A 288,358-nucleotide genomic window follows, 5' to 3' on the forward strand; every position below is an offset into this window, starting at 1 on the left:
TATGTCGATGCACCGCCTACGATCCTGCACGTCCAGCCAAGCGGATGGTCCTCTTTCCATCCCCAACGCAGCCCCCCCCGACGCTGCTGACTGAGGCGGCTCCCCAGGGAGGTCCCTCCCAGGGGGGAGCGGGCAGGACGCTAAGTGGCCCCGAGGGGGTGTGTGTGTGAGGGAACGGCTGCGAGGGGGGCGGCCGAGGGGGGGGGGGGGGCCGAGGGTGCGTGTGAGGGAGCCGGGGGCAGCCGAAGGGGATACCGAGCGGTGTGTGAGGGAACGGCTGCGGGGGACAGCGGGGGGGGCGGCAGAGGGTCCCCGGCGGCGTCGGGCCCGTCCCGAAGCAAGCCGCGGCAGTGGGCGGGGCTCCGCGGGGGGTGTGGGCGGGGCGAACCTCAGCGCCCCCCCTCCACCCCTCAGCGGCAGGGATGACATCACCCGTTCTTCCCAAAGAGGCGCGCGCCCATTGGCGGAAGGGGCGGCGCGGGCTCCGCCAATGGGCGGCGGGCAGGGCGGCAGGCCGGGCTGACGTGCGGGCCGCTGGCCGTATGGGGGTTTATTTTGCTTTGGGCCGCTCCAGCCGCCGCCATTAGAGGAGCCCGGGGAGCGGGGCGAGAGGTTCCCCCCCGCCCCCTTCCCGTATTCCCCCCTCCCCCCCGTCGCGCCGAGTGGGAGCGCCCGCCGCCGCGGCAGCCCGCCGCGCTGGGAGAAACCATGTCGTGAGCGGGTAGAGGACGCCGCAGCCAGCGGGCCGGGGGGGGGGGGGGGAGGCGGCGGCGGCAGCCAGTGCCGAGCCTGAGGGACGGCTCCCGGCGGCGGTGAGGTAAAGCCCCTCTCCCCTCCCCGGGGGCGCGGGAGGGAACGGCCGGTTGCCCCCCGCGGGGGCCCGGGCGAGGGGCGGTGTGGGGAGTCGCCTCCTCCGTGGCCGGTTCGGGCCCCGCTGAGGGAAGGTGGGGGGTCGGTTTGGCGGGCAGCCGTGCTGCTCTTGGAGAGCCCTCTCACACCAACCACATTTCGGTACAAAGGCAGGAAACTCGGATTTTTCTCTCCTGTGGCCGCCGCTCCGAATGCGGGGCTGCAGCACCTAGGGCTGCCGGGGTGAGATCATGCCTCTGCTGCCTCCCACTTCACACACGCACACCCCGCTGCTTTTTAAATGCTTTTTGGATGTATATGGCTGTTTTGGTCTGTGTGCCGTGGTAGAATAGTGATGCGAGCCACTTGCTTGTATCTGTGTGTTTTGGAGAGCAGAACTTCCATGGTACCGTCTGTAGTACGATATCGGGTATTGTGGGTGCTTTAGCAGGAATAAAGTATAGCGTGGGAAGTATTCCAAAATCGAGCTTGTTTTTGTGAGCTGAAGTTTTTTAAAAAAAAAAAAAAATAGAAAAAGTTGGATTAACGAGCGAGGCAAATGCTTCCGGTGCCTTTCTGACTCTTACCTTCCCAGTCCCAGACTGCGGCAGCTTCCAGCCAGGAGAAGGTAAACTTCTCTGCGGAGGTCACGGAGGTGTCTGGCGGCCCTTCCTTCGGGGTGACAACAGCCTTTCCTTCCAGCCCTCACCCCGCTCTGTTGGCGTCTGGCACACCCGGTAATCGACCCTACTTTGGGACAGCATCCCCACAGCACCCACCGCTCTCCTGAGAGCTGTGGGTGGGGGAGAGCTGGGAGAAAATTAATCTGGGTTTCCTGCTTGGCAGATACAGCACTGCTGCTGAGAACTTTTTTGCTGGAATGGTGACTTTCGGTGATAACAATAATGACAACTTTTTCTAGAATTCTTGGGAGTCGATGTAGTAAACAAGTGTTCTGTGATGGGCTTTGTGCTGGGCTTGAACAGTCTTTACTCACCAGCTACCTACTGTGCCATAAGTGTTGAAACTCACATGTGAGTTTAATACCACATTGTTATGTTTGTTGATGCAAAAATTGAAAGGTGAGATGTCTTCTGTGTAATACCTTAAGTTCCTCATTTCTCTAACCCATACTGTGTTAAAGCTCATTCTGGTGAGAGCAGAATCTTGTAATGGTAGTTCAGGAGAGATTTGTTGCACTTAGTTTTGCTTTTCTGTTGGTTTTTTTTTAATGTGTTTGGTGACTGCAGAAGAGATTTGTGAAGCGTATTTCTTTTTTAATTTTTTTTTTCCTTTCCTTTCTTGGTGGTTACTCAGAGAGAGGGAAACAGGTAAGCAGCAGGAGGTGTTCTGGAACTCTTTTATTTGCCTCCTCCTGAAGGTGAAGTTGAATTGGTGTGTCAGCGTCTAGCATGTCATATGCAAAAGATCACTTCTGATTTAAGTCTGTCACAGCATTGAAAGAGAATAATGCTTTTGGATGCGTTATGTTCTGCAGGATTTGTGAAACTCTTATTATGTGGTGTAATTCTCTTGAAGAAAAAAGAAATTATTACCTTGACTTTTCTTATGCCGCTTAAGTAAGGACAGGCAGATGAGGATGACCAATGAGGCCATAATCTGTTATTGTGGAGTTGTATCCATTAGCATTTTCTCAGAAGTATAATTAAAAATATTAATTTAATTGAAACACTGAGTGGCATGAAAGCATCAATGGGATTCATCACAGAAGCATGACTTAAATTGGAGACTAGTTAAAATGCAAAGTTGGTCAAGGCAACATTTTCAGTCTAATTTAGCCTTGTGTATGGCCATTCTAATTGTGTGTCACTTGATGTGTAAATTCCTTGGGGATGGGAAATCCCATCCATTTTTGGTGTTCTTTGCAAGATGGATCTGAAAATAAGTCAGAAGTGTATTCTACTTGGAAAATACATTACTGATTGTATGGGAGGTTATTTTTAATACAGTCAATCAAATAATCAAATGTACTATCAGGCACTTTAATGTGAGATTTAGTGGCTCCTTCACATGATATTAACTTAGGCGTTAACGTTTCTCTTTCCACCTTCTCTCTGCCATATCAGTTTTGCACCGGGTTGAGATTGTGCAGAACTTCAGATCAATACATTCTTGTATCGTGATGTGCCATCTACTAATTGTAGCAAAGTATTTAAACTGTGACTGCAGTCTAAACTGCCCCTTCCTCCCCCCAAAATTTGAAGACTGGGTTATTTTGAGCTGTTCAAAATTTATGTCAACAAGTAATCCTCATTTTAGCTGCATGAATTATGATCCACAGGCTCCTGGTTCTAAAATGGAACTAAACTTTAGTTTGGCAGCTGAAAATGGCTGGCTTAGCTGTAACAGAGTTCTTAATTTTTATTTTTTTTAAGTAGTACTACATATGAAGAGGGAAATGAGGCAAAGTTGAAATGAGAATTTTTTTTTTTCAACACAGCTGACGAAGACCTTACCACTTCACTTGTCAAATGGCATAGCTTGGTGAAATCAGTTAAATAACATACAACTTTGCAATGACTGTTTAATGGAATTTGTTATACCTGGAAAGGAAAACTTCTGCCTTCTAATTCAGATGCTTTCTTGATACTTACTCTTTTTCATAGCAGTTTTTGCATAGCTGACATTGCTTGAACTTGCACAGAATTGGATTGATTTTGTGACTGTGTTCATTTTTGCATCAGTTGCTGAAGCACGCTTCTCATATGGATGTAGTTAGTTCTTTTGGAACTTTCTTGAAATACAAGATTAATAATAGAACTGTTATCTCTTCGGTATCTAACAGTTAACATACTTCAAAATATGAACTCTAGTACTTCAACATCAATTCTGAGAATGCATTCTTCTATCATATGGATGATTTTGTATTTCCTTCTTTGTGGCATGGGCAGGTTTTCAGAAGCTCTGTAGTCAAACTGGAGTTGTATCCACCTGATGTTTTTCAATACTGCGTTTTTTCCTCTACTGCTGTCCCATTTATGCAGAAAACTCATTTTGGTGGAGACTGGAGAGAGGAGAGGTGTGGAGGGGGTTGATCAGGGAATGGGTGCGGTGATGTTTGAAGAAGGAACTGTCTGCAGGAGGGGGCTGATAGGAGACCTGGTTCAAGAAGGCAGAAGGAATGGTAGAATTTTTTACAAGGAATATGGAGGAATAATACCTTGGAAAGAGTGGTAGTCGCTGGTATGTGCAGAGCATCTTCCCTGCAAAGCAGACAAATTTGCAGCCCTTTTGCATCTTTTACTGTACAGCAGATATAATTAAGTTGTCATTTTTCCCTTTGGTTATTTGAATTGATTCTGGTATCGTGTTCTGCTTGTTCTTAAAACAAGCATACTATTGCATTGTTATTTCTGGTAAGGTGGATTTTTTTTTTTCTGCTCATTTTGCTTGTATTCATACATGCATTTTAAATAAACGAAAGTTAGGACTTCTAAGACAAATGCTGGAGAAGGCACGGAATTTACATCTGTCTTTAAGGCTGAGTTCAGAATTAAGCTGGAAATACCTGAAGCAATGAGAGCTAGGTACAAAACGAATACCGGGCGTGCAACCTGCTGTCCGGGGGACTGGAAGGATGGACCTGTGTCTATTTTGGTAAGTGTAAATAGGACTTCTTTCTGAAACTGTCACTTGTGAGCAAGAAGGCTGCAGTCTTTTTTTTTTTTTTTTATTTTTATTTTTTTTCTTCGCCTTCCCACCATGTCAGAAGTCAGTACATGGTGATGTTTTATCCCGGTTGTTTGTCATTATTTTTGCAAGCAAATGTTAAGGTTTAAAAATTCTCCTTGTGATTCTTTGACTTTGATTTGATTTCGCATATAGTCTTGAGTAGCTGTTTTTAAAGAAAGAGAAAAAGTTTACAGACTTTAAGGGAGTTTACAGACTTTAAGAAACATGTAAGTTACATGGGTGTTCCAGTGTCTTCTAGATACTCAGGAGTTAGCTTTCCTGGGCTAAAGAAAATTGTCTGAACCGTTGTTCATGTGACTCTGTAAAGAAAAATAAACTTGAGTGGTTTGTGTTGTTTTCAGTAGATTAAAACTATTACGATCAAATAATCTTTTAGTGGCTTTGAAGTTTCACGTACTTCTGTAGGTCTGTTCCCTTGAAAACTGTGTGGCTCATGGTGCATAGTCAGTTGATTATCTGGGAGGACAAATCTGTGTCGTAAATTTCATAAATGTGGATAATTCTAGCAAAAAATAGAAAATTTGCTTTGTGAAGGTGATGGTCCGTTTATGAGAGAATCCTATCTCTTGTGGTTGTAAAGACTGTAAATGCATTAGTGCATTGTGTAAGTGTTGACTTGTACTTCTTTCAGGCTAATGGGCTTGAAAGTATTTCTTCTGTCTCCATTCATTTTCCCAGTATGTAAGCAGGGATTCAGCAGAGACAGCTGGCGTATTTATTAGTTTTTGCTGTCTGAATGCTCCTCTGAAACAGTTTTAATCTATAGGTCTGAGTCTTAAGTCTTCTGCAGTTTCAAGAAGTGTTGAGTATATACTTGTTTTCATGCTAGGCCTTTTTTTATTTTTTTTTTTATTTTTTTAGTTCACACTACCGTGGTAAGTCAGAAGTACTTTGTATTAGGTGTCTGATTGTCATTTTGTCACTTATTCCTTCTATTGGATGGGCCTGTGGGTTTAGGCTTTGGCTACAAAGGCTTCCCCTTACTATGTGCTTGTTGAGAAGCTAATTTTTATCTTGCTGCTGAAGGGTTGGGACGGTCTGCTGGCCTATTTACATTTTTTTGACCTCCCCATTACTGTTTAGCTTGGCAGGGATAAAAATAATTGTCACCTCATGGCTTTTAAATGGTTTATTTAAAGAAGGTTGTTCAGTGTTGCCTCTAGCAGAAAGTTATTCCCACTCCCCAAAAGCAGAAGGTTTGCTGGTTCAGAGGTGTTACTCTGAAACTTTCTAGCAGCCCAGTGTACCTTGTAGTGATTAACTTGGAGTTGTTTGATATACATGATGAGCAAAATAGAGATTACTAATCATAAGGTTAAAAAAAAAAAAAGATTTAAAAAAAATGAACTGAGATCACTCCTTCTCTATAAGGAGTTTGAATTTGTTTTCCCTTTGATATTTGATAGTAGTGCTTTGAGCTACGTTAAGCAATGACATACATAGTAGTGGTTTTTTGTGTGCTGTGATAATAGCATTTTTGCTTCTCCTTTTTTGTCCTCTTGTAAATTTATTTATGTTTTTGATATTTTGCTGTCTAGCCAGTATCTTAACGAGCTAGATAAAAGGAGTGTTGCTTGTATGGCTTACTTGAACTAGAACTCACCTTGAGTATAGCCCAATTGCAAATACGTATACCAAAGGTGGTCCTTACCTGTATCTGAAAGTGCCTTGCCATTAATTAGGAGGAAACTCCACAATAGTTAATGTTAAGCGTGTGTTTCCTTGTTTCATTCGGAGGCAGGTGGTTTTTCTCCACCAAATGCTGACTATGTCTGTGCATCTAGCCGTGATCTAATTTATGGTCAGCCAGTATCGAGGAGGTCCAGAGGATAATTACTAGAACTGAATGTCAAACGTACAAATTCTGATGTAATGCTCCTTGGTTGTTGGACAGGTTTAAGTGTTTCTAAGTTTTGATGTCTGATTCCACAGTGTGTCTTTATTCAGAGTGTGACATCTGGTTTTCCTCATCTTGTGTGAGGATGGCTGAGTTCTAAACAAAAACTAAGTCTCATGTTTTAGTCGTATAGTCCAAACACAGATAAACTGTATTTTTGCGTCTGACCTCGCTTTTTATAAAGAATCCTCTTGTTCGACTTGTGTACTTTGTCCAATGTGAATGTCGTAAAACACAACAGAATTGTTAAAACTTCATTTTTATTACATATTGTACGTCCTATCTTGAGTCAGTATTCATCTGTTGCTGACTGTTCATGATGGTCAGATTCATTAAACGTCGCTGGCTGTATTTATGCAAATACTCTATCATAGCTCATTATTTTGAGTCGCTTTGCTTGTTTTTTGATTAGTATTGTGTGGGAGATGCTCTGTATTATGTAACTGTTGATCTGCTTACTCCCATTTCCCCAAATGGTATTGGTTTCTAAGTAAGCAGTTGTGTTTAGTCCCTCTTAATGTGTAGTAACATCTCATCTAAATAGTTGTTTGCTTTTAATTGAGTTTAAAATGGAACGAAAAAGAACCCTGAAAAATGTAATTCTCTCCTGAAATAAGAAAGAGGACTGAACTGCGAACTGCCGCTACTGTTTTTTACAGGTTGTTTTCAGCAGTTAGGGTTTTCCTGGCTTTCAGTCACAAATTTAATAGAGCTGTATGTAGTTTGACCCGTTTGAGATGAGTAACAAATAAAATGGAAACTAGTACTTCGCAAGTTACACAGCAGGATTAACTGTAATAGTTAAAGAGCACAAAAACGCTTCAAGGGATAAACATCAAAATAAAAAAGACAGCAGGAAGAGTGAATGTTTAGTATTGTCAAATATCTGTTAATTCTGTGATGGGTTTTCTGCTTTTGCAGAAGAGTCTGTTTATAGTTAGGTCTGAATCCTAACCTGAAGTTCATTGTCAATACTTGTATTTCAGACGTCTCCTAAGATCTGTAACCTCCAGAATGTTTGACTTCTTACTTCATAGAATGTTTGCAAAATTAGGCATCTTCTTGCATTAAAACTGCATATAAATTCTCTTACTCAGGCAAAGTCAGGCTTTTAGGTTTAGTTGGAATGATAGCAGTTGGATTGGAAGTGTGAATAGAACATTGAAAAGACAGCTGAAGCAAAATCAGCATAATTTTTCTGAATATGATAAATACCTAATAAACTAGACTTAAGATGCTTTGAAATGAGATATGAATCCATAAATCAAAATGAAAGTATTTGTTATTAATTGTATGTAAATGAAGCCCATCAGAATTCATCCAATGAGCAGACTTCTAAATGTTTTCAAAAGCTACTACTTACTTTCTCAGATTTTTTTTTTTTTTGGTGAATAGAACTGCATTTCTTGCAGCATGTTTCTTTGTGAAAGATGAAGTCTTCTGGATTTTCACTAATTGGCTGCTTATAAGAGTAGATCAAATGTTGTACGTAATGAAGGAGGTCATACTTAAAAATCTGCAGTACAGAGTATTTGTTGGCAGCCTAGACTATGAAAACCGGTTTAAAAAAAAAGTTAAAACTCATTTAACATACTAGACTGTAAATAGTTATAACTAAAATATTTTCAATGTTTCTTTTGTCATGCACCATTAATATTACAGTTTGTGGGCTGTGTTTTGATTTACACAGCAATGACTTGGTCTTTAATAGAACTGAGATTTGTGCCAATCTTAGCTCAATGATGCCTCTCTTAAGACAGACGTTCCTCCTGTTCTCCCTGTTGTTGGGAGCAAAGGAACAGCTCTATTACTCTGAAGAGCAAAGGTGCGTATTTCGAGAACAGTGCTCTTGCTGGGCTGAGGGTGGAAAGGATAATGTAGTTTGACAGAAGCCTGTTTCCCAACATAGTTCTTGCTTTCTGGCTGTATTTTAGGAGAAGGGGGTTTCTGCAACGATAGCTGCAGTCTGAGACCGGTTCCTACTGTATGTACTGCAAATAGCTGTCTAGTGTTCTTTAAAGAAATAAAAATTTCGTAAGTAAAAAACCCTGACCTCATAGAGCAGCTTGCCGAAAAAGATTTAAATGCTTTTTTCCTGAGATGACAGACTTATTTTTTCCTTTTTGCTGGTTGGTTTGGGACAGTATCCTTTAATTTTTAATGAACTGTCCTAACAACCAAAGCAAACTATGCTTACTTGTTGATTCCTTACTTCAGTGTATTCAGGCTAATAAAGAAAATGCTTCTGCATTTGTGACTTTGCAGTAATCTTTCCATTCTTTATTATAATACATAGTTATTGCCCTTACTGCAAAGTTTCCAGATCCAGTGCTGATCTGATTTGGTTGTCTCACTGACAAGGTCAATGTTCTTATTTTTTTTTTTAAAACTAATTTGCAGAGCTGACAATGGAACTCATTGTTAGTTCCCTTCAAAGTATAGAAACCTAGGTTCAAGTTCTGTACTCTTAATATACTGATCTGTTGAGGCTTACGCCGAATTCTTGAGAAAGCAGTCCTGCAAGAATAGTGAACAGTTGAAGGTGGAGTAAGTAAGCTTAGTAAATTAAGAGAAGAAAGTGTCAGTGAAATTCCACCTTAGAAAATTTGTCAAGGCAAATTTCATGTGAAAATCAATTCTTAATACTGTCAATAAATTTCAGATAGGTTATTTAAAAATGTAAGTTGCTTTTGTTGAAGTGTATTGATAGTGTGATACTTCACAAGGATTCTTGGACCCAGATAACAGAAGTACATTTGAGCCAGTTAAATAGTGATGTCTTTTATGTAAGAATTCATAGAGGAGATTTGCAGAGTTTAGAAGGTTGAAAGAAACAAATTGGCCTTTTTGATTTGAGCTTGTGTACGGCTACATTATCCTCTAGACCTTCCTACTGGCTGTACTTAAAAACTGGCAAAATCTTTGTTTGAAGAGTCCCTTGATGCAGCGTATATGAGCTTTACAAAGACACCGTGGTGTCATTTATAAATGTATTTGTTTGGAAACAGTGAAATAGAACATTGCTTTGTTTCCTGTTGTGAACAGTTGACGCAAATTCATCTTGTGCATCTTTTAGAAATGGTCTGCAGTTTTACAGAACAAAACAGAAAAAAAAAAAATCAGTCTAGTGCATGTTTTATCATAACCATTTAAGGTGATAATCCAGGTGTGTGATTTTTAACAGGTTTTCCTTTTATAGCTTTAATTAGAAAGCTTATTTGTGTATAAATGAACTTCAATTTTCTAAGAAGTATGGTAGGTTTTTTTATGGGTAATTGGAAGAGAACTTGAGGTAGTGACGTACAAGGGGGAACACTTCTGAAAATGCGTCAAGTTATGCGGGGTTAATCATAGGCAATTTTTCTTAAAAAGCTGTTTGTCCATCATGTGTATATATAAACTTCACAGCAACATTTTCCATCTGTTAGTGAGCAATTACAGCTGTTGGATTGAGACCTCTTCTTGGTAGATGTACATTTAAATACACCATGTTTCATAATACGTGAAGAATACAGTTGGTGAAGGTGCTGTTCTTTGATCCTGTGCTTTGACTCGAGGTCCTGTTCCTCCCCGCTCCTTTCTGTGCTTGGATGTGGGAAAGGTGTAACTTCTACACTCACAAACTGTTGAGTTAGTAAATTCTGCGTTGGGTTAGAGGCCTCTTTTTCTTTCAGAATAAGATGCTTCTGCTTCTTTTGTTCCTCTGAAAAGTTGATTCAGTGTTTTAAAATAAAGATAAATAAACCAGCCTCCTTTTCTTTTTTGGAGCAGCCTAAAAGGGGCAGCTACGTGGGAGGGAAGCAGAGTGGATCTCTTTTCCCCGGCAAGTCTTGATGAAGGCTGAAGTTGTGCTCTCTCTTCCCTTTCAGTACAGAAGCAGTTAGCTTTGTTCGAAAATCCGTAGACATGGGCAAAACGAGTGAAGGTGGGAACACTGATTTGATGAGTATAATTACATAAGGTTTCTGCCAGCACAGATGTGCTTCTGACATAACCATCCCAGCAAAAAATCTGTACTGGAGACTGGTCTCAATCAGCATCTGGCCTGTTTGCGGGGGAGAGCTTGATCATTTAATGAAATGGAGCTCCATATTGTTCCTTCTTTGAGCCAAAGGAAAAAAAATAATTCTGGACACAGTGGAATAATTAAATTGAGGGGAATATAATATATCCTGTCATAAAAATGTTATTTGAGGACTTCATTGTTTCTTCCCAGTTTCTGTGCTTTGTATTTTCCCCATGCGCCTAAAAAAGACTATTCTTGAAAGTTGAAACAAAGCGAAAGAAAAACTTGTGATTGTTCTAGGTGTCCTTTTCTGCCTGACTTTATTTAGCAAGTCTGATAATGTTTTGATTTTTCTTTGTTACTTGATTTATCAGATTTTAATGTATTCTCCCCTTTAATGTACTGAGTTACTGTGCTAGTCTGTCCAGAAGGTATTTAGCATGCTGTATAAACTGATTGATTGGAAGTTGCTTAGAGTTTTGTGGGTTTTAATTTCTTGTCTGCTCGTGCTTTTTTGGATGTTAGGTCATGCACCTGTGCCTCATAGTCACTGCTGTGCTATTTCTCTGTCAGAGGAGGTACTACATGATTCAACTTCTCCTCTGTGAAGAATCTAAAATAACAAGTTAACTTGAAGACAGCGTGGCAAGGAAGTAATTCTGAAAAAATGTAACCAGCTTCAAACTGCTTAGTGGCTGGATGATGATCCTGTATCACCAGGAAATCAGATGGTTCTAGTGTCCCTGGGCTGGGGTGCAGTTGGGGGGGTCAGACCAGGACCTAAAAAAAACCCCAAACAAAACAAAAAAAACCAACCAAACAAAAAAAACCCAACAAAAATCAACCAAAATCCTGATAAGTGAAAGTGCTAAATTTCCTCATCTAGCTGTGCTGTAGTGGGTGTTAGCAGAGCTATCGAAGAGAAATTGCATTGTTCCATTGAACCTTCTTATATTCTTTACTTGATAATAACCTAAGGCCGTGTGTTTGGAGGTAGTGAGCTTGCATCTGGGAGGCTTTCAAAGCTGCAGATACTCAGCCTCTCTAAGAATTATATCAGAAAGCATCTAGCTTTTTAAGGGGCACAGAGAATAATTGCAGCTAAAAACCTAATCTCATATATGAAAGCTTTTCTGTAACACAGTTATGTACTGTGCTAGTTTCATAAATAGTATCTCAGTATTTGTTTAGGTAGTTTTTTCAACCAGCTGCTTTACAACTTGAGCAGCAATCTTCTTTCCCGGTCTGAATGTCAGGAAAACAGATGATGGTTTGTTTTCTCACCCCGTCCCAAATGTGCGTTGGGATTTGTTTGCGATGGGAACTGCTTGGTTTAAGGCTTTACAAACTAGGGCAGGTAAGAGAACATTTGTAGCCTCTTAGGCTTCATCACGCGTTTCAAGCTTATCTAGCTTTTGATTGAAAACATAACAGCTTCTGCTCAGGTAGAAACTATTCTCAAGCTCGTGTTGGGACAGGCACTTTCTGGTTGTCCTTCAGAGCACAAGTGAAACTGCTCCTGCTGGTCCTGTTGGTGTCAGTTGGCAGGTGCACGGATGGTGTGCTGTTTCCTTCTCTTTTCTGAAAACTGTGTTCAACTGTCTTAAGTTCCTGACTAGGAAACGTTAATATCTCAGAAAACTCTACTGTTCATAGAGAGGATAAGCTTATTAAGAACGTGATAAAAAACTTACTTGGGGAATTGGGGGGGGGGGGAAGCCTTGACCAAGCGGAATAGATAAATTAAGCATATAGTGTACTCAAACAGGAGGTGTTTTAGCAAAGCTTTAGTTTGTTTATACAGTATAGAAACTGTTTTTCCTCCCAAGTTTCTAAAAAGTCATCTTTATGAAGTCACCTGTAGTAAAATCAAGTTGACTTTGTATTCTTGTGTATATGCATGTATTTTTCACTTATTTTATTACAGATAGGGAGACCCTAGTATGATCTTGCTCCTTTTCTCCCATTACACATGGGCATGGACTTCTTTGGGTGAATGGTGGAGGGGAAGCAGTGGGAAGGCTAACTGCCTTCTCAGCACATTCCTTAGTCTGACACAGTTTTATAACATATAGGTGGGAGTGAAGTGCTCTGCAGGCTATTCAAACAAGTAATATTAGAACCCGGGCTTTATGAGAAAGCTTTATGCATTCCTGGTTGCTCATCTGCTTTCATGCAGCATAAATATGGATTGCTGCTGAAAAGGATAGTCCTGCCCTCTCCTCGGTCCTGGCCATGCGATAGCCCCTCATTCATGCAGCCACCTGATACGGTGAATAGATAGAGTCGAGCTGCTGGAAAAATCCTGTGCTGCCTGCTGGAGCCCACGGAAGGGAGAGAGTAGGAGAAAGGGTGACAAATATAAGTGGACGTTTAGCTATGCCTTGGTAGAGCAAGGTGTGTGTGAAGGTATTTTGGTGAAGAATGTATTACCTCATAAAGCATTTTCTAATTGGAGAACAGGTATAAACTAACCTTGATATGTCTGGTTTTGAATGTAATCCTGTTGTCTAACTTATCTTCCAAGTTTTTGTTTACTAGACTCTAGGTGTTTTTGTTAGCCAAGAGAGTTGCAATATGATGAATGAGAATTGTCAGTCAATCAGTATAACATTTGTATTTTAAATAGTCTTGCATGCTTAAAAATAGCACATAATTGAGTCTTATATGTTGGGTAACAATTCTGTGGTAAGGAAGGAAATAGACTGTATATATTTTTCTATTTGTCCTTTACCTACCTGCCTCACCCTTTTCCTCTATTATGCCCTCTACACAAACTGGAGGGGATCAAAGATTTTTTTTTTTTTTCCTTCCCCATACTGTTTCAGATTCCAATAAGAGTGTTTAAATATGTTTTGGTGTGGATTTTACTTTGCTTGGATCTAGTGCTTTTACTTCAGCAGACTGATTGCTTCTGTGGCGACTGGTTCTTTATAAATATTGGTTTATTTTAACCACTCTATAGTCTCAGCAGGTCATGACTGAGTTTAAACAAGTAAATTGGGATCAGAGTAGGTGTGGCATTTAATAATTAACTTTCTGGTTACTCAGGTCCAGTAGGAAACCTCTAATGAGTCTGTTTTTATTTTGTTTACAGGAATAGTTATCTGCTTAGTCTCATCCTTTGTATTTGGCAATCTGAGGAAAAGATCTGAGCCAGCATGAAGACAGAATCCCCTCTTCATTAGAGAAAAAGTGAGTTGGAATTGGACTGAAATCTGGATTTATAGAATGAAAATACTGTGTTAGTTTGTCAACACACACACCTTGTGCTTGCTTTTAAGTGGTATTTTAACTTCGTAACGCTACTGTTACAAGTGATGTCCAGTCAAGGCCTAGTCTTGGTTGAGCACATGTATAAAATTTTAAAATGTATGCATTTTATGCAAACTCCTGCACCTACTTTTCTGAAAAAACTGCTTACTCATTGTATAGCTGCCCACTTGTAACACTCCTTCCTTTCAAGTCCTGTGAGGTCTTGCAATAGAGTTCACAGGATCTAGACTTTGTGTTCCTTTTCTTGTACTGCTGTATTCATATCGAGTTCTAATTCAATAATTTAATATTTGTGACTTGTTTCTGTAGCCACATTAGTCTCTTCTCCAGTATTCTCAGTGCTTAGTGTGTATCTGTTTTCTGAATTTGTTTTGGAAGCCTCTGTTCAAGTTTAAGAAACTCCAGAAATCCAGAACTTGAGTTTTCTGCACTAGGAAATCCTGAATTCTGCATTTAAAATGCAGTTAGCTCAAGTCTTATCCTTTACATAGTGGTTTTCTTCCCTCTAAATGTTCTAATAGTAGCAAGAAAAAAAGATTGCCTGCTTGCCCAGCCTGATTTTTATATTTGATGCAATACACATCAACTAGGTTAAATCTCATTTACTTTTTTTTTTTTGAAACAGAGCTCCTATGCAACCATTGTGTACTAATGATGTATTCTGATTACTTAGCTTTCTGCCTGACGCAGTTCATTTCAAGAAGTGCACGATGACAGAGCGTGGAATTAAATGGGCTTGTGAGTATTGTACATATGAAAATTGGCCATCTGCAATCAAATGTACCATGTGTCGTGCTCAGAGACCTAGTGGAACAATTATCACAGAAGATCCATTTAAAAGTGGTTCAAGTGATATTGGTAGAGACTGGGATCCTTCGAGCACTGAAGGAGGGAGTAGTCCTTTGATATGTCCGGATTCTAGTGCAAGACCAAGGGTTAAATCATCTTACAGTATGGAAAGTGCAAATAAATGGTCGTGCCACATGTGCACGTACTTGAACTGGCCAAGAGCGATAAGATGTACTCAGTGCTTGTCTCAGCGCAGGACCAGGAGTCCCACAGAGTCTCCTCAGTCTTCAGGTTCTGGTTCAAGACCAGTCCCTTTTTCTGTTGATCCATGCGAGGAATACAATGACAGAAATAAACTAAACACAAGGGCTCAGCACTGGACTTGTTCTGTTTGTACATACGAAAACTGGGCGAAGGCCAGGAAGTGTGTTGTATGTGATCATCCCAGACCCAACAACATCGAAGCAATAGAACTGGCAGACACGGAAGAGGCTTCTTCAATCATAAACGAGCAAGACAGAGCTCGATGGAGAGGAAGCTGTAGTAGTGGTAATAGCCAAAGAAGATCTCCACCTACAACCAAACGTGAATCTGATGTGAAAATGGACTTCCAAAGAATTGAATTGGCTGGAGCTGTTGGCAGCAAGGAAGAACTCGAAGTTGACTTCAAGAAACTAAAGCAAATTAAAAACAGAATGAAAAAGACTGACTGGCTGTTTCTAAATGCTTGTGTTGGTAAGTTGTTTGCTGCTACCTTATACTGTTATGCTTGTGGTTAGGTATTTTGGGAGAATGAAGAATTAAAACATAAACTTGACGTTTGATTTTGAAACAGCTTTTTTTAATTTCTGCATTTTAATTTTAAAAAGTAATCCAAATGTAAAAGTTCCTGAAATAGCACCTGCTAAGAGAGGGTTCATCCATAATCTGAACAGGGTTGGACATGTTTCCCAACTATGCTTGGACTTTTTTGACCTTTTGTAGAAATGGATATCCTTGTAACCAAATCCTGTTTTTCTGTGTAGTCATTGAAAGGTGGAAAAATTACAAAACCAGTCTACAGAACAGTGTAATACATATTATTACTGTAGAAAATGCCAGTACTGGATAATTAAAATTACTCTTCTTTTTTCTATGGCAAGATACACTACTAGAATCAGCAGCTGCAGCTTGGGAGTATTTGTAAACAGTGTAGAGCTTGCAACGGTACAAGATGCTCTGTCAGATGTTAAAAATAACACCAAAATATGTAGCTCCAAGAAACTGCATGTGTAATACTGACCTTGAAAGTAATAATGTTGTGTTAATACAGATACTGTGCTGTAAATGTTTACAGGCTTTCTGAAAGTATTTTTGTAGTTGACTGCTTCAAAAAATTCAAATACCAATTTTGTTTTGTATTTTAGTGCTTTCCTAAGGAAATTCTGGATAATTCTCCCAATGCTGTTAAAGAACAGAGACATGTGAGAGCAGGGTTTTCTTCAGTTATTGACCTTGTGAGTTAACTTTTGTCCTGTAGCTTTCCAGAAGCAGATATCTTGTGCTCTAGCATACAAGCAGGTTAAACACTTAAAATACGCAACTATTTTTAGAGTAAAACACTTCATTTGAAACTCTAGCGCTACTGGTATGTCTCGTACTGTTCCTTCATGTTTCATGAAGTCACTTCATAGTTGTTATAATCGAGAAACTAATTTGCAGAGCTGCTTTATTTAATATATTGGATCAGGTGTCAGTGTTCTTATGGGTATCATAGGTTTGGTTTCTCTGAGCTAATAAATATTCCAGTTTATTTTTGTGTTGCGTGAATAGTTGGACACATTTCCTTTTGAGAATAGTTAGATCTCTCAATATTTCCTGATACCTTCAGCTTCTTACGTGCTAGCAGACACGCAGTGCTTTTTCCTTCTGAAATGAGGCAACTGAAATTCTGTATGGTGTTTAAGTTATTGAATGTGCAAGATCAATTGTTGGGGCTCGTTACTGTGCCTTACGAGCGTCTAGCTTGCATTCTGATAGCAATTGTATTAAATATTAAGGTTTATTTCCCTCTGCTTTTTGAAAAGTGATTATTTTTTTTTTACTATTCTGATGTTACTTAAAATATTTCACACTTTCAGATTTAATCTGTGCAGGAATAGTTTTGTTCGTAGTTAAGAACATGAATTTTGCAAGTACTTAATGTTGCTTGTGACTATACAATTGCACGTGAAACTCAAAACTATGTTCATGAAGTTTTTTTAAGGTAATAATGATTTGGTTCTTTTAAAATTAAAATAGTTTGAAGGTCTCTTGAAGGGACCTTGATGAGAAAGCCAGAATGCAAATGGAATTGTGTGCTGATTTTTATAAGTGTTCTGCTGAAAGATTTCATGGATTTCTTTCTGTACTGTAACTTATAAACTTAGTATACTTCAACTTTTTAACTGAGGGGAAAAAAATCAGCAACCAGAGCTGTTAATTATCAGTCCTTCATTTCAGAATTGTGTTTTGCATATCACAGATGCCATCTTTTTCCAAATACTCTTTGTAGTAGGAATAACCTTGGGGATTGATGAAAGCTTTACAGATTTCTTTTGTGGTTGTCTCTGGACGTTCTGCAGAGCGTATCTGTCTTGGGAAGGTATACCAGTTTAACCAGTAATTTTAAAAGCAATAAGCCACACTTGTGCTGGTTATTTTGTTGTCTGAGTGTGACATACTTAAACCAATTTAACTGTCAACTGAACAATTTTGCCTGAAGCATATGTTCTTATCATTGAAATCAAGGGGGTTATTGTGACTTAGTGAGTTACTGTTCATTAGCCAGCTGGAGCTCTTGTGAACTTTTAGCTGAGCTGAACTCTTCTCAATCCTTACCAAACACAATTATAATATAGGACAAGTTCATGTTAAATGTCAAGTAAATTTGTGAAAATTGATGGAGTAAGAGTTGGTATGTTGCCTGTTACCATAGTCCAGCTGACAAGTGGTGGTTTGTTAGGATTTGGTAACTTCAGACCACACACCACCAAGTTTAAACTCAGTTGTGGAGGGTCCAATTGTTTTGAATCTGCCTTATGTGGGAGAGATGATACGGTTTAAAGTTTTTTGGATGTACAAAGTGTAGCTTTCCCTGAAGTTAAAAATAAAGAGTAGAGGAGCAGGAGTAGGAGTAATTCTTGGCAGACTGGTTATTTTCTTTTCTCTTAGAAGATATTATCTTTCAGAAGGTACCAAAGAAAATGTTTAAGACTTTGGGACAGCTGTTTAGTTGAACTCCCTCTTTGCAGCTCAACTCTAATACAAATTTTTTTGCTAGATTTTAAATTTAATGTCATGTTTCATTTGAAAACATGTATTGGACTGCTTTTTTTCCCCACATTTGTTCTGCTTAGCTGAAAAATGAAGACAGATGTGTATTTTGTGTGGATTTACAAAAGTACCTGGGTGTGTGTGTTTGTGGGGTTTTTTGTTTTGCTGGAGACACCCATTAGTGCTCTACCCACTTCAGTAAACAAATATGCCATCAAGGCTTTTATTCCTTGCAAATCTAGGCTGTACAAAATAGTGCAAACTGATGAGTGCAACTCTTGCATTTCAGCATGAGTAGTTTCCTTGATGGAGGGTATTCTTTCCGAATCAGAAGGAGTAGTGGCATTCCCCCTTTCAAACTCTGCAAGTAAATGTACTTGAATGTTATTTTTGTTACTCACATCCATTGCTGCAAAAACCAAGTATCTGTCAAATGATACATTCTCAAAAGGATGAGATTTTAGAACTGATTAATTTGGTTAAAATTTATTAAAGTCAAAGCAGAACACCTAGTAAGTATGGCTGTTGAATAATATGACTTGCTACAAATGCCAGTTTGAGTTATGATGAGAAATTACGAGTGCCTTCTGCAAGGACAGCGATGTTTTCTACTGTACTGGCCTAGTAAAAGGTTAATGTGAAGTCCGAGATGACTCTCAGTTCTTTAGGGGGGAAAAGCTAACATGTATTTAAAATTAAGCTTCACTGTCTTTTGTATAACTCGTGGTTATCTACACTAAAGAGACTGTAGGGGAGGTTTGGAAGCCTGTGGGGCTTGGGGAATCGGATGTGCAAGTGGAGCAGTACTGCCGTGGGGGCTGGTGAAGCCAGTTACAGCTGGCTCTGGGTTTAAGTAGTACAAATGGATGAAGATGGCCATGGCTATATAAAATCTTTCTAGTGTTCAGAGTTTGCTTGGGGCTTACACTTCAGTACTTGCTGGAGCTTCACCTCCCCTGGCACTTGAGGGTTTTACAGTGGTGCTAGCGGAGCGTGGTTGTTGCCAGGCACTGCTGGGGATCCTTGGGTTGTATGTGTAACTCCAGAGCTTCAGCTGCACCCCACAGATTAAAAGTAAACTGCATTTCTCCTCCTTTTCCTAACTGCTGCAAGAGAGTGTGCTCTGCTCGTTCAGTTCAGGTCAGTAAGGTTGCTACCACCATCACGGGCCAGGTTCCCTGGGCTGGGGATGGTGGCTCCAAAACCAAGTAGACGCACATTCTTCTTAGCTGTGTGAACAAAACAACTAAGAGTGTGTTTCTTAAACAAATCCAAAATATTTAGACCAGTCTGTAATGAATCTTGTTTTACAGTACATCCTTAAAGGACTGCCTAGTTCATTCCTTGTATTCCTACGTATGTGTCTGCTTAGTTTTCCCTTTGTTGATTACTTTAATCTCTCTTACAGGGTGTTTTTTCTTCTGTCCTTTTCTTCTCCCTTCGGTTTTCTGACATAATGCCAAACACGTTACCCAAACATTCACAAACCCAGTGGGAAAGGAGAGTCATCCTGTCCAGGTTTCAGTGTGAAGTTGGCTGGGCAGCATCCCCAGCTCCAGGAGAGATGGAGGCCACCTCCTGCTCCGTGTCTTGCGGAGCTTGTGGCTCTTTGCTGGCAATAAAGGTGGCCTGAAGGGACTGACGTACCAAGGGGCTCTCAGCTGGCACTGCCACCCAAAGTTGTCCTCCTGTGTGCTTGTTCTGTCCTCCTGGCGTGTTTGTTTATCAGCATACAAATGAAGTGCATCTTGCTAAAAATGAAGCTCGATAAGCTTGATGAGGGGATATTTTTGTGGGGGGTGTGGTGGTTGGGTCTTTTTTTTTTTTTTTTTGGTTGCTGTTTTAGTAAAGCCAGACTGGTTTCCTCATCACATCCATGGTAGAGCTAAACCTTGATGGGGCTGTTTATGCTGTAATAAGGGAGTGAGAAGTGTATGGGTGGAAACGAGCTGCTGGAGGCAGGGAGGGGTCAGGCACCGGTCCTTGCTGGTGTCAGTTTAGGCTGGCTGGAACTGTTTGGGGAAGTATAGCATGAATTAGTCACTTACAGGTGATTACCTGCCAAGGTGTCCTTGGCTACATATGGTAAATGGTGCCTGTTGGAATGGCTGGTGGGGACAGCCCCTGGTGTGAGCTGTGCAGCCTGGCCTCCTTCCCCCCATTCCTTTGGGATACTGGGAAACATGACTTGGCATACTTGTCTGCTGGGACAGGTAAGGATGTAAGCTTACAACTTTCACCTGATAAGAAATCTTGTTGTATTGTTGTCTGTGTCCTATACGTACATTCTATCATAACTACATTACATTTGTGTGTGTGTATCTTTCAGAGTAGGTAAAACTCTGTATGCCTTACTCTTTGGTAGGAAATCGTAATTCCTGAAACACACTTTTATTTTGGTCTCTTGGCTGCTTTTTTAAACTCATAGAATGTTTTGGGTTGGAAGGGATCTTAAAGATCATCTTGTTCCAAATGCTCAGTGATATTTCGTGCTAAAAATAATTAAGTGATCAATTTAAAAAGCACTGATGGTTAACTTTAATATCACTTGTGATTTTTCCACTGTCCCGCCCTCCTTTTGGGTGCAACCCTGCAAGCAACTGATCCACCGTTAATGCAGCAAGGGGTGTGGATATCTCTGACAGATAGGAGAGGGGATAAGGACATCTTTCAACAGTTCTTCTTACGTGTGTGCTGCTTTGTCTTGTGATAATATGTTAGAAACATACTACGTGGACTGTATGTAGAGGTAAGAGCTGTTTGCATGGGAAAAAAAAGAATAGACGACAGCCACACTCTCATGCATTGGATGGCTTCAGGTTTAAGGTACATGTCGTCTTGAAGTTATTTACTTACTTTTAAGCTGATGTGAGTTGCTAAGCTTGAAGGATTTGAACAATTTAGTATACAGAAGGTTCTGTCTTGAGCTGTCATTACCTAGAGAGTGGTCTGCTGTTGATTGTGTGCTAATACTAACAAGGGAGGTCCTGGAAATGAAGAAAGAGAAGAATGAACAGAAGGGTGTGGTTAGGGGCCCATAAAGGTTTTTCAGATAATCCCTCCCTCATGTATTAATTGATGTGTCATATTTGCTTGCAAAGGAGTTCTTCCTCTCAGAGGAGAAATTCTTCTCAGACTGGATGTTTTTGGCGCTCAAAATCCTGAAATGGTGGAGTAGTTATTGGTAATAAACCTTTCTTTATGGCCACCTGATGCGCCCCTGGTGAATAGCTGGAAGCGTGTGAGGGCTGAGCTCCAGAGGATGCTGCAGCTCATGTGGTCAAACTGCAGCTCCTCCGCACTCTCAATGCTAGAGGAGCAGTTAGGTTTTTAACAAGTGTCAGAATTAGGTTTTAATGGGTCAGTTTGGTCGATCAGCCCCTCACTTGCTGGAAGGTCCCCTTGGCACTTAAAGCAATCTTGGGATCAGTCTGTAGTTGTGTGAATGAGAGCATGTTTATGATGTAGACCACTTGCAATTCTATGTGTAACAGAAGAGAAGCAGCACATGTTCCTGATCTGGTGTATGTTACAGAGGGATCTGTCTCTACTTCTGACTTTTAAAATGTATAATTTGCTTCTTTGAGAATTTTGCCTTTTATTACCAAGCAGCTCAAGGAATCGTGAAGTCGATTACAGTTGTCCCACATAGGAGTCACAATGACCTCCTTAAGGTGAAGTGTTTCCTTTTGTAGTCTACTCAAGTGTGGTAACACATTGTTTAGCGTAGCATTGCTACCTCCTTGAATCAAAGAAGTCTTGAATCTTTGGGTTGTACTTTAGATACCTTACCTAAACAGAGGCATCTTCACGCTCTTCCATTAATTTAGCAAAAAATGTATTTATTTTAGCAGGTATATGATTGAAATTAATTATCTTTGGTTTTGCTTGTTTTATTTCAGGTTAGTCCTGTTCAGTCTTTTCCAAGATTTAGAATGCCTGCCCTGTAGTATATGTAGGACTGCGTATGTGCCTTTGTACAGTGATTTAAATTTTTTGAGGCTCAGGAGCCTCCTGCAGAATCAGGTGCTGTTGGCTGGCTGACCCTCTGCATCTTGCTGCTCTGCAATTACTCGTTTGTCTCCACTACAGCGCAACTGAGGTATTGTTGAGGAACATTTAACTCAGGCAGTGCTGCTGCCCAGTCCTGTCTCCCTCAGCCTCTCCGCTGCCGTGTAGAAAAATGGCAGAAGTGCATCTCACTCTATTTGAAAAAATTTCCCCGTTTTATTTGCAGGTTGTACCAGCCAGTGTGCTCCAGAACTATCAGAAAGATAGTGAAGTGAATAAAGGCTGCTGCTACGGTATTTTCTCTGGAAACTTTTACATCCATCTGTTCCAGAGTCATTGGGACTCTGCAATTTGGGCAAACAGAATTTAGTTTTCTAGATATGCGTGTAATCTCTTGCATATTTTCCAGGTTTACGTAACTGTACTAACCCCTATAAATATTTACATGTTCTAAAGAATAAATTTAATAGCACCTTATCTGAAGTAGTTTGGTTTTAGCAGCTAGGCTAATTATGAGTTTATTTAATATGAGCAAAGGTAGTGTCTGATATCTAATAAAAAAGATGGTTGTAACAGTTGTAGCAGGAAAAATGCAAGATTGTAAAATGCAATGTACGAATAGTTATTATTGGGTGATTAATGTTTTTTAAATGTAGTCTTTTTTAAATAACCTTCTTAATCTCTGTCATTTATACTTCTCATGTATACTGAGATTGAGTATTCCTGATCTGGGCTATCTGTGGGAGCTGGGGCTTTACTAGAAGAAAAAAACCCCTGGCTCCTGGTGCTGTGAAAGAATATTCCAATAAGAGGAAATGCCTGAATTGTGAATGGGAACACAGTTGAACCTGTAAACCCAGAATATGAACTCGCACTTGTATTTTCTCATGACTACTCATCAGAGGTAGCCACTGAGTCACAAGGATCTGTTTGTAGTCATGTAGCTCTTGTAACTAATTGGAGCTTTGCCCTCTCAAGAGGTCTGGCTGCTGAAGCGCTCCCGAGTGCTGCGTGAACAATCTTCAGGCAAATGCCACTCTTCCTTTTGACATTTTAACAGTCTGCGGAATGCAGGGGGTGTCAGTGGGGAATAATCCAACTGGCACAGCACTGTATCGGAACATGATTCAAAGGCTGCTTGTGTAAGTAATCAGGCACTTGTGTGTTATGAAATATAGTGAATTATAACATCAGTAAATATTTCTGTAATATTTCTTGTAAATAGTGTTTTGTTAAGCTTTATTTAAATAGACTTAATTGGAGGCTCTCATTCATCTGACAGAAATCAAAGCCATTGTAGGAATGTGCCTCCTATTGTCAACGAAAGCATATTGAGACTTCGTTTTGGAGTGCTGATGCTGAATTTAGGAACTGCAGACAGTTCTTACAAATGTTGCCTGTAGGCAAGTTTACCCCATAGTTTTGAGGCAAGAGTTGTGTTTTCTGGTTCAGATTTCTGGCAATCTGCTTGTTATTGCTATATTTTGGCTCAGTGCAGCCTTGGATTGTACTGACCGGTACTGTACGCAGGCTGGCACCTGATGAGCTGTCAGGAATTTTCCCTGTTCCTTTGAAGTGTCTAAAATAGAGTAGTTATTTGGTAGAATGAGCAAAGAGAAATTTGGACTCTTCTTGCTGTGGCTAAGAGGGGCCAAAGAGATAGCAGTGACCGTAGAGGCCCTGCAGTAGTGATGCTCTGGGTACTTGGCTCACAGTACTGCAGTGCAGGCCAAGACCAGACCAGAGCATGCAGCAGGTTTGCAGGAGGAAGCTTCTTATAAGGAAGTAAACTTATGATGGGCTCTGTGTAAAAAAAAAAAAAAAAAAAAAAAAAAAAAAGGCAAAATAAGCTCTGTATGGTTTGATTTTTTTTTTTTGTGTGTCATGTTTATCTATTGAGACTCAGTTACAAAACAGTGCATCCAGAAGTGAACTTGTCTGAACTTGATCTGAGAATTCCCTGATGCCTTTTTTGGTGTGGTGTTTGTTGTTTTTTTTTTTTCCTTTTCTTCCTTCCCCTGCCCCCTTCCCTCTCACCTATAAATAGTCACTTGGCTGTTTGGGTTAAGGAATAGAGGATGACCAGATACGATGCATGCACATGGTCACATCACTGTCCCTCCATGAGCTGTAACTGTGCTAGTTTGACTTGTCATTTAGCACACCATCACTGTTCTTCGCTTCTAGATCAAGTGTTGCCAACCCTCTACCTAAAACACGTTTACACTCTCCATTTTTTAAATAAGGCCTAGCAAGCATATACAGTTTGCCTGGTTTTGATATATGTATTGTTCTTTACCTTAAACTTCATCAGCAAAGTTTAGAACTGTACTTTCCAAATGACAGTTTATATAACAATTTTAGTAATTGGTTCTAGGATATGGGGCCTTTGGGAATGTCAAGTATTGGAAGACGTGGGAATAAACTGCAAGAAATGGCAGTGCCACATACAGCACATGTCGCTGATTTGGATCCTTATTTGCAGCTTGTAGTCATTAGTGCTTCATGGCGTTGCCAGACCTCATGTGATGGCCTCTCAGCAGCAGCCTTAGACCTAATGGGTAGTCTTGTGCCATGGCTGTAGTATAATTTACTTTAAGAGAGTGGGTCATGAGAAATGGTCTGCCTTTAATATCTATGTATACATATAGATCTGAAAAAAAAACCAAAAAAAGAAGGCAAACCCAACAAGTCAGCCTGCTGCATTTAGTCGGAAGCATCTCACAAGCAGCCTTGGTATTGCCTTATCAGTCGCTTAAATGTGATTGCATTGAAATAAAATGCCACACTGGGCATTCTTGTTATGGATACAGCATATATTGACAAAGCTGTACCTTTCGTTTGGTGTGTTCTAGTTCCACCCAGAAGTGGAAATGTTGCAACAGGAGTGCAGCTATGCTGGTCACATCCCGAATCGCATTCCTTTGATGCATGTTTTGGAGAAAGTCTCCAAACCCTGACCAGTGAATTTTCAGTGTTCATTTTCCTTCATGAAGTACCTTTTCTCCATCAGTAGCAGCTCCTTTCTTTAAAATAAATTATTTTTTTACCAGCAGAGTTCTAACTCTAATGGAACAAGAACTAAAATGGGCAGACATAACTCTTGTCTAACTAGTTCTTTAGCACATCTGGGGTGAATACCTAGGCAGGCAGTTAAGCAGAACGAAACGTTAATGCTGGAGTGGAATGGGAATGTCTCCCTGTACAGGCAGACCAGAGACATGCATTGGAAAACCAAGAAATTGTCATTCTGTATTGTTTTCTTTCTGCCCTGACCCGTTAGGACTTTTGAATCCTTGATGAATGGGTAGATGTTGTACGACTGAAATTTGCAGTCGAGTTTGTATTCTGTAACTTCTCTGCTTTACACCACTGTTGAAATGAATAATCTAACTTTTATCTGTAGAGGCTTCCTAAGCAGAACTGATAAGTTTGTAGAGAAAGGTCTTGCACTGATAGTCCATTTTTCCTCTGCATTTCTTCTAAAAGCTGTATAATCTCAGTATTGTAAATGACAGACTTTCTGGCTGAGCTAAGAATGCTTTCCCAAATCCCGGATTAACCAGCAACCCAGCAGTTCATGTGCTTCTCTGGTAGCAGGCAGTTCAGTTTGTTGTGTGGATTTTTGTGTGGGTTTTTTTTGTTTGGTTGGTTTTGGATTGGATTTTTTTTTTTGTCTGGTGTTTGCATCTTGGTCCTAAACAGGAGCGGGTGCCATTGAGACTTAGCTCTTTCCCTTCTGGTCAATTTTTGAGTCTTGGTAAGACAATACAATAATCAAACTAATTTCTCTGCTATGAATGTATGACTTTACTTCAGTACTGCTGATCAAATGGAACGCTAGTGAGTATATTATGCCAGGTATTTCATCAAGTGTCCTCAGCACCACTTCAGAGCGGGCTTTTGATCTGCCATATCTTCCAACTAGTTTGGATAGTGTAAGTGGTGTAGGAGGTGAGGTAAGTGTAAATATTTTGTTGTCATCTTTTTTTAAAAAAAGAATAAAAATAAAAATTCCAAGATTCTTGGTATGCAGTTGATGCTTTATGTGTTAGGTCTGTATCAGAAAAGATAGAGATAAACTGTGTTAAATAAGGTGGTTTGATCCAGTGTGGCTAGTTCACTGGCTAAAATTAATTGTATTTTTTTTGTTTGTTTGTTTTCCTTCAGGAGTTGTAGAAGGTGATTTAGCTGCTGTTGAAGCTTACAAGTCATCAGGAGGAGATATTGCCCGCCAGCTTACTGCAGATGAAGTACGCCTGCTAAATCGCCCTTCTGCTTTTGACGTTGGGTACACGCTTGTACATCTGGCGATACGCTTTCAGAGACAAGATATGCTGGCAATTTTGCTTACGGAGGTGAGTTACTTTGGCCCTTGCGTAGGTTGAATAGGAACCTTATGTAATGGCGCCCTTGTTTGCAGCCAGTGACATGTAACTTGATTTGCTACAAGACAGAGGCTAATATTTTTAGAATACACGAGCTGCTGCTTTGTGCCTTTGCTGATGTTTCTCCTTAAGAAGCAAGCTCACTTTAAGGCTTGTATGTATGTGCTGGTCTTGAGGACATTCAGTTTTCTCATTAATGAGCAGTCTTGGCACACATTCTGACCTGGAAGTGAGCTATTGTGAGGCTTCCTGTGCTTTGGGTGGGGGAGAGGAAATGCCCTGAAAGCAAAACACTGAGATCAATGACAGTGTAGTTTTTTCTGAGTGTTGTTAATGAATAAGTGTACCGTGATCTTTCTCCCCTGGTTTTCTTGGGAGCTTCTCTTCTAGAGAAAGGCAAGCCTCTTGCTTTGCAAAATTACTGCATTTTTTCCACTCTTTGACCATTTTATAGACTGGTTGATTCCCCTCTCTGCTCTACTTGCTCTTGCATGTTCCATTTTCTTGCATATTTTTGCATGGTGGTCCTCTGTCTTTGCCCTCTCACCAGGCCCATAAGTAATTCTGTTATCTCCTTTTGTCTGTTTTCTTCATCTCAGACTTCTGATTCCTCACCTGATCAGAGCTAAACTCTTATTCTGCCTCACTCCCTCTTTTGATGCTTAAGGCAATTCTTCAAGCATGTGTTCCTAGAAAAAGTAGCATCCCTGAGAAGTGTATAAGGATGACGGAATGCACAGGGTTGAGTAATTAAAAAAAGTAGATGAAGCAGCACAAATGTAGCTAAACCCTTGAGCAGAGTATGTATTTGTATATGGCTAATATCAGTAGTTTTGTGCTGCCTACATAGCTGTCTGGGTGGATGGAGTTACATGTTTAAAAACAAGTTAATTTGCTGAAATGCTGTCTTACAGACTTTTCTGTTTGGTTTTGTTTCAGTTTCTAGGGGTACTTACTCAAGATACCATTTGTGAAAATGCTTAGTAGTGTTTGAGCCACAGTGATACTTTTCTTTGCTAGGATATTAACTAGTGAAAATGTGTCTCTTAAACATGTGGGTTTTTTTTTTATATAGTCAGTGTTATCCCCTTGTCACTTGCCTTGTGTCATTGAATGAGTTCCTGCTGCCAATGATGATTAGAATCTGGAGAAATAGAAGTACCTTAGCTTAATAGTTTTTGGGAACATTCTTTGTAGGAAGCTGTCTTGTGCTGTGGTAATGAAGTTCTTTGTTAAGTGTAGACTGGGCTCATGCATAAGACTTGAGGTATGTTTCCTATTGTTATCTAGCTCTCATCTATTTCTTAACTTTCCTTTTGCTGCTGTTGGAAGTGGTCATCTGTTAATTCACTTCTTTGATTTAAAGAGGTTTTTAACCAGCTCTATGTTATCAGCTACATGGAAAACGAGACGTTAATTCATTGAGAGTCACTAAACATTTAATCTTTCAGGGTACCAATGTTTATACTTCTGTTGCATTACTTGCTAACAAAATACTGTCTGCTGGTGGTTATCGCTCCTGAGTCTTCGTATTTAACTAGAAATAATACTGAGTGCATTAACTGTGTTATGTTACAGGTATCACAACATGCAGCGAAGTGCATTCCTGCCATGGTGTGTCCAGAGGTCACAGAACAAATTCGCCGTGAAATTGCTGCATCTCTTCATCAACGAAAGGGAGACTTTGCTTGCTATTTTCTGACTGACCTTGTAACATTTACGTTACCTGCAGGTAGTTATGAAATTCTTCTTACTGATGGAAGACTTTTTTTTTTTTTTTTGCCTAGTTGAGAATTGCCTGTTTTGGATCTATACTTTGACTTTCTGATGGTGGTGGTGTGTGTATATATGTTTTTATTTATTAAGTTTTAATAGCTTAGGTCAGATCTAGTAGTTGAATTTGCTTATTAATATTCAGTGTTTGCACACTCAAACCCACACATTGTTGTGTGAAGGGAACATCTGTTGTCCCCTTCAGACACCAGGAAATCGAAGAAAAGTTGTGTATTCTAAGGAAAAGCTGTGTTGGAAGTTACAGTTGGAGCCCAGAAGTTTCTGGGCTGTTAATATGACTTTTCACATGGCTGTGTTAGCTTTCAGTCCTTTCTGTTAAGGCCCAGAGCTATTCTTTGCATTTGTACCTGGTTATAGCAATGGCACTTCTTGAATACTCTTGAGGTACTTTGCGATCAAGAGAATGTTTGTCTATTAACAAAAAGCCATTAGAAGATTTTTAATCTTCACTAGCTATTTCCTTTAACAGAAATGCTATCAGAGGTAAGCAAATGTGTAGATGGAAACTGTACAAATCAGCAGATCCGTTGGTCTTTTAAAAAAGCAGTAGCGTTTAAGAATTGTATTTGGAACCTTTTTGGCTGAGTGTTACCTCATCTCCTCCTCTTCAAAGCGTCCAAATAATACTTACTACTTCTTTACAACTTTTTATGGGGCTGTATTCAGTCTTATTGTGTGGGTCACCTGAGAGAGGCAGATGGCTTCTAGAGACATCTTTTGTCTAGAGACAACGCTTTGGCTGCCTGGGTGAGAGAAGGGAACGAGGGGCAACAGAATGATTCGTAACACACATGAGGAATTTGCTCAGTATTTTCAAGAGGTACATGTTAAACCACTGGGCAACTCTTTGACACATGTAATAGCCATTAAATGGTTAAGGAATAAGAACATTCAAAAGCTTCTGTATGCCAAGACTATCAATGTATTTCCACTTCCATCATACTTAGCCAACTGAACATCTTCTATAGTCAACACTTCAAAGCTGGTCTCAAGACAAGCATTTCCAAGGATAGTGGTATAAATCATACAATCCTATTCAGATATTACCTATATGATGTAGTTTAAAAAACAGCTTCCACTTGATCTTTCAAATAAACGGGTAGGATCTTTCTGAAGACCCCATGCACAGACATTAGAGGGCAAAACTTTTAAATTGATTGCTGTACACTGTAAGCCAGTTTTAGTTTAAAAAAAACCCCAATCCTACCAAAAAAAAAAAAGACCACCCAACAACTCTCTGCCTACACCAAACAATCATATGCTTCAGTAGCAACTTGGGTGCCTAAATGTGGACTTCACTTTTCAAAGCCCTGAGGTATTGGACATCTGAGCAGGAAGGGCAGATCTGACACTGGAATGGAGAGATCAAGAGAGATCTTAGTACCCTTGAAATACCACTTCAGACCTGGTCATTATCCCCTCGGCAGCCTGAGGGGATATTAGATGTTTCTGTTTAACTATTTGATTTACTCCCTTATTTAAGTTTCTCAATTGTGCTAAAGCTAGCAAAGTTTCTCTAGTCGCTGATCTGCCTAGCAACCCTGTACTAATTATCCTGTACTGCAGTGCAGGCCATGAGTAAATCTTTAAGTTATAGCAAATGTTTGCATTTTAGAATGTGTGTTTATTGTTTTACATGATACAGGAGTCACAAGAGTTTTGGAGTTTTGCTCATTACACAGTTTTCTGCCTTTGTGTTTGTGTGTGGGTGTTTTGGTTTTGTGTGTGTTTTTTTTTTTTTTTTAAATAATGGTAGATCCACAGTTGCAGATGTCTGTAAAGGTCTTGGAACAGTTGTCAGTAGCGGTGTTCTCTATGTCATAACTCAATAGTTATTATTCCTTGTTTTCTAACCTGCAAACTGTGGCCTGCAGACCAACAATAGTTCTCTGGACTATTTTGTTGAAGTCTGCATGAAATGACTAAGAAAGTGGGTGTTCTGTACAAGAACAAGTTTCTTGGCAAACTGTGCCTGTCCATTGGGGGAGACTGGGGAGGGGAAGCCATTCACATGGGTGGAAAACTACTGCTTAGGATTGAAGCTGTCCTAAGCATAGTAGGGTTGAAAATACTCTTCCCCCCCCCCCCCCCCCCCCACCTCAGAGTGGTTCTCTACTTCACTTTCTCCTTCAGAGAAATCCATTCTTACCCTACACGTGCTGTGACAATCCTTTCTGCATAAAAGGTATGACGGTCAGTCTGAGATACGTATCTACTTCAGAGTGCTCTACAAAGCCTGTGGTCACAAATGACAGATCTGAAAATAATAGCAGCTTTTCAGAGGAGATGTTAGGGATAATAGGGCAAAAGCTGTTGTGTAAGTTCTGAGCATCAGCTGGTAATGCATCTCTTTTACAGTAACGTTAAGTGACTTTTGTATTTGCTTTCTGTTTTGCCAGATATTGAAGACTTACCGCCCACAGTCCAAGAAAAGTTATTTGACGAAGTACTTGATAGAGATGTTCAGAAAGGTAAATGCTTGGAAAGTGGCTAGAATCTCACTTTGCTTTTCATTAGAGACTATTTCTGTTACAGAAAAAAAAGTGTGTGTATATATGTAACTTTGTTGCCTAATTTGTTTTAAATACAGCTTTGATGCTTTCAAGTTAATTTTCACCCTGGAATTATTTTAATTTTAACATTTACAGTCTGCTTATGAGGCAGAGAGAATGGAGTGTAGAAGTCATGTTTGTAATATATCTTTGAATTTTAAAGATTTTTGAAGTTTTACAGTTTTAAGTCACAAGCTCTTTAAAAAAAAATGAACAATCTTTCCCCTTCAATAACAATCCTCAAACAAATGATGTGTAACTTTGTTTAAGGGTATGGTTTGGTTTTGTGTGTCTCGTCTTCTTCTTGTGAGAGTATTTTGCCCAAGGGAATGCCTTTAACTCTTGTAGTTCACCTATTTTTGTAGTATGGAGGAAAACTTAGTTTTATCATGTAAATGGGGAAATTGTTGAGATGATGCCATTAATGTACTGTTCAGATTCTCTGAGACTTCAAATGAATATAAGTTTTAAAAGAGGTTTCTGTCATGTGGCAGAGCTAGAAGAGGAATCTCCCATTATCAACTGGTCACTGGAACTGGGTACGCGCTTGGACAGCAGGTTATATGCACTTTGGAATCGGACTGCAGGGGACTGCCTGCTTGATTCAGTACTACAAGCCACTTGGGGCATTTACGACAAGGATTCAGTGCTGCGGAAAGCTCTTCACGACAGTTTACATGACTGCTCGCATTGGTAACTTTACTTTTTATGTCAACTTTAAAGATAGCTTACTATGTAGCATAGTAGTCAATAGTAGTATAGTATTAAAAAGAAACACAACCACCACTCCCCAATTTACTGTGGACTGTGGGCCTCAAAATGTTGAGTCGCGGCATGATTCATGTAGAAATCTACATCTAGTGTATTTTAAATGTGAGCACTGGAAACTTGGACATTCTGAACTCAGTGGTGGTATGTGATATTCAGCAAATAGCATTTAAAATGGACTAAAATACTTTTATGTTGTGTCCTTGTCAAGAGCGCGCTAACCGCAGTTAAGACTGGAATTTACTTGCAATGTAAATCATGCACATGCCATGCCTTGCTGCCGTTGGTGGAAGCTTTGCAGAAGATTGTTAATAGAAGATAGCCTTTTATTCTGTTATAAACTTTTCAGTATTTTCATTCCATCTGCTTAGTTACAGCTTTATTCGGTGTTGCTCTTTTTGTTCCTGTTCTGTCTGCTAAAATAACAGCAATAAAGCAGAGTAGTGACATTTAACTAGTGCTGTCATTTGGCCATAGAATTAATTCATCATTCTGTAGATCAACTTCTGTTGTTTTACATTGGCAACCTTTTTTAGTCCAATACTGTGGTTTGCCTCTGCTAGAGGAAAAATTCTTAGAGCTGGACCCCAGCGGTGTCCAACAGCTCTCGAGTCTGTCATGGGCGATTAGTTTTCTTATGTTCTTGTAGTCAAGGACAAGAGGAATGCTCAGCAGACGTGCTAGAGAAAGGGCCTGTCCCCTTGCTGTACATGCTGTACAGGAAATCAACAACAAAGGTTAGTTTTAGGGGTACCTATAAGGAGCTGTTGTGATTACTGTCCCCAACTGCGGGCTGTTTGGAGAAAACTCCCTAAATTAGCCTACCGAGAGCTGGATTCAATAAAATGGTGTTTCAATAACAATTCTTCCGAGAACCTGTCTCTGATTCGGATCTGTCACTACTCCAGAGTTGTTTATAATGGAGCGTGCATCTTGACCACGCAGGAATGTCCCTGGCATCACAAGCAGTTCCCCTGAGGCCAGAGCAGAAATTTATGATAGATCGGGTTTGGTTCTTTATGGTAACAAAACCAAGCATGGTATCCAAAAACATGCTGCAAACTATTGAGGTTTAAACCAGTCTTTCACAATGTTAGTGTTAACTGTTGCTGACTTACTGTTGTATCTAACATAACACTCATTATTTAAAGTGTATTAAAACTGGTTAAGCTTTTTAGTTCATATTCTAGACAGAATTTGCATTTTACTCTGAATTCACTTGATCTTCATCCTTGCTGGAAGCACAGTTTTTTTTAACTGATTTGTGTGTTCCTTTATAGTTGTTTGAGTACAGTTGCTTACCTTCAGCCTGGACAATCTTAACTGCTAGTTTGTCATTGGAAAAATCAGCGCAGGTTCTAGTACCAGCCTCTACAGAGCTCCATCTTTAATAGGAGGCTCTGCAGAGGCTGTTAGCGATGGAAATTCTTGAAGAATCAACTGACATGTTAGTGGTGATACTGGATCAGACTTGAGTCATAATTCCTTTCAAAAAATCCAGACTGAGGGTGTGAGAAGTCTTTTAGTGAAGTTGTGTTGTAACTTGATCATCCTGTATGTCCTGTACTTGCTGTATAGATTCTATGTGGGAAGATACTTTTAATTTTGTGGGCTAGGATGCGTAGCAGATAGGAAGTGGTGTTGTTGTCACTGGCTTTAATGATAGCTGCTGAAGGAACAGGCTCTTCAGTGCAATCACTAGTCTCAACAACAGTACACCTAAATTTTTATCTAGTGGAATTGTTCTTCAAAGCCTTCACAAAGATACTTAAAACTGGGTATTTTTATAGTCAGACACAGAACATTCATGTAACTCATTTGGCCTCAATTTGTTATGTTTGTTTAGATGCTGAACAAAAAAGAATCTATTTACAGTCTAGTGTCTGGTACTCAGAAAAAGCTCAATAGAGAAGTTCCCAGAGGCTCTGGCCCGTGGAGTCTTTTCCACTCACCTTTTAAATGACTATACTTTTTTAGTTTACTCAAAAGTGTGTTCTGATCTGTCCTTTTTTGTATTCCACCATTAGCTCTTGGTGGAGAATGGGCATATGCCATAAGTTGGCTTTCAGATTATGATTTTTTTTTAATGGATGCATTCAGTCCTCTTGTATTAAACTGAAAAGTTTATTTTAAGTGAGATCAACATTTTAAGCCTTGACTTCTGTCTACAAGGCTATCGAAAAAGCCCCCTGTGAACATCTACAGATAACTATGTCTGTAGCTGATGAACTCGAGGAAGAAACTTCTTTAGGAAAACACTTTCCCCCGTCAGAGCTTTTGTGGGGAAGTTTGTTGGGGTTGTTTTGTGTTTTTTTTCCTTTTTTTTTCTGTTAAGCAGATTCTGATTAAACTACTTTCAGGAGACCTAGCAATTAGTTCATTTAGCACAAGGTGTTCGGTTGGAGATTTCTGGGGGGCAAACAGGCAAAATATCTTTCAGCTGCAAAATGGAAGCAGTTGATGTATTTGAATAGGAACTGGAACACAGATCCAGAAGATTCCCTGTAGTTATATCGCTATGAGTAAGCATGTAGACCTATCAAAATGGCTTACTAATAGGTCTTTTAATCCATGCAAGGATTTTAGCTGTAGTTGGGAAAACCAGCCTGGTTGGTGATGGCTGTTATATACGCCAAGACTTTAGGATGATTACATCTTTACTGAAAATATAAGGAAAGGTTTCTCCCCCACACACACGCTCACTGTTAATTTTCTCAGATTGTAATTAAATGAGTTCATTTCAATGGCTTTTTTAATAAGATGAACTTCAGAATGGTTTCTTTGTATTCACAGTAAAGGCCATTGTTTAAAAGTTGGCTTAGCATCCTTCGCTAAACCCGTGTTCCTAATGTGAAGTTGTGGCCTTTCCGTAGTGCAGTGATTGGACTGAGTTTAAAATTTTAAAAAGCCAGCATCTGCTCTTTAATGTGTAGGTCATTTTTCATTGTAATTGATTAAGAAAGAGAAAATATTAGGACTAAACTAGTGTACAAGAATGCTAATTTTTAAATAAAACAGAAAAATAGAAATCCTGTGGCTTTAAAACTTTGATCGTAAATCGGATTAATCCCACTTTCTAGATTTTATTTTTATCCATGCTGTTTTATAACTACTCCATATAATGTGAAATTACCGTACTCTTTGCTACAAAAACTGGTATAAAATAGAATCTGCCTCTTAACCGTGGTTTATTTGAAGTTGGTACGCAAGCACTTCATAGTTAATGGGCTCGTGGTATGGTCAACAATAGAGAATACCTGTATTGTTCGTGTGAGAAGAATGAGCAGCTCCTCTTATGTGAAATGGAATGTCTTGGTTTTGTTCCCTGTACATCAACACTTAAATATGCCTAAATAAGGCTTCAAAAAACCTATTACAAAGAAGTATTGAACTATCCAGGAGGCTGCCAGAACTTGCATCTATTACAGTGTATTTGCTGTAGGCATTGCGATCCCAAGTGATCTCTTAAATGAAGATGATCAAATGGAGTCTCCTGAAGATTTTAAAAAAATAATTTAAAATAAAATCCAGTTTTCCTGACGTATGCTCTCTTTCTTCCCGCTCCTATACAGAATTGGGACAAAGAATTACAAGGGTTGGATATTGCTATCAGGTATATGGTGGTTGAGTAAATGTTTTTGTCTTTACCACTCTTCTTTCCCTAATATTTTAGGTTCTATACGCGCTGGAAAGAGTGGGAATCGTGGTATTCCCAAAGCTTTGGTTTACATTTCTCATTGCGAGAGGAGCAATGGCAGGAAGACTGGGCATTCATACTCTCGCTTGCGAGCCAGGTAAGAAAGCTTCTTTATAGATGGCTGTTAGAAAGGATATTTTGATCTTCCTGAAAAGAATTTTCAAAGACTCAGTGTATTACTCAGGAATAAGAATTTTCATGTATAAAAGAAAAAACTCCTCTTAAGCCAGCAATCTTAAAAGTATTACTCGGTAGACTCTTCCTGCCAGGATGGTAAAGTTCATTTTAAAATTCTTATTTTTGAGCTTACTATTAAGCAGTAGAGTGCAAAAAAGTCTGTTTCTTTTGGTGTCAGAGTGAAGTCTGTAGAATAAACTAATACAGAATCCTCTATACAATGTCCTGCTTCCTAGCTCCTGCAACACTTACCTCTTAGGACATAGCTACAAATCTGGAAGCTTACACTACTGAAACTTTAACAAGCTGATATTTTATAACTCCCCTCCAAAATGAGATTTACATTCTTATAAGTTTCCAACTGTTGGAATAGTTTTAGCTGCTCCTTTAAAGTATAAACATGATTTTGGTGCTGTTTTCTCATGTTTTTTTTTTTTTTTTCAATGTGCTCTTTTGCTATCATCAAAAGGTATTTACCTTAACCTTTCCTCAGATGAGTGAATTATTTTTAGACTAAACATTATGTAGTTTCACTTCTAATTGGGGGATGAGATATGTTAGTTTGAGTCTGCGCAATAGGACAAAGAATTACCACTGACAGAGATTAAGTTCTTGTGCAAGCTGAAATGTTTTTGCTTATTTCCAACTGATAGGTAGTAGTCTTTCATTTTTCCTGTCAAAGCTAGATTACTCTTAAAAGCATTTTCTGTCTCAATTTGGAGACTTTTTTTCAAATTTCAAAGTAGAGAATGGTAAGTTCTGTTTCAAGTGATGTCTGTCTTTGTGTTTGCTTTAGCCTGGAGCGAGTTTGGAGCAGACACACATATTTGTACTTGCACATATTCTTAGAAGACCAATTATAGTTTATGGAGTAAAATATTATAAGAGTTTCCGAGGAGAAACATTAGGATATACCCGCTTTCAAGGTAAGCCTTTAGTTTTTCAAACTTAGATTTAAAAATGGTTCGGCTATAAATCATAAACTTAAAGGAAGTCGAAAGAAGAGTGACATTAAGCTACTAGTTGGAAGAAGATGGAATTATGGTGTAGGTAAATTTTCATTAGCTATTAAGACTAAAACAATCCCCTCAAAACTGGCAGTTTCTCATGGTATGGTGGGCATGCTGCCTGTAGTAAAAATGTGTTTAGATCTCTACTCAACATGCCCTTAGTCTGTAATTTATATAAAATATTCTGGTTATGAGAACTTACCGAAAGTTGTGTGGTTTGTACTGCTGTAAGACACAGGAGGCTTAATAAATGGAATTTGGAATTCTGTAACACTCTAAGTGTTCATTTTAGCAACTAAACTGTATTTAGTGTTTCCTGGAGGAGGCTCTCCAGTGTGCTTCATAAAGCTGGGGGCGAGGCAGGCAGAAGGTGTTTGCGTTGGCAGTTTCTCACCCGTGCCGCTGGTACCTGCTGGTGCTGTGAGGACGAAGGGGCACTGCCCTGTCACTCCCCAGTGAAAAGGAAGGAATTCTGCTCATAAATGCTCTACCGACAGTTGTTATGTGAGGTATAAGATTAGGTAACTTAGTTACACTTGCAAAATATTGGTTGACTGGTAATGTAAATATCACTATCTGCAAAAGTGAATTCCGTGATGGAGTTAAAAGGAAGTTTTTAAAATCTGTGTTTCAGTAATTCACACTTTACAGCGTGTGATGTAAATACTGACCTATTTCTCAAGTAGTACTATAGTTTTGCACAGCTTGACCAGGTTCTCTCTGACTTTCTCTTCCTTGTCTTCTGGGCAAGCAGCTTAGCTATCCTTAAGATAAATATAAAGACGTTTAGCTGACTGAGTCCAGTTTTGCTTAGACATAGATTTGTAGATTTCTGAAGATGCATATTCTGTTTTGCAAGCCAAATACGAGTTTAGGTGACTTTCCTCTGTATTAGATACTAGCACTTTAATGTTTGCCTGTCTCCAGGAAAAAAACATAAGGAGCACCTGTACATGCTCAGCAGTGAAAACAGATGTGGAGAGAACTGATCAGTTGCTGCACTGTGTTACAGGGTGGGAGGGCGTTTCTTCAGCCCATGGGCCATCTTCCTGGCCTCAAGTCTATCAGCTTGATGACTGTCCTACAGTTGTTTTCACCAGTTCATCACTATTTATTTATAGCTTAGTTGAGGACTTCCTGAAATATCTCTTTTTGTGATATTAAAAAAAGTATGCCAACTGTGGAAGTTGTCAGACCCATAATGTAGAATCATAGTGTGTTGGGTTGGAAGGGACCTCTAAAGGCCATCTAGTCCAACCCCCTGCAGTGAGCAGGGACATCTTCAACTAGATCAGGTTGCTCAGAGCCTCATCCAGCCTGGCCTTGAATGTCTCCAGGGATGGGGCCTCCACCACCTCTCTGGGCAACCTGGGCCAGTGTCTCACCACCCTCAGTGTAAAGAACTTCCTAATGTCTAATCTAAACCTGCCCTGCTCGAGTTTAAACCATTGCCCCTTGTCCTATCGCTACGTGCCCTTGCAAACAGCCCCTCCCCGGCTTTCCTGGAGCCCCTTTAGGGACTGGAAGAGGCTGGAAGGTCTCCCCGGAGCCTTCTCTTCTCCGGGCTGAACTCCCACAACTCTCCCAGCCTGTCCTCACAGCAGAGGGGCTCCAGCCCTCTCAGCATCTCCGTGGCCTCCTCTGGACCCGCTCCAACAGGTCCATGTCCTTCTTGTGCTGAGGGCTCCAGAGCTGGACGCAAACTCTATGTACAGAACAACTCCAAGCTGTGGAGTTAATGTCAAATGTATGGCCTACTCTAACTATTTAGAGTCTTCAGAAAATCTGAGAAGCTGTTTGGCTTGCAAGTTCTGGGCAACGACAAAACTTCTTTATGTGAGGAAGTGAAATGTTTTTTTTTGGAGAGCGTAAAATTTGATACTCTTTTGTAGTTATATGTTATCTTTTATTTGAGATGATAAAAGGATAGACTGGGAAAGAACAGTTATTCCTGTGATACAGATCTGACACTTGAGGTCTGTGTTGCTTTTAACTGAAAGGCTGAGTGGTTTGCAAAATGTTTTTATTTTATAGATTGGGCATTGAGGCAGACAAGCATTACATGGCTTAAATATGCTGAAATTGTTTTCTTGCTCTGTGAAACAGAAGGTAACCCAGTCTCTGGGACAACCTTTTGCTAGACACACGTTTCCAGGAATTTAGTCAGCCAAATATTTATGACTTGTGATTTGCTTGCCACAAGCCGCATCCATCCATCCATAGATCACACAGCCCCACGAACAGGTAAACTTAGGAGTCCTGTGTCAAATGACGTGGCGTTACTTCCATCCCTGTCCAACCACATTTTTGTGGTTAATGTGTGCTAATTAAATGCTCGCAGCACAGCTGAAACAAACAGCCCTCGGTCTCGGAGTGGTTCGGGCTGCCAAGCCGAGTCTGTAAATGGTACGGGAATTGCTCTTCTGGGCTTGTGTGTGAGCTCTGCGTGGCACGTGCCCCTTCCGTGAAGCTTTGATGAGCGCTTGGGCCTCTCTGACTTGCGATGTTTAATGTGACATCCCCCCCAAAAAAGAAAGAGGAAACAAAGATTGTGGTTTATAATAGAGATGAGGAAATGAACTATTTTTTTTTTAAACATTTATTTAACATCATGGGTTCAGTTCAGAGCACTTGGAAGGCACTGTAAGCCCCCTGTCCGCCCCCAAAACCTTCTCCCTGATCAGAATGTTTTTCTCTAGGGATTCCTTGTTCCAGCTTGGTTTCCTTGCTGTAACTGTTGTGAATCCCATAACTGACAGCCTCCTTGTTTCCTAGATTGCAATTGACTGTTAATGCTTCTTTAAATATTAAGGCTTTGACAGTGAAAGGTCCATTTACTCAGCCTTAAGTTTGCTCTTGGTCTAGCTGCATGTATTTAGTGGCGCGAATATACAGCTTTTAAAATGAAACAGGAAAAAGGTGACTGAGTGAAATCATCATCAGATCAGGCTGGAGGCACTCAATCCGATGTGGCTGGCTTCCAGGATAGGTGTTAGCCCGTACTCTTTACTTTCTGTGGCTTGTGTGCATGTCATCAGTATTGTCACACTACCTGCTCGATTTTTATATCCGACTGACTTTTATACATCTTCAGGGCACTAGATATTCTCCATCGTAACGCCTGAAATTTCATTCTTGAGCAGCTCATCACGTAACATCACGGAGAAATGGAAAGTGTAGCACAGCCGTCTGACTCGGGGAAGTTATTGGTGTGGCATTTTTACTACGATAAAACAATAGTGAAAAAAAATTTCCAAAAAGTTGCTGAATTTCAATGTATCGATTATGGTGAGGGAAAGAGATTAGTTCCAGTCCCAAACAGGTCGCATAGCTATGCCCGACGCAGGAGTTTGGTGTCCTTAGGTGAGATGTGAGATGTTCATAGAGATGAGACCCTTTGCTCATGGGTGATTTCTGGAGCCCCGACAACACCAAGTAGTACTTGGGGCAAAATTTACCAGTCTGGGACAGCAGGGCATTACCTCTCTGTATTAATTGGCAATAAATGAAATTAAACTTCCCCAAATTGAATCTGTTTTGGCCGTGATGGTGACAGGTGAGTGATCTCCCTCTCCTTATCTCAACCCACAAGTTTTTCATTTGTGCTTTTTCGCCTGTCTTGAGTTGAGGAGCTGGTGCAGTTCATGGATGGAAGGAGACACTTTTGGATGTATTTCTGTGATAGTAACTTGTGGAAGAAACGGGGGAAGCGGACACCCTGTGGGTGCTGATGCTTTCAGTTCTGAAAGGCCTCAGTGACCTAACCAACGTGTGAATAGATAGCACCATCCTTTTTAAATGAAGCACACAATATTAATAAATTAACTTCCAACCCTCAATGCTTGATTGTTTTGCTGATGCTTCGGACTAAAGACAGTAAAAAAAAGTTTATGAAGTTATTTCTCTGCGTGTGCATGGAGAATGAATTTCCAGGAATTGAGGGACTGTCTTCATTACATTTGACTGTTAGTATGTTGTTGTCTGTGTAACTTTGAATTTTGACCAGATGTTTGGTCCTTTCCTGTAAAGGCTTGAAATTTTTTGGTTACCGCTTATCCCTTGTTCTGCATCTTTTGTGTTTAGCCCTGAATTGCAGTGAGACTTCATGGTAAGGGGGATGGGAGCGCTAAGAAGGTATTGAATGGATTTGTCCTTAGATCTAGATGCTGTAAAAACTTGTGTGAATCTTAACCTAAAAGAAAGGGAAAGGCGTTTAGCTGTGTATCTGCGTGTTGCCCTCCCATCTCCATGGATGTTGGAGGAGTGAAGTGCCTTGTTTTGCTGGCAGCAGCTGTACCCGAGAGGTTGCTATGCTACATGTGCACTTCAGTGTCTGCCTGGCTATTTTTAAGCTGTCACAAGGTAAGGCGTGCTTTTGCTGAAGTTGCCTTGCAGCAATACACACGGAGAATTATTTGTGTTCCTAGAAGAAAGGAGGTTTATTTTGAGATTTTGTGCACTTCAAGCGAGCTACTGTCTTTATTGCTAAAGACGCTGGGCAGAAAAAGTGCTGGTTTTTTCAGTATCTGTGACAGCAGTAATTTGTTGTATCTGAGCAAAATAGCATCAGCTTTATGGTGGTGGCTTTTTGGAGACTAGATATGCATAATTGATGTGGGTTAATTGAATGTCTTGATACAGTGTTTATGAGAAGTCCCATTGTCTCTGGGATGGGGTACATACTTAGGTGCTGAATAATATTTAGTGCAGTAACTTCTTATTATTATAATAAGTTTTGTAAGCAGATGGTGGAATTTTTTGTTTTGGTAAAAACAGACATTTGACTGTAGCTTTTATTTGTGATGCAGAATCTGGTTGGTTTTTTTAATTTATAATGTTTTTATTTTTAAGAAGAGTTACTAATCTCAAAAGACTGGCTTTCTAATCTTGTTTTTTTGTTCATCGCTATACTATAGACCATAATTTTTAGGGGAGTGATAACGTGGTACTGGTTGTAATTGTAACGGCTTTTACGTCTAAACCTGTACAGTTGCAGAGATATTTGACTAATCTCATGTTAACCTAATAATGATAAGCTGTACTGAAAAGTGTGACCAATATTGGTGTAGGCCAAACCAAATGTGTTTTAAATGCTTGTAGATGTGCTGCTGTTACTGCGTTTTGCCAAAAGCAAAAGGTTTGCATCAAAACTCTCTGCTGTTAACACTGTAGTTCTGAGTCTCACCCTTTGTTTCAATTTGTCGTAGGTGTGTATTTGCCTTTGTTATGGGAACAGAGTTTTTGTTGGAAAAGTCCTATTGCTCTGGGCTACACGAGGGGCCATTTCTCTGCTCTGGTTGCCATGGAGAACGATGGTTATGGCAATCGAGGTGCTGGTGCTAACCTGAACACTGACGATGACGTTACTGTTACCTTTCTACCCTTGGTGGATAGCGAGAGGAAATTATTGCACATTCACTTCCTTTCTGCTCAAGAGGTAAGAAATGGCTGCGTCGCCTTTGTCCCAGCCGCCTCTAAGCTGCGGCCTTGGCAATTTCTGTAGCCCCATAGGTGTTTGCGGTTCAAAGAATTGCAGGGAGTACGCTGTGCCGTTCCCTTCCCCATCACTTGAGGTGATTCTGAAAGGTATTTTCCCACAAATTTGATGCATATTGATAGCTCTGTAAACTGAACGTAACTTCACTGTGCGTGTGAATTCAAGTGTAGCTTGAAAACGACCCAAAAATAAGGATTGACACTAATGCAAGACTGAAATATACCCTTTTTTTAAAAAAAAAAAAAAAAAAAAGATGCAGCACAAATATTGGCCAGTAGTTACAGCGTGCTCTACCTCTGTAACAAAACTCATTTCTTCATTAATAACTGTGATAAAGACAGGGAACCGCTTCAGCAAAGTGTGTACATTGGGGAAAGGAGGGGAGGAAAACCTGAAAAAACTGCAAAAGGTGGGTGTCCTGTAGATATAAGAGAAAAAGTATGGGCTTTAAGTCTAGAGAGGGATATTTTTTCAGCAAACCACAACATTTGTTATGTCTTACAAGGGGACATGTTTCATGTGAAGAACTGCTAGACTCCTAAAAACTGCTTTGTAAAGCCAGAGAGCTCTTTTAGGACTTTTAGGACTATTTACGCCTACCATAAATAGTTGCTCCCAAATAACTGAAATACAGAAAGGCTATATTGGAAATGGACATCTGAAAAATGTAGAAGGGGAGAATAGCTGGGGAATATTTGCAGAGCTTTCGAATTTTGGTTGAAAACGCAGCGTGCATCAGTTTGGCTTTCGGAGACTCCCAGCTGTGGTGAAGTAGCCCGCGAACTGTCGGCTTTGGAAAGGAACTGCGCCGTTCCCCTGGCCTGGCTTTCCTGAATGTCATGGGTGGCTGGCTTTAACTTGCAGGTGATGTTTCAAGCTTCCTTCTCAACGTGTTTTCTCTCCCCCAAAGATAGGTAACGAGGAGCAGCAGGAAAAGCTGCTTCGGGAGTGGCTGGACTGCTGTGTGACGGAAGGAGGGGTTCTCGTTGCGATGCAGAAAAGCTCTCGTAGGCGCAATCATCCGCTGGTCACCCAGATGGTAGAGAAGTGGCTCGATCGCTACCGACAGATCCGCCCTTGTACATCCCTTTCCGATGGTGAGGAAGACGAGGATGATGATGATGAGTGACGATAAAGAAATTAAAAAGAAAATGACCAGCGCAGAGTATCTGACCCGGAGTTAGCGTTGTGCTCTCGCAGTTCGTTGTGGAACGACCCGATTCTAGGGGAAACATGCTGTAAAGGATTTTTCTAACCAGCATGGAGACGGTCTAGAACCTCATCTGCCGCGTGAAGAGAGCGAAATGGGCTGGACTACAGTTTGTATAAAAACAAAGAAAAAGAAACAAAGAACCGCTAATTTTATTATCAAGACAGAAAAAAAACCACCGTTTTTCTTTCTGATTGTAAATCTGTCTATAAATGTACCGCATGTGGTTGTGTAAGAGGTTGTGTAATAGGAAAAGTATACCAGCATCTTAATTATTGCGAAGAAATTTTTCAAATAAGGGCACTTACGAAAGCACATGTTAGATGGGTATCTCTTCCTTCCGAGATTCTTTTACAGTTGAACTTGGTATTCTACATCACCTTTTAGATACTCTGACACATTTCTGTGAAAGGCCCTTTTATGTGAAATATCACTAGTGCCCACGTCAGGTTGTGAGGTTTTTTTGTTTGCACAAAATATCCACAGCAAGTCATAAGCAAACCCACGTTCATTATTTTACTAATACTTTAGTTACTGCTGTGCCCATATAATAAAATCTAAACTCTACGGAACAAACTGGAAGAGAAGCTAAATTTTTCATTGAGTGAAATGATTTGTTTTCTGAAAAAGTTTTTGGGTTTTTCTTTTTTTTTTTTCCTTCTAATAGTTAATAGATTCCTTTCAGTATATGTAAGAATATTTATTCAGAGAAGTGACCTAAAATATAGGGATTTTATTCCAGTGAGCATACACTAAACAAAATTGTGTGAAATTTGAGAACTCAAGACACGACTGAGAATTTCATATTGTCAGAACTCCGTCTTGCTGTGATACAAACTATATATAATTTTATCATTTATTTCATCAACTTAAACATTGCTGCAAATGAAAAAACACCTTTTTTAAAGGATTACTCCTCAGTCCTTAAATCTAGTGAGAATACACATGGCAGTTCTAATTAAAAAGAAGAATCTATGCTAAAGTTGTTTTTAAAAGCACTGTGTTATATATTTCTCAGTATGTAAACCTGGGAATTTCTTGCATGTTGATTGATGTGGCCATACTTAAACTTATGTAAGTTCCTAAGATTGTAAGTTCAGAGTATATTCTCCAGTAGAAATTTTACTATATTTGATAACTTTAGCCATGTAACCTGTAATGGATAAAGTTTATCTAAAAATCTCACTTAAACACTAAAGGTTAATGCCAGTTTTTACATATACAGTGCAATTCAGGTTGTCTTGAAAAGCACTTTTCATGGTGTGGTGGTTGAATAAGGAATTTTGCAGTAGATGAAATTGTTTTAATTAGAATTTGGAAAGAAGCCCCATAGCACATATTTTTATGTAGTTCAGAGCTATGGAAACCCTGAGGAACTTGCTGCTTTTTCTTCCAAATGCTGCTTAGATGGTGTTGAAATGTGCACAACTCCTACATAAACGTGGTGACGACACCAGAAATATAGAAATAATGAAGTACTGTATTAACTTAGCGATCTTCCCATCACAGATTCCATTGAGGTTTATTATGAAATGTCTTCACCTTTTTTTGGCCGTTAGATCTCCTCCGATTGGTGCATGCGCAAATTTTCAGGTGAAAGAATGCATGCTTGTCTGCAATGTACGTGAGTTACCTGAACTACGTAGGCAAACTGCAGATACTAAAGAGGCTCTTCACAAGCATATGGTCCTGTTTCAAGTTTGCTTTCTAAATTTGTTTTTTTTTGTGGGTTGTTGTTTTTTTTTTGGTCCTTTTTCTTACCTTGTGAAATCCGTTTAGATCTTGTCTAGCTGAGGACTTAAAGCTCTTCTGTCCAGGGAACTGAATGCAGAGTAAGCTGGGATGCGAATTTCCGTGATCTGAGCTGGCTTGGTGGCCATGGTTGACCTGTCATGGTGTAACCCAGTGCATTTCTGGAGGTCCTTCTTGTTCAGGACTAAGTGCCAGCACTAGAAGATCTCCTCCAGTGACAGGATCACTGGAAATTCCAATCCCAGCTTACCGAGGACTAGCTTCCCGGTGCAGAGCACCATCGGAATGGACACAAGGATAAGCTCCTACCTTCAGCAGGCTACTTCAAGGGGTGTGCAAAACACTGTGCAGAATTTTAACATCCCCCCGTTTGATTTCTGCAGTACTGTTCCGTTTAAGGAAGCAAAGCTTCCTTCTAACCTGGGGAGAACATCCGATGTGAAAGTCTACCTTGAGCCAAATTTGACGAGCGCGTCTTTCCTGATCTCCTGTTGCTGTGGACGGATGATCCCTGTCCCCAGCTGACACTTCACCAGTGGAAGTTCACCCTGCGGCCAGTTCCGCTCTTTTTCAAAAGCATGCCCCGTGCTCTCCGGGAGCTCTGGTATGAGAGAACAGTCCCGGTACTTCACAGCTCTTGGCCTTCTCGATCATTATTGTTTTGTTCTGCTGTGCTGTAAAATGGTATGGTCAGGTTAAGACGCTTCCCGGGTCACTTCGGAACTGGTGAAGTCTTTTTTCAAAATCCAAGTAATCCAAACCTCATGTACCTGTAGATTAAAGAGATGCAAACCCCTGCTTCGTGCTAGCACAGTGGTCGGTGTGTGTTCATGGGTACTCTCCTTCAATTCCATACTTGAAAGTTTACAAATACTGAGATTCATTTGCAAATGCTACCTTGCAGCTTGTCGGCAAGTTCGGCTCTTTTAGCCAAGTGTGTGTGTGTATGTACACATATATATATATCTATATATATATATATCTATATCTATATCTATATATATATATATATGAAATTGGGTTTCTCAATGTTATTTTCCTCATGTTATTGCTCGCAGTAGCACACACCTTCCTAGCACAGAACTTGGCTTTTCATGGCTACCTCCTTTACATCTGGTTGTTTTTTCTGGTTTTATTTATGAATTCCTCAGTGAAAATCCCTGTATTTCTTTTGTTTTTAATATATTAAAAACTTAGTCATTCTGGATTCTTCCAAAGTTCTGCTGCATGGCTTATGGCAAATATTACTAGATTGTGTTTATTCCATTAACAAAATCGGTTTGCGTGCATTTAGAGACCCTTATTCAATTGCTGCTTTTCTGGTTTTCCCTTTTTGTTCAGTAACTTCCCTTAACCCCCTTTTTTTTTTTTTTTTTTTTAGGGTTTGTTTTTTTTTTTTTTTTTTAGTGTCGATGTCACCTTCAAGCTCTTTGTTTTAGGCTCCTCTGACACCCGTCACCACCGGAGCTCCTCCGTGCCTGCTGGCCTTGAGTGTGACACCAGTGTACGGCTCTGTCAGCAAAGCAACGGCACAAAGCTTCAGCAGCAACTCTTCATCCCCTGTTTCTTTGCCCAATGATTTTCCATTTGAGTTTTGTTGTGTGCCACTTCCCAGTGCGCCAGCGGATCTTAATTGTGATGATACTCTTCCCTTTCCATTTCCATGGCTCTTCTCTTTGCGCGTTGTGCTGGTGTTTGCACTGCAGCCACTCGAGACCCCCCTGCGGAGGGGAACTCCTAAAGCTGCCCTTTGGTTTGGAACCCTTGGGCTTTCTTAATTTCTGCTCCTGTTGAGCTTGCAGCACTTCAGCAGGTGCTGCCTGGCTGTTTGCATCCGTCCTTGGCTCCGGTTGAGAGGGAGGTTGGGTGTCGGATGGAAGACCCCGCGTTTGCCGTCCCCTGTGGGCTCTCAGCGAAGGCTCTCGCTGTCCTGTGCCCAGGCCACTGCTGGCAGTGGATGCAGGAGGAGCCACCGGCACGTGCCACACCACGTCCTGTGACACAGGGACGTACTTGCACCCCTCTGGGATGCACCTGCTTGCTTAAAAACACACCAAACTACCAGGGCTGGTTTATTTTTCAAACAACTTGTCGTGGTTTGTCAAACCAGGACACAACTCTCTCAACATCAGTTAAATATTTTTCCTCTTCCTTTTTACTGTCGCTTCAGTACTTCCCAAACACCTTCTCTCTAACTAACCAGTTTCATCCTCCTGGTTTCTCGTGGCGTTGATGGATAATCGCTGGTGTGCCGTTATCACTGGCAGTAGTCACTGCTCTCTGCAAGGTGACCTCTTTTGTAACGTGTCTGAAGCTGGTAACTAGTGTTCAGTTTAATTTAAAACAAACAAAATACAGAGTTTTGTAACTGAGACACTTTTTGGTTTCAACCTTTTTTTAGTCCCTTTCCAGACAAGTTCTTTGCCCGCCGTGTGTGCTCCCACTCTGCGCCATGGAAAAGACGGGCTGGAAACAAAAGAAGAGGCCTTTTGGCCAGCGAGGCACCTCCCAGGCGTGTTTCCAGCTTTCTTCCCTAGCGCTTTCTTAATGTTTCCTTTCTTGAGTAGGTACAAAAAAAATGTTTGAGGTGTAGCTGCCTCCAGCTTGATGGAAACCGTAGTGATCTCTTTCTACCTAGGCTGCGTACAGCGTCCCCACTTGGTTTTAAATAGTCACGAATTCTAAGTTTACAGCTTCTGCGTGGCACCCCCCAAAGTCTGGACAGGAAACGAAATTCAGCCTTTCCCCAGCGGTGCCACTGGAAAACTGACCTGTACCCAGCAAGCTGGGCCCGAGCTTCTCCTGCGTTTCTCGGCGCCTGTTGCAGGAAGCCAAGGGCTGATCCTTGGCCGATGGCATCCCGGCTCTAAGCGTCATCCTTCTGCTGACGGTGACACGAGTGGGTCCCGGCTGCTGCTCAAGTGCCCGAGGTCCCAAAGTCAGACTCGAGGAAAAACTTACCCGCTCTCCGCTGTGAAATCGGCTTGGGTTTCGGAGGAGGCAGAGGGTGCTGGGAGCTGCATCCGCTGTGTCTCCCACCGCAAGCCTCAGTCAGACTGCAGCGACAGCGCGTACCTTCCAGAAATTATAGAAATTTTATCACTTTTTATTGAAAACTGCACTGAACGCTAAATGTCCACCTTTACAATAAACAAATACAATAACGGTAACACACTAAAACAAAACATACTTCCGATAGCCATTGGTTTTTTTTTTTTTTTTTCCGTTTGGGACAGCTTAAGATTTTTTTTTTTTGTCACAGAAACAGGAATGTACCCATACAAAGGCTCAAAATAGGCCATCTTCTCAAAAACAAAAAGGCGATGATTCACAAAAGACTATGAATATAACATGTAACTAGTTGATACAAATCTAATAGGATTTGTTAAAATCAGTCACATCTAATAACACATTCTGAAGTGTTCTTGTATAAAATATCACGTGAAGAAAAGAAGACTTTTATCAATGTCTAAAAAAGTGGGTTTTGTTCATAGACAGTCTGACAAGTTACCATAAAAAGTGTTTCCTGAGACATAAGGAAATGCAACATTATTCTTGAACCCTTTCCAGCTCAAGACTTTTTTTCCACTTGATAAAATAGCTGCAGATTTAAAACTGAGAAAATATATTTGAGTACAAATAGTGTGTGAGAAACTTAATACTTTCTTCTTTTTTTTTTTTTTTTTTTTTTTTTTCCTTTTTTTATTATTTTCTTGCATCATTGCCGGGCAGAGGTGAATGCACAGCTACTTTATTCAGTGTGTTGGGCAGAGAAGAGACTGGCGGTTGGTTTTCTCCTTAGCCGGGGAGGGCGGTGGCCGGGGCCGGGAGCCCTTTCTCCCCTCCCCATCCCACGGCTCCCGGCTGGAATGGTTTGAACTTAAACCTGGCAGGAGAATGTCTGGTACACGGCACTGGCCCTGTGAGACTGCAAAAAGGATGATGATTATTAATTTTTTTTTCTTCCATTTCTAAGCCAGTGCTGATGCCTCCCCTTAGAAGAGGGAACCAGATACAAGAGTAAGGAAAGGGCTGAAGCCACATAATGGTTTCCTCTTACATTTCTGTGTTAACTCTTTAAGAATTGCTTTATGCAATGGTTTGAAAAACAGGTGTGGAAGCCCTGTCCTTCCCAAGGAATTGAGGGGGGGGGGAAATCTATTTTTATTCATGTGATTGATGCACAGATGAAGGAAACTTAACACACACTAACAGAAGTTGATCATTAATGCGTCACATCCCTAGTTTTCAGCGCTTCAGTAAGCAGGTGACTTCTGCAGGGCTTCTCCCCCGTCTTGACTGCTATCGCTTTGTCGTTAACACTGGAACATCAATGATGCGTCTGTCCAAAAGCAACATTACAAATTTCGTATCAAATTCTCTTTTTTTAGTTCATGTATAACTTCTTTTCCAATGTCTCTTGGTCCCAAGTTTATTGAATGATTTATTTTTTTTTAAATTATCTGCTATTGCTCGTTGGGATGTTCCCTGTTGTCCCCGTGTTTTGTGGGCTGGTTGGGAGATGGAGCTTGGGAAGGATGTGCCACCGTGGGAAGATTGTGAGTGACAGGGATGCCTCCGGGAATGATGCCCTCCATAGCTGCCGGTATTCCTCCCGGTGCCACGCTGACCATCCCGGGCGGATACCTGGGCGAGGGGACAGAGAGAAGCAGGTTTGTCACTGACAATGCGAGAGAGATTCCAACCGCAGAGATTCCACTTCTCTGCTAGAGCCGAGTGTGGTTTTGCTTTTAGGGATAGCTCAGCGTTAAACCAATGCTGCTGGGGGTCCAAACTCCTATTTTTCACTTACTGTGCCTGACCCCCAGCCCTTCCTTCCCTGCCGGCCGCTGCTTCAGCTTCCCGTTTGTGGAGCATGCCAACAGTGGCAAGACCCGCTGGCGCTGTCTCCTGGCGAGGTTAACCTGCACCTTCACAACTACTGGAACTCGACTGGGGTAGGCTTGATGCCCCAGCTCGGAGCAGAGCTTCGCCAGCAAAGGCATCGCAGCAACTGTGCAAGCAAAAACTGCCACTCGCCTTGTGTCTGAACCCCTGAACAGGTTGTGACTAACAAAGAATATCTGAGTGCTGGCGCTGCTTGACGAGCCGGTACAGTTTATGCTTTGAAAGGAGAGGGAACGGGTTTTATTGCTATGGAGTCCTTTCTCACACAGGTGAAAACCCCAGGCACTCCAGTGATGAAGATGAGGACGATGATGCTAGAGTCAATACTTTCTATTACTTCCCAAGGTATTTTATATGAAGTCAGATTGTTCTAAATCTTTATTGCATTGTCTGCCTGAACTTGACACTTTTAATACTAAAAGTATATACTAGAGATGTGATACCTTGACCCATAGTAAGAATTTCCTGATGCTGAACTGCATGAGGAGCCAAATACTTTTGCCAATCAGCTGAGGAAGAAGAAAACAGGTATAAATGACCTCCAGCCAGGCACCAGGACTCTTTTTGCCAGGAGAATGTCGCTTCTGTGTTCTGCAGGCTGTTTGCAGGCCCTGGAGGGTACTGACCCTGAGCCTGCAGTGGGGAAAACAGCATATTCCTCTAGCTCGGAGGCAGCGTTTCCTAGGTTTGAATTAACTGAAACCTTTATGCCTGAAACCGAAGTTTCTTCTCAGCAACACTGAACCCCTCGGCTTTTTTTAAAGCTGCTTGAACAGAAGTCACTGGCTTCGAGAGTGCTTTTCTAAAGCTGTGCTGGATGCCAGTACGTTGAGGCAGACTCCTAGCATCCCGTTAATAGACGGGCACAAATTAATTTCTTTTAACATAAACCAAATGCCCTTGACAAAATAGAGCCCACCAGAGCAGAAGCTAGGGCAAGGGAAAGGCAGAATCATAGAGTGTGTTGGGTTGGAAGGGACCTCTAAAGGCCATCTAGTCCAACCCCCTGCAGTCAGCAGGGACATCTTCAACTCCATCAGGTTGCTCAGAGCCTCGTCCAGCCTGGCCTGGAATGTCTCCAGGGATGGGGCCTCCACCACCGCTCTGGGCAAAGTACAGAGGAGCGTGTAATCCTCTCCAGGAGCAAGTTTTGGGGGGTTTTATGCAGCACATTCCCTGGACGCCAGCAGTATCGGAGCCGATGTGCTGAACAGCCGCTACCGATCCATGCTCTCAGGCCCCCATCCGCTCCCATTCTGCGCCCGTTTGTGCCTTCTTTTCTCTAAGCCCTACTGCAGCGTTGGATGAGCACAGAAGGGTGCTGGCTGTCGTCCCCGTGCCTGTGACACTGCTTTGCCTCCATGACACTGGTGTCTCTCTGCTCTTCTATTTCTTTCCCTGTCCTTTTTTATTGTCAGGCTTTTTTTTTCGTAGCTCTTCCCTCGAAGCTCTAGACAGGCCTATGCCGGGGAATTCTCTATCAACCATAACCTGGTGAGGTGGACAGGTTGGACACAGGTCTCGGGTAAGTGTCCTCCACTACGATACTGGGACTGCGCCTTGTTCTGTAGCTTCTGGCAGATTGTTGAACCGTAAGAAAACCTTTCTCTTTTGAAAAATGGGGTAAGGAATCCTCTTGAATGCCCTCTGACCTGCCGAGCGCTAGCGTGCTGATTTTAATCATCCCTGCGTGTGAATACGTTTGAACGCCTACACCTGGTGTCTAAGTTTTCCCCCTACTGAAGGGCAGCTGCATCCTCCTCGTGCAACCAGGGAGCACAGCTGAAAAATGGGGCTGGATCTATTCCATCTTCCTTTCAAAGAGCAGGGTGAGTTACACCTATTACAAGAAATGACACTGGGTTTGAGAAAGGAGAAGAAATTATCATTTCTTGAGCCATCTGCAGGATAGATGTGACATGGGGGCAGCGAGGCCAAACCCCTCTGGAGGTCTGTTGGGCACACGGGGACTGAGGGACCCGACCACAGCCACCTCCCTGCTGCTGCCGTCGCCCTAGGGGAAGGCGGAGGGGGAAGGGAGGCTTTACCTGCCCATGACGGTGGTGACCTGACCCCAGATTACGGGGGCAGCGGAACTGTGGCTCCTGAGGAGATTAGCAAGGATGAAGCACCCTGCGGAGGTCAAGCTGGGAAGCCAGGGCTTGTCCCCAGGGTCATGGCATCGCTCATGCGCTTCAGGGCAGTCAGGAGCAGGACCAAGGGGGATGCTGTCACCAGGTTTGGATGTTTCGGTTTATGTGTTCTGCCAGTCAAAGTGAGCAATCGCTGCCCGTGACCTGCAGGCACTTGTGGGTGTGCAGGGCCGTGGCACATCCTCAGGGCCTTGTCCTCTCAAGGGCTCGGCTGCCGGATCCGCTCCTGCCCCAAAACACAACCGGATGTGCCCTGCAGGTTTATCTGGTATCCCAGAGTCTTTTCGGGAACGGTGATACGCTGAGTCCTCGTGCCTAATGTCTCCTATCAGCGCGCTCTGAGCTGTCCCAGGTGGAGCAATAAATAACCCTAATCTCAGGGATTTAGGTGGAAATCAGGGCACCTGACTGCAAGGCCTATATTTAGCATTTTCACCCTGGCTCATTAACCCACAAGCAGCCAGCGCGCGGACAGAAGTGCAGAGCAAACCTGCAATTGCTTCTTTGGTTTAGAAGTTACGTCCTGCTTGTTTATGGCCCCGGGGGTCCTGGCACCTGGAGAGAAGCCACACCAGTGACTGCTGGCCCACCAGAATGAAGGCTTTCTAAATGGGAGGCTTTATAAGCCCGTGGTTAGATCAAGCAGCGTTAGTAATCCCAGCAGCGTGACTACTGGTCCCCAAGGAGGGGCACTTCGCAGTCACCGCCTGGGCCATGTAGAAGTTGTTGCTGGGTTTCCACGCTCACTTCACAGCTGGGATCCAGCCCCTGCCTCTGCAGGAGAACCCGCTGCCGCGGCGGGCTGGGGTGATCCTCTTCTCCGGCTTACCTGTACGTGGCACCATTGAGCTCTGGATGAATTGCTTGCTGATCTATTACTGACCACGGAGCCGTTGTGACAAAGAATTCCTTATTCACGCAGTTTCGTAGGCTTTCTGGGATGCGCCCTGGAGTTGATGATAGAGGTAAGTATGCGTCAGGCGAGTCCTAGCTTTATCACCCTCTAATAAACTACAATTTTTCCATTTCACTGTATTTGTTAGTGTAAAGGATGGGGGCAGGGGGAAAATCCCGTATCCCTTGTTTCAGGAGAAAGTTTTGGCTGTCCCAAGGTACAGGGTTGGAGCCCAGCTTCCTGCTTTCAGGAAAGCTGTTCCCTCGAGCCCACTGCTTTCAAAGCAGGGCCTGGCCAGACGTGAAGCTATGCCTTCCATGTTAACAAGGGGGGCAATTTTTAGGCCAAGAGAACCACCCAGTTGCTGGAGCATGACGACCACCACCTTGCAGCCAGCTCAGTTACAGCAAGAGCTGGACACAGGTGGCTTCTCTGCTTTGGGATTTGGTTTTGGCGTGCAGTCGGCTGTGGTCTGCACCATTTTTTGGGTTAGCACCATTAAAAGGGGCAGCAATTGCTATTTCACTGTCCTTTTCTTCCCAGTCACGGACACTAGCCTTTGCCACGCTGCACAAGTGCCCCATTGATTTAAAAAAACCCACCCAAACCCCACAAAAAAACCCCAACCCTCCCAACTACAAAGGTGCCCAAATGAGAAAAAAGTCAAGTTTGGTTTTCTCAGCCCCCTTCCCTGGCTCCTGCTGGGACACGGGCAGGGTGAGGCCCCGTCTCTGCCCCTCCTGGCTCACGTTCCAGGCGCACAGATGAGCTGACCCCGGCTTCACCGCGGGGCCGGGTACCTGTGATCGCACGCCGTATTTCAGTAGCAGCAGCTTCTCTCATCTCTAGTGACGCCTGCTCGCTGTACCAAGCGGTGTGCGGGGTACAGATTAAATTAGGAGCATCTTTCAACGGGCCTTGAGCGAAACTGGGAGCAGGGAGGAAAAAAGATGACAGATTAATCAATGTTTAAAATGAGAATTAAATATGTTATGAACGGCAGAAGGCTTGCGGCCTGCCCTCTGTGTGTGCAAGCCTCGGGTCCCAGCCCCTCGCCTGTGGCACCTGGGCTGGAAGGAGCCCAACAGCCTCCTGCCAGCCTGAAATGGCCACGGAACCACTGGGGAGGCATCAGAGCTCCAGTGCAGGCCACAAAGTGAAAATGCACCAAAAAAGAACCAATAGGGCTGAAAAAACAACTTACTGGGGGCTTGTTTGTAATGTATCTACAGGAATAAACACCTGGGGGTGTCTCTGCAGCAGCGTGGGGACGCGGGGACAGGCTGCGGGTCACCCAGCACGAGGTGGGAGAGGGTGGACGTGGGGGCTCCCCCTTTGTAGGAGCACACTTGTTGTTTTTTTCTAAATTGTTTCTGAAAACACAAGCAACCTACTAGCACCGCCGCAGTCTGTGGTGCGAGGAGCTACACTCCCACTTACAACCGACCCCCTCCCAGCTACGCAGCAGCAGCCTGCGGGCAAACGTGCCCAACACAACACAGTCAATTTCATCTCATGGACTAGTAAGCGATTTTTTTTTTCTTTTATGAAATGCAAGCCAATTGCTTGTTCTAAGCTCCCAGTGTCCCTTTGAACACCTGTAACCCCAGTGCCAGCCCACAGAGGATGGATGCTGCAAGGTGCCGGGCCTTTTCTCGAACGCGCAGGATTGTCCCCCGGTGCTGGCACCGTGTGACAAGGCGTGTGGGTGTTGTGTACCCCCTGGCTGTGGATGGCAACCCAAGAAAAAGCCAGAGCTTTACCTAAACGGTTCAGACTCATGCACGTCAAGCGCAGCCCCTCGTATCCGTCCCTCCTTCAGGGCTTGAGTTAAGGCCTTCTCGTCCACCAGCCCCCCGCGCGCCGTGTTCACCAGGAACGCTCCCTGCCTCATCTGCCCGGGGAGAGAGAGATGAGAGTGAGCTCGGTGCGGTGACCCGGTCCTACCCCTGCCCGGAGGCAGCAGCGGGTGTCCTGGGGGCCTCCAGCCAGGACTGCACCCTGCTTTTCATGATGAGCGGCTGGGCTCCTGCCCCATAGCACTCCCCATCCCGCTGCTCGTGGGTTTTCTATGGAAAGCCCAGCTCTGGCTGGTATTGGCAAACAAAACCCGCTCCCGCCATCACTCCACACCACAGGCGCAGGGATGGCTCGCCTGGTAGCACGCTACCCCCCAGTGAACACCACGGGGAGACAGACGGGCTGATGGGTGCAACCAGCTATTCCAGAGGTAGCCCGTCGGCACTAAGGCACTGGCTCGCTGTGGCCATGACCGCAGAGGGACCCACGGCTAGCACCCATGCGTGGGATTTGCCCACTGAAGAGCAGAACGCTCTTTGTTGTGTGCATAAGGCAAATTACCTGCTTAATCGTGAAGTCGTTGATAAGGTGATGGTTATGTTCGTTAAGGTTACAGTGCAACGAGACACAGTCACTCTGATAGAGCAGGTCCTGGAGCGTGTAGACCCGCTGGACTCCCAGGGACCTCTCGATCCCGTCCTGAAGGTACGGGTCATAAAATATCACGTTGAAGCCAAACGCCTTGGCTCGGACTGCGACCGCCTGCGCAGTGCGACCTGTGTGTGAAGGAAAAAGGGGTTAACTGATTCCCATCACCCTGACTCCATGCAGCCACGCTGCCCCATAGCCTGGCCCCACAGCGTGACCCAGGGACTGCTGGGGGGAGTCCCCTGGACTTCCTGGGCTCCCAGCACAGCCCCTGAGGGGACACTGGCCAGAGGGCAAACCCAGGCCACCTTGCACGGGAAGGACAGTGCTTGGCTCAAGCAAACATGAGACGCTTGTTCTAAAATTTTAGAGAAAACCAAACAAAATGAAGAGGCCATTACGAATCTGCCAGCTCGGGGCCATGCGAACACATGGCACCGTCCGTGGCCGTGCAGGTCTGGCAGGGAAGGCCCACCATGTGGCTCAGCCCCATCGACATCAGCTCTGGACGTCAGAGAGGAACAATCCTCTGCGGTGCTGTGTCTACCAAGAAATGCTGAAAAAGGAAAGAAAAAAGCACCACCTTTTTTAGGCAACTTGTTTGTGATAGGCTTTTCAGCGTCTCGCTGAACGTCTGGTTAATTGGGCACGATGAAGACAACTGTCGTGGCTTGGAAGCAAAAAGCTAGTATGGCCGCTGTGCTGGGGAGGGATGTCTGCGGAGCTGCTGGAGACCTCCCTGCCCATCCCCACCATGAGGGCTGCGCAGGCTCCGTGTGCCAAGCCTCAATGATTTATTTATCTGTTAATTTTTCCAGTTAGCAGCGGTGTGGCACCTCAGTTTGGCAGCGCAGTGCAACGTCCCCCCGTGCATGCACACACCTGACGCCATCCTGGTGCCCTAGAGATGGCACGGTTGACCAGGGGACATCAGCTGGGTGCCTGCATGGATGTCCAGCTGCGAGCACACAGCCAGGGACGTGCTGCTGCCCTCACCCTGGTCCTGGGAGATGGACCTGGGCTAACTCGGGTCTCCTGCTGTAACCTCACCCCCCTTGCCTCAGTTTCCCCGTTTAAATACACTCATACACCAGCTTTTTGCGCTAATTAGCCCAGGGCTTTGCAGGACAAGCGGGGAGAATGGCTGCTGCACCAAAAGTGAGTGGAAATGCTGCTGCGGCATTTGTGTCGGGTTCCTGGCTGGTGCTCCCTCACCAGCAGCCACCCTCCAGCAGCCAGAACTGCTCCCTAAAGCGGCACCTTGCCGAATCTCCTCCGCTCAGGTTTCTGCCACTTTGCATGTGTCTGGCCACCAAGTGCTGGATGGGTTTGTGCTGCCCAGATGCACCTCTTGAACCATCTTATGATGGCTGAACTTTGCTCCCAAGAAGGACAGGCAAGAGAGCCATTAGCGGAGGGGATGCTGCCTCCGATGCTGAAAGTCTCTATTGCCATGGGTGACCTGAAGACAAACTCCGTTTTACGCAGCCCGGCCACCACACAGGGCAGAAGGGCACAGAAAGAGCCGGGTTGGTGTAGCAGTGGCTCGGGGATGGGATATTTTCGGGAGAGGACGGCAGCACTTCCAGGTGTGGTCCCTCCTGGCGCACTGCCAGGTTTCAGCCGCACTCCTCCATGGACTCGGCCAAGGTTCAGAAAGTTTAACTCCTTCCCCAAAAAGTCAGCATAAGATGTTCTCCCTACTTCACACCAACCCACTGTGGTCGTTCTGGTTTTGAAAATGCTCATTTTAGGTCCTTCCTTGGGCACTGAAGTGGTGCTTGAGTCTCCTCAAAGGAGCCCTGGGCCGGCAGCGCTCCCCACACTGTTGCCCCTCACCAACGTACCGAAGCCGATGAGGCCGAGCGTCTCCCCCCGGATGCGGGCGGCGCCGGAGGCCACCTCCCGGATCTGCTCCACGCTCTGCACCCGCGTGCCTTCCCGCAGCGCCTGGTAGAGCCACGTGTTTCGTCGGTAGAGGTTGAGGACGTGGCAGACGGTGGAGTCGGCCGTCTCCTCCACGGCAGCCGAGGGGATGTTGCAGACGGCGATCCCTGCAGAGGCAACACCACAAAGCACAACGGTGGCTCAGCAAAGCAGAGGGGCTCCTGGCCCTTCGCCCTCACACCTCCCAGCCAGCCCAGCATTTTTTTAAGCATTTGGAGTAGTGTTTTCCAAGGACGTGCATGGTTTAGGTACAGCAGCCTGAAATCTGCAAAAAACCACCGTGACCGGTAATGCTTGGGGGGTTCCCCTCCACCCCAGCATCTCTCTGGAGTAAGGAGAAGTGCGGATTTCAAGTGCGATAGTTACACAAGAGTAACTCCAGCAGCAAAGGTTTGTTTTGCAATAGAAAGGCTTATTCTCCTTTAGTTCAATCTACCTTCAAAGCGACTTGAAGCGTGCTGGCAGAAGTCACTCCTTTTCCACAATGAGACTGTTCGACCATTAAATTATTTAGAGACCAACAATTTGGTGCGCTGGAGCAGGATGGTGCACCAGGGCGGTGTGGCGGGGCCAGCTTCTCCTTCCACCAAGTGCCGAAACGATCAACTCCAAACACCCCTTGGACCTCCACCTGCCACAAACACCCACCCACACTCCTGCAGGAGGAAGCCATCACTCCTGCCACAAAATCTGGAGGTTTTCCCAAAATTTGGGAAGAGCAGGGGGCATGGCTGTGCTGGTGCGGCTCTTCTACCCTGGCCCCACCACTGCTGCACACCCCTGCCTGGCCCGGCACGGCGTCTCCATAACAGACCTTTTGTTCCTTTGCCACAAAAGGTTCATTTTAAACCGCCGTGTCCCCAGCTGGAGCTGCGAGTATTGAGTTCACGGAAAAAGCCTCCCCAGTCATTGCCCCATCCAGGCTCTGGCTCAGTAACTCAGTCAGGGTGTGCTCCATTTCACGGCTGTTCAGCAGAGCAGTTAAGCACATGCTTATATCCCACCGGGTTCAATGTGATTTAAACACACATTTAAAGATGGATGTGTATTTAAGTTCTTTACTGGACTGGGGCCTTTCAGTAGAAACCATGAAAAAGTAGGAGATAAAGAGAGAATAAGATATCCAGAAAATCCCCTTCCACCGTAAGGGGCATTGATTTTGTTCAAAATTGAAAATCTGTTTCCCATCCCCCTGTTCCCAGGAACCTGTTTTTCTGTTTTTAAAACTTTTTTTTCACCCTGTGGTTGTCTCGTAGGACCTACAGAAACCAGCAAAAAAGTGACTGACCCTGCAGGGAATAAAACCCCCCCACCGACCGACCCCTGAAAACACTGTCCACCTCCTCTCCCTTTCAGGTGACAGGGACATGGTGCTCTGTTCCCTGTGAGCTCCTAAAGCTGATGCTGTCTCATTTGACATTCCCCATCTCATCCACAGAGGGAACTTTTGATTTACCTCAGGGATGCGAGCGCAGCCCAGAAACCACGCTGACCGCCACCCCAACGAAGGGGAAGGGACGGATTCCCAAGACGACCACACGTTTAAGTATCAGGCAACTGCTCCTGCCCATTTGTAGGCAGAGGCTGTGGCTGCCCGTGGGTGAAGAGACAAGGAGGAGGAGGAGGAGGGTCCCCATCACCAACCCTGCTTGTCCCTTTTCTGATGGACCCCTTGCTTTTACGAGTTTCTTATGCTGTTATTTACTCTTGTGCCAGCAGGAGCTGCCAGCACCGGGGGTTGAGTACCCACGGCGGATGGTTCAGCACCAGCATCTTGTTGCGGGTGTGTCTTCTAGTGGGTCAAAACTGGTCCCACCAGCCCGGCCAGCAAGGTGCAGGCGGCTGCTGGTGTGTGGCCAGGCACCGTGTTCAGACACTGGCCATTTATTGACTGCAGAGTTTAAAAACTACCTTATGGAAAGCAATACCAATTAAACTTTACGCTACATTTGTGGGCAGTCATTACATTTTCTACTCGAAACCACACCATTTGGCCACCCAATTTGCCAAGTATAAGAAGAGGGATTACGCTGCAGTATCCCATTACTTTATTCCTTATATTTTTCCTTTCTTGATGTTCAAAGCCTCAGAACATTGTTATAATGGATAATAACAATAAGAGTTAAAAACATGAAGAAACCATTACATTGAGAAGACACTGTTCTCCTCTCGAAAAAAGAATAATTCACTATATTGAGAATTGCTTTTTTAGGAATGACTGTCTGTGAAACTCTCTTATCGCAATTATCCTTGTAAAATGGCTCACGTGAAAAGGCTGTTATTCTTCACTTCCCCAGAGATAACCTTTAATACAACATATCCTAAACACCATTGTAGGACTGCTTGATAGACTGAATCTTGGGATCAGATGATCAAAACCGGTTGTAATTCAGCTGTGAAAATCACAGATACAACAAAGCTCTCTCAGTTGGAGGTGTGCAGATTGCCAAGGGTCTCTGTGACCATCCAAACCAGTATGGAAATTGGGTGGCCCCAGTACCATCTGACAGCCACGCAACGCAGCCTGCACGCACTCCCTGACCCTCAGTGTGCAGAAAAATCCCACAGCTGGACATAGGGGCTCCTTTATGAAAATGTGGCCCTCCATATTTTGGCAGCCCATGTAACGTGCCCTCCCAGTAAATCTCTTTTTCCAGCTCCTGAGGCACCTTTGATGAGATGACAAAGGAGGCAGCAGCAACCCAACGCACAATTCCTGCTCCGCCGTCTGACACGTTGCCTGCCCAGAGGTGTGGGCACGACTCCGAGAACTAGATCAGATCAAGAGGCTAATCTTGCTTAATAAATATAATAGAACACCCTTCCTCCGATTTTTCTAAAGCTAGATCAACTCTCCTGTGCCAGAAACAGGACAGCCATCCAAATATCCATTGGTACAAGGCGGTACCTGGAACCGGGGACAGTGTGGGAATGAAGGACTCAGACTGGGTAGTTTTAACACAGCCTAAAAGCTGCCTTCTAAAACGGCACCATTTTATTCACTTCATGGTCAAGTTTTCTTGTCATAAGACTCTCTACATGCAAAAAATGTAAACTGCACCTGTAATTTTAGGGGATGAATCAACCTCCCTCTTTGGGGAGGCAACTCCACTTTGCCAGCACGCTCCCATGGGAAGCAGCAGGTACTTGTGCTGGTTTTAATTCCCAGGGGAATGTGGGAGGGAATTGGGGTGCAGGGCTGAAACCTACCAAGCTCCCCCGCGGCTTTGATGTCAATGTTGTCGTAGCCACTGCCTATTCGAACAATGACCCGTAAGGCCTTGAACTTCTCTAGATCTTCTCGAGTCAGCGTGATGGTGTGGTACATCATCGCCCCAACAGCTTCATTTAATACCTGGAAGAGAACAGAGATGTCAGAAGCCACCAGGACTCCTGGAAGGGATGCTGGCACCTCCTGCATCAGGAATATTACACAGTACATTTTTACCACTGTCTGACTCAGGCATGGTGCAAGCTGACACTTCCAGATGTCATCAAACCCATCAGGGGGGTGACCCACCAACACTGAGGCCATTCCCTTTGGGAACGGACTCCATATCTGCAAATTATGATGTTACGTCTGGGGAGAGAAGGCAGAGGAAAACTGACCCAGTGGCTCACCCGGACACTTTTCCAGGTGGTTATCTGCTAATCCCTCTGCTTCCAACCAGCAGTAATTCTGCTTTTAGAAAAGAATTAGGTTTTACGGCAGTGTCTATTGTTTTTGAACACAACTGTGTGTCACTCATAACTTCCTGACCTTCTTTTGTATGCTGGAAGTGCAAATACCTGTCCCACTGTTCACATTGACCTTTCCTGTCTGTTTTCAACAGTACCTAAGAAGATTCGTGTGAAGCTGTACAGTCACTCCGTCCACTTCAATGGAGATTCAAACTTTCATCGGTGCACACCTTAAGCTACCTCTGTGCTCTGGAAACCCAAGACCTATCCAAATTCTCCAAGACTGGTTCATCTATCATCTATCAATGTCTCATAAAAATCTCCATCCTCCTTCTCCCGCACTCACTATTTGAAGCACTGCAAAGATCAGCACTGATGCTATTTGTAGTTCTCTTTCCCAGATCTTGGAATTGATTTCTGATCCCTTCAAACCTCATTTGAGTTATCTAAATGTGCACAAAGAATAATTTTAAAACAAGTATTTACAAGTAGTTGAGCTTCCAAGCAGAAACACCCATCCCCACTGCCCGGCTCTGCCTGCGCGCTGCCCAGACCTCACCCGCTCACTGCTGGGGAGAAATGAGCTGCTGGGGTGCAGGCAGCCCCCGAGGAGCCCCAGCAGCTGTGGCGCGGGATGGTGTTAGCAAAGCCAGAGCAACGGCGCCGCACCCCAGGGAGGTGCAGAGTCCTGTTACTGCTGCACCGAGCAACCAGACTTCAAAAAAATGAGAAACGTTAATAATATTGATGTACAAAATCCGATGCTAAGAGATAAGGTGACTTTTTTTTTTTCCCCAAAAGAACATCTGGCTTCTAAAACAGCCTCACTGAATTTTAATCTGCAGCGGTTTCTGTTGATGTTATCTGCTGATCGACTCAAAGTGCAGCTTTGAACACTTTTTTGCTCAAGAAGAATTGGCAGAGGAAGGGCAGAGCACAGCGTCCCCCAGCCCGGCCCGCCCGTGCCCTCGCAGCTCACGTTACCTTCTCGTGAATCTCCTGAGTTGATTGTGCGTCACAGAATGCAACCGTCGCCAAGTCCTTCAAAATGGGCATCTCCACAGTACAGTCCCTTCCGTCCAGCAGCGCCACCAGGGGCCGGGGGTGCATGGGGCCGTTCATGATTTGAGGGCGAATACCTGCAAGCAGAAGGAGAGCGGCTTTTACACCGGTGGCAGCGGGAAGGTCCCCCCGGCAGCGCTGGTACCTGCACATGGTTCCTGTGTCAGGTGAGAGGCAGTGGCACACGGTTTTCGTTTGTACAACAAATTTTGGGGGATGATGCCAACGCAATGCCAAGTTTAGGCTAAGGTCTGGTTTTCTCTCTGGGAGTACATCTGTGGTTTTGCCTCATCTGGAGAGAAAACCCAGCGAGGCTTGCTCCCAGGACAGGGATGGACAACCCCGTTTCACCCACCTGTGACTCTACGGGGGTGTATTGCTGCTGTGCCGATCCTCACCAACACAGGCCCGTTTCAAGTAAACCACCTAAGCCAGAGCTGCCGGCCTCTTCAGTCATTTTATTTAGCATCTTAGGAGCAAAACCCAAGCCAACAGGAATTTTCTCCCTGCTGGCAGGAGGGCCAGGATTTCATTCCGCAGATGTACGCTGGCACTTGGTCTGTTTTTTTAAGGAATGACTTTAGCATTTTGACCACCTCAGAAAGACAAGTCTGAATGGACATCCACCAAAAAAAAGGATTGGTTTTAAACTAAAAGAGGGTAGATTTAGACTAGATAGAAGGCAGAAATTTTTTATGCTGAGGGTGGGTGGTGAAACACTGGCCCAGGTTGCCCAGAGAGGTGGGAGATGCCCCATCCCTAGAAACATTCAAGGCCAGGTTGGACGGGGCTCTGAGCAACCTGATCCAGGTGAAGATGTCCCTGCTCATGGAAGGGGGGTTGGACTACGTGGCCTTTAAAGGCCCCTTCCAACCCAAACCATTCTATGATTCTATGAAAAGCACAGGAAGAGCGGGACACCAAAGACCTCTTCAGCATCCCGGCACACATTGTTACGTTATGGATTACCAAAAGCTTCCAAGGTGGGCATGGCAAAGCTCAGCTTACTTTGTAAAACCAAACCCGGTCTATCCCTGCATCCCGCGGGATGCTCTGGGATGCGCAGCTGTAGTCAGCATGAAGGACCAGCATCTATGGGATGAAACAGGTGCAGAACCCACTCTGCCATGGCAGCGAGTGCCCCTGTGCCAGCGCAGGACAGCACTCTTCCCACGCTAACACACACCTCGCCATGGGCTGCTCCCTTGGAAATACACGTATTCAAGGATCTGTTCAGTTGTGCTGCGTTTTTCTCATTTCACAACATGCTCTCCAGGTGGAGGTGAGGAAAGGAACCATCGCCACCAAGGGCCGCAGAAGCCCGATCTTTATATCCTATTTATTGCTCTGCTGGCAAGTCACTTAGAAACTTGTATGCCTCCATTTACCGCTCAGTAAGGGCATTTATTACATTAGGATTGTACAAAATATCTCAGCTATCTTTTTTGACAGTTTCTGGGAAAAGCATAGGTGGGGGGAGCAGGTGTTCTGGGCACAAAGTGGTGTTTTACTTCTGCTGCCGCACCATGAGATGGCCAGGCCTGGAGGGTTTGGGTGTGAACCTTCAAACCTCCTCACAAGCAGCCTCAGAGAAGCCACTCTCCTCACCAAAAGACAAGAACCTTCCAGGGCTACCAGCCAACATCTGTATTACCTTTAAGGACAGCGGCTGTGCAACCCTTTTATTGAGGGGCTAACAGACGTGGTAAATGCCGTCACTACTTCTGGATCAGAGCATTTTCCCCTGATGCTTTACATCACCGCTATCGCTACTTCCTCGCAGTAAAATCGCTGACGCTGGTAAGCTGGACAACCACGGGGCTTGGCTGAGGGAACTCTGTGGAGCTGGTTTTGGGTATTTTGAGGGGTCAAACATTTCACATGGAGTATTCCAGAACAAATGCTACTGTCTCTGGCACCGTTTCAGTAAGACAGACGAAAATCAAGAGCAGGAGGCTGGCCCTCGCGCGCAGGGCTGGGTACCGCTCCAGCCCTCTGGACTGCGGTCAATGCCAGGAATCATGTCACTGCAGCCCCATGCGCCAGAAAAGTCACAATGAGGGAAAGAAACTTAACGAGACGAGCAACGCACTGATTTCTTTTCTTTTTTTTTTTTTTTAAGGGAAAATTACATGTGCCTTTTTGTCCAGATTGCTGTCGGGTAAAGTATTAGCAAGATCTCCACCAGCTGATGTGTATGTGACAGACGTGGCCACTACGGGCCAAAGTGATGCCTCCCAGACTATGCCGGCACCAAGAGCATCGCCTCGGGGAGGGATCTACACTGCTACGTATGAAATGCGGGGTAGTACATAGTTTACATTTATTTTGCACGGGAAAAATTAACCCCATGGAAACAGGCAGGCTTAATGGAGGGGATTTAATGGCTCTCCGTTCCTGTTCTATTGAATCTGCTTTAAGAAATGGAAGAACCAACCAAGCCAGCAGACCTGACTGAAGATTTTCACCATTACACATGAGCATTTTTTGAATAGGTCCTTCTCTCCATCTTTCCTACTGAGGTCTCCATTAGCACATACTGGAAGTAATACATTACGTTTGCATGCATTTCATCCAGATGGAAGTGCAACTGTGTTGGTAGGCAGGGTAGAGTGCTGAGACGATTTGGATAACTGAAAGAAGCTTGCCATAAGCAGATAAGCAAGAATAAAAACATGTAGAAACCTCAGCGCGCTTACACAATCCTTATGTGAAGCACTATACCGCAGCTAGATTATTTTCTCAGGTTAACAAGCGAGTGAATTATAACACTGACTTAAATGCTTACTAATGTGTATGATCTCCAAGGCTCAGAGCATCACTATGAGCCTCACACCGCCAACTGTAAATCAAAAGGAATGTGATGCAGGGTCAAGGTGGCCGTGGTGGTCTCAGCCCTGGTGGACACCAGCATCAATTCCATGCCACACGCCTCCGTCTGGGCAAGCTGAGCTTGGAGCTCGGTGCCCACCGGGGACCAGGACCATCCTCAGGCAGGGCAGTGGGCACACAGAGGCTGGTGGTGGCTTCCTGCGAGCATGGCACATGGAAGATGAAACCACAGGTTATCTGAAACTTTGACATTTAATCCGAGCCCCAAAATAACGGTTTTATTATGCTGCCATTACATAAGCTTCTTTGAAAGTCAAACGAAACACAGCTTTTTTTTTTTTTTTTTTTTTTTTTAAACGGCATCTGTGTCTTTGCTCGGGATTAGGGATGTAATTGTGCATGATGACACAGGCTTCTTAGGCATGTCACCCTCGCCCGCACACAAAAGTGCAGTCGCCGAGGATGAATGCTGGCTGGAAACCGCGAGGTAGTGAGAAGAATGTCTCTCATTTCTGCTACTTCAATGAGGGAATTTACTTCAGCCTGACAAGGAAAGTTTTGAAGCAAATCAATACGAGATGAAGTGCATAATGTATGGAAATTACGTTTTAATAAAAACCATTGTCAGGTTTGCAACTTAAACGGCGGTATATTTTCCTCGCTTGCCTCTCCACCACCCTGCGTCTATTCTTCACCGTCCTGGTTCCTACCTCCTGCACAAAACCATTCAAACCAAAACACTTGGCCTGACAAAACCAAGCTAAACTCAGTACGATATTCTTTTTACCCAAGCTCATACAGCCCGTTGTTCTGCGTGCGACTGCTTCATTAAGAACGAGGTATGCCACGGATCAGAAAGTAATTAAACAGCCAGACACTCCCCCCCCCCTCCTAAATTCTGATAAAACATCGCAGCCATTAACCCTTTCGCTCTGCCACACGTTGCAAAACCACTGGGCTCACTCCACCGAGGGCGACGATGCTGTGGAAACCAAGCCCACTGCTGCCTGCTGCGGGCAGGAGGCAGGGGACCAGTTCTCCTTGGGGCTGGGGTGGGAGCAGCTCTCCCTCCCACCAGCCTCACAAATTTGGGGGCTCCCTCGCCATCTGGAGCCGATTTTGCCGATAAAGCCCCAGCCGTTCCTGCAAAGTTGCAGCAAATATCGTTCGATCTGCATTTTTTTTTTTAGGCGTTTTTCAGCTGCCCGCAGACCCTCGCCAGCATTGCAGGAAGAGCTTGGTAAGGAAGAAGGAGAGGAGGAAGCGTTTATGGAAAAAAAAATAGCAAAAAAAAAAAAAAAAGAAAGGTTTTGCAGTCACAGTGAGAACTCAAACTCCACCCCAGCTCGCAGGCAGCGCCGCTTGTTGCACGCAGCCCCGTGTATAAAGTGCTTTTGTTTCATTTTTAATACACAAAGCCTGCTTGTCCTCTCCTGCCGCTCCTCCCCTTTGCCACCCACTTGTATCCGATCCCAATGGCACCCCTGCCAAGAGAATTAGGGAGTGCTCCCTGCTAAATGGCAGCCTTTGTGTGACCGCAAGACGGCTGGTACTATCTCACAGAAACAAAAGCAGAAGCCATTTGCCTAATTCTTATTAATCTCAGTTGCCTACGCCGCACAGCATTAAAAAAAAAAAAAAAAAAAAGGAAGAAAAAAAGGTTTAAATATGTTCACTCGCAGTATATAAAAGTGCATCAAGAAGCGATCCTGACACTCGCCTGAATTACCCGTTCACAACAAAGTAGCTACAGTTTTACAGTCAACTACACACTTTATTAAACAAACAGAAAAGAAACAGGAAATTTCCCCTTGCCTGGAAAATGTTGCCTCCACATTCTTCTTCTTATTAAAAACCACACATGGCAGTGGAGGAGGAGGGAGGGAGGAGGAGGGGGGGGAACCCACACACGATAAAATACTACCACTTTTCAGTGCGTTGCCTCTCCTTTCGTCTACGAGGGGGTATCTTCAAACAAGCAATCCCGCGGCCCACAGCTGCAACATCTCAAGACAAATGTCTCTTTGAACACGGAGGGAAAAGAAAAGGCTTTTGTCCTGAGCCACAGAAGAATAGTCTGAAATTGCGAGAGGAGTCACAGTCACCTCTGTGCGGCTCCCAACTCTTCCGAGCACTCCCTCCAGACTTTGCCGAAGCTTTTAACTAATCGTAGTTCTTTCCCAGCCCTTGAATAAAATCATGTGAGTGCCAGCCAAAAAATCTTATGCTATGCACACTAAAGGGTTTGTATATGTCACAGTTGCTTTTTCCCCCCTCCACTCCCCTCCTCCTATTGACTTGCACATACGGCGTTTTTTTTCGAGTTGTCTCAAATGGATTTAATCTGTGCCATGCTGCGTTTTATGTTTGTTTGGGTTTTTTTTTTATGTGTGTGGTTTTTTTTTTTTTTTAAACTTAAAAATGAAACATGCCTTTCCATGCGGAGAACACTGAAGGAGGCTCCAGAAACGGGCAGATAGGCTTTAGCACCACAAAAACAACCACAAAGCACGGGGGGAAAGCAAGGCTGCGCTGATCTCATCTAGCACCCAGAAACGAAGGGCCAAATTCTTTCTTGATGTGTAAATCAACTGGTTTTCAGCATCAGAAACAACACCCGCTTGCTGGCAGGATTCACATCTTCTGGGAGACACCCATCTCCTGGTCTTGCCCGGTTTGTCCCAAATAGGTAAAAGCAGCCCAGTATCATCGTCATCGCAATCCCACGCTCCTGTAGAGCGCCGGGACATGGCAAAGGAGGGCAATGCCCCCTCTCCAGCGCATGCAGCGGCTTACGGCTTGCAGCAGTTGCTTCTTTCTCTTTGCAGTTGCCATCCTCATTGCCAGCTGCAGCAACAGCTTAAGAGACAATCCCCATCCGAGAAATAAGGAAAAAAAAAATCTGCATCTCACTCCCAATTTAATACTGTTAGTGCTGCATTTGTCATTGCCTGGCAAAAGAGCGGTGCCAGTTAGTTAACAGAGGGATCTAGGTGGCCTTTATGCAAACTACCTGGGAGCCATCAAACTGATTTTCAGCCATGGAAGCCAAAACGGAACCAGAGCGCTGCCAGTGCACCAGCAGTACTGGCTACAACGCTTCATTCTCAATGGGAGAAATGCAGTACATGGGGAACCACCCAGAGCCGGTCCGAGGGAAACACCCAGGAGAAACGGGCAGCGCTTCATGGGCACACGCAGCCCTCTAACACACAAGGGTCCTGCTGACCCTGTCGGACGCTTCTGGATGCCCAGGAGAGTCCTGGAATGGGAGGATGGCGTCGGGAATAAGGAGAACAAAGGTTTATTACCCAAAGCTGGTACTCACTTGTGATATAAACATCAAAAGACCTGTCAGCTTCCCTAAAATCCAGTCCCTGAGCACAAGACAAGGGGATTTAGGCACATATTTCTCTTAAACTTACATCACCATTGCTTGAAGGCTCCAAATCTTCCAGAGGTTTACTGTCCCAGCCATCACCCCCGCTTTACAAGCCGGAAAGCCGGTGTCCCACAGTGCCTTTCCAAGGTGGCTCAGGGGTCCCCACTCCTTGAAGGCTCTGGGTCACCCTCTCCATGGGCTGTAAACCAGCACTGATCCTGTTTCAGGGGTGCACGGAGGGGAAACCTCTGGGGTTGGAGCTGAAGGAAGGTTTCTGTGCGGCCAGGGACAGTTTTGGAAAGCCCTGCGGATGCTGCAGGAACACGCTCGACTACCGCAGCATACTCACAAGTGATGCTCTGTTTTTCACTTAACTTTTCCTGTTAATAAATGCTTCTCATAACAAATGCATAGGCAAAGATGAAATACTTTATCTCGCAGTCAGGGGAAAATGGGTATTTACTGTTACTTCTAATTGTAAATACTCTGCAGGCACTTGGTACTGTGCAGGCAGAAGCCACACGAATACACCGCCAGTTTAGAAAGTGATATCTCTTTTTTTTATAAATAATCACGGTGTGTTCTTTTTTAAAGCAAAGCATCTTTGAGACTGACAGGTTCCTAACAGGAAAAGACTGTGAAATCTTGTTTGGAGGAGACCTGGGTGTTTGAATCGATGTCCGTAATGTGGCTGGAGCTGACGGGCTCCATGCTCGCAGCCAGGGCTGCTGTGGGGAGGTGGGACAACGGCAAAGCAGAGGTGACTTCCAGCCACCTGGGAAAACCCACAGGTCCACGGCAGTCCCCCCTGTCGAGGGAAATCACACTTCAGAGAAACTCCTGAGCTCCAGAAAGACGGGCAAAGAGGCAGCGAGGCCCCGCCGTGAGGGGCAGGATTCTAACGGAAAGGAAAAACCTTGTACCTGCTGTCGGGAAGAGCCTGTGCAAATTCCTGACCTCTCCAGCACGTTTCCTCCCGTCAGCCTGTAAGAGCTGGCTTTTGGCCAGTTCCCTTTTCAGATAACTTTTCAGGGCTTCCTTTAAGAATGTATTTTTAAAAATTCATAGGAAATTCCCGTATAAAACGATATCCTTATTAGCTGATACAAACGCCGTGATTACAATCCCCAGCTGAACTACAGAAGTAGACAGCAACCACAGACAAATGCTCAGTAAAAATACAGGGAGTATTTTTATACATGGTATACATGTATACATGTTATTTTCTTACTCTTATTTGAATTCCTGCAGGCACGCACCAGAAACAGATACACCTCTTCACCTCCTTTTGCTTACCCCCAGTCAAAGCACTGAGATGCGCGTAACCCACTGTGATGCCACAGGGATGCAGTCTTGGGGCAGGGAAGCCAAGCACAAGCTTTGCAAAACTCTGGAGCACTCTTCTTCTATGAAATAATCTCTGGACTGAACTAAATCTCATCCAGGAGCACTCTAGATACAGACGCAAGCATGTAAACTGGTGTACTACAATAAAAAGGTAATATAATAGTAATTTGCAGTCTCTGTTGTGTACCTGCCATATGAAATTGTTGGTGTTTTGGTTATTCCCAGGCTGCCAAGTGGGTAAATCTGTGTCTACGAACACCAACCTGTAACTTTCTGCCCCAGCTCCCACGTGGGTTAACAGGAGTGACTTCCAGAGGAGCTAAGCAACATCTTAGGGTGAAATTCCTAAAGGCCGCAGATGGCGATGGAAGATGGGGGGTGCCCGAGGGACGCGCTGGCCCCGAGGGTTGGCCAGGGACCCCGAGAAGCAGGAGTGTGGAGCAGGGGATGGACGGATGGGATGGCGAGTCCGGGGGAGGCAGTGGGAGCTGCCAGAGCACACGAGAGGGACGGCAGAGCAGATGGGAGAGGCCATATGGGGTGGTGAGGGATGCTACCAAGAAAGCTAAAAGAAGCACCTAAAGAAAAAATGCTTGCTCAGAGGAGCTCTGTTTCTTGCCGTCTTTTTTTTTTTTTTTTTTTTTTTTTTTTTTTTTTTTTTAAGAGAGGGATGGGAAAAAAAGGGGAAAAACCCAGTTAGGGTTTGTGTTGTGGTTATGATTCAGACACCACCATGCGGACTCTCAAACTGCCCCATCGCCCAGGGCTGAGCTTTGCAGTTCCTATTAAAAACAGCATGGAGAAGGTAGCAAAAAACCCAATAAATTCTCCTTGAACATACTCCATTACCAAGCCCAGTACTGAAAACAAATTGTATTCGTATTGCTTAGAGGATGGCTTTCTTTATATGATCCAGAAACCTGAGAAAATGCTTTCTCCCCAGTGCTGCCACTTCAGCTGCAGTATATATCCTTTACATTTCACAGGTGTGACGTTCAGCCCTGAGACACACATCCCAGCCACATGGCAGCACGCAGGAGGGACGACATCCCATGACCAGCTCTCCTTTGGGTCCTTCCCTATCCTCTTCATCCTTTTATTTTTCCCTTTCTATCCAAATGGAAACAAACTACAGTAGTAAAAAACCAATGAGCTGCTCCAGGAAATGGACAGCTTTCATTATTTCATTTTTTTTTTTAGAAAAAGATAAAATAAATGAAACCAAGGAGAATAATGCTGATGCTTCACACGAGGGCACAGGGGAGAGCCGCTGATATTAGCCATCTGGGTAGGAGGCTGCTCGGACTTCAAATCACCTCAAGGGATTCAGAGGCTGTAAAGACGTTCTGGAAAATGAGACAGAAAAATCAAGGCTAAAGACGAGCCTGCCGACCGGCAGCGACAGGCCTGGCACGGGGACAGCCTGCAACACTGCTGCCCGGGACCACCACAAGACCAGCAGCGGGGGCTGCCAACAACGCACCAGCGGCGTGGGGTGCAAACTGAGTTTTATTGCACAGACGGACAACTGACAGCCCTCTGGTTTACACTGGAAACTTCCCTCAAAACCAAAAAGGTAATGCATCAATGCAAGCACTGGGATTCACATTTCGGGAAGCAAGAGGGGGTTGAATCAGCCTAAGTGTCCGTGTGCCACTGGTACCTTCTAAACTTGTGTTTGTACATTAATTATGAGCGATTCCGAGTGGAAAATAAAGAAAATGCCACATTGTGAGATTCTTGTAGGACTTAAGTTACTCTGGTGTTAACCACTAACATTAGTCCTTCCCATCACGCTCGGCAGAAAGTGCTATTCATCTTATGAGCGAGATATACATAAGGCTTTCTATGTGCTGCTCTGATTTGCCGCTGGCGTTTCTGAGATCTGCTGGAGGTTTTCTGTAGATCCCAGAGGAGGGTCGGAATGGCGTCGGAGGAGTTTCTGTGCTGGGGAGGACAGTGGTAGCCATTCACTGATGGCTTACAGCGTTCCCTGTACGGTGATGCTCCTACAGATGAGCAAGCTGGTGAGACAGGACCACTCTGCTGGTGTGGGAGCCTAGGCAGCCTTCTGGAAGGTAAATTCTCCTCTCCATGTCCACCTGTAGCTGTTGTCATCTCAAGTCATTCATTTGCAGCAAGAAAGCAGAACAACCCAGTGAGGATCCAGCCCAGGCTTTACATAATGCTCTTTCCATGAAGGCAACATGGGAGCCTTCAATGAAAGCCCAGCGTGACTTTCAGAGCCTCCCCAAAGCAACCTTTGGCCAAGCACAAAGTGCCAAAAAGGGCTGGCAGCTGCCTCGGTTCCTCCTGCAAACGCCACAGATGGGCTGTGGCCAGACCTGTGACCACCCAGCGAGCACCCGTAGCCCTGGCCTGGGGCGAGGGATGGTTTTAATCCTTTAAATCCAGCTGGACATCTCCAGGGTCTTCACTTAAAGTGATAAAAGGCGCAAAACCTTCAAGCCACAGGCAGTGAGAGATGCCGTTTGTGGAGACGCACACCAGCAGAAACGGAAGCAGGCGGGTTGTCTCCGGGTTGTCCCCGAGCCCTGTGAGCCCCACCATGCATGCTCCCAGGGGCTCTTCCACAGCATGAGCGATGCTTGCTAGCTACTAAAGGAAAAAAGATGGTGAGCTCACTCCAAAACCCACAGATCTTGCCAAGGCCTCATCTCTTGTAAGACCTATTAAAATAGCTGTTGGGCACTTGCCAAGCGCACAAGCCCAGCTGGAACCGTCTGTTCAGCGACCCTGTTGCAAGGTCATCCCTTCTGGAGACCGAAAACAGACACCACTCGACCTACGAATGTGAAACGTTTCTGCCGAGGGTGCTGGACGTTGGATAACTTTCTCCCTTCCTCTTGCTGCTCCTGTCCGCGTTCCTGCTCTCGGATCCCCACCCCTCTTCCACGGCGAAGATCAAACGAAGGAAACCTCAGTGTGGAGAGGAAGCCCAACCACCGCCACGTTTCCAGCTTTTCTGCAGCATGTTCGCAGCCCATACAGGGCTCCTGCTTTTGGCATCCAATTTTCTTGCTTCAGTTCTTCTCCCTTTCTTTCCCCACCCCAGTCAGTACCCAGAGCTCCCTGTGTTCTCCCATTGCTCTTTAAGGAATCTGAGACCAATTCTGCTTAGTGCAGAAAGGATGGTAAAATGGAAATACATGAGTGAGGGAATAACCCTGGAAGGTCCTGGGAGGTGCTGAATACCTGCAAATCCCACTCATTTCCCTAAGATAAACACCCTCACTTCCTTGCAGCACAGGAGCATAACTAAGTGAGAAAAAACCCCTAAATACTAACATTTGAAAGCACTTAACTACTACCTACTTGCTATTAAAGCTGATTTACTTTTACAACTAATGCTTTACAAGTACATTGTAGGATTTTATCACAGTTATACTGAAAAAAAACACCGAAGGGTACACGTTGAATTCCTGTTGACATTTAAAGCAGCCCAGAACCATAAAAACACAGCAAACAAAACTGGAGCTCGACAGTGACCACCAAAACCCACCTGCTCCTCACGGGTTAGCGAACGAAATCTGCACCCCGCTACTTCTGCAGCCCCGAGCGTGGCCCTGGCCTGGGCGAGAGGTCCCCCGAAGGCAGAGTGCCCATCCCCAAGCTCTCCAGCTTCTGCTCTCACCCAAGGAAGTCATTGAGGCCACCAGGAAACCCACAGCCATGCAGGACAACCCTCAAGCGCATACTTCAGCTCATCACATATTTCAGCTCATGCTGTCCTTAACAGAAATGCTTTCTTGGACCGGGCCGATAACCCCTCGAGGCGCATTATCAATTATTTGCCAGGCGAGAAGGCGCACTGTCATGGGAGATAAGGATGATCGCACCACACAGAACAAGAAAGATGTACATGAGAACTGATTTTATCCTTCGGAGGAACAGTTTACAGAGGGAGGCTTTTTGCCTTGTGGATATTCCCAGCCATGGGGGCTGAGGAAGAGAGGCAGCTCATCTGGGAGCATCATCCCCTGGACGCCCCAGCCCAGCAGCTCTGCCTGGGCATGGCCCTGCGGGCAATGGTCGCGCTGGGGGAACAACCAGCCGGCTACGACCTCCCCCTTGGGTTATACTTTCTGAATCTTACAGAATCCAAACATTTTCTGGGGTTTTTTTACTACATATTGGAAAATGCACCTAAAGCAGAATTTACTGGTCATGACTGCATTAAGGAGACAGAGCTCTATGTGCAATGTCCTAGGAAAAGTACTGAAAAGAAACTAACTCCTGCTTCAACCCGTGTTCCCTAGCTAATACATTTTATTATTTTTAGTATTGTTGTAAAGCTGTCTCCCCAGATCCATCAGTAAAATGAAGAAGGAACCCACACTGTGCTTGCAGCCACCTTCCCAGGTGACCATGCCCTGCTGAAGAGTTCATGGGAATAGGGCTACGTGGGGTCCAGCAGCATCTCCCACCCTGACGTCTTCTTCCGAGTCACCTGCAAGGCTGCTCACTCAGCTGGAAAAAAAACCCTAACATAAAAAACCCCAAGAAACCTCAATCTCTTTATCCAACTTCTCTGAAAAAAGATTTTAGAGATGCCACACAATACAGCCCTTTTTAGCTATTTGTGCCCTCAAGCCATGCATTAATACAGCTGAGACTAAGTGGGATTGAGGGAATTTTAAATTGGTACACTGGATGGTGCAGAAGGCTTTCAAAAAAAAAAAAAAAAAGAAAAAAGAAAAATCACTCCAAAAAGAAAAAAGGAAAAACTCAACATAAAACTAGATTTTAACCTTTCACTGTAAATGTTATTAATAATAGCATCTTATCTCCTGTGACACAGAAAGTACACTGATTAATTACAATACACTGATTAGTAACAAACTCACAAATCTTATAATATTATACCACTTAATCATGTCTTTTTTATACTGAGGTAAAACAGTGGTGCTCAGGGCATAGAACTCTTTGTATTTTAAACTCACCCCTTTTAAACCTTCTGACTTTGCACCTTTGTAGAGCCTTATTAGCTGCTCACTAATAATTACTGTACGCTGAGAGCATCTTGAAGTTGCCAAAGGGCATTGTAAGTATCTCAGAAAGAAATAAGAGCATGTCCATACACTTACGAAGACTTCTCGAGCACACAATAGAACATGCTTTTCTGACTGCACGAAGAAATTTTGACTCCATGTAGACAGACGTCAGGTTTCTACCAGTAAACTTCAAACCAGAAAAAAAGTTCTTCGTAATTCAGAGATATTACATCTTTCTTAAAATGTCCACATCGAATTAAACCAAATGAGATATTTTTTGTGAGTTGCTTTTAAATTCGATTCTTTCAAATATCCGTTAAACCTTTTGAAAAGTAAATGAATTTTATTTTTAATGTAATGTGCAATTGTGGAGATCTGAAGAAAAGCATGTGGTCCCAAAAGCATGTGTGTTTTCCTAACTATACAAGTTGGTCTAATAAAAGATATTATCTCTCCCTGCAAACCTTGCCTAGCTTCAGTTTTCCTGGCTGAATAAAGATAACAGAAAAAGTTTAATGATTAACTTTATCAGGCTTTTCCTGGCCGCTGGCACTACTCCTTGCTGCAAAACACGGGCTGCAGGTCTGGGCGCTGCATGAACCCACCTGCCCCAGACTTCACACGCCTCCTCCGGATACATCACCACCTCCACAGACTCTGAACCTGTCCAGAACAACCCAAAACTCTTCCAAAAAGATCTCAAATGACGTTGGAGATGTGATATCTTTTGCTACAGTGGAAGGAAGCTCCGACTAAGGGCTGGCGGGGAGAGGCTGTGGTGCCTCTGGACATCCCGCCTCACCTCCCTGGTCCTCTCAAGGCTTTTGGAGGCTGAAACAAACCCCTCCAGAGCTTTCCAGATGGGCTATTCTTGGACCCTAGATGAGCAACACTGACTAGGAACATACCTGGCATTTTTTCTCATCCCTCACCCTAAAAACATTCTCCTCTGATTAGCGATAATCCATGGCCACACATTTCACATCTTAAACTAAGACAGTGAACCAAACAGTGTCTACTAAACACTGTCCCTAACTCTGATAGTACCTCTTCACCCTGAGACATCTGTCAGCATGAGTGATGCTCGCCCTATTGAGGGTTTCTGCATGGAGTTTTCCTACATGTCCAGGGTGGGCTTGAGTCAAGGCTAGGTTAAACTCCCATCATTTTGCAAACCCTACGCTTGTAACTGCTTCATCCCCACCTCTCCCGCACCAGCCAGAGGGCACTCAGCCCAGTCAGACGGACGCAAGCGTCTCCTGGTTTATGGAAACCACGTTCAACGTCCAAATATTGTACAGTTCCTTGAATAATAGAGCTTAAAACCTCCCTAATTTATCATCAGTGTTTAAAATAGTATCAAAACCCCTCACAAGTAATGATGGATGAAAAATTTATCTTAACAAATAGCTATTTAAACTATGATAATCCAGAAAAATCTTTGCTAATCAGCTACATCTTTGAGCAAAAGAAATACATGCTCCTTGGATTTCGTAATAAAACAAAAATGAACATTGGCAGAGCAAGCAAAATCATCTACAAATACAAATCAACCTTTTCTCCTTGTGAGCCAGAGTAGCCCAAGGGATAACGGCACAATCATGCTTCTGATGTATTTATACAGCACATTTCATCTTCAGTAATCTAGATAACGCACTGGCAGATTCTTATCTCTCAATTCCAAGAATGCTGAGCTCTTCCTGTGCTACAGCAGTTCAACGCCCACCTCTCCCCTGACCACGCATGGCCCCATGGAGGTCTCTGGAGCACCATGGGTGCCTCCTTCCTACCCTCCCACCGCCTTGGGAAGGGGCCGTAGCGCGGCAGCCCCAGCTTGTCCTGGCTCCAGGCTGTGTCCCAGCAGCCCCCAAAGTTCACCACACTCATTTTGTCACAGTGTGGGGCACAAAGGACCTCACCAAAGCATGGGGCAGCCCTGCCCTTGCCTTCCCCGGCTTCTCTCAAGGGGCAACCTCAGCAATGCAACAAGAGCCAAAGGAGGGAGATCAGGATGCTGGAATAAAGCACTCCTGGAAGGATCTGTATTTTCTCTCTGTTTTTTGAGAGCTGACATTGTGGTCAATAATCTTCATATTTAAGGTGTCTTATTTTCTCATGCATGCAAAGGATAGCTGCACTGCAACTCCTGCGGCTGCTGGAAGGCATTTCCCACAGATATACCCAGTGCGTTAAGTGACAAATAAAATCCAAAGCTGTAGAGAAACTGACTGCTCTTGAAACCACGTTAAACTATAATGGGCTGAAAGCATCTTCACGTTTATGTTTCTTCACTATCACAGAGAAGAAAGTCAATGCTGATGTAGGTAAGCACAGGCTACGGGTTTATCTAATAATGTATACTGAAGACAGTGAAAAATATTTAAAATTTGTCTACAGTTATAAAACGGTAAATCACACTGAACGATACCACTGCAGTAAGCCCTTTTCCTCTAACGGTTTTCTATATTTTATCGGTTCAGTAAAACCCATCACCTATTAACCTAAAAGCTGTACTTAAATACCCTATGGTTATTCTCAATTAATTGATTTTTTTCAATTTTGAAGTTGTGCCACAAACCCGGGGGAAGAGCAAAGTACAGCAAAATGAACTAATCAGATTTAATTTCCTTCTTGGGAAGGAGGCAGGCAAGGGGGGAGAAAGGCAGAGTCCTGCACTGAAGTTTCAGGAAGTTGACAAACTTTCCTGCCTTGCAGTAGAAAGCACTTGGCAAAGATGGACGCTGATGCATCACACTCCTGCCTACAAATTTGTACACGTGATTACATCACACAGGTTACAAAACGTATCAAATGAACCAAGTGGGCTGAGAAACGCCCCTGGGATCATGAAAAAGGAGGCTCCTGCCGCAACGATGATCTTATGTAGTGCCTGTGTCCTAGGGGATCCCAAAGCCTCTTGCGCATTAGTTGCCACTGACATGAAACCACCCTGCTGGCTGTCATCAAGAGGTACAGGCTACGTGGCAAAGGGGTGAAGTAAGACATGGTACTCATCAAGAAACCCAGCCGAACGAGCATTTGACAGTCTCACACATAAATATGATAAATATGTCTGTGTTTTCATGGTTCATTCCACAAATACCCAAGAGGTAAACTGTACACTACACACTGTAATCTATTCCTCTAATTAATACCTTTGATAGTACAAGGAAAAACCCAATATTGTGAAAAAATCTGTAACACATGGCCAGCTGACTTTCTTAAAGAGTACTTAAGAATACAGAGGTGGCTTCATAATTATGCCAAAACCCCATTCCATTTAGTGGCATTACTTTCAGCAAGAGTTTTCCACACCTCTCCCTGGCTCTCAGCCAAACAAACGCGTCACCATCCCTGACCTGTTGTCCTCTCCCTGCAAGCAGACACAGTCCATGCCCATTTGTTTCCCGGATACCTCCTTCTGTCAGGAGGAAAAAGATGATTCTTCTGCAGAAACTTGTTAGAAGCTGCTCTCAGCAGAGGGACCACCTAAAAGAAGATGCACAGATCTCAGTCACAGGGTCTGGAAATGATTTTGTAAGTTTCCTAAAACAAGCTATTTTGTTGCTCCTCGGAAGAAGCAGACCTTGAGAGAGGTGCATTGAAGCAGATCCCTCTCAATGCCTTGTCTGAGGTCTAGCCAACTGACACTAATGGGTTTCAAGATTTATTTTTTTTGCATTGTATGTAAGACAAGGGTCACCATTCTTGAAGGACTCCTCTTCAAGCTCTCATCGAATGAGTATGATGGATCTTCTGTCCCAAACACATTCATGCTGCTGTGCTCTCCAGCACAGCACTGCAGGAAGCGTTGGAGAGGATGTTGCATAGACACCCATGATAAAAACACGTCCCACCCTCTTCTGCCTCCTTACTTCAGGCTGAGCTGGTGAACCACGCTTGCTGCCAGCATTAGGTACAGGGCGCACACCAGGACTCCTCCCTGGCACGTGCCTGGATTCAAGCATTCAGCCGACTTGAGATTGCTTGGCTGTTTCTGCCCCTGTCAGGCACATAAACAAAAAATCAGTTGCTACTTCCTTGCGATTCACATGAGGAGTGCCTGGATTCAATGGGTTCAGTGTGGGGATCATTCAAACCAGCTGCGGCCAGTGAAAAGAATCCATTCTTCATTCCTGGGACCAGGCTTGCTAGAAAGTAGGGAGCAAATGTTCCACCCAAAATAGTTTTGGTCTGAGCACGAGAGAAGCTATTGGCAACAACAACGTTGAAAGAAAGAATGTCTTCGCAATAGGCTCAGATGCCTTGAAAATGTATTTTGTATCCTCTACCCCAAATTGTATTTCTTTCTGCGTCTAACAGACTACATACTTTAACTGGCTCTGGCAGATTGCTGAGTGTCTTTATTTTGGCTAGTAGAGAGCTCCCTTCCATATGGGACCTATCTAGGATGGAAAGCAGATCTACTGGGATGAGGAGCCCAGCCCCAGCTGAGCACAGGGCCACCACGGCCCTCCATAGTGAAGCCAAGTCATGCAGGAGTCCTGGGAAAAGGGTACAAATAGGGCAGCTCCTCGGCTGCTCGCCTTTCCCCACAGCCACGTGGCCAGCAGGGGCGCGGGTGCATTCCCTGGTGCTGGCCATGCAGTGCCATCCCTACACAATACGTGTGTGCTGGGTGGGCTCTCCTGCCACAGCTTCCTGGTCCATCCCGGACTGATGGTGCAGAGCAGGCTCTGGGCAAATCCTCCTCCGTGTTGTATGCACCCACCACTGTCCTTCCATGCACCCAGTTTTACCACGAGGATGCTCCGGCAATATTGCAACAAATGCTGCTTTTCTCAAAGAGCTGCAGACTGCCACAGCGGTCAGCTGGGAATGGCGAGGTCTTTGCGGTTTATTTTTAAGCTAAAACGAATTTGAAAAGCAGAAGGTGCTGCTGTTGCTAGGGACGCAAAGGTAGAGTAGCAGACGTGAAGAGTTCCCTCTGGGTGAGCGACCAGGCCTGATGTAAGCACTTCCTCTGGGTTGACTGGCAAGAGCAATTAATCCTGACGCGGTGCATATGTTCCAAATTTTGTGTACTTCAGAAACGAAATGAGAAAAAAAGTTATTGTGCTCCGCTGTGAAATATCAAAAGCACTGAACTGTGATGCATTAACATGGCATTGTCTTCAGGACTCTCGCCCAACTCCAGGCTGACAAGAGGAGCTGGCACACAGACATTAAGTGCACATATTCTTTCCTCGTACACCCAGGTACTTTTGCACGGCACAATAATGCATATGAATGCGTCTCCATCCTCTTCATACGATTATCAGTGTGGCATAAAGTAAGGACAATGCCCGTTAACAAAAGATACAAGAGAGGATAACAACTAAGATAAAAAAGATTTGCATTTATAAATGTCACAATATAAAGGAAATGATAAACCCCTGCAAGCCGAGTTTCTAATTTCGTCTTAATCTCACTGGGCGTAGCTGCGCCAGCACTGGCTGCCTCTCCGTCTCCTTTCCAGTGGTCAGGACAAGCCTTTTCCCAAATCACAACAGCTGGCTGGAGCAACACTCCACCTCCTCTTTCTCGCTACAACTTTCCCTTGGAGCATGATGACTTTTAAATCCTTTCAGGCTCAAAGCCCAGTAAGCAGTAAAGCCCAGCACAAAGTGATATTTATTTCTCATAACTCTTTTTTTTTTTTCATAGAAGAATCCAATAGAAAAATAACCTCAACAGTATTTGTCATAGCCAGAGGTGGATTTGAAGCTCCGATGAAGTGAATGTGTTGCACACAGCGGTGCTTGGTGCCTGCTTCTTAACAGAGTTATAGGAAAAGCCTGCCCCAAGACAAAGCTCCTATCTTCCTTCAGCTGTCGTAAGGAGTGACTTAAAATTCTGGGGGGAGCTGGAAACTTCGGTATGGACAAAGAACTAAAATGAACAGCCACAATGGCTGCAGAGTAGTTTCCTTAATTAGAAAGTTGGCTGCGTTCGTAAGGAGAAGGAAAACAACGCTACAGACAGCCAAGGCAAAGAGCAAGTAAAAACTGTCGCACATGTAGCTCTGGAGCAAACAGAAACCAGCTCTATCAGCCCCCCAGGTCCTCCAAAACCACTTGTAATTATTAGGCTGAAAATCAAGCGTGGTCCCGCTGCTGAATCAGAGCAGTACAAGCTTGTAAATATGACTTGGCCTTAATTAATACATTTTGACAAGGCTCAAAATACTCCCCAGGCGATTTAAGGCACTGTAAAAAATCAAGGAACTGACAGTTTTTGACCTCAAGATGTCAAATACAGAACTGCTGTCTAGTTTTGATGAGCTGTCACTCTATCCCCCGGACATCCCTAGTGAGGCTAAGCCTTTCACGTCATGGGCTGCAACCACACAGCACAGTCTACGAGACTACTGGCATGTTCCCAGAGCATCAGTCGACCCAGCTTCCACAGCATCCGAGAATTCCTGTCGATATAGTGGCAGCGGTGGTCTTCTCAGCCCTCTGCCCTGCTCTGCCGCTTGGCGATGGGCAATGGGAGAGTGCAGAGGCATCCAGCGCTGAGCAACCAACTACACGGAAGCCTGAGAAACCCACACCTCACTGCTCGCTTGCTGGCCAGGTTTGCCCGGCTGTCCTCGTGGAGACCTGGTGTGCTGTTGTAGGAGAACTAGAGAACTATGTAGCAAGTATGAAACACTAACCAGAAAGGTTGTGTGCACATTAAATTCTCTAAGAAGAGACGTTTCAGACTGTGCACATCTCTCAAGCTAGCACATGGTATATCCCGACAGAGAGACGGGCAACTGTATAGAGATGTGAAGAAAACTAAAGGTAGAGAAACCACAGCTTTCCCCTGTGCTGATCGCATGGGGATCTGTCAGTCCAACCAGCACCTGACACCTGTGATCAGGAAGAAGCTGATACCTGTCGCACTGAGACGACCGAGCATCCCGCTATGGAATTTCAAACAGTCGGTGCCAGAACAGCACTCCCGGGGAAGAGGCAGCTGTGCCGTGTGTCTGGGGAGACCGGGAAGGCAAAAGGAGCAAACACTTCTTGGCTGCAGCAGAAAACCAACACACTGACGCCTCTCCTAAGCACAAGACTCTCGCCAAGGAGAAACGTGGGTCGCGGGCTGTTTCCAGGGGTGCGCTTGAGATGCTCTTAATGTAATTGAACATGAAGCTGTGGCCTCCCAGGGCTGTGCGCGCTCCTCGCTGTGGCGGGCTGCCACCCTGCGTGACTGAGAACAGGGTGTTTGTGTTTTTCTACTTCAGACCAGCCACCAGAATGAAATGAAATGCGGGTTCTGCCACGAGGGAGGCTGAGGGGCACGGCTGCGATCCGCAGAGAGGTGACTTGAGAGCGATGGCAGCAGGAAGGCTGAGTTTTCTCAGCGTAGCTCCAAAAAGAAAATCTCAGAGGACACCCTCACTATCCTCTTCCATGCGGGAGATGAAAAAGAATCTTACCAAACTGGACAGGCAGAGGTGCAGCTCCTTGGAGGGTCTCTGCCTCAAACACCTCTGCAGCAGGAATACGGCCTTCACCCCAGGAGACCTGCAAAATTACCTTACAGCTGACACCCAGGAGCTCCGCGCAGCTTGATACAAAGCAGCAAAGCACAGGCTACACACTCTGTTTACAAGAAAATTTATCTTAAATGACTTAGAGTGAAATCTTGGATCTGGGAATCAATTTTTTTTAAAAACCAATTTTAACTTGCTACTTTGCCAAATTCTGATTGAAAATTATTGCTCAGACCCCGAGGGCTCACAATCCACTTACCAAACACGGCACTGCTGTATTTGGATGGACTCGAGTCAGAGTATTTCTAACACCACGAAGGGCAGAAGCTAGAGGCAAACAAACAAAGCACGTAACTACGCCAACTTGAGAGGAGGAGCGTATAAAAAATTTGAAACACAAACACTTTGTGAATGTTACCAGCAGCGTTCTTACCAAGCACAGAATACGCTCCTAGAAACTGGCTACCTTTAGGGCACTGTCTGTCCCGCTGCAGTATTTTTGTGGCTTATTGCAGCTGATTCCAACATTTTCCCTTTTCTTCTGCTCTTCTACCTTCTTCCTTCCTCTCTCACTTCTCCAGATGTGTTTGCACCGAAGGCAAGCTGCTCCCATTGCCCCGGCGGGGCAGTTTCCAGCCTTGCCTACGCTCGGCGGTGCTTGCAGCCTGGCTGCTGCCTGGGCTGTCCGGCATTTCTTAGTATGTACTTCTTGTTCAGTACTGCGGTGCGTTGGCTACGTGCCTTATGAACGGATTAAACAAACAAATAGGTAAGAGGCATATTAACTCAGTGTGCCTAATAACGTCCCAGAGTGGGAGTAAAGGAAATTGGAGATTCCCCAGGAAACTGTCCCGGTATGCAGAGTACAGCCAGATTCTCCCCGTTACAGGGGGCGTTGCAGAGAGGAACCATGTACTCTTGGCACCTGGTGCAGACCATCCATGACCGAACCAGAAAACCACCACAAGGAAGACAGGAATTGCATTGCAAACTGCTTATCTTCTCGAGTCCAGCTGCTGCTCTGGAGCCTGAGGGCTCTGGGAGGAGCACAAGAGGCTTTTCGGAAGGAGTTAAAGCAGCTCTCTTCCTTACTGGCATCTTACGCCTCTTCCTTCCTGGAGCAGAAGCAGCTCGTTGTCCCCCTGGGAGAATGGGGGAGCATCTCCTTTGGCTCTCATGAAGCGCTCTGCAACTTCCCATACCGTAAACCGGTTGCGTAACACAAATCTGCACTGTGCAAAACCTCTCGAGCACCGAGCCCTGGAGAAGCCAATGTTGTTTCTCCCAATCCTTCTGTGAGATCTGTTTTCCATATGTCTCTGCTGATGTGCTCGCCTTCTTCAAAACTGCAAAAGACCAGTCTCCCCCTCCGCTGATCCTACCCCTCTCCCTCAGCCCGCCTGCCGGCTGCCCACGAATGCACATGGATGGGTACCAAATGGTCTGGTTCACTCTTCTCAGCACCACTCTTCTCTCTGATGCCACCACCACTAAGGACACAACACCGTGGCTACACGTTGTCCCCAACCTCTGCTCAAGCAGTCCCATGGCTTTACTGGGGATGGAAGCCACAGTAGGATGGGACTTCCCTTTGCCCAGGACAAAGCTCATCTAATACCATGAAACAACTACCAAGAGACGAAAATTCAGTTTCAGAACTAAGCACAAGTTACAAGAGTCGTATTTACTATCAACTTCCCAAACCACCCAGATTCCTCTTAGAAGCCTCTCACAGCTGCAAATCCTCTACAAGGTGATTTTTACTTAGCAAAGCACCTGTTTTTCACCCTGACCACTACCTTCCCTCTGACAAGTATCTCCATTTACAGCCCAGAACTTTATAATATTGAGCCATGACCAAATTCATTATCTCCACACACTCTTGTCATGTCAGTATTACATGATTGCCATCTCGCTTTCTCCTCCCCGACTGCTACCACAATTCACATTGCTGTTAGCTTTCACAAATGACCTCCTTTGCTTTATTGTAGCCCATAGCATCACTAATCTTAAAATTATCCCTCAACATAGACAGACAGATATGCCAGTCTGATGTCTTTTGCCACTTCTCAGGACCTTCTTTGAATCCTGCAGTGAAGGAGACAACTCCGCCCTTCCCGCTGGACCCCATCCCTCCTTCTCCAGGGAAGAGCCACTTGTTCCTGCCCACTATTCATGCTTTTGTGGTGGAGCAGCCAAGCAAGCTCCTTCCACGCCTCCTGCTCTGCAGGTCTTGCAGATCCAGCTCCGCTCCGCTGCCGTCACAGCACGTCCCACCTCCTGCTGCCACAGCATGTCCCATCCCCTCGCCTGGGGTCCTTTTCTCCAAGGCAACTAGGGACTCTCCCACCACTTCCCACCGGCTTCCAGCTAGAATTCCTCGCCTGCCTCATTCTCAGAGATGCAAAAGCCTCATTTTTTTTCCTTTCTGCTTTAATCAGCTCTAACTCTGAAGCGCTTTTTCTGTTTCAGGAGACCTGGATGTTCTTTCCAGCCGCCTTCGAGCTCGATTTCCATGCTAATGCTCCAGACTTCAGATAGTTCAATCAAGTTTAAAGTCTCAATTTTTGCTCTTCGTGCAGCTACCACTCAGCTGTTCCCAGTGAAGCATGCATGGCAATCCAGAAATTTATAATGGTCAAAAAGCCACAACAGTTTATCAATTATTTTTGTACAGCACCCTCCCTACATCAGAGCACTGTGGGTCCATATCTTTGAATCATTTTTGTTTTCTGAGTTATGTTTTTCTTGAGAGCATCGCAGTGAGCTTGTCGGATTGGCTTCTCTGCTCATTAACAGGAGCAGAGGGCAGCTTGACACACCACAGTTTTAGGCTGAGTAAACCAAAAAATGTGGTTAAGTTGCCTAATCAGAACAAGAACAGGAATATTATGATTTCACATAAAACTGAAATATCAGAAATGAAGAAAATAATAGAAACATTCAACCATATGTGCAACTAAACCACTTTTAAATGGCAAATGTCCAAACCAGAACAATAGTTCTTAACAGACAGCCAGTACTGCACCTCAAAGTCAGGCTGACCGTGCAAAAATAACCGAAAACTAAATACTCAACATCGGTGCTGATAAGTACTATATTTAAAAGCAACTGGAGCTTTAATAATTCAACAAAATTAATTTGCTGGTAGTAAGAAAGGTGGAATGTTGTTTTTTTTCCCAAAGCATGAGGTGGATGGATATCCTATCTCTGTAAGCTACACCCCAATTTTAGCAAGTGCCGGGCGTGGGGCCAAACACACACACAGACACATACTCAGACACAAAGCTCCCGTGTTCTCCAGATCAGGCCCACAAACCGCAGAAACCGAGATCAAGCAAGAAATCCTCTAGCAGATTCAACACGCAACATTTCAAACCGAGTGACACTACCGATATTTATTTTACCCATAAGCCCTCTATTAGAATTTTGTTTCAGAAATTTTCAATCGCAAACTTGCAAGTGGTTCGGTGGAATTCCTTTTTATGTCTTGCTTCAGACTGTTAATAGCAGTTCCGGTGCTAATGACCTAACTCGTGAACGCACAGAGGAAAAACAGCACTTCATGAAATATTGATACACACTTGGAAATTTGACAATTATCTCCAGAGCTCCTCGGTAAAATCTGAAAGCAAATAAATAGCAAACATTTCCTGTACTCATTAAAATACTGAAAAACAGAGAAAGAAACCTACTCATTATCCATTTGACAAATATAACCTATTATTTTTAATAATGCACAGGCATTCGATGCATGAAATTTACAGCTTCTCTTGCTTAAAGAAACCATTGGTTTTGTAGATCTAATTTTAAGAAATGGAATAAAAGTAAGTTACGTGAAGCTGGATGCTTTTGCAGGAGAGGGTAAAAGCCGCCTTCTATTGAAATCAATGACAAAACTACCATTTGTTGGATGGAAGCAAAACTTCACTCAACTGCCCTATTCTGGAAGCTGCTTGTCCAGAAAGATTTTAGAATTAGAAATATTAATTTTGTTGGCCATTCTCATGCAAGCTTCAGAAATAGAAAACTGGATAAAAAAAAGAGCTGATGAGCCAGAGTGTGGGGCTGTTAGTCCATCAGATACTTCTCCTTATCTTGGTTATCATACGCCAGCGAGATGATACACAGGCTCGCCCTCAGGCCAGAGCACGGCACGGGAGATGCCACACTGCTGCTCAGGAGCCCGCGTTTTTAGGGCGAACAGCAAGCACAGAGAATACCTGCCTCTGCTGAAAAAATATGAACCATAAGGGGAAAACTTGTAATGCAGAGCGTGACAGGTTGCTCGGCACTGCATTACGGTGCAATCACCGGTGTTAGTACAGGAATTCTGCTTTCGGGACCTTTTAGCCCTGACTGCAGATGAAACAGAACCACAACTGCTGCAAACAGGAATGGAATGGAAATTTAAAATACTTAATGTTTCAGTTGGTAAGAGAACAATTTCCACTCTTATTTAGGTCCACTCAACACGAGCAAGAATTCAAAGACAGGGAAAGCTTGAGATCAATAGGAATTGCAACTGCTGGCCAGGTGGGATAACGGAAACTGTATTTAGGCTTTCCCGATTACTTCAGTGTCCCAACATGGTGGTCTAGATACTGACAAGCTCTCTGCTGTCCACACTGAATACTCTCTTTTATCTTTCATAATACATACTAATCAAGATTTCTTTCATCGACAAAGCAAAATACATGCACTTGCATGAACTACTCTACTTTTTGAATATTCATTTAAAACTTTATATAATAAGGCATTCAGAAGAAGGCAGAGAACACAATAAATGACTGCGTGTGACATTTCCCTTCCTGTTTTTTTTCACTCTGTGGGTAACAGTGAGAGATTCCAATAAGAGACTGGACCATCACCAGAAACGGCTGATTACGAGTCAGTAAAGGAGTGTGTAGGAGGCAGTTTGAAACCGCTGAGGGATTTGCAAGGTTAGAACAAGTGTCAGGAGATGTGTTAGGGTTAAGAAGACAAACAAAGAAGTCCAGAGGGCATCATCAGGTTCTTGCATCTTACCACCCTACGACTGCGGATGTGGCTCCTTGGCGGGCGGGTAACCCACCCGGAGATACCACCTTCACACCTGGAGAATACACGCCAAACCCTCCAACAGGACCTCAGTTTTGATCTTTTTTTTGACTTTTGTCATTGAAAGTATATCCTAAATTATTACTTATTGTTGTGTTCGCTGCCTAAGCACAGTCCCATCTACTTATTTCCTCGACAAGTCGGTACGACAGCCTAGGAAATAATAAATTGCTTGATAACCAAAGCAAGTCACTTCTAGCAAAAAATGAAGACTGTGCAGAAGTACTGATCCAAATGGATAGTGACTGATACACTGATTATATTTTTGAGAGTTTTTCTCCCCATTTTCATGTGTGTATATATCTGCACATATAAATAAAACACAAGAACGCTATCTTGGCACCACCTGCTCCAACCCTTCAGGTAAGCCCTGCTGGTTTCCTCCCCACAGTGAGAACCCTACGTTTGGTGGCTGAGATGCACCTGGGAATGCCACCGGAGGGAAGACACCACGGACCCCGCTGCTGACAGCAATGACACCAGCAGTTCAAATGCAGAACATACTGCTCGTGCACATGGCAGTGGGATCTGCAGACACTCCTTGCTAATAAAAAATGAAATTTAAGCCTAGCAAATGAGATTACGTCAAGGTCTTCCAAACTACCTGAGACCTGGAGCCATCACACTGGGGAAGTGAACCGCAGCAGCCTCGCAGGGATGCTGTGTCACACGGAAAGGGGCACAGGGTGGCCCCGCGCAGGCAGGCCTAGGGTTGTTTTACGTCGTGCCATGGGACCCACGTTTAAGCCGATTGTTGGCCTCGACACCCTTTGCACTGGGGGAGAAGGCGGAGGAAGGAAAGCTGGGCACTAATCCGCTCCATCTGCTCTGGAGCAGCTAATTGGATTGCGAGTGCAGAAGGCAAGGTCCCCGGACAGGGTGCTGGCAGTCATGCCGGCCAGGCAGAGGCTCAGAAACCTCCTGTTTTGCTAAACAAAGCTGCTCTTGTGCAGAGGGTCCCACTACGCTGCCAAACACACCTCTGGCCAAAGCCTTCCTAAGGACGCGCCCGGTTGCGCCGAGGCAGGGCATGGCTGCCCGGCACCTCTCCACTGCAGAGAGGGAACTAATACAGCCTAGGAAAAATAACATACGTGGCCCTCCTCTCTCGCCCCCTGGCAACTAACATTTCATCTTTAACAAAACACTAAAAACAGCAGACAGAAGAGATCAAAAACTAGCTTTCTTTACCAAAAGCCGGTGGAATGCTGTTAATGTTGTTTTATTTAGGTGCAAAAGTCAAAAGCTTGTCTGCCAGTTGCTATATATAAACCTTACTAATATATGTCCTACGTCTGCAACATTTATTCTAAATCAGCGACTTAATGATTTTGGTCTTCTGCTTTTTAAGGATTCAGCTCAGCACTTACTTCGCTTTTAAAAATAACAGACAATTCAGTTGTGCAGCATTTTCATTAAACTGGTCTGTAGCGTAACACTATGAGAAAGACAAGGAGAAGAAATATAAAAAATGTTTAATACAATAATGATCGGAAACCTTTACAATTTTTTCCCTCTGTGAACACTAAGTTTGTAGCTATGGAAACTACTTATGAGAAAGCTAAAAAAAATGTCAGCAAATATAGTCAGAAAATGATCTGGATATATGAAAGTCCTAACAATGACAGAGAACTACAGACACAGGGTAAAAGGAAAGTGTAAATTGAAGATGACAACACTTGTGCATCTGACAACATGTTCTCCTCCGACAGGCCAAATTCATTTTTATTGCCATGGCCCTAACGTCAATGAATTGCAACTGGAATGAGTTTGACACTTTATATTGCTTTTGATAAAACCATTATAAAAAGCGTATTTCAGCCTTTAAAAAAGTATTTTAAAAGCGTATTCTCTGCAATCAGTGAATCGTGTGCGCATATTGGCCAAGATAGTCAATATTTTATCAAGGTAGTTTTCAGCACAGCTCTTGCACGGTCTGTTCTTCAGCCATTTACCCTACTAATGTGAGTGGTTCTGATGACTTCAATTTTAAGATCCACACACAATACACATCTGCCCACTCATGTGCCCAGATGAGGTTGGTGCGAGAACCTGCGAGCCTTTCAAAGGCTTTCCCAAACTCGCTGTATTTCCAGCCAGCACCCTTACCATTTTGCACATTAACATCTCGCAAACCATGTTGTGACCATCAGGACAGCAGCCACTGGCAAGACACATCTGCTTATTTCAATCAAGTATTTTTATATGGAAGTTACAACCTCAGTTGAAATCATTAGTCGGTGGTTTTGCCAGTGAACGCAGTGCAGGCTTACTTTATCTGGAGTAACACACTAGCTGGGAATGGCTTCAAGGACTTGCTACGGTCTGTCAGGTCAATGTGCAAATTAAATCAGATTTATTTAGTACACAAAGCTTCCTTTGGTGCTGTTTCAGTCTGGATTGTTAATTGAGCTGCCTTACATGTATACATTGTGATTACATGCTACAGTCTGTCCAGAAAACACAGTGAAGAAAACGTGAAGTTGATTTCTGAACTGTACACTATATGGCAAAGAATAAGCAAATAGCAACAACAAACACTCATTAAATTTATATTGGATATGAAGTATCACTGCTAAACTCTCTCTTCCCATAGAAAGCTGTAACAATTTCAATGCGGTACTCTTAACAGAATGGGCAAATGTCTCTCTCTTAACCATCCTTGATGTGCTCTTTTAACCCCTGAACCACCATCAAGGCTCTTGCTCCTGACTATGCCCGCTCCTCTTTGGGGATTGTCCACAAGAAGAGATTTAGCCTGCAACTCATGCGCAGTTAACACAATTTTTATCTGTCATAGGATGGAAAATACCAATAAAAAGTATCATAATCAAGTGTCAAACAGTATAAGCAGAGCTGAGCTAATCACAGTGAAAGGCATTTCTAGCTGGGCTCTAAGCTAGAAAAGAGATGAGCCCCCTTCACACTGGAGAGAACTACTTGTCCAAGGAAGGCAGCTTCTCTCAGCCTGGCTTTCCTGCTCAGGGAAAGTCAGGCCTCTAACCAAATCTTACAGCCAAGTAATTCTTCTCCTCCTTCCTTACACCTACCCGACTTGTATGGGGCATCCCTGTTCCTCATCCCTGTGGGAACCATTTCCTCTTCGTGGTCATTTACTTTCATATCTTCATATATAAACCAGAGTTTGAAAATCCATGCAAGACGCACATTTGCAACGAATCACCGTTCCTTACTGAAGCTCCCTAAATCCATCATCAGAAACAGAAATCTGGACCAACCCCTCATTTGGGCAAAGTCTAGGCTAGCTACCAAAATACAAAACTTCTTATCAGCCAACTGCCTTAAGACTGAAACATTGGATAAGAAAATTACAGATCAAGTCATCTGATAAAAATACGAGCAAACATAATCTGAAGATGCAACATTTTGGAGGTGGAGCTCCAGTAATCTGATCAGTGACCGTTAGACGCGGTTTGCCCTTACCAGCTTTGCTAACCTACGCTATTTATTTCCCTGCGTTACCACCCGCTCCGGCACGAGGCTGGCCACAAACCCACTCTGGCAGCAGACCACCAGCTGACACGGTTTTGTCGCTCAGACTTTGCAGGGTTTTTTTCCATGCTTGCCACTGAGAAGACTTAGTGCATTCCCTGCCTGTGATGCTACGGATGGCGAGGCTGCAGGAGTGGCCGGCTCTGAGGACGTTTCTCGCTGGGGAAGCCATTCCTGACAGCTTCATGGACAAGGTCTCGATGATGCAGAGAGCAGCAGCTTTGCCAGAGCCGTGGCTGGGGAGTTCCCAGGAAGGGAAGCTGGCTCGGCTCCGGAGACATCGCTCTCAGCTCCTGCGCCCTACTCGCTCTCCCGCCACAGCAATGGGTTCAGGGTGCTCATTCACCGCCTTCTCTCCATGTAACTCTGCAATTCTCAAAAAGGGCAATTCATCTAGCTTCTTCTTAATCATTATTTTATGAAATACAAGGAAGTTGAAGCAATAGATCTTGTTGATGCTTTTCCCTTATCTAACCGTACCGAAGCAAAAGGCCCATAAGCATGCGGCGCGTCCCTGTATCCCTGCCCAGGTCATTGTCTCTGCCATCAGAAATACCAGGCAGAAGACGGCACCCGGCACCTCCCTCTCTGCCCAAACTCCAAAGGAAAATAGCAGCTGTGCAGAATCCACATGGAGTGTCAAAGCTCCGCACAAAATCACAACTTGAGTATCTAGAAACAACTCACTGCAGAAAGACTACTACGCATAGTCCAGCAAGACTTCAAAAATAACCAAAATGATTTACTTTAAATCCCTATCCATATAACAAGCTTCAAAATACCACTGGACTATATCACACATTTTATAACCCTCCACTGACTGAGAAGACATTAACCTACACTGACAGAAAATATCTGCAGCCATTTAAGAGACAGAGTTTAATACTGAACTTGCTTCCACCTTGCAACTCAAGTATCCACAGCCAAAGCTACAGCCAGGAGAAGGCTCTTCGCTCCTAAAAACGCATCCTGTCTCTTCCTGCTGGCAAATGCAATTTTCCTGGATTTAGTCAAGTTTCTGTCATCCGCTCAATGTTTTAAAAACATCCTAGCATATTTGTAATATTCGCTTATCACCTCGCGTGTAAGTGTGAACACTCCTTAGCAAGTGGTGTTCCTTAAAGAGTAATTCCTCAACACAGCCCAAACATCTACAAACCGCCACGCCTTCCATTTTTAATCCGTATCCTTCCATTTGCCACGTGTCTTACCTTGGCTTCTACTTTTAAAATATAGTTTAACAGGAAGAAAACCTCCCAGACTCTTTGGAAAATAAAAAGGGGAAATAAATAAAAATGAAGACAATTTTATAGGTCCTACTTCAGCTAAACCTTTCAGGGACTTCAATGAGAAGATAATCTTTCTGTGATTATGGCCAAACCCTCCCGTTGCTTAGCAACACATAATTAAGGAATATGTTTTCAGATCCGCTTTGCAAGCTGGCCATTATCAGATGAAATTACTGGAGCAACAAATGTCATCCTCATGCAAATGAGTTGGTCGTAGGCAAAAAGAAAAAGCGGGCTGAGTAGCGAGAAAGAGCTCAGCAGCACAGAAACGCTGCTGGCTTCCTCTTGTTGCGCACCGGTAATTCTTTTAAAGGGAAGGGATAATATCTACATTTTTAGAGAATAGGGTTTGCAGTTTATAGATGAGACACAGGTAAGGAGGGGTCCATTTCTTGAGGCAGAGGAGACCGCTCCCAAGGCATGTGGTCCAGTGGTCCCTCGCCCCAGGGCTTTCACGGCATCGGAACCGACTGGCTCAATCCGGCTCAAAACCGCAAATAAATGAACATATTTGTGTTCCTCGCATTATGCCAGTTTGTCTTTTTTCTCAGGCTTTAGGAAATTGTTTATTTAAAAATACTGCCTGGATGTACTGCTTTCACATCTGATCCATGTCAACACAGAACGCGTTGCCTAATATTGAAGCATTTTTTAGAAATCAATACATTACACCAGCTACATAAAGGACACATAAGCGTGAAAGAAACGGCATCTACTTCCTAGCTGTGTAATCATGGTAAGCCAGGGAAAGGGGTGCGCCAAGCGTCTGCATTTTGACAACTTTATCATTTCCACTCCCCAAATCATTCTTTATTTAGATTCCTGTGGAATGGCATCACCAGTTTGGCACCATCTCTATGCCTATAAATGGTATCCTTTTATTAAAGCTTTGTGCGTGTATGCTGGTACGGCACATTGTTCGAGACTGGTTTGCATGGGAGTTCAGCTGAACTGCACAGGGAGAAAATTCCCTGCTCGTAGAGGAAAAACACTTCAAGGGATTTTTTCCCCCTTTTTTCAAACAAGTCAAGCCACAAATGAATGGATTTTCCAAATTTCCTCGTACTTAGCAGTGTGGTTTTGGGGGTTAGTTTCTGTCAGGCTCTGAGCGTTATCATCAATGTACATCTCCCAAGTGGAGGAGTGGAACCGGCTCAGCTTTTCCAGCTTCACATCTGAGCAGCCAAGGGCCTGAGCACTTCTAGAAGGAGAAGGGAAGACGAGGAGTCACCATTCATTTTTATTGTTCTAGTGCTTAATGACAGGCTTTTAGTTTTAAGCACAGACCTATTACTTTAACAGCTATATCGCTTCACTTACAGGCATCTCTAGAAGGAAATCAAGGGGTTTATTTTGTATGCCTGATAAAACAGCAAATTCATAATAAGAAGAAAAGACTTAGGTAATGGCCAAAGGTAAGTCGATTCTCAAATAACGCCATTAGCTATCTGATGAATTTAGTCAAAACAATGCTAACCATTTCCTCGGAGAAACACATTTGTGCCTGATAACAGCGGCAAAAAGTCAATCTGCAGCAAACCCTGCAGTCCTAATTGCTCAGCCAGCGCAGTATCTAATCTCCCGTTCTCTACAAACAACAGGAACAGCAATATTAACCCTGGAAGCATTATCTCAGATACTGCCCACTTTTAACTGAAGTTGGCTAAACAAATAAAGTATTTGGAATTTACCCACAGAGCAAGAACCAGCATCTTTAGCTCTGCACAGCCAGCACGAACCTGTGAAGAAATCCCATTCATCTCCTTTTCTAAATAGGAAAGTGTCCAATTTTTAGGCACGAAACCCCAATATGTTTGACTGTGAGCTTTTTAGGGGGGATAAAGTAAGCAACAACAAGGAGGTTCTAAACTACCGTATGGGCTAAGACCCCCTGGAAATTACTTGGTTCAGGTGATGCCATGGTGGAGACGATGACGGGGGGCCCCGTGCGCCTGCTGAGCTTCGGGTATGGGGAGAGCTGGGCAGGGAAAGAGGGTCCGGTGGGCGCCAGGCTGCCGTCCCCCGGCACTCCCGGCCGGCGCAGGAGCTGTGGGCTGCCGTGTGGGCTGGGCACCGGCGACGCTGCCACTGTCCGCTCCCTCTTCATCAGCTCCATGGGCACGGTGTAGGTGGTGGGGTAGGCTGTTTTGGGGCTGGCGTGTGGGTTGGCTGTGGTCATGGGCATGCCGGCTGGAGCGGAGTAGGCAGAGGCTGGACGCGGGTGTGTGTTGCAAGGCAGAGGGGTGTTGTATCCGGAACTAGGGAGGAAGGACGGCCCTTGAGGAGCCCCTGGGGCAGGGTAGGTGGTGGTCTCCAGCAGATGCTGGGTTGGGGCGCTGGATGGGCGGCGGTGCATCTCCCCTGCTCTCGGGGAAAGCGGCTGCAGCGGAGGCAGAGGCTGTGGGGCGGCAGGGCCATCCGTGGTGGGCCCCGAGCTGAGGGGCACCCCGTAGTCACCCGGTAGCTCGCTGCGGTGGCTGAAGCTGTTGGAGCGGGTCCTGGGGCGCAGCGCCCCGCTCCTCCTCTCCTGCCTCTGCAGCTGCATTTCTGCCTTGTAGTTGTGGGCGATGCGGGAGAGCACGCGGGCCTGCCCCAGGTTCGGAGCCACGGACTTGATGTCGTTCTCCTCCATCATGGCCAGCAGGTTGGGGGAGTCGAAGCCCTGCTGCAGCAGGGCGGCAAAGGTGCTCTCCGAGACGCCCTCCGCACGCAGCAGCGCCACAAACTCGGGGTCAAAGCTCCTCTTCCCCTCTGGCGCAGGGAAGGTGGGGGGCACCGGTGGGTGGGAAGGGTTGGCCACTGCCGCCTCGTAGCTGTCGTAGGGGCCCTTGGCTCCGGCGCTCTCCCTGCCCGGTCCATAGCTGCTGCCGGCGCTGCCAGTGGGGTCCACCACCAGGCAGGTGGGGGCAGCCTGCCTGCCCCCCGCCGGCTCGGGGGGCCGCTCCGCCCCGTCGCCATAGGCCTGTCTGCCAGGGAAGGTGGGCGGCTCTGCTGCGTACCGCGGGCCAGGGGGCTCCACGCCATACCGTGCTGGGGAGACATCTCTGCCGCGCATCCGCTGCCCGTCCAGGGCCATCTTGGGGTCCCTGTAGAGGCGGGCAGCCTCTGGTGGGGCAGGCGGGCGGACCGGGGCCTGGTCCCAGGACAGCCGGCTGCCGGGCGCCCCGTAGCTGGCCAGGGGCCTGCTCACCATGTGGTCGCGGTAGCAGCGGGGGTCCTTGGGCGACCTAGCTGACAGGGACGGGTCACTGTAGTAATCCTGGGGTGGCAGGGAGCCCCGGCCCGCCATGGCTGCCTGCCGGTCACAGTAGGTGAAGTCAGGGACGGAGCCTTTCCTGAGGGGTCCCGGGGCGAAGGCGGCATCCTGGTATGGGTACGCCTCTTGCTTCAGGTCTGCACCGCCCTGCAAGATGATATCGTTGGCTCGCGGCGGCTCATACCAGCCGCCCTCGCCGCCGTAGGTCAGGGAGCTCCTCCGGCCCGGCAGCCTTTGGTACTCAAAGGCATTCTCGCTCTCCCAGTTGCCTTCATACCAGCCGGCAGCATCCCAGCTCTGCGAGCGGCCGATGTTGGGGTGCTTGCTGGGGATGGGCATCGCCACGAGGACGCTTGCTCCCACCGAAACGGAGAAGAGGAGGTGCCTTCCTTCTCAGCGCTTCTCCGGCGTGCATCAAAACCAGACCGCACTCCGCCTGAGCCCTCCTGGGACTTCAGAAACCTCCGACTGGCGGTTTTGCCTTTCAAAGTGTTGCCTGAATTATTAATTCTTTGAAACCTTAGCAGGCAAAGCGCGCAGCGGCCGCTGCCGCCCGCTCTCGCTCCAGGTCGGCGGAGGGAGAGCCCCTTCCCGTGAGTGCAGCCGCAGAAGAGGGCGGCCGCGCTCAGCCCAGATGCTTTATCCTCTGCCGCTGGGGACGGCGCGCACATGGACAACTGGCCCGGCAGTGCGTGGGGATTAGGAGCTAAATAAAACCGCTAAAGCCCTCGCCCCATGTGACATCATTTTAGCCCGATGAAATCTCCCGCGCCGACCCAGCCAGCAACCTCAATGCAATTTCTCCCCAGGGAATGACTTTTTTTAATTTTTTTTTTGCATGTTTGTTTTTTAACACGCATTTCATCCATTTCAGTGTTCCCCCTCCTCGAGTGCTCAGGGTTCCCGTCCACACCAGCACCCACCAGGCGTCGGCAGCGACATAAGGAAACATGGGTGCATCTGCTTGTCCCCACACATGCACATGTAAAAATAAAAAAGAAAGCTTCAGTGTCAGCTCAATCTTAATCCACCCTGATGAAATGCTAATCCACCGCACACAGCTAAAGACAAATTAAATGGCAGCGAGCGGGCAGGCCTAAAAAAAGGCCCGTGCAAGATATCAAGAATACAAGAGCGATTAGAAATTAGTTAGGTATCTGTTTAACACTTTATGAATATTGTAATTTGCTTTGGAAATCACATTTTTGGTTGTAGCTTCAAATTAGCTGTACTAACCAGGTTCCAAAAGGATTCTTTACATTATTATCATAATACACAAATCCTTTCATCATCCCAGGACAGAAAAATTGTGGAGGTGTAATCTGGAATGTATAATTTTAAGACCCTAGCAGAGGTCACGGAAAAGGAGGGAAGGATCAAAGGATCTAAAGCCTGGTCTTACGAAGCAAAAAGGAACAGTAGACTTTTGCTTATTATCTCCGGCTTCCTTTGGACAAACTACATGTTTATGAGATGGGAAAACACTCAGAAACATCAGACAAAATTCAATTTGTATCTAGCGGTATTTCAATATTCATACGGATTAAGCTTTTTTTACACTTAGAGTAGGCAAAAGGATTTAGATGGAATCACACCACAGAAAATTGTTATTTGGGAATGTAATAAAAATTTCCATATATAGTCACCCTTTTCAGAGGAGATATTAAAATGGTTCCCTAAAACACGTACGTAAATTATCAGATGCTGCTCATGCTCAAATAGTCCTTTTCAAAGAAGAACAGGTCAGCCGTTACTTATTTTGCTAACCACTGCGAGTGAAGCAACATTCTCCTTTTTTAATTAAAAAATTTCAGACGGAAAAGATTTTGCCTTTCTCTGCTGTGATCACAAATTTCTTTGCCTCCAACAAACCCCCTCCAGGATGGACCCAATAAAAGGAATAACAGTCACCTTCCCTGGTCTGTTTGCAAGACAGCTTGCGCGTTTTTCCCAGCTAATCCACAATAAATGTTTAGTGCACTAGCCATCACATGGTGGACTATTGTGCTATTATGATAGCTAAAGCACTAATACAGTCTAATGCTTATACTTGCCTATCATACTAATACCTCTGGGCTGTATTTCTGACCCAAATACTGACAGGATCTTTGAGTAATCCCTAAATTTCTTTATTGCAGTAAATATTATAAATCCTCTTCAAACACTCTCTCCTCCAATTCCATCCCCAAGAACCACAGCCTTTAAAATTATGTTGGATATTACACAGACATGCAAAACATGGGCCCCAAAAGATTATTTATGCAATTCTCAGAGAATATCTGATTGGCATCATATTGAATTAACTAACAAACTTAAGGCACATTGGAAAATTTCTGCTTTTGTGAGAGTCAAAACGGGAAGACACATTTGTGGCTTATAAATAAAGCAGAGAACATTTTAACAAACAAAAACATTTTATTACAACAACATTTTGCTAAAGAATAAAATGTATTCCCAACTGGATACAGTGAGATCTGTGCCATTTGTTTGTTCTGAAGCAGCAGAAGAAAGCTACCAAAAATGTATATGAAAAAATAATAAAATCCTGGTCTATAGATCAACGGCATCTTCCACCATTGTCTTCAAAGAAATCACTAATGAACACAGTCACCAAGTTAAGCCCTGGTTGACAATGGAAAAAAACATGCCATAGAGAAATTAAATTTAAAAAATGCTGATCTTGAACAACTGTACGGGAAGCCTGAAGGGAGGCTGGAGCATTTATTACCTCTGAGAAGAACAAAAGCTTTAATAAGCCCTTGGGTCGCATGACGGACACACAAAAGAGACCTCGCCCAAACCACCAGATCTGTAACTGGTGGCCATGCCCTCCCCGGCTCCAGTGCACACATGGGCGACAGCAGGACCAGAAAACCCATCTCCAAACTCCCTTCAGCGCAACTGCAGGAGCAGCCGCACGCCTGGGCTCCAAAAACCACCCATACGCCATGGCACCAGCCTGCCCTTGCACGGGCACAACCTTGCAGCCCTTGGGCAGAAGGACATGCTCTTCTCACGCCCACTTTGCAGGAGCCAGGAAACTTTAACTTCAGACCCGCTGCTAGGAACGCTCATGCATATGGATGATTTATCCCATAAGCGCTGACCTCAATGGAACAAATTAATTATTCCTGCGCTCCAAGCTAAGCAGAGGTAAACACTTGCAGGACCAGGGGCTGTAGGACTTGTACTTTTCTCTGTAGCCATGGGGCAGATGTCCCCTTTGGAGGGCTCTGCTGGCCCCTCTTCTTGCGGACCAAGAGCCACCGCCTGCCCTGCAGCTGGTGGGGAAGATGTGCCCAGGAGCTGTGGAGCTGGGCAGCCTCCCGTACCACCACCGCACCACAGGAAATGTTACACCCCTAGGGAACCAAGAAATGAATAAGAAACGATCAGAATGAAATATTTATGGATGGGCAGTAAGGGTCTTTTATTTTTCTTTTTTTGGCAATCTTAAAGGCAGCGCCTATGCAAATTCCTGTAACCCCGTAGCTATTTCTGAATTCAGACCCAATGGCCAAGGGAGGATGCGGAGGCACCAGGGCACAACCCAACGTAACCAATCTCATTTACGCTCCTTGGGAGCAGAGGAGACGCCGGCATTCCCGACATGAGGGGGAGACGAAGGACTGTGGGACAGGCGGAAAATTTATTCTCCCTTTATCTTTTAATTCGAGAGGTATTTGGGGGAAAAAAAACCACACACCCAAGCAAAAAAAAAAAAAAAAAAAGCTGATCAAGAGATTAAATGCTCTGGTATTTCAGATCACATGAAAAATGCACAGTTTTGACTTAATACCCTGAGTTTCAGTTCAGTGTTGATCTAACACAGGGTAAATTTTGCTATGAGACAACAACTACAGAAGAAGTCTGCTCTGAAAACAAGGTAACGACAGAGTAGAAGAAAGGTGAGCCACCATTTAAACACCACTTTCAAAAACGGATGGCATGAAATCTAGTCTGGAAACAACTCGCAGTGGATATGAAACGAATATCTTACATAGTGCTAGAAAGTGCAGTTTTCTTCCCATGAGGAGAAAGCCTGGTTTACACACAAAAACTGCGATAAGAAATCAGGATGCTAAAGCTGTGACACAACTGTGTAAACAACATGTTTTGGTGGCTGTAGCGCTGACTTGGGGGAGGCTGGATAGGAAATTTAATTCACATTGATTTAAAACATTTAATTTCAAATTTTGAAAGCAAGTTGCTGGAGAAATTACTCTGTGCAACAAAATAGTACAGACTAGTTTTAGTTTTGCTTGCTATTATTGTAAAATACTTTTCAATTACAAGTTTAAATCTTGTTTCTATTGGAAAAAATGATTTTTAATGCAGCAAAATGTTGATGCTTTCTCTCAAATTATTTCCTTCTGGGAGAGAGTGGAACTGAAACAACGTAGTGAATACGCCAAATGTCATTTCTGGCAAAAACTGTAAGGTGCATCAGTATTGGAAAGACTATTTCTCTTTTAAAGGCAACGGAATCCTGCTCCTGGTAGTGAAAAATCCTCTAGAGAACAAATACATCTCGTGTTAATGGAGAGAGCAGGTATCAGGCCACCCAGCCTTTAGACTTCGCTCTGCCACTGTCGGCGAGTAAATTGCTTAATTTCTTACTCAGATTCCCCTTCCATCAAGAGGATATAATAATATACACCTATCACATTCACGTGGTGTTAAGATTAATCAGCGTTTGTCACATGTTTTCAGGTGACAAGGTACAGAGCTACGAGTAGGATAAACACGTCTGCCCCCAGTGCCTGGGCTTTCAAGGACCGCGCGTGATTGTCCCTAACGACCCCCAAAGCTCGGGAAGGTTTTCTGAACACCGTCCTCCTCCGATTAGCTTGCAGGATGCGGGGGAAGCAGAAATGGTGCTAAACTACACTGTGGGATACAATGGGTGCTATGGAGAGGAAAAGGAATAGCATGCACCGTGAAGGATGCACACACACACACACGCACACGCATGCACACAAATTAGAAAAAAAAATAAATTAGGAGAAGAAAAGCAGGAAGAAAATGTTCCAAATCCTTGAAAATTACTGCATTTGCTAAAATTTGGCTCTGCAAAATCTCTCTCACAGTAGCAATAAGCACTCTGCCTAGATGGACTTTCTAACAGTCTCCTGAAATTAGAGGACTACAAAGAGAAAATTAGCAGGATTGTGCCGGAATCATTTTCAATAATCAAAGGAACAGAACAGCATCTGAAAGCACTCAGCACTTGAAGCCATGCCACATGCTTTTACCAATTTCCAAACCAAAAGCATAGATGCTTTGTAACTTCAACAAAACACTCTCAAATACCAACTTGGTGCGTTACAACAAAACACCCTTAAGATCAGCCGATTATTAAACAATCATTGCCTCATGTAACTCTGTATTTCGATGACTTTAAAGCAAAACCCAAAAGCTTACGTCCATTTGTAACTCAACCCCCCTGGCGCTGGGATAGAAATGTGCTGTAACTGTTGGCTCACACGCGTTACAAGCTACAGGAATGCACTAGCACACGCTGCCTCTAAATGTTACGCGCAAACTGGAATCCGTAACCGGGTCCAATTGCCCTTCCCACCGACTACATACAAATGGGTCCATGCGTATGGAAAATAAAAGGTCAATACTGTACCGAAATAAATGTGGAGGCACAGCAAAGGAGCCTACCTCCTATGCCAAATAAAGCAGACGTTTACACTCAAAACTGATAATACAGTATTGCACTGCTGTTGGGAGTAATTTCCTATCATTGCTCGGAAGGAGTTTGGTATGGGAGGCTCCTTCCCAGCCTCCCAGCCAGGCAGCGACACGTCTCAAATCACTGCCACATGCCACCAACTCTCCAGCTGGAGTCATTTCACCCGTCTTTCATTGAAGGGTTCCCTACCTCCAATTACCTTGGGTTTATTGCAGAATAAGGCATGCGCACCCCAACGAGCTACGCGGTAACTTGTCACCTCATGTTATCCTGCTCCCCTGGCAAAGCCCTCCTGATTTGCTGTCTGGGATGAAAACCGAACTGCAGGTAACAAATGCAAGAAGTTAGCAATCACCTAAAATACACTCAAAGTTAAAAACAAGACGCCCAGCTGTAAAACACACTTTGAGCCACCGGAATGAGCCCTACAAGCTCTTGAAACTTCAATCAGGAACGATTTTGCCTTTAAGTGTGGGGAGACTCCAGTAAAAGTTCGCAGAAACAGCATTGTCGCATTCCTGTACCAACGAAGGGATAATAAAAACATCAGATGTATCCCTACACCACAAAACTACACTCTTTCAAGGACTACAAAATAAAAATCCATCTGGATGCTGAACGGCAGTCTAAAAGCCAGTAGACAAGGTTCATTGGGCACATCCCTCAACTATGCGCAAAGATCTAATCTACGAATGCTCTTAAAAATAATCCTCTAGAAATCACATCAAGCACCTTGTCTCCAAAACTGGGTATTAGACCTTGAGGTCAAATCTCATCATTTTTAATAAGAATTCAGGACCAAGATTTAAATAGTTCGTGTAATGAAAAGCATGGGAATTATATCTGTCCCAGAAAGCAGTAGAGAAATCCATTGTTAAATGAATATATATTGTAATTCTGAACTCTGCCATGCATGTCTGGGCTTTGCATAAAAAATAATTAATTACTAGATTGTAACGCAGTCCTGAGGAGATAAACAGGCTGGGGTTCAGGGTGTCTCTCGGCTTTACTTCCCCTGATGACGCCAAGAGCTTGAAACACGTACTTCCCTTGCAGACCCAACGCAGATAAAAAACAACAACAAAACCAAAACAAACCAGGAGGAAATATTACTTTAGCTAAAAAAATATTTATGCATTGCTTTTTTAAAGATTGATATATTGTATTATTCTATTGTAATAATCAAATCAAAGTATCAAATGTGGAAGGACCACATCTGCAGGTATGTCTTACTGTGGTCCATCCCCATCCATGGGGACAATTATGGGGGTGGCTGGTCCCCAATGGGGATGACCCGAGGCCAAAGCTGCCAGCCCAGCGTCCCTTGCTTAGGTTCATTTGCTGATTCAGTCAAATACCTGTTATCATTAGCAGGCAGTGACACTATTTTCTCTCAAAAATGAGTGTCAATCTGTAACTATAGTCTATTTTGTGAACTGAAGCTGCTTACTAGCAAGTTTTGAGGTGCTAGATGGCAGCAGAGAGTGTTGGGTTTTTTTTAAATATACTAAAAAGACAATTTAAAAAAAGACAAAACAAATCAACAGTATTAAGTTAATGGGCTATATAAAAGCGTCAGTAAGAAATGATCAATGCCGTTTAATTTTAAGGCAACAAAAACGCACACACCAACTGTAGAAAACTTGCTCTTTGAAGAAAGCTCTCAGATATAAAAGACATAATGAAAACCTTCACTGTTTTGGCACTTCCATCCATTACATCTGTTTGTGGATACCAAAAAATATAAAAGAAAAGTTGTGTAATGTGTTTCTCCGCAGCTTTATTTTAGTACAGCCAGATGTCCTACTCCTGACCAAATATTTACTAGTAAATATTCAATAGAATCAGAATCAAACCTAAAAGTCTAGTCAGATCCAAACATTGTCACTCCTTTAAAGATTCTAACTTAGGAGTCAGAGATGAGTATTTTTCTGGTATTTTGAAGGAAAATCCATCCTGTTCTCATCTGTCCCCGAGGACTGATCATTTCCCATCATATTTGGAAGAGGCGAAGCATCCAACTTCCACCCCCTGGATGCTGGAGGCGACTTCCCTGCTGGAGACTCCGGAGCTCAGGAATATGAGACTGGGCTGCCCCAAGGCCGTTGCACCAACAACCCCTTAACGCGGCTTCTCGTTGCATATTCTGGGGATATTATCATTTTTCTGAGTAATCTTTAAATGCGGGGGAGGATTTAGAGTAAGGAGGAAAAACGATACGATGACAACATGTTAATCCATAAACCAGTTAATTTAAATGGGAAATGTGGTAAGGATGAAAATTAAGTTGATGGTATTGAAGTCATCAGCTGTAATTGTTTCTTAATTAATAACATGAAGTTATAAAGCGTGTTACATGGAATCTTGTCTTAAGGCTGGAGAAAATGGAAAAATACAAGGCAGAATTTAGACACACATTAAGTTACCACAAATGTGGGCTTAAACGCAAGGAGAAAACAACAGAAGTAATTTTTCCCAATTTCTGTGCGTGTAGCACTCAAGTTTCAGGGAAAGGGGAGTTCTTCTTGCAATAGCTTGAGTCACAGATCTATTACAAAAAAGTTGCATACCAAATTAATGAAATTTTTGTCTGTAACCTTATCTAAATGTGTCTCACTCTTTACCGGATGCCTGGGGGATTTTGTCAGGCTGGCTTCATATCTGGCTCGAGTCCTACATCTTGTCATGCATATCCCCCTATGGCACGTCACAGCAGATAGACCGCACGGAAGTTGATGTATAGAAAAAAGTCTACGCAGAACTGGAACTCTACTGGAGCAGCCTATGCCCCCGTGCTGTAAGGACAACAGCGTACCTGTAGATACGAGCCCCACAGTACCTCCACCACAAAGCCCAAAATGTCCACATCAAATATAGAGTTCTTCATTCAGTGCAGCAAAAGGGTTGAAAATCAGGGAATAAGGTCAATAAGCTTGAATAATGTCTGTGAACCCACTGAGGCTGCTTGAAGCCTCTTCATCCATAGGATTCTGTCCTTCTTAAAATTCTAACAAAACCTATTAATGACAAATAATTCCCAAACCTGCTATGCCTCTGTCAGCAAACGGGTAATGAAGAGCACTGCTGGATGGCATACTTTTCGCCGCCCACACTGGTAAAACAAGCCGTAACCCAGCTTTCGTGTGAATTTGAAGTGATTTTCTGAAACCTCCATAAAGGCCAAAGAACTTCATACGGACTAAGAACAGCAAAACATTAGGAGCAGCCAGACAGATCTTCAGTTAGCATAAATCAGCACAGGGTGCAACGGCAGAGGATCTGACAAGCTAACTCTGCCTTTTCTCTAGGCAAAATGTGGCAAGCAACCCCTCCTTAAAAGCCTGATGGTTTATGTGCTTTGAGGTGGAAACTTAAAAAAAAAAAAAAAATATAAAAGGCTTTATTGTGGGGGGGAAACCCTCGTACTGTGTTTTATATTCAAGGAACAAAGAAACTCAAACCCACTAGGAAAAAAAAAGTCTATATTTATTCTAAGTAAGTCACTTCAACTCAGGACAAGCAGTTTCTTCCACACTTGATACCATCTTTAACTCATTGTTTCTCATCAAATGACTAGTGGTGATAAGAATTTCCTGAGATAATAGGATTCTATTTCTAAGCAGTAAAAATAAGTATTATCAGATGCTACTTGGCATTCAAATTTGCAAGAATGGAAGAAAATTCCTCCACCCAATTATCAAACATACTCATTTTGGCCACTGTTATGTTACACAAAAGACCAGGAATTGGAGGCAGCCCCTTTCCAGAGTTGCCGACTCAGTCCTGAGACCCTCAGAAGTGCAACGGTCTGGAAGAGAGATGCTGAGCATTGAAACAATTCCTTTTCTGATATTACATGTACCACAACGTCTTATAACTGACTATTTCCTACACAATACCATGTTAACAAAACACTAATGCCTGGAAAACGAGAGAATGCCAGAATTCAGGTTTCTTGTACAACTTTCATTTCGCCTGCCTTGTAGTTTTTCAGTACATTTTCCCATCTGCTTCCACGAGCAAGGTTCCTCTATTTTTCGGCCCACGTGGACTGTAGCTGTTGAATGAGAACCTATTCCGTATTCTGATGCTAGTGGTGTGTGAGCCCAGACCTCAAGGACACACTGTTCAAATACTGCTGAAAAGCCAGAACCGTTACAATTCTTCAGGGGCACTTCTATTGGGGGTTGTTGTTTGGTTTGGTTGTTTTTTTTTAATGACAAGATTTTAACAATAAGAAAGTGAGCCACAAGCAATAATTGACAGTGTGAATATTAAGTCCACTTTTACGGATGAGAAACTGAAATAAACAGCAAGCAAAATGCACCCCTGCCATAGACCCAGGTTTGTATTTACCAGAGTAGCATTACATAGCATATTTATTTAAATATTACTGGATACGGTTTGCATTGACTTCCATCACAGGTGGAAATGTGGAATACAGAGTTTCTGTCCACCCGTGAAACGAATTAACTAGCCTTATGCAGCTATGGCCGAGATAACTTTGTTAATGAGGAAACCATCCTTTCCTTCCCCAAATTCCCTCCCCCGTTTCACAGACCCCTTCCAACCTCTGCAAAAACATGAGCCAGCTTTAGGCTCCCACCAGTGCTCCCAGCCCTCTCCCACCTCCTCCGCTCACATTGTGCTCCCCAGGACCTTCCTTGCCTCCTGCTGAACCTTCAACAAGAAACCCAGACCTCTAACCCAGCAGAAAATTCTCCAGATTTTTCATTGCTGGGTTGTTCAGCAACTGCAGCTGGGAGGGTTCCCCAACTCTTAACGCCGAGCAACAACCAGACACACGCACGGATGTGCAGCACTAGGGCCATGTCGTCTCCTGGCTGCTGCAGGAGGTGTGGATTCTGCTCTGAGCAGCAGCTGCTGACATCAGCTCCTTTTCAGATCACATGTACCTTGTTTTAACCATCAGGTGCCCTATGCTGTGAACTCTTCAGAGCAGACACCCTCTTCAATGAGGGCTTGGTCAAAATCCAGCAAACAGCAGACACCGCTGCAAACAAACAAGTAACAAGCAATCAACCGAACTGGCTGCTGGAGGAAGAAGGGCGTTTCCTAGTTAGTCTTGAGTTTCCACCTTCTGCCTGAAAATGCAAGTACCTCACTCCAGTGGTCCTGTTCCTTTTGACAGAATCATAGAACCATAGAATCTTCATGGTTGAAAAGGACCTTTGAGATCATCAAGTCCAACCACACACATACACACACACAAAAAAAAAAAAACAAACCAAAAAAAACCAACGAAAAAAACCCCAACAACCTACAATCTCTGCCACTAGAGCATGCCCTGAAGTGCCAAATCTAGACGTTTCTTAAATACTTCTAGGGATGGTGACTCAACCCCCTCCCTGGGCAGGCTGTTCCAGTGCCTGACCACTCGTTCAGTAAAGTCATTCTTCCTAATATCTAATCTAAACCTCCCCTGCCGCAACTTCAGACCTTTTCCTCTGGTCCTGTCATTATTCACCTGGGAGAAAAGGCCAACCCCCACCTCTCTACACCCTCCTTTCAGGTAGCTGTAGAGGGCTATGAGGTCTCCCTTCAGCCTCCTCTTCTCCAAGCTAAACATGCCCAGCTCCCTCAGCCTCTCCTCATATGCCCTGGTCTCCAGACCCCTCACCAGCCTGGTCGCTCTCCTCTGGACACGCTCCAGCACCTCAATGTCCCTCTTGTACAGAGGGGCCCAGAACTGAACACAGCACTCGAGGTGAGGCCTCACCAGTGCCGAGTACAAAGTACGTTTCCTTTGAATGGCCACAAAATCAATGGGGAAACATGAGAACGGAGAGAAAACCACCATCCCAACTGGCTGGCATACCACGGGAGGGTGCTTATTCAAGCTTTTCAAGACCAACTATAGCGTCAAAGGACTCGGACCTATCCAAGAGCCATCAGTATTTACGACAGTCCCCCACTCCCACTGATAAAGGAGGGGATGTGAAGGGTCAGGGCCACACACAGATCCTATGGTGACTGGAAGGTAAATACTCGAGGAATTCCTACAGGAAATACGATTATGGGTAGCACCAGAGAAGCCTCATCCAAAGAGGACACTAGGGTGCCTCTCAGAATATAAGTCAGTAAGTCAAAGAGGCGAGAGACTCACGCATTAAGCACTGCAGAGTATTTGTGACTGTGCTGGCATTTATCAGCCATTAGACATATCAAAAGACCTGAAACAAAAAAAGAATATGAATGGCTTGTTTGGCACTACAAACAGTTCTGCTATTTTGCAAAGTACAGACAGCTTTTGTGGCACAAACTGACACGTAAGGACATGATTTCCCACTGGATAACGACAAATCCTGAAGCAAAAACTCTTATCAGGAAATTTCTGGGCTCACTTGGCCGTGCGATTATTTTTTTTCTTTGCTTCTTGTTCATCTCAGGGCTGCCACTTTCGAGGCATGTGTTGAAAGCTTAACTGACTCATAAATGTCAGTGCAAACTTCAACCTATAAAGCTGGGCATTAAAATTTCATGGCAGCGGTGTTGCAGGCAGCCGGGTAGCGCAGTGGCAATGGTATGGAGCAGAGGCAGCACACGGGATCGTCGAAAGAGGAATTCAGTGGGGCTGGACAACCCGTGTTCTACACACTGCCATCCTGTATCCTGGATGTGCCACCACTACTGACACGTCCCCATTAAGCTTCTACATTTCATGAGGAAACGATAACGCAACCTTGCACACTGCCACAGCAGCTTTTCCTCTGGCTTCCCAGCCAGGCTGTTCCTGAAGACACTGCCAGCAACTGCGGAGGGCCGCTCCTCACTCCCTGTCTAGCTCCCAGTATTATTTCATACTTTTTTAACCATATTCACAGAAGCACAGAATAAAGAACATCTGAGGAAGCAGCAGGCTGGGCCGCGGAAGTGATGCTTCAAGTTATTTCCTTGCATGGGAATGCCTCCTGCAAGCACCAGAACCCTGTGGGAATGATGGATTCCAAGCACCAGGAGTGCTGCAGACTTCTGAGCTAGTGGTTTCCTCGGGGCACTGACAAACACCTTGTTCTGCCACAGGTGGCACAGAAAAAATTACACCTAATCTCTCTCTTCTGTTGTTTCCTAAATGAAAGGCAGGTGAGCTTCTGCCCTGAGGGTTATTGCTGCTGATGGTTTGACAACACTGCTGGGAGAGTCCCACGCTGCAACAAGCACCAGGGCACTGCCAGCCAGAGACACAACCGTCTGCGGCCGGATTCTGCGGCTGAACCTTCCCTTCAGCAAAACAGCAAGGAAAACAACGTATTGGCGATATTGCACATCTTGCCTACATTCAGTCATCTTAGCAGGACCTGCCATGGTTTCTCCTCAACCTGTAGCTTCACTTGCTTTCTGCTGCCCAGAGGGAGGCAGAGGAGGCTGGGAGCAGTGAGGAAGAGCAGGAGGAAACTGCCAGGCTTATGAGACAAGGAGAAATAACACAGATATCTGTAGGATCATGCAATGGGAGACCGTCATAAGAAATTAAAGTCAGGGCAGTCATGACGGATAGAAGGGCTCTACAACTACTTGAAAGGAGGTTGTAGCGAGGGGGAACTCCATCTCTTCTCCCAAGTAACAGGCAATAGGAGAGGAGGAAATGGCCTCAAGTTGCACCACGGGAGGTTGAGGATGAATATTAGGAAAAATTTCTTCACGGAAAGCGTTATCAAGCATTGGAACAGGCTGCCCAGGGAAGTGGTGGAGTCGCCATCCCCAGAGGTATTTAAAAGACGGGTAGACATGGTGCTGAGGGATATGGTTTAGCAGTGGTTTTGTCAGTGTTAGGTCAATGGTTGGACTCAATGATCTCAAAGGTCCCTTCCAACCCAGATGACTCTATAAGGGTAAGCTTATTTCTCGCAGCACCTAAGTTTGAGGGCCAGTTGTCTGAGCTCCTGCTCTCACCTTCTTCGCACAGGCTCCATCCTTGCTCCGATTACTCTGTGCTCATCTTCACCTAGCTCTGCTGCTCCCCCCGCACCCCCTGCACGCTGGCAGAGGTCCCCACCTCACACCCACCACCCCTGTGCCTCAGGGAGCGTCACAGAGCACCCAACACCACCTTCAGCTGCGTTGGCAGTGCTCACTTCATTTCTTTCCAAGACTGAGAAATTGCCCCAAATTTGGGAACAATGACGGGCACACTCCTGACACCACAACAACTCTGCTGCAAAATTCAGACCTTTTTATCCAAAACAAAGCAGACCAGTACCGTAGCTGCAGGATCACAGCTCTGCTTTGTTTCAAACACAGCAAAACCAACATTGCTCTCCCTCTCCCGCTCAGACCCAGCTCTACAATTTTTGTTGTAATTCTATTTTTTTAATTCACCCCGAGGTAAAAAATCCTCATGGAATGGAAAATTTCAGCTCAAACAAATTAAAAATGTGTCAAAATTACAAGCTAATGGGAACAGGATCTGAACTAGGGGTGCTGGACTAGCCTAACTAAATACAGCACCAGCGGCTCCACCTCTAAAGCATATTTTGACCCGCTACGTAATTAGACACAATTCCACAAACTAGAGTTATGTAAACCACTCCACATACATTATTTTTGAAAGTCCCAGCCATTCACTGGATACATCTTTCCACCCACACGGATCCAATTACAGAATCGGCACCCAAACTCTCTGGGACAGCCAAAAAAGAAAGAAAAGGGCAAGCCAAGATCACTACAAGCACACTCCGACTTAGCTTCATTCGTACGGGCATCACAAACACACTTAATTCTTAACAGACTGCTCTAGATGTCTTTATAAAATTTCTTTATCCCTTCAAGTCTGCATCCCTATCCCACCCGTATTTTCCTACAGAGCAAAATCCATTACCTGGTGCAAAGAGCTCACCTCTTCTGAACAGCCTGCTTAGAGGAAAAAGTAACACCGTCATACAAAGATGTCATAACTCTATATTAAAAAAAAACAGAGGAACTGGTCAAGCTGAGTAACGCAATGAGACTGAGCTGCTTCTCTTCCTGGAAGACTCATAAACCTGCCCATAAAGGCTATGAACCAGCATTTTCAAAGACACCACCCCTTTTATGGCTTGGATTATTTTTCCATGCCAGATGCACGTTTAACAGAGTCATACAAACACTGCAGCTTCTTAATATACTCTTTTAATACTGTGGCAGTCTGTAAGCTATTTCCCTCAACATGTGACTAGTTGCGTTTTTAGTAAGTGCGTATGAAGAATCATCCTTCAGTGGCAGTTTGTACAGTGCGATGAAGACCTGAAGTGTTAAGTATTATCATTTGGGGGTACGGATAGTGATTACAACACGCAGCCTGAGCATATTTCACCTCCAGACCTGCCACCATCCTGCTGGGTGGAATGAAGTCTCTTCCTAGCAAACTCTCCAAGGGTTTGTGTTGTGAATAGTGAAACGGATGGTACAGTATACGCAACTGCATAAAAAGCACAGAAATCCACCTACATACCGCAAAACATTTAGCTTTTCATCAGGTAAATGTAACTTTGTATCCCGTGCACTTGTTTAAAGCCAAAAGCTGCACAAGTGCTTCCCCATAACAGAAACTCATTAAAAATGACTTCTTTGGACCACATTGCACTCGGCTCGATGGAGCAGTGGAGATTCTTCTCACTGAACACTGTTCTGTTAGCAAAAAGACTCCTCTCATCAGCCTGCTGAAGTAGTTCCCTAATTTCTCATCATCTTTCACCAATTATTCCGTACACCTTTCAAGAGAAAAGCTAATTTTTTTCAAAGTGTGTTTTCACAGCAGCTGGAATGGCCCCTCTTCAGGGCTTTATTATTCTATAATCCAAGATTAGGAGCTTGTAATAAAAAATAGCCATCAGAGATGCCAGTATAGTATACCACAGTCCTACAAGTCTAGTATTTTGAAAAGCCCTAAGCTTTTTGCATTTTTCAAGGTAATTTTTACGATGTTGCTTACACTCGGTCCTAATCTGTTGCTCATAAATACAACCCAACAGTGCCTTACAACGGTGAATCCCATCAGTTCAACCAAATCACAAAACAAGTGGCAAATGACGAAGTATGCTTTAAAAAGTTATGTCTTCTGCACATTTACAGATTAGAAAAGAATATCTTTTGACCAAGAAAGAAGAAAAAAGCTCATATATCAGAGGAAAATAATCTAAACTTCAATCACATCTAACGCTCTGTTAGCAGGTTTGTCGTACGATCCTTTTGAATTTCTTGTACACTCAGCAACTAGATCTGATAGTAAACATCAAACCGGGAAGGCAGCTTTTGAAAATCCAGGCTCAGCTGATACAACTCTTTTAAGTCAAGTTCAAAGTAAATTTTGAAGATGAGATAGCAGACTACACCTGAGTTTTTATGACATTCAATAGGAGAAAGATGCAGCTCCACACTGCAGCGCACCCTGGATACTCCCTCCTCCCAACTCTCGTCTTCTCTGCTTTGCCTCCCCCCTCCCCCTCCAAAATTAACAGGGCAAAATTAATAGAGCTAAGTAACTCACGACAAGTTTAAAGCAACAGCGAGGGAGTTTTACTTCGACGTGATAGAGTAAGCAAAAATCAAGGCAAAACCGACCCAGTCCTGCTGATCAGCATTTTACACTCACTGGAAACTCCACAAACCCCACACATTTTGCACGAACGGACGCCATGCAGCTCCCCTGTGAGCTCGGCGCTTTCATCCACGAGCAAAGCCTATTTCACCTTGTTGGCATTCAAGTAATAATGCAAATTGTTACCCTGAAGGCCACTATCCATCTCCTTAAGAGCAGATGAACACTCTAACTCTTTAAGAGATATGACTTAAGATATTCTTCCTAAAATAACACTCTGTTCTGCTTTTGCTGCTGATGGTAAAACTTTCACGAGTGTCGGTTTGCATGAGAGAATTATCAGGGCGTACACCAAAATGTCAGAGCTTGTTTGCCATCACTTTATTTCTATCATAAGTAACTTACACTATGTGAACTGCAATAGAAAATGTTATCTATAGACTTTTTCTGCTGGAAAAATTGAAATAGAAGGTGAAAGTCATGGTGACATTGTAACATAGTATAAATACAGAATGATTTACAGCATTATCTGCCTTATCACCGCACACCAACGAAAGAGAAGTTGTTCTAACAATTTTCCCCAAAACGTAAGAAATACTTCAACAACAACTTGTAAATTTTCCACAGGATGATAGTCAACATTATGGCACATTGTCTACTTTCACACCTCCTGAGTGAAGACGCAACTCTGAAACAGCCAAATCCCTGCCTGTCTCTGAGAAACGAGGCAAAGTCTGACGCGGGGAAGGCCGAGGGCAGCTGCATGGAAGTGGAGGATGCTGAGCTTTATCCAAATGCCTCACACGGCGCTTCCCAAACCCTGCAGCCAGCCCGAGGAGAGCATGGGACTGAAGTCTTGGATGCTGGAACTGGCACTGCTTGGAGAGGGAAGGGAGGAAAGTTATGGCACCAGGCTGTGTGTCCCGGCTCTTCCTCCAGCCAGAGGAGACCTCCCAAAAGCAGCACATTTAACAGAGCACAACTCTTTTCTAAAGACCGTATAAATTTAATCTGTGTTTCAAATTGGGACTGACTAGATCATTTCAGTAGAAATAAGGCTAAAAGAAGACCTGGTAATTAAACAAAAATCCTGTTCGCAGGACTACAGATGATTTTCAAATTAGGAACCAGTATATCCCTTGCCAATGTTTCAACATTGGTATGACTGTATTTTGAACAACACAGAGGACAGGTGATCTAGTCCTGGATGTCTTTATGTCTAAATGCTGTAAAAACCAAGGAAAAATTAGATATTCTACCTTAATCATCCATCAACTTCTACAGAAAAACTGGAGCATACTCTTACCTTCACAAATTCTGTCCAGTCGCTGCCGCTTGACTTTGTGTTTATCCACAAGTGCCATTCTTGATGGTATTTTGCAACTTTCTGATTCAAAAAGCAAAGCAGTCCCCCAGGAGCTTACGAAAACTCACAGGAATGGGCGTGCATACCGCCACTGTCGATCCTGCAGAGAAACGAAAGGATTCATTAGGATTCCCGGCAGACCAGGTGAGACCTGCCTGCCCCCAACAGCAGAGCAGGTTTCTGGAAGGACAGTTGCGAGTTTAATGCTTCTGACCCAAGGCCAGGCTGGCGGGGCTTGGAGCAACCTGGTCCAGTGGGAGGTGTCCCTGCCCATGGCAGGGGGTTGGAACTAGACGATTTTTAAGCTCCTTTCCAACCCAAACCATTCTCTGATTCTATGATTCTAACCCCTGCGTCCCACCGGTCACACATCGTACACTGCAAATCAAGATTATAGCCCCTTTATCTTCCCTGAGATCAGAAAAAACAGCATTGTACACAAGAACCGCCGAAGCGCTGTATGGCCTTCCCAGTTTTATTTCTGTCTTAAAAACCTATTCCTAGCAGATAAAATCCATTAAATTATTTTGTAGGCTCACAGACACTGAAAGATTATTGGAGAGTATATAAAAAAGGGAAAGTAACTCTTGCTTTTCCAGTACTTTTACACACATACACACACACAAACCACTTTCATGTCTTATTTAAGCCTTACCCTGTAAAAGTCATCAATAGACCTTGAATTTGCAACTAGACCTTGATACAAATTCCAGCTGTCACCGTAGCCCGTCCTTACCTTCATACTTGAAGCGCTAACATTAAACTTTGGGTGCGAGAGTCGTTTCTAGCAGGCACACTTTTAAATGCTGATGAAATAAAGCTACCCGTAAAGCTGTATGTGTGGCTGATTTATAAGAAAAGCTCTGCAAGGGGACAACAGCTGCAGGCTTTTCTGCATTTTGGTGACACAGAGGAAGACCCTAAATGGATCCTCTCAGCTCTGATGGTTTTGTTCCTACAGAGAGCCAAAGGTTCGTTTAATCCCTCAACGCTCTGACCTGAGCTCAGGCTGCAGCCCCTGAACGTGCCGTTGTGGCGCTTTTACCCAACAGCTTCCCTGTAAAATCCCGGTATGAGCTTTTCAAAGCAAGTTCCACAACAGTATTTATGGATCAAGCCACACAATTAGAGACCTCACGCTGACAACTGAATTCAAACAATTCAACACTACACGCGCTAATTTTTTACTGAGTTATGCTATACTACCAGTGATTCAATATCCTCTTTTATATTTTAAGGTGAAGACAGATGACCCTGATAGGAGCTACAAACCCTCCAGGGAGCATCCTGTTCAAGAAGCTCCTGCCCCCCCCAGCCACCCCTCACCCTTTTAAACCTACTTAAAAGGTGTCAAAAGAGCAGAATTAGTAGAAAGCTGTAATTTCCGGAAACAAAGCAAAACACCACCACCACATTTTTGGAGGCCTTGCAAGGAGAGACGGGGAAGAGGGAGACAGGCACAAGTGCAAGCACAGCAAGAAATCCTCTCCCAAGTGGCCATCCGTATCGCGCTGCAAAGTCTCAACCACTCTGCCTACAAAGTACTAGAAAGGGTTAAAAAAATAAATAAATTCTGAAAAGACAGGAATAACCACAACCTTGGTACGAGTCATTCAAACTGACCCCCAAACAGCTCCTCCGTGGCAGGTGAATTTTCACACTGCATTATTTGCACACAAAATTTTCACGACAAACTAAAAAACCGCTGGGTTCACGTCATATAGGACACAGGAGAACAAGACATCGGGAATCAGAAAAATCCAGGCTGACATCCAAAAATTGACCTTGGGCAACGTCTGTAACCTCGACTTCTGCTTCCCCTTCTGTAGAGCAGCGATAGCAACACTTAACCCGTCTTCTTGAACCACTTCAGGTTCTTCACATTCACATAGTCCGGTCAGGCGTTTCTACCTTGCGTTTTATTCCTCTGCAACAGCTTACGGCTCTCCTAAAACCACGCCAGGGCAGCAATAACTGCCCAGAAAACCCAGTTAACAAACGCAATAGGCGAGGCTGAGCATGTGAGGGATGAGGGCTCTAACAAAGCCGCTGCATACCAAGATGACAATTTCATGGAGATTATTGTTATTATTATAAATGGTTATCAATTATGCATCACATTGATAGTTAATTTATAAAAGGAAAAGGGTTGTGTTGGTACAACTGAATTCTGACTAAGGGAAGATAGGCGATTTCCTGGTAGTTAATGGCCAATTTCCCAGCAGCACAACTGCAGCATAATCTCTGAGATTTATAGCAATAATTAATTGATTTTTTTTAAACATAGGGATGCTAAAGAGCTCGATTCCCACTCACATTAATAATTAATGCAACATTCTAAAAGAAGCAGAAAACTTCCATTCCAGAGGCAGAAGCTTTCTACAGTCAAACTATTTCTTACAACAAAAATGAAACTGTTAGCGTAGCTGAAGCCCGAGTAGCTAACAGCATTTCCATCATCAACATTTAAAAGTACAGTCATGATTTTTCAGCTCTATTACATCCCACTCCGCTTTTAGGGAGAAACACCAGGTTATAAAAAAGTAAAGCCAGGAGAAAGTAAGCTAGTGTTTTGTTCTGAAAATGCTCAAATGGTTCATTATGTTGGGGCTGCAACTCGTTCCCCCTTTTTTCCCCAACAAAATCAATATGCAAAGTGTATTTAATTTTGACAAGAGTGCATTTTCTGATGGACAAATGCTTCCATTAGAGTTCTTTTCTCTTACCATCTCAATTCCCTGCATTACTCCCTGGAGGAAAACTTTCTACAAAAGAAACTAATAACAATCAGAGAAATTACTGCTCATATTATCAGAATCCCACGCAGCTTAATGTAATGCCCATGAATGAACTTCTTCCTAATGATGTTAACTATTCCAGCTTTGTCTGACAGGTGTCCACGATGATATCAACCAGCAATAAAAGCCCAACTCAGAGGACTTATTAGAAATGTGGCAGGAGCTGCTGAGCAGGATCTGGCAGGGATGGATAAAATGGAGAAAAGCAGATGTGCAGGGCACAGAAACAAGCGGATACTCCCCAGCCTTGGTATGAAGCTGTAATTAAGAAAGCCGTTCTTCCATTTGTGGGATGGAGGATGCAATTAGTTGCGCACCCAACTTCAGTCTATCCTCAATGATTTCTCCATCCAACCCAATCTCAAAACAATCGTAAGGCTAAATGTCCCCCACAATAAAATAAATATAATCAGGCTACGCAGGACAAAAATCATGGTCAGCAATTAAAATACAAGAAAACCTCATTGTGTAAGGAAATTTGAGTGAGAGAGGCGCACGCACAAAAATTGTACTTCATCTTCAGCAAGATTAGGAAACAAGTGAAGTGATTTACATACAGTAATTGCATGGCCATGTTAGCCTCCAACAGTGTCTTTCAAAATGTAAATTTTCTTGAAAACCCTCGGACACAATGATAGTCCAGCAGTTCTTTATTTATTTAAAGAAGGAATGTACTCAAACACAATGTTTGAGGAAAAAACCCAATCCTGACGTAACACATTTAAATAGCTTCTTAATACTGCCCGTTAAATACCACAATCCATGAGCCAGAAAATGAGAGCAGAGAAAGCTGTAGCAGGGCTTGTTTTTCCTGCTTTAGATGGAAAATGGAAAGAAAGAAAAAGTGATTTTCCCAAATAAAATGCACTGTTAGACAAAAAGAAGAAAAAGGTGACTTCACAAAGAACGTGTTGTCATCTAAGCTCTCTCTCAACTAGCACTGTTCTATCGTCTTTTCATGGCATACGTAGGTAGCACAGGAACACGAACATAAATAGGGAACGTCTATTTTAAAGTATCCATCACAGGCATCATCAAACACCGTGGCACCCAGCAGGTGACTAAGAGCCACCACTCTATACAAACCGTGTCTCACGTGTTCCCTCTCTGCGCCCAGCTCCGGGAAAGCGGAATGGTGTCCCCTACACCCCATTTTGCGACAAGACAACGCTGACGCAAGGACACAGCCCCGCTGCAGCGCCGCAGGCTGTGGCAAGCATCATGAAAGGACCTGTGAGTTTTGCCCAAAATGCAGCTCATCGGCAAGGATGCAATAAATCCGCGATTGCTGCCTTTTAAGGTATGAATGAACAAGTGGTACGAACACACCACTTCTGCCAATGAATACATGGTCATAGGTTAAGTGTGACTCCTCTTTAACTTCAAATACAAGCATTTTTCTAAACAATCAAAAAAAGCACACACACACTCCCAGATCCTCAGTGGAGTCAAAATCGTGTTGCTCACAGTTTCCAACTACATTTTCTACCCTCTACAAAATATGCCATCAACAAAAACTACAGGGAACTCCTGGCTCCACGAACCGCAAAAGCTCCCATTTCCAAACAACAAAGGAAAATTTCTGCCCTTCCGCACATCTAAACTGGGTTCCCACATGTACAACTCCTTACTTAAACAAGGGGAAATCCAGTCCAAATGTTTTGATGATACCACCGGACATCTCCTAGGCTGTTGGGAAGGAGAAGCTCCCAGAAAAGGTTTTGTACTTGTGACTACTGCAGGACATCGTTCCTCTCAGCTGGAAGCAGACCAGGATGCCCGAGTGGTCCATAATGGTGAAGTTAGTATCTGTCAATGCCAAGGGCAACTCTCCCTGCAGCGTCCTTCGTGTTAAGGTCCAGATTTCCAAAGCTCAATCGCACTTGAATTGAGATTTCAATGCAAGAACATCCCTCGGAACTGTGAACTGTTTAAGCCCTGCCTCAGCATCACCGGGTGTTAACTATTCTCAACTAGCTGCCCATTTCCACCGCTGATTATTTCAGACGTCGTCGGCAGCTGCCATGGGGAGGGCAGGAGGGGCTGAGAAGCAGAGTTCAGTGCAAGAAAGGAAACGCGGAGAAAAGAAAGAAGGAAAGGAGACACGCAGAGATAATGACAGGGGAGGGAAGCGGACAAAGGAGATGGCACAATGCAGGAGGAACACTTTGTGAACACTGTGTCATCATCCTTCCTCCCTACGCCGGCGGCACATCCTTAAGTGGGATGCCCCGCTCAGCCCCCATCACCTTCTCTCTCTAAAGCCCTGGCACGACCGCAGGGGAGGAGGGAGGCACATGGAAGGGGAGGCACAGACAACACGATCCTTTTTGAGATCCTGGTTTTGGATGTTTTCTTTTAAACAACAGTAAAACAACATGGGGAACTCACAGTGCCAAGACACCATTAAACCTGATAGCCCAGCAGGAACCAGAAATGGATTAAACATTTATATGGGTAGTGAGAACAAACATAGATTTTCATTAGCCAAAATAAAAAGAGTAGGGTTGTTGTTTTGGGGTTTTTTGTTTGTTGTTTTTTTTTTTTTTTTTTTTTTAATGCCATTGTATGGGAAATAGGATGCTGGGGAGGAAAAAAAAAAGCTTTTTCCCACTTTCTGGAAAAACTACCTTGGCTCTAAATCAAACCTCAGTGCCAGGCTCCCAACAGACTGCATCCCCCCCATGGACCCTCAGCACCCTCAAAACAGTGAGGGCAGGCCTCTTGCTACAAAACCATTGTTAATTAGGTTTAATGCTTTTACTAGTTATTAGTATGATTTTGCTGCCACAGAGCGTTCAGCGATGTTTTGCATTAAGGCCTCTCTGTGGGAATGACTGGATGGCGCCGCGGGTGGCAGTTAAGTGTTTTTTGTCTAGGTGACTCACTTGTTTTCTGCCCAGAAACTTAACAACCAAAGTCTTGCCCCTCCACTGCCTACCTGGTGCCTTCCCCTGAAAACTGCCGGGGAAAGCGCACTCACTGGGAGAGAAAACAGTAACGCAGCAGGTTAAACGTGCTTCGTGGTGAGCCGGCACTCCCACGTCAGCACCTGCTGATGGCAAATAAAGAGCTCTGCTGCTCTTCACCGTACAGAAAAGCAGAATAACATGCTGTAGGAGTCTTGCGCTGAAGAACTGGTAACAATTTTGAAGAACTTGCTATTATATGAGTGAACAAAATGTACCATAACGGCATATGAGCCTGCACATCTGTTGCTAAATTAAACACGCTACATAACGATGCAGACCACATCTTAAACCATTATGCAACAAGATACAGACTGTGCTAAAATAATAAGGCTTCAAAGATGACATAGAGGGCCTGATCCTGCATTCCTTTTAGCCCTTGAAAGTCATGGTGAGTACCCCTCATCAGTTCTACTCCATCAAAGCCACTTCTTGACTCAGTAAAAGAAGAATCACAATTTTATTTGTGTGTGTGTATATATATATATGTATATATGCCCTTCAAAGGAAAAAAAGACATACAGGTTTGTAGCATTTTCCTTCCTCTCCATCTTAATGATGCATAAAGCATGAGAGAGGTTTTTGTTTAGATCTGGATTTTTTTTTTAAAGTTTCTTTAAGAATTGTATTTCAGGTTACAAATCGCGCTCCAATTTGGGTTCTTGCTAGTCAGAAAGATGTTATGAAGACCTACTGAAATGACAATATTCAAGTTGCCTCAATAGCCACCGTACAAAAGAGAGAGGACTAAGATACCTGGGGTTTTGTTCCTATTTTATTTTTCAACATTTTTTCCCAATTTTATTTTCCAACATTAGCGAATAGTTCTTGGCTTTGAGAAAAGACGATCCGGGCACGCTCCCTCGTCAGGTACTAACAGCCCTCCGCAGGTCCTCTGTGACTCTTCAAGTAAAAGTAGGAAATACCAGAACTGGCACTCCTTCCATTCCCAAAGCTAAAATACAAACAACCACCCCAAACAGACAGCAAGAAAATCGCTTTAAAGAAAATAACTGTCATCTCTCTTTCTGGCATCAGAAGTGAAACCGGTCGATGCTCTGCTTACCCTGCACCAACAGCCTTCAGGGGCCTGATGGTGGGCCAAACAGTAACCAGGAGCTGAACCCAAATTATCCACTTAGCTTTGAGAGCACCTAATCCATCTACTAATTAATCACGGGCCTCCTTCAGCCTCTCTTATCTTGTTTTTCTAAGTATCTGACACTGATAACGCGCACACTGATATTGCTACAGCACATAACCGACTGGGAAACTACTCTTAACTTTTCAAATAAAACAAGAGGAAATGATACATAAATAATCTTACAGCCTCCAAACGACCCTGCCATACTGAAAAATAAAATCTTATTCTACATTTTACCAGAGTTCTTTAAATTTCTTGTTACTTATTTTCACTAATCGTAAAGACTAATGCTGGAGCGAGGTGAACCTTTGCTGGTTGTGCATCTGGATAACCAAAAGCTCGCCTCTATTCAAGCCGTTATTTGCTCCTGTACCAAAATCAGCACAGCCAAATTCGAAACCCCGAGAAAAATGACAATCTGCTGGTTTGTGGGATGAGCTATGCAGTTCCTTGGCCATTAGAGGGCATTTCATACTGCAGAGTGAAGCGCCGGCACAGCCTGTGCACAGCATCACTAACCCCCATCTGGAGCTGCTGCAGAACAGTTTCTGTCTACTCTCATTTAGTAATTGCCACTTTTCAACCTTTCCATATGCTGTATAAAGATGAGCAAGCAAGAGCAAGGACAAGAGGAAAATAAGATGAAATAGCTATGAAGAAAAGTCCTAGTTAAATAAACACTTTGGTCCACAGCTATTGTTGCTTCCAAGGTTTGGTTTTGTTCAGCTCACTTCTTCCCCCTCCCTAACTCCAACACAACAAACTTCATCCTTTTTACTCTCACAAACAGCACTTCATGTTTTAAGTTCAGAAAAACTGTAAATTGTGCCATCGCACCACTACCCATCTCCGGAGCTAGAGAGGAGAGCTCGTCTATCTCCAGAGCTGAACAGAAGTAAATCCAACCTCCTCACTGACAAGAGGTACGACATGGCCACTTACCTTCAGACGTCTCCTTCTAGTTACTACTATACTGCTAAATGTGAACTTTAAACTGTTTTCAGCTTCTGCTGGCTAGGAAACCACACAAAGCCACCCACTTCCCTGTTTCGGTGGTTTTCCTCTCTCCATCTAAATACAAATCAAATTAGGAAAGAGACAGATATCTCGCTATACATCTCCAAATACACGTATGTTTGTAATCAGGGTGGCCAAACTTCCTGACTGTGAGCTGCATACCAAAATCTTCATGTGGCTGAGAGCCACATCCTCCCAACCTCCATACCCTCCTCCCACCACACAGGCCCCTGTGCCCCCCTCTAAAGCCTTGCGTTTCTCGCATCACCACGACTCAGTGCTGCCAATCCACCAAGCCCGCTTCCCTTGCCGGTCTCCGTCCAAAAGCACGGGGCTGGCAGAGCTGGTGGCTGCATTTTGTGGTGCACTACAGCAGCACCCAGCACTCCTGCCTTGCAGGATTTCATTAAACATCTGTACGTAGTATGTACTGCCACTATACTCACAACTTACTCTTGAATTCCTCCTTAACAGACAGTTCAAAGCAGCAAGCGCAGCAATAGCAAGACTACCAAAAGGGCCCTAGATATCAAAGCTTTCCTTCAGGTGCCCATGCTTAGAGACTAACAGTAAACCCAAGACCAGCTATCTTTGCGACTCTTGCAAGTCCTTGACTCTGTATCACTCCAAATAAAAGAAATAATAAAAGAAGCAACCAGATGAATGCATCCTTACAAGCAAACACTTGGGATACTCGGGGAGCACAGCACTTCCTTCCTCTGCGCCATCTGTCCATGAAGACACCCCACTCCCACCTGGTATCCTGCATCACAGGTTGATGTGAGACAAGAACATGAATGACAGCACCCTCACCCCTGCCAGCACAGCCCACCTACAGACCTACAGGATGTACAACTGAAGTGTCTCCAGGTCTGGAATACTACCCTTCACTCCTAATTTCTTAATTCTTCCATAATCAGGATCAGACAACTAAATCTTGCATGAAGACCCAAGTGGCTCCAGCGATGAGCTGCAATACAGGACGTTCTCCTTGGGCCCTGTCCCACAGTGACCAAACACTACATAGGACAATGGCTACTTATCGGGGAAGGTACCTCGGTGGCCTCAGCCCAGTTCCTTAGGGGATGCATGCTCATATCCCAGGGAAGATGACAGCAGTGCACACCAGCCCACACCTTCACACCTCAGTTGAGGGACAGAGTATTCTCCTTCTGCCTGTCAGGAGACTCCACCATTCAGTCAGGATGGAGCTAGCTCACGAGAAGAGTCCCTCGTGCCCCAGCTGCACCATGGTCCAGCAGACCAGGAGACTCAGCTCCCCACTAGCACACCAAATTCACCCGTACGGAACAAACTTCTTGTGTTTCTCATTGTATCACAGGTATCTCAAGCTTTTTTCCCTGTCAAGTCTCCCAGAGCCTGTCCTGGGAGCTGTGCCTGGACTGGAATCAGCAAAAAGGAGCAGTGACACTCTTCTATCTCCAGGAAATCTTTGGAGTTATAATTTGCCCTTATCTTCGCGCTTATATTTACAAGCCTCTCTTACATAAAAAGTCCTCATCTGCATTGACTTATTTAGCAACATGAAATAAAATAGCCTGAAGCTATTCATGTTGCCTAACATACTTTTTTTTTTTTATGTAGATGATGCTCTGTGTAAAGGAATATTCAAAGGGGAAAACTGTGTTTTGTTTGTAACACTTATTACTATCACCGAAGAAAATATGTTTAACAAGTCTCCAAGGGGGGAAACACATGTAATACCTTTAACAGCTCAGCTAATTCATCTTTTGCTGCCCGACTGCTGGCGAAATCTCAAATGGAAATTCTCAGAATGGAAACGTGGAAACCCCCATTTCTTGTGGTCCAAGAACTGTTCCTGCTATACAACCTCTTTCCATCGGAGTGAGTCCTGTTTGTTTTCAGCACATACCAGCTTTAAAAAAAAAAAAAAAAAAAAAAGAGTTCAAGAGTTCAAGGCTACGTCTCCATTCAGGCGTACACCCACAATGCAAACCGGCCTCTCTGTCCTGTGCTGAAGGCATTCCTCTCCCCACCACCTACCTACAAAAGGGCCTTGTCCGAGGGAAATGAGAAATGAAGGAAGGAGCTAAGAACGGTGAAGAGGAGAAAAGCCCAGCCAGGTGTTGGGGCATCAAGGACCAGGAGGGCTTGGATCAAGAAATGAGTCAGGGATGAGGATGAGGATGGAGGGTGGCTTTTGGAGTAAGCAAGGGTCTGGGGAGCCCCTGGGGACCCTCCTGCCCTTGGGGCTCCCCTCATGCAAAACCCATGCTCCAGACAAGACCGAGCCCCACGGGGTCAGGCAAAAGTGCAGTCAGGATGAAATGTGTGAGTGTTCCCATGAATTCCAGCGGGAAAGAGCTCGGAGGGACGTGGGGCAGCTCCGGGACAGCTCAACCGCAAAACGCTGCCTTGTCCCCGCTCCTCCATCCCCATCCTTCCCTCCGCATCTTGCCTTTGCTGCTCTTGCAGCATCGCTTACGCGGTTTAATTTCCAGAGGAGTGAAAGGAGAGGGAAAGAGGGAGCCAAGTGAGTGGAGAGAGGTTTAGATAACAGTAATAAATAAGATTAAATAATTCTCTTGCCACTAACCTTTAGCGGTAAGTCAGAGTATCCTCTGCAACCACCACAGGTTTGCATAATCTACACATCTTTCTTATAAGTCTTGCCAGCTCACTGTAGCAAGGCTATTTCGGGATTTAACAACACTCAGGTTATTGACCTAAATTTATACAGGCTCATCTGGAGCCATAACGGTCCATTGTGTGCCGAGGCCTGCTCGGGACGCCTTAATACACAGATTATTGATGCAATGAACTGTGACGGCTCCTATAGAGCTGTTATGGTTTACTGTAGCAACACCTACTCGGGGTCCCTTTAATGCGCAGATCGGTGACACAATAGAAAGAAACGGCCACTACTTGGGGATGCATTATCCCACGGATCACTGACATGATAGACCCGCAGTGGTTCCAGCCTTCTCCCTTAATGCAGCGGGCAAACACGCCGAACCCCCAGGTTCCCAAATCATGGGGAGCTGCGGGTGGACGGACAAGAGGTGTGGGGCCCAGTGATGTGGGGACGCTGCCCCCCTACCCATCCAAACTGGCCGGCTTGGAGGTGACATTTGCAGAAAGCAATTTGCTACTGAAAATAAGGATTTATAACGAAAGCCCCGGCGGGACCAAACTTTTAGCAAGAACAGCCACAGGCCTGCATTATAGATCAAGGCTAAAATCCTGTATGAGAAATACATGGAAATTAGCCAGAAAAAAAATCAGGGTCCAATTTTCAGCATAAAAAAAAGGAAAAGAAAACATTTTATGTTCTAAAAGAATGTGAAGAAAACAAGCGCAATAGGAAAGTGCACAAATATCTACATTTCTCCCTTTTTTTCCTCTTGAAGAACAAAAATAATCTTAAGAGGCTGAAAACTAAGCATGGTTTAAAGAAAGTCCCTTGTGTAGGGAGACCTCAGGCTGAGAAAAGGAAAATTAAAACATTAACACTAACCAAGTGTTCGCAGCCTCCTCACAAACAGCAGTGAATAGTTCAAAAAGCTGCAGCTGGCTTTTCACTATCGCGTGCATCTTCCCCACTATTTACCAGGAGCTTTTTTTAACATCGGTGACACTTCACATTCAAAACTGCAGTTAAAAATAGACCGTTGGTCCTCCCGTTTTAACCCTGCAAATTCCCTCTCCTCCTTTCCACCTCCCACATGCCTGGTGGTTTCCGTCTCGCTCCTCCTGCCCCACCGTGAGCTGCAGGGGGATGGAGGGGTGAGCTGGAGGGGGCTGCCCAGCTCCAAGCCCAGGGTTCCCCCACTTCTGCCCCAAGCCTGGGAGCATCCCTCTCCCATTTCTTCCCAAAGCTGGTAGCAGGCTTTATTTGCAGGAATGAAGGCAATGGGTCTATTCCGTATCTTGATTTCTCTTCCCACCTGCTTTTGCAGATGACGTGAGTCTAGTGCTTTAAAAAACTGCACCCAACACTAATGTTTTCTCTCTGGCCTTAAATCCTGCAATCAGCAGCTCAACCAGGTGTGTAGAGAAAGAAATTCCTTTGTTATCCTGTAGCTACTTAAACGCTGAACCTTCAAAACCTCCTCGGGAAACAGGCCTGGGGAACGGCTGCCGCTACTACAAGGAGCCCTGCACAAGAGAGACTCGAAAATCAATATCCTTCACCCAACTTATCAAATTTACCAAGGACATTTATACAGTATAATTAAATAGAAAAGAGATACAAATACAGAAGAGTATTTGCACGGCACTGCATAGCAATTGCATTATCTCTGGAACAGAGGACACTTTGACAAAAAGGAGGGAAAACACCATATATCAACCAAAGAAGCTGCAAGGAGCAGGGGGAAGGTCTCCGCTCTCATTGCTCACAGGGAATGTTTAACACTTAAGTAAAGACAGCCGCAAAATATACACCAGCATGGATACCTAAGGCATTTCTGCAGGTCCTGTTCAGTCAGCCAAAACGATGCCATCAGAATTACGCCGGTGATGAATATCATCCAAAACGCTCAGTCGCCTCTCAGACTAGTGTAGGGTCTCCAACACATGTTGGGGCACTTACCCCTCGCTGGTGTGGAAGCAAAGCAGACACTATTATGTCGCTTTTCAGCATATGAATGTACCAAGTAAAATCGATTTTGCCCAGTAATCCACTTGGTAAGTCAGTGACGTTTTCCACAACCAGCAGCCGTCTCTGCAGACTTGCAAGATAAAATCTTCTGTGCAAGGTTAAACCTGGGAAAGGCTGACTGCCAGCACAGGGCAAACTAAAACACTGTGGAAAAGGCAAACTAGATTATCTGGCTATTTGTTAAACAATTCTTCTCACAAGGGTTGTGTTACAAGCATGCTTTGTGAACGCTCCTTGCTTTCAGGTAGAGCCAAAGAAGCTGCCTCCTCGCTCAAAGTCCCTACAAGCAGCACACTGCTGTAGATGCGACATCTCTCTTGCCATGTTGACCTCAAAATTCAGAACAGCCGAGCGCGGTGCTGGACACACGCTCAGGTCCGAGTGTCGGGGAGTGAGAGCCAGGCATGTTTGCAAAAGGTGCCCAACTACAGGGTCCAAGGTTTGATCTTCATGGTTCCCTAGAACAATTAGGCATTGCCTAATTACACTGACCAATAAAAATCAATATACAAGATGGGCGGGATTCCTACCACTCCAGTGGAGAAGTTTAGGACATAATCATTTTGTCCAACCAGCCTGCCCCGGAAGACATCAGCAGATAACTCGCGACATGGACTGAACGGGAGCTGACAGAGGACATGCACCACTGGAGCAGGGGCAGGTCGCACCATGCACTGCTCCCACCACATCTCAGTTGCCCCAGAAGCAGAGGTGTGACCGTTCAACAACATCTCCATCGCTGCTCCTTCCCCACACACTGCTCCCCCCGCTGCCAGGCGCCACGGGCAGAGGGGAAATCTCAGCCATCCTCTTTGCAATACACTCATGGGGAAGAGTGAGTAGCAGGTTAAAGGCTTCTTTGTTGCCTGCCTTGTGTCTTGATATGTTAACATGAATCACACTCCACTCTATTTTGAGCAATCCTTTATTAAAAATGCCCATGAGTCATTTTCTCTAAACTTCAAACTATAAAAATGGTAATGTTCGGGTAATACTCAGGAATTTTTAAGATTTTGCATACTTCTCTTTTTAATTGAACAGGAAAAGGAGGGTAACCTGACCCACAGAAAGAGCTTTTTTTCCCTTATTTGTCCTGCACAGACCCACTGCTCTGGACAGAAATCACAACTCATGGAGTAAAACTTCTGAACGCACTCCACTAAATACATATGGAGAGTAGAAAGAAAGAACAAATACAAAAGAAAAAAAAATCTCTTTAGGGAAAGGCAACAAACCAAACAAGTGACAAGCTGGGAATCTCTTTTCAGCCTACGTTCAGCATTGTACTAAAAAAAGAGTCTATAAAGGTAATTCCATTAACTTTAAATTAACATATATCCCCTTCCAGATGGCATAACTCAGTACCTAAAAATCATACTGGTATTTATTTGCACCTCCAATGTCCCCCGTCTAAAACTAAAAGAAGAGCGAAGGATTCTATGATTTTTGATTTACCCTCCTGACTGACTGCCGCTAACCCAGGAACACAAGCTGTGCACCACCCAGCGCAGCAACCCAAATAGCCCTCAAGCACCACAGTCGAGCTTTTTTCATCCCAGACATGGAGACACCTCGCCCCCACCAGATGAGACACTACTGCAATGCCAAGTTTGGAAAAAGGCTCTTCACCAACATGGCAAGCTCTCAAATGAATTCACACCATGCACACCAGCCTGCCTCCACGTTTCTCTCTCTGCATTACCTCACTCCAGAGCTTGTTCCCATGGTCTCCATGCAGGATTGGCAAAAGAAAGCAGGCTTTGGCCAGCAGACCCAACAGAGAAACTTCCTTCAGCTGTTTCCTGGATGAACTAGGCGTCTCTGATATTTGTAGACACACAAGTCATGCTCAGACCTGCATGTCCATCAGCCCAAAGCCAATTAGAAGACATCAGGAATGAGGAAGCTGCTCATTCCCACCACATTTGTTCACAAACTGCTTGAGTTCCTCCACAGATCCCACCCAGCACCATGTGCAGCAGCAGACCTAGAGATGCGGCAGAGAAGACCACGTGGCAAAAAAGCAACACCCAGGTGATATCCAAGCAGAGCAGCCTGGATCACTTTTGCTCCCTGGGGCAGGACCAAGACCCCTGGGGCAGCAGGTGCCAAGACGGCTCCAGCCGTTTGAGCTTGGAGGTGATGCCAAGACCCCTCCAAGGGGTCTAACCTATTCTGCTCTACCACCACAAACAGGGATAAGGGCGATGGACTTACTGTGCCGGCCGTGGGGTTGCAAGTCCAACCTGTGCAAGAACTGCTAGGGAAAATATTATAAAGGGAAACTCATTTCCCCCGGGCTGCCTGATAAAGCCCATCAGAGGAAACATCTGCCATCCTCTGTGGAGGACAAAAATGAGGAGGAAGTGGTTGGTCCATCCAGAGAAAAGAAAGTCAGAAATATTAAACGCACATGGGTCCTGACCAAGGCAGGAGACCCACTTCTGCAGGCAGGTCTCAGCAAAACAGGTTAAAAAAGCAGTTTTATAGACTAGCGAGTATGAAAACGGCAGCAGCCCACTTGATGAGGTCAGGGACTGAAGTGGCCTATGGTACTTGTAAGAGAAAACATCTGCTCGTGTTAAAAGGTCAGCAGGAAATGAATGCTATTTACTTTGTCCTTATTGGTTAGGCCACCGCTCCTCGAAAGAGAACCACACATGGCTTAACTTAGCAGCATTCATGAAAACGATGCAAGCCCCGCAGCGGCCATCCCACTGGCTGCCCACCTTCAAAGCCCCTCAGCGCACCCAGGAAGCCCCAGAGCCAGCCTCGGGAGACGGCTGAGGGTGGCCATCCCCTGGCATGGCCAAGTGTGTCCTTCCCCTGGCATGGATGTGAATGGCCGTGCCCTGGCAGGGCCAAGGGTGGCCATCCCCTGGCATGGCCGAGGGTGGCCCTCTCCTGGCAGGGCCGAGAGTGGTTTCCCCCAGCAGGGCTGAGAGTGGCGGCCTCCCAGCATAGCCAAGGGTGTCCTTCCCCCGGCATGGATGTGAATGGCTGTCCCCTGGCAGGGCTGAGGGTGTCCCTCCCCTGGCATGGTGGAGGATGGCTGTCCCCTGGCATGGCCGCCCCCCGGGGGACCTCCCGCCAGCTCCCTCCCTCATCACAGGCCACCACCCCACAATGTTTCAGGGAGGGGGGGAAAAAATCCTTCACGCCGCCTCAGGAACAAGCCGTTAAAATAAATCCGTCAACATAAAAGCGAAAAAACAAGAAGTTTCTTCTGAAAAACAGGAAGCGTTAGGTACATAACAGCTTAAAATAGCGCCTGCTTGATTTGTTGACGAAACAGGCATCCCAAGGGGTCATGCCTATTTTATAATTTTTTTACTTTTTTTGTGGACAGGCGGGCTCACCTCGGTGGCTGCCTGGCAGCTCCCTGCCCCCCGGCAGCTGCTGGCCCTGCTCCCCAGCGCCGGGCTGGGCCCAGGAGGCCGATGGCGGCGGGCCCGGCCATGCTTCCTGTGAGCGGCGCAGGGGCTCCCACAGGAAACCCTGACAGAAAACAACCACCAGTGTGAATCAGGGCTCGCGCGAATAAACACAGGGAATATTTAAGGCCGGTCTACCCGCCTCGTTAAAACTCAGGCTGAAGCTTTAAGTGTGTAGGAAACCCATTTCAAACTTTCCCTCACGGGCTCCCCAGCTGGCTCTTCACCCGTTGGAAAGCGCGGCGTTGGCCAGGCAGGACAGGCCACTGACGCCTAAGGACAAGCTTGGAACGATACGGCTCTGATTCCCCAGCCTATGCAGACAAAAAGCTCACAACCAAGAAATCCCAGGACGGTGCCTTCTGCAGAACAGAGGAGGGAGGAAATTTTACACTCCAGCTTTCCGTCGAGGCTGTGCGACATTTTCCTACTGCTCAGTAACTCCCCAGCTTGGGCTCCGCCACTCCCTCCCCACAGCTGCCCTCCTCATTCACTCTGCAGAGGTGGACAGCGGCAGCTTTTTTTGGTCTTAATTAAAAAAAAAATTAAAACAAGAACAACACTCTCAGATGATCTGATGTAGATGAAAAACAACCGTACCAAAACGCAGGTCGAGATACTACCCCTTCCCACAAACCTTGCTCTACAGACCCTGCCCGCCTGCCTGCCTTCTCCTCACACCACACCAGACATGAAGGGGCCCCTATCGTGAATAGCTAATTATTGGACCACATTAAATTATTACTCAAATTAAGATTTGTGGGTTTCCCCCTAGCCTAACAATACGCCTTTGACACAGCACTGCAAATACACTAGAGTAGGAGCAGCAGTCTAGCTCCATGTGCAATTAGGCCAGCATGTGGATCTTATTGCTCCTAAGGACTCTTATTTGATTTCCCGCACCACCAACTGGTGAGAAGTTTTCAAGTCTAAATACAGAAGAATTAGATCACTCTTTGGGGTGGTCGCATCTGGGGTTGGAAAACCAGATGGAGCGCGTTTTTCCGAGTCCTTTGTAATTGAACCAGCACACGAAGTTGCTAGGAAGCAGGCAAATACAATCACCGCTTTGGGGCAGCCAGCAGCAGAGCCGGTGCCGTGTCTGCCAACACTCGTAGACACCATCTTAAGTGCTAGCAGGGAAGAATGGTCTCACGGGCTGGGGTTTATAAAATATTGTCGTGAATGTGGACCTACTGCAAGCATGCAGGAGCTCGGTGACTCCTGAACATAAACACCTGCACCCACGGTCTTCTCAAAGGAACCTGGGAGATGGATGATTTCCTCAGTTCCCTAAAAATGCAAAGCTCGCAAGAGTAGTCTGTGAAACTGGGGAATAAAGTGGAGAGAGAGGGAGAGGAGGGAGCAATAAGCAACCTTCACCATTTCAAAGCACAGAGAATCAACCAAGTAGAGAGATGGCCACCACGTGTGCCATTGTGTTTTGCAGGCTGGACGGAGCCTGTGATGGGATTAACCATCTCTAGAGCGACCAGCCATCAACACCACAGCCAGCCATGGCGGCTGCTGAAGGGGTTTGCTTCTGGTAAGGCCATATCACAGGGCTTCAGGAGTGCCTCGTACCAGCAAGCGTCCGCCATGGCTCTTCATGCAGCATCACCTAAACCCGCCGCTCATTCCCTGAGCTGGGACTGAGCTAGGAAGGAACGCTTTCCTTCCTGGGGACCAGCAAGGTGCATCTGACAGAGCACAGGATGGCTGTTAGGTCTTTCCTACTCAAAGCATGCTTTGTAGACTGAACAGGGTGAGGGATGAAGTGGTTTTAATCAGAGTTTGGCCAGCAGCACTGCATATGCACAGAGATATACAGCCTAATAGGACAAATAAATCCTTATCTCCGCAGTTACCTGGGACCTACTTGGGAATCCGCACCTCCACTGCATCTAACAGGATGAAGAACAACTTCTTGCATTGCTTCACTATTCCCAGCAAGGCAAACGGAGAAAAACAGCTGAAGGCACCCATCCAAGTTTTCCGATGCAGCCTGCATTTCATTTCAGCCGTCTAAGACGTACGAGCGCGGCAGTGTCCTGCCTGGCTCTCTGGAATGATGGCTGCAGGAACGTGGAAGCCAACAGCTATGCTGGAGAGCAGCGGCTGCTGCATGTGAGTCCTCGGCACTTCTTCATGCCTCTTCTCAACACAGGGGTAGGAGCCTGGTGGTCCAGGAGCTGCTCTGAATACCTGTGTCTGCCCTGGGCTGGGGGGTGTTTCTTCCCTAGAGCCAAACAGTATTGGCATGGACTGCTCTGAAACGGCACAGACTGCCAGGGAATGGCTGCTTTAGAGACAGAAAAAGCATCTATTTTTCCCTGGTGCTTAACCATGTGTTGGGTTTTAAAACCTGTGGGTTTAAAGACCTCCTTATCAGCAGCTAACACAGAACACGGCTCCCCAAGATGCAGGAAGTGTACCGACACCTGACTTTCCTTTCCTTTCCTGCTATTTTTTTTCCTCCTTGGAACTGAGAACACGCAATAATAAAGTCACAAGTCGAACCATAAAAATGAGGCAAAGAGAAATTTCTCCAACAAATGCTGAGTTTGCAACTGGAGGAGCACTAGCTACCAGCAGCTGCCCGTGCGGCATCCCTTGGGCATGGATGGAGAGGGAGGGCTGCGCCTGCTCCTCCGACCGAATATCCCCAAAATACAGCGATTTGAAAACTAATTAGCAATTCAAGCCTAAGCAGAACACCTTTAAATATTTGCTCGGGACTTTTTCAGAAGGAAGCAACAAGTAGAAAAACAAATACGCGTCCAGCGTCAGCACTTCACGACTCAAAAGAATACATAAATGAATCATTCTTCTGAACATGGCCTGCATATAAACATCCACCTCGAAAATAATCCTGCGTGTGGTACTGAATCAGAAGAGCAAGGAGGATGGTGGGGAGATCAGAGAGCTTACCGGTAGCAAGAAGAGGCAACGGGTGGCGAGGGAGCTATCAGGAAAGAAGGCCCTACAGAGAAATTCCCCTTGAAAAGCATACACAAACACCTGGCCCTGCTCTTTTATCAGTTTGTTGTTTTGCAGACAGCTCACAGGTTTTGAGCACGAAAACACAGTAATTTTGCTGCAGATTTTTCTTTTTGCAAATTGAGAATTGCTGGCATTTTGAATTGGTGTTTGAGGAGTACTCTGCTTTTTAAAGGATATTATTTTACAGGCATTTTAATCTTAGAAAAATTAAGAGAATATTTTCCTTTGAAGCCACAAAGCTGACACCTTTGGTGTTGCATTTTTCACATCCAATCCTACATTGGCTAGGCTTTTTCTTCTCAAGATGGTTTTAGCCAGGCCAGCCTTCCTTTCCGCATCTGTGTTTCTGCTCCCTAAATATTGTGTGAGTATAATGCTCAGCTACACCAGACCAACTTTCCCAACTGCTGCTACAATGAAGTCCTCCACAGCGCTGGAGCATCTGGAGCCACTGGGATTTTTGAAGTAACAGGATGAAATATCTGGGTGACTACACGGCCAATTTTAAGCAGCCAATTTGAAATTTCTGGTTGGTAGCGCAGCAAGGGAGTGCAAGGTTCAAAAGCTGGCCATCACACAACGTGTTTCACAATGAATTCAGACTGTTTTTCTAACCCAGCTGTCTTGTTTAAAAACCAATGCAACCCTCCAAGGTATACAAATAATTAATTTCAACCCAAGCTCTAAAGCAGCAGCTCCCAAACTTTCTTTCCCGGCTGCGACCTCATTTTACAGACCAGTAACTCCGTGCAACCCCAAACAGCAGAATAAATATCGGACAAAATGAAATTTCTGCCAGGCTCACGACCTCGCTCATAACTTCCCTGAATCTCATTTCAGGGCCATCACCCCACTTTGGCAACTGACACAGTCGTACCACAAACGATGTTCAAAATGCAGACCCACCTACAGACATGAGCTGGTGGCATTCATAAAGCCACCAATGGCTCCAAGGTCATGGATGGGAGACCAAAACCCAAAATACAAGGCTCAGGAGCTACGTGCACCATCCCCACTCATCCTTTGTGGTCCCGGGCTTACCTTACAGACCTCTGTGCTGCTGCGGCAATGGCAAGGCGGATGCCTCAAAACAAAACCCTCATCTACCCCACGAGGCCAACAATGTCCATGGGGTTTTGTCCGGCTACACCCAGATCCACCCCGTGACCCAGCTCTCTTCAGCCGGTGCCACAAACAGCAAAAACCAAAATGTGGATGTTACTTAACAGCATCATAAATAAATCCCCTTCAAATTACCTCCCTTGGTATTTTTTATTGCTACAAGACAAATTTTAGCTTCAGGGGAATTACGCTGCTTTTTGTACACTGCTGAGGATGCGAGTCAGTGTTACAGATAGAAATTATGAAGTGACCTGCTACCACTATGTAAATCTGGTAGTAGGAGCTAAGATTAGAATTAAGGCATTTTCAGTTCCCAAATCGGATCCCAATTGTAGCCATGCAGCCAACTGTACAAATGGCACCTTTCTAGGCTGGGTATCAGAGACCAGAAAGGGGAAAACAACCAACCAGAATCACTTTAGAAAAACTCATTTCCTCATCTCTGGCCCCAAGTTCATGATTTTGGCATTATCCCTGATGGTGGTGGTGACTTACACAATAAAAAAAAGACAACCAGCAAGCTCATGCAGAAGAGAGCAGGTAAAGTGAGACAGACGTTGGGGACAGAAATTTTGCCATCCACTGTTACTCTGACAATTTGTAGAATCATAGAATGGTTTGGGTTGGAAGGGACCTTACAGATCATCCAGTTCCACCCCCTGCCCTGGGCAGGGACACCTCCCACCAGCCCAGGCTGCTCCAAGCCCCGTCCAACCTGGCCTTGAACCCCTCCAGGGACGGGGCAGCCACAGCTTCTCTGGGCAACCATCGCCAGGGGCTCACCACCCTCACAGCAAACAATTTCTGCCTCACATCTCATCTCAATCTCCCCTCTTTCAGTTTGAAACCATTCCCCCTGGTCCTATGGCTCCCCTCCCTGCTCCAGAGTCCCTCCCCAGCTTTCCTGGAGCCCCTTTAGGGACTGGAAGGGGCTGGAAGGTCTCCCCGGAGCCTTCTCTTCTCCAGGCTGAACCCCCCCAGCTCTCTCAGCCTGTCCTCACAGCAGAGGGGCTCCAGCCCTCCCAGCATCTTCATGGGCTCCTCTGGCCCCGCTCCAACAGGTCCATGTCCTTTTTATATTTTAAAAGATCAGAAGCCCGCAACACGGTGTAACTGGCAGGTTGGACTGTGAGCTGGAGCGGCGCAGCCCTGATGCCTGGAAAGCGACATTTCCCCCCACACAGACACGCTGCAACCTGAACGTTAAACATTAGGATATTCCCATCCATGTGCAGAAAACCAAGGGTAAAAATTTAGTCCTTTGGCTCCCTATTGCTGTTAAAATTAATTGCCACATAAAATTGCTGATTCCTACCAAATGAAGCTATACAATTTATCAACTCAAGGATAGAGCAAACTCACTAGTGGTTTAAATACATTACCTGAGTTATTACTGAATTTTGCACCACTGACAGTTTTATGGATAATGTAGGTTTTATAAATTCGTTAGTATGGGACTAACTTTCAAAGTAAACAAAGACATTAAACAAACACCGCAATACTGTGTTTACACGCAAAACAGATTTCCCTTCCCTCTCCAAAGCCACGCTGGGATACTCGGAGGAAAAATATGAAAGTCGTTCTGCCGTAACACTTCGTGAAGGGAAAACGTGGCCGTTCATTAGCACCCGAGTCAGCGAGGGTTGAGCTCAAAACTGTATTTCTTCCCTGCTGCTGACCTAATTACGTGAGCAGGTCACTCCTCGTGCTTCTGATTCAGCCTCCCCAGGCTCTTAAATTGTTGAAGCGTCATTTCTATACCACAAAAGGAGACTGGACCTGCTCCAGAGCCCTTTGCAGTCCGTGGCATCTTTCCATTGATTTCAGCAGGCTTTAAATCAACGATGCTACATTGCTTAATTAACAGGATGCTATCATCTGGAATCTCCTCAATTTCAACTAAAGTAAAAACCAGTTTCAGGACCTATGCCTGGGTGAATCCCCCTGCCCTTTTCCCAGTTCCCCTCCCAACTGATATAGGAAATACCTGCCAAGCTGACAAAGGACCTCGACACATGGAAGAAAGAGAAAAACTGCACCTATGTGACTTGCTGTCAAACCACAGGAGACACTGAAAAAAAGGGGGAAAACATTTTTCGGTCTTTCCTACAACTTACACTAAAAGATGTTAAAAACAATTTCAGAAGCAAGTACAAATTTTAAGCTGATATGGCTTCTTCTGCGATATATCTTATGATGGAAGTTGTTTTAACCTATGGAAGAAATGACTAACATTGCTATAAAAAAAAAAGAGATTGTAGGAAAAAAAAGCTGTTTTTCTCCACTTTTCTATTCTGTTTACTCTGTGCATTTATCACCAGCATGTGTAGAAGCAGTCTCACTCTTTCCCCCGTGCAGGCAGTGAGTTAGTCACACTTTCCCCTGTTGTGTAGCTCCTTTAGTCAGCAGCAGGGAAGTGATAAAGATGAAAAAAACTAAACAAAAACAGGAAAACGTAATTGTAAAAAAACATAGAAATTAGCAGGAGGTCCTTGTAGGGAAACGTAATATTCAAATCGATTTCGCTTGCTTTAATTTAGGAGATGGCAACCTGGAAAGGAGCTCCATGCATCTCCACACAGCCCTTCCAGCGTAGGGTAGGGGAGAGGGAGGACAAGGATAGATGAGCGGCAGCATACGGATGTGGGAGCGTAGCTACAGGAGTCCCTGGTGCAGAGGTCCAGGACTCACACTCCTGCAAACAGAGCAAGCTGTGAGCAACAGGGAAAAGGTCCCCGAGCCCCAGCACCGCTTTACTGTCCAGGTGAACCAGGGAAACCCTTCGGTCCCTCCTCCTCCAGCCTCCTGCTCCCCACAGTCACGCTGGGAGAAGGAGGCAGGAGAACAGGCGCCAAACTTCATACAATGCTCGGCGAAACCTCTTAACTGGAAGACAACATTATGATAATCTGCTTCACCAGACACGGCAAAAATGTTTGTTAGCTTTCAGAAACTGAGAGAGAAATTGCTACCAGAGAACAGATTTTGTAAAATGCAGAGTAAGTCACAGCTTCCAACCCCAGAAGTGCATTCCCTTACGCTCACCAGGTGTTAAATAATCTGCCTGCAGCAGAAACAGGCCAAGTTTTGTGACCAGTGTAATGTAATTATGCACCACTGCTTTGTTCTTGGGGGTCTACTTACTTAAAATGCATTAAAGAAATAAATCACTGTTGATTGTCCTGTCCCCCTTCCCTTTTAAGCTAGGCTAGAGCAATAAACCTATAAAAAGAGTGACTCCTGTTTTAAATAAAACCAACAAAAGCAGTAACAATGGAAGGCTCCCAAACTTTATTTCCAAAGCCACAGCCTTGCTTATTTTCCATTAAATTATTTGCTGCAATAGATACCTGAAGTGTCAAGGATACCAAATGACCCTAATATACCTTTACAAAATTATCATCCTAAACCATCTGGAACCACGGTGTTCTGGCAGGCGAACGGTTTTCCAGTCTTGGGACTTACCCTTGACTATAAAAAAAATGGATTGGTCACAGGCAGAGCAGGGGAGGGCTGAGACTTTACATTTGTTAGTCACAAATCCACACGGACCTGCTTTCATGCAACATAGAAAAGAAAAGGTAGGATCCTGCCTCGAAGACTTGGAGATCCAAGTCCCGCAGGCGCCCGAACTGGCTCCATCACAGCAGAGAGGTTGCTCACGGCAGCCAGGGCATCCAGCGGCACGTGGGATGAACACCAGCAACTGCAACCAAAATCCAGGGAAGAAAGGACTCATTTGTAAGAGCCATGAGCTGAACCTGTGAGCTTTATTACAGTTTTGTCAACGTGCGCGTGGTCTGTGTGCACGTACACCCACAGTCACGCCTCTAAATGATGGGGTTGGTGTTTCAGGATGTCCGGGAGATGGGGGAAGAAAGAGGGTGGGAGGTTGTTCTGAGGCCAGTGCACCGTGGTTTTGGGGAGTGGCACGGGACGCGACTCCCATCGCTCCGATCCAGGGCTGCCTGCGCCAGCCTCTCATCCCCCAACTCAAACAACTTTACTGGAAAGCATCCTCCTGGCTCCGTGAGGGCAAGGATCGGGCTTAAATTATCACCGAATGGTATCACACTTCTACAGAAAACCAAACAAGCCCAAACCCGAGTTAGTCCCCAGGCAGACCCCAGCCAGCTGGGGTTTGGCAATGGTTCGGCTCACGCTCGGATACGCCTTCCCAACACGAACAGTCCTGACCTCCTTCTAGGAAAGCCCTAAGTCACCAGCAACACGATCTGGAATAAAACCACTTACAAACATGCTTGTACAGAAAAATGCTTCTCAGATACTTTTTTCCTGCTCTGGTGTTAGTCACCAACCTCCAGAAGGATACGACACCGACTGCATTTAGCCTGGCCAGGCACTTCTGTCTAATATCTAAAGAAAAAATGGCCAGCAAGAGGCTGAGCAACCCCACGCGAGCATTTCTGTCGCTGACACAAATCTTAATTCTCTAAGGATCGTCTCATATGCCAATGGGAAGCTCAGTAAGTGATGAGATTTTTAATCTAATCTGCTTTCAAAATAATTTTGTTGGCATTGATTGCGCTGAATTGTATCTATGGGAAAGAATTTAAAGTAAGAGCAAATAAATACATATATGACCCAGACAAGTAAATGTCTCTTACCATTACTGTTAGCTGATAATAACAAAGAACAACAACCTCAATATTAACGTTAGGTAAAATTACCTGGTCTCAGGAGCCAGCACACAGCTGTGTTTTGAAAAATTATTCCAACATATATTAAGCAAAATTCTCAAAAGCGGCCTGAATTTAAAATTCTTTTGCTTGACTCTACCCCTATTCCCCCAGAAAACAACCCCTAAAATCTCAGCTGTCCGTAAGCCCAGCTGTTTCCTGGCTTTTCTATGCAAATTGTTCTCCCTGGATTTTATTGTGTGCATGTATATGTCTCTTAAAATGCACTCAAGTTTGAATTAGGGGCCTTCCTTCCATCAAAGGGAATTCTTGTAAAATAAGCTTCATTCTCACAGTATCTGACACGGAATTATTATCCCATAACTCATGGGTGTCCTCGTGGTTCTGTATTAAACACAGCTCTGGAAGAGTCCCAGAGGGAAAAGCACATGAAGGGACACGAAGAGTCACTCGAATGTAAACCTGCAAAGCAAGGAATTTCACGTCTCCTTGTCAACCCGCAAAGCACTTAACGTGTCTGGGTGAGGACATGTCTCTTGCCTTACTTCTGAATTTTCACCTATTAGGATTAACTAAACACCGATTACATTATTGTGTAATTAGGTTAAATTAAAACTTAGCTTAAAGCAGGGAACACTTTCTTTTCAATTCCAATCAAAACCATTTACTTAATTCTCAGTTTGATATTGGCATCTCCCTCCAGCATGACAAATTTAAAACCATTACTGTATGACAGCAGGAAAACCAGAAAGCAAAAGTTATTGTGGGAGCTGCTCAGAAAGCTCACAAACGATTACCAGAAAATTATGAGATTTCTGCTGCTGGTTTTCACGCTTGTTCCCTCCCCGGTTTCCCATGGGCTTTCTGGATTCCTCGCATCATGTTGAACACAAAAAAGAAACTCAAATGGTAAGAAGTCGCCCAAGTTATTTTTTCCCCCCACTAAATCTGCTATTAAACTGCTTCAGCGAAATGCCGTACCATCCGCACCGGTGTTGGTTCCCCACCATCCACCCTCACTATTCTTTTGTTCAGAATTGGCTTGAGTTTTACTTCCAACAGAAATGTACGTGCGTCATACCGCAAACACCTGCAGAAACTCCAGAACCGAGAAATACCTATGATTCCTGAAGATTCTTGTAACAGACCAAAGATTCTATAACCAACTGCGCCTGTTCAGCTCACCCTACACACCAGCATTCTGTATCACCCTTCTCCTTTGGATAGCCAAGGCTGCGCTGTATTTCAAATACAGATAATCCTGTATCGTCAGCAATGAAATAGTCTGATTCATCGTATTTATCAAATGCCAGCCTTAGGCCAAAGTATTTTTACGGTCAAACCAGAAATACCATTAGATTCATGGCAAGTGCTGCCCTAACAGGCACTGCTACGGTGCCAGCCTGAAGAGTTTTCTTATGTGGGGCGTGAATATTTTACGCGCAGACTTTGCAATATCTGACCCAAACGCTGTCCTCGTCCACAGAAAAGGACTCGTGTGATACTCATCGAGTTGCAAATGCGCGGACACCATCCGAGAGCAGAATCTGCCCCGCGCTGTTTAGTAACTAAATGATAGTCTGTGGTAATAAAATATTTATTATGCTCTGCACAGTACTGCAATTGAATTGATGTACTTCCTCCCCTATCCATCAGAGTACACTGAAAGCCCTCTTTAACTTCTATTCGAGAAGTCTCAAATTACACATCTTTATTTTTCTTACAGATTGTCCTATAGGATTGTGTATCTGCAAGGAACCATGTGGCAGTTAAGGCAGTTTACCCAGAAATGCAGAGTGGTCTTTGGTCTTTTTTTCTCCCTGTTTTTTCTCTGGAAAGATGTCCCTGGCAGAGCGTCCAGAATCAATTTCCTAAATACAAATATAAACCCGCAAAATACACCGAACAGAGCAAAAAGCCTCCATCGCACTAAGTTACCCAGTGCTGTACCAGTCTCCAAAAGAACCCATCGTGCCAACGGGAGAGGAAAATAATAAAAGCCCTGTTTGTCACGATTGCTGAATCCTGCTGCCCAGTACAGAGCAGTGGCACCCTCCTCCCCTCCGCCGTGCTGTGGCAACATTCCTGTTCACAGGATACACCAGGAACCCACTTGAAACAGCCGAAATTCCTGCCGCCACCGATAAGGCCAAGCCATAAAGAGGTGGCACCAGCGGGATCCTGGGTTTGGGTCCCCGCAAATTGGCACAGGGACTGCGAAGGGAGGCGCATCAAAGGGCTCGGTGTCCTTTGAGTCGGGGACTTTGCGGAAAACCCGTGTAGCAGAGGGGGGACAGGGACCCTGCCCTCCCTCGGTGGCAATGTTGCTGTTGGCAGCGAAACAGAGACCTGCAGGGGATGCAAGGAATTGAAATGGAAAAACCAGGAAATAAAATGTAAAAAGTGTATTGTGAGCAAGTGATTGAAGGAAGTAGCAGAGCCCTTAACAAATTGGTTATTTGTCTGGTTAGCTGATGCAGAAGTGGAACAGGAAATTAATTCAATATGCCGCAGACTTACATTCCACTATTATTTTCTGGGGTTTTTTCCTTTTTTTTTTTCCCCCCATATATATATAAGCCAAAAAAGCAAAGTCTTTCTGGGCAAGCTAGCAATTGAAGCTTATGAGACTCGAGTTAAAAAGACCTAATCATTACTAGAGCTGGACTACAGACAGGCTTGGAAATGAAAGAAGAAAATAAGACCAGTTAAGGAGAAAAGACCCTCTTCAGAAACCATTTGGCTGCCAGCAGTTCTTGATTTGTTGAAAACTATCCCAAACCAATAGGTAATACCATTACACTCATATAAACCTTCACGAACACGTTACCACTCTGTGCCTTACAGGATATGGCGGCTTGCCAGTAATTTCGCTTTAAATATGAAAATGGATATCAAATCCAACGTTCTAGATATAATAATGGCATGGGAGATTGATAGCATCGCTATGCTGCACAATGACTATTTAAAACTCTTTTGGCTGCACTTACAAAGCTCCAGTGACCTCCAGAACTATAGAAACTACGTAGTGTTAGGAGGAAATAAAATTAGCGATGCACAAAGAAGAACTAAAGCAATTCAGGGTTTTTCAAAGAGGTACTGGCTACCATTAGCACTTCTGCAATGACACCGGCACGCAGCATCGTGTTTAGAGGAGGAAGGAAGAAACACTCCGAATTTCCATAAATTAAATGTCCGCTGCCGAGACGGCGCTAATGGTACCGGGGGTGCCAGGGAATTGAAGCGGAATGGAAATAGATTTTCTAGTTACCAGAAAAGTCAAGTTCTTCTAAGCGTCGCAGGGGACGTCGCTCTCCCACTACGTGGTCACATCACACCAGTGGGCAGGAGGAAGATGGCAAAAGGCAGAAAAGAAAGACAAAAGGGAAAGAAGCCGGGTGAAGAAAATAGGAAGAGAAATGAGAAGCTCAGACTAAAGCTGAAGGCAGAGCGGATGGAGTAAGAAACGCCAGAGAAAGACAGACAAAGCAGAGGAGGCACCCCCATCACACCTACTGCTGACTCACACATTTCGGGTTACTTTCATTATTTCTTTGTATTCCGGCAGCATCTGGCATCTGCCGCTGAGATCAGAGCCATGTTGTGCCAAGTGTGAATCAAGACCTTTCTGCTCATGAGCTGAAAATCCAAACAGACAAAAGGGAAAACAGAGCGAGGGACCTCACCATTCCTGCCCAGTATGGCCAGGAGCCGCAGCAGCAAAAACCCGTCCGCTTTGCAGCCAACCACCGTCCTGGTCATGCAGGGAAGACACGGAGCACATCTATTTCTTTTTTTCTATGGCAAAAGCAGATTCTTTCAAGTGGTTTTTAAAAGCTCGCAGGATACATCTGCCTCTCAGGAAGGATGGGTCAGGTGCTTGGGTTTGTCAGGCACCGTCTCTGCTTTCGCTGCTCTGAGAAACCAGGATGGTTTCCCTGCGGTCTCCATCCCTGAAAGCTCAGTTATTAGCACAGGGGTCCACGGAACAGCTCTTCTGTGAACCTACAGAAAAGCTGCAAGGAACCTATAGAAAATTTCAAGGAACGTGACTGAAGGGCACAGCCCAACTTTAACAGGCTGCAGCTACAACCTACTTGTGCTGCCACTGGGAACCAAGCAGGTTCTACACCATCCAGGTGTGTCGCAGTGCGGGTCCACGGCTGATGTTTAAGCTCCTTTCACACCCATCAGTGCAATAATCCTGGGGCTGAGGCTCCTGGGCTCGCCCTTGGACTGCCTCGCACCCTCTGTACTTCCAATTAACTCGTGGCTATAAAAAGTCAGGAGAGCATTCCTCTTGTATTGTGCCATGGAGCGCTGCAGAACTAATTATTTTGCAAACAGAGCTCTAAATCATTAACAAAAAATGTTGATTATAGCATCTGCAATCATTATTTGGCCCATTACTTAAAAAGCTGGATGCAATAAATAGGATGGGGAATAGCTGGTATTACGCTTCCAGAGCTCAAGAATATGGGATGTCAGAAAATGACCAGTGCCTGTAACGGTTACACTTGGGCTCTAGGAGTACTTTGCAATCAGACCAATACAATAAGTCCTTCATCCCCAAGCACATAAAAAACAGCCAGGTATCATTAAGAGAATGAAAATACAGTGGTATTTTCTCTCCTCTGCCTTTTTTTCTTTTCTTCCTATTAGTTGGAACATTCACAAACTTACATTTTTACATTTCCCCATCAGATTTCTTAGATAAATATTTTAACTAAGCCAAAATACCACAACTTGAAATGGGGATGACTTTTCTTTATTTACTTTCTTCCATGCCGGCTGCCAGCTCCGGGAGCTGCTCTTTCCAACGGCAGCTGCTGCAAAACGCCCCACACATCCCACCGCTGCCCCCTCCAGCGGGCAGCTGAAGGCACGCAGATGTGTCCCACCACCACCTCAGACTCCAGAAGAGGCATTTGTAGCAGGACACCATTTGCACATGGCCTCCTCCATGCCATCTCCAGTGGCACCAGTGTGCAAAGTCAATTCCAGGCCTGGAAGGCATCTTCCGATGAGGACCTCATTGCATTGCCCTTAGGACCACCAAGCAGAGCACTCTTGCTGCAATTTTGCTGCTGTCAGAACCGAGTACCCAGATGCTCATCCTCCATCCTGGAAAAATGTGTGCTTTGGCAGGAACTTTGATCTAAAGCCTATCTGGAGTGGCCATGTGCTGAAGTAACCGGCCGTCGGGAGGATGCTCACTGGCAGAGGATGACACGGGCAGTTTATCCCTGGCTACTTGCTGCATGACTACAGGCTAGCTGCTGCAGCGCACGCAGATGTGCTCCACCAAGTCCAACAGGATAACCCACAGCTCCAGCATAAAGACACCGAGTTCATGGCTAAAATATTACTGAGGTCCCACTCCCCCGAGGCAAATGCCCTGCAGGAACCCAGGGCTCTGCGGCTGGAAGGGACCTCACCGACCGACTCCTTTGGGCCATGAAGTTTGAGAAACTTCACCCTTAGGTGAATATAAGTGTTCTTATAAATTCAGACTAAATTAATGGATATGGTGTGCCCAGACAGTGTCCCGGGCAGGGTTTCCTGGTTTGCTCTGTGTTGACATTTGTAACACCCCTCTCTGCCGACTCCCCACCGGACGTGCACATCTTTTCTTCGTGACTCGCCCTGCGCTGGTAGCTATCCAACATCCCTTCATCAAACATTTCTCATTTCCCTCCCCACCTCAATTATTTCTTCCTCTCGGAGCTTTTCTCCGGCCTCACGTCCTCGCCATGGCCGCCTTATCCCTTCATTTCTTGCCTGATCAGGGGTTCTGTGCTGGCTCCTCTCCAGCTCCGCTCTTCAATGCAATCAATTCACTTAAGAGCCTGGCAAGCTGGTTTATTATTTTTTTTTTCCATGTCTGTTTTACACAATTTCAAAGTAATGAGGAAGAAAAAAAAAAAAGAAAAGATATTTTTTCCAATATGAAGAATTAAAAACTTCGGTTGCAGCAGCTTAGCTTGCCCATAAACAAGGCACTTTCTTGAAATAATGAATACAATAGCTGGTGTGGCAAACCAGCGCGTGATGGAGGTGCACGGAAAGGAGAGAGAACGGACGTGCAACTTCCTCATCTGCCTCTAAAGAAAGATGCCAAATGAGCCACAATGAAATAGAAAGAATGAACTTCTCTGACCTCTCTGAATTTTGATAAGGAATTGCAAATGAATTACATCTCCTACTTCTGTTTTTATACCTTTATCTTCACCACAGAAAAAAAAAAGGAGAAAAAATGAAGATAAATTGAGTACAACACACGAATAGGAGCAGACAGTGCTACCTGAAGCCGTACGCTGTTAGCTTGCAATACTGGGTATACTGGTCATCACCGGGCCTGCATGCCCAAAACAAAAACAAAAAATCCAAAGAAGAGACCGTGCTTGTCCAAATTAGACCATTTTAAAGCAAATGATCACATGTCCTCACAATCACCAAGCTGACAGAGACCCGTCTCTGCTTTACCACTGAGACGAGACGGGCCATGCCCACATGTGCCGCAAGGTCCCCACAGCCAGGCTGGCCACCGCGACCTCCTGCCCCGTGCCACCGGTCCCGAGCTGTGAGTCAGCTCCCCCCGCAGCAGCACTACTCTTCGTACCGCTGGCGTAGCCATTAAAAGGGTTTTTTTTCCTGCGGTTAGTTTATATGCTCCAGCTCATTAACATCTCCTAATACCAGAACTTGAGGCTAATTAGGCATGGCAATCCTGAGGAACATATTCTCCGTTCATCTTCCCAAAGCAGGATGCTCCTTGGCGGCCCAGCTGTAGCTCCACATGCTACCAGGAGGGTATCACCCTGGAAATAAAAATACTACAGGATCCCACACATTACACAGCAGGGATCCTGTACTTGTTAGCTGATGGCAGAGTTTACAGGCTGTTTTGCTTAAAAATTGGAAGCATCTCTGTCATCAAGGCAGATTCCTGCTCAGCAGCCTCAGGGAATTTCCCCAATAGTTATCAATACACCAGGGACTTCATAATAAAAGCTACTGACTTGAGAACGAAGGGGCAAAATGGTTAGAAAACTTAAAAGACTTAAATAAAAAGCATTTGACAGAACAATGCTAGTGGGAATTTTTTACCCGTGGATACAAATGCACAGGAGCAAACTGGCTGTGGGGGTCGGAGACACGCTTCATCAAACATGAACCACTCCTAGGAGCAGGCTGTCCATCTACACATCACCCAAGAGTAGCACGCACTACAGCAACAGGTACCCAACGAATACCGAAAGACGAGCAATGGGACCGACAGTCAACACCAACCACTTCTTTAAGCACAGGAGCTCACGAAACCTGGTTTCCTGCATGTCTTCTGGACCCCACAAATGCTGACCAAAGCTTGTCCAGAACTGGGACATTTTAAAGCGACCTTTGCCCATTGGATGCCTCATCTTGTAGGTCTTTCTTCAGAGCAAACATTTCTGTGGTTGTTTTTCTTCTGCCTGTTTTCAAAGATCACCACCAACGCCTTCGCCCTGGGTCTGCTCAAAATGGCTCCAAGGGCTCGCCAGTTGTGAAGGAAGACGACACTGGCTAAATTTCTCTGGCCACCATTTCAAATTCCCATAGCCTTCATTTCAACATCTGCTTCTTATAACTAAAGGCAGTGATACTTTAAAAGCATCTTTTAAATAACTACAGCAAAAGGTACATACAGATATGGCATTTTCATCCCAAAGGACCCCACGATTGCACACATAACACTTCCCTTCGCCAATCACTGGAAAACAGGGACCTCTGAGGAATCAAAATGCAACTACAGATAGCACGAACGGTGATTTCATCCCTTCCCACTCTTGAAAAAATGTTACAGCATCTTTATTGATGACGATAAGAACAAATGGAGGAGCTGTGTCCATGGGCGAGGACACAGCATGCCACCGGGAGAGGGGAGTGACAGAACAGCAGCGTCCCCCTCTGAATCACCTGCGGCAGCTCCTCTGTCAGGGTTTTTTTCTGCTCCTTTTCAAATCCTTTCTCTGAGAACTGAGTGAGCCTCAACACTGGAAACGTGAGCCAAACTCACTGCCCGCGGCAGCAGAGACCTGCCTTCAGCTGCCCTCTGACTTTCAATTTTGGAACACATTCCTTTCCAAAAGCTTCCATAAACCTGGCTGTACTGGTCCACAGATTACAAGATGGAAATGTGAAAAATTCCTGGATAGAGATGAAGCGCCCACCAAACCCCCTAATTTGAAGGCAGCCTAAATGCAAACTTTCCCTCGCTAGAACCTTGACATCAAAATGTTTATCCACTCTTCCTCTGGAGCCCTTTCACACCACCAACGCCCAGCTCTGGCCAACTATAAAACTTCACGTGGGGAAAACGTGCCCAAAACTTCAGGAGGAAAAACAAACCAAGGCATTTCATTTTGGGCCAGCTCAGTCCAAACTGGAATTTTGTTTGTTTTGAACTGACCGAGCTGTTGGCGTGTTGGAGCCCAGCGAGGCATTAACCCGCTTTACTAAGCAAGCGACGCATCCAGCTCCTCTGTACAAAAGCATCAGGTTTGGCACCAAAATTAAGGCTGGGGCTCTGAAGCTTGGCTCGACGCACGTACCATGAGCTTCGTCGTGGGTCCCCACACCTCCGCAAGGCTCGCCGCCTGCTCCCAAGGAGAACCAGTGCTTTTGAAGGAGCAGAAGACAAAGCAGACCGGCGTCTGCAGAGGTGCCAGGGTTTTGTTTACCTCCGAGCGAACCTGGCGGCGCGGGCCAAGCGTTATACTTCTGCGCTCCCTGTTTCGGTGTATGATCCTTGGCAAAGTGGCGTGCTTAGGCGTGTAAGCTATGAAAAATATAGTGTGAATTTTTGCAGCGATATGGGGTTAATATTAATTAGGCTGTGCTTGAGGAGTCGCTGCGCGAGCGGCACAGTTTTGTTCCCGTGCTCTCGCAGGGGATTAGCTGTTGGCAGAGCGGCGATGCCGGCAGGAGACTCCACCATCCGAGCTGTTTCCTGGCACGGGGCTGGTTTGGCTGGAGCCACTTCTGACTCTTCAGAGAAAGTAAGGTTTTTTTAAACATTTCTGAATCCTTGCAATGGCCACAGCAATGGCCAACAGCCCTCGTCCCCCAGGAGCCCTCCATCACCACGCGCAAAGCACAGAGCAGTGTCCCTATTCATGGAGGTGGCTCACTAACACGCAGTTAGCACCCAAGGGGATGGGAACCCTTCTTTGTGTCTTCTGGCCGCATGTGCGCTCACTAGACCAGACCACCGTGAAGAGGCGACACAAGTACCCAGGCCACGAGACGTGACCTGCCTGGGGTAACCCTCACCCTTGCTCCATCACCAGTGTCCCAAACGAAGCCCTCCAGCCCATCGCAGAGCTCTGCTTCTACAGGTTTTATAGGGATTAGATGACTTTAATTAATCTTTTACTGATTAAGGCTTAGATGTAATTATATGGCCAGTATATCAACATCTGCCCTCTCTTTGACAACTCCCAGACCACATCTCCCACTCACGCCACTGAGGTACTGGGGCGATGCCAGAAGACCAGCCCCAGCTGCTCTGTTAGGGGGCACGCTGCTACACTTCTTCAATCTTCGCAACTATTTCAAAAACCAAAGAAAAGCAGACAAATTCTTAAAACACCTAAGCAGAACGCAGCTACTGAAGCTGTCTCTGCAGAGAAAGCCACCTCGGATGGAGCACGCCCCGCAGGTACCCAGCACTGCTTGCTGCCACCGCCACGCTCAGATTTGGGACAGCATTTAAACAGAGCAGGCGTTTCTCTCCATCTTCGCTTTAAACAATATCGTGCTGTTCCAGCACCGTACCAGCGAACTTGCAGTGACCCTGCCAAATAAATATTTTCCCCAAGGTAACACTGTTTTAAATATATCCATTTAGTACCCTTATTTGAAAACACTGGACAAATTAAATGCCTGTAAAATTTGACTTTCCAGTATTTTGTATTCAGATAAACTGCTACAGCACCCTCTTCCATGGCAGCCAGCCCGTACTTCCAAGTAACTAAAATTTTAAAAAGCCGACTACGCTTTTCAGTGTCTGTGCATTAATCATCCCACCCAGTTCAAGAACTCTTTTTGAGCGCAAAGGAAAAAGTGCGAGTAAGAGGAGTATGTGCGCAAAATACTACCCCCCCAAAAAAGCTGCGGCTTGACCATCCCGTACGGGCTTACAGGCTCTTACCACGTACCCCATCCCCAACCAGGGATCCCCCACCGGCTGTATGAGGCTTCCCCATCACTTGCATCAAGGCTGCACGACAAAGGGAAAGCGTGAAGCTGGTGAAAACGCTGCTGAGTGAAGCCCTGTGCTCCCGAAGAGGTCACATTAATTGAATGTGACTTCAAAATATTTCAGATTCTCAGCAAGGATTTGGTAGCAGAGGAGAACACGCTGTGACGGACCGTATTTCTAACACGCTATGAAAAGCAGTTTCAGTACACGCTGCCAAAAAGTGTCCAACGGGCTAAAATATGCTTGTCGATAGATAAGCAGATGATGCTTCCAACGGCAGGAGCAGCGAGGAGGGAGCGGGCCGGCTGCGGCCGTGGCCAGGGCACTGTGGGGGCTGCCACCGGTCCTGGGGTGTCAGCAAGCACCGGGAGAGAAATGTCACCGTACAGAGTGACCGGTGCCCGCCTCTGGTTTTATTGGATTTTTCCTTTGCTCTCGCATTTTGAGAAAGGTTAAATACGTCAAGTATTAGCTTACGAAACCTCTCCGACGAATCCTCTTACTCACATGATCTTTCTGAAGAGTCCAAATCTTTCCAGCCACGCAGAAGTGACACTATTAGCTGTGACCATTCCAGCTGCCGCCTCCAACACTCGGGGGTTCCCGTGCCACAGGGGCGAGGGCCTGACCTCCACACAATACCCAGATCAGGACACTACAGACACCCGCGTAAGAGCATTATCATATTTTCCGTATTTTCTCACCCATTCTTCCGATGGCCTAACGTCTTGTTTGATCTTTTGTGGCCGCGGCTGCACACTGAGCAGATGTCTTCATCGAGCTGTCCGCGGCGACCCTCGGGTCTTTTTCCCCGGTGGTTACAGTTCATTTAAAGCGCAGCAACGTGTACGAGGAGCTCGGACCGCTCCTTCCCGGGCGTCTAACCCTGCGTTTGGCACTGGTGACTTTCATCTGCCCCTGTGGTCCTCCTTCTGCAGCTCTGCCACCTTCTTCCCAGGGCTGCTTTCCACAGGTGATGCCGTGCCATCTCCCACTGCCTCTGTGCCACCAACCCACTGTCCGTGTCTTTTTCCAGGCTATTAATGAAAATATTCATGCAGTCACGATGCAGATACTTAGAGCAGTCCCGCATCAACGTTTGCCATGTTAAAAAAGCTGATGCTTTACTTGTTTTCTGTTCCAATCCAAGCTTTTTTACCCCACAATGCTTGCTTAAACAGAGGCTCTTTGAAAGTCACAAGCTGTGGCTGCTGAGCTCTACCACTACTCTGATGAACTATTTAAAAAATAAAAAAAGAGGTATGTGATTTTTCTGCTATTCTCTTATCACATCCTTGTCATGTAGGGATCTTTAACTGTGGGGTTTTTGTCAGAAGAGCTGGTACTCAGATGAGGCAAGTGACTGTGCTCCCCTCTTTTTTTTCTGTACAACCCCCGAGCAGATAAACCACGTGGAGCCACACGCGTTGTGCAGACCCAGGGAGGCAAACCGCTGGTTAGCTGCCTGTACTGGGGGCAGAGGAAAAGTAGCAGAGTAAGGAGGCTTCTCCGACGGAGCTCCTGCACTGGCAATCCAGGGGACATCCAAGTGTCCTGTTGCATCCAGAGGAGAGGCCACATGGGTGGGAAAGGACAGGGCCACCCCAGTGATACCCTGGGAGCACCTCCCGCAGGTAGAAAATGCAAAACCTAAAGATTTGTTACTCCTTTTAAGTGTAGTACATTATTTCAATGATACAGCACACTTTTTGTTGGGTGTGTCGAGAAGGTTTATGAATGTGCCATGGTCTCCATAAGCTTCTGCCCCTCGGGAGCAGGACGCCATCACCTCACCGCAATCCATGCTGAGCCATGGGAGATGCCATCAAACCTGGAGGCACAGACCCATAGGAACATGGGTCACGTTGACCCAGTGGCTGCAGGACGAGCTTGCCCGCTCCAGCCTCTCCATCGCGCTGCTCGCCCGTACCTGTCACTCCTCATCGGCGCGCGCCCACCGCTTGCATCCCACGCGTTCATCTCCGACATCGCCACATGAAAGAAGCTGATCTGGTCTAGATATTAACTGGGTCTAGCCTGCGGAAGACGCTGATGCAGAGATTGCACGTCTTCTCTATCTCCAGCCTCATTAACGGCTGCCGTTAACCCCCAGGAGCCCATCCGAGCGGACAGCCTCTCCCAACAGCTTTGCCGCTTGCGGGTTTTCTTTCCTTTTCCCACATCGTCCTACAAAACCCTCTTCCACCTCACCCTCAGCCCCACGATTTTCACAGCAAGTTTTACCAGTCCACCTCCTGGCTTCACCCAGGTAATTTTCCATTTTCTGGAGACTAACCCTCTTGGTTTAACCGATTTTCAGCTGCTTTTACCTCCCCCATAAGCAGCACCAGCCCGCTCTGCCCGGCGCCTCCTGACCCATCCCGTTTTGGCCGGCAAAGCAACAACAAAGTCGAGCAGGAGCTGGAAACGCCCTGGCATTAAGATCTACTTAATAAGTTGTCAGCCAGGTCCCGCGTATCTATTCTTGCAGGCATAAAGATCTCTGTCAGCAGTCAAAACATGGATTTACACTCCCAGCACAATTCCTAGCAGCATTTAAAGATTTTTAACGACCATCCCTTTGTCCCAGGGAGTTAAGCGCTGATCGAATGTCACAACGTGACACATGAATGCACAACACAACGGAGGTTTGACAGGCAGCGACATTGTAATATGATAATTCCTCTTTGTCCCTTAATCGCCTCTGTTTTTTGCAGACTTGATTCACTTACCAACATGTGATCAATCACTGCCTTTTTCACTGAGATAATTTTTTGCCCTCTATCTAAATGGCTCCTGTCAAAGGGAATCCAGTACTAAATTAAAGCTGATATGCTTGTCTCTGCCCTTTTGTTTGTTGACTTCTTCTCGCACACAATTGATTTTAAATAGATTTTTTTATGGGTTCCATCACCATTTAAGTATATGTATTTTTAAAAATCTGTCTCCTTGAAATTAAGATCGGATACGTACACATTTAAAAACGGTCTCGAGCATATAATTTAATGGAGAGGAATAACTACAAGAGTACGCGCTGGCAAGCGTATCAAGTCACCACTAGACACGGAGTGAGTAAGTTGCCTGTTTAGATCTTCCCACGTGCTCTATTTAAAACTGGAAGATGACAGTCAAGTCTCAAGATTTGTGAATATAACGAAAAAAGAGGACGGTGTAAATTAACATGAAAGGAAACAAGGCAACGATCACTTCTTCTGAGTCTGTAAGACATCAGGATTTAGCTGGAGACCAACACAGAACTTCTCAGACCTATCTCACCGCTATTTGCCCACCCTGACGAGCACCTCCCTGACAACAGGTAAGAGGTCTTTAGCGGCACAAGCACAGAAGAAATGAGAATCTACCTTTGGGAATAAAGCAGAAAGATGTTTCTGCAGCTCTCAGGTGATCATGAGACATGTCCCACTGGCCGGGGCAGAGGCAGAGCGTCCACAACTGCACTAGCCCAAGCCCCTCCAAGCAGAGCCACGCGGAAGCAAACCACCCCAGACCTCTGCCTTCCTGTCTGGCTCTTCCCCCCCATTTCCTCAAGCATATTCACACTGCTTTTGAAACCTCAAAATTTCACATTTTGCCCCTTCCCTCCAGCTCGCTCCTCCTTCCCACACCCGCCTCTTCTGAGTTGGGTCTTGCACACCTCGCCCTCACTCAAGACCTCAGCCCGGTCCTGCTGAAGCCAAAGGCACAGTGCCCACAGACCCAAAGGAAAGTGGGGACCTGCTCTCTGGTCATCACTACTCCTCTGCCCATGTCTGCGTGGCAATTCCTATGGGGCGAGAGAAACTGCCGAAATCCCCAGGCGCATCTTCGTCCCTCCCAGCCCAAGCAGGTCCCCGTGCAGCGCCTCCCCGGCTGTCACCGTTCCCCACCACTGCACACGTAATTTCTGGTGACCAAACGGGGTGATTTCAAAGCTAGGTAGGATGATGCTTATTTAATTCACTGATTGAACGACAGCAGATTTTTGGCTATGCCGCGCAGTATGAATTATTCTACATGGTTTCAGCACTTGTCCTGGTTATGCACATAAGGCACTTAAGACTTTGCCAAGATCATCCAATAGACACATCATAATTGGCCCTATCATATAAAGAATAATTTCTTTTTATACTTTCTTCTTTTTTTTTTTTTATTTTTGAGGAAAGCACCTCAATTAAACACTGGATTGCCAGCTCTTTCTAAGGTGGACGGTTTTTCCCTGAAGAAAAAAAAAATAAATGAATGTTTTCATCTTGTGGTTCTAGCAGTTTTCTCCATCTGCGCAGAGGGAAAAAGGGAAAGAAAACAGCTCTGCAATGGAGGCATCACCCCTGGGCGAGGGCGAGCGGCGTTCCAGATAGACGCGTCCATCCACAAAGGGCAGCGGGAGCCAAGGAATTAAAAACATACCAATGAATGGGGAAGGGGGAGGACTGGCTCAAGGAAAAAAACAACAAAAAAAGCTCATTTTTCAAAACATTATTATCGCACCAAACGTATTTTAATGTATTTTCAGCAAGGCATCAAATACCCCCAGAATCTGCTTTGTGTCTCTTGGCAGTTCAAGAATGCCAACGCGCCCCGTCCTCGGGGTGCCAGAACCAATCTGTTGCCAAGAGACACAAAACTGATATCACGGGTGTATAAAGCCATCTTTGGAAACGTATGAAACAGCGAACGACCTCATGTTCGGGGTTTGACTTAGTCAGCAAGACGTCAATGAAGAAAAATTAACCTTTTGTTATAAGGTTTAAAGCTGACCATTTGTATCCTTCTCCGAGGGAGAATCGGCCTTTCTGAAGCAGAAACGCGCTGACGTTTGGCATTGCATTTCAAGTAAACATCCCGGTATTATTTTTTAATGTTTTCTTTTGTTCTGAGAGGAAAAAAATAAAAATCATGAGAGTCAGGGCAGTCGGGGGAGCAGGGAAGCCGTGACTTGGGAAAGCTGGGCAGGTGTGCTCAAAACAGAGCAGAAGCGTTCAAGGCCAGGTTGGACGGGGCTTGGAGCCACCTGGGCTGGTGGGAGGTGTCCCTGCCCAGGACACGGGGGTGGCACTGGATGATCTTGAAGGTCCCTTCCAGCCCAAACCATTCTGAGATTCTACGATAGGTGACATTTCTGAAGCGCGCATCTTCAGAGGAAACCCAAATGCCCCAGCTGGGCCTTCACATTAGCACTCAGGTGAGTACGTTGCACATTACTAGCTGAGAAGGATTTTGAGGCTCCAATTGTAAACATCCAAAAGGTTTTCGCATTTAAAAATCTGGTCACCGGCAAGTTCTTCAAATATTCATTACTCCAACCGGTGAGTAATCTGCTGGAGATGCTGCAGGTTCACCCTCTACAAACATCTCCCCGCTTTCCGTTCTGGGCACCTCCCTCCTTCCTCCAACCTGCAGACTGGATGCAAATCCTTTCAAATAGAGTATTTTTCCCTCCAGAATTTTCCCACTGCAGTTACGGCCAATGTTTGCTGCCCTTCCCAGTTACAGAAATAAAACTCAAGGTGTTCAGGATGCCCTCAAATACAAAAATACGAAACCAGCACGACTGCTTCTTTTAGATGGGTTCTCTGTGGACTGCTCCTGTTCAATTTGTTTCACTGAAGCTAAATAGTTAGAAATTAAGACTCTAATTAAGAAATACAGTAATTAACTGTAATTAAGAGTTACAGCAAGATTTGGGGTTTTTTCCCCCTAATCTGGGGCACAAATTTTTACACGTTAAATTAAAAATTCCATTTAGGAACCCAAATGTTAGAAGGCTGTGAAGCAACTAGATATCAGCTCAATATTATCCAGGAAAGGTCAAATTTAAATTACAGGACATGTTTAAAACATTAAGTTGTTGGTATATCACGCAGTTTTTGCATTTCCAACTAATACATAGTTATATAGATACACAGATATATAGGTATCCACATCACAGGTGTCGACTATTGAATTACCTTCAGAGACAGAAAACGAAGCATCTCACATTAAATAATTAGGATTCCAGGTGTTTTTCTGTACCAACGACACAGAAGCACAATAAGCCTTTGCCAGGACTGAAGAGCAAAAAATCCTGATAAATGGGAGCCATATTACAAATAACCAAAATCGGTTGATAGAAACAAGCCATGGGTTTTTTGGGGGACTTTTTTTGACTACAAATAAAAGGTCTTGCTATTACGACAGGAGAAAAATGTCCTTTTGCCTTATGAGCCCCCAGCAGTGGGAAGGAAGCCGAGCGGTGCCATACCAGCACGTGGGCAGAGAGAGACGGGGGGCGCTGGGAGGGGGTGAGGAGAGCTCATAAAATTCCTACCAGAAAACAGAAAATGAGATTAAAGGAGACATTTTGGCCATGAGGCCTTCTTTCAGCTGGAGAAGGCCTCAAAGCCAAAGTGTCTCTTCTAATCCTATTTTCTATTTCTAGAGTGCATTTTAATAACCCCTTTGTATATGGTACAATGACTTTAGCAAGTCCTATTTTAAGCAGATTTTCCACACTAGAAAGCAAAATGGGTTAAAATAATTGTACCGTACACCTCGCACGCACGACACTTTGTTTAATCCGGTGTCAGACACCGGGGCTGCACAATATGGTACAAGGTCCATGTATAAAAGTGCCTTTCAGGACAAGCAGCCCAAGGCACGGTATGGGGGAAACCAGGCTGAGGGACACAGGTCCCTCCCACCAGCAGCCAGACCCTCACTTTCCAACCTGGATGGGCACTTGGCTGATGTCATCAGGCCCCAAAATTCCTCCTCCTACGGCCAAAATGCTGACACTGGCCAATTCCCACCAGGGTTTGGAGATGGCTACCAGAAGGGTGCAGGAGAGCAGCGCCTGGCCCCAAAGAAGACTTCACCTGCAGCTCCATGGTGGTGTCCCCACAGCCACCAACTCACCGGCCAAGCTCACCTTGATAATTCACCTCTTTGCAAGAGCCTGCATCTGCAGGATGGTTTCTTCACCTCCACGCACAAAAAACCCCCATGAAATTGTGGGGCTAGAGTGGAAGGTTAAAAGTTTCTCTTGAGTGCACAAAACCCAGCTTTATTTGAAAATAAAAGGTGAAAACCTGTCCTCAAGAAGCATATGGTGACAACAAAAGGGAGTGCCACCCATGCTGAGCAGCCCACATCTCTCTCTCCCTCCCTGCCATGGTCATGGCATTGGGGACTGAGCTCCTCTGGTCAACGATGCCAGCTCTCCATCCCCCTGCATGCTTACAGTGCTATATAAGAACAGCAGCTATGGAGCAGGGGACACGGGGACAGGATCACAGGTGGCAATGACCTACTCAGCCCTGCAGGAAAACCAAGCCCCAGAACACACCCACGCTCAGCCCAGGTCTCTACCATGGGCATGAGTCCTCCTGATGGTACCCGGAGTCCCAGTGAAGCCAGGGGGGACGCTTCAGCAAAGAACAGCCAAGATGAAACATCAAACCAGTGTCATCTGGTGTAACACATATGGACCTATGGAGTCTACCAAGGAGTCTACAGCACCTGGAGCAACAAGTCCGGCAGAGCCCGGCACCATTGCGACAGCCCTGGCACTTCCCTCACCCTTGTCTTACCAGCCTAAGGAGGAAAGTTCTTCAACATCCACCAAGTGCACACAAAGAAATGCAGAACAGCTTTACATTGAAGTAAACACAAATAAATCAAAAGTAAAAACAAGTGTCTGACCATCACCTTGCTTTATGGACAGTAAATGTTTTACCTCTGACCAGGTCAGTGTCTTTGCAGATCTGGGCTTTGGCTCCCAGCGAACCTTCAATCATAGAAATATTTTGGTTGGAAGAGACCTTTAAGATCTTCAAGTCCAACCATCGACCTAACACTGCCAAGTCCCCCACTAAACCACGTCCCTCGGCACTACATCTACAGGTCTTTTAAATCCCCTCCAGGGATGGTGACTCAACCGCTTCCCTGGGCAGCCTCTTCCAATGTTGGATAACCCTCTCAATGAAGAAATTTTTCCTAACATCCAGTCTAAACCTCCCCTGGAGCAACTTGCGGCCGTTTCCTCTTGTCCTAACCTTGTCCTAACCTGAAGTGAGCAATGAAACAAACAGATCCCACCAGTGCTGCAGCGGTGTGCAGTGCCTCAGCTGAGCACTGTGGGCGAGACCTGGCCGCAGCAAGAAATATAAACGCAGGAAACCCCAAAATCAAAATGCAGGAAATTCCCAGGGAAGTTGAGCTGGAAGCACAGAGAACATCAACCGGGGAGCTGCCATGGGCAGAGGGAACAGCAGCTCAGCACGGACGGGGATGGGAAGGTAAGTCACGGGCAAGAGGGACCTCAAGCAGGAGCACGAGTCCCGCAATCCATTGTAAAAGGCAAGATCAAGCTGGTTTCTACTACCTAAGGGTTTATGACGAGGTTTCTGTGTAAAGATGTTGCAGAATATCGCAAATATAAACCCACAGACATAAAACTGCAAATACCAAACTGACGGAAGGTGAAGAGCTGAGCACACGTAACAGCGAGTGGAACGGCACCAAACACAAGGGCAAGGCAAGGCTGCTGCAAGGACTACGCATCGATGACGATGAAACCAGAACCACAACAACGGAAACAAATGCAAGTTAGCAGAGAAACTCCTAAACCAAGGAATATGCAACAGGAAACAATTTTGTCATCTCTCTGCAGCATCAGTCAGCCGTACCCAACCTCAGGCAGCAGGCAGAAGACCACCAGCCAAAACCAATCAAGGAGGTCCGAGCATGGTATAGCCAGATGCTACCAACCACCCAGCAGCGCCCGGTGTCCCCACATCAGGCTGTTCCTGGGATGACGCCCAGTGGCTCCATCTGGGCGGCAAAGGCAGCAGAGCCCTGAGCATCCTCCCCTCCGGCAGGGCTGCATCAGAGGCGGCATCAGCTGCAGCTCTGCCCCCACCCATCCCTCAGCCGGGTGGCGAACATCAAACCCTCACCAGGTGAAGCATCAGCTGGGAAATGCAGGAGAAAAGACCGAAAAGCCTAAACACCGCCGTGTGCGTTGCAGGAAAAAAAATCTTTTAATTATTCTAATGGCAGGTTAAGAACAACTGAATGTTTTCTGCATCTCAGTGGTGCTCTGCGGTAGCCAACGCTCATGGCCAACAGAGTAAAATAAAGCAGGTGAGAAATACAGAAATCTATGTAGCATGAAATATCTCTAAGAGACTTGTTTAGCGAAATTAACTAGTAGTTTAATAGAAAAAAAAAGCTTGATGTATGAGAGTGCTCCAATTTCTTCATAGAAATTAACATTTCAATCCTGTTTTTATCTAGAAGTCATTAAACTGTGCAACATGAATTATTGGAACTGTAGCAGAGAATTAACTCTATTCATCAAGTAAGTCCAAACAGTTTAGAGTGCATCTGTAATGAAAAAATAGCTCCACATTTCTATCTCTTCTCATTAAAGTAAACCAGTTTTCCCTCTCTCAGTATATAAAACTGTCTTCTCCTCATGTAATTTATATTACCATAAGCCAGCTCACATTCTAAACTATTACACGCCTCCAATTAATTTTTGCAGCTTTTGCCTGAAAATTTAATGAGATAGTAGTGTATGAACCTGCTGACTCCAGATTACGTGTGTGCTTCCAATATTAATGTTGGCATAATAAAATAATCTGATACATACTTGATGAGAGCTTTTCACTATTGTGAGAGTAGTTAAGGCAATACGTAAACCAATTCCACTGATTTTCTTCCCCCCCCCGCCACGTCTGGAAGAAAAAATACCCCCAAAACCCAAGAAAACTTATCAGGCTGAAATTGAGGAGCCCTGAGTTAAGTGCTCACGAGACAGGTAATACCATCAGCGCTTCCTCGGATGTTTTAAATCAGCTGTTTATTATTCGCCTATTAACATTTATTTTAAGGCTATGGCCATCTCTAAACGCTTTTATTTTTGAATGCTGAAGAAGGAGAGCAATAAGTTGGGATTTACTTCTTCTGAAAAGGAGAAGGGCGTATTTTAACCATCTCCCGAAGCCGCCCGGTTGGTTTGAGGCACGGATGCAGGTCAGAGCATCCTCCGCGCTGCCTCCGAGCGCAGGAGCGGTCCCTGCTCCACCCAAACCTCCTCGCAGCAAATCCCACCCGCCGCCCCAATACTCGCGAACGATCGAGAAATTAAGTGTTTGCATTTGCGCCGGGAAACCGAGATGGGTTTAGAGTCCCAAGTGTTTCCGTGGCTTGCTTTCCCTTTGCAGCTCATTTTATAGGGATAACTCTTATCTAATTTTGCAAACTGTTCTCCAGCATATTAGACACATAACCTTTTCTTCAGAAGGACACATTCTTTGAGACTAAAATTAAAGGGAAAAAAATTATAATATTGCTTTCCATTGCGACTCCAATTTTACTACCGCATATTGTGCATAATACGGTTTTAATATCTATGTGCCTGAGAGAAAAATTGGCAAATGCGATGCTCTCGGAGATCAAATAATTTTATACATAGACTTAAAAATACACATTTGGCATTATTTGGTACAGCCCTGAATTTATATTTACAGGAATCTCTAAGCTGCCCGTGGTGAATCACGCAGCCCCTGAAAACACGTATTTTGCACTGAACTTGGAAGAGCCGGAGAGGAGACACCAGTTGGGAGCCCAGCAGCTTTTAAACTCAGTCCCACCACGGTCCAGTACCCTCGCAGGACCACAGGAATAATCACCATCCCCTTGCTGCATTAAACACCCGCATTATCTCTGTGTTACTAACAAGGGAGAGAAACGCCGCTGGACGCAGGGAGAAGTTCAGGCTCTGGGAGGCGGACGTGGGATGCGGCCACAGCACATCACCGGCAAAGCCAAAATGTTCAAGCGCGTGTCAGGAGAAGAGGCATCACACCTTACACGTGATGCCAAGATGCACAGAGCCCTGAAACTCAAGTCTCTTTGAGATGGGAGGAACAAACCAGCCTGATAAAAAGACTAGGAGAAGGGATGGACGGAGGAGGATGGCAGGAGAAATAATACACGGCAAGTGTGGACGCCAACGACCACACACTTTAACGGCTCCCAGTGGCTTCAAATCAATTTACATTTAAAATAAATGAATTAAATCTGATAATCTCTGATACCTCTCAACCTATTTGCTCCAGGGCACTGAAATTCAAATATTCTTGAGTTCTGAAAATAGGCTTTCACTCGCACGACATACAAATGAAGACAAAGAGCACCAACACCAAACGCAACCTCCCGGGTTTTTACACAATCAAATGGCAAAATCACTTCCGTGGTGCTTAAAGCATTTTGCTACTATGACTTTTGCCCCTTGCAGTCAATCTCCGCCATTTCTAAGGTAGTTATAAACAAACCATTTTGGTTTTCATTCCAGAAACCCGCATCCATCTGGATGAGACCAAGCGAACGGAACAAGGGGCACCCACCCCAACAGCTCCCGGGCACGGGAGAGCCCCTCAGCCCGCACCCCGCTGCCGCACTGGAGGGGTCCACACCAAAAACCAGATTATTGCATCCATCTTGGCTAAAAATAGTCTTTCCAATTTAGCAGGCGGTTATTTCCAACAGAGATGAGATTTTCAGCAGGGCTGTCACACAGTCACGGCGCTGGGAACCAGCCGTCCGGTGTGGGGGATGCGGGAGCCTGTAACACACGTGGGGCGATGCACGTATATACACGTGTATACACTTTTACATCCATAAGATCTCACTGGACTCTCTCTCAGAGCTGAGATTACCTTTTCTTTTACAGATTTTCAAAAATCAACCTTGAACTTTTTTTTTTTTATACAGGCAAGCCCGTCCACCTAACGACTGCTTGTACCTTTGCACGTCAAAAGAAACATGTAATTAAATTAAGAGATGCACGCATTCTTCCCTTTTCTCCTGTCTCTTCCCCTTGAACGCCATGCCAGATAGCAAATCAAAATCTGCATTTAAATAGAATATTTTTAATGTATGAAAGTGGGCGGCCTGAGGGTAAGGAGGTATTGCATTCACTCACCATACGCACAAAATTGCATTTAAAATGTGATACTACATTTTAAAAATTTATTGAATATTTTTGTCATTCTAGTACCTTTGTTTTATTATAACGAAATCTTCAGCTCCACGGAGATTTTTGTATCAAAGCATGCTAATAAAAATAATGTGATATTACATCATTTTATCAATTTAATCTCGGGAAAAGGATGATATTCAATCACATCTCATAAGTCACTATCTCTGGTAATTCCGGCCATTATTCAGTGCGAAATCCAAGCAGTCTGAATTCATTAACATAGGGTTGCTACAAATCTGCATTTTTCAGACTTTGTCAGAAAACGCAGCAGCCCAAACTCAGTGACCTGAATCTAACAGCCTTTCAGCCGAAACGGCCTCGCTCCCCAACCCCGGCTCCCTTCCTGCGCCGGGACAAAGCCACGGCTGCCACCGACCAGGTCACGGCTTCGGCAAACGCTCCCCACCGAGCTCCCGGTGCGGCATCCCTGCACCGGGGATGAAGGGGGGGACATGGCGGGCACACGATGCTCCCGAGGTGGCACCCACGGAAACGAGCCCCATGCTCCCCGCGGAACGAGGAGATCTCTCCCGCCAGCAGCTGAGGATCGAGAACGCGGTAGCGCGGAGTGACACATACGTTAGGGCCGAAGTGTCACATCGCATCGGACAGGCCGCAGGGTGACAGGGACCAAGCGGCTTTGACGCCGCGTTATCAGGTCAGCACCTTCGGGGGAAAAAAAAATAAATTTAAAAAATGGCGGATTTTGAAATAACCGCAGTGAGAGGCTGCTAAAACCACAAGGAGGATCACGGACATGGCGGAGACCCAACCCTGCGCCACAGAAGCCAACGGCAAAACCCTGCCAAACTCATCGGGGGCAAAATCCAGCCACAATTTAGCAGAGCCCTCTGGCTTAATGATGCTCGGCATAGCGCTCTGCCGCAGGCTTCCATATCCTGCCCACCTCCCTGAGCCCCCTTCGTGGCAGAGAGATGCTCTTCATCCTTCGTTGCCCACACAGCCCTTCTGCTGGCCACCCAGCAGCTTCCCTGCCCAGCCAAGAGCAGCCTCCCACCGAAACACTCCCAAGCCCAGGACCATGAGACGTCCCGAGCAGGAATGCACTCTGAGTATTTTCCATTAATTTCATCTGTAAAAGCAGCATGAAAATAACAATTCATTTCTAATTAGAGCATATTTTGCTGACCGATGTCCTAACTTCTTCACCGTACGGGCAATCTGAGCAAAGTTCACAGCACAGTGCGGGTGCTTAGCGCTGTACAAAGTCACCGTACAGAAAGAGCACCCTGGCTAACGTCAGTGGCGTTGGTCCTGGTTACCAGGGGAGATCTCATCCACAATGCTCAATATATGGAAAAATCACAGTGACACAAATTCCACAGCTCAGGTGGGATGGTCGGGTTAAGAAACGCAAGTGCTCGTTGCTCAGAAACGACAGCGCTGTGGTGCAGAGGCACCTTGAACAGGCTACAGAAGCACTGGCAGGTACCACGCGACTCTCCCTGAAGCCCACAGCGTTAAAAAACCCACCTTGGTTGGGTGAATTTACACTAGCTTCACAATAAAAATAAGATATTTCAGCAAGACCGTATCTGCTGTGGAGCTTCTAAAGCCCGTGGACCAGTAAAACCCCACCGACATTCACCGCCGACAGACTCCTGTTTTTTTTGGAAAAATATTATAGTGCATTTATAGTCACGCAGCCACGAACCTGCAGTAAAACTCCGAGCCTGGGAAGGTGAGAGCTGTTATTTGAGATAGCAGATGAGGCCGTTGCAATTCCAGAATAAAATGGTAATGTGCTGTTGGTAGCGAGCGGTACATTGTTTTAACGTGTTATGATATTTATAAATATATGAAGTTTAAATAATCAGATGACAGAGAGTTCCTTTTCATCTAGTGAATGTTTATTATTCTTCACACATTAGCACTTTTTCCCCCAAATGTTATATCTTCTGCCATTTATAATTAATTTTAACAGCTTCTGCAACTTATCCCACAGGTTGTTGCTGTTTCTTTTAAACAGCGTGCTGCTGAGAAATTGATTTGTTTGCTCCGTATGCCTACAGAAATCACATTATGAAATATGCATAAATGTCATTTCTTGGGCTGCTTTTGCGGATTAGGGGAGAAGAAAAGCTTGCTGAGGAAAAGGAAGAGACAAACAACAACAACAAAGCCGAACTCAACACTTAAACTCGGCCGCATCCCTGGCCAAAGGCAGCCCCCTCGCTGTCCCGCTCCGCTCCGGCACGGGGTGGGAAGAACCGGCAGGAGACCCCAGCACCGCAGGAGCTGCCTCCACTCCCAGTAAACAACTCCCTGCCAACGCAGAGGGGAGTTAATGAAACTAATTAATGTGCAACGAAGTGCCCGTGCACCCCGAAAGCCCTCTCGCAGCCGGAGGGCAGGAGAAGCCCCGAGGCGAGCTGCGGTGGGGGCTGCACGTGCTCCACCACCACCTCCAGAAGGTCTCCACGCAGCTCCATGCTGGGCAGCCCCGAAGCCCAGGGGAGGACGATGCCTGAGGCAGCTGCAGTTGGCTGGGACCACTGGCTGCCATGGACCGAGGCCAAGGCTTGCTGCAAACCCCTGCTACGGCGGTAGGGGAGGGCAGGGCGATAATCGCTCTCCCTCTGGTCCCAAACCTCTGGAACCAGATCTCTGCAGTCCTGCAAAGGTAGCAGAGAATCACCAGCTGTAGCAATCCCTCATTAGCATTGATGCACCACTCCTCCTCTGACTGCTCCCACTTCCACTGATACGGGAACCTCAACCAATTACACTTCATTTACTGTTTTGTTGGCATTGTTTTGATACGCACGCATTATTTACGAATTTTTCCAACAGTTGTCACGTCATACACGTGTGTGGACCACTTATTTTACCAGAGCAGGTTCTACCACCAGTCCTCTTCCACGCACAGCCAGCGAACAGGTCCTGCAGGTCTTTCCCTTCCAGCCAAAGCAACCACAGCTTAAAATCCCCATCGTCCGCGGGGGTAGCACAGAGCTCGCAGAGGACATCTGAGGAAACCATGATGAATAGTTTTATCACTAAAAAAAAAGGCAAGGTGACCATGGAGTCCAACATACACTGTGATCCTGGAGCAACAGAACACAGCACTCTACACCGCTTCCGAAAAACTAAAGTTTGCCTTCAAGGCTGGACCAGCGCAGGACCCTTCTCTCATCCCGCGGCTCCGCGGGGGTGGCAGCAGCCCCTGCATACGCTGTATGGATGCGATGGCAGCCCGAGCTGGAAGGCATCTTTCCCATGCTATCTCCTACTGCAAAACATATTGAATGACAAGTTCTGAAATGCAAACCAGATATTTTTCTCGGAGACTTCGTTAGACACATCACTCTCCTATATTATTACAGAGAGCTGTCAAAACAGCCTTGGTGGGAAAGCTCTTCCAAAGACACGCAGAAGTATAAATTGTCATAGTATAAAGTAAATTCCATTAACAGCTACATAGTCATTATTTTGCATAATAAAAGTAAAGGCTCTTTGCCTGTGATCTATGTATTTACGACCACCGAACCAACAAGCACTTTCTCTTTTCTGATGCCTTTGTTAAAATTACAAGATAATTGGTTGCTGTTGCAGATATTAATGTCTGATAACAAAGTGCCTGAGGCAGGAAAGCTGAAGTGGTGGTGAGACAGCGCTACTGACAAAGCTCGAACTCCTCTTCTCTAAGGATTAACCAAACCAACGCAAAGAAAATAATAATTTTTAATTTGTATCATTTCGGGCATTATTTGAACGAAGCCCGCTGGAAATTCTGGGCAACACTTTTGAAAAATATATTTCTCTTTATTCTGGCTATTAAAAAAAAAAAAAACCGAGATAATTCAAGCACTTCTCAGTGTAAGGTCCTGAGAAATATCGAAGTTTCAGTGACGAGTCCTAAGATAGCTTGGGTAACTTCTCTGCTCCAGAAACAAATGCATTCCTACCCGTAAGGTTTAAGGGGAAAAAAAAAGTGATTTTGAAATCACGTGAGTTCCTCAATAATTAGTGCCAATGCACTGCAAAAAAGCCTGCACTTATAGAGTATGTCCATTTTAGTTGGAAGCAGGAACGATGACATACACAAATACTCTGCTCTCCCCGAGTTTACACACAGTTGTGTTTACGACCAAAATCGGAGCTTAAAGCCTCAACCATGATGAGCAATTCGGAAACTCGCTGTTCATAAATATCATGCCAATTGAAGCAAGCTGGTTTGGGGATATTGTATATTATTTATTACAATTCAGTCTGTCATGGAATTAAGCACATTGAGCCAATTTCAATACGAGCGTTGGGGGAAGGAGAGATTACATTCAAATTAATAAAATTGCTTTTCAAGCAAAACAATGTCATCTGGTACGGTTTTTTCATAAATTGTCCCACTGATGGGAAAAAAAATTTTAAAAAGTCTGCAATTACCCACCCTGCACCTTCTCGGTCCCCTCTCCCCACCTGGCGAGAAATCTGGGGCATTTCTTGCATCTCCTCTGGGAGACTCAAGGGCAATCGCTCCAAAGCTCAAGGATGGCAAGTCCCCAAGACGCAAATAAGAATACAGACACAAACATCTGCACCTGCCGTTACAAAGGATTCCTCGCTATGGTCGTTCACTTTTAGTTTTTTAATTATTCTTCCGTGATGGACACGATACCATTAATTTAATTTCAACTTGCATTTCCTATTAGTATAATCTACCGAGTTATCTCTATAGCAGTAGCAAAATCACTTTACGGTGAGCTATATCACTTCAGAGTTAATTACATGTATTTGGGTTTTGATAAATGAAAATAGGGGACATGATTAATTGAAGGACAATCAATATGATCCAGCTATTAGACAGCTTGATGAGGTATCCAAAGTCCGCATATAATCCATAGTAATCAGCTAATTGAAGACTGCGGACTAAAGAGATTTTAGGAAATCCCAGCTTCGAATTGAAAAATATCCCAAGAAAATGGATGAAGGAAACACATTCACAAAACCCATGAAGGTTTAAGCCCTGTTTCTATTTTGGTTGCTTTTGAACAAAAAATTTTGCTTCACTGGCTTAAGAAACCGCTTACTGTGATAAAATACTGAAAGCAAAATGAATTTGGCAAGTGAATCCTGAAGTGCGTTTCTTATTTATATCCACCCAAACTCCTTGAATTGTATTTTTCTAATGCCTTACGATTTCTGGAGCTGCCAGAGATTTTTAAATAGTTTCATTAAAAACACTCCATTTGTCTTGGTTTAGTCTCATACCAGATCAAATTAAACACTCAAATAGTCGAACAAATGAACCTTTTCCATCTCTTTTGACATGAAACCAAGTGTGCAGAAAAGCTGTACGCCGATGTCGTTAGGCTTGTGTTTCCAAAGAAGAGCCCAAGAAGGGAGAAAGCAATCAATAGGTGCAAAGCCGGGGTGTTACACGGGTTTAGAAAAATATGGAAGTGGCGCGTACAGTCCGTAAGCCCACGATATGTAAGTACTATCAGCATAAATGCTGACAACTCTTAATCTCCTGTAACCCTGATTAATGGTTGCAGTTGTCCATTAATACTAGGCATTTTAACTTACTACTAAAATTGATTAGTCAGTTAAGAATTCAATCCTAATGTTCAATAAAATTGCACTTTCCCTGCGAATGCGGTATGAAATGAGGTGATGCATTTAGCAGTGCTCGTATCCATTAGGAGTGTGCAGCGTGAAGAGGGGAAGCGCGGTGCCATTCCCGGCTGGCACGGCCAAGCGCATCCACCTCCATCCTCCTGAATTTCTGCCAGAGGTGGAGATACCCTGCCAGTTCAGAGGGGCTGGAAAAACCCATCCGGGCAGGGCTGGGAGCCGCATCTCGGGCTGGGACGTGCACACCGTGAGGGACGGTCCATCCCAGCTGGGCACCCTGCACCGAGGGGTCTCCTTTCGATGGATGGGTCTGGTGTGATCTTACCAACTGCCCCTCCCTAAATGCCAACCTGCACTTTTCTCCCTTTTCCAATACGTCACTTCTGTTATTATTATAGGGACAATGATGATGATGATGACTATTATTATTATTTTCCTACCTTGCTTTCCTTCTCTACACTAGCCATGGTCCATCAGCTTGTACAGAAGGCACTAGTCGAACACCAAGGGGAACGCGTCAGTTTGCTACAACACTGTTTTTCCCTAAAACGTAACGTGAGGGTACAGTAGTTCACACAACATTACGGCGGCGCTGTGCGCTCTGCAACACCATCGCTACGGGTCTCTCCCAGCTCCTGCTGCAAACCTTTTCCTTCCAGGGGGTCCTTTACCATGGATACTTCAAATACTTGAAGTATCTATCGGATTTTGCATCCCAATATGAGGTCTTGAGCTGCACCTCCAGCCTGGCAGCTATCGGGGATGCTGCAGAAGGAAATCGAGGAGACAGCATCAGTGCGGAAGAGATGAATGCTCACTGCCAAAAAAATCATTTGTCATGAAAGAAATACCTTTTAAAAGCTGCATTCAAATTAATCTTAGAAAAACGAGCTATTTTCTGAACCGGTAAAGCAAGGTAAGTAATTTTAAGGCATCCTTTGCAAAGGGATCCTTTTGGAACCAAAAGCATCAGACTACCTTTCCTGGAGTGCCGATAACCCTAAAAATGAGAGTTAAAAACCAATCCTGGAAGCAGCAGAAAGAATATGCTTTTAGCACTGGCAGCAGCAACTCACACCTCCTGATCCAGAGGTCCCGCTTCAATCTTTGCACATGATTATGGAGCCGTATTACCGGAAAGGTTCTCTAAGCACATCCTTCTCCACCAACCCCGTACAACCAGAAGCCCCAAGAGACAGGAACAGTAATTTGGAGCACCCGAGGAGTGCAGAAGCCGAGCCTGGGACAAGATTCACACAGACGCTGTTTTCAATTAACATTTTTTAAGTGCTGTTGAAAGCAGACTGAAGAGATGCTGAGCTGACCAAGCTGTGGTCCTGTTCCAGCAAGATTTAGGCAAAGACTTCTGAAATTAACTCTAGGGAGGTGGGAACGGCAGCAAAGATTGCATTCGGGTGAATTTAGGACCTCTCTGTCCCTGGGGACTCCCAGAAAAGTTCAAATCCCTGAAACACTGGTGCCACGAGGGCTCCCAGTAAGAGAAGGACTATAACCACCGTCATCTCAACTGATGGCCAATCCCACGGTGGGATCAGCACTGCACAGGCTGAAGCCCAGCTTCCCCACAGACCTGTTGCCCACCAGTTTGCCAGTGAACTGGCACCCACAAGAGGCCCCGGCTTTCATAACTTACACATGTGCCCCCTACACATGAGCCCAGAGCTGTTAGGGACACTCGGAGTATTTTCAGACTCCGCTGCACTCTCCTGTACCCAGCCACGTGTCGCAGATGAAAGAGTTCCACCAGCCTTCGGAGAGGGTCCGGTGACCAGACACACTGCTCATTGCTGGCATTACATTAAATATTTCAAAGGGCCAGTAAATCTCGTTAACATACTGTTGGGGAGGAAGAAAAAAGATACCAGGGGAAAGAGGAAACTCCAGCAAAACAAAATATCTAGAAGCCACCAAGGACTTCAGTATAAATCCACAGCTGATTTGTAAAGACAACCGAGGACACAGTTCAGGTTCTTTTACTATTTTCCTGACCAGCAGCCTGGAAAACGGCGCTTCTGCAATGGCAATACCCAAGGACATAATCTTATTTTTCAGTGATCTGCAAGGCTGCAAGACCAGATTCTGCGGCTGGTGTCTTCCCTTCTCTGGTCTTGGCGCAGGAGGGTCCACCAGGGAGTGTCTCATCACCATGGGAAAAAGCTCAAGATTGGTTTTATTCTCATGCAAGACCAGTGGCCTCCTGGTCTCAAGTAAACACTGCTTAACACCACACAGCCAGCCACTGTGACAATAAAGTTTGAAAACAGGTTGGGATGACGGAGCCTGGGATGGGTGATGAAGGACCAGGATGGACCACAAAGGTGGCTGCACCCACCCCAGCCCAGCTTCCCAGCTCCAGCTTGTGCCCTCCAAACCTCATCCATGCAAACAGGCAACATGAGCCCTCCCCAGCACACCACCCCGTCACGCTGCGAGGGGACAGAGATGTGACAGTGTGCTCCCCTGCCAACCTGACCTTTATCTCCCATAACCCTACCCAGGCAATAACCACCTGTGGTGGTCACCATGGCTGCATCTAGTTGTTATGGCCGTGTCTGGCTCAAACATGGTTTTGGGGAGACAGAGAACAACACAATAACTAAGGGCTGACTTGAGCAATGTGCCCACCTCACCACAGTGCCGGTACTGTGGCCGATATGCAAATATGACTGTAAGTCAATTGTCTCACCCCCATAAACAGTGAACAGCCCAAGAGCCCTTGGAGTTCTCCTGAACAGCAGCAGGCCGCATGCCAGGATCTCCCCTTGGGTAGGGATGGCTCTCAAGTTTTACTTCCCAAGATTCAGAGATTCCCTGCCACAACAGATCCTCGGTAAGTGACTGATCGCATGCTAAACTTTGAAATCTTAGCTAAGTGATATAAAGGATTGATTGCACATACATAATCCTTTAGACATAAACCATTGACCAAGTCTGGGACCAGGATTGGATCTGGCCGCACCCAGACTCCTCTCTGAGGGGGAGCTTAGAAAGCCAGGGCGTCCTTTCTGAACCTCGACTCAACGGGAGGGTCTCCCTGACAGCTCTGTCTGACGCTGTCCTCCCTGCGGCAAATAACCCAGTGTGCCTTGCCATCAAATCTTGTTAAATAACTGTTGCATTTCCTATCAAACTTTGTTAAATCCCTGTTTGATATCAATAAACATACCACTGCTTCTCTCTACGAGTGAAGCGCATCACTCCATCCGCGACAGGAGAGCTGCTGGTGCTCACAACCTGCGGATCCCACAAGCGTCGCAGTCGGAGCAGCACCCAGCAACGCTGCCATGCCCTCCTCGGCAAAGCCCTTCAATAACGTTAATGTCTGTCAGGCAGCCTTTAAGTATTAACATATGGGGGAAATGCCTAATAGCTGAATATTATTGTGTGTGCGTCTGAAATAACACTCCACAAGGCCTCTTATATCAAACATTAAACCCGCTTAATAGAAGACATTTGAGCAGAATCAATTATTTTGCCGTAATTCTTCATATTGAAAGAGGTATTTTGAAATTGGAAAGTGTATGTTGTCACAGCAGAGCTATCACATATTTAAAAGCATGCTTTGCGTGAAAGTAAGTTACAGAAATAATAATACGGATGTAAAATTATCCTTTATTCAGCAAAATGCTTCAGAACTAATTCTTACCATGTTTATAGATATACATACTCACAACATTACACTCAAGGTCCTATCAACACTTCATTATAAACTTCTCCCCTTATATTCAGGGAATTAGAAAAATCTTTGCCTAGAGGGGATTGTTTTCATAAACTCGGTGCACAGGGGTCTCGGTACAGGCAGGAATGTTTATGGAAAATCTGAGATTAGAACATTTCAAACTGGCTGGTTTCAAGTTGCACACATGTAACACTATAAATAGCAAGGAAAATGCATGTATGAAAAGTGAAGAAATAATGCATTGTGTAAAAAACCAAGTTTGTCAGTTACAATGGAAAAATGAACATTTTTTCCTACATGACTAAAAATCTAATTTACTATCAAGCTATTCCATTTCGCTGTTAGATTGCTACAACTGTTATCTCCCGGATCTTTTAATAACAGCTCATATTTACAGCCCTCGGTGGGGCTCTCCAGGCAGGATTATTTTTTTTTGAGCAGGGTGGGTTTAGCCTCCCGGTGACTTCCCCAGGAGCAGAGACGGGTCGCTGCTCCCCACTTCAGGGCGACGCTTTGACACGCAACAAGGGATTCAAATATAACCTAAGAATTTCCAAGCGCTTAAAAACCAGTGAGACCCATCTGCCGAAATAAGGCTGTGCAGCATCTTGATGCCCAGGCACCACAGCCTGAGCTTCCACCCCAACATCGCGAAGCTGCGCCAGGAGAGCCTGGGCAGGAACACCACCACGACGGTGGATGTGACCCACCACCTCCTAAAAGCAGCAGAAACGGGCAGTGAGGGGATAACACCCAGAGGACACGCACGCATGAGGAAACGCACAGCGAGATGCTTTACTACGCAGACCACTGGAAGGAAAGAGCATTAAAAGTTGCCAAAACAATTATGCTGGCACAGCTAACGGTCATGTCCTGCCACCACCACAAATGAAAGCCTGAAGCGTCAGAAAGAGAGAGGTAAGGCTGCCAGCACTTCTGCTGGGGCAATGCACTGCAGCCTACCCGGTGACTCCCCAAGTACTAGCTCTTAAATAATATTTTAAATATACAAACACCTTGGAAAGAGCGGTGGTGACCTACAAACCCACTGCTCGCACGGCAGAGTTACCAGCAAGGGTTTGGTGCCTGCTTCCTGGCCTGTCTCGCTGCAAGGTCAGCCAGGTTTGCCCCAGGTACCATCCTTGCTGCCCCTTCAACAGCTAACTTTGCACTGGAGTGGATGGGGAGTGCCCAGAAATTCTGTATGTCAACCGTGGCCACAGAGACCTACAGCTGAGCAAGAACATCTGCAACCACAACAGGATGGTCCATCTACAGCAAAAGCTCAGCATTTATACAGCATCCTTAGAGCTCCAAAAATGTTCCCACATGTTAGTAAACCAAAGAAACCACAAGCACAGACTCAGCCAGTACTGCATTTCAAGCACAAAAAAAACCTCAGGAAACTGAGATGTCCCTCTTTCCCACATCTCACAAGCCTCTAAGGTCCAGGCAATGAGACAAAGCAAGCCTGGCTGGGGGAAAAGGTGAGGAAAGAGGGATGCATTAGGTCATCAAGTCCATTGCCCCTGTCCTGCGTGACTCTGCTCTACCACACATTTCTGCTGCTGTCTGGCATTACTTTAAACAACCCATACACAAGTGGGCCCCCAACCACTTCTCCTGGTCTGCTGGTTCCAGAAGATGTTCATGGCTCATTACTGCACCTCCATGAGCTCCATGCAGCTTGCACAGGAGAGGTGTCTGTGGTCCGGAGTTGTGTCTCTGGGGAACAACCTCCACCTCTGTTGGGAGATATATGGGGCAGTTTAGACTCAGAGCCTGGAGGAACCATCAAGCACTGCAACGTGTCAACTGCAGATGGAACCTGAACTAGCTTTGCTCTCCTTTAGACGCCTTTGCCTTCAGCTATTTCAGACTCTACAGGCTGCCTGCAAAATTCTTGCATGGCAGTACCTGGACTTATTGTTCAACTATGTTGTTAAAGCACGTAACCAGACGTGTAAAATATTCCACATTAGCCAAAAAATATGTATTTCTGCACATACTTGGCTTTTTCGCACCGAGTATGGCAACTGTAGGATGTAGTCCCGATGGGACAAAGGCCATTGATGGTAGGTAGTGGGTCAGCAAGAGCTTAAAAGACAGACAGCAATTAGAACTGATGGGTAAAATATACAATGCAACATTTAAAATAATTTTGGCTGACTCAGCTGAGATGATCCTACACCCTACAACATGAAGGCTCTGGCCAGTGTACAATGTGGAACTGCCATCTCCTGAAATCTCGTTAGCTCAGTTAACTAACCGCAGTTTGCCTCCACTTTCTTCTAATTTTAGATTTAAACTCTCTATAGCAGAGAGCCCATACAGGGTGAAAACAAATTTTAAACATTATACTTTGCTGAAGTGTACTGCAAGTATATTTTCTTTTGGAAGAGGCAGGGCGGATTATTTTACTTAGAAAATTAAGTTCTCAGGATGTTAATATTTCAGGGCAACCTCTGCTTTTGCAGTTCAGAGGAAAGGGTTCGGTGAGGGAAGGCAGCGCCTGGATGTCGGTATTACAGGGCTCCTCAGAAAATCCTGCTGACACGGCTTCCTCTTCATCTTTGTCTCATATCAAGTTAGTAGTCAATGTGTTATTTTAACAGCATGACAACAACTATACAGAATGTCAAATAGTTACCTTTTATCTAGGATTTTATTCCTGCCATATATTTCAATGGAAATATACAACTTAATGTTGCAACATATTTCATGCTGAAATGGGTAATAAAAAAACTATAGACTGTGCATTTCCCCTAAAACATAAAGGAGGAATATACTGAAAATCTCTACCGTTTACTACTCTCAGCCTTCCAAAATCTCCACACCAATCTACTGTGCCTGAACTGTAAATATTGCTGGGAATATTTTAAAGGTTTTTCTTTTTTTTTTTTTTTTAAAGAAATAAAATATAAAATAAAAATATAAAATTCTGAATCCAGAACATTCTGGCCAGCCTGAGTTTCCGTCCCAGCCTAACATAAGGACAGAGATGGAGGACAAACCCTTTTGACCACACTTTGACCCCACCACATGGGAACTTGGTGTCCCTCAGCATGAAGAAAGGTGCTTTCAAATCCCAGGGAAGGATCAGGAAATTTTACATTAGCAGGAGTGAAAAAAACCCCTCTATTATTTCCTATTGTGCTATTTCAATATCAGGCGAACGCTGGAGGTACACTGCGGGAGGAGGGCTTAGAAAACATTCAGGAGCTCCCTTTGGGGTCTCAAAAAATGTGTGTCTCCATTTGTCAGATCCAATGTTTTAGCTACCTGCAAATTGCGAGTTCCTACGTATCTTCAGTAGAATACATTTCCCTTCTAAGGAAACTGCAAACCAGGGAAGAAATATTCCCTGTCCTTTTCAATACACACAACAGCTGGCTAATTACCTAAATTATAGCTTTGTCAATATTACTTCATTCACTCAAGCCCTCTTCGCTGTTAGCAAAAAAGAACTGAAAGACCCCAAGCTCTTCCAGACCTTTGGGTCTACTCAAGAAAGTCGTCCTCTTCAAGGGAGGCCTGATGGTCAGCGCTGCCACAGTCACCACGTCTACACAGAGCAGTCTCCAGGGGGCTTTGCATGCAAGACCTCATTTAAGTTGCTTTGGCTTGGCCATCTCCCACATGAATAAATATACACAAATATACCTGCTGGGGACATGACAAAGACAGAGAAGTTTCAGAAGATCATGAGAACATGACCTACCAGAAAGACTTCTGACACTTTTTCTTGCCAGAGGATGAATTTATCTGAGGCCCGTCAGGTTTTTGAGTTTTGCTCTCCAGCATTCATGCTGGCTCTACTTGCATTGTCCTCGCTGTGCATGCCTGTCATCTCCAAAAGACTGAGGGTACCTCTGTCTACCAAATAAATGATCAAACTATGCCTTCTGATGTATCCCAAGCCTTTACATTCCCAGTACTTTGGGTCTGCCCTGAACCAGGGTCTGCCTGGCAGTGGTCTTTAACTGCAATTAACTCCCAGTACTGTAACTTCTCACTGATCAGTGAGCGCTTAAGACAGAATTACTAACTGTAGTTATTGATGAGATTAAAAAATGGAAAAGGAAGGTATCGCTAGAGTTTTCAAAACCAAGACATTTGTCCACAGACAGTGCCTGCGCAAGACGCTCCACTGTTGGGCCAAGACTTAGCAGAGGTGCCTGCAGGTCCCGCTCATCCCTTCTCCAGAGGAGGATTCCAGTAACATGACTACACTCTGCTGTTTCTTGGCTTTTGGAACCTGCACAACATGCTCCAGCCTGCCGGAGCTAATCCAGAGCAGCCTGGTCATCCTGAGACACGGATGCAAGACAGCAGGGCATGCCCTAAGGTTTGCTGAGCCCTGCTACATTCGTCCCTGGGCAGGTACAACCTAACAGTTCTGACCTTTTCTGGGACAAGCATGAGTTTAGCATCTGTATCTGCTCAGCAAATATATGAAGTTTGCAGCCATCAAAATAGAAACAAGGCGAAATAGCTGAATTCCCTGGTTTTGCTTTTTTGATTTGATTCCTCTTCTGTTGCTTCCTCTCTTCGCAGGAAAGTCCAAGCCCCTGGACACCCATCTATCTTGAGCCGGGTGACACCACCTGATGACACACTCTGCTTAAAGCTGGCTTTTGCTCTCGGGACTTGCCTGGGATTACTGCTCAATCTTCTTTCTTGAAAAGCGGCCCATCCTCGAAGGCAGCCCGTGCTGGACGGCTGGCTCGGCTGCCGGCGGCTCCAGCCCGTGAGGTTTTGCTGGCGGAGGCAGAGACGAGCAGATAGCAGCTCCGGTGAGCTCGTGCATGGCAGCACAGAAAGGCCAACAAACAGCCCTGCCAGGAGCCAGAGCTCCTTATCTTCTGGACCTGCTGGTCTGTTTCAGACATCTGCCCTTGACGCACATGCCATGAAAGCTGGAGTCCAGAGCACCAAATCCAACAGCTTTTCCTCTCCCCTAGGAGAGGTTTCACGGTTTTGGCCCAGCAGCTTCACCACGGTGGCTTTGGTTCACCGCGAAATGACCACCCAAGAGGATAAAAGCTGATGGTCAACAGCTCTCACCCTCTGTGATGCTGCAGAGGACATGACCAGCTTGGTGCGCAGCTGTAGCTCCACAAGCCCATGGCATGCCCAGAGGTCCTCCACCACCACCCCAAGCACCCTGGCTCCCTGGTGGGAGTTGCACCCTTCACACCAGCAAGACCCAGTCAACTCCTCTCTAATGACCGCAACACTGCAGCCCAAGGCAAAACACAAATACCTGGAAGTGGGGAGATCCAAGAAGAAGCTGACGGCTATTTTGGAAGAGTCTGAAAAATTGTCGAGCAGTGATTTATTCAAGAGATTCAGCGGTTCACCAACTTTGCGAAGCTTTGGAGATGGTAAAAATGTAACAAGTGAGTCTCTTGCATGAATAAAAAATTACATTTTACATAAATTAAATATATAATTTGATTAAACATGTTTATGTCTTTGCAGTGACATTTAGAATAGGAAGTATTCATTTTCTGTTTTGAAAGGAAAAAACTCTTTCAAATGTAATTTGAAGCTGTCAAACCAATCTTCTTTACAGATCTTTTAAATGTCACATACCTTCGAAAGGGGATGGCAGATTCCTTTTAAATATGCAATTGCAAACAGTCCAAGCAAAATCAAGAATTTATTAAAATATGCTACTGACATTTATACTGATTAAGTATAGCCCTTTCCTCACTCCCTTTCGATAGACTCCCCTACAAAAGATGTGTCACAACAGCTCCTATTAACGCCGTGCTCGCTGTAATTCCCCAACACGCAACCAGCCCTTCCCAACCGGCAAAATCCAGCTGCAGGAGAAGAACCTGCCTCTTGTTTTGCACGGGGACCGATATGAATTTGTGGCTGCTTCATATAAAGAATTGTACTCTTTGATGATTTCTTATGAGCGTGCCTGAAATTTATAACAAAAAAATATTAACTGCACTTACTTTAAATCAAGCGCAGCACTATACCTAATGGCTTTAAATGGAAGAGTGTATTAATCATAAGCGTAAAGAAAACCTACTGCAACTCATTTCAGACAACTTTACGTTACAGACCTGTATGTTTTGTTTTATAATCACAATATCTTTGCTTAGATTATTCATTATTCTCCCCAATTAGAATGCATTGCTGGATTATTTTTTTTCCTTTCCATTTTCTTTTAAGGAACAGAGAAGAGGGAAAGAGGAAAACCCTCTCAGCCACCAGTGCACGGCCAAGTGCAGCAACGACAGCAGCTCCTGTTCTCAGTTACTTCCCATGGACATACCGGACATTTTAGGGTCATTTTATTTTTTTAGAAGACATAGAATTTAATTACTATTTCTCCTCCTCTATCACCAGGACAGCAAAGTGCATGGGCATAACTCTCATTAGCATTAATGGAAATCCCCACTGTAAATTCTCCCCCATGAAGCAACATTAAGAGCAAGGCCATCCTGAGCAAGCATACTCAAATTGGAAAATAAAATATACCTCCCATTTCTTGCTACCACCACAGGGAAAACGTAATGAAGTCCAGGAGATTAAGCTACAATTCCTATATCAAATCTCCTTGTACTCAATAATTACTCAACACAATGTATACAACGGTTGCTCCTTGATGATGAGAATTTGTTGCACATTATTGAAAGACTTTATCCTAATGCTCTCAACTTTCTGGTGCATAACACAGCAAATTAAAGTACGGCCATCGTAACATAAATCACGATCACCACTAACTCTGACTTACTTAAAGCTTATGCTCAGTATTTAAAAAATCACAAAATTACTAAAGGGACTCTTAGTACTGCAGAAAGCATGTCAGTGCCAGGCAACGGGGACACAACGCAGCCCGCTGGCACCACTATGTGCTGATCACACCGCAGAAGGCGTCCAAGGCAAGCTTGCCCCAAAATAGCCAGGACCAGAATCAGCATTTTCTTAGAGGATTCACGTGTGACACTCATCATCATGCCATAAATTAATTCAATGTAGTTAAGGACAGAGAGGAACTTTGCATTGGGCTTCAACACCCAGCCTCTCACCTTTGCCCATGACAAGCGATGCTCTCTCCGAGATCACAGAATCACAGAATGGTTTGGGTTGGAAGGGACCTTAAAGACCATCTCGTTCCACCCCCCTGCCCTGGGCAGGGACACTTCCCACCAGACCAGGTTGCTCAAAGCCCCGTAAAGCCTGGCCAGGAACCCCTCCAGGGATGGGGCATTGACAACTTCCCTGGGCAACCTGTTGCAGTGCCTTGTACTGTTCCAGCGTAGAAAATACACGCTGGTTGGTTCACCTTGTGAGGGCAACAAAGTCCCTGTCCCCAGTCCCCTACCCTCCCCTCCACCACCCATCGCAAGATTTCTGGGCGTTCCCAAAGAACCGCTTTGGAATGATAAATATCAATACATAATCCCTCCGTGAAGAGCTGCTCTCCAGTTTACGGATCTACCTATAGCTTCTGCTGATGCAACACTGATGATCAGTGTCATGAACATCATTTAAGTAAAAACAGCGAAAGTTTAATGCAGCTGTGGTCAAGCACATCACTTTTGATGGGTTTCTCAAGTCACCGTTCCACCCCTCCAAGCTCCTCTTATCGCTCCCCTAAATCACGTCTTCCATATGACTCACACGAGCCGGGTCACCGGAGGAGATCCTGCCTGACATCCACCACACCGTTCACACCTGGATAAACTCAACACCGCACATGGAAGCTCATTTTCTTCATACTGTCTCTTGAACAGCACAGCAAGCATCATCTTCCAAGGTGAGGGCACTCAGCACCCAACAGCACAGCTTCTTCTCTATCCTGTCCAAATCATTTTTCCAGCTCCCACAAAGACAATGAACCTTCTTGCTAGCAGAGGCAGCTTCCTGGCAATTCCCATTCCTTGCACCTGGAAAGTGCTCCTCGACCAAGACTCTTGTGCAGTGTGGGGCAAGCAAGAAATGGTAATACACAAATGCAGAAGCAACCGAACACCTGAGATGTAAATGGGACCATCTCAGCTTCGATCGTTTCTATCCCTACTGATTTGCAGAGTCCAGTCCCACCAATCCCTTTGGTTTGCAGCACTGGAGAGCGCAAGAGTTAAGCTTTCTTCATGTTTAAATCAACTTCAGTCAGTCCACGGTACATTCCAAGCCTCTCTAAGGTCTTCTTACAGGTTTTGTCCGCAGAAACGAGTGGTCTGGACTTGATGCAGGACTCCTTTCCCTTTCTGCCTTTCCAAAGAAAGAGTGAAGGAATCAACCATCAAACATGTTATATGCAGTATTTGCAAGCAGGCTTCTCTCCCAAAGAGGATACCTTCAAACTCTGGAGGTTATACTCATGAAATGAAGCCTTGGGAGACGTCAGTGGGCATTTTTTTCCCAGCCACTGCCAACACCAGGACATGCACCTGGAAAAAGTAGGAAATCTGCCTGATGGGCTTCCTGAAAGTGCAGTGAGCCTGATCCATGTCTGAGCTGCTCCAAAATACAATTTTGGACCACATCACCAGCTGGTGTAAATCAGCATCACTACAGCAGCGTGGCAGAGAGCGGAGCCTGGCCCCCGTCGCCGCTCCAAGGCGCAGGAGCATCCCTGATTTCCTCTGACAGAATCAGCGCACTCGTCACCGATGTTTTCCAGAGCCAGAGCAGGAGGTTTGCCTTTATTTCCACTTTACTGCACTGTGGTGACCCAGGACACGGCATAAAAACACCAAGTATGGAGTGACAAGATTTAATAGTCAAGTGATAACGCACGCTTGGTGCTAGGAGCCTGCTTCTGGAAGACAGGCATTTAGTGACTCTGCTCCATCGCGTGAGCAGCCCAGGCAGACAGACACATCTCTGGAGGTTGGCCCGCAGAAGGGCTATGCCAACCTCCTGTCCTCTATGACAGCAGCAAGACACGATAACCACGCAGACTGGCTTCCCAGTTAAATTTCCACACAGGAGCTTCCCATGGTGACTGCAAAGTCCTGTCCAAACCTGCCCTCACCTCCAAGCAGCCCCTTCTTGAGTGTTTCCTAAACTGTGTCCAGCAGGCCCACGTCCTCCTCCATCTCCTCCATCTGCCACAGGGTCACCGCACTAAATAGCGCCAACAGCTCCCAACGTTAGATGTCCACCAGAGACACCATTTCTCCCTCCTGGATCATGCTATTTGCTCGATTTGTGGAAGCGGTAATAGGGGAAGCAGCCGTGGAAGGAATACTACGTGAAGATAGTTATGGAAAAATTACCGAAACGTAACACAAACCCCATACAGAGCGTGTCAGTACGTAAGCATTTCTCCTGCCATAACATAATTAATGCAAAACACACTGGGATCGTGTTCTTTTTCCAATGCAACGTGTGCATTATTTTTGTTGATCCGTCTGGTTGGGTTTCTGAAAGCCATCGCTTCCTGCATTCCACAACAGAAACTTTACACCCACAAAACCTGGTACCATTTCTTTTTATTCTTCCTGTCTTTTTTCTATTTATTTATTCAGCTATCCAACGTGAAAGGCCATAAATCGCACTGCTACTTAAGTCACAGGGGGAATTCCTTTAAACATAAGTAAAAACTCATAAATAACTTCCTGCAGTCAACAATGCATTCATTTTCTTCTCTGCTTTCAGACTAATCTTCCAGCTAACAAATCAAATCAAGTACCAAAATGTAATTATTCCATGGTGATAATCATCTCCTTGTACTCAGAGCATATTTTGGCTTATTTCTTCTCAAATTAAAATTAGCAGAGAGGCTCGGGCCGGCAGGAGGAGAGGAGGAAAGGTTATGAGGCATCGATAAACCCCAGGTATGACAAGGAAACTCTTCAACTCGACCAAAGTCCTGCATCTTGAGCAGAAGGCATGCTGGGATGGGAGAAAAAAGCGATACCAAATCCAATTTAGACTCATTTTATAATAGTATGATTCACCGCGCAGTTTTCAAGGCAATGAAGTGCACGATCTCAAAAAAAGATGATTTTAATACCAGGACAATTCCCCCAAATTTGCCGGAAGCAGTGCAGCCGCAAACAAAGCCAGGAATTAATCTGTGACAAAGTCAGTAAAAGAGGCAAGAAAACGCTTGGCAAAATGCATCCACACAGGATGTGTGGGGCAAATGGTTATTTTACCCTCCCCGCAATTAGCCCTCATCACTTCCAAACACCTCCTGCGTGCAAAGACGGAGCTCAGTGGCCATACGCACGGATGCAGACATGTTGGGGATGAGCAAGATAAATGTCCCGGAGAAACGAACCCCCCCCCCCCAGACACGGACTCGCCACGTTACATCGCTCCACACCACTGGATCGCAAAGTGGTGGCCAGCGTCAACAGCGGGGCCAGAAGCATCGGGCTAAAAATAAAGCGACAGAAATAAACTTGCCTTTGCTGCCAGCCGCCTGAGGAACCAAATGCACGGGGCTTGAGGGGAAAAAAACCCCAAGGCAAACCCTGCGGTCATCAACTGGCATCCGGCACTCGGAACCGCGCAGCGCAGAAGCAAAAAGGTAAGAGACTCGCCGGGGAAGGTGAGGCGGCAAGCCCGGCTCCAGGAAAACAGAGACGGAGGGCAGCGGGGAACCCCACCCTACATCACAATTATTTTAAGTTTTTGGTTTTTTTTATTTTTACTCTTTTATTTTGTCATCTTCAAACTAAACTCTCATCGCAAGCTTGCACATGCAAACACCTTCTGGAAGTCTTTGAAAGCCTGCAGATTTGTAACACTGAAACAATAAACCATGCCAGGCACACTCTGGCTTTACCATTTAAAACATTAGCAGTTTAGGTGACAAACACTTCATTTCAGAGGCTGCAGGTGCTCACAGGGATCCGCCAGCCCTGTGCCCCACAAACGCGGACACACCTCAAAAGCAAACACCTGGTTCGCTTGGATTCCTCCTTAAGCTGATTCCAGGGACTATTTTTATATTAGAGAGCCCAGGAAAGGACGTCGGAACTATTGGAAAGCTTTTTTTTTTTTTTTTTTTTTAAAATTAGCTGGTTTTGGGAAAGATGCACATCACAGGAGACTACGCTCTGGGCTGGTTAAACCTTTACAATAAAAGGGGATTATACTGAAAATGCTGATGTGTCCTTCAACGAGGACCACCATCAATTCATTAAATTGCTGAGAAGTTTCCCCCCTACACAACAGGCACACATGAAATGCGGGGAGGCAGGAGTGGGGCCCGGCACAGCAGCCAGGTCCCAGCGCCGGACACGTCCCTCGGCCGATGGCCAGGCAGGGATGGCCACTGGCCACAACACGAGTACAAGTGTTCTGCAGCGCTTTCCCCCCAGCGGACCTTATCTTGAGTTTCCTGAGGGCGAGTTTTTTACTCCGATATATTTGTTTGACACATTTAAAGTGAGATCTTCCTAATTCTGTAGGATAGAAAATTATTTTTAAAGTAGCACTGTGACTTCCTGATAAAAACGTGTATTTAGTGATTTAGAGGGAAAAAAACCACCCTAGAAGAGATCCTGTATGAGCAGAGGCTCCTGCAACTGCTGGGGAGCAAGAGCCACGCGGCTCCCCTCTCCCCGTTTGGGACACGCAGCATGCTCTTGGCCACCTCATTCAACCCACATCTGCTCGGCAAAATGTTCTGAAATCCTCCAATAAAGACCTCACAATATAATAAAAAAGAAAATCTTGTGTCACTTCTATCAGCAACTTAAACTCCCTAACGCTCACCTTGCACTGAGTTTACATTAAGAAAGAGAATTAACCAGAAACTGAAGTGATGCCGTGCCTCTTCAGCAACTAACGGTATTTTGGTAACTTCCCTACGACTTTTACCGCATTCCCTGTAACTCTGTCCTGGTTTCAGCTGGGACAGAGTTAACTTTCTTCCAGCAGCTCCTGTGTTTTGGGTTCAGTATGAGAATAATGTTGATAACACATACTGTTTTAGCTGTTGCTAAGTAATGTTTATATTAAATCAAGGACTTTTTCAGCTTCCCACAGAAGCTGAGAGGGAGCAGAGACAGGACCAGCCGGCCAAAGGAATATTCCATACCACAGACATCGTGGTCAGTGTATAAATGAGGGTTGGCCGGGGGGCAGGAATCCACGATCGCTGCTCGGGACAGGCTGGGCAACCAATCATTGGGTGGTGACAGCAATTGTATTTCATCACTTATTTTGTATATTCTTTTACCATTATTATTATCTTCTCTTCCTTTACTGTTTTATTAAACCGTATTATTTTTTTTCCCCACATTCTCCTTCCCTATTCCACCGGGAGCGGGGAGGAGTGAGTGAATGGCTGTGTGGTCCTGGTTGCCAGGGTTAAACCACCACAAACTCCCAGCAAGCCCAGCCTGGCCACGTTTCTGGATGCACTTCCATGCAAGTTATTTCAGGCTTGTAGCACATGAACCCAGCATCGCTCACCCGACACAACGCCAGGTATCGGTGCCTATGCCCACACCCCAGGTACACACACCTACACCTACAGAAAAGTGAGACTGTTTTCCCTTAGGTACAAGGAAACGATTGCTTAAGTGACTGCTCGGCACAACTCCTCAAAGCAGGTCCCACCGCTGAAGGTATCCAAGATACCAACGGACGGTCACTGAAATTACAGGCAAACAGGAATTTGTTAGCAAAATGCTGACATTTCATACTCCCCACGCTGCAGGTGCCATACCTGTTAATGAAGGTGAACAAAAGAAAGTTATCAATTGTTGGAAGAGGGTTAGTTTGTGGGGTCTTAATCACAAATAAGGCTCAGTGTGGTCCCATGCCATCATGCAGTGTGCTGCTGTATGAGGTGGGGAGTGAAAAGACGTCTGCCCCGAAAACAGCAAGAGTAAAACCACTCGGACCACTTGCTGGATAAGGAATTAGCTGGATGGCCACACTCAAAGGGTTGCAGTCAACAGCTCAATGTCCAAGTAGAGACCGGTGATGAGTTATGTTCCTCAGGGGTTGTTACTGGGACTGGTGCTGTTTAACATCTTTGTTTGCAACATGGACAGTGGGATCGAGTGCACCCTCAGCCAGTTTGCCAACCACACCGAGCTGTGTGGTGTGGTCAACACACTGGAGGGAATGGATGCCATCCAGAGCGACCTGGACAGGCTTGAGAGGTGGGCCCATGCAAACCTCATGAAGTTCAACAAGGCCAAGTGCAAGGTCCTGATTGAGGGTTGGGGCAATCCCAAGCACAAACACAGGCTGGGTGGAGAATGGATTGAGAGCAGCCCTGAGGAGAAGGACTTGGGGGTGCTGGTTGATGAGAAGTTCAACAGGAGCTCAGTGTGGCTGCCCCATCCCTGGAGGTGTTCAAGGACAGGCTGGACGGGGCTTGGAGCAACCTGGTCTGGTGGGAGGTGTCCCTGCCCAGGGCAGGGAGTGGAACGAGATGATCTTTAAGGTCCCTTCCAACTCTAACCATTCTGTGATTCTAAAATTGTCTGGAAACAGAATAAAACCAGCCCAAGCCCGACTCACATGTTTCCGAGTGCCCTTTTCCAACACACCACCCAACAAACAGGGAACAACAAGATGCACCAGGTCAGTGGGGGCTGCAGAAGCAGCTCTGAACTGTGGGGCTGCCACCTTGGGCTTTGGGGGTGTAAGGACCCGACCTGGGGGATCCTGCCCGGCCGAATTCACACCTTCTTCTGCCATGGGGCAGGAGCTCAGCAGGAGTGAGGACGGAGAGCAGGACTGCCCGAGCATCTCAGCTTCACGCAGCACACAGCTATCCCAGGAAGCAACACAGTTTTTATGTTTTTTTCCAATCTGCTGTTTTCCAGTCCCCCAAAAGCTACAGGACGCAGAGCGTCGTTACACGTACTGCAGCCTGAACACAGCAGGAAATTTTAAGATTTCAGCTGCATACACAAACCCCTGTAACACATGTATATTTTATTTGATTTACTGTGATACTTTTCTTCCATCTCTTGAAAGTAATTTTTCTCTAAAGCGTAACTGCTTAATTGGCAAGTGTACAAAATATAATTACACTGCATACAAGTTACAATATTGCTTATGGGAATATCACTGTTGATGCATTCTGCTTTATTTTGTGTTTAATCTCTATTAAGAGATCTGTATGAAAATAGCTAGGTACTCTCGATTTTATAAACATGACATACCGTTCAGTCATTTCTCCGCCTAACCAAAGCCAAATGAATGCAATTTAAAGACAACAGAAAATTCCTGGGCCAGCCTAACACCCTGAAGTTAATAAAATTCTTATGTTTTCCTCTAAAGAAAGTGCAATGCACAGGACACTAGAAAAAAAATAAAAAAAATCACCAACCTCTCCAGGCTTAGGTTTGTCACATCCATTACGCTACCGCGGCAATGCAAGGACGCGGTACATAGGAATGCATCGCTTTTAATGACAATTTTAGGGCTTTTTTTATTATATTCCCCAGAAGGACCTTTGCAGTCGCATCTTTTATAGCGGAAGGATAAAGAGGCAGCGCAGAGGCATGGATGGCTAGTGCCAACGCGGTCAACAGTGCCCGGTGCTCAGCAGCAAAAAATATCTCTCGCCCTTTGTGTCCCTGGCTCTCCCCAGGCAGGCCAGTGCAGTTCCCACTGCTTCCGCAATTCCCACTAAATTCCCACCCAGCCCCGCCAGCCCCGGTGTATTCTATCAGTATTTACGCACGCGAGTGATGTCATACACAGGAGCCGACGCACTGTCTGGGAACGGGTCTGGCTGGCCTGACAGCTAACTAACATCAGCGTGTTTTAAGTGCCTTAAAGGTTTATTTCATTTGCTTGAGTAATGAGATTAATGCGATGTTTGTTTGTTTAAGCTAAATCATACAAAGCCAAACATCTAAATGTCCTTAATTCACAGCATTAGCCCAAGCCGTGTTACCATGTGAGCACGCCTTACTATCCCGCTTTTAATTGCGCCGACGAAGTCCTGGTTTGCTCCAGTTTCACTCCCAGAGGTCAGCCGGCACACCAAGACCTCCAGTGGCCAAATAAACCATTAAACGTTGCCACACACCGCCTAATGTTTTCATGCGCTCCCCGTTTTCTTTGCAAGTAGGTTTTTAACATATTCAATTTCTAGACCTAAAAAGCCTGTGTATATACTCACTAGATGTATACCTCTCTGTGTGTGTGTGTGTATAAATATATATATGTACACACATACACACACACAGGGGTTCTGAAACAACACTCCTGCCGTGACAGCTCCTGCATGCTCAAGCACAACCAGACCACAGCCCAACGATCCCACAAACCTCATCCATAAATGATGGATGAGATGGACAGACCGACCTGAAAACTCACCTAAAAGCAGAGTGAATCTGCAAACATCCAGCTGTACGTTCTCACTTCAAAATAACAATACATTCGCACACACTGGTTTTGATCCAACCATGACATAAGCCACGTGTAATTAATTTTTCAATCTGCGGTTGACCTGTTTTGATCAGTTTGCGCTCCTGTCTGTATTCTTCTGCTCAGAAGTTTCCTACCAGAGCTGGAGTTATTTCTGATGTCCCGTAGCCACCAAGAGCTGACTCAGAGTTTGAACAAATGCTGCACAACTCCATAAAGCACGTAACTATTAAAAAAAAGTAACCCCACCTTATTTCCTTCCCGCACATAAACTAATGACCCAGGCATTTGCCACAACATTGGCTAACATGGCCCCCGCGAACTTCTTACCTGGTGCTCAGCATCTGGTGTTGACACTGGAGGTAACTCATCCCTGCGACAGATACAAGGAATTTTCTAGAAAAATGGTGGGAAATGAAGAACCTGCGATCTTTCCTGAGCGCTAAAGGTCACATCCTGCCATCTCCACCTTCAGACACAGCTCTCCTCTCTGCCAAGTCCTCCCCCTAAAGAAAATCTGCAATGCTGGTACTTGGGATCTGCAAACATCTGGACGCTCCCATCTAAACAATGGGCTTTCATGGATTTTGAGGTCAGAAGAGACCACTGTGATTTTCCAGCCCAACACACTGCATGCTAACTTACCTAAACTAATCCCTCCTTGAGTGTCGCTCACTCCAATGAACAAACATCCCTGAATTTGGCGTTTCCAAAGGCGGAGAAACCACCAGCACCTTCAGCAGCCTCTTCCACCACCAGCGATGCCAAAACCGTGGACCTTATCTCTAGGCTTTCCCTGGCTTCACCTTCCAGCTATCAAGTCTTGTTAAAATTCTGCCTGCTAGACCCAAGAGCTCTTTATTATTCAATTTATTTTCGCCATGACAACGCTAATTGCCTTAATCCATTTACCTTCCAACACTCTCCAGGATAAGTCAAGCAGACGGAGGTCCTGGACCCTTCCCCTACTTCCCTTTCTGACTCCTTGGGCGCTCCCGCGGCTCTCCGCAGAGCCTCCTCGGCAGGCGCTGAGGACACGGTGGCTGCCACCTCCCTCCTCCAGCCCGAGAGCCACCTGCCAGCGCCGGCGAGGAGCACACAAGACCTTTGGCCATAATATCGTATTAGTGGCGCTCGCTCGTGACTCCTCGCTCCTCTATAAAGACATGATTTCTCCAGACAGCATCCTGGAGGTACGGCCTGCGTTGTTTGCTCTTAGATAGAGAAATTTACAGTTGGCCATCTGAGAAATATTACCCGCTTGTATCCAAGCAATACAAATTGCTTTTACCAGTGGTCACTCCTTTTCATTATTTACCACTCTCCCAATCTCGGTGACATTTCAAGCTTTAGCTACGGTGACTCTCTGCCTTATCACGGGTCACTCACAAACATGTTAAGCGGCGTAAGGACAAAAACGAGTGCTCGGAGAGGCTGCTAGAAAGAGATGTTTGGAAATTATTTCTGACTTTACAACTGTATTTTGAGAACTGACGCTCTGCTGCGTCTAAGCCAGCCACCCTTCTGCACATCCCCCACCAAGGCAGCAGTGCTGTACCAAGCTACGTTTCTTGCTGATTTTTAAATAAATAAAAATCCCTGCAGTTAGCTTTATCAATCACATCATCGAGCTCCTTAAATGAAAAAAAGAGAAGTTAGTTTGAAAGGATGTGCTGCCCCTGAACCGGCGCTGATGGAGATGGAGCGTATCGCCACCCTTCCCCCCTTCATTAAACAAGTCCCCCACCGACGACTCCAACCCCTTGCCCAGGGCTCCTGTGAAGCTGACAGGGCTGGGTTACTCAGCCCGGCCCGTTTACTGCTCTTCATCCTAATACGTCATCAGCATTGCTACGGTTTGCGGGGAATTCTCCAGTATTTCATGACTTGGTAAAAAATACACCTCACTGGCTTAGTTTACTCACGTAAACCCCTGGAACGAGAGACACTGGGGCTGATGTACAAAGGTCTGACTAAAGCAGTCGCTGTTTAACATTCAATTCTACCACAGTCATAACAAAGTCTAAACATATCATTACTTTTCCCCAAAGAGAAGTGTAAAGTTTTTGTCTTTTCTGTTAACTTCACCCAGTAACCTAGTTTTATCTCTAATATTTTACAGAAACTGTTGTTTTTTCTCATCACCACCGGCCATCGCTTCTCTCCGCATCCCTTCGCTTTCTTCCTCACGCTCTGATTTCTATTCTCTGCTATCAATTCCCCTCTCAGGCACTCGGATGTGCAGACGTATCGTAAGGGCTGTGCGCCCATTTCGGCACCCAGCACCTCAAAGAGCCCAGAGGACAGGCTGGCAGGGCGATGGCTGAAGGTGAGCAGGCAAGCGAAGACCCACTCGGCCAGGTCCTTCCTTCTGATACATCATCCAACTACAGTTTTTTTCAGAAACAACAGCAACAAAAATCACTGGCCACAACCTCACCGCCTGGGGCTAAACTAGAGTGGGATTTCATCCTCCAAGCAAGGCTGGTACTAGTATTTAGTGAAGGTGGGTCACCTCCAAGAAAGCACAAATTCAAGAAATATGTCAAACTTTTGGCGAGACAAAACTACAATTGCCCTTTGTCTCCCCGAATCTGTCTATGCTGCTTCCTTCTAATACTCACAACTTTTGTTGTCCAGATACAGAGATACAGAAAAATGCTTTCTGCTCTTCAAACACTGCAGATGGGAAAAACATGTCAGCCTGGCGCTTCACCTAGGAATAATATCACTGCATATTAAAAAAATTCTGTTTCCTTCTAGAAACGGAAAATAAGTAGAATAGGTGTTTCAGCTCAGAAACACTGTTGTTATCGGCAAAGGGAAAAGCTGAAGTCAGCATAGGTATTCCGGTTCTAAACTTCTGGATACCCTAATTCCAGGCTCGAATGTTGCACCGGACCATTGCTGTATGAAAAGAGGTACTAGCTCAGGCAAGTGGCAAATACAAAACCTGCACGAGCTTGTGCTGCAGGATCACGACACTTCAGATCACGAAAGCTGATGAAAAGGAGGTTTTTTTCCATATATTGTATTGAAATTAATTTCATCCACAACTACTGACAGCAAAGCTCAAGTCTCTTGACTTTTAAGTGTAACTTGTATTTAGCCTAACCACCCTGCTTAAATTCTTCTTCCGACATCCCCTCTCATGCAGAACCTGGTTTTTAGCATAAAAATAATAAGGTCAACACTTTATGACAGCTCCACAGGTACCATTATTATCTCTTACATTTGGCCTTGCACGTTTTTAAAGAGGAATTTACAGGGTTTTCCCTCCAGCTAACACCAATAAAGCACATTCCCCCCCACACGCATATACTGTCATAAAACTAAAGGGGATGCTGATAGAAGCAAGAAAGAGAGTTGACGAGGAAAGCCAAGATGCAGTTATTAAAAGGGGCCTGCAGAAGACCAATTTTTAATTAAAAACTTTATCCAGAACATGAACTACAAGCTGCTCACGCCCAAAGCGTTCCTAGTCCATCACCCGTAGAGGAACAGGAAGGCCACAGAGACCTCGCACCTTGGGGAAGCCTCAGCCGGGTACGTACGTGGATGTAGCACACGTGCTGGGGATGCAGAAGATGCAGGGAAGCCAGGGGATGCCCTCGATGACAGCATTCCCCCCCGTGTTCACACCCGCAGGCACACATGGGGCCAAAAGGGCATCGCTGATCAAGAAGGGAGGGACTGTGTCCTGCTGGCTTCCCCTGAATAGAAAGGAGAATGTCCATAAAGGCAGGCTGAGGACCTGCAGAGCTCACCGTGCCACGCAGCGCAACACCCACTATCTGTGCATGAGCCAGACGTGTGATTAATTGTCGAGTTTGTTTCTTTGCCCTAACGTTGTTCTTCTACCCTAACGACGATGCCAACGACTCTTAACGGATTTCCATCTCCTTCTCCTGCCTCTCTCGCAGCTGGTCCTGCATTCCTCATACACCCATCCCTCTTCCCAAAGCCCACCAGCATTTCAAAGGGGCTCAAGCATACTCCCAGCCAGGGTCACCTACACCTCGCAGAGCCATACATTATAGTTATTACAATAATAACCAAAAGTCAGGCTAGTTTCGGAGTATCCTACAATTTCGTGACAACCTCCTCAGCACAGAACCTGCCAAAGTGAACGGGCCGCTAAAAAAAACCCCCAACATAGGCAGCATCCATGACATATCTGTTATACTTAGCAACAGAGAATCCATCTGCATTATTCCTGGTCTCATTAAAGACTTGGCTCCTCATAAATATTATGTCTCTATTCCACACATTCTCCCTCCGCGCTGTGCTTCAGGGGTCTATTTAAGTAATAATTGGTATGCGTTGTTGCAAAGAAATAGTCGCTGAGTGTTTGACAACATTACACAAGTTAATGTACATGGAAGCAACTGCGGCATCCTCGTGTGAAAATTCAATTCAGTTCAATGAGGTTCCCACCAGCTCCACAAAAACATCACAGCCGAGGTACCCGTGCTTTCTACACCTGGGTCTGAAGAAGGTTGACCAAATGGTCAGCCTTGATATGGCCACCATGGTGGCAAAGGTCCTTCCCAACCTCATGCCGCTCCGACTGCTGGGGGCGATTAGGGAGAGGACCTGGAGAAGCAGAGCCCAAAATTGAACAACCAAGCAGGTGGCTTTAACCATATAAAACTCACTTCTGGTGGGAGGGATGGGCAGAAGCCCAGAAATAAGCAGGGCAGTTACTTTCAGCAGGACCACTGGTTTTCACAAGCTTAAAGTGTACATGAAATTACTGCCAGATAAGGTTGGAGGAGCAAGTCATTAATAATTAAAACCTACCACTGATGTATTCGAGTAACTTGTTTTTTATTTGCATTTTACAGCAAAGTCCCAGAACAGATGGGACTTTATGGATGCCTATCAAGATGCCTACCTTCATCCACCCAGAAGACAATGTATTTGAAAAACAAGGCTGAATTATCTAAAATAACCACGTAACACAAGTGCACACAGCTCCCGTCAGCTGTGGAGCAGGGGGACCATTAAAGGTGATGGCATCCCAGGGGCTGTCCTATCCCCACAAAACCACAGAGCAGGGATGAGCACCTCCCTGGAACAGGCTCTGCTCCTGGCTGGAATTTCAGGATGGGCTAAAAACCCCATGAAAATCCCAGAAGTTGACAATCCCACCACACAGCCGCACTGATGACCTCCGTGAGGAGTTGATGGGGCCACGGGAGTTAGTGCCACCGATGCCGCAGGGGCTGAGAGCAGCTGTACGCCCACCGTCCAGGAGCTACACGCGTCGCTGTGTGACGTGGCTGTGAAACACCCAAAACCACGACACTAAGGGGAATGAAGGCAGTGACACGTGCGCCACTATGGGGCATCCTCTGTGACACCACAGCTTCGATGTTTGGGAGAAACACCAGCGCTGCTCCACGCCATGCTTCTCCTCCTCACGCAGGACACGTAACGGCAGACCTCAGATCGGCCAAAGCAAACCTCGACCCACCAGCACTGACCTTGCAGACTTGCAGATGCAAACCTCTCCAACAGGCCACTCTGCTTCCATCCCACATTTTCCCCCCCTCTGACTATTCCAGCTGCACTTTTTTTAATAATCCCATGGAAATTACAAATAATATAACACATAATATAACTAACAAATCATTACGGAGCAAAAAACCGCCACTGCCCTTGCCAGCAGGACCACCAAGATCTTTCCATGCAACACCACTGCGTTCCCCCCTCACCAGACCACGTACAACAAACCCAACTGACCAAAGCGAACCCCAAAGCCCGTGCAACAGGATTGTCTCACAGTCTCAGCATATGAAGTTCATGTAGGGCATCAAATCTAGGAGAGATCGGAGCAAATTTGGACTTGAGCCCCTCTTGCCTCGAAGATAAATGTGATAAAATGCGATTTCTGTTTCTCAGCAGTCCGGTACCTCTTTTCCAAACAAGAAATCTTCACCTTTACTCTTTGCAATCTCACCACCACGCATGCCAAACGTGACATCCCGCCAGCATTACCACCTCAGAGGGGAGAAACAAAAAATAATTTAAAAACTCCAGCTGTTTATTCCTGTGAAAACAATTCCTGGTTCTTAACAAATCATCAGGGCTCCGGGTGCAAGAAAGGGGAGCGCGCACTCACAAAGCATCATCGGCCATTGTAGAACTAAATAAATAACAACTGATTCTTCTGTGCTCTGCTACCAAAACCTCCTGCTGACTTCACAGAAAGTGCTACCTGGTGCCTTCTTGCTGCTCTGTAAAATGCCAAAGATCCCGCTCTCCCCACCGCTATGGGGCTGAGCAGGAGGAGGAGGCACAGGGGGCATAACGAGAAGGTTTGGTTTCCATGCCCTCGCCGGGGCAAAGCACGGTCACGGCATTTTTCAGCCTTTCACCTAAACCTTATCTTTATTTTATTTACTCTGGCAGAGGAGGAGAACAGAAAAGCGAACGACGGGAACAGGGGAGAAGGAACGAGAGCTGGCCCAGGCACACATGGGCCAGACAAAGCGCATTTTGGACTGACATCTTCCAGCATCACCTACAGCGGTGAAGAAACACCGATTCCCGGCTGAAATGTTTGTGTTATCCCAGCCAAGAGTGAAACCAGCGGTGACTTGCCAAAACCTCCCCTCCAAGTTTCAGTCTTCTCTGGGAGCGGGACGAGGGGATTAACGTGTCCCTGGGCTTTGCTGCTGTCCTTCCAGCCCAACCACCACAGTCCCCACTCGCCTCTGAGCCCTGATGCCATTTCTGCTGTCAGAGCATATCACCTAAATACCCTTAGCACAAGAATAATTCTCATTTTAGAAGTTAAGTGGGCTGTGCAGAGGAAATAAAAGACATTTCAGGGCTTTATCCTTCTTAGGACAAAATTTTAATTCCTATTGGAGTGGGATAACAGGTATAAAAATTGCTAAGATCCATATCACATTTCCTTACTCTCGGTCATATCCCAAGAGCTGTGAGAGCAGCTCAGGGTGCTGTTCTCCAGCTCTGAGGAATAACCAAACATACAAAAAGGTGTGATTTCATTGAGGGGGGGAGCTGCAAACAGATCTGGGAAACCGCTGGGGGCACGGGGTGCCTGTACTCTGAAAAATCCCAAATTTCTAGGGCAGGTGTGATCACCCCCGTTTGAAGAGCTCCTCCCCAGCAGCTCCACTCTCCTTTAACTTACTACCACTAGAATATCAAGTAATGAAAGGAACACTCGCAAGATCTGATGTGAGGAGTAAATATGACACCTATCCGATTTTATGAGACAGCATCATCCACCAGATTTTAACAAAAACACTTGCAATTTGCCATTGCTGTGCTTAAGAGAAGCTTTTCCATTTCTTTAAAGCCACTTTCAATTCCCACTGCCAATAAACCGCACCAAAAAGGCAGAGAAAATTAACCTGCCTTTTCCAAAAGGTTGGGCAAACCCAGATTCAGGATTGTTTTTTTTTTTCCATTGAAGTAGAACGTACGTATTCTTACAAGAGCCAGCTGAAGTTTTATTTGAACTGCAGCCAGCCCGATGGATAAATCAACTTTCCCGGCCAAAGGTTTCAGTACGCGACTTCCAACTCCTGTCTGGGACCTCATGCACTGCGAGTTTTTCCCGATACGAGGATTATTATCGCCGGACCCCAGTGACAAGTCTCTGTGCTGAAATGACAGCATTAGAGAGGACAGCCTGTGCTGCAGTGTTTGCTGTGGGGAAATCCCTTTGAACATTTTCCACCTCGGAAAAGCACGAGGGGAAAAGGGCACAGCTTTGCCCTCGAAAAGAGGGTTGGGGGGGGGGGACAAGTCTCGGCGACCCCAAACAGGCTGGGCTAGGAAGAAAACTACCTTAAAACCAGGGGAAGCCAACGGCAAGAAAACATCATCTACAGTTCCTACGCTATAAAGTTGACAATAAAACTCTGGTCCGAGGAAGCATCTCTGTCTGAAATTCTAGGGGAAAAACGCAAAGGCCAATGTTCCCGTGCTCCGCATTTCAGAACACAGGAGCGGTTCACCGCTCCCACTGCACTACCTTGTTTTCTATTCAGTTTTAGAGATACTTGGTCATGACTTTTAAAGGGAAAGATGCTTTGCAAGAGTCTGATCAGGCGAGTAACCCCCAGATGCGCCCAGGTTCGCTAACGATGAAAGCCAACCTCTGTCCCCGCTCCCCGCTAATGACTAACAGGTGGGTCTCCCAAAGGCCTCCAAAAATAAAAAGCTCCTTTCTAAAAATACCACCCTGCCTTCACAACGCCAGATTTTCCAGGAAAAAAAAAAAATAACTTGATGATAGCTGACGTTTCCCAAACAATCGCTGGTAGAGGAACGGCAGGCTGCCCCTGCAGCACAAAGTTTTGCGAGGCAAAGAATACAAATCTTTGTTTAAGATTCGAGCCCCGTGGCCGAACCCATTCCCTCGGCCAGCTCCGGAGCTCCAGCACAAATCAGCTTTATGGTAATAACAGATTACAGAATACATCACCACAAATAATTTTTTTTTTTTTTTTTTTTTTTACACTACAGGATGCGTAATTGAAATGTCTGCGATTCAACAATCACCTTTGAATTCATAAATACCTCATAGTATTCTGAACACACTCTCCTATAATGAGACCGTCTTCAATTTTCCTTGGTAAAGAGACCTTTAAAGAATGCTAAAGCAGGTCGGCGCCCTTATGCACCGATGGAAACAGGAACAAAAGCATTTTGTCACCAGGCATCTCGTCTATCATTATTTTCTTCACTCTGCTTAAACAAACTGAAAAGTACGAGGCTTTTTTTTTTTTTCCTCCTCTCTCCTCCTCCCCTAAATATCTGCAATAACTGCAATTTCATTCCCGTTGGTAAGCCACCATCTGTATGAAAACAACGGTCCATTATACCTAACCGTCACCGGCTATCGTTTTTCCTGCTTCACTAATGTTTTTTAAAACACGGGATTAAAATGTCATACCATCCCTCACGTTCTAGGGAGCCGTGTGTATTCCTCTCCTCTGGTCACGGTATACTTAATCAAGTGTGAATGATTAAAGTACTTCAATTAGAGCTACGTACATTCATTGCAGGCAATTCAAAGGCGGCGGAGAAGTGTAGCTGAAAGAAGAAAATTACTTCGACTACTTTGAGATCTCCATCTCCCACTTTTTCCTCCTCCATGAGCCATGGGACCCGGCAAAGTACCAAGCGCTAAGCCCCAGCCAGGATTTACCTTAGGGGCACGTCCCTCGGCAGGACAAAAGGCTATTCTTTCCCCTCCAGCAAGTTGGGGGGGGGGGGGGGTGCGTGTGTGGGTTTTTTTTTTTTATATTTTTAATTTTTTGGGGGGTGGAAAAAAAACCCCTCAGAGCAGCACGCGGAAATCCGCGCACCTCCTCTCATTTTGCTTTCACGGAGGGTTTGAATTTTCCAAGTCGGGGGGGGGGGGGGGGGATAGAAAAATATATAAATATTGAGGGAATTTAGCATTTTGAGCTCATGGGGGGGGGGGGGGGGGGGGGGGTTTGAGGGAGGCGCGGTCCGCCCTGCGGACACCCAGCACCACGCAGGGTGGTTGGTTGTTTTTTTTTTTTTTTTGGGGGGGGGTGGGGGGGTGTTAAAAGCGGAGAGTTGCTAAGTGATGGAGGGGGAGAGGGCGGTTATTCAAGCCCGAAGAAAAGAATGGAAAAAATACCATTTTTTTAAAAAAAAAATTTAAAAAAAATAATTAAAAAAAATTTAAATAAGGTTTGTTTTTTTTTTAATAAATAACTAAACACCCCCACCCACAAAAAAAAAAAAAGACCCCAACCTGGCGGATCGCGGACGTCTGCTCCGCGTCCCCCGGTCGCCGCGTCCGCGGCGACCGGGGGACGCGGAGCAGGCGTCCGCGCCGCGTAACGTGGCTCCCCCTCGCCCAAACTTTCCTTGCCCCCCCGCCTCCCCTTCCCGTTAATCCACCGGCAGATGTTGTCGGCGGCACTAAGCACTAAGTAAACAATGCGCGGCCCGGCACAACAAAAGATTCCCCACTTCACCCCCCGCGCAACTTGCGCTTCCCTCCCACCATCAAACCTCCCCCCCGCCTTGTTTTTGTTTTTTTTTTTTTTTCTTTAACCCCCCCCCCCCCCCGACACCTCGTTTTTCCTTGTCCTCCGTGGAAAGCACACACACCCCCCCACACACACACCCCTCCGCGATACACACACACTTCCACGCCGCCCCCTTACCTGCTCCCGGCCGCCGCGGCTCGGCTCGGCTCGGCCCGGCCGCCGGCAGCCCCGCACCGCTCCTCAGCGCCGCATCCCTTTCCCCGCATCCACCGGGCTCTGCCTGACGGAGATCCACCTTAAAAACGCCACCCGCTCGCGCACACACACACACACACACACACAAAAAAAAAACCCCAACTTAATCCTTCCCCCCCCCCCCCCCCCCCCGCCTTCTTCTCCGCTCTCCTGCTCCGCCCGCCGCCGCGCCGGGAGCGGACGGGGGCAGCGGAGCCCCGCCGCGGCGGGCAGCAGCAGCGGGGAGGATGCTAATTGCAACTTGGGGGGGGGGGGGGGGGCGAGGAGGAGGATCGCTGGCTCTTTTTAATTTCCCCCCTCCTCTTCTTATTTTTTCCCCCTCTTTTTTTTTTTCCCCCTCTTTTTTTTTTCCTCTTTTTTTTTTTTTTTCTTTTTCTTTTTCAGAAAAAGGGAAAAGTGCCCGGGCGGCGCTGGGCGGAGCGGACGCTCCCCCTCTCCGCGCTGGGTGAGCGGAGGGAGAGGTAGGGGCTTTCGCTGCCTTTTTTTTTTTCTTTTTTCCTTTTTTTTTTTTTTTTTTTTTTTTTTTTTGGGCAATAGGCGGGGTCTCTCCTTGCAAACCAATGACACAAACCCACATGGACCAGCCTCGCCCCCTATAGATACTCTTCACTACAAATAGGCTCTCTCGGGGGATTAGTGGATCAGCTAAAGTACAAACAGACGCAGCGAGGAAGGGGGGGGGGGGAGCGGCAGGAGGCGCCGGGGGTTGGGGGGGGACACACGCGGGGAAGGGGCTCCGCGGGGCGCGGAAGGGGCTCCGCGGGGCGCGGCGCCTGTTGCGCTCGGCGGCGGCCCGGGGAGGGGATGGGAGGGAGGGGGACACCGGCGACCGCCTTTGTTCGGCCACCCGCGCTCAACGCGCCCGCCGGGGTTCCGCGCCCCCCCCGCACCCCAGCCCCGGGCCCTGCCCCACCCGCCGGCATCCACTCCCGGGAGGGGGGGATGCTCCGTACTGGGGTGCGGGGTTGGGGGGGGGACGACACCCAGCGCAGCCCCCCTGGGATGTGGTACCCAAGTCCGGCCTGCGCCTCTTTGTATCATCCCCGTCATCGCCGTCCGCTCGACTGGGCGATCGCTTCCATCCCGCCCCGCAATGCCGCGCCGAGGGTTTGAAATTGATGTTGTGAGGCCGGGGAATAAAGGCCACCAAGGCGTGCTGAGCCCCCGCCGCTGACATCTTAAAGACGGAGGGGCTGACACATCCATCCCCGCCGAGCCCCCAATTTGATGTGACTATCGGCTAATCACGCTGGGGCGTTGGGCTGAATGCGAGATAACGAGAGCGCGCTCCAACGTGCGCTTATTTGTATTTGTATTCCGCATTACCCCCATAGATTTGGGAATTAATGTTTTGACAGACGTTCTTCATCTGCTTATCACAAGAATGTGGGCAGGTGGTGATCCCATCTTTTTGTTGTATAATCATTGAGCCTTCTGCATTATACGTATCCCGCGCTTCTCAACCAGCCTGCGAAAAAGCACATTCCTTTTCTAGTCAAATAAAACCCTGGGACCAGATCAATTGTCCATCAAAATTAATAAGCGAGCCTCAGTTTTTGTGGGTGAAATTACACGGTGAGGAGCCTAAAGATCGTGATTCTTATAAACACGTATTAGACCCTCGCTGGGTGTTTACACCATGTCCATCATTTGTCCTCCCAGCACCTGCTGCCGCGAGCTGCTGCCTCTGTCCCATGGAAGTTGAAACCTCGCGTAGACTCCTCTCACCGGCATCCCCCGTGGTGTAGGTGCCCAGATGGCCACAGCCATGCCCACCCCACGACACCCACACTCTGCACACCCTGGGGTGCAGCCGGGCACCTCCAAGTAGGTTTTAGCAAAATTTAGCAGCTTTCAGCGGGAAGATGCATCTAATTCTGCACCCTTCCCTTTGGCAAAAAAGCCCCTCCGAAGAGAAACCCCCGCCTGCCTGCAGGAAACCTCGCCACGAAAATCACAGTCTCCGTATTACCAGGATTTCTTGGATTTCCATCATTAGCAACGCTGCTGACTGTCAAAATATTATGGGCTGCTCCTTAGCGCACGGAACTCGGGCCGCAATGAATAACAGCAATTCGCACCAAGCGGGGACTTGCCCATGGCGTTTCAGCGGTGATTTTTTTTTAAACCACGACCACCATCGCTCTTTGCTTCAGCCAATTTGCTTTGTGAAACATTATGTATGCAATGAATGGGGCCACGGGACAGGAAAACAGTAATTGCTTCTAATAAATAATGTTGGGTTCATGATATAAACAAAGTAAGTGACATACGTTAAGGCCAAAGACACAAATAATTATTTCATTACCGGAGCAATTAGATTACAGGTAAAGTAAAGGAGAAAGCTCTGAAACAAACATCTTCAAGTTTAGCAGGGGGCGATCCTCAGGCATGTGGATTTTTCTTCAAACTATTTGGATTGCGATCGAACATTCATCAAGTGTGAAATAGCCTTTGTAATTAGATGCTAGGAAAGAAGATACACAGTAGGTTCGGTGGGGGGCCTGAAACGATGGGTTTTTAACTTCAAATCACAGCTTTTAAAACTCCATTCGGCTGCTGCCCAACCTTGAACTCCTCCAGTATCTCACTGGTTTGTGCAAAATTCTGCACGTGCTCGGAGCGAGGCAATTCGGCTTCTCCCAGCTCGGGAGCAGCAGTTTTGGGGCAAGGAAAAGGCACCAGAGCCGAAGGAAGAGCATCGTCCTGCGGCCGTGGGGCAGACCTCTCTTCTGGCCTCTTTCCCCCGGATTATTTCTGTATTTCCTCCACTTTCTGGACAGATGTTTCAGGCATGAGGCTGTTATTTAAAAAGGCAGATTCCCCACATCTCCTCCTTCTCTAACTACATTTTAAAAGGCTGAGGCTCCCATCCTTAAGGAATAACTGAAGGTGGTTGTGCAAATAATCCCTAGATTAGTCCTAAAAACTTCGTTTAGGAGGGATACTTGCAAAGCAAAGCAAAATCAAACTGTTCCTCTCCCTCTGTTATATTTATTTTAACCTATTGGTAGCTATACTGAAAAGTTACTTGCGCTGTTTAGAAACCAAGCCCTCCCAGTATAATTTTTTTGTGAAATCAAATGAACTTTAAAAAAAATGCACTTCTTCTGAGTATTTCCAATATGGGAAGTGGGTGTTTGGGGTGCAAGGGTTGCGTAGCGCCCCTTTTCCCTGGCAGCCAGGGTTCCTCTCCCCTGCTGAAAACATGCTGCTCCCCGCTGCTGCTAATTAACTTCAGGACTCACTGTGCTCGTCCAGTGTCGCAGCTTAACTACTTACTAAAATACAGCAGAAAGTCTGTAGCCCCTGTGTCTGTAATAGTCATATTTGATTAATCTGTAATTATTTCTAGTAAGGGACTACATGCTTCTCTTGTGACTAGCTTGGTTTCTAGTAGCAGTGGATTCGGGAAAACGGTGACGTTCAAATACCTGACCAGCTGAAGGCACGTCACAGGAGGCACGCCGGCAACCCGGAGCACGAGCCCACCTTCCCTCTACACTCCAGCGACACGTCAGCCTGAGCGCAGCTCCTCCTGCTCCACCGGTACCTCCCAGCACCTTGGAAGGAATTAAAAAAAAATAAAAAAATAAAATTTACAATCTGGTTTTCTCGAAGAGGTTGATTTGCAGATGCAAATACGGGCCTCAATCCTGCAAAGACGATGCTCCTGGATGGCTTTTATGGAGTGTGAGGAGCCAGAGCGACTGAATGAATGCGTATGAATTTAAGCGCGTGCATCTCCCTCTGCGGATTCAGCGTGAGGATCCGTGGACTGGAATAGAGCAGTTCTTTTACTGCTCCAAGTGTTTGTGCCACTTGATTCCTCGGTGCTACGGAGGAACAGGCAGGCACAAATCCTGCCCAGATCCTTCCCAGCCAGAGACCAGGTCTGATCATTAGAAATGAAATTTGTATCTTGAGTAACGCCACATACTCAGCACCGCTGTCAATATCCCATTTATCTCTTACCAGTTTTTAAACATAGCTGCTTTTAAAATTACTATGTTGGCTAGTTTATAACGGATATTCATTAAAATAATAATCTGTGTTTAAGGTGCTCATGTTTTTTACAAACCGGTGGTAGCAAACATTCATTTTCTTCCAGTTCTGTTCATCTAGAAACTTAAGCCTAGAATTTGGTTTAACTGTCTGCAATATAGGTACAATAAGCAGGAACACGAATACATTAAGGAATTTCCCTTAAATATTTTTATGTGTGTAAATTTGGAGCCCGGCGAAATGAATCGGTTTATTTTACTGCATACTCTGCTTGTAATATTAGCACTCAAGTTTAACTTTAAAGTGCTACTGGGAGAAACGCATCCTTCATTTCGCCGCTGTAACTGATGCAAACCGGGGATGAATTTGTTCCAAAACATATTTGGCAAACTGTTCTGTAACTAAGCATTTTGAAGACAGGTTGTTTTTCTTATAGTTTTGATCTCACACCAGACGACACGGGGATACAGGCACCCGCGAGCACAATTACTTCTAGCAGTGAGTCAAAAATCCAACATTTGGTATCAATCCGGTCAAAGTAAATTCATTAAGAGGGTGGTTCAGATCACTTTTTGTGTAATTTAGCGGAAGGACGTCACCCAGCGGGAAGGATTGCACAGGTAGAAAAAACATTGCTCCTAAAGGCAGCGTATGATCTTTATTCGATCAGCAACTCCCCTATTTTAGGTTTAGTTTTAAGTAAGTATTTCATTACTGTAACATTATTTGTTCCAAGTTTAAAAGACTTTCACTCTAGACCTGGAGTTTGATACCACAACAGCACTTAGCTTAATATAAATGAAAAGGACTCTGCTTTAAGCTTTTAAAACTTCCATTCAGCTGCTGCCCAACCTTCAACGTTCCTGTCCGACCTGCTCTGGCAGGGGGTTGGACTGGATGATCTCCGAAGGTCCCTTCCAACCCCTCTAATTCTGTGATTCTGTGAGTTATGCTGCAAGTTCTCTGTGGGAACCCAGAGAAAGGGGGGTGAATGGTTTTGTCTTTTTTTGCTGGTTAAAAAGCATGGGGAATCGTGCTCGGCACAGAAAAAAACCCCAACAAACAAACAAAAAACAACCCAAAACATCAAGGCAGCTTTGACATCAGAGGTTGCCAGGAATAATGCTCAATAGTTTTTCTTCCCTGCTTCCATGGGAGTATTTTGAGTGGGTTTCGTACGGGAGATAGCCCTCATTTGTTGCCTTATACTGATGCTGCCTTGTTATGTGAGGTGCTGGGTCCCGCAGGCTCTGATCCCAAACTGACGTGGGTGGCTGTGTGTGCTCTATAGGGGCTCTCAGACCCCGAATTGTCTTCCTCTGTCCTGCCTGCCCTCTGCCCCCCGGAGATACAGAGCTACAAACCACCAGAAGACTTGCACATAGAATCACAGGATCGCCCAGGTTGGAAGAGACCTTCCGGATCATCAAGTCCAACCATCAACCTAACTCTGAGAAAAACCATCACTAAACTGCATCTCTAAGCACTGTCTACCCATCTTTTAAATACCTCCAGGGATGGTGCCTCAACCGCTTCCCTGGGCAGCCTGTTCCAATGCTTGATAACCCTTTCAGTGTAAAAATTTTTCCTAATATCCATCCTAAACCTCTCCTGGCACAACTTGAGGCTGTTTCCTCTTGTCGTGTCGCCTGTCACTTGGGACAAGAGGCCGATCCCCACCTCTCTACCCCCTCCTCTCAGGTAATTGTAGAGAGTGATACGGTCTCCCCTCAGCCTCCTTTTCTCCATGGTCACGTTGTACTTTGAGTTCCTCCTTGGAAAGGTGCAGGTTATTTGCAGTCCGTGCAGAAACCCTCTCAGTTCTTTCTAATTTGGAGAGAAACCCAAGCCTGTTAAAAAAAAATAGCCGCTCTGCAGCCTTGCGCTCAGCTGCCTCGAAGTGCCTCAAGAAGCAGTTGGCTCCTCTGGGCCCCGGCCACGCGCTCCCAGCCCCGGCTGCCTCCTCCCGCTGCCAGCACCAGCGTTTTTTGTGCAGCTGCAAGGTGAAGTGGATCAGGGAACGCGTCCAGCTGAACGCTAATCCCGGGGCCGGGGCGGGGGGGAGAAAAAGGGAAAAAAAAAAAAAGCTTATTTTCAGCTGGATGTGTTCCCCAACCTGATTCTGCCTTCAGCCACGAGACACGTGCTCACACGGGGAGAGGCTCATGCAGCCGGGTCAGGGAGTGCGGGGCTGGTTTTATGGCAGCGCTGGCTTATGCCGTTTTAAAAGCATTTGCCAGGCTACGACCTCGTGTTAATACATTACTGTTTCGGTGCACCGTGCGGCAGAGGTTACAGCCCTAGATTTTTCACTCCCAGAACCATGACGCTGCATTTTCTAGGATCCGTGGGAGGAAAGACTCCAGTGGCGTTCAATATTTCTCTTTTCAATACAGAGCCGCGTTTTTTTTTGGGGAGACAAGCATGGGATCACAGAGGGGCTGCCAGCAAGGAACGGGACAACCACACACGTTATCAGAACACGCTAATCCTCCGCTGGCATCGACTGCAGCAACAAGCGTGTTCTAAGACCAGCAAAATGCGTGGGATACTCTGATACAATATATAAACCAATTTAATTCAATAGTACGTTGACCGTAATCGTTGTTTTGTGATGTAACTATGGTCTCGGTATCATACTTTCTTCACATTAAATTAAATATAGATTTTGACTGATTTTCACAAAGTCGCGCAAACGTAGGGGCCAGCTGATATTTTTCATAATATGTTGGTGTTATCCCTTCTCGGCAAATTTATTCCCGTTGCGAAAGAAAAGGAGCTACATGCTGAGAACTCTTGAATTGAATCGATGATTAGAAAGAAGCAATACATATTACTTCTGCCCTGCTACAGACGCTGAATTCAACATCGGTGGGAAATTCTCAAACCCATTTCCCTTTGCAAACATGAGCAAAAGGATGCAAACACAGAAGAAATTTCTCTTTTGATAGTCCTGTTGGGTTTTTTTTTTCTGCCTGCACATATGTGAAATTGTTATGCAGAACTGTTGGGGTATTATTATTATTTATTTTTTATTTTATTTGTTTTATATTCTTAAGCAAGGAATTACAAGCCTGGAGAAAAGCCTCACAGAGCGCATACGCATTCATACACCCCTTCTATAAAACAACTTAATGTCATCGCCGCGTGAGCAGAATTGTTCTGCTGATATAACACTTGGCTGATGTTTAATCTTTCCAGGAAAGTTTAATGAAAGGTTCTTGAATCAATCTGTCTGGTTTAAAGTTTGAAGGGCATTTGGATGCGCTAATGCGACGTATGCGCCAGGTGTTTCTAAACAAATAGTTATTAGATAAAGACAGACAGAGCCCTTCCTGCTCCTCCCCCCTTATCTGCCATGGGGTTCCTCAACGTTCACCTTCCATAAACGCCGGCTTGCTTCAATCACCTGCGCTTTCAGCGTACTTTAATACCTTAACGGAGAATCCTACAGCACCCAATCTCTCGTTCCGCATTTGTTACTGATTTTTAAGCCAATTATTGGGAGATTTAACATTATAGTGTTAGTAGAAAAGACTTTGCTAACAAAACGAAAGGGTGAACTGGGCCTTCCAGGTAATGTGGCGTTTGCTGGGACACGGGTAATCGCCCTCCACAGCCATTACTGGCAGTTGAAGTGGGACATGTGGGCTTGTCTTCCTCAGCGCCGTGTTGTAGGCAGGATGGACCCGACCCACGGCCGCCTTATTCTAGCTGTCACTTGTTCTTTGAATTACAGTCGTGCCTGGGGCATCATCTGAGATCTGGCTGGAAAAGAGCTGGCCGAAGGGGGTACGACAGATGTCCCTAAAACCCTGAAGGGCGTGGGAGAGGGAATAGGGAACCAGTATTCACTAATTCTTATAACACAAGAACGTATCATATTACCATTAGTCATCAGATTTTAAACCTGAGAGTCTTTTCTTGTAGTACAAAGTTAAATTGTGCAACATCCTGCCACCAAAATGCTATGGGGCCAAATTATACCGTGGGTTAAATGGGGCTGACATAAATTCATGGGCCACAGGTCCATCAGTGATGACTGCACGTGGCCATCTAGACATGGTCTCCGGGTTCAGGGCACCCTCATACCCCTGCTTGGTGGAAGTCAGGTGGAAGCCAGAAGGGATATTTGCTCCTTCGCAGAGTTTGCCCTGAAGCGTCCTCCACTGCGGCCCCCGTTAGAGACAAGAGGTGGGGCGAGGCGGACCAGAGCTGGCCCAGAGAGCAGGTCTGACCTTGTCCTTCTTACACTGCCTGTCCCTGGGACAATCCTCTCAGTCCCAGAGCACTGCAGGCTAGAGAGCCAAAGGAGATACCGGGGGAAAAGAGCTGAAGTGACTCACACAAAGTCCCTCGGTAGGTTGGGGAGAAGCTGGGTTTCAGCAGTCCCCGGCCAGCAGCCTATTCACCACAGCATCGCTCTTTAGTTTTTATGCTAATGAAGAAGTTACTGGCCTAAAACTGAAGCAGTGCAGCCCTGAACGAGGCCCTCCGAGGATTTAAGTGCCTGGAAGGCGAAAGTTGCATTTCCTTGATAGTACAATTGTGTCTTAAATCTCTCCGGTCACCAGAGATGTAGCAAGCGTGGCGTCAGCTCAGGACGCAGCGAGGTAAATGCCGATAAGGCAGCGCCCGTGAATGCCAGGCGTTTATGTGGTGTCAGTACAGTACAAAGGGGCTGAGCTGTGGGAGCCTTGTACCTGCCACTGTAATCTAAATAACCCAGAGCCACCCAACACAGGCTCCTGCGATGGACACGGTCACCAGAAGGGACTGCCACCCACTCTAAGTGGGCATTTAAAGAAGGGACATGGTCTCGGAGGTCGATCGGGCATTTGGGAGCGATTCCACCCATGTATGAGTAGTAAAGCTGCCTGCACTCACTCTTCCTCTTCCGCATTTTGAAGGAAGCATTGCTTATGGGAAAACAAAGCCCCGTAGCCAAATCTCAGCCAATCCTTCCAAAAGCTGCTCGTTGCCAGATTGTGTGCGTTGAAGCAAAGGACAGTCCGCCCGAGAACAGTTCTACTGTTATAGCAGTGACAGCTAGAGATAAGATTGTAATTTTTATTTTTTTCAACTGAAACAGTTATACACTGGAAGTCCCACTGTGATATAATTATACTGGTGTAAACACACCCTGTACCATCTTGCTTATTTTATTTTCCGAACTGGAACAATCTGCACTGGTGTATGCATTTCTTTTAGCAACAGAACTGTGTCCCCACAAGGATTTTTTGCTGCTGTAACAGAAAGGGTATGAAAGCAACAGACCTTTGCAGTGAAGGCCGGTCCTTAGTTTCTAAGGAAGTATTTTTACTTTTTTGTTGGCAATAAATAAGCCGTAGGAATCCAGTCCTTTAAAGAGAAAGATAAAAGGCACAGAAAATCTGGTCTCTCATGCTCCTATTTCCTGATTAGACTTCAGAAAAGGGCAGCCAGAGAAATGCCTTCAGCCTTCGCTGTTAAATCCCCAGGAAATCCCGATGCCCAGGATCCGTGGTCAGGAAAAAACCTCCCCAAAGACAGAGACGGGAAAGATGCTCCTGTTTGCTCCAGCATCTTTGCAGAGGCACATGATGGAACCAACCTTCTGCTGGGTCCTGCATTTTTGTATCTCTGCTCTTCGGCCTTGGTTTTAGGGAGGTTCTAGTAAGAGATGTGGCTGATCCTTTTCTACATCATGTTTTGAGAAGCACTGCGTACTCAGTGGTGATGGGCAAACGGAGCTGGCTTCTAAGCACTGCTCTTTCCCTAGCTGCGTAGCTGTAAGAGCTTATCAAGGATGCCCAGAGCGTTAGCATGGTCGCAGCCTTGGTGAACTTCCAGATTTCAGTGAATGCACATCGTTAAGGGAAAAGAGCAAGTTTCTTGTGTCTGGTTTCTCAACCCAGGTGAGCAAAACCAGACCCAGGGAAGGCATCTGATGTAAATCCTTGCCACTGTGGGCAAGAAGTAGAGCGGCGGGGCTGGCACAACGGGGACAGCTGCTACGGCAGATCTGTTGCTGGTCAACTACTCCTTCTCTGCCATTCTCTTCCATACCTGCCCCATCCTCTTGACCAACATGTTTTTCATGGATTCAATGTACTAAGAATTGATACAGGATGTTTTGAGTGTCTCACTGGCCTACGCCGTGTCTGAGACATCAGCAATACAAGAAAGTCCAGCTTCCATGCGGCTCAGAAACGGAGAACCTGGTGAGACTCAGGACACCCCAAGGTGACTTTTCTAGTTAATAGCGCTGAGATAACATGTCATAGGTACCCAAAGTGCATATAAACTGAGGTCTGGTTTGGGACCCTTCCTTGTCTGGGACATGTCCTTCTTTTCATCTTGCATATTTGTATGGCCTCTGCTACAATACCTCTGTACCTCAAAGGTTTTAGCAAGTGCATCCACAGTACCTATGAGGAAGAGCCCTGGGAGGCCCAGTAGTATTTGGGTGGATATCTGAGGTACAGACAGATCTCCCACGCCAGGATAATGTGCAGCCACCATGCAGTCCTCTCTCTAAAGCGTGTGTCTTGACATGACCATATGCACAAACGGGCAGCAATAGGGACAGCTGCTCTTCTCGGGAAAGCAGTCTGAAGTTTTGACTAACCAGGCTCAAAATGATAAAATGTGAAATACTTTGACATGTGAAGAGGATTTTGTGATTGTCAGTAATGCTACCGTTTTCTCAACAGAATTAAGGAAATTTTAATTCACATAATAAACCATCTTATTTAAAAATCAAGTCCCTAAAGCTCTAGGGCCTAAGTCTGGAGTGATTCTTGTCAAGGAAGCTAGTGAGCATCAGTCCCATCAGATGCCTCCCCATTGGCTTCGATGCCAAATTTTTCACAGAACCCTAGCACTGAAGATTTTGGCCCTGGCACCCCACATCCAGCCCTTCCCGTCCATCCAGTCCTGCCATTTCACAGCAAATGAGAAAACAGGTAAGACAGAATGACCATTGCTAGAGGAGCCATAAGGCAGCCCAGCCATGCCCAGGATGAAAAGACATCTGTGCCCTTTCACACTCACGATGGAAGGTGTCTTGTGCCCAGCATGCGCAGAAGCTCTCCCCGGTAAGAGGCCACAGTTGTCCCACCAGCGCTTGTAGGGTGGCTACCAGGGCTGGCCGCAGCCTGGTGACTTACGTATGGTGGAAAAAACAACTCTCAGCTGTGCTGGCACGTGAGGCTCAAGGACAGTGCCCAAATTGCATGCCGTATTAGCCTGGTGAAAGACCTTCCCTTCAAAGCATCCCTAGGCCAAACGCAACCCAAACCCATTAATACGAGACTGTATTTATTGGAATTAGAATCATAGAATAGAATCATAGAATCATTTAGGTTGGAAAAGGCCCTTGGGATCATCGAGTCCAACCATCAGCCCCACTCTACAAAGTTCTCCCCTACACCATATCCCCCAACACCACATCTAAACGACTTAGTCTCTACCACACTAGCCTCACGCTCCAGCAGCACAAAACCGTAACTTTTAAATTTAAAAAGGTGTGTACAAGTGGTGTAGCTGCCTTTGGTGTTTAGTGTCTCCCAGGAAATCGATGGGTAACACAGTTTGCCAGGAGGAAGATGTGCAGGGGGAGCTGGGGGGACAGTCAGCAAACAGCAAACGGGAGTTGTAGAAAGCACAAATGCAATGACGTTATTTCCATATAAACTTTTCTCTCTGCCTCTGAGAAGTATATTGGATATCGATACTGAGCCAGGCAGAAAGAAATTTGCTCGTTACTGGAATTAACCCATCCTCCCTTTATTTCCGTGCATTAGCAAGTGAGAGAAGAACTCACGTGACTAACTCAGTCTGTGGACTAAACTATAAGCCTGGGAAATTGTTTCGGATAAAGCCTAGGTTTTGTTTAAACAAATAAACAGAAAGTACAAAAAGGAAAGAGCTACTCTGAGCCAACCCAGAAGGGTTTGTGTCATGCAAACTGGCATCTGCGTTCATTCTCTGCAGGTTTTTATTTAATTTAGATGAATATCTAAATTAAATTTCATTTTCAAAACAAAAAGAAGCGCTTAATCTAGAAAAACATCAAACTGGAAAACTGTGAAACTTTTTCATTTGGGGCTTTTCTCCTACATGAGACTATTTCCTGAAATCATGATGAATTTGCAAATAGTTTCAGCTGTCCCAAAATTACACTTTTCAGCTAACAGCTACTTGTCTGATGAAAATCACTCAGCTGTTACCAAGGTCTTGGCTAGCTCTGGCTGTTACATTTCCAATGGGATTTTTCCACAACAGTTAAGCAGGAGTGGCTTGGGAGTTTAAATATGGATAATTCCCTCCATCCTCGTTGCAACTTCTGCAGCTTCAGCTCTTCCCTGGCTCCGGCGTGCTGCTGCGCCGCAGGCTGGGGACACGCACAGGGATGACAGCCGCGGCTGCAGGCTGCTGGAGCATCCCTTCAGGAGCAAACAGAGGCAAAAGGCAGCGCGTGGGATAAAGGCTCAAGGAGACACCGCGTGTGATTGGAGATGGAGGGCTTGGTGGAGGGCCACTGGTGGAAGCTGGGGAGGGTTCGACTGGGTCAGGAGGACGGGCTGGGGAAGCGGTGGAGGACGTCTAAGGGAAGAGCAGCATCCCGGCAGCTCCTGTCTGTGAGCTATCAAATATAAATGTTATCTACCGAGGGGGGCTGGGGGAAAGAAAAGGCTTTAAAATCCAGTTTTACACACATTGTGTTTTGAGTAAATATTATTTTAACTATCTAAAGTATTCAAACTAATCACGGCAGTTTCCTTTAATGTCTGCCATTCCAGACACAAGGTTTATTTACTGTAATGTAATACATCTTGAGGGAATGTCATATGCAGATATTAGCAATTAACTCATTAATCTAAAAATCACAATTCTTGCAATTAATAGAGCACTGCACAGTCACTCTAATTACAAACTCTGCACAAAAGGCCAGTCTCACAGGGAACATGTAGTCTCCTAATTAGCCAAGATTTCAAAGGCAGACAGAAAATTGAGATGTTGAGGGTCAGGGAGGGAAAAATGTGAATACACTACAGTGTGAGCGTATCCGACAGCGGGACTGACAAGCAATACATAAAGAGTTTACTTCGGTGAAGTCTGGGGGGTAGGCGTGCGGCCATCTGCGACTTATTTTGGGGGGGAGCACCATCAAGAGTTGCTTGTACAGAGACGATGGGGTCCTGTAGCTCCTCTAGCCAGGGAGTTCCCAAACTTTTGCAAGGTGCTGACATGTCCTTGCTCAAGGGATGCAGCCAGCGATGGAGTTTCATCTGCCGGGAGACCCACGGCCACCTCTAGGGCTCAGGGATGGGGAGCGGCTCCTCGGGATGCCAGCGAGGGAGCGGCGCAGCATTTTCTCCCCGAGTCCTGCGAGATGCCAAGTCATCTGGCTCCGGTCCAGCGAAGCACTTATGTATGCGTTTAACTTTAAGCACAGGAGTAATCCTGCTCATTTCATTAGGGCTACACACACACTGAAGGACTTGGCTGATTCGGAAAAAGAGTGCTCAGCACGAAGCAGGACCCAGTCCTCTATCGCTGGGCATGACCTTGCAAAGTCTTTCAGCATCTCCATTTTTCCAACTATATAAGTGGATGCAATAAGACCCGCATCCCTCCATGCCCTGGTGCCGGCCGGTGCGGCGGCAGAGCCCTGCAGCTGACGCGAGTGGAGTTGCCATCTCCTTCTGGACGGGCTTTTCTCTTCCCTGAGACACGGGACCTGGCCACTGGTGTGCTCGGTGGTCAGGCGTTGCAAATCCCAGCAGGAGCATTGGCCCCTGGGTGCCACAGGCATGCCAGCCAGGGCTCCAGAGAACATCCCGAGAGATGCTGTGGGAAGTGTTTCCTCGCGCAGGCCTCCACCCAGATGCTATTGTAATCTTTATCTTCAAGCAAGAGACAGGGAGTCTGCCAGCATGCGGCTGGTGTTGGTAGAAACTGTTGTCATAAGCTGACTTACAGTGGAAAAAGGCTGCGTAAGACAATGCCTGTCTGACTTACAAAGTAGAAATACGATTGCAGCACTGATTTCTCCTCCTTTATATTGTGTTCCTGTGCTACAGCATCCTGAGGAGTTTAGAAGCTCACGGTTTTAGTCCCAAAGTGGGTATTTTTTTCATTATAGTTTACTGAGCACGTCCCAGAGATAAACTCCTGTGTCGGTAGTAATTTTTTTAGGGGGCGCCAGTTTTTTTAGGGGCACATCCTGTTATCCTTGCTTGCTGAAAGGACTCTTCCAGCTCAGAGCAAACGATCCCCAGGAAGGTACCTCCTCGTCCAGGAGCTCTGGAGGAAATCACCATTGGCCTGTGCAGGCTCCTGTAATGAGGGTGGAAACCTCTCCGGGGTGGTGAAAAGGATGGATTGTAGAAGTGAAGCCACTGAGTGTTTAGATGGTGCTAAAGAGAGAGATCATCTAAGTAAGAGCCAAAGGCACTGTAATTAAAGCAGGTCTAATAACTCTAGCATTTGACAGGGCGTCTGCTCCCATGTGGGGACAGGTCTTCTCAGTTTAATGGCTTCTGCCCTTTCAGCAAGGTGTTTGCTCTGATTAGCTGTTTATCTCCTATTCTGTAGGGTGGGGGATAACTTTAAACTATTGTTGAGTCATGGAATTGTAGAATGGTTAGAGTTGGAAGGGATCTTGAAGATCACCGAGTTCCAACCCCCCTGCCCTGGGCAGAGACACCTCCCACCAGCCCAGGTTGCTCCAAGCCCCATCCAGCCTGGCCTTGAACCCCTCCAGGGATGGGGCAGCCACAGCTGCTCTGGGCAACCTGGGCCAGGGGCTCACCATCCTCAGAGTGAAAAATTTCTTCCTAATATCTAATCTAAATCTCCCCTCTTCCCATTTGAAGCCATTACCCCTCGTCCTATCACTACCTGCCCTTGTAAAAAGTCCCTCTCCAGCTTTGCTGTAGCCCCCCTTCAGATACTCAGAGCCTGCTGTGGGGTCTCCCCAGAACCTTCACGTCTCCAGGCTGATCAATCCCAGCTCTCTCAGCCTGTCTTCATAAGAGAAGTGCTCCAGCCCTCCGAAATCAATATTGCTAGAAGACTTGGTAAAGGATATTAAGAATTAACTAGAAAAAGACTGAGAATAAAAGTTGAGAAATAAGAACTCGCTGGGGTCCCTGGCCCCTGCAGTGCCAAACCTGTGCTCACACCTTTTTGTCATTTATGGGGCAATGCCAGAAGCTGCTGGTGCTGCTGTGTGACAGGAGCTAGGCACCATAGTTGTCCCTGGAGTGCACTTGAAAAGTGGTTAGAAAAGTGGTTAGTGTGAGAAGAAACATTCATGTCTCTGGAAAGGTGGAGAAAACACTTAAGAAAAAAGTTTTGTTAAAATTACTGTCTCTGGATTATTGTTTGCTGGGAAGAGAGTATGGGATTCTGATGTATTTTTTAATAACAAAGATCACCGGACATGGGAATAAGCAAGAGTTATTAATACACTTCTTGTAAGCATGAGCTGAGCGTGAGTCGTGCCGGGGGTGAAGCAGCACAGCTCTCCAGGGCTCTCGTCTCCTCTCTGCCCTTGCCCTCCCTGCCATAACCTATTTGTGCCCGACCTGCCTCTGCTGCAGCCGGGGCGCTCAGACCTGACCTACAGACACGGCTGTTGAGGAACTTTGATTAATTAATGGTTGTAAAACATTTCTGGGTCTTTGCATGAAAGGCACAATGGATACATAAAGTACTGGGAAGGAGTCGCAATGATGTGATGTTTACCTACAGATAGATAAACTAAAACCTCAAGTTTTCTTTCTTAAAATGTTCTTTTTTGCCTCTCGCACATGAAATTGTAACTGTAGAGTGTTTTGTTGCAACCTAAGGACAGTTATTCAAAGGGCAGGGAAATCGGAGTAAATCTTAAACCCTCCCCATTGCTGTCACGTAATTAACTTCATGTTTTACCCAGATTATCTCCCCAAATGAATTATGAGAATAATACAGTTTCAATACCGTTCATTCAGTAATTAATCTTTGCAGGGGAGAAACTTCATTTCAAGTGCTAGTAAAGTATATGTAAAATATTAATCAGAGTGTTGAACTAACAACAGGCCGCTGGATGCCATCCAGGACAGATCAAATGCGACCACTCGCCTGTGCTTCTCAAAAGCAGGAATTTTATCCAGGCATTTCAAAACTCCTAGGAAAGCCAGTAAGTTACAGATATGCTGGGGAAAATCATGCTCAGTTTTAAGAATACCGTATTGCACTGCGCATTGTAGAAAAGAAATGAAGAAGAATAAAATGTAAAATATTGCTTAAAGTTCAAATGGAGCAGTCTGTCTTGGGAGACAAAAAAGATGATAAAAAAAGAATTGGTAAGTCCAAGCTGGCAGTTATTAGAATAGCAAAAACATAGTGCTTATGTACATAATGGTTTAACTTAGATTAAAAACCATAACTTATCTGAAAACACTCTGTTTAGTACTTCGGAGGTTAAATATGGTTCACAGCAGCTCTCACAATTAAATTGTTTTTCCCTCGCTTCAATAAAGTATATTAAAAATCATTTCTTGGAAAGTAACAAAAGATGGTTATTTTGCTTGCAAACCGACACCATGTTATTCCTTTAAAGGGAAAACATGTGCAGCAGCGGCGCTCGCACGCCCTGAGCCGAGAGGCAGAAAGACAACAGCCCTGCCCCTCTCCTGCTCAGAGCAAAGACTCTCAGGAGCGGGACCCGAGGTGAGATGCTGCTTGCACCAAAGGAGACGATTCCTCGTTGAAACCGCCGCAACAGTGCGATGCCCTGGCAATGTGAACCCCGTTGGCCGCATCCCTTCCCTCCCCGCGTCTCTTCCCTCCCCGCAGCCCGTCCCGAGCTGCCCTCATCCCGCACCCCTGCTCAGTGCCCCGGCGCTGCTCCGGGGAGCTCGGGCAGCCCAACACCGCTGGCTGCGGTGGTAATGTCGGCTCGTCCCCCTGGCCCCCGGTGTCAGGGATGGCGCAGGGAGGATGCTGCACCTACGCTAACACAGAATCATAGAGTCACAGAATGGTTCGTGTTAGAAGGGACCTTAAAGACCATCTAGTTCCAACTCCCCTGCCCTGGGCAGGGACACCTTCCACCAGACCAGGTTGCTCAAAGCCCTGTCCAGCCAGGATGGGGTATGCAAAACTTCTCTGGGCAACCTGTTCCAATGCCTCACCACCCTCACAGTAAAGAATTTCTTCCTAATATCTAACCTATATCTCCCCTCTTTCAGTTTAAAACCATTCCCCCTCATCCTATCGCTCCATTCCCTGCTCCAGAGTCCCTCCCCAGCTTTCCTGGAGGCCCTTTACGGACTGGAAGGGGCTGGAAGGTCTCCCCGGAGCCTTCTCTTCTCCAGGCTGAACCCCCCCAGCTCTCTCAGCCTGTCCTCCCAGCAGAGGGGCTCCAGCCCTCCCAGCATCTTTGTGGCCGCCTCTGGACCCATTCCAACAGTTCCATGTCTTTCTTCTGCAGAGGACTCGAGAGCTAGACACAGTGCTCCAGGTGGGGTCGCACCTGAGTGGAGTGGAGGGGCAGAATCACCTCCCTCGCCCTGCTGGCCATACTTCTTTTGATGCAGCCCAGGACGCGGTTGGCTTTCTGGGCTGTAAGTGCCCATTGCAAGCTCATGTTGAGCTTCTTGTCCACCAGCACCTCCAAGTCTCCTCAGGGCTGCTCTCAATCCATTCTCCACCCAGCCTGTGTTTGTGCCTGGGATTGCCATGACCCATGTGCAGGACCTTGCACTTGGCATGGTTGAACTTCATGAGGTTTGCACGGGCCCACCTCTCAAGCCTGTCCAGGTCCCTCTGGATGGCATCCATTCCCTCCAGCGTGTTGACCGTGCCACACATCCTCCACTACGGGAGTGCAGGCAGTAAATCTGCCCATCTCCATTAAGTGTTTCGTTGAAGCAGCTACACAACATTTGCCATGGCGTGCAGTAGCGGAGGGAAAGCCTCAGAGCCCAAATGGCTGGTTGCTCCGAGGCCCTAATCCCCTGTGAGCATTCCGTCCAGAGAGTAGCTTGTTCCAATTCTCTATGTTTTGCCAGTTTGTTTTTGCTTTGCTTATGCAGTAGGTTTTATTTGTTCATGGTTGATGGGAAGATCTGAGATTTATAGCCACCTCTTCCTTCTGGCTATTTTCATTTGGTATGGGATAGTATTAAAAGAATTTTCCTAGGATAAGAGTAAAACTACAATATGCAATCCCCAAATGACTAGCAGACTCATCTGCTCGCCATGAGAGCAGCTATAAATGTACGATTAGATATAAACTCATGTTTAAACGTAGGAAATTGGAAGGGCTTGTCTCCAGCAGGAAGGTGGGTTCCCCAGGCCACACTCTGCAATTCATCGCATTGCCCTCCCCCTCTGGGATTTCTGCCATCGTTTACCTGGGAATTTCCACCCCTGTAGTTAAGGGTGATGCGTCAGGTTTTCTCAGTGCCGGAGGAGAGTCGCTTGGGAAGCACCAGGTTCTGTCCCTCCTCCCCTGCCACAGCCACTGGTTTCTGACACTGCGTCTGTGCCCCCCTGGAGTGGTGCCTCACCACGAGGACATAGTCATCCTTTCACGGGACGCAGGCACACACAGGGTGGTCTTAAGGGGAGGTGAAATATCTTTTAACCTGTCCCAGGGCTCTGGTACTGCGCTTACAGCAGCACACGCCATGCTGAATGGGTCTGGCTGGTGTCGCCCAGCGTGACCCTCTCCTTTCATGCAGGGACCCTCATGTTGGGTGATACCATCCCAGCTGGCCAACTTCAGTAGCAGACAGGATGTCATGGGCAAACCAAACTCCAAACCAACAGTAGTATAGAAATACAGGCTTTGAGAGCTGTGCTGATGGGGAGCAGCGATGGGGAACTGGCAAAACCACCAATACTTTTGCCAAGCACATGCTCTGTAGGTGCCACGAAGTACCTCCGTGGGTTATGTCACTGCAAGTTGCTATGAACCGCTCGAGTTGTTTCTTCCCTAATGGGAGAATGAGATTAGTATCACAATTCCACAGCATTAAAAACCTACATCACATGGACAGATTCCTTCCACCGTCATGGGAGGGACCTGCATTGGCTTTCAGTTGCAGGTTGTCCCATGTCCCTCCCAGCACCCATGAGCCTTCAGGAGGAGAATAGCTACCTCCGTCCGGCAGCAGCCGTCCATCTCCCTGTGACCTGACCTCTGCACGGAGGAAGGGAGCAAAGAGGCACCGACGATTCCTGTTTCTTTCCCCTTTGCTGGGACCTGGGTGTCTCCATCATGGAGGTGACGAGGTTAAAAAAGATGGGGAGAAATGGGAAAATTCCTCCAGGCTTCATTGTGGATGTAAAGGGCCCTCGAGGGATTAAAATACGAAGATGGAAACTGTCATCTATTTTTGGAAATGTTTTCCTCTCAGGGACTAACTCCAAGGCTATTAATCAGCATAACAAGAAGAGGAAGAGACTCTCAAAGATCAATTGCTCCTCGCTGGAGAAGTAGTTCAAAATAATTGTATATGTGTTGGGGCTCTTTTTGGTGTAATTGAATGGTACCAAAAGAGTCAAGTATATTTAAGGGATAATCTCTCCTGCGCTGTAGTGAACAAAGCAATAAACGCCTATTGAGATTGATTAATCACTGAGGAGGTGCCAAGGAGTTTAATCCATCCCAGAAGTCTTTTACGACAAGAATCCTGCAAAGCGTCGGGGATTATTATTATGCAAGAAAACTGTTAGAAAATAAAAAATTCCCTCTCTTTGAAATACGCAAATATTATGTTTCTGCTTCCACCTGCAGGAAACCTCCACCCCAGAGGTTTGGATAAGGATCTCCTGGTAAAACGGTCTGCAGACAGAAAGATTCACTCAGCGTAATTCCTAGAAAACCATCTCCTTCCTTGTTTTGCCCCTTACTGAGGCAGATAAAGAGGAGGGAAGCATAGAAAAAGATTCTTCTGATAAAAAAAAAAAAAAAGCTTCAACAGAAAGACCTTTCAGTCTGTAAAAACCAGAGCCTGTCCCCTTCCCTCCCCAGCAAACAGCTTCCCTCGCCGCCCAAAGTGAAAGCCTTCAGAATGACCTGGCACACGAGGGACCAGACCTCCACCTTTATCTAAGAAAATGCAGGCAGAGCACCAAATGGGGTGAAAGAGAGAACGAGACGTCCGGCAATACGTGCGCTGAAGGAGAAAACTGAAATAGTGTCACTGCCTTTAGAGTCCTGAGCAAAGCGCAGGGTCTCGCTGGGGACCACGCTTGCGCCCGCTCTGGAGGAGGCTGAGCCAGGTCGTCCCTCTGCTGCATGTGTCCCGCAGCCATGAGCACATTCACAGCTCGCGTCACTGTAACTCAAGCATGCAGAAGCCTAAAAACATACAGACGACCCTAATAAAAATCTAGCAAATGCCAGAAGTCTAGATGTCCAGAGCTCCCAGCTTCGTCCCTTCCTATGGCCAGAGAGGTCTGAGTCCAGCTTGTCATCCTTGGGATGGGAAGATTGCATTTTTCTGCTGAGAAGCCCTGGCCCCTCTCTGGCATCACTGAATCTGTGGGGAATTGGTGGGATGAGGGTGCTGCAGGCTCCTGCCCTCGCCTGGAAGGCAGTTCTTCACCTGGCAGCGATGCTGTGCACACCTTCCAGGAGACAGCATATAGAGTCAGGAAAGGAAACTGGTCTGAATTTGAATAGTAACCACACTGGGAAGATTAATAAAGGAGGCATGGTCACCAAGGAGATCTTCATCTTATTCTTATGCAAAAAAAGAGCGCAAACATGATAGTCTATAGAAAGCACAGCTACTGCTTCCCAGGCTAGGCAAGAAACTTCCAAAATCTGTATGTCCAGACTCTGTACAGGAGCACCTCAAAGCTGCTTCCACAGATTTTTCTCTTTTTACCTCTAAGCAATGCTGAGTGCACAGAAGAAAAGCATTTTAAATATCCCAGCTGACAAATCAAATGCGAACAGGAGAACACCATTTGCTTCATCTTCCTAACCTAAAGACAGGATTCCTACCATGAAAGTGCATGAACCAACAACCACCTGATGTGCTTGCAAGGCCCTTTTGTGAGAAAGTGGACGTGCCCTTTCATCCAGCGCATCTGGGTCTCGGATGTACAAATCCCCGTCTCTCTCTGAGCAATGCCATTTCCAGGGCAAAGCCCACTTCGGCTTGTGATTTAAAAAAACCCACTGGAACCGGTACCTGGAGGGTCTGCAGGTGTTTTTGTCCCCACTCACCCATTGGATCTGTGGATTCCAGTCTTTTTGGACACCGCTCGCTCACCTCCGCAGCATGTGCCTTGGGAATAAGCTGCTGGTTTGGGGCGGGGGGTCGGGGTCACGCAGGAGGGATGGGCACAGAAAGAAAACATCAAAAGGAACCAATTCAACCTGTTTTGAGCTATAAATTCAAATGAAAGGCAAACCTTATGGCCCCGGTTCAGGAAAGCATTGGTCAGCAGGAAAGCCCTTTAGGATGTCTATGGGGGGGTATCTTTCCTGATTCTAAAGTTGCTTGAAGGGACAATCAGCCGGACGTTCCCACACTGTGTGTAAGCAAAATCCTTTTCTGTACAGAGTATCTCACAGTACGCTAAACTGTTTTCAAAAGACTTTCTTCTCACTATTTTACTGTTTTATGATCTTTTCTTAATTTGGACTTCAAATCAAAAAAATAAATCCTATGAATTTTTTCTGCATGGGCAGACTCTTTTGCAAGTCCTTGTTGCTCCAGTGTTTGCATGTGTCAGACTCCATGCTCACTTGCTTACAATAACTTGCTCGCATTGACATTTTTTAAATCACAGGAGCAGTCATATTAAGTCTGCCAGAGCTACTTCTAATAAAATTGCGATTTCTGATGCAAATTTAAAACAAAAGCAAGACCTTAAGTCATCTTCCCTTCCCCCTTGCTTCCGTGCATCTCAGTATCACAAGAACCCAGGCTGGGACTGGCGGGGGTTTTTTTCATTCCATCGTTCTCTTGAATATAAAATTATGAATGTAATTACCTACAGACTGCAGCAAAAGCCTTCAGCTTCTGGATCATGTATATCTGATCAGTGGTGACCACATTCAAAAGTAAGAAAGTGTGGTTTGCCACCAAACTAATTACCAAATGTAAACTGCAAATGCATTAACTGTAGAGTTCATGGCTGCAATGCAGTGAGTTCAAACTTCCCTGCTGTACCTGCATTGAGAGTCAGAAGAGTTTTCCCGGGATCTCTCTGGCTGCACCTCAGTCACATACCACCCAGTGGCACAGCCAGGAACTGTATTTCCCATTTATTTGGGAATACCTGGTGGATGCAGTGATATATCCCTAAACTGTATTTTGGGAAGGATCTTCTTTTGCCTTCCGAATTCAGCTCAAAATTCCACTAACTTCTAATGTGCTTTATGATAAACGGTAGCTCAAAAGAAGTCTTTATGACTTACCATAAAAATCTGCATGTGAAAGCATATGCTTCTCCTTACTCAAGTGCAAAGGTGCACTAATAAGGTGCAAAGGCAAGGCTATAAACACGGGAGAGATACGGCCATCACTAGGGTTCAAAACGACGAAGGGCTGTGTGCTAGCAACACATTTTCACTGACATCATGCAAAATGAAACGAAAGACATAATTAACATGAAAGGACCTCGGGGCTTGGCTGTTGGCCATTCAATTCAGTGGGACTTTCGCCATCAGCTTTAAAAAGCGTGGAGTAAGACCCCAAAGGAGACCCAAGGACCTGCTGTTCTGGGAGCTCAGGGTCTGTTTTGCAGGGGCTGCTACACGTGCATAGACTTTGCTTGTGCAGGATGTATCAAGAGTGTTTTCTGGTTAAAGAACTGGATGGGACCCAAGAGATCTAATTTCAGGTTTTATTTCTGCCATCCTGTGTGACCCTGGAAAAGTCACTTAATTGTGGGTGTCTGACCCCAGTCGTACACCACCACCACTTCATTTGTGGTCTTCAACTGGACTTCTAGCAAGGCAGGATGGAGGACGTCTTGCTCAAAGTGTCCCCCCTGCTTTGCACAACGCGGCCCCAGCATTGGCTGACACCTCCGTGATGCAAAGGAGGTATTTTGGAGTAGAAAACATTTTTCACGTGGGATAAAAACCCTGTTTTGCTCACTTGATTGGGTAGTTCCCTGAGCTGCACCTACTCAGGAGTGAACCGTCTCTACCTCTCATGAGAACACTTCCATCCTCATTAATCTAATATGAACAATAAATATTAGTACGAGAAAAGTCTGAAAATTGCTCTTTATCATTACTTGTACGTAATAGATGGGTTTAAAATAAAATTCATATTCTCTTCACCTTCTTTTGAAACGTAGCTGGTATTTGATATCAAGAGATTTTTCCTATTAAATTAATCAGAAGTCGTCAAGTTCTAGGTAACGTCTGGGGTTTTTTTTTGGGCTAACTTCAGAATTAATACCAGTGAGTTTGAAAAGGGTATACATTTTTCATTATGTCAGATGAAAAGAACATCCTTCCTATTTGTATGATAGTGCAATAAAAGACATCACCAGTGACTTCAGCTCCTGGGTAATTTTTTACTTGTCTATCTGGTTCATTTTTCTTTGATCAAACAAAGACTAAAAATACTGTGGCATTTTACTACTTCAAAACTCAGACATACATGGACTTTATCTTTCCGAGGGAATATTGGAAACTACCGTGTATTTGAATTGCCTGAACTCTGCGGTTTTTGGATAAGGACCAATGCCCCAAACGTTACAGAGCCGCAGCATCGCCTCTCACAGTATTTATTGCAACCCCACCCTGGTGCTGCCACCAGCCAACACACAACACGGGGTGAATCAAGCAGTGTTGGGGTGGGGGTAGTTGCAACACCTTAGTTTTATTGCCCTGCTATTTGAAAGTAATCGTAATTACTTTTTTCCCACCGGAGGAGAAAAATTAAAATGTCAGAACCAGACCGGGCTCCTTGGTTGCTTCGCCGTCCCCTCCACTTGCCCGACCCTAATTAATTCTTCCCCCATGCTGCCTGTTCGCTTTGTCTTTTGCTTTCTACCTTCTTGCCTTGCTTATCTTCAAGCACTTCCCCTAATCCCACTCACTTCTCTATCATTCTTATTTATTTTCCTCCTTTGTCTCCAAAATCAATGGTGAAGTTCTTAACTCTTGCTGCCTGAACTTCCTTTCCTTTATCTCGCTTCCTCTCCTTTCTACAGCTTTGCGTTCCTACTTCTCCTCTCTCCACTGCACGTACATTCAGCGCTTTCTGCAATGACTCCTCATCTTTTCTTCCCTTCTCCATGGCGGGCTCTCCACCTTCCCCTCAGCTCCCCTGGGTCCAGCGCCTTTCCAAGCTCACAGGGCTCATCCCCTCTGCTGAGGCTGCGGCTCCATGACAGCCCACATCCTGGAGTTCTCTTGCTCCACAACATCTTCCTTTCCCTCCATCCCTCCAGACCTCTCCAGCCCCTCCACAGCTTTCTCATCTGTCACTCCACCCGACCCTCTACTCCCAGATGTGTGCCCACCTCTGTACCTGCCCCTCCAAAACCCTTTTGTCTTAATCTTCAACTTTTCCATCCTCGCCTTACAACCACCTCGATTTCCATGATGACGCTTTCCCTTCTTACGAAGCCTTTCCTGCAACCCATCCTCTTCTCACCATTAATAATCCCTGCTCTCTTCTTCATCTAAACTGCTCTGCCTCTTGCCTTTTTTAGACTGTAAGTGCTTTGGGACAGGGAACATGGATCATCTATGTTTATAAAGTGACTGGTAAATTTTGTGACACTGTATAAATATTTTCTTTATTAATTACAGTCTCCAGCATGAGGCTTTTCTTCAAAAAAGGTTTGTAGAAAGGAAATACATATTTTGGCAGCATCTCATCGAGCATGTTGACCTCACTGTATGATTTCCCTCCCAACACAGGAAAGCACATACCACAGTGATTGCTATCGTTGCGGCAGACACGCAAACCTCCTTCCGCACGCAGAAGATAAAGACCTATCTGTTAACCTCCTGTTTGTCTCCACAGCATCGCAGACCGATTACGTGATAACGTTTTAAGTGAGGGTGACATTTCCTACACCCCAGCTCCTACAATTAGATCCGAGTGTCAGAGAACATCATGTCGGTGCAGGTAAGGAGAAGGGAGGCATTAATCTTCCCCAGCAGCACGGGTGCCGACCGTTTGTCAGGGTTGACATTATGTTTCACTTCATTCATTTGCTCGACATGAGTCTTTCCACGGTGTTCAAGCCTTCCTTGCCAGCGGGTACCGGCTGAGGAGCTCATCTTGTGGATGTATCCTCATCTGGCCAACAACTTACTCATGTACTTCTCACCCATATGGTGCATTATGGTGCTACGGAGATTGAGAAAAATCTCTTTTGGGGTAAAAAGGTGTCTCTGGACTCTCATATAAGCAAAACACATTTTCTCCTTTGAGTCTCCAGGAAAAGTGTGCACCCGTCAGTGTAAACAGGCAGCGTCCCTTCAACAGGCACTGCCTGCCAAGGAGGGCTCTCCCAACACGCCCGGCCCGGACCCTGCTTTTTATATCTCTTGGCTGACTCTGCCTTTGGTTTTGTATCTACTTTTGGGCAACTTTCATTGTATTAAAAGCTGCTGTTGTTTTTGTTGCACCCCCTTGGATGAGCACTGCTGTGGTTGGACCCCGATGTTGCTCCCACGCCAGCCGAGCTGGCAAGTGCGGGTCACACGGCGTGGAGTAGCCGTGTGTGATACAGAGGGCAAAGAGATGGAGTATAACAGAAAAGTCGGGGAGGAAATATATGCCCTTGCCAAAAATACTATAAATAAATCCTGCCACAGGCAGCGCAGCCTGGTCTTGATATTACCCAGGCTCTTCTTTCAAACTTTCCCACTGTTCTGTACAGCTTTGTCTACGCATCCATGCAGATGCAGTATTACCAATATCCTTACACTCGCACATTTACAATCACATTTTTGTAGGGATGTACAAGAAATTTTGTCCATAAAAGACACTCTCATTATGACTGTTCCCACATTAGGGATTGTACCAGTTATAACTATACCAAGCATCTAAATATATTCTAAAAAATCAGCTGCCTTGCCCAAATAGATGCATATGAACCACGTAGAGACCTCACTGTAGTACCTCGTCTGCTCTCTCATAAATGAGTCTTAATGAAATATTGACTTAGTGCTGGCACTGTTTCAAGAGATTGCTTGCACCTTACCCTAACCAGTGTAATATCAAATGCCTAATCAAAGCACAAATCATCACAAACAAACAAACAAACAAACATGTTTGATTGCTTTGCAATACGAGAGTTTAACAAGGCTTTCCCAACTGGGATCCTAGAGGCGAGGTAAGCCCAAATTGACAGCTGCTCAGCTGGAAACTGTAATGATCGGGACCCAGCATGATAAAAGTACGCATGAACTGCAATTTTAAAGAGCTGCCGATGCCTCAGTAAAAACTCTCACGTTGGAGTGATTGTTCATTCTGAATAGCTATTGAGCCCATCAATACCTGCGTCTTAGTGCAGAAGAAACGCATATATTAATTTGACCCCTGTGTTTTATTCACCTCCATTTACAAATTTCCTCCAGAAAACAGATGAATAATGAAATGAGGATACACAATGATGCAAAAGTCAAACGCGAAGCTATCTGAGAGCCGCAGAGGGTCTCACAGTGCCAAATGACTCCGTGGCAAAACAGCAGATCGAATTCAATTCTGATCAGCTCAAAGGGAAAAATCCCCCAGCCTTCACTCTGTGTACTCACTGATGAGCTCTTCTTCAGCTATTACTACTTAGAAAAGAGATCTGAGAGCCGCTGCTGATAGTTTGAAGAAACATCAGTCAAAGCTCACAGGCAGCCAGAAAGGCAACTAGAATATTATAGGCAAGTCTGCCTGAAAGCTCATTTAATTTTTCCAGCTGTATAAGCTGGTGTAATAAAAGGTGTTACGTCTGTCTATGAACTCTATTCCATCTGTATCCTTACACACAACTGCAGCAAAATACCTCTAAACCAGACAACACCATCATGCCACGATACAAATTCATGTGTGCTCACCTCTTGAATACTGCGTGCAGTTCTCCCGTATCCCACTTGGCTTAGAAAAAGAGATGATGGAAGGGGGAATACGATAAAGATCTGTAATAGCCTGAGTGGCATGGCGGAGGTGTAATGGGAGCGATTATGCGTTACTCAATTTAAGAATAAGTGAATGCCAGATGAAACTATTGAGCAGTAGGTAAAGCAAATACCAGGAACTGCTTTTTTCACACAAAGCCTACTTCCGTTGTGGAACTCATTTGCCTTGCCGCATCAATGCTAAAAAGAAAAATCAATGTTTTTTAAAGGGATTAGACAAATTTACAGAGGACAGGTCCAAAGGATGAATTGTGCCTCTTTCTTCCTCTTTTTACTCATCTAGTTAGACTGTGCTGAGCTGTAATGACTCGTTCCTCCTTCAGTGGTCTCATGCCTTCTTCAGTGTCCACATGTGCTGATTACTCTGTGCTTTTTAATTACCGTGCAGCTTCTACTTTATGTAGCTTCCTGCTGGTGACTAGAAGAATATGATCAGACATGAAGAATATATCATAACATGGCCTTAGCATGCCTCTAGCTTCCTACAGGGAGCAGGCGTAGTGAACGGGAAGTATAAATAACGACACATTTGGGTGTCACAGTGTTTTATTTAAACCATCTTTTCCTGCCAGGTGATCCTGGTGTCACAGGATCATCAAAACTATGTCTTGCTGTCCTCGTCTTCCTTTCCCACAATTACGAAGACTAAGCTACCACCTGGAACCACCACTACCAGGAACACAGTATTTATCTATTTGTATTTATTAACTACCCCCACAGCAAAGCTTTGCCCCTTTTGTTAGTCTCATCCATCTGTTAAGCCTTGACTGATTGGAAGCCGTTTGTCGCTGGAAGTGGTGGAGCCGGGGACCTCGCAGTGTCCATGCTCGCTGGTTAGCAACGGCGTTAGTTAAAGCAAATCTCTGCTTCTGCAGCTGTTGTAATTTAAGACGAGAAAGAGCGATCTCAGAACATGGGAAGCACAGTCCTTGTGTTCAGCCTCTCCACAGCTGCTGCCCTTATCAGTACAATTATGTTTAAGGTTTTGCACGGTGTGGGATAAGCAGCTTTAAGTCATCTGCATGCAACCACAAACGGGGAGTGTTAAAATCAGGATTAGGACTGGGGTCTTCTTGGCTTCACTCCTGCGCTTACTTAGTCCATGGTTCATTAGCACAGAGGAACAGAACTGCTGGCTTTGACCTAGGATTTGGTCCAGTGTCCTGGAGCACGAGATTAGAAATCTCTTCCAAAATTATTCCTCATTAGCTCTCAAATTCACCCCGAATGTTTTCATATCCACAGGTCCCCACTGACGCTCAGTTCAGAGGGCACGCACACGCTGACCAGCCCTCCCTTCCCTCCCTGGAAAAGATTTTCCTCATTCGGGGAGGAATTACCCTGCACAATTCCTGCTCCTGCCAGTGGGAGTTGTGTATGTGTCTGAGAAGAGAATTTGGCTGCAGAACAGTATTTTAACTACTATATTTAACATATTGTATTATGACATTTACAATATTTCCCCCAAAGCTCTTCTCAGATTGAAGTGACTATCTGCATTATGCTGGCCCTTTTTCCTTGTTGATTGACAGTGAAATTAAATCAGTTCATTGCTTGTATGTTGTACGCAACTAATTCTGCTCAGCATGGTTGAGCAATAGCTTATTCTACTAGACACCCCATCGACTTCCCCAGAGCCTCCTTCTGCGAGGGAGGGCTCATCCCGAGTAATGCCGGGGGATCTCATTTGAATGAAGATCTTTGTCACCAGAGAAAGTTAGGGGGCTGGGGTTTTGTTTCATTTTGGGGGAGGTTGTCTGGGTTTCTCCGGGTGCCTTCATTCGTTGGAATGTAGTTCCGTAATGCTGGATTGGAATAACATTTACAGCAAAATCTGTTTCATTTGATGTTAATTATTTAATACAAATTCAGTTATTGTGCCATGCCCCAGTAGCATGCAAACTGTTCAGCCATAAACAGATGAAAGACTACTTCAGGGGCAAACCACTAACATCTGGAGACGTGAGTCAGATAACAGAGTCTTGGAGAGGAGGAGGAGGAATCTATATCCAAGAGTAACTGAACACATCCCTTTTAATCTAGGAATAGGACTATAAATTTCAGGAGATAAATTAGCCTTCTGAAATGTTTGGTTCTGTGGGCCTCAGAAGAATAAAGCAGCGCGCACAATTTTGTAAGGAAGAAATACTTCATTGAGACCAAAAAAATTTAACTTCAAAACAAAAGCATAGGAGTGCATTAATTTCCCTGGAGTCCTTTGGAACAGTTTGGATCATTCTAGTGTTATTCCCACAGCCTTTTAGAGCAAACTATTACAGCAGGAAACTTCCCTAAATCCAAAGCCCAAGCTCTGTCTTCAGTGTACAACTAGAGGCGGATCAAAATTTTGCAAATAGTTCTCCAGTGCCTTCAAACAGACATGGAAGGGCCAGAAGAAAAGAACTGAGTTTGAATGCTTGAAAGCTGCTTCCGTTGAGAATTTGGATTCTAAATCTATACTATTCTTCCTGATCTAGTGCGGATTTGGCTGGATTTGAGGATTGCATCTGCTTCATCTTCGTATTGCCCCAGACCCGGAGCATGCAACTTCCCCGCTGCAACAGCCTCTGGCTCTGCGGGAATTTCAGGTTCACTGAAGTATACAGTAGTATATAATGCCACAGTCTCTAGGGCCCATAAGGTACTTTGGGATCTAATGCTGAGGATCCTGAGCATCCCCTGCTGAACCTGAGCATGGATGTTGTCTTAGGTACGTCTACGCAGCACAAGGCTTGGAGCGCTACAGCCACGTAGCGCTGGGTCAATATATGCTCAAAGTCCATTTTCCAAAAGTAGCTAGGTGATTTAGAAAACTAAGTGCCACTCTAGAAGGTAATTTAGGCACTTCAGAGTGTAAACCTGATTGAAAGTCAGTGACATTGAAGGTGCAATTCATCTTATCTCCCTTAACTGTCCAGAAGTTGGCAGAGGCTTCCCGGGATTCCTCCACTGCCAGCGGAGAGAAGCACTCCCCAGCCTGGTGACAGACGTAGGTGGCACAGTCTGCCCTGTGAAGGCATAGAGCTTTCTCCACTGGCACAGAGAGAGCCTAGGCATCCAGCTATGACCAGATACCGACATTTTAGATAATTAGATATACATAAAATAGGTTTTTAGTATTCTAAAATGTAGCATAAAGCATAGATGGTTAAAAAAAAAAATTAGATGGTGCATAACTCCCCACTCCTGTGACTTCAGAGTTTCCAGGCCCCAAGAAAAATTAATTTAGAGGTTGCCGCTATGCCTAAAGCTCAGATTTCCATGATATTTAGATGGTACTGTTATGCTAACGGCACGAGGGCAAGCATACTCTGTTACAGCCTTTGCAGAACTAGGAACCCAAGCAACCCTGAGAATTTAGCTCCCAAGTTTGTTCCTGCCCATGGCAGGGGGGGGCGAAACAAGATGATCTTTAAGGTCCCTTCCAACCCAATCCATTCTATGATTCCATGATTCTATGACATTACATTTGAAAATGGGACAGAAGTGGCCGAGGGTGGCATTTTTTTAACAGTTTTTCCCCCTCTGTGCCTAATTTCCCAGCTGCAGATGGCTCATCCTCCAGAGCTGGTTTAAGGACAATATAGCACGTTTTAAGGACAATATAGCACGTTTTAAGGACAACAGAGGGCTTGGCAGTGCTGGGACGTGTACCCCGTGGCGACGGAGACCAGAGAGGTGTTTGAGGTAGATCCAGCCTTCAACCGAGCCCTTTTGAGAACTGCCCACCCCAAAGCCCTGCAGACACCTCAGGCACCCGGGACGCTGTAGGAACTCTTTTAATGTCTGTCCCTGTAGCTGTAACGCCTGTCACTGCAGCTCACGAGAGACAACTAATCAATAACCGTGGAACCCAATCGGCAAATAAAAATAAAATCCATTAAGATGGCAGAGGTATTTACTTGTTGTATTTACACCACGGAGAGCTGCACTGTCAGTCAGTGCTTCCCCTTCGCAAGATAGAAGCAATTTGTGCAGACTGATCCCAGTTTTCTCATTAATATGTAAATGAGGCATGCCAGTTGTTAGGTTAGAAGAAAGCTGTCATGTTTATTGTGACAGATTTAATGGATGTGTTTGGATTGTGCATTCAATGTGTTTTCAAGAGCATGTCTTATCTTTGTTTAGGCAGTAAATCAAACATGTAAACAACAATTCATTAGCATCTGTCAGAAGCTCAAAGCTACATTGTTATAGTTGAAAATCTCCCCAGAGGTGAAAAAAAGTATATCTGACTTATTCCAGATTAGTTTGAATATTTTCTTTCTGTTTACCAACTTGTAAGTAATAATTGAGCCGCAGAATAGGTGCACTCGGATAGCACTAGGGGTCAGACAGAAACCAACCAAACACCAGGAATCCAGAGCTGGTCCAGAAACCACTGGCCAGAGAGGGGACTGCGGCCACCCATCTCTGTCACCACTGGGGACTTGGCCAGTGCGGTGTCCAGGTTTGGAGTGGTGGCTGTAGGATGCTATTTAATGCCTCAGAAGGAGAATTCTCCACCTGGGTGGAGCTGCATCCCTTGGCTCACCACCAGCTGCTCAAGCCCAACATCACCAAGGGGGAAATTTTGGTGTGAGATGGATGTGATACATGGGAAAAATAACTTGTATTTAGAGATCCAGCCACAAGTGGTCTCCCAGAGGGTGAAGGCTGGATTTGCTAGAGCATAGAAGGACCAGATCTCGAGGCTCCCAGGTGGTTCATCCCTCAGCAACATCCCTGTCTCTGTCCTGATGGACTGCCCACATCCTGCTCCGTTGAGCAGCTTGAAGACGAACGTGCTCCATAGGATGCCACCTATCAGAGATCTTGATGTACTTTACTAACATCATCTATACCTTATCACAGACCCATGAAATAGGAATTATTATATCCATTTAACTGATGGCTCTGAGGAACAAGAGAGGTTAAATAAGTTGCCCAAAGACACGATAATGACACAACCGGGAGGAGTAAAGGGGAGCGTAAAATCATAGCAGGACTCCAGCCCTTATCCTCACAGGCCTGCATAACTTTTGGTTTTAGCTTCTATTTGTTGATGGCTAATGCTATTTTTAAAAGCTCTTTGTGCCTAGATGAGTTTGGATCTCTGGAGACTAGGAATATCAGCCAGAGCTGGGCATGAAGCAGGCAGAAACTGTCTAAATTGCATCACATAGCCCATGACTTCTGTCCTGCTGAGTTTGGGATCACCTGAGCACTGATTCCATTTTCCGTGGTGGTCTGTGAGACAGGTGTGTGAGAAGAAACAGAAGACAAGTTCACTTATGACCTTCCACAAACGCAGCTCTTCAGTGATGTAGTGTTACTGCATTAACTCACTCTTCCATCCCAAGTTTCTACGCATTTAACAGAAATAATAATAATTTAGAAAATGATACTTAAGAACCAGTAATTACAGTACATCAAATATTTATGATTTGCAATCAACCTGAAAATGTTCCCTTATCTACACAGCAAAGTGTGATTTCTTTCAGTGAAGTCACAAAATATCTTTTTTAAATTGCCAGGAGCTTCACATATTAGCAGGTTCCTTGAGATGGTCCAGCTCCACCCACAGTTTGAGGTTTAACTACTCTGTGGCAGCTGAAACAACTGATGCCTTTTAAACATGAATGTTGAGTCCTACTTGGCCAAGGTAGTTGAGCAGCACTGCCGAGTCACAGAAACACAGAATGTGTTGGGTTGGAAGGGACCTTTAAAGGTCATCTAGTCCAACGTCCCTGCAATGAGCAGGGACATCTTCAACAAAAATATGGAACACTTCATGAGTCAGGTTCCCTTGTCACCATTCAGCCAGAGGACCTGCGAAAATCTGGTTGTATCACAGTCACGGGAAGTTTTAGACTTTGCATAAGGTCAGGATTTGGGCCCAGGTATTTTGAGCAGAAGTGGGGCAGTTTGGAAGCAGGGATGGACCTGCACTGAGCGAGCTGGGTAAGGTCTCTGTGGCTGGCGGTTTTCCCTTCCCATGTGTACAGAAGGATGAGGCCTGGAGAAAAGGTGGGGAGCAAACTCCTCAGGGCGAAGGCCGCCTTCGTTTGTGAACGTACACTGCAAGGTGGTCTCACGTACTGTGCTCCAGTGATGGATGCCCACCAGCCATACAGGTGATCCAGCGTCTCTTTAAACCCATTGTTTTATAAACCCAATTGGACTATTAAGCACAAACATCTTTCAGACCTCCTGCCCTCTCCCGTCAGGTTTGTGATGGATCTGATCCTCAGAGACCTCGGGTCAAAGGGGCAGAGGGAACCTGTGAGCTGCCGTTGAACCCTTGCCCATCAAAGCCCACTGAGCCAACGCCAGACTTTCATTTATTCAACTTCCTTCCTCTGAAGGAACTTACAATTTAATCAGAACTTCCTAATAGTACATGAATTCTAAATTGCAGTCATTTGTTGCAACTAGCCGCAGGCTCTTCTGTCTGTTAGAAATATCTATGTTATTTCTTTCTTTTAGAGTTTACGTAAATAAAATAAAATAAACTTTTACAAATAATGTTTGCCACTTAATGTTCTCAGCCAAAGTATATATCTGAGGAAATAGAAATCCTTCTTTACAATTCATCTTAAGGATGTAGTTTCAGTTTCTTATAAAGTAATAATGAATGTACCACAGATAATGTTCCAATAGTGCAAATGAGAAGAGCATACAATCAAAATGATAATGGCGGGTATTGTACGGCTGGTATAATAAAATCTATCCCACTATGAAAATCATATCTCAAGGCAACATTCTGTCTGATTTTTGTAATAATTGTACAAGTGAGAACAGGGCACCAGGCAGCCAGAGAAACAAAGGTGCCGCGGTGGTTCATTAACCAGGCGCTGCCCCGACAGCCCATCCTGCCCGGTCAAGGGTCTCTGCTGGGTGTTAAGAGAGGAATCAGCCACTCAAAATAGAATAAAAAACCATCCTAGAGCCAGCCTGCACCTCAGGCATGGTCAAGATGCAGATTAAGCCAGACAAAGGGTGTGCGTTTGTGTGTCTAACATCTCCTGCCAGCACTGGCAGCACAGTTCAGAGGAGGACATGGGCTTTCCTCCGGCAGAGACCACCAGCCTTGGGAAGCTCCTGGTGGGTTCTGCTCCTTCCTTGCGGTCAGACTTCGCCAAGCGACCTTCCTCATGATGGGGGAACTTGTGAGTCTTCCCCATTTTAAAGTTTCTCTTCTTAGGTTTCTCTCCACCTAGGTAGACCTCGCGTTCCTCACTCGTTTATTTAATTTTAATCTTTCCCACGTTTGCTACAAGGTGCTCGGGGATGGTGGCCTGTGCTGCTGACTGTTTGGGGCCCATTAGAAACATTTGTGTACATACATAATTACTGAATTTTAAAACACAAATGACTGCCTTTGGGGCCAACAGGCACAGCAGATACAATCTGTCACGTCAACTCTCATTCACTTCACGGTATTTTTTTCTTAAAGGAAATTACCATGCCAAAACTACGCTCGGAGTACTAACAGCATCAAAGCCGCCTCTCTAGCCAGCAAAACCAATTCAACAGGAGAGGCAACGCTCTGCGTTAAATGTCCTGAGCCAGACTTTCTTTTCCCTTAGTCTACTTAGCTTTTTGTTATCTGTCACTTTTGGTGCCTTATGCATTTTGCTTGGGCCCTGCGTTCCCAGTGAGCTGCTGTATGGTCACTGCCATCCCAGTGGAAACTGCGCACAGGGCAGACACGGGGGCAGAGCTGATCCCTGCTGGGGTGTGGAAGACACCGCACGGAGAACATCACGTGGCTGTAGGATTTCAGCAGCCTGGAGTTATTTGCAAGATTAGGATCTTAATCTGGAAAGTGGATCCAATCTAGTCTGCCATATTCCTTCCATCCGTGGCTGCCGAGCCCCAGCAATGGGCTTTGTGTTTGGGTTTAAGTGTCACGGAGTAGTCAAGTGACACGTACGTGTATTTACCTGTGCGTGCCCTTAAGTGAAGAATCATTTTCATTCTGTTCTCTATCTGCTTTTATACTCCGGTAAACACGTATTCCTGTTTTCATTACACTCTAGTGTTTGATTGCTGAGCTGTGTTAAAGCATCATTACAATACTTCACAGTCCTTGGATGGGAAGTATCATTAGCATCTGCTTAACAGCCCCGAATGGCACTCTGCACCTGCACGTCCACCTTCCCCAAGCCCTCAGGGCTGGGGTGGAAAGAGTTCCCACGCAAGGCAGAGCTGGGGCTGCACACCACGGGCAGGGCTTCCCTGGGCCAGGTCCAGCACAGCTCCGGACCCAGCGCCACCTGGGACCATGTCTGGGTAAGGCAGGAGCAGTAAAAAATGGGATTCCTGCTATCCTGGGGCTGTGTGCATCAGGAGGCCCCTGAAAATTTTATTTAGAACACAGTAGTAGGCATACATCATAGAATTGCCCAGGTTGGAAGGGACCTTTCAGATCATCGAGTCCAACCATCAACCTAACTCTGACAAAACCATCACTAAACCATATCTCTAAGCACTGTCTACCCGTCTTTTAAATACCTCCAGGGATGGTGCCTCAACCGCTTCCCTGGGCAGCCTGTTCCAATGCTTGATAACCCTTTCAGTGCAAAAATTTTTCCCAATATCCAGTCTAAACCTCCCCTGGCACAACTCGAGGCCGTTTCCTCTTGTCCTGTTGCCTGTTCCTTGGAAGAAGAGCCCAACCCCCCCTGGCTGCCCCCTCCTTTCAGGGAGCTGTAGAGAGCGAGAAGGTCTCCCCTCAGCCCCCTTTTCTCCAGGCTGAACACCCCCAGCTCCCTCAGCCGCTCCTCACCAGACTTGTGCTCCAGACCCCTCATCAGCTCCGTTGCCCTTCTCTGGACACGCTCCAGCACCTCAGTGTCTGTCTTGTGGTGAGGGGCCCAAAACTGGACACAGCCCTCGAGGTGGGGCCTCACCAGTGCTGAGTGGAGGGGGAGAATCACTGCCCCAGTCCTACTCACCACACTGTTACTTGATACAACACCAACAACTGTGGGGAGCTATTGACCTTCTTGGCCACCTGGGCACACTGCTGGCTCATTCAGCCGGCAGTTGACCAACACCCCCGACATGTCAACTGGGAACAAAGTACCAACTTCAAAAACTAAGATGCCACTTAACCGAAAACCGAAGTGCCAGTCAGTAGCAAAGGCAGCGACAGGGAGTATTATCTTGACACAAAGGAAAACTGAGCACGGCACTAAAGTGAGCATGGAAATGTGGTGTTAGAGCTCTAACTCCATGCAAACCTCGTTGCATTTGTTATACGCAGAGGGAAAGGGCAACCCGTGCACATACAGAGACTGTACTTGGAAAAATAAAAGCATCTGGGCTCATCCGTTTGTCTCATACAAAGACAAAAAAGCATAGAAAAAGCCATTAGAGCTTTTGAAAAGTTCTCACACGGCAAAGTGGTTTATGCTATCCCACTTCCACATTGTATTTATAGATTAGGTCCATTAGAAAGACTGGTTTCATAGTCCAGAAAACAATTATGGGCTAAATCTGTTGGGCATAAGAGTTTTGACAGAAAAAAATAACTTATAATGGGGATTGCTCAAGTACCTTTTCCCATATGCTGAAAAACCCTAATCCCACAACTGTGGGAGAAGGCTTTCCTGAGAAGACTTTTCCGAAGCTAAGAGAATGTGTATAAACACCACAGAAGTGTAACAAATATAAATCAGAAAGTTATAGAGGCTAAGTAAAGCAAAGCAAAAGTCAGAAGCTAAGTAAAGCAAAAACGCGCAGAAAGAAAATGATGGCCAGCAGGGTGAAGAAAATGGTAATACCTTTAAAGCATATTAGCAGTAAAACAAAATAAATTCCTAACAATGGTGTTTACCTTGCTAAAGGCAAACATTCACCTGTTTGAAGGTAAAGATTACATTTCAATTTAGGTTATTAAATGTCGAATCATCAGTAACGATGCAGAAAGTACAAAGCTTTGAATAAATGTTTCATGCCTGTACTTAGAGAAACATCCAGACGATGTGCTCGTAAGACAGCATCTTGATGAAACTTTTCTTTCCAATGGCACTCCAGAAGAATATTAAACACTACGAGTAGTTTAAAACTGTCAGGTTAAATAATCATATTAAAACAGCCAGGCAAGGTATATACTAGACCATGACTTTTTTTTCCTTTGCAGATCTTGGCTCATTCACCCTTCCCTTCCCCGCCTGCCCCCCGGAGCCTCCTGCCATGGGGACTTTTCCCCGTCACCTGGATAACACCAGTGATGCGTTTTCTGCTTCCCCAGCACTGCTTCTGCCCTGTGTTTTCCCAGGGACACACACAGACCCCACAGTCCTTCACCTGAATTTCTTAGAGCCTTTACGGGCTGTTAAGGGAATCCCTCTGTTTTCCTAAGTCTTTTAACGACGTGCCTCCAAGGGCGGTGATGCTCTCCAGAGATGATGCTCTCCAGAGACGATGCTCTCTGGTGATGCTCTCCAGTGATGGTGCTCTCCACCGCCCCGTCAGCCCAGCACAGAGCCACCCTTCCCACCATCTCTCTCCCTCCCATCGCACGCCAGCAGTGGTAGCATGTTTGCACTCACACACCTTACAACTTGTCTGGCTTCTTAACTTCCGACTCATTCCGAAACAAAAGCTGAATTAGACTTGGTAAAAAGATGACAAGCAAACGCTTGCAGTGAAAGCCACAAAATCAGAAATATAAAAGGAGAATTAAGTTGTTAATCGGGTTGAATCATTTCAAAAAGAGTGGAGAGAATTTTCCAATGAAAAAGATGACTCCGGCATATAAATTAATCTTTTGTATAGGAAGAAATGAAAGTCATTAAATGTCATTGTCTTATTTTAAAAGCAGCAATATCCTGTCTGATTGCAAGTACTTAAAGTGGGATGATTAAACAGAAACCTTATCTTCAGTGTTCCAAGGAGAAAATTGGAGAGAAGTTATCCAATTATGGGATAATAAAGAACGGGGGGAAAATCTGAGCGGAGAGGAACTTGGTTAGGTAAGTTATGGAGGAAGACTCGGCAATGAATCCCACCCAACACACCAGGCACAAACAAAAGACGATCTATCCCATGTTACATGAAATTTCACAGCTTTGAGAAGCCTTTGAACTGCACACTTGCTTGTGATTTTACATTTTTGTAAGCCCTCTTCAGACCTTTATAAAACAATAGCCTAAGGCACTAGTAAATACTAATATTCTGTTAAACATCTGGTTACTGTAAAATGGGATTGTCTTTATTTTCAAACAGGAGTTTACAAGCAGATTATCAGCTGTTGGCTGGCTGTTGTTTTATACTCTCCAGCAATCCACTACGCACAGGCAGATTGCTCTGCCTGAATGGCATTTTTCTATATTGTCAGTGAAATTTTAAGTAGAAACAGTGGCTCACATGGCAGAGGGAATGACATGATCGGGGTCTTCTCCTTCTGCTGCAGATATCCAGATGCCCATAAGCTCCGAGTGCCTCATGTCTTTAGTGCAGTTCTTCTTGCAACGTCTGTGGCAGTTGGCACAGATGCCTGTCCCCATTCCCCGCACAGAGGGACTGTGAATGGGGACAATATAAAACAACCTCTCACAGTGTAGCACAAACAGTCGAGGTTTAGATCTTCAGCCAAGAACGAAGCTTTGCATACCTAATCCAAGAGAAAGGTTTCCTTTGCTCCGCTGAGGGAACAAGCCCTTTGTCTGGACAGGACCTCCTATTGCTGTTGGGAGAAGGGGGAGGGAAGGAAGGAAGAAGTCTTGTGGCTTTGGTGACAGCTCTGGCAGGTTTGCAAGCGGAGAGTGGAAAACGATCACAAGTTAAAACTCAGGTTACTGCGTTTTCAGGTGGTCTTGATGCTCTTGGGAACATGACCTAGGTAGATGTCCTGGTTTGAGCGACACAGGACTCACTTCTCTTTTAATGCTTGGGAAAACTGCACTTTTAGAAGACACTAGTGTCTGAATTTGTGAAAATATTTACTTTATAGCCAGCTAGGCTATGTGGGATTCAAGGTCTTGGTGTTTTTGAGCCTTGACAGGTGTGGGGATGAGGAGGAGTGAGACCTGGGCACTTGTCCCAAGCTGCCAACAGGGTTATTTCATACCATGAATGTCACATTCAATATACATTAGAAAGTTTGCTGCAAAGTTCTCTCTCTTCCTTGATGGCGGCGGTCCAGAGAACTCCTTGCCCCAGTGCTGGGGCCCTGAGCCCTTCCCTTCCTCCCAAAGCCACAGTGCTCGCAGTGTCCCACATTGGCTGTCCCCTGCTGGGAGTGCACGGCTTTCTGTGATAGAATGGGCTGAGTATAGTCCTTGTGTATTCTATATTGGTACCGGGATCAGTACTGGTTCTTTGATATTACCATTAATTATTTAGTTTTATCCTACTAAACCTATTTACATTTCAGCTCTCATGTTTCCTTGTTTTCCCTGATTCCCCATCTCAGGTGGGGAGGTGTCGTCAGGTGATAGAATAACTGTCTAAATGACAATAAATTCTTATGGGTTACTCAACCCATAGCAGTGGAAGGACGTACTGATGCCTACAAAGGGTCTGGTATCAGTGACTGGGTACGGCTCGTTATGGACAGCAAGCACAAACCTTTAACCTTCCCACCCTTCTTTATTTAACCTTTAAATGATGAAATTTCAACTCTTACTTCTTTCTTTCCTCTCCCTGTGTCAGCGGCTTGGGCTAAAGGCCACCTGCAGCGCCAGGGGAGCCCCCGGGGAGGGAGGCCAGCCCCCAGCACGCCCCCGATGGCACATCCCCTTTTCCATCTATGACCCACATGCACAAGCACTGGCTGGGAAAAAGAGGAAGGTTAAATCGTGCATTTTTATATCTGTGCAGCTGTTCACTGTCTCTGTATCCGATGCATTTGGCAAGTAAATAACTAGACCTGAAAGTGGAACAATGTACCTGTCAGGGGCATTAGCTTCTACGGGAAACTTGCTTTTTAGTTTATAAAGGGAAAATTACTCTTAATGAATTCAAAGACGCTTCAAAACAACGCCCTAAAAAAGAAATCAGTCTTTAAAGTGCACTTAGTTATGTATAATTGATGTCATTAAAGGGATCTTTTGCAGAATTGTTATTTATGTAAAGAAATTACCAGGCATAGGACTCTGCGTTTGTATCTTTTGAGTCAGCAATAAGGTGAAAAGTACCCTCAAAATTTAAACTTGCAGTCAGAGGCAACGTGAAGCTTAGCTCTGGAAGCCTGACTGTCCAGAGATATTCTGGCTGAGTAGAGAGGATAACACTTCATAATCTGGTATGACTTAAATCTCCTCCATGCCAGATAAGATAGCGAAGCGAGAAAATCAAATCAGGTTTCAGGGAGAGTTATCACACTTCTTTGTACAAATTTGTATCTAAATCTGCAAACTGAGGAGCGTGTTCAAAACCTCTTAAGAAGGAGAGAGGGGAGGAAAGCTGCCTCTCCCGCTCCGTGCCCCGCAGCAGCCCAACTGCTTGCAAACCATGATACCGTATCGAGTCCCCTCCCTCGGCTGCTGCCCGCAGCCCCTGGATTGATGTACCATTCCCTTCCACATCCGCGTGCTCCATTTGGTGGGTGGGATACAGGCTGCCAGAGACACAGCAATGGGGGAGAGCTTCTCCCACCCCAACGGGTGAGATCTTCTCCCACCCTTCTTTTACCAACAGCCACTGTCATACTCAGAAACCCCCTTTTTTTTTTGTTTTCTAGACTAAAAGCCACCATAACAGATACGATACACTCACAGACCTTGGGATATCTGTTCTCTAACGCGCCTTTTCGCCTAGTGGGATATGATTTTATGATGGAAATGTTTCCAGTTTCATTTGCTGGCTGTCATGCCACAGTGGTGCTGGGGTATTTGCTGGAATAGCCACTGCCTTGATTTTTACGATCGAGCGGAAATATTCTACAGGAGCATGGATGTATTCCTTCCCCCAACAGCTGAACTGCAAGCTTTCATCTTGAGCCGTCCTTCTCTTCCGGACCCTCATCCGAGACAGTCGCTGCTCAGCTCAAGAACAAACAGATGTTTCTCTTGCTACACAGTATGTTGTTTAATCCCACGTCAGGGAACAGTCTGGTGCATTCCCATGCGACTGTCAACTTTGGAAGGTATTTTTCCCTGGATATGTAAGGAAATGCAGCTGATAATAATATTAGGTTTAACAGCAACTCTAACCTAATGGCCTTCAGGGCTGGATTCTCAAATGTCCTATAGGAAAAGAAATGCAAAATATAGTGCCCGTATTTTAGACACAGAGCCGGAAAGACAAGGTTCAGCTACCAGATTATGGTTTCAGATGTGGAAATCACCCCATATATTCCTTACGGTGACCTGTGCGTGGAATGACTATGATTTAGACACCAAAGTATTCAGGATCAACTCACAAGCTCCAAGATCCACATGCCCTTAATGAAATCAGGGGATACTGGATGATGCAGAAGCAAATTCCTGGTTCAGACTGGGCTGAAAGCCGTGCTCTTCACATCCTGTGCAGTGTGTAGTTATGGGAAGAGGCAAGCTGTCGTAGGGAGGTATCAGTGCCCTGCCTGAAGCTGTTACAGAATCACAGAATCATAGAATCATAGAATCTTCATGGTTGGAAAGGACCTTTGAGATCATCGAGTCCAACCATACACATACACACAAAAAAAACCCCAAAAACCAAAAACCAACCAAACAAAAACCAAACCAAACCAAACCAAACCCAAAAAACACAACAACAGCATGCCCTGAAGTGCCAAATCTAGCTGTTTCTTAAACACCTCTAGGGATGGTGACTCAACCCCCTCCCTGGGCAGGCCGTTCCAGTGCCTGACCACTCTTTCAGTAAAGTCATTCTCCCTAATATCTAATCTAAACCTCCCCTGCCGCAACTTCAGACCATATGCACAGACAGGACTTATGCACAGACAGGACACACAGCTGCACCAGGAGAGTCTCTCTTCACGTGACGATGGCTCTGCTGTTTCCCACCTTGCCTAAGGAGAAGGTGCTGCCCAGGGCTGTCTTCAGGCACAATCCGTTTTGGTGACCACTACGGCCCTTATCAGGTCAAGGCGCTGCAATCACACATCGGCATGGGGAAGGACTGTCACTTATTCCACACCCAGACCCGCAGGAAATGCTGAGGGTTTAGCTAAACACTGTATCAGCACAATAATTTGCTTTTCCATGAATTTTCCAAAGCAAATTAACATCTATAACATACAGAGCTATATCTTGATAGGAAATGAAACCAAGCACCTTTCTGAAAACAAACCATGCAAGGTGGGGCAGAATGACGATCTTTCCACGGGGTTTGTAATCGTTTCCTGAAAGAATCAGAGGGTCCCTGTGAAGCTCCCAGGGGATGTCCATGGACCTGGCCATGGACTGGTGAGGCACCTCATGGCCTCAGCCTGCCTGCAGCAAACTTCCCTGCACGGTGTTCGCTGCTTAAGCAATGCTTTCTCTAGGTGATATTCTTCACCTGGGGTTCCCTTCAGTTTCCTAACTGCAACCCTTTCCCTTTCATTGAACTGGGTCATTTAAACCACCCAGAGAATCACATAATGGCAGAATGGCAGGGGCTGGAAGGGCCCTCTGGAGATCATCCAGTCCAAACCCCTGCCAGAGCAGGGTCACCCAGAGCAGGTGGCACAGGAACGCGTCCAGGCGGGTTTGGAATGTCTCCAGAGACGGAGACTCCACCACCTCTCTGGGCAGCCTGTGCCAGGGCTCTGCCACCCTCACAGGAAAGAAGTTCCTCCTCATGTTTAGGTGGAACTTCCTATGCTCAAGTTTGTGCCCGTTACCTCTTGTCCTGTTGCTGGGCACCACTGAAAGGGTCCTGGCCCCATCCTCCTGACACCCACCCCTTAAGTATTTATAAACGTTGATAAGATCCCCACTCAGTCGTCTTTTTTCCAGACTGAAGAGACCCAAGTCCCTCAGCCTTTCTTCATCAGAGAGGTGTTCCGGTCCCCTCATCATTTTAGTAGCCCTGATTCTCTTCTCCCTGCTGATGGCTGCCTCTTTGGGACAGGAGTTAGGATTTAGCAACGCAAAGCCGCCTCTCCCTTCTTCCCATCCCTGGTTGTTGCTTTGGAAACACCCTCGCTCCCTGCCAACCCACTGAATGGCAGCCCATAACCAAGAGTCCCACTCCTCTCTCCTAGCAGCCGGGCCATTAGCATCACATAAACTATTATCAGTAGCCCTACACACTCGTCCCACTAAAATCAATTTATCGCCTGAAGTATTTGGGTCATAAAAGGTAAGTTTCCTCTTTTTCTTTTACCTTCATAACCAAGGTTATCTGCTCAAGAACGTAAAGAGTAAATGAGGTTGTTCGGCTTATGGATACAAATAGATCTTGCTTTTTGACTTGCAAAATGAATTCCACTGTGACTTCGATAAAACTTAAGTATGCTAATGTTCAGTCAACCAGTTGTCTATTTATTTCTGTTTATGCCAGCATACCCATTAGCAACTTTTTCTTGTTTTCTTTTAGAATATTAAATGGTTCAAACATATTCTAAAAATTAGTTGATTAGCTTGTTAGGGCACATTTCCACTGCTAGTTCCTTCTGTAGCAAAAGAGAAAATGAAGGTAATTTTGTTTGCAAGGAACGTATGATTGGAAGCTGACTGTTGAAAGATGTGCCATGTCAATGTAATGAGGGAGTGTAATATCTTAGTTTGCATCAATATGGAAATAACTGTGCAGTTTGACAGACCTGATGCTAAAGGCAGCACCAGAGCACTCATTATGCATTCAGCCCCTGATTATGAAAAATAGTGTGTTTTCTTTTAAAGAGGAATACACATTATCAATCAAAACCGCGCCAATTATTTCCAAAAGGGATCACAGCTAAACAGGCGTGGGGTCTCTTCAAATATAACTGCACCTGAGAAAACAGACAGATATCAAAGTACACGATAGTTTAATTTCATGACAGTTGAATTAATTAGGCAATACAGACCCTGTTTTCCAATTGGCCCAAGCTTTGCCAGGCTGGTGCCGTGAGTTGCAATGACTTTTCTTCCCCAAGTAGTACCACTAGTGAGGAGTTTGGTGTCACCTGGGCTCCTCCGATCCTGGTCAGGCAGTCCTGCTAACACGGCAATTGAAACACAAAAGTCCTCCCATGGCTGAAAGGCTGGAAATCACGGCAGGTGCTCACATCCCCAGGTGTGAGCCATCCCCGCCTTCCTGCCGAGGACTGGGGAGGCGCCAAGGAGGAGCTTTGCCCTCTCTAACAGCAGAGAGGGGCTCACAAGGTCCCTGCTTCTGATGGCCCAGCCCCTGCTCCAGCATCCCTGGCAGATGCAGCCTGGGCTCACAGGGAACCGCTCGTTTTTATTCTGATGAAGGTACGGGATGGCTACTGGGAGTACGTTTAAAAAACCCACCCAACCTGTAAGAAATCCAAAAATGCACAGTGTAGCCATCAAAATATTTCCTGAATTTTTGATTTGGTCGTCGTTTGCCAGTAAGAATTGAGGTCAGAGAGTTGCTCTTTGGGGCAAAAGCACACTTTACTTATTCTGGCACAATTGTTTTCTTATTTTTTTCTCCTGTGCTGTTTAAAGCAATGTTTACATGGCCTCTTGATCTCTATGGGATTCAGCTGGGAGAATATCATGATATCTTCACTTCACAGGCCATTAAAGCCATTGCTCCAGCCCTTTTGCCATTCACCCGACATCTTGGCCCCATACACACACACACCGCAACCTGCATTTGGGCTCTTTATTTGTGTGTAGAGCCCAAAGCGTTATTTTGACCCATGGCCCGCAGCAGTTCCCAGCCGAGCTGTGATCTCTCTTGTCTTCTTTTCAGCAAATGACTTCTTTAAAATGCAGAATCAAGTAGCATTCAACCATCTTAACAGAATGGTCACCGGGCTGCTATTATGTGTAAAAAGAAAGACAAGAGGATAACTGCAAAGTCACCAGACAACATATACGAACACAGGCAATTATCGGAAATAAACAATACGAGCAAGGACTGGAAGTGCTGCTAAGGTCTTTTCTTATTTCAACAGGTTGGCCCTCTGTGCTTTACGCAGGGGGACTCCAGAGAGCAGGGGCTGAACATCAGAGCTCAAGGACGTGCCAATAACATTCACACGTAGTACCTTGCAAGGGAGACTCACAGCCACACTCTGGAGGTTTCAGCACGGAGCAGGCAGTACAACACGAATCGGAAACTTCCCTGGCTTTTCTCCCCATTCTGTTTCCATTCCATCAATTTGTCCCCAAAGAGACGTCTAAATGAAAGCTGTGTTTTTGTAAATAGGGAAAGTCAGTTGATCGTGTAGGATTTCAGCCTGCTTTTGCATTCGAAGGTCTCTAATGTCAAGTTGTCTGTAATTTGTACTGAACCAGAAGCAAAATACTGCTGTGCTGTCACTGGAGTGTCAATGACTTCTCCGCAAAACTGAATCTCTGTGACATTTACACATCCTAAGGACCTGTCTGAGCTTTGCATTCCACTGAGATGATGCAGGAATAACAGTTTCTTCAGGCTTCAAATTGAAGCTCTTCTGGCATTTTGTAGCTCTAGCAAGGGGGGGAAAAAAACCCCGATAACTTGTAACTGACCTTCTGTTCTGCTTCTTGGGAACGGTACACGCTTCAGAGAGATGTATGGGACTTAAAGGACTGCAGACTTAGCAGAGGTGTGTAAGTTACTGGAGAATTAAAACCTAGCTGATTTTGGTGAATGCATTTTCACTGGTCATTAGAAGAGAATATGGGTGTATAAATGCTAAAGAGGCAAAGCTCAGTGCTAGTTTTCTCAGCCACAGGAAACCAAGCAGATGTATTATTTCTTTGTTAGCAAGGTACAAATAAACATAAACTTCAGAAATAAGGAATGTAAACCCCAACTCTCAGTAGGCAATTTCACCACAAAATCCTAGTAAAACTAGTTCAGAACTGGACTACACAGATTTGTTTAAAGAAAACAAAGAGCCTCCTGATTTATATGTCTCAGAGGAAAGAATACACCAAATAAACAAAAGGTTTGATAAACACCGTTCTGTGATTTTGTTAGCATAAAAATGAATGTTGTACACATTGCGTTGTTGAGAGACTGAATACTTTTTCTCGCCATCAATTGTTGTCGATAGATATACCTGTTTAAAGTGTTCCCCCATCACAGTCCGTCTTGATCCCTTGCCATTCAACGAAGTTGCAGTCATTTAGAGTACTTATGTATTGCAATAGTTTCTATGACAACAGATGATGATGTTAAGAGTAAAGAATTTTGAGTTGGGTCTATGAATAGGGAGATAAAGGCACTGAATTGCAGAGGGAAAGCTTTTCCTCTTAAATGTCTCCGCTATTAATATTTACCAGCAAATAATGACAATTGTATGAAAAGCAAATACACTCAGATGTTAAGTTTGAGAGAAGCAAATATTTTCCTAAAAACCTTTACGCTGTGGATTTGATTAGTTCCTGTGCTCCCTGTCTGAGCAGACCAGGTTCTTCTGGCACAAACCTAAAGCTGGATTCACACCGGCGGCAACGGGCCCTTTCCATTTCAGTGAGAGGAAGGGATGAATGCTAAAAGCCTACAATAGCTCACTCTGCATGGGCTTGAGATCAGCTGAATATTGCCTCCGAACCCTTTCAAACACTAAAATACTGTGGTACTTGGTGATGATAGCTCCAAACCCTCGAGATTGTAACTCCTTCCCTTGCAGAAAAACTTCCTACCGATACCTGGGGAGACACCACTTCTCTTCCAGTCCCTCCCCAGTCCCCCCACTGTGCGAAACCCACTTGCTCTGTGGTTTCCAGACCCACGCTCCTGCCATTAGTTCAGTTTGAATCCTGCTTTATCTCCACACAAAGCTACACTGCAGCTTGCCTGGGGTTGGGGCAGTCTCCTCGTCTTCAGGCAGTGTTGAACAGAAAGGAGCTTTGCCCTTCAGCTGGGGGCCAACATCTGACCGTACGATGTAAATAACACACGCCAGGAAAAGTCTTCCCGGGTGGTTAGTAAATGTCATGATTGCAATTGGCTATCTACTGCACAAGTTTAGGTTGCGTAATTAATTTAGTATTATTTGGACATGGATAATAAAACCTGCTTACCTACAGTGGTCCAAAAAGGCCATTAGAAACCCACAGTTAAGAAAGCTTAAAGTCCTTGCCAATCCCAATGGCAGCTGCATGGAGAGAGCGGGGAGAGGATCGTGGTTTTATGGCCAAATTTCCTGTAATCAGTAACCGGCAACACCACGTCCTGCCAGGCCGAATGGACCAAATGGACTGCCTGGGAGGTGCTCAGCTCCCGCGGCCCGAATCCTGCTGGGAGCAGCAGTTATTCAGAGATACACAGTGCCCTGGAGCAGAGGTTATTCAGAGATAACACACTGCCCGGGGGTAGGCAGCGGTGGGGCAGCTCGGATACGGGGTGATGGGGTGGAGGACCGCAGGGATGACACCGGGGATGACACTCAGTCCTGGAGAGGGGACCCTGCGCAGCTCCTTGCCCCAGGTTGCACACCAAACGTGTTCCCCGTGGTGCAAAACCACAAAGCCACCGCAGATTTAGCCCCTGAGCTTACAACTGTAGCCAGCCCCGATCTGTTTTATCAATTCTGGAGTGGATATGACGGAATAAATCCCAAACTCTTATTTTCTACAGCTGTCGAGTACCATTGCTGCTCTGGCCTCCGACTCTGCTCACAAGCAGGACGAAATTTACTGGCAGAAGGATTTTTTTGAAAGTAAAACTAGACGAGTCCAGTTCTGTTATGGGCTAATCTGGGCTAAAGCATGTGCCAGCTCTCGTAACCTTCTCATGCCTGCACTTTGTTTTCCACTAAATGTCAGCTCTGATAGACTAGCCTGCTCATCTGAAAGGGCAGGTTTTTGCTTCAATAAAAACAAACGTAGTTAAAAAGATAGACAGTACCTCAATAAAAAAATACCACGGACGCATGAAATGTTCAGTCTTAATTGGTATGGCTACGCTGCACCGTTTCCTTGCTGGCATATGCTAGCGGAGAGTATTTGTTGTCAGGGGATTTTCAAGGTTATAAAGCATCTTAAAGGTGTTGGGGAGTGTGTAAATTAAGCCGCTACAGGTAGGTAATGTTCCCATGATGTCAGGACTAAATATGCCGGTGCCTCCAGGTAAGAATTTACCGCGGTATGGAGTACACACTGGGGGCCTGATCCTCAGTTAATGTAGATCCTGTTGGCTCCATTGGCTTTACTACATCGATTCGCACTCACTGCATTTTGGATTCAGAGGTCCAGCCCTGCAATTTAATGTCTAGAATACTCTAAAGTACAAGGAGGCTAGAAATTAAAAAACCCACCCTCAGTAGCCAAGACTTTCAGCTGGATGCTTCCCCTCCGGAGGGACGCAGTGCCTCACCGGGTGCCAGCTCATTTCCTCAGGGCTGGGGAGTGGGGACTTTTTGGCAGGGCAACGAGCACACACGCCGCTCCAGCACAGCCCCACCTGGAAGCCATGCAGCCAAATTAACAGCCCTTCTGTTGCAATAAATTGTCATCAAGGGAAATGCGGCTATTTAAGTGGCACATTATTTACTGGACTGGGGAATGAGGGAAGTCAGAGGAAAGAGGAGCCTTATTCACTCTCTCATTTTGAAGAGGATGAATGAAATGGCAGGAGCCTTCAATTTTTTCACTGGAGATGTAAAGGAAATGAAATGCGTGCAGCTCAGCACTGCATGTCCTGTCCTTCTTCCCTGGAAGGGTGGCACTTGCCCGAGCTCTTCCTCTTGGTGGCAAAATCTCAAGCATTTGCCTCCCCACCTCATCAAGGCGGATCTGTCACTGTCCTCTTACACCAGCTTGGCTGCACCGCAGCCGTGACTCTCTCCAGCCGCCCTGGATCAGCCTTTGCTGGAGTGTGGGACCCCTCGCAGCTCCCCACCCCGCCGAGGTGGAAGGAATAACCCCCCACACTGGTACAAGTTAGGGGCTGACCTGCTGGAAAGCAGCTCTGTAGAGAGAGACCTGGGAGTCCTGGTGGACAACAAGTTGCCCATGAGGCATCAATGTGCCCTTGTGGCCAAGAAGGCCAATGGTCTCCTGGGGGCCATTAAAAAGAGCGTGGCCAGCAGGTCCAGGGAGGTCATCCTCCCCCTCGGCTCTGCCCTGGGGAGGCCGCATCTGGAGCACTGGGTCCAGTTCTGGGCTCCCCCATTCAGGAAGGACAGGGAACTGCTGGAGAGAGCCCAGTGGAGGGTTACAAAGATGATCAAGGGACAGGAGCATCTCTCGTATGAGCAAAGGCTGAAAGACCTGGGTCTGTTCAGCCTGGAGAAGAGAAGACTGAGAGGGGATCTCATCAATGTTTATTGATATCTAAAGGGCCGGTGGCAAGAGGACGGGGCCAGACTCTTCTCACTGGTGCCCAATGACAGGACAAGGGGCAACGGGCACATGCTGGAACACGGGAAACTCCATCTCAACATGAGGAGGAACTTCTTTCCTTTGAGGGTGGCAGAGCCCTGGCACAGGCTGCCCAGAGAGGTGGTGGAGTCTCCGCCTCTGGAGACATTCCAAACCCACCTGGACACGTTCCTGTCCAGCCTGCTCTGGGTGACCCTGCTTTGGCAGGGGGTTGGACTAGATGATCTCCAGAGGTCCCTTCCAACCCGCATAATTCTGTGATTCTGTGTGCGGGACAGTGGATCCGACAAGGCTGGACTGGCAAGGGTGTCACTGGGAAGGCTGGGTGCAGGGGTAGCGCGCCTGTCTCTGGCTCACTTACTCCCTCTGGACCCTCTCCATAAGAAAAACTGCTGGAAAAGTATTTAGGGAAATCTTGTAAGCATTAGCAGCATGACGGAGCTCTGCAGCCTTCATGTAAATGTTATTCTGGGTTAAAAGCTTTTGATGAGTATGTTATAAACATAAGTATGTCTATGGGGATTGTTAACTCTTCCTTTGCCAAAGTAAAACGTCCCTCGTTACCAAGCAAGGGAAACTTGCAAAATACAGTATTACAGCGTTGGTATATTGGAACTTCCTGCACTTCCGACACTAATTTAAACCACAGGTGGTTATAGAATAGAGGACTTGCCAATGTATATGCTCTTTCCCTAACTAAGAAGCTGGTGTTACAGCATGATGTTAACCCAAAGAGCAGCCCTAATGAATCCTGGGAGGCAGCAACACCTTGTCCGTGTAGGTGCCAGGTCCTGCCAGGATGCATCCAGACCACCCCAAACACCCCACTGTGCCCTTCTGCTGCCCCGTGCATCGTATATCACGCTGTGCCTACCATCAATGGCCAGCAAACCTCCACCACAGGGGTGTAGAAACTCCGTCTGGACCAGGGACTGAACCTCCTCCCATATGGGGAGCCAAGGGTCACTTCCCCCAGGGCTCCGGGCCAGGGCCAATGAGCCAAACCAAGGTTTGGCTTTAAGCAGCACCAGATCTCACCAAACCAGGGCATGCTGTCACTGCAGGGCCAGGCTGGGAGCTGCCCCCCGATACACCCATGGTCACCTGAAAATACCAGCTCAAGGAGGACATCCCTTGGGATCCAAACCCTCCCTTGGCCTAAAAGCTCGTACCTGGCTGCTGTTCATGCCCGTTAGGAGGACTTTTCCTATGGGAAACTTGGTTTTGGAAGCATGCAGAGCGTGGCCATGGCAGATGCAACACATGGACTGTCGTCATTCCCAGTGACTGACTTCAGGCAGGAGGGACGTGGCATCCCAGATGTCCTCAGGGATGGGCACTCATGTAAGACTGTCTCACTTGCTCCTCTCAGAAGATTTGGGAGGTACAGAGAAGCATGGATGTGAGCTGTCCCCGTCTGGTGTGGCAGCCCCCGCAGCTCTGGGGCAAGGGCTGGGGAGCCCAGGTGGAGGGGAAGGCCACCAGCACACGCTGGGAGAGCATCCCATGGCCACGGCGATGGGGACAGCAGGGAGACCGGCCTTTGGGGGGATGCAACAGCTCACGTGCCACCACCGCATCTTCTTCCTGCTCGGGGGAACAAATTACCCTCATACTTCTAACATTAGCAGCCATTTCCATAACCAATTAACCTCTGCGTTATACCATCAAGCATCTGAAAAAGGTGTTGTGACACAGTTATTAAAGGATGGAAGGGACTTGTTGGCTGGCATACATAATAAAGGGCGGCCTTGCTTTCCAACTTGAATTTCTGAACGGGGGCAGATGAAGCGAAATCCTTACAAAACAGAAATATTTCATGCTGTTTTGGGAAAGATTTGTTCTGGGTTTGTAAAATGTTCCCGGCAATTTAAAATATTGGTTTTGTTCATTTACTTTTAAAGAAAGATTATTTTCTAGCAAATCAAAAGGCTACAGAAATTGTTTTCCACATTTGTTACTTTATTTTAAAGAAACTACCTGCTTTTTTGGCTTCTATTTTCCCCCCAACAAGTCCTGATTCAGGACCACACTGGCCTTAACCATTAGATTTGCTGCCCCTCTCCATTCCCTCCCAGGAGCTGTGATGGATGACGCACTTCACTTCTCCCAATGGACCCCACGGAGCTGCCGTGGCTCCTCGTCCCTGTGCTCAGGGACCAGCACAGCGAGGGTGCTGCAAACCCCCCTGCTCGGCAGTGGGGTCCCTCCCCACCAGAAACGTATGAACCTCGCTAAAATCATCAGCTTCGCTAAAACCTTCCTTGGCTGTTCTGCCCTCACAGGGCCACGCAGCGGTGGCGTAACATGGGGGAGGTTTAAGAGAAGACCACAGGTTAATCACTGTCCAGGTAATGCAAACAAGATGAGACTATTCAGCCGGAAAACAGGAAAAAAAAAAAAAGAAAAAGGCTATTTCTTTGTAAAGGACCTTGCAGCTTTCCTTTATGTGCCTCTTTTTGTCCTCAGTCAAGACGCTTCATCCCTGCCAGCCTGGGGAATGCCAGCGAAATCCCCAACCTATAAGAACTTGTTCTAACATGCAAAAAGTGTCAATAGATGTATATTTTTAAACCCGTTCCCGATTCCAGATGCATTTGTGTGCCCGCTCCATAGTTGTCGGGGGAATTTATTTGATTGTACAATTTGGTCTCTTAAAACTCCTTTGCTTTATCCGTGCGCACACACACACACAGGCATTCACCAAGTTTTCCTCTGAAGTCCCTGTAAACTAGAACACAGCAAGGCTGCCACCGCCCAGGCTGTCGAGGAGCAAAGGATCACGATGCACTTGCAGCACCGCTGGGACAGGCTACACGCGAATCAAAACATTTCACCAATATCTGGTTGTATGGCAAAAAAAAATATTAGAAATGTTCAGCTGGAGTGAATGGTAGAAGAGAGAGTCTTTTCCAAATAGCTCTACAGTGTTTTTTTCTTCCTATTTCCCCCTTTTTTAACACAGATGACAGAGTCTGTATGGTTTAATTTCCCATTTTTGCAGTGGGGAGGACTTGACAAGGAAGGGTTAGGCCAACAACAGCCATACCTTTTTTTTTTTTTTTTAGGAAACTACCCTGACACTTTTATGTAAAGATCAAAGCAAGGCAAACACCATGACTCCAAGCCTCCTGTCTTTTCTTTTTTTTTTCCATAAAAGAATGCTATGGAGTTTACTTGTGGTGCTACTAATGAGGTAACTTCAGCACCAATTTCACGTTATTAGCACTCTATCTAGTAGAAGCTGGTGATCTTTGGCCACTGTAAAACATGATTCCCAGGCCAGGTGTTGGGCTCTCAGCCAAAATGTTGTGTTTTTCCCAACACTGCACTACAAAGGGCCTCAATGATGACAGGAAAGATATACTTCCTTTAGGGATCAGAGATAATTAACTCTTTATAGTTGCTCTTTTATTATTACTGAACCTATGCCAAACTTTTGCATTGCTTTACCTAATAAAAGTACCTCCTGCACTGCCGGTAGTATCCAAATTACTTTTTTCATTCGTTAACAGTCAAGCCTTTAACTGCATTTTGAACTTCTTTGTTGTAAAAAACTCTCAAAATTAGTCATTCCTGAGCATTTACACTGCATGCTTCTCTTTAGTTTCCAAACTTTATAACATAATTGTTCTTACCAAAAGGGAGGAATTTAGAAAATATACATAGAAGTTAAAATAACAACAGCATATGTTTCACACAGCCACCTAAGAACCATATTTAAGGTACTGCGTGCTATTACACTGCCGTAGCATTGAATTAATAGGTTTACAGGTTCATTAATAATAACAATAATATCACTGTTCACTTGCAAATCTCCAAGAACGCTATGAAACAGGGTAGCACCCGGTTTTGCGGATGGGGAAATGAGAGAGAGAGGAAATGAGCTGCCCAGTGCTAACAGAGCAGCATCAAAGCCAGGGCCAGAGCTCAGCTCTCCTGCACGGTTGACCACACTCTGTCCAGTGGCTCCTTCTGCCCTTGCCCGGACCAGGCACTAGACCTGATCCGGCTGCATGTTTAAACCTGGTGAGAAAACGGCAGACCTCAGCCCTTGAGTCTGAGCAGTGACTAATGAGCTTTTTTATCTAGGGGGAAGATCCACACACCTCCAAAACCTCCTCCGCTCTTGTGAGACCCCACCTGGAGCACTGTGTCCAGCTCTGCAGCCCTCAGAACAGGAAGGACATGGACCTGTTGGAATGGGTCCAGAGGAGGCCACGAAGATGCTCAGAGGGCTGGAGCCCCTCTGCTGTGAGGACAGGCTGAGAGAGCTGGGGGGGTTCAGCCTGGAGAAAAGAAGGCTCCAGGGAGACTTTAGAGCCCTTCCAGTCCCTAAAGGGGAGTACCTATAGGAGACATGGGGAGGGACTAGCTCAGGGAATGGAGCAGTAGGACGAGGGGTAACAGTTTTAAAATGAAAGAGGGGAGATTTAGATTAGATATTAGGAAGAAATTCTTTGCTGTGAGGGTGGTGAGCCCCTGGCCCAGGTTGCCCAGAGAAGCTGTGGCTGCCCCGTCCCTGGAGGGGTTCAAGGCCAGGTTGGCCGGGGCTTGGAGCAGCCTGGTCTGGTGGGAGGTGTCCCTGCCCAGGGCAGGGGGGTTGGTATGAGATGATCTTGAAGGTCCCTTCCAAATCAAACCATTCTGTGACTCTATGATTCTATGACAAACCCATTCCTCTCCTCAGGACCTGTGCTTCTCCTCTTCCACGCTCTTCCAGGGAGAAGCGCCGTGCGTGTGAGGGCATCACTCTTCGAGCTGGAGGTGCCTCTGAGAAGTGCAAGGCCAAGTAGTTGATTCACATCCCTGAGAGTGACCCTGCCCAGTCGCATTCACAAACTTCCTTCTGATGGAGCCAAATGCCCTGGCAGGAGGGCACCCAGCCTCCATGGTTACTGGAGGACCAGCTTTCAGAGGGGGGGTCTGCGGTACAGTTAAGTGTGCGTTGCCACTTGTCACCATCTCATACACTCAACCGTTAAATTAACTTGCAGAGGCAAGTATTGTTTTTCTCAGAGGCCATTTTTAACATTTGCCTTTCAAAAGCTAGTGAAAAGCTATATAGCAGCCTACAGGAAAAAATGTAAGGAAAAAGCAACACAAGAACAAGCCCATGAAATCTTTGTTTTCCTCAGCTCTGCGACCCTGATCCTCTCTGAGCAGCACCGAGGGCAGCCCCGGGACCAACACTGCCCGCCTGGGTGCAGTGGAGGAGCACTGCTGTCCCGTGGCGCTGAATTTATGTGTCCCCAGGAACGGGATTGTGCCTCAAAGCCAAGCCCATGGCCAAAATCTGCTTGCACAATATTGCTAGAGACATGTAGACGGCTGCCACCTCTCTCCCCACCCCAGGATGGGGACACGTGGCGTTGGGAGATGTAAGGAGAAGCGTGCATAAAATGTAAATTACTCTATGAAGGTTCCCGGGGTCCCTTGCGCTGAGACGCGCTGTAATAACCATCACCTGGACAACCCCATGGCAACTGGGCTGGAGTGGGAGCGTTCCTGCCAGCCTTGCAAAGGCAGCGCGCATCCCTGGCCCCGCCGCTATTGTCTGCGCTGGAACACCGGCCACCGGGGCAGCATTCCTGCTCTCCAAAAAACCCGCTCTCCTCAGAAAAGGAAAGTAATGCATTCTGAGAAACACTGTGTGTTGGATCAATATCCATTCCGCTCCTCAACTTGGTATTTCCAGGGGTTTATTTATCTTGACCCTCGGAGTTTTCAGCTGAAGAGCAGGTTTCTCAGTTTATACCATGCAGCCAGGTGGAATAAAGATTTGCAGATTTGCCACTCAATCCGAATACACAAGGAAATGAAGAGAGGAAAAAAAAAGATAAGTAATATTCACAGCATTTGGGATTTGCTTTTCTTTTGAAGCTGCATCTGAACACAGACTAAAAACATAATCTTCCCAGATCCAGGCTCCAGGATTTTAATCTGGATTTCTGGCTGATAGCAAAAGCTGACAGCAGAGAAGTATTTTATTTAAAAGAATGATTGGCCTAATGATATTCAACTGGAGCATGGTCTCCAGATTGGAGCTAGTCACACACATAGAGTGCGGGGAATAGCTTAGTTACACGAGATCACAAAGGGAGTTAATAGAACCAGGATCCACATTCAACGTCTTTTTCATTCTCGGCTCTTTGTTCTACCCATTAGTATACACTGACTCCCTTTGGTAAGATCCTTTGTATTTCCAACTTATCAGGGTCTCATAAATGAAAGTCATGTGCTTTTATCTACTCATTCCCTTTAATAAGTGTCACAAACATTCTGTGTGATTGATTAACTGGTAACAAGAAAGAGACAAAGTAGGAATATGCATATTAGCATATTTTTCTTTGCTCAAAGAAATGCATTTTATACGTATGCGGCACTTATAATATATTAAGCTGCCAAAAGTGTTAAACAAAGGAGGAACTGAATTACAGTACAAAACACAGTGACAAGGCCAAATTTATCCCTGGTGTAACTCACTGATGTCAGCGGAGTTAAACCAGAGATGAAATAGGCTCACTACATGTACATGAAACACCCCAGTAAGCACAGAGGGATATTCATAGATTTTGCAGCCAGAAGGGACCGTTATGATCATATCGTCTGACTTCCTGCATAAACACAGGCGAGAAAATTTTACCCATTTCCCCATTACGCACACAGATGATCGACCAAAAGATTTTATTCCTTTCGCGCCGGCAGGGGAGTTGCTTTGGTACTGCTAGGGGAAGATGCTGCATGCCACCACAAGGTGCTGAGCATCCTCCCCTCACCCCCGACGGCAGTGGGAGGTTTTGCTCCATCAGTTTATGCTGCACTTGTCACTGTGGGGGCTGGAGGTAGAGGATGAAAGGGCTCGTTGCACTCAGTTTGTGAGCGCTTCCACTTCGAGGGTTTTTGCCTGTAACACAAACATGCTGCTCCCCTCTATAGTGAGGCTGGGGTGTGAAATACTGAGATTCCTGCTGGGTACATGTGGAGGATGAACTCACCTGCTCCAAGCAGGAAGGACTCCTTCATGAAAAGGTAGAAAAGGGACCTGGCAGTGGTGAGCTTTGTATGGGGAAAAAACACTTGATCTCAAGGAATATATATATGAGATAATCAAGGCAGAAGTGCGTATTGCCTAAGACATCGTTAACTCTGCACAACAAAGCAGGCAGAGTGTCAGAACAGCCACACCACAGAGATCGCTGGGGCAGGTACGATTCCCAGCAGCTTCTCCCCCAGGGAGAAACCTCACACCTAGCAAAGACACCAACCCTCTCCCCTCCTCCCAGTACCTAGGAAACATGCACTACTGGTCTTTCTTTACCCAAAGGTGTACCCAGACTCAGTGATGGCAAGGTGCAGAAAGAGGGATGAAGCTTACAACTCCCACTTCTCTTGGCATCATCTGAGAACTGATGAACCATGAGTGCGGACACTTGGGTCTGCGTGAGGTGTGCTGCACATTGCCCCACGTGCCAGCTCTTTGGGTAGGAAATAAAAAGGTGACATTCATTTGTTTGTCATGTGCAAGAAGGAATACATTCTGTTCAACTGCATTTACTGGTATGCTACCTCTGCACAGCTCTGCAGGTGCCAGTCTCAAACTGAACCTTAACATTTCCTTAACATTTTACCATTTGTATAACTCTCTGAGTGTGTTAGGTGTCTCATCTCGACCATTAGCAGAGCTCCTTGCTCTCCAGGCAACCTCTGCCACCACATCAGTGATGTGATTTCTTCCTGTGATTCACAGTGATACCCAGTTCGTGCATTCCTACAGATCCTTCCATACAAGGACCTCACATTTTGTATTTATTGATTAATTAATTTCTCTAAAAGTCCCATGAGGTTAGTATTATGATCCCTGTATTTATGATATGTATTATGATTCAGCCTGGAGAAGAGAAGGCTCCGGGGAGACCTTATAGCAGCCTTCCAGTACCTGAAGGGGGACTACAGGAAAGGTGAGGACAAGCTTCTTAGCAGGGCCTGTTGTGACAGGACAAGAGGCAATGCTTTTCAACTAAAAGAAGGTAAATTTAGACTAGGTATTAGGAAGAAATTTTTTACACTGAGAGTGGTGAGACACTGGCCCAGGTTGCCCAGAGAGGTGGGAGATGCCCCATCCCTGGAAACATTCAAGATCAGGCTGGATGAGGCTTTGAGCAACCTGGTCTAGTGAGAGATGTCCCTGCCCACGGCAGGGGCATTGGACTAGATGGCCTTTAAAGGTCCCTTCCAACCCAAACCATCCTATGATTCTATTCCATGATGGGAAGCTGAGCCAAAGAGCAGACTTAGCGACTTTTTTACTCTTTACAAAGCTAGACCAAGAGTTAGAACCTTATCTTGCACCTCTGAAGAGTTTGCTTGAATCAGAGGATGTGTTTTCCTCACATCCAGTACTACGCTGGATGATTTCCCACTCTGCTGTTTAAAGGCAGCTGAAGCCAGTCTTTTCCTTTACACTGCCGTTTATATTTACCAAGTACTGCACAAGCCCAAACACGTTAGCATTCATACAATCTACGTATTCCTTAATGTATCCTACTCCTTATACTCCTGAACCCTAATCCTGAGCCCCTGCCTGTGCTAAGTCTGAGAAGATCTCCAGAATAATTGTGCTATGCACTCCCCGGTCCGGTGTCTTCTCTCAACGCCAGCCTTTCAGAGGGACACGCACATTTGCAAGATTATCTTTTGGCTTCTGGTAGCAGAAATCAGAAACAGATTATTTGAAATGAGGAGCATCTACCATTTTAGCTCCAGGCCAGGTGGACATGGATGACCTAAAAGGATATATTTAGCAATGAACACTTTAGACCGCAGTGCATGTGTGTATCCAGTTACTAACTGTTAATCATGTCTCCTTCCCCCAAATTGGCCAACCAAAAGGACACCTGGCAATTCTGGAACATTCCTAGTAGATTACTAATATCAATATTAAGTGAAAGAGCTTGAAGAATGTCACATTAGTTTCTGATGGCTCCCTTCCGCCATACTTCTGGCCAGCAAGCTTTGGCAGATGTGACTCCATTCTGTCCAAATGCAATTCAGTGTTTAAGAATGTGCTCACTTTCCTGGGACCATCTGTTTACTTTTCTGCTGAAGGAACTCCAGCCTCTTTGGCAACCTCATTGTATTATACTCAATAAATCCTGACATGTAGCAAATTTTTTTGGCAGATCTTGGATCTGAATGCCATCCAAATTGTTCATTATTGATATTAAAACCGATTTGTGCATCACCAAGCATTAAAGGAATGTACTAAATATCTCCATGAATGAGAAACCGAGTAGCCCATCAGAATACATTTATCAACAGTAATGATAAAATGAAAGGAGAGTTCTATGGCTTTTCCTGCTATTGCAAAAGCCCACCTCTAAGAGTAGTCGCTTCCTTCATTTTTGCAGGACCCAGAATGTATAAATAAGTAATGTACAAATTGAAAAATCAAAAGAAAGGTATCTGTCCTGAAGGGCTACCTCATATGGTCCAACACATACAGTCCGGAGTGGAAAGGGAGGACCTCGCATCTGTTCCTAGCTCAGCCACAAAGCCACTGTCTGAACACAGCAAAGTCTCTTCATCCTACATGGGTTTGTTTTCCTCTTCAAGTAGTTGTCCAGACTGTAGGATCTTCAAGGCATCACTAGGTTTGTAAAATGGTTAACGTGAATTTTCAGTTCTCTAACTACTGAACTCTGATGTCCAGTATGGATATCCATAGCATAATGAAGCTTTCAAAGTATCGGTGACTATCTACAAAAACAATGATGTGTACTTTCTATATGTGTAGAGTGTATACCCACATTGTCTGTAATTAAAAATGAATAATTTTCTAGATAAGGAAAGTGGTGTAAAATTAAGTTTACCAGACTGTTTTTTAAGGATCCCTTTCCGTTGGAGTTTGTATAAATACTGTGGGATTATTGGGCTCCAGTTGCTGCTGGCATATCAGTTGTCAGCATTCAGAGTCCATTATATATTTCACATGACTTTTCACATCAACTTGCAGAAGCTTTGGAAAAATCCAATCACTTGATCTCCCATAAAGGAATGGAATTCATTTTTTATTAAAAAAAAAAAAAAATCAATACTTGGCAAATGTAACAATCTATCCTGACACACCAAATTGAGAACAAGGATTCTGTTGAAATTTCTTCATCTTTCCTGATTTATTTCTGCTCTAATAACTATTAAAATTTGTGACCTGAAGTATTTGCCCCTTAAAGTGTTTGGACATTGATAATGAAAAGTAGAAATCTGGTAACTGTTGCAATAGCACCTACATCATACAGATCCGTATAGAATCATAAAATCATTTGGGTTAGAAGGGACCTTAAAGATCATCTAGTCCAACCCCCCTGCCATGAGCAGGGACATCTTCAACTAGATCAGGTTGCTCAGAGCCCCGTCCAACCTGACCTGGAATGTTTCCAGGGATGGGGCATCCCTCTCTGGGCAACCTGGGCCAGTGTCTTACCACCCTCAGCATAAAAAATTTCCTCCTTATATCTAATCTAAATCTCACCTCTTTTAGTTTAAAGCCATTACCCCTTGTTCTATCACAACATACCCTGCTAAAAAGCTTGTTTCCATCTTTCCTGTAGGCCCCCTTTTAAGTACTGAAAGGCCGCAATAAGGTCCCCCTGGAGCCTTTTCTTCTCCAGGCTGAACAACCCCAACTCTTTCAGCCTGTCCTCACAGCAGAGGGGCTCCAGCCCTCTGATCATCTTCGTGGTCTCCTCTGGATCTGCTCCAACAGGTCCATGTCCTTCTTGTCTTGGGGGCTCCAAAACTGGATGCAGTACTCCAGGTGGGATCTCACCAGAGTGGAGTAGAGTGGTAGAATCACCTCCCTTGACCTGCTGACCACGCTTCTTTTGATGCAGCCCAGGATATGGCTGACCTTCTGGGCTGTGAGCGCACATTGTTGGCTCATGTCCAGCTTTTCATCCACCAGTACCCCCAAGTCCTTCTCAGCAGGGCTGCTTTCCATCCCTTTATTCCCCAGCCTGCACTGATATTGGGGGGACACACAAGGAGCTGCCCTGACCCAGGTGCAGGACACTGCACCTGGCCTTTTTGAAACTTGTAAGGTTCACATGGGCCCACTACTTGAGCTTCTCCAGGTCCCTCTGGATGGCATCCCATCTCTCAGTTGTGTCAACCGCACCACTCAGCTTGGTGTCATCTGCAAACTTGCTGAGGGTGCACTCAATCCCACTGTCTATGCCAGTGATGAAGATATTGAACGGTACTGGTCCCAACACAGACCCCTGAGGGACACTACAATATAAGTAGTTGGACCCAAAACCAAGGGTCAGCTTCAGAAAGAGCATCATCATTTTGTTTGCTTTTCTTTTTTCCTTTGCAACAGGTGCTCAGGAAGGTCCTGTTTCTAAGGATGCTATTCTCCTTCTTGATACGTGCAGCAAGCATGCAGCCTTGACAGCATGCTAAACTTTTGAACTTCTCCTATATATTCTCCAGACACACTCGCAGATTCCTCCCCAGTTAATTTAATGCTGCTGAAAGACTGCAGATTGATAGCTCTGGAGACCGAAGCCTGTTGTTACACGCAGGTAATTATTCAGTAGGATAAATGCTTCCTCCCACCACCCTGTCGTGGTGACTCCGGCGCTGAGAGCAGCCATCAGAGAGCTGGGATGGGAGCGCTGCCTCCGCACCAGCTCCAAAATCAGTCTCCTTGTCCAGCTTGGTGCCAGCCAGAGAACTAGCACGGATTTTAGGATGTAGATATCTCTCCACTAGAAAATGGAGGGAGGCTGCCAGCTTTTATAGATCTCTCTATTAACAAACTGGCTCCAGTACAAGAGGCACGCTGCATTTTCAGCAAGTAGCCTTCCAGTCTCAAGTCAGCGCACAAGGGCTTTAAGGAGATGTGTTAACAATATCACCGTGGGTGACAAGGGAGCTGTACTTTTAATCATCTCTGCTCCTTCAGGTGATCGCTCTCTCCCTCTCCTGCTTTGCTCCTGCCGTCACAGGGCAGGCAGTGCACAGAGTACAGGAAAGCACTTAACTGGCTTTGAGCAGCCTGTATTTCCTTATCAAGGCTGGCGTCTCTTATCATTGCTGTTCTTCTGGTTTGTCTCACTTTCATCAAACTGCTGGGCCTGTTAAATGAACAGAGGATCAGTCCAAATATTTCAGTTGGGATTAAAAAAAAAATCTCTCATATCCTGCTTTTTGCTGTTAAAAACTCTTCTCTCCCCTTGGCCACGGCACCCCGTAGAGGTTGACACTTAGTCAACAGTTCCCTCTTTCCTCTGCACGAGTGCAAAATCTTCTTCTTGTGCCTTGTGCACTCATTGCAAGTGTGAATCCATACAAACCCGTGCAGTGGGAACATAGCTGATAATCAGAATTGATCAGTTAATAACTAACGAGATAGATAGATCTCCTTCCTTAAGGTGAGGTTCTGCTCTTGGTTGTTCGTTACTGTGTGCAATCTCCTGGCTTCACTGGGGCAGGCATCACACATGGTCATACACGAGGAGCTTGGTACTCCTTTACATATTTATGGGAATCTTCTACTATATGAACTGGCAAATTTGTACCCATGCTGTTCTGTCTCTGTCGCCATTAAATCCTCATATAACCTAGGGTTGTATAACTGGCTAAGAGGACAACCTCATGGATGTCAGGAAATCTGTATTTTATAATTTCCCATATGATGTTGGATAATGGATTCTCCACGGCTTTGCATTTCCATATGTAAATCCGGGATACTAGTTCCTAACCTGTTCCTGGAATTTGTGAAGCTTAAGGGATGGGAAGTTATACCTAATTAAGCAGAAGTGATTTCTATGGAAGAAGATAAGAGGTTGGCCCTGATTTGTGCTCTGGTATTTAGACATGATCTTTCCCCCAACTATTTCTGCTAAAAGGCCTAAGGTTCCAGCACGGCTGGTAACCTCCACAGTCCCAGGTATCACATCTTTGCAAGTCACTACATAATGCTGTGGCAGATAATTCTGACAGCCAGCTCCCACAGGAAATAACAGCAATCACAAACCCGAACACCTTCCACTAAAAGTACAAGATGTACTTCTGAACTTGCCTTCTCAGCCATAAAGGCTCAGCAGCATGTACATTAGAAACAGAAACAAAACCTTTCCAAATAAAACACCGCACTGCTTACACAAGGGAGGGCAGGAGAAAGAAAGCGTCTGAAAGATGTTAGCCATCTCTTTTAATACACTGCTCTGAAGTACATCAATACGTGGTGGTGTGAATGGTACGAGAAATGACACAGCCTCACAAGCGCAAGCAGGGCTTGGGGCAAACGCTGATGGCTAGCCACACTACACTCCCCTGTACAAATGGAGTCAATAAACGCTTGCTCCCCTGCAAAGACTGCAACTCTCATTGCTTGGGAGCAAAGCTGCAACATGCACCAGATGGTATGAAAAGCATTGCAGTTCAATAGCACCTTCTATCTGCAAGTTACTGCTATTTAGTTGCTCTACTCTCTCTAGTGAAACTTAATAATGAATGAAATGGAAAACAGATGATTTTTTGCCTGTAGGACATGAAAATAATTGATTTAGGACTAGAATTTCTAATGGTAGGACTGTGGAAGTCCCTAAAGCTCCCCAGAAGCTGGGAGTATATTCCAGTAGAAGAATCCCAGAATCATAGAAGGGTTTGTGTTGGAAGGGACCTTAAAGACCATCTGGTTCCAACCCCCTGCCCTGGGCAGGGACACCTCCCGCCAGATCAGGCTGCTCAAAACATAACACCATGCTTGCTTTTATTCTACTTATTCTTGTTCACCAAACATCCTCTGCTGGCCACTGTTACAGAGAAGATATGAAGATATTGGGCTACAGGAACCTCTAGTCTGATGTGACATGACAAGTTTTACATCTTTATGGTGTAACTCCCATTGGCTTCATTGGGAAACCTATGTGTTGGAAGTAGAATAAGCGGTGGCCTTGTAGTGTAAATGCCCACTGACAAACACAGGGAGTACGTATAAATGACAGCTGGTGGCACTTTCAGGAATGCCCCTCTCCTCTGCTAGAAGCATTGTCAATGCACCAGGTGAAAACACTTACAAGGGTAAAAATATCATCATGATCAGGACCAACCACTCCTGCTCTTTTATTTCAAGCATTTGGATGCTTTTCTTCCAACTCTGCTTAATTTGTAAATATTTGTAGTGGTTCAGATGTTGAAGTGGAATAAGATAATCTTACTTTAGAAGTGTTTAATATATTTCCTCACAAAACAACTGTCGCTCTGTGGCAACAATATGTGACCTTCTGTCTTGTACATCCTCACTGAAAATTTTGGCTGAAGGCACACACTCTACCTCAACAGCAGTTTTAGGTGAACCAGTCATACAAGGCTGAATATTGACCCTAAAGAACCATAACCTATTTTCACTATAGATCTACTGCAACTGGAAGATTATTTGATCAAACCTAAAATGGGTTTTAATTAATTCAGCAAATATTGAATCCACTGACAACTGTTGCTTAGAAAGTAAATTCCACGGTGCAGGGATAGATATTATCTATGTGTTAGGTATTACACAAAACATATTGACTACATCAATAGCAAACAGGGATCGAGACACTCAGCTATCGAACACGGAGAGATAGAATTCAGCAATTTTTTAATCTGAGGATCTGCTCCAATTACATATTGTGAATGTATAGGTAAATATAATTAAGCTTCAATTTTATCATTGAAAAAAACATAAAAAAATATGTTGAAGGGCATACGGTGCTCCTAGGTCCCTGTTTTTATTATTCACCCACCATCCTGTGCTAGAGTTCACAAGACTCACTGGCCTTTTAGAAGGGCTGAGGGAGGTGTGGGCACAGCTGCTGGCATTGCCAATAAGGGGACGATAAGCCTAGACTTTGGGGTCAAATGTTTTTGATTCCCCAGCCAGGGCAATCAGGTGCCCATTTACACGTGGGCTGGCTGGGCTGGCCACACACGTGTGGTGGGTGGGATGGCCTTTGGCACGTTTCTGGAGCAAAATGGTGGCTTTTCTTTAGCCACTGTGTGCCTCTTCTTCCTATTATTTGTGCTGCAGTAGCATGCAAAGGTGCATTCGCACGTCAAACAGATGGTCAGTGGATAGCAAGGTGGGTGCAGCTCAGGGGCCAAGAGCACACAATCAAACCAAGAGGCAGCCATAGCTGATGGTAACCTCTACGTGGAACCTCCTGGCTGGGCTGATTGTCCCCCTTGTCCCTAACCTCTGTGTGCACAGAATTGCTTCTTTTGCCTGCTGGCAGTGGTCACTTCTGGATGCTGCCTTCTCTGGGTGTGCCAGCCCTGACTTGGGAAGGATGTTGACCCCTCCCATTCCCAAGATGGTCTTTCTACATCCCAAAACTTCAGTTCGTTTCTCTGCCAGAGCCACCAGTCAGCTGAGGACATAAACCCGCACCTAAATTCCAGCGTACCAGCTGATTTCAACAGAACCACTTGCGTGCTCAAATCACATCCTGGATTAGAGCTTTTGGAAATAAATCCTGAAAGCAAGGTCTGGGAATTGTGCTGTACCTGAGTGATCCCACTCACGCACTCTGGATAGGAGAAATGTTGACTTGTGTGACAATTTAATGGTTTACAAGGTGGAGCTCTCATGTGATAGCAGGGCAGAAATCCAATTCCATTGAGGTCGGAATGATCCCTGGAGGATTTGGATATATTCAAAGCATTGTGTAAATTCAAGATATTAATAATATTGCTATGTGCTAGTTTTATACCAGGAATAGTTGCAAACTGAATATAAAGTTAAATGGAAATAGGAGTAACTCCTTCTGCATGCTTAAAATATGGAGCTAGTCTCCCATGGCTTCTTCCTCCTACTTTTATTAATACTGAAAACCAATTACTGCAAATTATTTGATTAGTCAAAATACAGGAGTTAAGATTATAAATAGATATTTTTTTTAAACAAGTTACATGAAATCATGATACAAAAGTTCACAGTAATTAGTCCCCTACTAAAAGTTAAATAGAAATTATAGTAAGCACGCTTTGCTTCTTTTTCTTTTATCAAAAAATGATATAACTCTCAGAGTCTTATCCAACTGGAATGGCGAGCCATATGTATAACACTATCAAAAAATAAAACATCACAAAATATTGACATTTTGGGAGCAAAGATGGAATAGGGATTTCAACATGAATCACATTCTTCACTTTTAAGAAGAAAAGAGAAGTCCAATTCTTATTAATAATTGAAAGGCAGGCTTGCATGGGAATGCTCTCCCACTGCAGGCACCCTGGCAGAGCAGGCTGTGTGCAATGAGCTGCACCAGGAACCTTCCTCCTGCCCTGTCGCAGCAATACAGAATCACGGAATGGCAGGGGTTGGGAGGGACCTCTGCAGACCATCTAGTCCAACCAGAGCAGGGTCACTCAGAGCAGGCTGGACAGGAAAGCACCCAGGTGGGTTTGGAATGTCTCCAGAGGCGGAGACTCCACCACCTCTCTGGGCAGCCTGTGCCCAGGGCTCTGCCACCCTCAAAGGAAAGAAGTTCCTCCTCATGTTGAGATGGAACTTCCCGTGTTCCAGCATGTGCCCGTTGCCCCTTGTCCTGTCACTGGGCACCAGTGAGAAGAGTTGGGCCCCGTCCTCTTGCCACCGGCCCTTTAGATATCAATAAACATTGATGAGATCCCCTCTCAGTCTTCTCTTCTCCAGGCTGAACAGACCCACGTCTTTCAGCCTTTGCTCATACGAGAGATGCTCCTGTCCCTTGATCATCTTTGTAACCCTCCACTGGGCTCTCTCCAGCAGTTCCCTGTCCTTCCTGAATGGGGGAGCCCAGAACTGGACCCAGTGCTCCAGCTGTGGCCTCCCCAGGGCAGAGCCGAGGGGGAGGATGACCTCCCTGGACCTGCTGGCCACGCTCTTTTTAATGGCCCCCAGGAGACCATTGGCCTTCTTGGCCACAAGGGCACATTGCTGCCTCATGGGCAACGATCTCCTGTGTGCCAGTGCCAGCTTGGTTCAAGAGACAGAGCTGTGCCTGCAACTTTTAATGGCACCACTATGGTGGTCAGGGATAGCACATCCTCACAATCCCAAAGTGCAGACATATCCTGCTCACAGACGAGAAATTGTTTGACTTATCTTTCTTTAAAAACGTTAGTGGGAAATAATGCTGAGGTCTGGGAACACTGACAAGATAATTTCTGTTATAAATCTAGCCATTTTCTATGTTCCTAAGAGTTTTTATGTCAGCATAGGAAAACTACAAGTTACTTTTAAAATCAAACTATCCGTTACCATTTTACATGTACGGTTTGATGATGGACTGACACCTGGAGTGAGATGCTGTAAAATCTTCTGCATTAATGGGAGAAGTGGTTTTCAAGGCAGAGGAGGTTTTACACTACACTAAATCCTGATGATGCACCAATTCTGTAGGAAGTGTGTCTGAGGGGAAGTATGGGAGGAAGGTGACAGGGCGCTCTCCTTGCTCTCCTGGCAGAGCGCTGTGCACTCCTTTCTCAAGCCCCACACCTGCTGTCCCCCCTTCCCACTCCCCTTTACTTTGAGCAAAGCGCTATTGCAGAGTTAGCTAAAGCACCTTTCCCTCTCCTGAGAGCTCAATGAGCATCCAAAACCCCACCGCTGTGTCCCTGGGGGCTGCTCACAGAGATGCTGGGAGGGCTGGAGCCCCTCTGCTGTGAGGACAGGCTGAGAGAGCTGGGGGGGTTCAGCCTGGAGAAGAGAAGGCTCCGGGGAGACCTTCCAGCCCCTTCCAGTCCCTAAACGGGCTCCAGGAAAGCTGGGGAGGGACTCTGGAGCAGGGAGGGGAGCCATGGGATGAGGGGGAATGGCTTCAAACTGAAAGAGGGGAGATTTAGATGAGATCTGAGGAAGAAATTGTTTGCTGTGAGGGCGGTGAGCCCCTGGCCCAGGTTGCCCAGAGCAGCTGTGGCTGCCCCATCCCTGGAGGGGTTCAAGGCCAGGCTGGACGGGGCTTGGAGCAACCTGGGCTGGCGGGAGGTGTCCCTGCCCAGGGCAGGGGTGTGGAACAAGATGATCTTCAAGGTCCCTTCCAACTCTAACCATTCCATGATTCTTCCGCTGAGGGACCCAGCCCAGGGTAACACACTCCACCTGAACTCAATGAAACTAAAATAAGTTGAAATAAGTGGTGACAAACTCCTAGTAGAAATAGTTTTTAACACCACTCCAGTTGGCAGGTTAGAGAGGGAACAGCATCCTCCAGGAGCTCTGCTTTATGGTGAACAACCGCATTATCCTGGAGAAGAGCTCCTGACAGGGCTGCAGTGCTATCGCTCTGCGCAGGAAATAGCTTAATCCTATCATAATCTCCCCACAATCTTCCTCTGTATTTTGATGTATATTGTTCCAAAGATACAATTTTATTTGAAATAGAGTTTATTTCAGACTCCAATGTGTCAAATGTAATTTCAAGAGTTTTTATTGTAGGGGAAAATCTTTTTTTAGTGAGAGATTAGAATTGTAGTAAATAACCAGCACTGAGTTTCTGCTCTGCAAATTTAACTGTTTCCAAGGCAGATACAGATCAAGAACTGACATTTATTCCCTCACCATTACCTACACTTTAGATTTTTCAAATGTTTTTATTCACTATTGCCTCTGGACAAGCAACATCAAAACATTATGCTTGGAAAGATCATTCCTGTGGGGACTCTGCACTGCGGGAGTGCAGCTTTTCAGACTGCCTGTATCGGTTTTGGATGGAAATCTCTGCACTGTCACTTCAGAGAACTCACTCCAGCAGGTGGTTTATGATGCCGAGAAAGTTGTGCTGGAAAAAAAGTGAAGGATTTTGTTAGGGGAAACAAAGTTTAGTGTGGCTCTGTGCCAAGGAAGATGAGGTTTATGAGTACAATACTCTTAGTGCACACGAGACATTATATCAGTGGTGAGAAATTTATTGCAATCATCTTCCTATTTCCATTTCTGCCTTCTTTTTGGTGACATAATAGTGTAAAGAGGAAAGGTCACACCTTGATGCCAAGATGATTCATAACTTTAATACCAGCAGGAACAATTGACCTAAACAATCTTTGGCTAAAACGTATTTCCAGCAGTGCTTTCATAGAATAGAATCATAGAATCGTCTAGGTTGGAAAAGACCTTTAAGATCATTGAGTCCAACCGTAGTCCTCGGTCTGAAGCTGAACAAATAGAGAAATATCCACCACCGGGTTATTGTGATATATTCAGAATCGTCTGCCTGAGGCAGAAGGTTGATATCCAGTTGAATGTCTCTGAGAAGACAAGGCAGAGCTATCCGAGACTTACACATAACTGTCTTTCAGCTACCACCCACAGAGACGGCTCCTTGGCAGTGGCTTCTCTGCAGACAAGCCTGATCATAGCTCTTATTGCATGCACCAAAACTAGTCTGGAAGTAAAGATATGATGGTTTTCCTAACCTGCCATATTGACAAAGCCGTGGATTCGCAAAAGGGATGAAACCAAGGTCAAGGACAGCACAATGGCATTTGCTGCTTCAGAAAACTTGCTATTCTGCAGCCTCCTCGATGAGCAAGGTGAACCTCATTAGGCCATTGCTTTGCCTGCTCTTTTTTGTTGTCCACAAAGGCAGACTTATAAGATGTGAATGAGAGAGCGGAAACAATGAGGGATTGAGAAATCTGGGCCACTGTTTCTGTGTCTGAACTGCAGATCAGGCTCCGAGAAGAGACCTGTGAGTAGGAGTGTGCTCCAGATCCAAACCCACCGCTGGTGAGCAGGCTCTGTCCTGACTCCGGTGGGTTGGAAGCATTTGCGACTCAGTAGGAAGGTCTACCTACAGCAAATTGATATTACCCAGAGGACGCCGAGCCAAGTTGTCAGAGAAACTACTGCTTTAAAAAAAAAACCAGTAACTGTGTCACAGCACGATAAACACATGCACAGATTGATTTTGGCCACAAACCAATAAATTCGTACAGCTTTTGGTTGGAACAAACAAGACAGAATTACAATAGAAGCCACTACTGCAACACTCAGGCTAGCAAGGAAAAACTAATGGCTCTTGAAATACTTTTGCTGGAAGAAAATTTTGGTACCAGTATGACAAGAAAAACGTAAAAGGAGAGAAAATAGAAGCAAAGGGAGATGCAAGCTGTGCTGGTGTATGCTCTGTAAGACAGACATGGGTGGGAATAAAGCAGAGTGAGAAATCCCAAAGAATGACGGGAATCTTGAACCCAGCAGGATGATTAACAAAAGGATAGACCAAGGTTCAGAAGTTGCTATTATGTCCAGAAGATCACATTTTAAGAGGCAGATTGTCTCGTACTCCTGTGTCACCACTTAAATCCAATTACATCTGGTAGCAATAAAAGCTGACAGACACAGCAGGTGTTATCAGTGCACTTTTTGGTAAGCAGCCATCCATACATAGACCATCACCGGTACCCAAATGGGCACCTTTGGCAACCTCAGCAAAGAACCTGAACTTTGCCTGGATATTGGATCAGAAAGTGTTTTTCTAGCCCAGAACGGAGAGGCTTGCTGAAGCCGACAGAGCATGGAGCCAGGTATTACTCAGCTGCTGCTCACCGCTCCCTGACTGACCAGCTACGTCGTCTTAGACCATTTTACATCTTTTCCCCAAGCGCTCCTCCAGCTTGTTTTTACCTCCAAAGAATGGAGCCAGTTTCTCTCTTCATCTTCATTTTCTTCTCATACAGGAGCTAAATAAAATCCTGTGCAAGTTTTGAAAAGACGTAATAAAGATAACATCCTGTGTTTAGATTAGAGTGGAAAAAGGGATACAGGGGATGCATGTTCAACCTTCAGGATAAACTGCCGAAACAGCTTTGCACTTAGGATGAAAATTTAGTTTGGATAGAGTTTGCTGTTAATTGACACTCGAGGAGGTGCATTCCTTGAAAACATTTGGTAGTAACCTCTACTCAACGTGAAATATTGCACGTTGCTGTGTTGGGGCAGTACGTCTGCGGTTTTGTGCACAGCAACCTTTTCTGTTCTGCACTGCAGATATGAATATACCACAATCTGCAGTGCCACCAGTCTGAAACTTCATTGTGGTTTTCCTCTTTCATTTAAAGATTTTTATTTTTTTTTTAATTCACAGCCCAAATGGTGCCTCATAACTTCATGTAGATGATGGCAGAACTAATACACACAAAAGCTCCCAAGCTCTATGTTCATGACCCCAAAATATGGTTGTCACATTACACACAAAAAAAGATTTCAAATTATTTTATGATAGCAGCATCTTCTCTACGATTTGCATCAATGACCACCTGCAGTTCTCCTAACTGCGTCTAGTCTTTTTTAATGTTTGCTTTTGTTTCCCTGCACCCATTGCACACAGCATCCAGTTCATGGATGGGGAAATGACGCACACAGAAATTAGCAATTTAGCCCCGGTCCCGTGGGAAGTCCGCAGCAGAGCAAGGAAGTGAAGCCACTAAAACTAAGTCTTAACTACAAAACTGGCCTCTTTTCCTCTCAGTAAGTTATTAAGCCCCTGCAAAGTCCTGAACCTCTATCACAATGGCATTTGCAAAAGAGGATTTTAATGTTTAAACAGTGCTTGAGTTAAAAATATATTGAACATTCCATTTACATTTTGGACAAAGTATATTGAATTTACCATGAAAATATTCCTATGGAGGCAAGATAAAATAAATGAAAAGACAGCTCCCCTTGTATTTCATATTTTTTTCTGTAGAGCTAATATAGGATTAAAGAGGAAAACCTGGTAGCTGCAGGAACAAGTTTGAGCAATCACTTGTCACTTGCAGTTAGCACAAAAATGTATTATAACAAGATATTACTTGTAGAATTTCCACTATAAATCTTTTATTCATTCCAAGGAATCCCAGTCCAGGCATTTGCCATACTGCATTGTCAAAAATAATGCCCAGCATAAATGGTGTGCGAGAGACCATGAACATCAGAGATAACAAGAGTACTAACACCTTATGGGCCTTAAAAACCCAGTAGTGGTATTTCTGGGCTCTCATTAAAAGTGAAATAAAAATGTTGTTTGAGAATGACTTTTATGCTTAACTATTAAATGCAAGCATTGATTCTTTGCTTATGGTTTTTCCCACTTTTCTTCTTAAAAATTGCTGAGTGGATGTAAACAAGAAAGTAAATTTTTACGGCCCCGTTCTGTTGCTGGGCAGGAGAATAACCGAACGCTGAAACAACCTGGTAACCTAAATGAGCATCAGGAGCAAGAAAACACCTGTAAAATACCAACCGGTGCTAAGAGAAGGAAGAAGAGAACTGGTTGAGAAGGAGCCATGGTGTAAACCAGCATGTTTCCATGGAGGTCAGGAGACTTTTGGAAATTTCCATGGTGAAGGAGAGGTAGGGCCTGACCCGTACACCCGAAAAATTACATCTGCATTTAGCAAAATTGCTAGCAGCAAGTGCTGAGCTTCTTCATTGTGCTAGGCCAGCCAGGAGCTGTGGTTTCTCTCACCATCAGTTCCTAAAAGTGGTTTGTAGTTCAGACTTTCCCAGGTGAGAGACTTTGCCCTCAGAGCTACTTCCCTCTGCGTCAGGGAACTGGTCGTTGTGGCAGGACTCGACCCCTGGCTAAGCGAGGCAGGTCCTCTGAGCTGATTTCCATCAGCGTCGAGTCACGCTTATTATTAATGTTCAGAAGTACAGTGCAGATGAGGGGAGAGCCTGGGGTTTGTGCCAAAGCAGCAGCCTCTTCAGCTTCAAGCATTTGTGCCGGCTGAACACCAACACCTCCACTAATGCGTTGCACCTCCTTGTCTTTTTCTGAAGATCGCTCAGAAAACGCGACTTGACAGCTACTACTTGGTGCTGAGGACACTTTGCTGAGTCTTTACTTTTCCAAATTTCCATATTCAAATCCTGATGATTTTTTTTGATTTTTTATCAGGGTTTTCTCTGCTTTAGTTCTCTCTGCAGCATCTTTCTAGTGTGTCTGTCCTTCTGCTGAACTCTTCCCCCTCACTTTTTCCATTGGACTCCCATACTGCGGCGAGATCAAGAGAGCTTCTAACCAAGGCAAGTTTATAAAGCGACTTCTGCCAAAACTCCTGGCACATTTGTATCTCAAACAGGTAAGCAAGCCAGGAGGTCATCTCTTTCTTGGAGAGGTTCTCCTCCTTTCTTTCCATCCTGCTTTACTCTTTCCACCAATTCTTTCTTTCCTTCTAATTCATTCCTAAGCATTTTGTTTCTTCCATTTCTCTCTTCCCTTGACCTCCAGAGGCCATGAGGGTAAGAAAAAGCTTTTCTCCCAGCTCACTTACCAGAAGCAGGTGGAAAAAAACCAGACAGATTTCCCAGATAGGGGAAGATAGGTTTCTAGTTTCTTTAACACATCCTTGCTTTCATAGCAGAAGCACAAGACATGTTTCCTTCAGCTGTAGAAAATGGAGAGCAAATTCGGGGAAGGGACACACAAAGCGGAAGATGACCTCTACGCTTTGGTCACTGCTGGTCCTAGAAGATATAGACTGAACCAGACTCTCTACTAACATCAAGCCTCCTGGAGGCCTAAGGTAGTACAGCTGAGAATAACACCATGCCCTTGATTTTCATCAGACCTGCAAGGTGGCATCAGCGTTTTCTGAGCACAAAATTTGGAACTGCTGCAATAATTTATGTAAGATCAAATGCCTATCAGCCACATAACATGACCCTATGTCCTATGTATAACCAAAAAAAAACCCAATCAAAAATTAATTTGCAATTGTTTGAAAAAATATTTTTAATTAGGAGCATTATTCATACCCCCCACTTAGAAAGGGGGCTGCCATCTTTCTAAGAGTTATTGTATTAGCTATAGAGCTCACATGAAAGGGAAAATTATAACTGATCAAATTTTAAAGAAACCTCTAAAAATAGCTTATCTAAAGCCTATAATGTCACAATGATAAAGTCTAAAATCTCAGGTCCTCCAAGAGCTTAAAGCAAGATAGATCCCATTAGGAAGTTTGGGCTCTTCCATTAATTTCCCCGTAGGATACAGACTACAAAGGCTTGAAAGGTAACAGAGCTGAAGCATCTCTCCAGTCTAAACTGAAATATTCCTAAACTCCCATGCATCAGTGGCAAGGAAAAAAAGATTCAGCACTAAGCAGATATTTGTCTGCCATAAGATGTGGGTGCGTGCTTGCTTCCAGTTATAGAAGACGGGGAATTTGGAGCTGCTTTGAAGAGTGGGTGGGCTAGAGAGAGCCCTGGCAAAGATGGATTTGCAGACAACACAGGGGATTTAGTTGGAAGTGCAAGATAATTAAGGTTTGTTATACTGCACTTCAGTTTATCGCAGCGGCACTATACCATCCATTCAGGGCTCTATTTTGGATGCAAGATGACCTCCAATGTTAAGCAGACATTACCAATAACCACTTTTTTGCCGTTAGTATAATAAACCACTGCTGATAAACAGCGACCTCGTCTTTTGGAGGTAAGTCCTACAGTGCTCACTAAAACAACAACAACAAAACATTTCTTGATAACCAGTGCAAGTTTTGCTTGAGCACAGTTTTTTTCCAGTTACAAGGTATTTATCAGCAGCATGAACACAATTTATATTATACAGTCTGTGCTCACTGTTAAAATTTATGCCAATCAGCAGAGTCATTAAGTCCTCCATTTGCTTTCCCCTAATCCACTGTTAGATTAAATGGTTCAATTAATAATAAATATTAGCAGTTTATTAGATTAATAGTTACACCACTACATTAGTGTATGTGGTTGCAGAGAGACAGAAATGAAGCGACAGTTTCCCACTAAATCATTTTTAGCCAAGCAGTGTACCATATGTTGTTCTGCTGCACTCCTCTCTCTTTACAAAAAACAAAGCCAAAACCTTCGCCTTCACCTGCCGCTTCCAGTTATTCAGCCGCGGCCCAAGGATCTAGAGGGAAACAAGGAACCGGTCTGCGCTCCGAGCAGAGCCATTGAACCCAGCAGGGCTGCAGGAGGGGAGCCAGTACAGGCTTTGACCCATTTATTTGAGAAAATTACCCCTGGACAACAAGCTAATCCTCCCCAATAAGCCTGGCTACGGGCAGGAGGAAGCACCAGATTAGTGCATTTGGTTCTGCTGAAGGGATTGATACTTAGCAGCTGGAGAGACTCTGCTATCCCACGCTGAAAACGCTGGTGTGATAACATGCCAAACTGTTGCATCTGTACATGATCTGTTTTCATCTACAAAACGGATTGCAAAATGGTCTAATTTTATAAAGCAGGGGAAGAATCAGCTAAGGGGAAAGTTGGTTACGTTATCCAGGAAACTACTCTTAATGTTAATCTGTTATTTGTCAAATATCCCTACGCATTATAAGTATGCGTACCATTTTGCAAGCACATGGTCCAAATGGCAGGAGCGCGGAGAAATGACAGTCAGGAGACTGGACTCTGTTCCCAGCCTCGTCCCAAGCTGGATGCCGTTTTATTTCTTCCAGCTTGCTCAGCCACATCCAGTGAAGTGTCTTCTCATCTTTCCAGATTCGTTCTTTCCAGATCTGACCTTTCCTTATAATTCTCTACTTACTTTGCCTCATCCCTGGATAAATCCCATCCTGCTTTGTGCCTCAGTTTCCCTCATCCATAAAGATAGGATAACGACACCTTTCACAAAGTGTCTTTGGATGAAAAGCACTGTCAGGGATTGTTAAAGATATTACCAGGGAGCGACAACTACATTGGACCGTATTCACCTCAGGGACATTTCAGGTGGGGCTGAGAATGTGTTTTCATGGTCTTGTCGGCTCGTAGTTAATGGATAACAGCAAATCTCGAAGAAAATGGAGGAGGTCTGCAAAACTGCATGAAAACCCCATTCAAGTCAAGCATCTCTATTTAAACTGGCATTTCAGGTGGGGGGAAGTTTCCACCCTCTCCTGAAGTTTGAAACACGTTTGATTGACAAGAAGGGAGTAGGGCAGAAGGCTTCAGCGTCTTGGCACAACAGCAGTTGCAAAGATCACGGTTTCTCTGCTCTTCCGAGCAGAAAGAGACAGTAAAAATGATTTAAATTTGGAAATGTACACTGATGGGTATATTCTTAACTCCCATGGATGTGAATAGCTGGGGGTGCACAACTACAGTCCCACGCACTGAGATGAGATAATTACAGTTGTACAGTAGTGGAGGCATTGCCAATATCCCATAATTAATTTACAGACAGAGTATTTCCTCCTCCTTTCCCCCGATTAAGTGTAGAGAAAATGAATGTTCTTAGGAGTTGGCAGTTTCTCTTTAGTTTGCATATTCCTCCTAAATATGAACATTATGTTGTTTACTCATCTGTTAATGACAGCTGATTATCAAACCATAAATATACATGTATCTAATGGTTTGTGAACGTTAAACATCGGAATGTAATATACGTGGGTGTAGGCAGGAACCCAGTACCGAACCATTGCCATTTAGCACGTCAGCCTCTGGAGCGGTGTCTCAATCTGGGCACTGTCACTTCCCATGTGTAAGAAGACAAGAACTGATTTTCCCAGCTGCTGTTACGATGTTTGTTTGTCGCCATGTGCAAACAGATTATTTTCTATTTTTCTTCAGCTTCCTCTCCTGCACAATCCGGTGGTATTATGGCTTTTTGCTGACTTCTGGGTGTCTGAGAAGGAAACTTGACAAGCCCAACACCCTTCCTTCCAGTTTTAAGCCTTATCTCTCTTTCTGTCTTTGCTCTTGGTCACCAAATAAAATAAAATAAAAGGATGCAGTCACTGCTTCAGTGCGAACACCCCCAAGAAATCAGGTTTTCAATGCTAAAGAGCCCAAGACCTCTTTCTGTGTTGTCCAGTTTATTCCTCTGTCATCTCCAGCTCTCTCCCTCAGCTCTATTCCTCCTAAATTCCTTGCCGTTATCTCAGATTTTGTTTCTCTGGAAAAAAAAAAGCTGTTTTCCTCCCTCCTAACACTTGCTTTGTCAGAGCTTTACTATAACCTTTCCACTTCACAGGCTTGTAACTTCAGTCTCACCTCAGTCCTGACTCTTCTGCTCCCCCTGTGCTTGGGCTCTCCCACTTGGTTACTTTTTTTCCTCTTTCTAGTGCTAAATCCATCCTTTTCCCTTACACTTTGAAATCAAAGCCCATGAACTGTCTTTCCTCTTTACTTTCCATCTATCTCTCTTCTGGAATCTTGCTTAAATTCTCCTGCTGAAGTTGACTTCTCCTGTTACTCTGACCATGTGAACTTCCACTTCCTTCAAGTCCTTCCTCATTCGTCTCTTGTTGCAGGGGCAGCTTAATTTTCTTTTGTGTCACCTCTCTGCCAGCTCCGTATTTACTCTTCTTTCCTAATTGTCCTCCTGGTAATTTCTCTTTCTTCATGCACCACAACTAACTCCCCACTCTCTACTTGCGATGTTCTCTTAAATACTAGAGCTGGGCCAGACACAAAGTTTTGGGTCTGAATTCTTGGAAAAGGCAAAGAGAACTATGTGTAACTCCTATGTTTTTGAGATTGGAGAAAATTCATCCCTTGCAGCCAATCTGCAAAATGCTGTGCAATCCCCATCAGTACCAACTACCCTCAGCTTCAGTAGACTTCTGTTAGAGGTAGGACTGATGGCATCTTCCCATGCCAAAGCCCCTGGGAACAGCAGTATTTATCATCCTGTGGATCTAAAGATACACAGATAAAACTGATAGGTCTGTGCTTGGTCTTGCCGATGCATTTGAATGGTCTCCTTACTTTGTGCAAGTGTTTAGATCTGGAAGTCTCAGCTAAGGAGAATTTTGCATTGCAGCGCTATGTTCCCAACTGCACTGAGCGTTTCGCCGTTACTTTTGATGGAATCAGAATAGGATGGTCAACTATTTTTGGACAATTTGCAAGGAATATGGTGAGCATGCCTTGTGTCATGAGTAGCTTTTGGAATTCCTCAAGTTAGGACGAGGCATATGTGTAATTTTCAAGACTATTATTTTTATGCTGTTCCAAGTTACAGAAAACACTTAACAATTTTGATCAAACAAAAGCACTGCTGTGATATAATTCCAGAGTCAACGTATGAAAAATTTCACTTGTCTTTTTAGCAATTATTGATGAAGGGAATAAAGCTGCAGGTGAACACAAAGGGCTGGCTGTTTGCATTCCTGCATTGCCAGCATGCCAGATTGGAGACCAAGCAAGTCATTTTGCCTGGAACTCAACCAGTCGAGTGCTGACAGATAGGTGTTTGTGCAGAGCAGGCTCGGCAATGAAAATAAGCTGTTACTGCTCACACTGACCTGTGCTATTTGATGACGATACGACGCCTTTCTCCTTAAAATGAATCAAGAGGGTTTATTTGGGTGATGTTGGTTGAGTGCTCAGTGATGCTGAGCACCACAGGGGCTGACTCCTGGGGAAGTGTTTGACATCCTCTCCCATCTCATTTTTATTGTACAAGTCAAGAGAGTTAAATAACTGTAGCCGGGTGTTTTAAAAGGGCCGTATAGTTTTATGAACAGTTAGTAAGACAGGTGTGTATAGATATTAAGAATAGCCGTATCTCCTGATTTATGCCAGAGTTGGGAAGAAGACTTCCCGAGCAACCGCGGCGCTGCCCTGCTCCTCCCACCGCTCAGCTCAGGGGGGTTTTTGCACAGCACACCAGCCTAAGAGCAAAGGGCAGATCTACTTTAATTTTTGAGGAGTTCATCTTCTCGTCTACCATCAAAAGCTGCAGCTGGATAGAGTACTGCTAAGTTTTTCGCTACCCCAGGCCAGTGGAATCAATGCAGGGTTGCTACTGTTTCGCTGTGAAATGGCTTCCTTTTGCCTGGTTTATTAACAGAAAACAAAAGCCCAACAAGTTTTGACAAACCCGAACCATTTTGTTTTCAGAACTCTTCTCCCTAAAATAAACCTGGAAGTTTGCTGATTTTGTCCAGAAATGAGCAAAGACAAATGCTGAAATCTTTCAGACATGGAATTTCCACCTTGCATGCAGGTCGACGGGAGATTACATTTCCTTTGGCTTCAGGTAGAGGCCAATCTGCTAATTAAATGGCAGACCTGCTTTACTGGAGATAAAAATAAAGCAAGCGCTGGTGAGAAAAGGGGAATGGGGACCAAACAAAAGGGAAGGATAGGAAAGGGATGAAGTCAATAACAGATAAATCCCAGTCCCAACACAAGTACTAGAAAGACAATACTCTGTTGTGCACCGAGAAGCGGAGGTTTATTAGCTGTTGATTAAGTCTTGTAAGGAGCAGAAAGATAGTTGAGCAGAATGAAGCAAAATACAAACAATCTCTTCTATTTTCTTGGCAAATTTGATCTTCTCTATTAGGATTATCAGAGAGCTTATTCCCTGGATGTGGGCAGCGAGGCAGATTTCCAATGCCTTTCAATTGCTTTTCTGGCTGAGGCTGGCTATTCTAATGCAACGTGACGGGTAGCCACAAACATAATCCGTAGGACCCAGTGGTGCTCGAATGCAGATGCTACTCGCAGAGTCAAAAGAGAAGAGCAATGCTCCCAGTTTCCTCAAACTGGGACACTGGCAGCGCCGGGTTTTATGCAACACGGTCGCTCAAAGCTCAGCATTGCTACATTCTCAACTTTGCCGATATTCGGACATTTGAAAAACAATCTGTTTCCAAATTGCAAAAGATTACATATTCTTTTTCCTCAGCTGATTTTACTTTTCAGTAGAGGGATTTAGGAATACCCATATTGGATCAGGCTGTCAGTTAATCTAATCTGGTATACCTATTCTGGCTGCAGCTAATAGATGATGCTTCAGAGGAGGAAAACAGAAAGAAAACAAACCCACCACAATATATCTAGTTAATTGAACAGTTCTGTACATGGGGAGAAAAATTCCTTCCTGACGTCCACAGGTGATGAGCGTATGCCCTGAAGCATGAGATACGATTACTCTTATCATTATCTTAGCCTGCATAGCAACAAATGTAATTAGTGGTCATAAAATTATCCTGCTGTTTGGGATTATCTATTTTTTTAAAGCAACAGAGCCAAGCATGTCTCTGAGGTAACTTCATTTGAATAGGATGAATTTGGCCCGTGAAGTCTAAAATGTATCCTTAAGTACAAACAATAGAAAATAGAAAAGGCAAGAATTGAAAGTACTTGGCTGTGGCCTCCTACGGCTGCTATTTATCACATACTTGGGCTGTTTCTTAAGAGGCTTTATTCAAACTTCATGTTAGCAAGATAAGAGGTGAAACAAACTGCTGGGAGTAATGACAATAAGTAAGAGAAGAATAAGATTTCAAGCTGAAGCTAAGTAAATACCATTAAGCAACATGTTGCAGCAATTGAAAGGCAAGCTCCTTCCCACCTCTCGCAGCATCTCAGGAGCTCCGCGGTGGATCAGCAGTCACAGAAAGGGCATTAGCAAGACGCACCTGTGGCCAGAAAAGCATTAGGACTGCTGTGTCAAGCCAAAATGCAAACAATTAGGCAAAAACTAAGCTAACAACGTTGAGTCGCCCACTGTGTCCATTCAGCACACACAGATCCCCCTGCAGAAGCCAGAGGGAGAGGACCTGAGAGGCAAGAAGGGTTTGCTCAGCTCTGGAAGAATTAACACTTTAAGCAGGGCGGCTACCTGCTACCTGCAGTACAAAGCCGGGATACGCAAATAAATCTGAAACAGAACCAATTTTCTGTCCAGTAATTTTACTTTTTAGCTAAGCCTCTTCTGACTAACTGAACTCTCTGACATTAACAGCATATTGAGGAGGCTCCTGGGAGGAGCCGCTAAACCTTGGATTTGAGTGGTACCGCTCCTGCTGCAGACTCTCCGGTGGGGTCCCGCTGCCCAATACAGGCAGTGCCTGCTGCTGCCTGCCCGCTGTGGGCAGCCTGGTTTTACTGGGGTCCCTTCACCTGCAGCCTGTGGGAGCTCCTCTCCTGCTGTAACAGAGGTGCCAGGGCTGTAATTCTATCAGCGCCCAGGCAGCATGTAAAACTTTATAAACCACTTGGCCTCGCCACTGGAAATATTGTAAGAATTGATAGAGCATGTACCAGCATCCAAACGCCAGACCGACAGACATAAAATAGGTGAGCACTTTTATTGCTCCTTAGAGGATTCGCACTTATTTGTCAAGGTTAACTGCATCTTTGAGACAAGACATTTTTTGTTGTCATTAAATATCTTTCACTGCTGTGTCCTTCTGCTTAACGAAGATGCCCTCAAAAGATCGAAGGCAATTTACGCGGCAAGTTGCTCTCTCTCATCATTTTACCGTGAGCCCCATGGTATGCTCTTTAAAGCCCCAACTCCCAGCCAAGTGAGTATGTGAGAACCTCAGTATTTAACAACAACGATAAAGTGACAAGTCATCACAGCTATGGATAAAAACATGAAGATGTGACCCGGGTGCATACTAAATGGCTTGGAAACCAGAAGCCAAAGAAACCCAAGTGTATGTATTTGCTCACATCTCATTTTTAAACCAGGTCTGGGAGCTGTGACTTAAGATTTGGGAGCCTGTGGGACATGCAAAATACTCCTTTTTGGATATAAGGTGCTTGGCTGCACATGCTGGACCAAATTTGCTGGTGTGAAGAATCACTTTGCACCCAAGGGAACGCTCCAACATGTCCAGGGTGCCAAAGCCACAACCTCTCGGATCGCCTCTTGTACCCGGTGTGGGTTAGAGCCGGTCACTCATCCTGCCTGTCCCTTCTGTCCCTTGCTCGCAGGGAGGAGAGTCATTCTGGCACTTGGCCTGCCTCTCTGCATCCTGCCCAGCGGTAATGTGCAACGACTTGGACTCCTCTGCCCTCCCACTCCTTGTGCGCCCAGGCAGGCGTCATCACCATCACCAGGGAACAAACTACGCATTTTAATGCCACCTGCTTTACATGTGACAAGGGCCCTGTTTACCTCGATGGAGAATGTTACATTCCAAAGTCAGAGCCTTCTAATTGAGCAACAAACGCTTGTTGCACAAACTATACCTACAATTTTTGATGGATGGAAAATACAATATTTAGTCAGACTGCTGTAAGTTAAAACACAGCAGACAGTAAAAGGATGAAATTATACCCCAACAGACTTTTAAATGAGAAAATAGTCTGTGTTAGGGAACATTATTCATTTAAATAGCAGAAAGCTTATAATTTCAACGAGGCCACAATTTCCATAAAAAGCCTGCATTTGGGATTTTTTTTTCCCTTTTCCCTCTTGCAGATTGCAGTTAAAATGAATGAACCTTCCTGCTTACAGAGAAATTCATTTTTATTTTACTTTGCCTTTTTCATGTCAATTACAGAACACTTTGTTAAAATGATTACATAATTTTCGCAGAAGCTTGGTATTGCAGGCTGGAGGAGATAAACCCACTTAAATGTGACTAATGTACTCTCAAATTCCTGCCCAGAGCAGTTTCTCATCTAGACATCACTCACACCATCTTCCAAAACCCCTGCACAGAATCAGCGCAAATGTCAGAGACAAAAAAGCATCTTTCTCTGCTGAGGGAGGTACCACGTGAACTCTGTTTTTAGGCAGCGAGTCAGAGGTCACTTGCTGCTAAAAACTCTGTATCCTCAGTCCTCATCTCATCACTTGGTTCCTGTCTCGTGATAAGGTTACACTGAATGGTGCTGGCATCCTTCAAGGTTACTGTTCCAGAAAATATTTGCAAATAATTTGACGTGCTGTCAGCTAGCAGGCAGCAGTGAACTCATATAATTCAACATACTAATGTGGGTTTTCACGCCTAAAGCTATAAATAAGCTTGATATTCGAAAGTTTCTGTAATGTTTATTTAATAGCAATATTTTATAAATAAATCTTGATTAGTCCATTGCACTCCAGTGGAGATCTTCCAATATAACAGTTGCTTCTAACCCCAGGCCTCCTTTTCTGACCCCTCCCTGCCACCCACATCTCCATTAAAGAAAGAAACCACTTCCTTCTCAAGCCTTTTTCAGACACAAGGGAATTATGGCCATGGCAGCTCCTCCTTTACCTCCTCCTCCTCCCGTCCCCTTTACTTTGTCCAGATTGCTGTCCACTCCTCTGGAGATGTTGCCTGAATTATGGTTGCACAAGGACATCTGTGGGAAGTCTTGGAAGTCCAGCTAGAGAAAACTCCATCTGTTGGGCATATCCCATTTAAGATCACAGATTGGGGGTACATGTAGTCCAAAGGAAATGTTCCATCAGCTCCAGTTGGAGCATGGGCGTTGGATCCTACCAGCCAGACCTCAGGTGTGCTTCATGCTCTACAGCTGCTCCTCAGGATGCTGTCCCTCCTCTCGTGCCTAGGAGCACCGCAGAGCAGGTGATGCGGGAGTTCAGCTGTGTTTCACAAGCTCTATTCCTGTGTGGTTCTGCACAGCATCACTTCACTGTCTTCCACCTTTGTGGCTGAGAAGCAATGCAAAGTCCATTGAAACCCATCTGAGAGGTGTTCGAGACACGGCACTGAACACTGATAGAGCCTTTTAGGAACTTGGAAAAGCTGACCCTTCTCCATACAGCAGCTGCTGGCATTTTTTCCCTCTTCTTTCCATCAGAAAACAATTCATCAGAAGCTTTCCAATTCAAATGAAGCCGTTAATTGGACAAGTGCTCCCACGGAGCTGCACAGGGTTTGGACCATTGCACTACTGTGACGTTTTCTCTTTTTAAGTGGCCGTGATTTTAAGCACACTGTCCACAACTCAGCAAAATAATCCTCCACTTGGGAAAACCAGCAACGCCTGATAAGAAATCATCATAAACATGCAGGACCCAATACATACGTGCATTGTATGTACTCTACACGTGTAAGTATGTTTGGAAGGCTACAGCTTCTCAAACAGCTGGTTCTTTACACAGATGGTCCATTGCCGTGGTGAGTGATGCAGGAAGAATTTCTCCGCTCCATGTTGCTAAATGGAACCTCAAATCCAAGAATGCAGTATCTAATACACAAGGATCTAAGCACGTCTCCACATCTGGGCTTGGACTTTGGAAAGCAGAAATATCTGTAGCCAATGGCTGTTCAATGGCCCTGCACAGGAACGCGGACCTACCCATAAGATTCTGCTTGCCAGACTGGGGGTTAGCGAGATGTTCATTATAATGCAAGTGCCAACAAAATCAATGTCCAAAAATTCTGCATGACATCAATATTTAATAGCACCATCACCACTAGTATTCAGAGACTTCCGTACCATGAAGGACCGGACCCCAAATGAGCAAACCCCATTTTCTTCCAACAGGGGAAAGGGAAGTGAGAATTCTCATCAATGAAACAACTTCTTTGTGCTGCACTCTGTGCAAATATTTGGATTACTAAAACGAATTTATGAAGCAATTACTTTTAATGCTATATGAGGAAATTAAGTACTCATTGATTTGTGATTTATAATCTAAAGCTAAAAGATCATGAAAAAGCAAATATAACTTAATTAAATGTCCTTTGGCTTTGCTACTATTGCAGACTTAACTCATAAAGTAAGTAAAACAAACCATTTTTAGAACACAAATGAGTATTGGTTCTTCTAGTTCAGAAGACAAATAATTTACTGGTTAAATATATTCAGCAAAGTTTAGCCACGTGAAAGATTTTTCCTGTGGCCTCTGGGTCTTGAAGGAAGGATAAAAACTGACGGGTACAGACTCAAGGAACTCATTGTGCTGCAAATGGCAGGAGCATTTGCTATGAAAAGAGGAAAACAAAAGGCTATTTCCGTTCTTTTTAGACTGGGAAAAATATTTTAATATATTCATGGAGTAGAATATATTGTGAAAGGAACGTGCCTTTATGGTCTCTCCATTGGCAACGCACTTGTGATTATTCACTCCTGACACGGAGCTCATTAACCTGGGGAAGTTTAATCTAATGCTATAGTAATGTTGCTATTTTTCCACTCTGAAGTGTAAATAATTTGCAAAAAAAACCCACCCAGGTTTTTAGAATGAAACATCCCAAGTGATGTATTCAGTCAGTTAAGTAGTCAGTTTGACTCTTCCTTTGTACTGCAGAAGCAAGATGGTTGAGTTTACAAAAGGAGTGAAAAACAAACCACTACTAAATAAATCACGGCAGACCATCCATTGTAACTGCATATTTCAGCAAGATAAACCCTTTCTGAATATGTGGGGTTGGATGTCTCAGCCTTTCCGTCTGTGAAAGGGTGTTGCTGTTGCAACACTGAAGGAGGACATTTAAGACAACTTTGATGCACCTTGAACTTCACGTCTTTCAAGTAAAGGATGAAGATGAGGTATTTGGATGTCTCTGTCATCCTTGAAGAGTCTTTCTGTGTCCTCTGATCCCAGGTACAGAGCAACAGATTTGGAGGCTGTGACTGCTCCCAGGAAGTGGTGGCAGCAGTGACAAACCCACGACTGTAGGACAGCAGGGACAAACGCAATTTGCTTTCCATTTCTTGAAATGCACATGGGAAAGAAAAACTGTATAAAACGTACACCCTCCTGGCCCCAGGTCTCTCCAGCTCAGCTGCATTGAAGAGACCTGCAGAGTCTCATTCTCTCCAGCAGAGTTAGGGGGTCCTGCAGAGTTAGGCCATCATCTTCATCTTCACTGATGAAGAGCAAGGCCATCACCTTCCATCTGCCCTGGTGGGGAGCAGTCTGCAGAAGGTCGGTCCCCTGTGGGAGGGAGGGCTGTGTGTACGTGGCTATCTCCAAACACTTCTGATCGAGCTGAGAAAAAATTGACCCAGACGCATCAACAAGGCATTCTCCCAAGAGAATTAGCCCGGTGGGCGTATTGCTGCCAGGATTCCCTATGATTCTGTGATTCTGTGATTCAAGTCAATAACTTGGCATCTCTCACATATCTCCACATGGAATTACACTGTCTCCTTTGTGGAGGAAGGGAGCTGAGGTGGCTCCAGCCTCAGACCCCCAGACCCAAAGGACGTGATTTTTCTAAACCCCGAGGTAGGGAAGCTGGTCAGTATTGAGATGCACATGCAATATGCCAACCCAAGGCTGCTGGTTGGTGTAACCACTGTCCAGAGAACAAACCGCATATGACAAAGGCAAAGGCTCTCAGGCCTGTCATGCTGTGAGGACAGCCAACGGCTATCTGCCTCCTAATAGCACTACACTTTGTGTGTCAACAAAACATGCAAAACCCAGCATATATAAAAGCATTATAATGCTCAGATTCCTAAGAAATTGATTTCTCTCCCCAAAATGCATCAGAGAAGTCATTCATAAATAAAATGGTGACTGCTACGCCCAGGCCAGACACAGTCGAGTGTATCCCAGACCTGGAGAGGAGTGATAATAACTTGGAAAACATCGGCTCCGCTATGAAAAGAGACATCAGAAATACACAATATTTCCAAGAGACCTTGGAGCGGAGGAAGCATCTGTCTTTTTAAAACCTCATTACTGTAGACTACAAGGGCTCCAGCACACAAACCACAAATTACATCAGGTGAGTAAGTTACCATACATCAGCTGGCCCCTCTGCATGCTCTGAGTGCACAGAAAACACACCATAATTTGAGTTAACTTCGCCCCCTCTGATTTTACACTAACCTATGGCAACGTGCCGCCTTGCAAAGGACATAGATGGAGAGTGCCTACATAGATGGTTACCCCAGGGTAGCTGACGTGCAGGAATGTGCTAGGGAAAAGTCACTTTTCTGTTATTTGGAGCCATCCTCAGGCTGGGCACTACAGACTGCAGGTACTTTATTGAGGTACCTTAGCTAAGGAGCCTCCCTGACCACAGGTTCTCTCTGCTTTTGATGGAGAAAGACTGGGGCCTCCAGAGAATTCCCAGTTTAGGCAACTCCAGAAGAAATATTAAGGGTATTCCTTCCACTGTGTTATAAAATATACAGCAATTAGTCTCTTCTAATTTAGAGGAAACATGCAAAACTAAATTTTTCAACCAATGCCATTTTTAAACATCTACGGTTTTAAAAGAGTAAATTAGTTTCCAACTTAAAAAGGAAAATTACAGTGTACCCTGGAAAGCATTTTGCATCTTTGCTTAATATATAACACATTTAACACAGGAAAATAATCTAGCTGCAACAATAACTGTGAAGTCAATGTGAAATGGCTGCACTCTCAGTGAGTGTATTTACCTGGCATATAAAACCAATCCGAACAGCTTTTTTGCTCCTCTCCACTATCCTTTGCAACAAACGAACTCACACCTCATTCTAAGGGCACCCAAAAGTGGAAGGACATGAATACTGATACCAGAGCTTCAGAAAGAGAAAGGAAAGATGCTGGTGCTTGATTTGGGGAAAACACGTATGTTTTCTTACAAACTGCAACTAGCTGTAAGGAGTCAGCCTGTGATCTCGGAGGGTGACAAGCAAGATGGACAAAGTGTGGTCTTCCTCGTATCAGCGTACTGGTGTGAAGACAAGTTCACTGGTGCATCCAAAACACTCAGATACTACCATCAAGACAACAGTTGGTCATTATTTAGGGTATATTTAGGCTATATTTAGGGTAGGTTGTGAGCGATGTCTGGATGGTCTACCCAAAATAGGGTAGAGAAGTCACCAACGGAACAAGTTCTTTGGAGAAAATAGCATATGAACACGTAACTAAAGACAACATCATATTCCATATGCACAAAGGAACTATATTACGTTTGCAGGTCCAACACTACCTATCTCCTTGTGCACACTTTCCCAATGTGGCCTTCTTTTAATATAGATTCTTTACACGTGGGTCTGTTGGGTGTCTGACACGGTTTGCCTCAGGGCTTGTAGCTACTATGTTTTCTCAGTGAGAATTCTTACAATGCCTATTAATATCCTGTAGCAATTCTTCAAAAGTTAGATCAAAAGGTAATGGAAGGTAATAGGAGTCTTCTCCTGGGCTTTTGTGTCTATCAGTACCCATGGCAGCAATCTTAAAATGGATTCCTTTCCTTCTCCTGTCTGGAAGGAAATCTTGGATTCCCATATAAGTCTACACTGTACTTTCAATATTTTAATCCACATTCCTTGGCCTTAATGACTTCATAGTTTACTTTAAAAAAAATCCAAAGAGAATGGTATCATGTCTGTGTGGAATAATTACTAAATTGGCCAAGAATACAAAAGTACAGCATTGTTCACACATTAAGGAAAGTCATAAAATCAACAGGGTTCTGAGGCAGAATACGGCCGCAGCTGGCACATGAAGAATGCAACATCTGCGATCCCCTGTACAAGGTTGTTCGAGACGCTACACGAGGGATGGAATGGAACGCCATTGTTCTGTGGCCTTCCCTTGTGACAAATAGCAGATATGGGAACAAGATGGTCCTACGGAACAGATAAGCTGCCTACTTGCTTACTACGAAACAGAAAAGTGGCCCTACTCGCTATCTGAGCCAACATTTCGTCCAATGTTGATGAAATGCTGTCCTTTGTGCGAACTTTGCTCATTACAGTGTACCAAAACACACCTCCATCCCGGAGGCTGCCCGCCCCCAGGGTGCGACCACTCCTCCTCGAGTACACCAATCATAATAAAAGTATTAATGACTAAAGTCACTCAAACTCCACTTTGAAGATAAAAAAAAAACAGTATAAAAATAGCCTGAGAGAGGGGGGATATCGGGGAAGACACCATCGCGAACAAGTCAGGAGAACTCCGTCACTGACGTCCAGGACCAGTCGACGGGCTGAGCCTTTCTTCCCCCCCCCATAGGGACGCCTTTGGGTAAGACTTAGATTATACCGAGTGTTTCCTCGGGGAACTTAGAAATTTCTCTAGAGAATCTCTATCCTACAGTTATAGCCAGGCTGTATTGTTTATAACTTTGTCGCGCGTTTTGTGTACTTAACAATACCTTTATTGGCACGTGCTTTGCAGACAGTGTATTTATCACCGGCAATCCTAAGAACCTCTATATCTGTTGTTTAAATAAACTGCACTGTTTCAGTAGCTAGTCGTTTTGCTTTCTCACTGAACGTGACCAAAGACTCGAGAGTGGCCGTGCTAGTTCGTGAGCATGACTAGACTGAAGGTGCAGTCCACTATTAGTGTATCCAAATTGTAATAGTTTAATACATATTAAACGTGATTGGACTGCTAGTGCTGAATTGGGCATCACTCAGAATTTAAACCTAGCCACACCTAGCCTCCCACCTCGGTGAGGAGTGTTAGAACACAAGGGGGTTTATCTTCTGCCAAAATCACTTTGCCCCTTTTCACGCAACACTCTGGCACAGTGGAAAGGGACTCAAAACTGCATTTGTGTTAAATGTGGAAAATATATAACCTCGTCCCCATATCTTGACCAAAACATTTGGTAAAGAACTATTTGTTTCTCTTTGGCCTCGTTTTGACAAAAATCTACTATTAAATTATTTGGTAATTACTTAAATTAATATAGTGTTTCCTGTACCTTGGTCACCAAACCAGAAAAATCCAGTATTCAAAGGCTCTGTTCACTGCTTGTTTTCCACTGTCATCTTACACCGGTCATTCTTCTACCTCAACATACCATACCTCTCACCTATCAACTCCTGGCAGCCTCTCCTTTCCTATTGTCTCTACCTCACACCTTCTTATTGCAACATTTCCATTACAGCAACTACTTAACTTTGCGAGAGTGGTATGGGGATGATGCAGTACCACATTCATTTGCATTATGTTGTACGAAAAGTGGTTGCTATGAAAATTATCATGTCATAAACGGGAAGAGCATGGCTCAAGGTGAACAACACACAGCAGAAGTGAATGTGTTCTTGAAACCTCTCCATTACTGTTGAAAGGTCACACACAAAAGCATGTAATGTGCAGAACATAGAGGTGAAGTGCACTGTATCTTAAAACGACCCTAAACAACAACAAGATAATGCTATATGTATAATAAAACAATAATAATATCTTAAGGGCCTCCAGAGATAAATGTTAGCTATTTCCCTTTATCTGACAGTTACACAAAAAAAAAAAGTAATAACAAAGATGTATGATAAAACAGATTGACAACCTATTGTTATGTGTATTGAGAGATAACCACAAGTGGGACTGAACGCAGGCATCTAAGACAAAGAAACAAATTACACCAAATTAGAAGAGAGGCAGAGGAGGAAAGAGGCGTAATAGGGGAATATCCCAACGTGCCACTGATCTCCTTGGACACGCGAGCACTGAATGCAGCTGCCCAGAATTCTCTTGCTCCATGAGTGAGGTCAGCTTGAGCAGACCTGCTACCTATGAGACCACACGCATACTATAAGGGACCACATAAAAAGTTCAACTTCAGTACTTCACTTTATCCTGATGTAGTTCATTGAGAAACCTGCACCAGGCCTTGATCTTTTAATCCACTCCAGGAAGCATAAGAGGTTTACATGCCCCCTACTTTTAAAACTCTACACGTTTCTCCAAAGAAAAATAGATTCTCTAGAAGTGGATGAATCGATCCAAAGACATTCAAATGCTATGAACAAAAGGAGTACAGCATTAACTTACAATCACGTAATGACAGCCTTAGAGGAGGTAGATGTGTGTGGAGCCACGTGCATCAACAGCTGGGGCGAGCCTGGGATGGAGGAGGGAAGCCAGACTGCCTGTCTATAGTCCAGGACCACCGACTCCAAAATACTGTCTTGGGAAGAGTTCAGGCCCAAAGACTGTATTAACATCTGCATCTTAGGTGGGCAGATGGACCAATCCCTGTCTTAGGGACACAAATGCCATTCTGATACCTCAAACACAGCACAGATTTGGCATGAAATTTCATTTTTGTGTCTTTTGCTGAAAGGGCTGCAGTTTGGCCCAAAAGTTGCTCCAGGTCCTCTCAGTGACCCAACAGGGATGTGCTCATCCTCTGTACAGGAGCTGCTGGCTTCTGGTACAGGGTGGACCTCTCCTCCACCCCACGGCTGAAGGCACAGGAACAGCAGACTACATATTGTTCCTAAACGAAGCCTACAAGGCTTGATGTAATTAGCAACCAAGATTACCTATCTGCGGCTGAACCGAGAGCAGCTGTAGTTAAGCAGCAAAGCAAAACGCAGAGGATTCATCACTGCCTGCAGTGGTGAGAGGGAATGAACAGACAACTCAGTAGAAGAAATGTTTACTTACATGTTGAATTGATAGCACTTAACCACTGAATCTGTGTGTTTGTTTTCAGAAGAATGAGACAGATGTCTGACTTCAGAAGTTCCCCTGATGCCAGAACCTACTCCCTCTAGGGAAGAAACAGAGAAACATGCAGATAAGCAACAGTCCATTTTGGATATCTTTCACCAGTGCTAAAGCTGAGTGGGATTTAATTCCACAGCAAGATCAGGTTGAAAGTGAACTTGTGACAGAATATGCAGCCATCCAAAGGAAGCTATTAGGACCTGTGACCTTGAGCTCAGTCTAGAGGGCTCTTTGTGGGACCACTTTGCCTGCGGGCAGTACAATAAAAGTGTTCAGCAAGCTTGCCTACAGAGGGAATCTGACATACCAATCAGTGCTGGAGAGATTGATTTCAAGTGAAATAGCAGTGAAGGACACTTGAGCTAATAAAGCAAGGCTGGAAGGTTAGGAAGACATCACGTGCAGCAAAGGATGGACTGTTAGCTTCTGAAACTTTCAGGTGGTCTTTCATCTATGTCCAAAACATGAAATTGGGCATAGCTATGGGTAGAGCTATATATAAACCTGACTTCATACCTAGGAGCAAGGGAGGTGGTGCTGCGTGGAATACTGGGGAGGTGCACTCTGCTGTGAGCGGGTTGTTCATGAGCAGGAAACGTGAGAGCATCACCTGAGTCACCACGGAGCTGGGAAGTGCTCTCTGGGGTCAGTAATTTCACTGCAGCACTGTTGCGGATGGAATCACGCGCTTCACTTGTAAGGGAGAAGTATCAATATATTTATTGATATAAAAGAATGATTTAACAAAGTTTGATAGTAAATGCAACAGTTATTTAACAAGACTTGATGGCAAGGCACACTGGGTTATTTGCCGCAGGGAGGACAGCGTCAGACAGAGCTGTCAGGGAGACCCTCCCGTTGAGTTGAGGTTCAGAAAGGGCGCCCTGGCTTTCTAAGCTCCTCCTCAGAGAGGAGTCTGGGTGCGGCCAGATCCAATCCTGGTCCCAGACTTGGTCAATGGTTTATGTCTAAAGGATTATGTATGTGCAATCAATCCTTTATATCACTTAGCTAAGATTTCAAAGTTTAGCATGCTATTAGTGACTTACTGAGAATCTGTTGTGGCAGAGAATCTTTGAATCTCAAGAAGTACCCTTGAGAGCCATCCCTACCCAAGGGGAGATCCTGGCATGTGGCCTGCTGCCGTGCAGGAGAGCTCCAAGGGCTCTTGGGCTGTTCACTGTTTATGGGGGTGAGACGATTGACTTACAGTCATATTTGCATATTGACCAGAGTACAAGCATTGTGGTTGGGTGGGTGCATTGCTCAAGTCAGCCCTTGGCTATTGTGTCTCCCTGAAACCACTTTTGAAACGGATGCAGCCATCACGATTAGACACACTCATTATGACCACGGGTGGTTATCACTTGGGTAGGGTTACAGGAGATAAGGATCAGGGTGGGGCAGAGGGGACCACACTGTCACAAGGAGAGCTGTGGGGAAAGGGCTGGAGCACTGACTGCTGCGTACACCACAGTCTGGAGGCAACAGCTCCAGACAAGCTGAGACACTGCTGCTGAACCAGGCTGCGATGAGCAGCATGAGCGCAGTTCAGTAGCAAAACCACTGAGGGATCAATGGCAGAAATCAGTAGATCAGTGGCAGAAATTACTAAGGAAAGGCTGGTAAGGGCCGATCACCGAAACAGTGAAATAACTCACAGCCTATCTGATACCACCTGCATCCCAGGACGGCTAAACAAGAATGGCAGCTCCATGGCTAAGCTGTCTCTGACACTGGAGATGGCTCCCCACATACCTCCACCCCCTCTTTCCCCTGTAAGAGAACAGGTTTCACTTCAGGCGGAGGTTCTGCTGCCGGTAACACCCAGCCTGTGCAGCCCTGGGCTTCCCAGAACACGCGTTTGATCTGCGAGAGGAGTGGGCACATGATCGCATTCCTGCTGAAGGAGCCAAAGCAGATGAGATGAAGTTCATGCTGGTTTGATGCCAACTTTATTGCAGCAGTGGGAGTACGGACAATACCTGATTCAGCAGAAAAACTTATGCTATAATCTATCAAAAAATTTTCAAATAAATTTGAACTATGAGAGTCAGTTTGTATTGAGTCAGCACTTTGCATCTCTTGCCTGTGGCATTTTGGATCCAATACCAAGAATCTTAGTGCCAGATTTACTGTATCGATGAACCACAACCTCAGCGTCTGTCAAACAGGGCAAAAGCAGCAGGGAAAGGCTTTATTTCAAGCATCTATGGAATATTTAGAGACAAAAAAGAACATTTGGATGGGAGAGAAGAATCAAAAGAAACAAGGAGGCTGATGGCGTCTTCTAAAACATCTGAGAATTACCAAAGATGGCATTTCTGAATAATTCAGTGCTGTAGTGATCAGCAGCAGCACTATAGCTCTGAAGCCAAAACAACAAGATTTCATTACACCCTAATAACATATAGTCTTTAGGCTGCGATATTCATCAGATCAATACTTTTATTTCTATCAGGACATTGTACATTTGTTTTGTTACCCCTCTAGTATCTCCAGAGTCTGTTGTTTTACACAAATAGAGTCAGCCCAGTTACTCTGTTATTATGAAGAATTTTTCTGAGAGAGACATAAAGCACCCGGAAAATTGCAAACTCCACGTTTAGCCAGCATGGTTTCTAGCAGTTTTAATAAATGTTTTAAAAAAAACAAACTGCCCTAACAGCAAACAATTGTGTTTATCCCCTGCCTGCAAAGATCTGCCTGTTCTTCAGATAATCAATTTCTTCGAATTACTAATAATAGTTTTAAGAGCAAGCAAGGCTCCCAGTACCTGCAATTCAACAGTTGGAAATAAGCTATAATTTGCATTAAAAATAAAGCCAGTCATGCCCTACAGCTTGGACATTGCAAGCTGCAAAATAAGATACACTAACTACACAGGCTTATGACACAGTGCTCCCGTGGCATCCAGCACTCCAATTAAAAGTGTGTCAGCACTTCTTTTACAAAACTCTATTTCTGAGGGCTTTACACCAGCTGCTTAACTTCATGTAGCACAAATATTCACAGTCCAGCAGCAAAGATATTATGTGCAAATTGCCCCTGCTGTGTAGAAAATAAGCCCAGAGAACCAAATCTGCGAAATACAGTAAAATGTGTAATTTCTCTGTTATTTATATACCCCCACTCTCATCTATATGTCCTGCAGTAAATGTTCTGTGATGAGAAGCGTGTAGGGGCCCCAGAGACTGAGGTGGATCCCATGGGAAAGTTAAATG

General features: G+C 45.4%; 2 protein-coding genes across 8 annotated transcripts; one reads left to right on the forward strand and one right to left on the reverse strand.

Annotated features, from left to right (window-relative positions):
- The first annotated feature begins 474 nt into the window (after window positions 1–474).
- On the forward strand, window positions 475–45,488 carry ZRANB1 (zinc finger RANBP2-type containing 1). 4 transcript variants are annotated; one of them, XM_074592895.1, is made up of 11 exons: window positions 475–817; window positions 13,564–13,661; window positions 14,416–15,266; window positions 26,007–26,194; window positions 27,803–27,956; window positions 30,418–30,489; window positions 31,065–31,263; window positions 35,012–35,132; window positions 36,009–36,138; window positions 41,430–41,659; window positions 42,630–45,488. In XM_074592895.1, the coding sequence occupies exons 3-11, from the start codon at window positions 14,453–14,455 to the stop codon at window positions 42,846–42,848; spliced, it is 2,127 nt and encodes a 708-aa protein (XP_074448996.1). In that variant the 5' UTR covers window positions 475–817; window positions 13,564–13,661; window positions 14,416–14,452; the 3' UTR covers window positions 42,849–45,488. The 4 variants fall into 4 exon arrangements, with proteins under 4 accessions (XP_074448996.1, XP_074448999.1, XP_074449000.1 ...); XM_074592898.1 differs by having other exon boundaries at window positions 679–817; window positions 14,368–15,266; XM_074592899.1 differs by lacking the exon at window positions 475–817 and adding an exon at window positions 12,743–12,929 and having other exon boundaries at window positions 14,368–15,266.
- A 2,278-nt stretch (window positions 45,489–47,766) lies between these two features.
- Window positions 47,767–194,775, reverse strand: CTBP2 (C-terminal binding protein 2). Of its 4 annotated transcripts, none has more exons than XM_074592892.1 (10): window positions 194,491–194,775; window positions 112,543–112,702; window positions 61,698–61,852; window positions 60,243–60,387; window positions 56,933–57,139; window positions 54,999–55,213; window positions 54,401–54,531; window positions 53,438–53,565; window positions 52,572–52,689; window positions 47,767–49,328 (listed from the first exon to the last, which is right to left on the reverse strand). In XM_074592892.1, the coding sequence occupies exons 2-10, from the start codon at window positions 112,598–112,600 to the stop codon at window positions 49,148–49,150; spliced, it is 1,338 nt and encodes a 445-aa protein (XP_074448993.1). In that variant the 5' UTR covers window positions 112,601–112,702; window positions 194,491–194,775; the 3' UTR covers window positions 47,767–49,147. The 4 variants fall into 4 exon arrangements, with proteins under 4 accessions (XP_074448993.1, XP_074448995.1, XP_074448992.1 ...); XM_074592894.1 differs by lacking the exons at window positions 112,543–112,702; window positions 194,491–194,775 and adding exons at window positions 82,100–82,167; window positions 82,274–82,527; XM_074592891.1 differs by lacking the exons at window positions 112,543–112,702; window positions 194,491–194,775 and adding an exon at window positions 93,645–95,337.
- Between the last annotated feature and the right edge of the window lie 93,583 nt (window positions 194,776–288,358).

This window comes from Larus michahellis, chromosome 6, assembly GCF_964199755.1.
Source record: "Larus michahellis chromosome 6, bLarMic1.1, whole genome shotgun sequence".
Taxonomy (NCBI): Eukaryota; Metazoa; Chordata; class Aves; order Charadriiformes; family Laridae; genus Larus; species Larus michahellis.

Coding starts and splice junctions, on each gene's coding strand:
- CTBP2 (XM_074592891.1), bottom strand. CDS start 95,337: ATGCCCATCCCCAGCAAGCACCCCAACATCGGCCGCTCGCAGAGCTGG. Junction 54,532..54,998: donor ACGACTTCACGATTAAGCAG/GTAATTTGCCTT, acceptor CTCCCCGGGCAG/ATGAGGCAGGGAGCGTTCCT. Junction 52,690..53,437: donor AATACGGCGTGCGATCACAG/GTACCCGGCCCC, acceptor CATCAACTCCAG/GGCGCATCCCAGAAAGCCTA.
- ZRANB1 (XM_074592895.1), top strand. CDS start 14,453: ATGACAGAGCGTGGAATTAAATGGGCTTGTGAGTATTGTACATATGAA. Junction 26,195..27,802: donor TGGCAATTTTGCTTACGGAG/GTGAGTTACTTT, acceptor GTTATGTTACAG/GTATCACAACATGCAGCGAA. Junction 27,957..30,417: donor AACATTTACGTTACCTGCAG/GTAGTTATGAAA, acceptor CTGTTTTGCCAG/ATATTGAAGACTTACCGCCC.